We start from the raw sequence: 288358 nt of genomic DNA, 5'->3' as shown, positions 1-288358 counted from the left end.
CACAAAGATGTTGCTACAAGAAAAAATGGACAAGATCAAAAGCTGGGCAGGATGTTAAGGCCTGAGAAATCAGAATTCGTGTCCACACATTGGGAAGTCCAAGAGATCCAGCCACCAGTAGTAAGTCAGGTCACTGAGTTAGCAATATGGACCCCAAAGTGTTCACTTCCTAGGAGTCACAGCTCTATATTCCTTGAGGAACCAACCATGGTGTAGCCTATGGGTGGCTTGGACTTGAATAAAGGGCTAGCATCACATAATCAGCTATGCCCGCTAATTTTTTAATTTGTAGCCACCTGGCCAGGTCCTTACTTTGCACTGAGGAGGAGCACAGGCTTCCTGGCTCTCCCTAGGCTCAAGGAGAGCTCCTAGAGTGCCAGGAGCCAGCATGAGGAACTCCACCCATGGCAAAGGTCATGAGGAAGGAGGCTCGGCATACACAAAGGCGGCATCGAGCCTCAGGAGTCCCCCTGGAAATTCTCGAGCATCTACCCCCAAAACCAGAGTCTGCCTACTTTACTGCTTTGTGCTCTCACCTACACCTCTGACTTTATGGGGGGCTGTCCCCCACCACCTCTCTCTGAAAAAGAGTTAAATTACAGCTCCAGTTAATAAAGTTCCTGGGCGTGACAAGAGTGTTTTAGTTCACAACCGTCAGAGGCATGAGATGTTCTAAACTGTCTGAATACAGATTCCTTTGAGCAGTTAAAAGATTGATTAGAAATTGTATTGGTGAAGGGTTTTTCACTTCTTGGGCCAATGCTTGCTAAGTTTCCATATCCCTTACCTACTGTGTCCCTGGCAGTGTATTGATTAATATAATTGGTGTATAGGAATGTAAGTAGTAGCTTTAATGTTTGTAACCTTGGACCCTTGAGTTAATTCTTTTTCTTGTTATAGCCCACCACACCTTTGCCCTATAAGAATGCAACTTTATCTAATGCTTTCAGAGGGTGGCGCCTGACTTTAGAATAATCACCTTTAGAGAAAAATAAGTTTTCTGAAGAAAGGGTCTTAAAATGTTAACAGGCCTCCGGGCCAGAAGATGATGTAAATCACCTAAACTTTTGCATATGATAAGTTTGCAGGAAGAAAGCCTGGCTTACTGCATGACTCTACCCCTTCCCCCATTATCCTCTATGCATAACTTAAGGTATAAAAACTACTTTGGAAAATAAAGTGCGGGCTTTGTTCACCGAAACTTGGTCTCCCCATGTCGTTCTCTCTCTCACCTTCTGGCTGAATTTCCATCTGGGGCGTGGAGGCTCGTCAAGCCTACTAATTTTGCCTGGGCTTTTAAGATCTGACCAGGGAGGCCTTAGTGTCTCCTCTCCTTCGGGAGAACGGGAGGACGCCTGCAGCCTACTTAGGTGATGCAAATTCCTTATTTTGGAATTTTATTAGCTTTCCACGTAAACCAAGTTATTCAGCCTATTTTCTCCACTGAATTTCCTCACTGAGCTATCCTTATTTAACCACTCTTTATATCCTTAATTAACGTTTAATTAAGCAATTGTTTCCTGATCCTCGCCGACGCCGTCCCCGCTTCAAATTCCCTGGATCCACCTTGGCTGGACCCTGGCACTAGAGTCTGGAAGGATGTTCTCTGTTCCTTACTCTTCCTCTGACCTCTTATGAATCAGTGAAGTAGTCACTCCAATAAACCGAGCGGACTTGAGAAAAACCCCTTCTTACTTCTTTCCACATATTATCCATAAAGCACTTGTTCCAATTAGTTTTCCAATCTAGATTAGTTACCCTAAACTCAACCTATATGTACTAAATCCTATCACTTTCTCCAGATTTCCCAAAGGAGACATACTCTATCTTTAAGGAGATCGTAGGACTGCCAATGAGCATGCGCATAGTTTATTAACTATGTTGTGATAGTTTCAAGTATGCTGTGGCTGCTTAGTTGCTTGAGTCGTGTCCGATTCTTTGCGACCCTATGAACTGTAGCCCGCCACACTCCTCTGTCCATGGAACGCTCCAGGCAAGAATACTAGAATGGGTTGCCATGCCCTCCTCCAGGGGATCTTCCTAACCCAGGGATCAAACCCAGGTCACCTGCACTGCATGCAGATTCTTTACCACTGAGCTACCTGGGAAGCCCAGTTTCAGGTATACAGCAAAGTAATTCAGATATACATATACTTATATCTATTCTTTTTCACATTCTTTTCCCATTTAGGTTGTTACATAATATTGAGCAGAGTTCCCTGTGATCTACAGTAGGACCTTATTGGTTATCCATTTTAAATATAGAAATAGAAATCGATCCTAAAGTCCCTAACTAACCCTTCCCCTCTGGTAACTATAAGTTTGTTCTTGGAGTTTGTGAGCCTTTGGTTATCTTGGAAGGATTTGATTCTGGTCACACCGCAGATAACTCTTAGTTTTCAGTCTCTACTCTGTAGTGTATGTAGCTAAATTCCTAAAAATTTCTTGAGCTCAGCTTTTTGTAGAACAAAAGTCAAGTGTGTCAGGCTCAGTTGAAACAGAATAGGTAGACATGTCATGAAGAGAAATGGTAGGAATTGAGGCTGGGGACGATGGGACTTGGTATTCATCACAGTTTTGAGTATGACTAGCCTGAAATCAGGGGCTTCCCCAGGGACTGCCAGTTCAGGGGACACTAAGAGCTGCCCTAGCAGCCACTCAAGTCTCTCTGGGACAACCAAGGCTCAGGATGGTGCTTCAGGACACCCATAGCTCCATCCAATGTCTTATTGCAGACAGAGCATTATCATTTACTAGGGTTCCTGTTTTTCTCCCATTACCAGAGAGGATGGTGGTGAATGGATACATGTTTGCCTGTCCCTTGAAACCATAAGAAAGTGAACTGCCCTAACTGCCTGGACCACACTTACGGAGAAAGGGATGCTTAAAGAGAAAAGTCTAAGGTATAGAAATTGAGAATATTCCGGCTGCTTTGGGTGTGGATTCTCACCGCTGCCATGGCAAAGGGAGTAAAATTATTTTCCAACACACAGGGGACTTTCCACTTCCACTAGATATAAAGTAATTTTTATTAGATTATTATTATTTTAATGGGTACTAGTCAGCTGGTAAACATACGCACAAAGCTTACCTCAACACCTGTTCTCTGCTGGTATGGCGATCTCTTTGCAGCATTCCACATAACCGGGCTTAGTTCATTAAATACTAAATACTATATTAATAATTGACTTCTTTGGAAACAAACTGGCCCCAATGCTATGTGTTCTGTTTTAATTTTCCTTGTAGAGGAGCAAAAAACATAGAAAGCTTCTTGTACAGGATATTTTAACTAAGTAATCACAATTATTACTGCAAACAACAGTTCTGATGCTTTTTTGCTGGTTTCCAGAGACTTGTGAAAAATTCCGCCTTTATTCCCTTTGCAAGACTATTCATTTCATTTAGCTTTTAAGGGCTATTTCTATCATGTTTCAACTGCAGGATCTCACTTTTTGAAGCCAAAACACAATCTACATTTCTTTCTTTTTTTTTAAGGAAAATAAGAAATCAGAATCTTATCTACTTAGTTTATTAAATTTACCATCTGCAATTTGGGTTCAATATTTTTAAAATAATATTTAACTCTTAATTTGATATTTACTTAATCTATAAGAATAAGGATAAAAACAAAGAAACCAAAATAGGGAAATAAAGTCAAATGAGGCCAGGAAAATAGGGTAAACTCATTCTTAAATTTTTATTGGAATATAGTTACTTTACAATGTTGTGTCAGCCTCTACTGCATAGCAAAGTGAACCAGCTATTTCTTTTTGGGGATTCCTTCCCATTTAGGTCGCCACAGAGCATTTAGTAGAATTCCCTCAGCTATACAGTATGTTCTCACTAGTTTTCTATTTTATACATAGTATCAGTTTGATTCAGTTCAGTTGCTCATTTGTGTTGGACTCTTCCGGACCCCTTGGATTGCAGCACGCCAGGCTTCCCTGTCCATCACTAACTCCCAGAGCTTGTTCAAACTCATGTCCGTCAGTGATGCCATCCAACTATCTCATCCTCTGTCGTCCCTTTATCCTCCTGCCTTCAATCTTTCCCAGCATCAGGGTCTTTGCCAATGAGTCAGTTCTTCTCATCAGGTGGCTAAAGTATTGGAGTTTCAACTTCAGCATCAGTCCTTCCAATGAATATTCAGGACTGATTTCCTTTAAGATTGACTGATCTCGTGGCTGTCCAAGGGACTCTCAAGAGTCTTATCCAACACCACAGTTCGAAAGCATCAGTTCTTCGGTGCTCAGCTTTCTTTATAATCCTACTCTCACACCCATACATGACTACTGGAAAAACCATAGCTTTGACTGGAGGGACCTTTGATACATAATACATAGTATCAATAGTGTATGTCTATCAACACCAATCTCCCAATTCACCCCACCCACCCTCTTTTTTCTCTTGGTCTACATGTTTGTTCTCTATATCTGTGTCTCTACTTCTGTTTTGCAAATATCTATACCATTTTCTAGATTCCACATATATGCATTAATATATGATATTTGTTTTTCTCTTTCTGACTTCACTCATTTTTTAACCAGCAAGTCACTGTAAGTATGTTCCACCTGGGCTCCCACTGGGAAGCTTAATATAATATAAAAATGCTAACCCTGATGATGTAGTGACTACTACATAATATACCAGGGTTGTTGTTTACATTTTTTTGTTAAAGCCTGTAAGGTAGCTATTTTTATCTCCATTTTTAAGATGAGTACACTTAGGTTCGGGCTTCCTTTGAGGCTCAGCTGGTAAAGAATCTGCCTGCAATGCAGGAGACCTGGGTTTGACCCCTGGATTGGGAAGATCCTCTAGAGAAGGGAAAGGCTACCCAGTCCAGTATTCTGGCCTGGAGAATTCCATGGACTGTACAGTCCATGGGGTTGCAAAGAGTCGGACACGACTGAGCAACTTTCACTTCACTGGATCACCTAATGCTTAGTTGTGTTTAAAAGTGACTTACTTACATGATGTTCTGAGAACCATCCTCATATAACTTCAGATCTCTGAGGTGGGGTAGAGGGCAGCCACCCCATCAAGGTGTCCCAGTGGTCTTCTCACTGCCTTTTTAGTCCCAGCTCTCCCCACCCACAGGCAGCCAACAGTGAGGCTTGCAGCTTTGGTCTCACTTTTGTCTGAACAACTCAGGTCTGCCCAGAAGCACTCTTTGAGTAGCTGGAGCCTGCTGCTCCGGTGAGTGAACCCAGATGGTGGCAGCCTCCTACTGATTCTTCTCTGTGGGCCACAATTTCTTGTTGTGACCTTGCCACCACTTCTACAAACTCCAAGCTACTTGTTGTCTGAATTATTGTTAAGCTTGCCTTAACACTTGGACACTTTCTTTGGCCTCTTAATAGCACCTCCACAGCCGTCTTTCAAACCTATTCAGTTCTTGTGAGCTTCATTCACTGACTCCGCCCAAGGATGCCTCAGTGCTCTGTTGTGTCTCAGTCTCAAGATGGAAAAATAACTCTGTCATTCCCACTCGACCGGTCTTGAGCATCTACACCGCCAATACAACTCCCATTGTTGTCATTTTTCTCCCCATAGCATTATTTTGCTTTGGCATTTTTTTCCTTTTTAACAATTTTTAAATTTTATATTGGAGTATAGTTGATTAACAATGTTGTGTCAGTTTCAGGTGTACAGCAGAATATATTAATATATGTAGCTATCATTGCAGTTATTTTAATACAAGTCTTTTTCTTCTTTTCTATTAGCCTCAGTTTTCCCTGAAATATTTGTCAAAATAAAAATAAAGTAGTTAAAAATCTCTGAAGAGAGCCTCTCCATTTTTGAGCCTGGTATAGCAGCTTAGTTCTCCAGTTACACTTCTGTGCATCCAACTAACGAATGTGTAACAACACTCACCCAGGAGAATTACAGTGGATTGAGGCTGCCAATTTATTGCTGCTGATAAAAAGTTGTGAGGCAGTTGCTGCCCTTCTAGGCTAGAGCTCAATGAACAAAACAATCTTTCCCTATGTCTTCACAGAGCTTGTGTGACTGGCAATATTATTTTTATTTAATTAGCTTTCAGTTAGTATTTCTCAAGGGTAGATAGGAATAAAAATTCTAAAGTTTTCTTATAAGATGTGAATAATTCCTGAAAATACTTTTAAACAGTAAGAAGAAAAAGAACACAACTTCAGTATTTCATCACTTTATTTGTCAGTTCAGTATTTGTCTGCCTTATCAAGTGCAGGAGAAGGCAATGGCAACCCACTCCAGTACTCTTGCCTGGCAAATCCCATGGACGGAGGAGCCTGGTAGGCTGCAGTCCATGAGGTCCCTAAGAGTCAGACACGACTGAACAACTTCACTTTCACTTTCATGCATTGGAGAAGGCAATGGCAGCCCACTCCAGTGTTCTTGCCTGGAGAATCCCAGAGATGGGGGAGCCTGGTGGGCTGCCATCTATGGGGTCACACAGAGTTGGACATGACTGACCAATTGAACTGAACTGACAATGTACAAAGCACCCATTCTGTACAAGGCACCCACCATGGGATACTCTCAACCTAAAGCTTTGCCTCCTTCAGGTCAAACATCTGCTTCCTCCTTGTTTTCTCGCCATGATACTAACTGACATGCCTCTCTCTCTTAACGGTCACGATAGCACCAGGGACAATTTTTGGAATTTCAGTGGCTATGTTGGGGAGTTTTTAACAGGAAAGAGATTATTTAACTGACATTAGCTTAGAACCAAAAGCAAAGATGCTTTTATGAGAAAGTTGTTTCCTTTGTCTAAAAGATGACTTTGTTTAACAGAGGGGACAAGCTTTTCTCTATGGACTTCTGTTGTTTCTTTTTCTTAAAAAAAAAAAAAAAATATATATATATATATATATATATATATATATATATATATATATATATATATTCAGGGATTAGTAAATGCTGGCTTTCCCCCCTCCCCATACCATGTGGTTTGTGGGATCTTAGTTCCCCGGTCAGAGACTGAACCCTGGGACACAGCTGTGAAAGGGCCAAGCCCTAATCACTGGACTGCCAGGGAGTTCCCAAATGCTAGCTTTTTAATTGTTATGATGAAATTGTCAAGCTCTGTCTAAACCAGTTGTAGATCACTCTCTTGTGTACATGTATGTCAAGCTGTTATCTACATCCAAACTTAATTTTCTTACAGAGGAAACGTAATTGCTTTTGTATATTAATCTTCTATCTTGCAACCTTGCTAGAATCACCTAGTAGTTCCAGCAGCCTTTGTTGTTGTTGATGATTCTTTGGAATTGTTTCCTACATAGACAATTGTGTCATATAATTACTTTTTACAGCAGTAATTTCATATTTTTATGAAGCTGAATCCCTCTCATTTGTTTTCTATTCTTCTTCCTTCTTTTTCAACTCTTTTAGGAAACATTCAAGGTTAACTGATATAAAAAGTCAGTACCCACTCAAATATTTAGTCCAGATAAATAGTCTAAAATGTCCCAAAGAAAGTAAAAATTAGTTATTAACTGTGTTTCTCTTTGTGTTTTGTTTTGTGTTTCTCTTTATGTATTTTGTGTTTCTATTTATTTATATTTATATGGTAGCTTCTGTTACTATAGTTACAAGATAAGAAAAAGCTTTACTTCTGAGACAAAAGATATGCATTAGTATGATTAAAAGACACTAAAAAAATTAGCTTACTGTATAAGAATAATGTTACAGTAAATTTCTTAAGATTTAACCATCTTTAATATCCTACATTAGTTTGGTAAATTAAGTAGAGTGTCACTGTTATCATAGCTTGTTTAAAATTTAAAATTATATATATTAAATTATAATCAACTAAATGGAATGATAATGATGAATAACTTCTTTAAGATTTAATTGTATGAAATTCTTACAATCCTGCAAATCATATGATTTAAGGTGTTAACTAAAATTAGTAATTTCTAGATACTTAATTAAATTTCAATTTTAAGAAAATGATTAGGTTAATTAATAGGTAATCTTTGGAAGTTCATAAAATTTCTAAACAAGCAACAGACACAAGCATTGAGTAGTTGAGTCTAATTTTACTTTACTCTTATTTATTAAAATGGTAATTTATTAACAAAATATGCAAATAGTTTTGAATGACATTATACATATTAAAATAAATAAATAAACATTAAAATAAACATAATTTATTTATATTAATAATTTAATTTATTGTATAAATTATAGAATTATATAAATAATTTATTTATATTTTTATAAAATAACATAATTTTTGACTTCTTAAGTAAGTGTTCATGTAATAGAATAACTAAACAATTTCACGATCTTTTGTTCTCAGGTTTTCTGTTATAATGAAGAATAAAAAAATTGTTTTTTTTCGAAACAATTTTGATTAAAGATAATCTGTATAAATGATTAAAGTAGGTACAATAGCTATAGAAAAAGACAAATGTGTGTACAAGTCAATGGATTTTTTCTAATTTTTAACTTTAAAACATTATATGATATACTTGTGTTTTGCTGTATTATATTATACTGTGTGTGGGTGTGTGTGTGTTTAGTTGTGTCTGACTCTTTCAACCCCATGGACTGTAGGCCACTAGGTCTCTGTCCATGGGATTTCACAGGCAAGAATACTGGAGTGGGTTGCCATTTCCTCCTCCAACGGATCTTCTCAACCCAGGAATCAAACCCATGTCTCCGGTGTCTTGTGCATTGGCAGGTGGATTCTTTTCCACTGCGCTACCTGGAAGGCCCATATTATACTTCACATAATATTAAATAATATACTAAACTTCCAAGGCCCCCAAATTCCATCATTAACTTTCATAATATTAAGACGAATCCTTTCTAGGATGCACAAGTTATCTCCTACAATAAAAGAATTACTCGGGCTTTTGGAAATTACTTTCAATTGTAGATTCTGCCCCTTTTCAAGCTGATATGACTATTAATGCAATAGACTTGTATGATACCTAAGGTTTGTCAGCAGTAAGTAGAAATTGCCTTTCTAAAACATCCACCTAAGTTGTCTCTGCACAATGTACAGATTTGATCTTTTGAAAAAGGCACCAGAGACAAATTGCCCTTGAGCCTTGATGAAAAAGAAGCTAGCAGGTACTGTTAACAACTCACATAGTAGTAAAACTCCAGGTTGTTAACCACTGGGAAAATGTTTGCCAGCCCAAAGGCATACATTGCTTCCTCCTTACTATTGGACATTCATTCCATAAAGGGATCTTAAACAGAGGATTCTCAGGAAATCTGTATAAGTGACAACTCAGTTCAGTTCAGTTCAGTCACTCAGTCGTGTTTGACTCTTTGTGACCCCATGAATCACAGCACACCAGGCCTCCCTGTCCATTACCATCTCCCTGAGTTCACTCAGACTCACGTCCATCGAGTTGGTGATGCCATCCAGCCATCTCATCCTCTGTCGTCCCCTTCTCCCCTGCCCTCAATCCCTCCCAGCATCAGAGTCTTTTCCAATGAGTCAACTCTTCACATGAGGTGGCCAAAGTACTGGAGTTTCAGCTTTAGCATCATTCCTTCCAAAGAAATTCCAGGGCTGATCTCCTTCAGAATGGACTGGTTGGATCTCCTTGCAGTCCAAGGGACTCTCAAGAGTCTTCTCCAACACCACAGTTCAAAAGCATCAATTCTTCGGCGCTCAGCTTTCTTCACAGTCCAAATCTCACATCAATAAATGACCACTAGAAAAACCATAGCCTTGACTAGACGGACCTTTGTTGGCAAAGTAATGTCTCTGCTTTTGAATATGCTATCTAGGTTGGTCATAAATTTTCTTCCAAGGACCAAGCGTCTTTTAATTTCATGGCTGCAATCACCATCTGCAGTGATTTTGGAGCCCCCCAAAAATAAAGTCTGACACTGTTTCCCCATCTATTTCCCGTGAAGTGATGGGACCAGATGCCATGATCTTAGTTTTCTGAATGTTGGGCTTTAAGCCAACTTTTTCACTCTCCACTTTCACTTTCATCAAGAGGTTTTTTAGTTCCTCTTTGGAGTTCCGCTTTGGAATAGTTAATAAAGCAGAAATAGATGTTTTTCTGGAACTCTCTTGCTTTTGCAATGATCCAGCAGATGTTGGCAATTTGATCTCTGGTTCCTCTGCCTTTTCTAAAACCAGCTTGAACATCAGGAAGTTCACGGTTCACGTATTGCTGAAGCCTGGCTTGGAGAATTTTGAGCATTACTTTACTAGCGTGTGAGATGAGTGCAGTTGTGCGGTAGTTTACTACATAAGTAGAAATCTCCAATCAAAGCTTTGGAACAAGCTGGTGATTGCAAAAGTAGACAGATTCCATGCAAGACAATGAAATAAAGCTGATTTTCTAATTCTTCAGCACCCTTTTCTAAACTTTTGCTGCTGCTAAGTTACTTCAGTTGTGTCTGACTCTTTGTGACCCCATGGACTGTAGCCCCCCCAGGCTCCACTCTCCATGGAATTCTTCAGGTAAGAATACTGGAGTGGGTTTCTATTTCCTTCTGCATGAGATCTTCCTAACACAGGGATTGAACCTGCATCTCCTGCTTGGCAGGCAGATTCATTACCACTGATGCACCAGGGAAGCCTGAACAACGCATCCTATAATATATAAAAAAAGGATGGATTAACCCTGGTACAGGGATTGACTATGTTCTCTGGACACCCTCCTGGTCCTGATCAGCACAGTCTTGACAATGGAGAAAATTTGAATATCATGGATTAATAACCCATGGTCTGTCTGTCTTCCTCTGACTGAAAAGGAGGGCTGATAAAGAAAAGCAGGACCTGACAGCTGAAACCTGGCCTGGCACTATCCATCCTCTGATGCTGCTGGAGCAGGCCAGGCACTCAAAGCTAGGCATTGATGTTTTCCAGTTAGACATAAGCCATTCCACAGAACACCCATATTGGATCAGGCCACTTCTGTGACCATGAAGCATCAAGGCAAAAACAAGAGCACATCCTAATCATGTCTGAACACAAACACAACATGAACATTTTTAAACCCCATCATTATCAAGCATTCCCCTCTCATGACTAATACACGTAAGCACTGATACTTTAGCAATTACAACTTTAACAGCAGTCTTTATTTTCCCCCTTTTAGGTGAGATATTTTAAGATTGTCCATCAGAATTACTTCTATTTCAACTCGAAATCAAATCCAAAACAAAGATTTGCTTCCCCAAATACTCCCCCAAAGCAACTAAGACAAACCCAAATGTGATATCTATCTATCTATCTATCTATCTATCGAATCCTCCCCAAGGGGCATGTTAGAGTACTGCTGCTGCTGCTAAGTTGCTTCAGTCATGTCCGACTCTGTGCGACCCCATAGACGGCAGCCTACCAGGCTCCCCCGTCCCTGGGATTCTCCAGGCAAGAACACCGGAGTGGGTTGCCATTTCCTTCTCCAATGCATGAAAGTGAAAAGTGAAAGTGGAGTCGCTCAGTCGTGTCTGACCCTCAGCGACCCCATGGACTGCAGTCCACCAGGCTCCTCCGTCCATGGGATTTTCCAGGCAAGAGTACTGGAGTGGGGTGCCATTGCCTTCTCCGTGTTAGAGTACTATACTCTCTCTCTATATATATACTAGTACTATATATATATATATATATATATATATATATATATATATAGTTATTCCTAGTACTCTAACATGCCCCATGGGGAGTATTCTTTCTCTCTGGAATAGCAATAAGACCAACTATGGATGTGTTCTTGGTGTTCTTGGTTGTCACTGGGTAAAGGACATTGACAGGGTCAATAAAACACAACTCCTGATTTAAGACATGTTCAATCCAATGTGGAAGCAGGCAACTATTTACCAAAATTTATTATATGAAGTTGGGGTGTCCCTGGTGGCTCAGCTAAAGAATCCACCTGCCAATGCAGGAAACATAGGTTCAATCCCTGGGTCTGGAAAAACCCCTGGAGAAGGAAATGGTAACACACTCCAGTATTCTTGCCTGAGAAATCCCATGGACAGAGGAGCCTGGAGGGCTACAGCCCATGGAGTCACAAAGATTTGGACACAAGTTAGTAACTAAACAACAACAACAATTACATAAAGGTACATAATATGATAGGTTAAACAGTAAAGTGAAGTGAAGTGAAAGTTGCTCAGTCGTGTCTGGCTCTTTGCGACCCCATAGACTGTACAGTCCATGGAATTTTCCAGGCCAGAATACTGGAGTGGGTAGCCTTTCCTTTCTCCAGAGGATCTTCCCAACCTAGGGATTGAACCCAGGTCTCCCACATTGCAGGCAAATTCTTTACCAGCTGAGCCACAAGGGAAGCCTGGGGTTAAACAGTAGCATTACTGAACTCAGGAACCAATAGCATACATGAATTTAAGATCCAGAGAGGACCAAAAGCTAACTCTAGCCTGAAATCTGAGGAAGATATAAATCCCAATTTAGATCTGTTAATATTGCTGTATGTTGGCGTATTCATCTGAGTATATGAAAAGGCTTCTGGAAATACAGATTTGGAATTTAGAAGAGAAATCTAGCTTGGAGAAAGAGATAAGTATGGAGGTCAGAAATGAAGATAAAGGTTCTCATGAAGAGACAGTAAAGTAAGTAGAAAGTTGAGGACTGAAATCTGGAAATTTGGAGAATCCCATCAGTTAAGGGTCAGACAGAGATGAAACAGAATGTTCAGAGAGACGAGAAAGGATACCCAGAACAGTTTATGGAATGTGGTAAACACACAGTATATTTTTTTTTCTGAATGAATACACAAACGTTATCATTTTCAATTACAATTTTACCTCTCAAAATATCAGCATTTCTCCATTTTTTGGTAGAATTTACTATGCTTTTTCTGCTACCTTCTTTGGTTAATCTAAAAATCTTGCCATGATCAATGTCAGACTTTTAGACTTCTCTTTGAGAAACACTGGCAAAGCAAGGATACTCAATCCTATTTTATTTTAAAAATTACTTGCCTGTGTGGTACTGCCTGAGTACCACACAAGAACCCAGAATATTTAAAATCCATAAACAAAGAAATAGGAAATAGTTAAAGCCTGCTTCTGCAGCAGCTTGGTAAATTTGAATAATCAAATGCATCTTGGAGTAAACTCTTGTGCACGTGGCTGTAAACAGCAATCTCCATTCTTTTAAAAGCACAAATCGCTTATTACAACAATTCATAATCATTCTCATTTCAGGTTCTAGATGAGAATAAGTCATAATGAGGGAATTTGTACTTTCTAATTAGAGTGGATTTTTTAAAAAGCAGAGAAACAAAATGGCGAATTACTACAAAGGAGAGGAAGTCTACAGTCCATTAATTGAAGAAAAAAAAAAAAAGAGAGAACTTAAAACATGTCCACATCAAATGAGATAAAAAGTTTCAGTCCCTGGGGAAACCCACAAAGCATATATCCTTTCTCCCAGAATCCCATGGGACTTTGTATAACAGAGGTAAGACCCTAGCTTGAGTTGTTGTGGAAGAGGAATTTGGTGGGTTGGCCATGCTTTGAAAAGGCCTCCATCCTGGGTGTGTGCCAGGTTTCCTGAGCACCCAGTGCACACAATTACTGCATTTGCATGTGTAAATTGGGTAATGGCGTGCCTAACTATCAGATTTGTATGTGAAAATGCTATCAGCATATGCACTATTGGTTGTGTGCCCACTCAAAGAGGACTTTTAATGGGGTTGCTTTAGTTGGGGAATAAAATTTCTAAGAATTTGAGAGTCAGTCCTACATCCCTGGATCCAGTGTCGATGACCCTATGGATAATTGGCACCCCTTGATAATTACTTTTTTGTTGTATATCCTCTCAAATTCTATCCAGGGGAGGAAATTCATCAGAGGACCATTTGACCAATTCTAATTAGCACGGAGCAAAATTGTACCCAAGTTCCTCTTGGCACTGCCTATCTGAGCCAAATGAACAGACTGCAGCATAACCAGTCCATCCATCTTGGCCATCATAACGATCAACATGGATCTATGCAGAATCGACTTAGATTCTTTCTGTCCCCTCCCTAAGATACAATATTTCTCAAACATTTTTTTTGTCACATCATTTTACTTTTCAGAAGACTTAAGTGGTTCTCAGTGACACCATAGAAGGAAACAGACAGAACTATTTTCCCGCCACCTTCTGAAATAGGTAAAACATAATAGTAATTTGTTCACCCTACCTTAGCAGGTTTCTTTCTTCCAAAAGTTCCCATGCTTATTAATCAGTACCCTAGAATGCAAAACCTAGTCTGTCTAAGAATTTGCCCAAGAAATATTGTAATCATATTTCCTGAATCAAACATTATTGGTCCATATGGTGTGGGGATAATAGAACTGACTGTTTCAAATTGGAATTTGATCAAAAAAATTCTGAGAGGTTTGGCTGTTGTGTAGCTCAAAGGTGCCTTATTCTGAGCAGAACCCTTCTGATAATCCTTACTCCCCCTGCCTTCCAAAAAATCCACCTCAATATAAAGCAACTGTCATAATACTAATACATCTCCTAGAGCCCAGCTTTCTGCTGTCTGCAGTATAAATCACTCATCCCAACTCAGAATTTAATCTCTTAATATAATCTTATGTCAGACTGCTTGGGAACAAACTGATTATGTATAATTTGATCTTCTTTTTCACCCATTCATCTTTCCATCAGTCTTTCTCAAAGTTTGTTCTGAGTAACATTTAATAAGAAATGAAAAATGCAGATCCTATGCCTCCTTCCAGATCTACTGAATTAGAAGTTGTGGGAGGGCTTCCCTGCTGGCTCAGTGGTAAAGAATCCACCTGCCAAAGCAGGAGACAGGGATTCGATCCCTGATCAGGGAGGATCCCACAAGCTGTGTAGCTACTAAGCCTGTGTGCCACAACTATTGAACCTGTGCTCTAGAGCCTGGGAACCACAGCTGTGGAAGCCCACATGCCTAGAGCCTGTGCTCTGCAACAAAAGAAGCTAGGCAGTGAGAAATCTGTGCGCTACAACTAGAGTATCCCCTGCTCACCACAACTAGCGGAAAGCCCTTGCAGCAACAAATACCCAGCACAGCCCCAAAAATAAAAGTAAATAATACATTTTTTTTGAAAACTGGGGAGAGTGAGACCCAGGAATCTGTAATTTAACAAGTTCCTCCGGTGACTGTTGCAGACCAAACATGCATGTTGTGCAGTTTTATCTTAGTTGTGCTGTTTGCCTTCCATTTAGCTATGAGGGGGGGTCTCAGTGTTGAGCTGCAACCTATCAAAAGCAACCATTACATACCCCTCCTTTAATACAGATGGGATCATCATACTGGTTTGTAGTTATGAGAAGGAAATCTTAGCAAGAAAACACAACATGAATATTCAAAATAAGTGTCATAACATAAAACATGGTTCTGTCCAGGGAGATCACTGCCTGACTCAATCTGCCTGCTTCGCCTACAGATCTTGTCGAGAAATGACAGTCTGCAAGGCCCCGGATCATCCTTACTTAAGGTCTGCCATGTAATGGGTATCTCTCAAGCAGTTATCCCTGCCCCAAGAATGCATGCAGTAGGTGATAAGAATGGACTGATTTATGATCCCTCAATATCGGCAAGGTGTAGCATCCCATTTCACAAATAGTATTCTGCTAGATTAGAAAGTATCATAAACACATTGGAGAATCCCCAGCCCAGGAACTATAAACCACTGTATTTTCCCCCCAACATTTTAATTTAGCTATCTGTTTTGGATTACATAAATAAAAACGAGCCTGTATTTTCTTTATAAAATAAATCAGTCGCTCTACATAGGAATCGCTAGTTAGATGGAACATCAGGGCATATATAAAATTACATGCTTGAAAAACACGAAAACATTTCTCAATGAGAGCAAGCTGCTCACGGTGACCTTCATGTCGAACAGTCGCGGGGGGTTGGGGGGCGGTCAGCATGGCACTAAATCATTTTGATTCACAGATGAGATCAACATATTCATATTTGTTTGCCAAATGTGTATTTTAATTTAGGCTTTTCTGATTGATGCGTGTAATTTATGCTGCCCAGAACTAAGGCGTCATATTTTTCTTTTTTCCTAACTAACAGGGGGAGACTTTCTTGGAAATAGATAAAGGAAAGAGTCCAGTAATTTGTAGCAATGTGACTACAGCCACACATGTCCTAGAATTAATGTTCTTCATTAGGGTGGGTAGGATCAGCTGTATGTATACATCAGGTTTTTAATTAACTCAGTCCCCACAACAGGAATCATGATTCAAACTGTTAGCATTTTTTTCTAAAATCACAAAATAAAAAAATTGGATGGCACATCTTTTTCACACACACACACACACACACACAAAAGGGAAGGGATGCTCAGAGAATTGAAAGGCTCTTTGTATTATACTGAGAGTGCTCAGAAGATCTTTATAATCCTGTGTTAATCAGATAAAGAAGAGCTTGGCATTGGGTGATTCCAAAGAGATGCTGAAAACTCGACCATGGTGACAGTTTTCTCTCAGTAGCATAGATATGATTTCAGCTTATTTGTATTGATGTCTTCAACATTTGGGATTTGTTAGATATTTTTAACTGTCTTGTTCTTGCAGAGTTGACCTAGTGGTATTTTAATAAGACACCACCAATGTAAAGAAACTTTAAGAAGGCAGCCTGAGGAGCTTAAATGAAGGGTGAGGGGAGAAACTTTTTATAGCAGCTTCATTCTCTGAGATCATATTAACATAAATTTGACAGTTAATCTCCATATTGCAAAAAGGCTGCCCAGACTTATTTAATTAAACTTAGAAAAAATGTGTTTCTTTATTTGCCAGGTACAGCTTTTATCTTAAAATATCCACTTCCAATTATGATGCAAGGCTATGGTTTGGGGCAGGACCATGGGGCAAAGGATGGTAAGACCAGCACAGGTGAAGGGGTAGGCAGCGATGCAGAGAGCCTTGGTACCAGTGATGTAGCTCTTGGTACCAATGATCCTGAAGAGTCCATGAGAGAGGCTGCTCATTTGTAAAAGTTATTTCTTTGCTTTAGACTTTAAATGTCAGAATTAAAATTCAATTGAGATATTTTTCTCAAACACATTTGGAATCTATTCTTTAATAAGTATTTGTTGGATAAACGTCCAAACTATTTATCCAGAGAACTATAGAGGAATGAGCCAGGGCTTTTGACATCAGGAGGCAATGAATTTATGCTTTGGATCTGTCTGGTATTGAACAGCCAAATGATTTAACTTTTATGAACCTTGGGTGCCTCTTCTGCTGAGATTATCCCATCATTTTTGGAGAGGGTAAAATAACTCATTCATTCCAAAGGAATTCATGAGACACCGTCCTTGTGTAAGTCCCTCTTCTAAGCAATAGTGAACAAAACAATATTCCTGCCTTCCTAGGACTTACATTCTAGTGGAGGAAACAGGAATACATAAATGGATTTTATCATGTCAGTAGTTTTAAATTCCATGAAGCAGCACCACAGAATCAGAAGATAAAGGGGCAGTGGCCATGGGAAGGTGGTGTTGTGATAGGTCTGGGAAAGGTCTGAGAAAGGGATGTTTGAGCAGAATGGATGGAAGTGAGAAAGCAAAGCCTGAGAATTAGGGGAAGAGAATTCTGGATAGAGGAACAGTTAGCTCAGCATTACTGACTTGGACCTGACTTGCTTAATGAAGTAACAGCTGGGCGAGGAGTGGGTGAGGATCTGGCGGGAGGAAATAGGCTTACTAAACCTAACTCTGGGCTGACTTTCTCACCTCCTTTCCCACTACCAAACCTTGTAGCATTCGGTCCGCCACTGATGGGATACCATGGAAAGACTGATGGCAGGGAAGTGACAGGATGTGGTTGCATTTTACAAACACTGTTTAGGCAGCCATGTGGAGCATGGACTTGTAATATGGCTGGGGCCGGGGGAGAACAGGAAAGATAGATGAAAAAGATGATTGCAGTATTTTTAGGCAGGCCATTACAGCAGCTGGGACTGTGGTAATAAGGATGGAGGAGACTAAAGTGCTCATTTCAGGATATATTTTAAGGTAGAACTGACAGGATTTGCTAATGTATTAGATCCCGTTTCTCTTAAACAAATTACACAAATAAAGAATATATTTACTTAAGGTCACTCTACTACAAAATTAACCAATAAGAATGTCAAATTGCTTCAGAAATGTGGCAAACAGGCAAGCCTTCTTGAGAAAGGCAATAGTATCCCTCAGCCAAAAAGAGGAACAAAATTGTGCCATTTGCAGAGACATGGATGGACCTAGAGATGATCAAACAGAGTGCAGTAAGTTAGAAAGGAAAATACCAATATCATATACTAACACATATATGTGGAATCTAGAAAAATGGTACAGATGAACCTATTTGCAAAGCAGAAATAGAGACGCACACATAGAGAACTAAGCTGGGGAGGCAGGGCTGGGATGAACTGGGAGATTGGAATTCCCGTACTACTATATACAAAATAGAAAACTAATGAGAACAGGGAATTAATAACACAGGGAACTCAACTTAACGCTCTGTGGTGACCTAAATGGGAAGGAAATCCAAAAAAGGGGATATATATACACATAAAGCTGATTCACTTTGCTGTACAGCAGAAACTAACCTACCATTGTAAAGCAACTATATGCCAATAAAAATTATAAAAAAGAATGACAGATCAAGTGGACCCTCTAAAAAGTCATATGGTTGGGTATCACACAGGACTAGTCGCACAGTTACAGTGATGTCAGGATGATAGAAAGCCTCAGCCTGCGTTCACCATGTATGTATCCTAAAGTACAAGGAAACATTTGGAAAATTCCTGCAGGGCTGCCCCTGTATGCACTTACTATTGAGGTAGTAAATGTGGGATTCCACACTGAGCAAACAAAAGCAGTCATCTGAAAGTGTTAGTTGCTCAGTTATGTCCGACTCTTTGCAACCCATGGACTGCAGCCCATCAGGCTCTTCTGTCCATTGGATTTTCCAGGCAAGGATATTGGAGTGGTTTGCCATTTCCTTCTCCAGGTGATCTTCCCAACCCAGGGATCGAACCTGGGTCTCCTGCACTGCAGGCAAATTCTTTACTAACTGAGCTACCAGGAAGCCCTTGCCATCTGAAATCAGAGATAGTTGGATGGAGAGAACAAGATGCTGGAGGTAATCTTCTCCATTACTCAGATAGGAATAAGAGGTAGGAATTAATTCTGTAGAGTTTTCATAGCAACAGAGGGCAATCCTCCATGTTATAAATCCCAGGAGAATGAGACTGTGTTTGGTCTTCATATCATCAGAACCCACTTCATACTGTGTGTTTGTGTATTGTTAGTGGTTCATTCCCTTCCCCATGAATTTCTGAGCATCCCTTGTGCTGTGCTGTGCTTAGTGGCTCAGTTGTGTCTGACTATAGCTGGCGAGGCTCCTCTGTTCATGGGATTTCCCAGGCAAGAATACTGGAGTGGGTTGCCATTCCCTTCTCCAGGAGATCTTCCCAACCCAGGGAACAAGCCTGGGTCCACTGCATTGCAGGTGAACTTTTTACCATCTGAGCAAGCAGGGAATTCCCTACTTCATGCTAGATGGCCATTAATATTTGTCTAAATGAACAGAAGTGAGAAATAAAAGGTTTTTATTTATTTATTTTTAGGAATAGCTCAGAAAACAACATTCAGATATCTAGTCTCTACAAGCAACATTTTGGGTTTTGGTGAAGCTTGCAGTAATTTGTCTTTACCAGTTATAGACACAAAATGTTTGTGGTCTTTTTATTCCTCTCAATAAAACATCCTTCTGTCATATCATAGCCTGGGCGCTTGCACAATTTGGAACCATTGCCAATCAATTTGGAAGCCCAGTTTTCATATTTCTCAGTATGACCAAAAGCCAAGGCAAGTGTCACTTGCCCACAGAATAACTTGAACCCTCCAATACCACACATGTCTCCAGCGTGTGGTTTCTATTGCCCTAATCCCAGGCATCTGTCTAAGTGATGAGCCGGAAGTTGTAACCCCGAGGAGAGAAGATGCACTAAGAAGATGTACTAGAGGGAGGTGATAGTCTCCCTTCAAGACATGAGTGGCTGGTCATGAACTTGGCTGCCAACACCCTGGAAACAGACTGATGAGTTGTAAGCTTTCTGCTCCTTATTCTCCCAACTTCTGATTCTCTTGTCTGTTGAGTTTCAAGCCCCCAGAGATACTCTAATCTTTCCATCGTACAGAGGATTGGCTGAGTAATTTTCTGAGGACTTCTTAGCCTCCTTCAGAGAAACTAGGAGGAAGAAAGAGAATTTTCTCTCTTCCGTGGAATAATATTGAGGCTTTGTGTCTTGAGAATACAGAAGATGACAGTAGAATGTAAGAATCAGGAATAAGTTAAATTTCCCACTTAGAATAACATCCAAAGCAATGCATTTATAGTTTCTCACCAATTGGTGAGATTAATCTGGACAAACAGTACCTTTGCCTTTCTTTTGTTGTTGTCGTTTTAAGGATTTTTTTAGGTGGACCATTTTTAAAGTCTTTATTGAATCTGCTACGGTATTACTTCTTTTTTATTTTTGTTTTTCTTTTGGCCGTGAGGCATATGGGATCTTAGTTCCCTGACCAGGAATTGTGCCCACACCCTCTGTATTGGAAGATGAAGTCTTAACTACTAGATCACCAGGGAAGCCCCTCCCTTTACCTTTTAGAGCATACACCACTTTACATTTGACAGAGTAATTGTGCATGCATTTACTTGTTTGATAAGGGTAGATGGGATGGAAATTGTTTCTGAACAATTTATCAATATAAAATATGCTCATCCAGAGTAAGTGACGTGTCCAAGGATACATATGCTATAATAAGCCCAGACTCTGACGTGGGCGTCATACTTGACTGGGTCCAGAAACTTTGGAGGGCTTTGCAACATCTATTGATGAAAGTTACCATATCACTCAGGGTTCTTAGTAGCCTGAAAGCAGTTTTGGCTGATGGAAGCAGAAAGTTGATTTATTGGAAGGCTCCTGGGTGGCTCTCAGCATTGCCAAGAGGGCTGAGAAATGATCCCGTCTATGTGGGGTTGCAGAGAGTCGGACATGAACACACACATGTGCCCAAAATCTTTAATGAAAGATACTTTTGTCACATCCAGTAGTAACACTACCTGGTCACTAAATATCTGCTTGAAGGAATGCTTTTTTCAGAGAAATATTTAATTCATGGATTAGCTGAACATAATCTATCTTTTCCTTCCCTCACATAGTACTAGGTGATTTTAAAGGCAGAGGAACTCAATGAGTTCTTTTCCCTTTTATTCCCGCTTATCTAAACCTGTAGAAAGCAGAAGATTAGGTACCTTGAAATCCTCTGAGTCCCAGATCAACACTTACTGCCCATGTGAATTCAGATTTCTTACATTTCTTATTTACTTCAAAGAGTTGATTGTTCATTCATTCATTCAGGAAGTATTCATTGAGGGGCTGAGATTAACACTGTGAAAGTGGTTTGGAGACTATAAAGTTCAATGACAATTGTGGTTACCACACAGTATAAGCTGGCACTCATTTTAACCTTCCTGATGATATTTCGTATTTCTGGTCTTTCCTCCTGGATGGAAAGATTCCTTACCATAGTCATTCCTCCTTTAACATTTGAGGAGATGCCAGGGCATAGCAGGTTCAGACTGTGCTACATGCTTCAGTGCTAAGATGATGTGTACAAAGCAAGCTCTGACTTTGGTTCTGAGCTGCAAAAAGCCATCTCCCTCTCCCACTGCTCTGAGTCACATCTAAATTCCTTATAGCATTCATTCAGGACCTTTCCTCATCTAGCCTTAACTTACCAGTGTTTTTCCCCTAAATTTCAACCTTCTCTTGCCAAATTACCTTAAAACTCTTCACCCCTATAATGTCTGGTACTCTCCTTCCATCTCCTGAAGCTTAATGCTGTTTCTTTCCTGGGAAGTACCCCCATCTGATTAATCTCTATATTTCAAAGCCCAGCTCAAATGCTAACTTTTAAATTACTCAAAGTAGGCACATGTCTTTGCCTTGTGAACAAATAGAAATGTCAGTGTCCATAATATTTTTACTATCATGAAGTCATCATTCATCTGATTTCTTTGTCATCTCAAGGAGATTTACCTTCCAGGAAGTTGCATCTCCTGTGTCAGGGTACCACGATGTTCAGGACAAACTCCTGAACATGAGGAAAAGTGAAAGTGAAAGTTGCTTCTTTGTGTCTGACTCTTTGCAACGCCATGGACTGTAGCCTGCCAGGCTCTTCTGTTCATGGAATTCTCCAGGCCAGAATACTGGAGTGGGTAGCCATTCCTTTCTCTAGGGGATCTTCCCAACCCAGGAATCAAACCAAGATCTTCCACCTTGCAGGTGGATTCTTTACCATCTGAGCCACCAGGGAAGCCCAAGAATACTAGAGTGGGTAGACTATCTCTTCTCCAGCAGGTCTTCCCGACCCAGGAATAGGACCAGGTCAAACAATTCCAGGTGGATTCTTTCCCAGCTGAGCTTTGTGGCAGTGTATTAATGCCTGGGCAATCTATAGATTTTTAGTTCTTAAAGCTTATTGTATTTCTTATTGTGACAACTTTTCAAAACTTTATTACTTACATTTTATAGACAGAAGAGTTAATTCAGGCTATAATAAAATCAGGTAGTTATGGACTGCAAAGAGATCCAACCAGTCCATCCTAAAGAGATCAGTCCTGGGTGTTCAATGGAAGGACTGATGTTGAAGCTGAAACTCCAATACTTTGGCCACCTGATGTGAAGAGCTGACTCATTTGAGAAGACCTGGTGCTGGGAAAAATTGAGGGCAGGAGAAGAAGGGGACTACAGAGAATGAGATGGTTGGGATGGCATCACTGACTCAATGGGCATGGGTTTGGGTAGACTCCAGCAGTTGGTGATGGATAGGGAGGCCTGGCGTGCTGTGGTTTATGGGGTCACAAAGAGTCAGACACGACTGAGCAACTGAATTGAACTGAATGATGAAAACAGGATTCAGAAGCCAGTCTCCTTGGATGTGAACTTTATATTGCTCATATTCAGGTTTTGTCTACATTTCTCCCTATATAGAAATAGTAGTGTGTGTTTGTGCATGTGCACATGTGTGCACGTGTACACACTCAGTTATGTCTGACTCTGTGACCCTATGGTCTGTGGCCCACCAGGCTCCTCTGTCCATGGGATTTCCCAGGCAAGAATACTGGAACTGGTTGCCATTTCCTCCTCCATGGGATCTTCCCAACCCAGAGATCGAACCTGCATCTCCTATGTCTCTTGCATTGGCAGGCAGATTCATTACCACTGCATCACCTGGGAAGCTTCAGATAGTAATAACTGCAAAAAAATTAATATCCACAGTTGATTTGGTTTGTAAGTGACTATGTTGCTCCATTATTTCTTTCCTTCTAGGCATGGTATGTTCTGCATTCTACTTCATCAGATTTCCATCTAATCTTTGCTAAGGGCACAGACTCTGAGAAGCAGGTCAATTTTCATGAATGAAAAGGAGCTTTCCACGCAGCTAGAGTAAAGTATTTTGTTATACAAATAGCAAGTGATGTTAAGTCCTTAAGATTCAGGCAAGAGTAAGATGGGAGTGGATCAGAGAATACCTACTGGGATTTTGTGGAAATTTTCCTTTTGAATTGATAAAACAAGGATTATGAATCTCTTATATTGCTGTCCCTTGTCATCAGGAGAGACATAATCCTGGACACTTAGGATATAATAAGATGCTGCAGTAAATCTTCTCTACAACTGGAGACTGTGCCTGGAAGCCCTTTTAGCAGGTGAAAACTGGGTTATGCATATCCTTTGTTTAAGAAAGTTAGTGATGGGTTTCCTTGGTGGCTCAGTGGGAAAGAATCTGCCTGCCAGTGCAGGAGACACAGGTTCGATCCCTGGTCCAGGAAGATCCCACGTGCCACGGAGCAACTAAGCTCATGCGCCACAACTATCGAGCTTGTATAGAGTCCGGGAGCCGCAACTACTGAAGTCCGTGCACCCTAGAGCCTGTGCTCTGCAACAAGAGAAGCCAGCATGATGAAGAGCAGCCTCTGCTTGCTGAAACTAGAGAAAAAGACCTTGCAGCAACGAAGACCCAGCACAGCTAAAACTAAATAAATAAATAAAATTATGTTTTAAAAATTCCTTAAAAAAATAAAATTTGGGGTTCCATTTTCAGCCATCAAGACAGATACGATCAATACAAGAATGGGGAGAGGATTAGCATTTTGGAACTAGGATTTCATATATGTCTAGTTACCAATACCAGGGAATGTTGTCAAATATTTCTGAGAAAGCTCACACTGTCTCCGTAGGTTGATTAGATGAGCTTTCGTACACTGGAAACCTGACTACTTTCCAACAACTTGATTTCACAAATGGAAAAACAGCATCTGTTTTCCTGCAGCTTCACATATGGCAATCATTGTTGCTAAGACAAGCTGAAGCAGGTAGTCGGTGCGACAGTGCCCCTCTGCAGCGCTGCCGTCTCCTGGGACCAGATAACACTGGTCTGCTGTGAGGGGCTTGGGCTCCCCAGGCAGTGGAAAGTGCATATTTAATCAACATATGCAAAGCATCCGTATGAACAGCAAATTACAGAAAAAGTGATCAAATGCAATATTTAGAACCTCTCTGTTTGTATTTGCAGTGGCTAATCTGAGTAGGTATTCTTCATGCTACATTCTTTGAGTTTGAGTACTTAAAAAAAAACAAAAAGAAAAGAAAACATAAACCCAGCCAGTGGCCTGCAGAGGGAATGGAATTGAAATGCTTCTATATATGCAGGAAGGTGAGTAGTACTTCTTACGAGAGAATAAAATTTGTCACACTATCCAGCAATGAAAAATGAAAAAAGAGAATCCATGTTGGCCAGAAATGGGAAATATAGTTTGCATATAAAAGAGCAGATTCCTCTACAATTTCATTAAAGGGGCTCTCTGTCCCTCTGAATACTCTGATTGTATTTTAAAATCCTCAATGTATATAATGTAAATAAGATCCCCTAATCAGTGGCCCATTTGAGGGGAAAATGTCATGAAACTGAACCACCAAACTATTTTTTCCCCCCCCCAGGATCAGTGTTTGTGTTTTGAAGGTCAAGAGATTGGCAGCAGTAGAAACTAACTTCCAGTCTCCATCCACCAGCCAGGTATATTGCAAGCAAATTTGCTCTTTTTCTGAAATTGCCATGCCCAGTGGCCTTAACCCTGATTTGGAAGGACAACTCAATCAGCTACAGAAAGGACAGCCTTCAAGAATTCTGGAGCCATCCTTGACTTGCCAGGTGGCACGTGGTAAAAAACCTGCCTGCCAATGCAGGAGACACAGGAGACATGGGTTCAATCCTTGGGTCAGGAAGATCCCCTGGAGGAGGGCATGGTGACTCACTCCAGTATTCTTGCCTGGAGGATCCCATGGACAGAGGAGCCTGGCGGGGTATAGTCCATGGGGTCGCAAAGAGTGGGACTTGACTGAAGCAACGGAGTGTCCATGCACGCAAACTTCTGAACCAGAGGATCACCAAATTCCATTTTAGATTCAGTAAATTAGTCTTTTATCCAATCATTTAATCTCATAATCTATCGTCACTTGAAAATTGAAGAGCTAGCCTTCTCTGATGAAAATGTCCAGGATCAAGGTGAATTATAAGCAACTTGAGAGTGGAGAATACACATTTTAGTTCCTGCATCACACACACACACACACACACAGACACACACACATATATATATATACTTTTTTCATGGGGTAAATTGTACTGCAGCACTTAATACAATTCAATAAACGCAGAGTGTCTGTTTTATACCAAGACCTTCTTATTTCCTGGGATGCAAAGATAAGTCAGGCATTCTAGAACAGATCCAGTGACTGAATATTGGCAGCATGAAGAAATGAATATAAAAAAACAAGAGGGAAACCTCAGGGCAAAATTTTAGCAAAGTTGACATGAGATAAAGATTAGCAACCCACTTAATGCTATAATGTATTTTATTATTTATCTAAGTTTCAATGAAAATTAAAAACCTAATAAGATTGACCACACTAATTTTACCTGAGGAAAATTTTCCTTTTCTGGGTTTTTAAAGCCTCAAAGAAGTCCTACATGTTTTATTCTATCCATAAAAGAATAATTTTCATGTCTGAAACTATTTTACCTGAACCCTAACTACTCACAAAATTTACAAACAAGTTAAAGAGAAGTTACGATGTTCACAGTGTCCCTCTTGAACTCCTCTTTGAAACATCCTCTGAGCAACTGTCTGTTCACTGTCTGATGATCCTTTCTGCTCTCTGCATCCCTAAGCAAACTTCAAAGGAAAGCTTATCCGTTCCATCAAGTCTTACCTGTCTACTTGTTTTTCAGCCAGATGACTCCCAGAAACAGTGTCATGCACAGATATAAAAGCATAGCCTCTGAAACCAAACTATTCTTCAAATGCTTGTTTTTCCCTGGTTTCCTAGCTGGGAAGAACAGATTACAAAATAGCACAGTCATCCCTGGGTATTCACAGGGGATTGGTTCCAAGACCCACTGGGGGTACTAAAATCTGTGGATGATCCAGTCCCATAGTCAGGGCTCTGTATCCATGGTGACTGCATCTGGATACAGGGGGCTGCCTATTCCTCAGAGGCTGCTAGAGGATATAGCAGATGTAAAACACTCAGAGTGCTATTGCACTTAAAGTGTTAGTCACTCCATTGTGTCCAACTCTCTGCAGCCTCATGGATTGTAGCCTGCCAGGCTTCTCTGGCCACGGGATTCTCCAAGCAAGAATACTGGAGTGGGTTGCCATTCCCTTCTCTAGGGGATCTTCCCGACCCAGGGATCAAACCTGATCTCCTGCGTTGCAGGCAGATTTTTAACCACCTGATCGATCAGGGAAACCCTGCTCTTAAGAGCATTCTAAATGCCCCAGCTACTATTACCATTACATTTTTTCAGAAAATCAGTGAGTTCAGTAAGGGGCATGATATCCACATGGAAGATTTCTCATACCTGCTTTAGGAAACTTCCACTTTTGGGAGACCGTGGGGCCCTCTGGCTGAAGGGTGATCTTTCCAGAGTGGGAAATAGCAAATGCTGGGGAGTCAATATGCTTGAGTACTGGTCCTACTTCTATTGCACTCAGGAATCACCAGAGATGCTGTAAAATGCAAACTCCAAAGTGAAAGTGTTAGTTGCTCTGTCGTGGCCAACTTTTTGGAGATCCTATGGACTGTAGCCCGCCAGGCTCCTCTGTCCATGGGATTCTCCAGGCAAGAATACTGGAACGGGTTGCCATTTCCTTCTCCAGGGGCTCTTCTCGACCCAGAGATTGAACCCCATGTCTCCTGCATTAGCAAGCAGATTCTTTACCACTAGTGCCACCTAGGAAGCCCAATGGGGCTGCTTGCTCACAAACACATGTAGCTCACAAACACAAGAAGACAATGAATGGAACTCACAAAGCTGGACTGGCACAGAGGAAAGGGGTATTCGTTTCTTTAAGCTTTGTCCATGTAGAGAATTAAATTATCAGAAAGCACAGACAAAACTTTTTGGACAGTCCTGATGTATGCATTAACCTCTGTTGAGGAGTAAGTGTCTAGATATTTTTGTATTTTGCTGAATTAGGAATCCTTCTTGTGGTGGGCTTGAAGGTAGGCTGAGAGGACACCCATTCTTCAGTAGTAAACCAAGTACATTGATGAAGCTATTTGCAGGAAAGGCATGGAGACACAGAGGTAGAGAATGGACTTCTGGACACAGTGGGGGAAGGAAAGAGTGGGATGCATGGAGAAAGTAGGATTGACATACACACACTCCATGGGTAAACAGATAGCTGGTGAGAAGTTGCTGTTTAACACAGGGAGCCCAGCACTGTGATGATGGAGAGAAGTGGGACGGGGAGCAGAGGGAGGCTCACAAGGGAGGGAATGTATAATTATGGCATTGTTGTACAGCAGAAACCACACAACATTTTAAAGCAATTTTCCTCCAATTAAAAAACAAATTTTAAAAAAGAACCATAAAAAATTTTTTTAAAGAAACATTGAAAAAAAAATAGAGTAACTAGTGAGGCTGAGAGTGTATTGAAACTCTTTGTTGTGCTGAGGCAGAAAAACCACTGCCCTAAATGGACATGTATAATTTTTTTTTCCAGAAAATATAACTCCTCCTAACTTTCTCATACACAATACATAGAATGTCACCTTCTGCCACCAGCAACACCCATTGACCTACATCTGACATTCTATGTATTGTGCATGTGGAAGTCCATGAGAATAGGAAGGATGAGAAAGGGAGAGGGATGGATATAAGGGAAAGATGAAAGAAGAATTTTACTATTCTCCACAGAACTTCCCCTTTAACCCCAAAGAGAAAACTTAGAGCTTGGTGTCACGCACACATTTTTCTGGTACAGAGCTATTGAGGATCAACATACGCATTTGCATGTGAGCTTTTCCCCACCAATTAAACCAGATGCAATGAGAATTTTTTTTTCTAGCATATTTGAATGTTGTTCTGGGGGAATAAAAAGAGTATCCAGACACTTAACTGGCACGGGATGTTAAAACGAGAGAGAATTTGTATGCATTAGGCAGCAATATGCAAAGAGTCAATTCCCAATGCTCTATGCCAATGGAAGATGCACACTATCACAAACTGTGGATGATCTAACAGCCATTTGTGCTTGGCATTGATATGCTTTTGTAATTTAGTTTTGCCAGACATTTTTTAGTTTAGGCAAAAATGAAAGTGTAGTATTTCTTGAGTATACAGGAATGATCCATACGAATAACAGGTTGAAGAAGGATGATTCAAAGCATATAATCTAGTCCCCATTAATTTTTGATGGAGGGGAGACAGAGAAGAAAGTCATCATTGGATGTCTGGGCTTTTTACATTCAGTGTATAAGAAAATCTAAAAAATAATCCTAGGTTTTAAATTTGTCCATTTTGTTAGATGAGAAAACTGATTCTCAAACAGTTCAGTTAACTTGCTTCTACCATTTTCTAGACCTTATGTCGGTGAGGCACTTTTGTTTTGTTTTGGGATTATTGTTGTTTGCATGTGTTGCTTATCTACAAAGTGTCGGGCTCTGTGTCTTTTTCTTCCACATCCTTTTGTCTTTCAAGTTCATCATTGTCTCAGAGTGGGTCTGTGAAACTCCAAGGGCTCCAAGGGGCAGACTTGAAAACTAGGCCATTTTTCTCTAATTAAAATATTTCTACCATAACTCCTAAAGTATTGTTATGATTTAATTTGAGAGAAGTTTTAGGTTAATTATAGAACTGATGGGAAGGTAAAGAAATTTCCCATATCCCCCGCCCGGCACATGCATAGCCTTCCCCATAATGAACATCACGCTCCTGAATGGTATTAATGTATTTTTTACCAAAGATAAATCAACACATCATACTCACCCAAAGTCCACAGTTTACAGTAAGGTTCACTCTTGGTGTTGTATAGTCTATGGGTTGGTACAGATGTATAATGATGTATGTGGCTCAGCTGTAAAGAATCCACCTGCAGTGTGGGATACGTGGGAAACTCGGACTTGATCCCTGGGTCAGGAAGATCCCCTGGAGAAGGAAATGGCAACCCACTCCAGTATTCTTGCCTGGGAAATCCTACGGGCAGAGGAGCCTGGTGGCTACAGTCCATGTGGTTGCAAAAAAGACACAGTTGAGCAACTGAGCAACAACCAAGTCGGAGTGAGCCTTCACATAGTATTTTTAGAAGTACACATTGATGTTTATTTTCTGATTTCATGTATACCTGATAAAATATTTGCTGTTATTTCTTCATTGAAATTTATAGAGTTAGCTTTTCCCTACAAACATTGAAGAATTGATGCTTTTGAACTGTGGTGTTGGAGAATATTCTTGAGGTTTCCGTGGACTACAAAGAGATCCAACCAGTTTATCCTAAAGGAAATCAGTCCTGGATATTCTTTGGAAGGACTGATGTTGAAGTTGAAACTTCAATACTTTGGCCACCTGATGCAAAGGGCTGACTCACTTGAAAAGACCCTGATGCTGAGAAAGACTGAAGGCAGGAGGAGAAGGAGACGACAGAGGGTGAGATGGTTGGATGGACTCACTGAGTCAATGGACGAGTTTGAGTGAACTCCGGGAGCTGGTGATGGACAGGGAGGCTTGGCATGCTGCAGTTCATGGGGTCGCAAAGAGTCAGACACAACTGAGGGACAGAACTGAACTGAACTGAACAAACATTGTTAAGTATCTATTGATTTTCTTCCTACTCATATATTGTGGGTGAGGTTTGAGGCTAACCTGATTCAATGGTTTTAAAGATAAGCTGTTTTTAGTGCATGAGTCTTTAGGGAATATTTTCACTTTCCTGGCAGTCCAAAAATTTCAGTAGGAAATATGTTGGTATGTGCCACTTATTAAATTGGGCTTCCCAGGTGGCACTAATGGTAAAGAATCCACCTGCCAGCAGAAGACCTGGGTTTGATCCCTGGGTCTGGAAGATCCCTTGGAGAAGTAAATGGAAACTCACTCCAATATTCTTGCCTAGGAAATCCCATGGACAGGAGCCTGGTGGGCTATAGTCTGTGGGGTCATGAAAGAGTCGGCCACGACTTAGTGACTGCTGCTGCTGCTGCCAAGTCGCTTCAGTCGTGTCTGACTCTGTGCGACCCCAGAGACGGCAGCTCACCAGGCTCCGCCTTAGTGACTAAACAATAACAAAAACTTATTAAATTTACCCATTTTATGGTGGGGACTTGCAATGTGCATACTTTTGCCTTCCTTTAGCTCAGGAAATTCCCAATATTATGTCATTGCTGTTGTTGCTGTGGCTAAGTCGCTTCAGTTGTGTCCAACTCTGTGCGACCCCATAGATGGCAGCCCATTAGGCTCCCCCGTCCCTGGGATTCTCCAGGCAAGAACGCCTGAGTGGGTTGCCATTTCCTTCTCCAATGCATGAAAGTGAAAAGTGAAAGTGAAAGTGAAGTCGCTCAGTTGTGTCCGACTCTTCAGGACCCCATGGACTGCAGCCTACCAGGCGCCTCCGTCCATAGTTACTGATATTTAGTTCATCTTTTTTTTTTCAGACACATTATTTGTATATTGAGTCTCCAGGCTATATCTTAAAAAAGTGTCCCATCATTTTTATTTTTTACTTTTTCTCTGAGTTCTAAGAAGCCTATACTCCATATTACTGGCTCTATTCTCTGCCTTGGCAATTCTGCTTTTATTGACCCCACAGGGCTTCCCTGGTGGCTCAGAGGTAAAAAATCCGCATGCCAATGCAGGAGATGTGGGTTCAATCCCTGGGTCAGGAAGATCCCCTGGAGAATGAAATGGCAACCCACTCCAGTATTCTTGGCTGGGAAATCCCATGGACAGAGGAGCCTGGTGGGCTACAGTCCATGGGGTCACAAAAGAGTAGGACATGACTACGTGGTTAAACAAATGATGATTTTGCATTTCTTCAGTTTAATCTTTGCTTAAAAAATAAACTTATGGAGTTTGTATATGAGTTTAGTAGCTTGTTTTGTACATATAAGTTTATGTACATATAAGTTATACAGTTAAAATTAATTTTTATTTCCCTAAGCCCTGATTAACCTCAGCCTGAAGCTCATTAATGAGTTTTCTTTTGGTGCAGTGCATTAACTTCTCAGGTCTATATTTACTTATTTGTTGTTAGATAATTTAGTATAGTACAGAGAGAGGTTAAGAAATGGATGCAGTGAATTCAAGTTAAATTAATACAAGTGATAGGAAGAGCTATTTAGAGTCAAATGTTACTGTGACTGTTCAGCCTTTACAAGACAACTGAAGAATCTCTTGTATTCTGGCTAATGGTAAAGTTAATTGAGGAGGGAGAGAAGAGGAAAATGGCTTTAGAGGCTCTTAACTATACAAGAACACAAAATCAGAAAGTAAACCTACATCATGCCTTGGTGATAGAAAGTAATGTGAATATCCCCAAATCCCATAAGTCACTTAGAAAATTGCTACAGAAGATAGAAGCCTGCTGCTGCTGCTGCTAAGTCGCTTCAGTCGTGTCCGACTCTGTGCGACCCCATAGACCGCAGCCCACTAGGCTCCTCTGTCCCTGGGATTCTCCAGGCAAGAATACTGGAGTGGGTTGCCATTTCCTTCTCCAATGCATGAAAGTGAAAAGTGAAAGTGAAGTCGCTCAGTCGTACCCGACTCTTCGTGACCCCATGGACTGCAGCCTACCAGGTTCCCCCGTCCGTGAGATTTTCCAGGCAAGAGTACTGGAGTGGGGTGCCATTGCCTTCTCCGAGATAGAAGCCTAGAGTTAGTTTAATGGGGACATCATGATGAGAGAACTTGGAAGTTCATGATTACAAGATCATTTGTTATCATAGTTTGGCAGGATCTAAAGGTATAGGGGTTTTACCAGCAATTTCAGCATTACAACACATTCTATTAAATTATCCCAAACACTTATGGTGATGTTTAAGCAACCACAACATGAAAATCCCTAGCCTCCCTCTCTCCCCATGGAGAGAGCTAGACTTAGAATGGGCTTTAGACATTGGGATTGGAATTGCAGCCTACACCATAGCCTCTAGTCCCAAAGCTGGGTGATTTCCCAAGTTTCAAAAATATCCATTTCGGCTCATTGCCCTTTCTATGTCTATTGCTCTTTTATGTGGGAAGCTGGACAAATTTGTAAAATAAACTTCGAGTTTCTTGCCTTTCTCCCTCTGCTTATTGCCACCATTTGTATTCCTTATGGAGTAAATATTTTTGAATCTGAGCTGGGAGTTAAAACAACTGGGAAACACTCACAGACTCTGAAAGTTATTGGCTCGCTCCTATTCCATCACATTCTTGTTCCTGTTTAGACTCTTCTCATACTAGGAGGCAGGGAAATGAATCACTTCTCCAGAACTTTAGTGCTCTCCTTGTGCAACTTGATAAGGGCCAGCCAGGATGGCAGAGATCCAACAAAAACAAAAAAGGGCTAAAATACGATTATTTTAGGGTTTTTTTTGTCCAAATATATAGAAGAGCCAAAATGCATTTTCACACACAGCAGTTTTTTGTTGTTGTTGCTTGCTTTTTTGCTTTCACTGCCTATATAAAGGAAAACACCTTGTCTTTCAAAAGGGGAACTCCACCTCTGAAATTATGGAACACTGACACAGCATCATTCATCTTGGCAAAAGTTGACTGAGCAGATGATGTAGATCCACTTAACTTGGACTCAATCAAAGGTTTTGCTATTTTCATTTCACAGGCCAGATGTAGCTCATCATCGGTTGGAATCAATTCCAGAAGAGGTGTTAGAGTCTGTTGGTCCAAGAGAAAGTCTGATCCAGACACTGAAAAGAGCCATGAGGAAAATGGATACCATCTCCACTGATCTCCCAGCAATTTAGTTAGTCCAATATTCAGTTCAGATTAAGCACTGGGATAATCGAGAAGTGGTGCTGTCAATATTTTAGTTAATTTAGAAATTACTCAGTCCCCAGTCATTGTGAAATCATCTCCTACATTCTCTCTCTGTGATGACACTCTCATATCTGAATGGATAGGAAAACTGAATAGTTAATAATACACACTCTTGGTTTCAAAAAAATGTAGGAAGAGCTAGAGACCAATTACATGCTCAGGATGTGTTTCATTGGGTTACTTGTCATCTATGTTAACTTGAATCTGACCACCAAATGCGTCATAATTTGTTGCTGCAACTCCTGTACCTCAAAAAAAAAATGTTTAACTCATTGTATTGAATAGAATACAATGAGTCAGCACTACGAAATTGAAATAGAAGTTTAGAATCTTTTTTTCTGATGCATGTTCCTGATCAACTGTCATCTTCTCATTGCAGCTTTTCCGAATAGCCATGTCAAATGCGACTCTTTTTATTCTCCATTGTAATTATATTATATGTAAATGTATTGGTTTAATGACTGTCTCTTTCAATAGAATGTAAGCTTCAGGAGGGTAATATGAGGTTTCCCTAGCAAAGAGACAGTATTTTGCAAATAGTGATAATTTAATATGTATTTGTTGAATTAGGATCCCCATCCAAAAATCTTGTGGTTAAACTCAAAGATGTTCAGTGACTAATTTCTTGCCCCTATCCTTTTATTTTCCTTTTTTGCAAGGCTAGAATAATTGGAAGAGAGGAAGTAAAACAATAAATAGATTTTCTTGGCTGGAAGCAAGGTAAAGAAAGTACAGTACAGAGTCATTTTAGTTTTAACTATTTAAAAAGAAGGTGAAGAATAGGACTAAGTCTTTGGCTCAGAAAAAAACGTGAAAAAGAAAAAAATAATGTATCTCACCTTCCATATCCTTTTGTAAAAATAAAGTCAATATTTTGAATATAATTCAAAATTTCTAAGTCTGCTTTACATCAACTGCATTTTTTTTTTCCTTTTTGATACCCTTAACCTATTTCTCGGGATGTGTTTCACTGGGTTATAAGCAATCCAGTCCTGGCTCCATTACTAGCCTTGTTACGTTACCCTTTGTAAGATGGGATAATTAAAGCAATCAATTCCAAGAGCTTTTATAAGGATTAGATCAAATAATGCAAATGAAGTGTTCAATGCATAGTAAATGCTCAGCACACGTTAGTTAGCTGTTGTTAGTTAACATATGAAGAAACTAAGGCTAATAAGGGCTTCCTTGGAGGCTCAGATGGTCAAGAATCTGCCTGCAATGCTGGAGATCTGGATTCAATCCCTGGGTTGGGAAGATCCCCTGGAGAAGGGAATGGTAACCCACTCTAGTATGCTTCCCTGGAGAATTCCATGGACAGAGGAGCCTGGCGCTACAGTCCATAGGGTGGCAAAGAGTTGGACACAACTGAAGCGACTTGGCATGCATGCAAGGCTAAAAGTTTACTTGTCTTTCAAGGCCAGTAGGCTACTAAATGGTGGAGACTGGATTAAAAACAGATCAGTCCATGGGGTTGCAAAGAGCTGGACACCACTGAGGGATTGAACAACAACTCCAGTTTTGGAGTTACGCTTTTTTCTTGAGACCTGTATCCGGACTTCTAAGTTACATACTTAATAGCACAGAAAAAAAAAGAGAATGTACTTCAACCATTTATTATAAATATTACCTGTAATAGTCTAATCATAAGAGTGTATACATTACAAATAACACACAAAATTAGAAGTCAAAGGAAGGCTATAAGAAATAAATACAAATTTAGTATACTTTCACTTCATATTATCACTCTTACTACCTCTAGGTAGGTGTTTGTCTAACTCTAGTTTGTGTCCCTGACCCTAGTGTAAAATAGAAAGCCTTGCCTATAGCAGACGCTCAATAAGTGTGGTGAATAAAAGAGTATGAGCTTTTACTTTATGCTGTTATGCTCTATGCTCACTGCTGTAACATACAGACATGTTTGAATGCAAATATGCTCAAAAGCAGCGTCCTTGAATTGATTTTTTATATATCTGCTAGCTTTCAGCTGCAAAAGGTCAAGCTTCAGTCATCTTCCTCAGAGCATTAGTTAAAAGAGAGAGTTTGTTATACCAGCATGAACAGCTGGTATCCCAAAAGGCACATTTACAAGGAAAAGGAGGAAGGTCCTCAAAGGCCTCCATATCCCATTCAAAATTGTTTGCTTAATTCTCCTATCTGTATGCCTACAGAAAATAAATGCTGTAGCTATCTCTTTAAAAACTCTAGATATGCTGGGGAATTTGTGATTGTTTTCTAACCACGGCTCTCAATCATTTTTTTTTTTCCGATGAATGGAATAAACGATAAGTATAGATCTTCAACCTGGAGGTGATTGCTTGTGGACCGGATGGAAGTGTGTGTTTTATTTCCTTCTCCACCAGATGAGAGGGTATAAAAGCAGTCACCTGTCAACCCACTCCAGCCATGAAATTCAGCAGCCTATTGTCCCAATCACTGCTCTCAATCACTCTAAACGGCCTCCAGGGGCCATCATTATTATAGGACATGTTCCTAAGAGTAGATAAATGGAACTCCACCTGCCAGCCTGCATAGGAAAAGATGGACATTCTTGGCCAAAAATATGAAAGGGCCTGGAGCTTTATTGACATTTACATCAAAAATAGTTAGCAATGAAAGCAGCTGTTGTGGCGTGCTTTCACCACGACGTGTTTGGAATATGCTGTGAATTGAAATACAGACCTCCTGACAAGCAATTTACCTTCTGTCAGTCTCCATGTGCTTGCGGCATTACAGGGTACTCACTGTGATAGGCCACTTAAAGCCACACATGTGTACAGTTTGGATGAAAGATTAACTACAATTTGAGGCAGGAAGTAACGAATTGTGGAGTGTCATTCATAATGGCCGACATTGTCATCTGCAGGGTGACACCATAGCAAGAAGGTGCCTCTGTTGTGACTGCCTTATGGAATCAGATGTCATTCATTCTAATGAAGTTCTGACTGCAATTCTAATAAGCAGAGTGCAAGACAGCTCAGGACTGGAAGCATTAATCTGCCTTGTTTGTTGACATTACAGTGATGACTAAAATGCCATTATGCAAGAAATTCTTTCAGAAGTGATTCAACAGGGCCGACTGTAACACAATGTATAAAGGGCCAGAACAAAGGATGTGCCAGGAGTTAATTTCTGTATTTATTCTTCGCAGTTGATTCAGTCCATTGAATTCTCCCTCCCTTTAAACATTTCTACTAGATGAAATATAAGGATGCCTCATAAGTAAAGTACTGGCTGCTTTGGCTAAGCAAAATCTAGAATTTCAGTCTTTTCAATACACAGTTCTGTACCAAGTTTTCGTGACAGTTTCACAAAGCAGTGTAGCACGACAAATAAGAGTAGATTAAATATTTAGCTGTTCTTTCTCTAAAACTGTTGCCCCAAACCATGCTATCTGCCATTCTAGAAATAATCTTTAGTGAAATCAAAAGAGAATTCTAGGGGTAAAGAACCCACCTGCCAATGCAGGAGACATAAGAGACTTGGAATCTATCCCTGGAGGAGGGCATGGCAACTCACTCCAGTATTCTTGCCTGAAGAATCCCATGGACAGAGGAGCCTGATGGGCTATAGTCCATGGGGTTGCAAAGAGTCAGACATGACTGAAGTGACTTAGCATGCACACAGAGAGAAACAAACAACTGATGGAGGTTTTCCTCACTTGGACAAGTTCATTTTCAACCTGATAAACTGCTCAGCAGTGTAGGGGTTAGTGGGCACCTGTCAAAGCTGGTATTTCTACAAGAATCGAACATCTCCTGAGTCAGTATCAACATCATGAGTCATTACACATTTCTTTTGAAAAGAGGACACAGACACAGGGTGTCATTTCCTTGCTTAGTGTTGAGAAGCTGCTCTGTATTTTTCTCTTCTTACTAACATTGAATTCTTTGGGTTCCTGGGGGTAGTGGCTGATAAGGAAATGACTCATACCTGTTTAGGTCTTCACAGTTCAGGTAGGAAGAAGGCATTTAGTACAAATGATGTCTCAAATATCCAATGCATTTGTCTTATGATCGCGTATCCAAGATCCCTGCAGTTGATAATCAATCCAGGAACCATTGCGCATACAATTCTATCAATTGTTGCCCCCCACCTTCGGTCCTAGAATCACAGACTGTGTGTGTCCAGTGTTTCTATTTCTGCTTCAGATCAAAGAGAGGTCTAAAGTCCTTAATAAGCTCAGGAATCTAGACTTTTAAACCTCCCAATGCTAATAACCAAACTGCTCTGGGAATCTAAAACTATCAGCAAAAGCAATTTTTGTTGTTTTACACTGTATTTTGTCAAAAAAAAAAAAAAGAGGTGGATATTAACACTGATCTAAACTTACTTCTGGAGAAGGAAATGGCAACACACTCCAGTGTTCTTGCCTGGAGAATCCCAGGGGCGGTGGAGGCTGGTGGGCTGCCATCTATGGGGTCGCACAGAGTCGGACACGACTGAAGTGACTTAGCAGCAGCAGCAAACTTACTTCTACTAACAACAATTCCAAACATGTTCCCCTGAGTATAAATATAAGCATGTATTTTGGAGATCATAAATTCACGGACTCGTGTGTTGCGATTGGTTCCTGGGTGTTTGTCAGGTATTGCTGGCTCAACCCAGAAAATCTATGTGAGGTGGGTTCTAACAGGTCTGGGCATATCAGAACAGGGGTGATATTGTGGGTGACTCATTTGCAGTGAAACTGCCTGCATTGAGTCTTCTGGTAACTTCCAGCCAATGAAAGGCTGAAGGGAATCCCAGGCTACTGTCTAGCTGCTGGCAGACCCAGACGTCCGAGGCCGTTATGCAAATTAGCATGTTCCTGGAGCCCCTCCCCCAAAACAAACAGGCTGCAAACACCAGCATTTCTTTTTATGTTTGTTTGTTTGTTTAATATGTTTATTTATTTTAATTGGAGGCTAATTACTTTACAATATTGTATTGGTTTTGCCATACATCAACATGAATCTGCCACGAGTGTACACGTGTTCCCCATCTTGAACCCCCCTTTCACCTCCCTCCCCGTACCATCTCTCTGGGTCATCCCAGTGCACCAGCCCTAAGCATCCTGTATCATGCATCGAACCTGACTTATGATCCATTTCACATATGATAATATACATGTTTCAATGCCATTCTTCCAAATCATCCCACCCTCTCCCACAGTCCAAAAGACTGTTCTATACATCTGTGTCTCTTTTGCTGTCTCACATACAGGGTTATCATTACCATCTTTCTAAATTCCATATATATGCGTTAGTATACCATATTGATGTTTTTCTTTCTGGCTTACTTCAGTCTTTATAATAGGCTCCAGTTTCATCCACCTCATTAGAACTGATTTGAATGTATTCTTTTTAATGGCTGAGTAATACTCCATTGTGTATATGTACCACAGCTTTCTTATCCATTTGTCTGCTGATGGACATCTAGGTTGCTTCCATGTCCTGGCTATTATAAACAGTGCTGCGATGAACATTGGGGTACAAGTGTCTCTTTCAATTCTGGTTTCCTTGGAAATACCAGCATTTCTATTGAACAACTTACTTTTGACTGTTAACTCAGGCCTGTTCCTAATTCCTATTGCTTCTGTAATAATTTAGTGACTGAAAACAATACAAATTTATTATTTATACTTCTGTAGGGCTTCCCTGGTGGCTCAGAGGTAAAGAATCTGCCTACAATGCAGGTGACGCTACGCAGGTTTGACCCCTGGGTTGGGAATATTCCCTGGCGAAAGGAATGGCTACCCACTCCAGTATTCTTGCCTGAAGAATCCCATGGACAGAGAAGCCCAGTGGGCTATAGTCCATGGGGTTGCAAAGAGTCAGACACAACTGAGCACAACAGTATCAAGAAGTGAGCTATCACAGAGAGGACCTGCTCTTGTTTGATGACTTTGCTGGTTCTTTCCCATACCAGCCTCTCCTGCTTGAGTCTTTGCTTTCTCTGGCCTCTGAAGCTGGGTTTAACAGATAGCACATCTTTCACTTCCCTTTGTTAGACCTCCTAGTTGCTCTTGGTCTATGAAGCACTCATGTACCTTAATCTTTCATTTCCATTCATATAACAAGTATCTTAAATATTACTAATGAGGTAGTGTATTAGATTAAACTTTCTGGTAGACTGAAGGCAAACATTCACAGTATCACAATTCCAATCATATAATCCTGAGACCTGGATTCAACTCTCAGCACATTCTTTTCTATCTGAGTGACCTTGGCCAAATTACTTTGTGCTTCTCTCAATCTTAAGGGCTTTTTTTAAAAAGGTGATAACTTGGCACTATTATTAATGATTAAAAAGGATGACATATGATGGTACCAGGTGTGTGGAATGGTTAACACATGTTTTTTTCCTTCTTTTTCTCTCTTGTTGCCCAAGACAAACAGGAGAGCTGAATCATGGAACCAAATTAGAAGCATTTGAACATAAAAAAAAAAAGAGGAGAAACTTTATTTGGCAATATTTAACGTTGGGAATAACTCTAAAAATTTGGAATCTCAAGCAGAATGGCAGGTGCAGAGGTGTTTCTCGGTGAGCACCTTCCAGCTATTTGTCAAATTTCGTCACATAGGTGTAGATCCCAGATTGCAGGGTATCACAGTCATTCTAATAAATTACATGGGCGATTACTTCAGATATATGATTACAAAATGACTGTGTAATACAAATTTCTTTCTTTAATACAGGAGAACATAGGGAAGTGGAAAATAGTAAAACAAAAGTCCTTGTCCTATCTCCATTTCATACATTCATTTTTTTGCTTATGCATTAACTCACTTGATATTTCTTAAACATGTACCTGTGCCACTTTCATGAACCTGGGAATACCATGATTAATAAAACTAGGCTGTCTCCCAAGATGGCATAGACAAGTATTAACAACTGAGGAAAATGAATACTATGACAAAGAATATCAAGATGCTTTAGGAGCAAAATAGAAGGGCATCCATTGTAACCATTAAGGTAAAGGAGTCAGGGATGTCTTCGTAGAAGGAGAAAATCTAATATGAGATCTGACTGATGAGTAGGAGTTACCCAGGTAAAGACAGAGAGGAGCAAGGGTATTCTAGGCAAAAGCAGAGAATATACAGAGTCGTGAGGAAGAGAGCACATGCCATGTTGAAACGAATACAAGATGGTAAACATGAGAGGGATGACAGAGTCGTGAGGAAGAGAGCACATGCCATGTTGAAACGAATACAAGATGGTAAACATGAGAGGGATGACATTGTATACATGCATGCTAAGTCACTTCAGTCATGTCTGACTCTTTTCAACCCCTTGGACTGTAGCCCTCCAGGCTCCTTTGCCCATGGGATTCTCCAGGCAAGAATACTGGAGTGGGTTGCCGGACCCTTCTCCAGGGGATCTTCCCAACCCAGGGACTGAACCTGCGTCTCTTATGTCTCTTGCATTGGCAGGTGGGCTTTTTTTTTTTTTTTTTTTTTTTTTTACCACTAGCAACACCTGGGAAACCCATGGATGACATTAGGAAACTCCAGACCGTGAGAAACTACAGAAAAACCACCTGGACTCCTTGATAAATTTCATAAAAGGTGGGGGAGAAGCAGGATTGAACAAAAGTAAAAATTAAAAGATATTTAGAATATCAAACAATTACAATCGAAGTTCTTACTTGGATCCTCACTTCAGTTAACAAATAAATTGTTAAATATTTAAAATGGCTCTTGGCTTCAGGGTTGGGAGCTGTGGTTTTAATGCCCACCAAAGAGGTGAGTCACAGGCTTCGTGAACCAGGGAGGTGGAGCTGGGCTTTCTGCAGTCAGGAGCCACGGAAAATCTGCTGGTCTGTGAATTAAGGACAGGAAATGCCTCTATGAACTTGGGAAATGGTAAGGAAGCTGGTTAATTTGGGGAGCAGGGTGGAGATGTGTTTCAAATTCAGTGGATCCAAAATACTCTGAAATATTTATCAGAAGATGAATGTAGGATACTTCTTTAAAAGGAGAATAAAAATGTTAATTAATCTTGGGGCTGTCCTGGGTATATATATCAAAAGTTAAAAGCAGCCATTGGGAGAATGAAAGAGTCATGTATAACTTCCAAAGAGAAGGGAGCTTTCAAGTAGAGGAAAACAGAAGATGGAAAAGTCCATTAAGTCCAACAAGAAAAGGAAAAGGCAACAAAGAAGAACCATGCTTTTTTTTTTCAAGTAGAGTTGAAATAATTTTTAAAAAAATGACCATATATGATGTCCAATAAATATGTCACATGGTTCTAAAATACTGGAAATTTGTAATAAAGATCTATTCCCCCAAGCCCATATATTTAGAAACTAAAGTGAGTCTAGCTAATTAAAGAAAAGGAAAATCATACTAGAAATTTCAAATATTCAGATTTCATTAATTGGTTACAAAAGAAGATGAAACTATTTCCTTGTCCCTCAGTCTTTTAAGAGCCCACTGTTTCCCTGAGTTTCGATTTATTCTGCATCTCAGTGCCTCTTTTCAAGGCCCCCGCTCTATCCAGGCTGTAGGTCCCCCAGCTTCTCAGAGCCCTGTGGGAGCTCTGACGACTTCTCCCTTTATAGCTCCTGATCTCTTCTGCCCTACCCAGCAGAGGTTGACCCTGGGTGTGCCCAGATGAGTACAACGACCAGTCCAGGACCCTGTGTGTCCTGGAGCTCTTTGTCTGTGGCCCACCTGCTATCCTCTCTGGTTCTCTGCTCCACAGACTCCAGTTCCCCAGCCTCCCCTCACTCCAGACTCAGCCAATGCCCTGCATGCCAGGTAGGAAAGTGCCTCCAGGCAGAAAGCCAGGGCAGTCATTCTCTGGGATCGCAGTCCTGCAGGGCTATTACTCAATGGCTGAAAGCAGGCCCATATATTTTTGTCCAGTTTTGATTATTTATAGCAGGAAGACAAGTCCAGACCCAGTTATACTCTCCTGACTAGAAGCAGCAGTGTGACTCGCATTAATTTTAGCAATTTTCCCATTCACATAGAATGGGAAAAGGCTCTAATATGAGACGTTTTCTTTCTTGTTGTTCCCCACTTCCCTCCTCCACCCAGAATTTCAAGGCAATTTGAAATTTGATTTCTTTTTTTAAAATTGAAGTACAGTTGATTTATAGATATCCCAAGTAGCTCAGTGGTAAAGAATCTGCCTGCCAATGCAGGAGATGGGGCTTTGGTCCCCAGGTCAGCAAGATCCTCTGGAGACGGGAATGACAACGCACTCCAGTATTCTTGCCTGAGAAATCCCATGGACAGAGGAGGCTGGTGGGCTACAGTCCATGCAGTCACAAAAGAGTTGGGTACAACCTATTGACTGAAAAACAACAACAATGTAGTTTGTTTACAATACTATGTTAGTTTCAGGTATGCAACAAGAATTTGATATTTTTACAGATTATGCTCCATTTAAAGTTATGAGAAAATACTAACTATATTCTCTGTGCTGTACATTTCATGCTTGTATCCTATTTATTTATGCCTAATAGTTTGCGCCTTTTAACGCCTTTTCTCCGTCCTGCCCATCCCTCCACGCTTCTCTAGTCAATTAACTACTAGTTTGCTCTCTATTAGCGGTGAGTCTGTTTCCATGCTATTTTCATACAGTATCTGTCTGTCTTTGACTGACTTCACCAAACATAATACCCTCTAGGTCTATCCATTTACAAATGGCAAAATCCAATTCTTTTTTACGACTGAGTAGTATTCCATTGTGTGTACACGTCGCAGCTTTGTCCATTCATCTACTGATAGGTTGTTTCTAAATCTTGACTATGGTAAATAATGTGACTCTGCAAATATCTTTTCAGATTGGTATTTTTGTTTTATTTGGATATGTATATCTAGAAGTGTAACTGCTAGATCATATGGCAATTCTAGTTTCAGTTTTCTGAGGAACCTTCACACTGATTTGCATAGTGGCTGCATCAATTTACATTTGCACCCATAGTGGCAGGGTTCCCTTTTCTCTACATCCTCACCAACATTCATCGTTTGTTCTCTTTTTGACAATAGTTATTCTGAGAAGTGTGAGATGATATCTCATTGTGGTTTGGATTTACATTTAATAGATGATTGTATGTTAGTCGTTCAGTTGTGTCCAACTCTTTGTGACCCCCATGGACTGTAGCTTTCCAGGCTCCTCTATCCATGGGATTCTCCAGGCAAGAATACTGGAGTGGATTGCTATTCCCTTCTCCAGGAGATCTTCCCAACCCAGGGATCAAACCCAGGACTCCCACATTGCAGATAGATTCTTTACTGTCTGAGCCATCAGGAATGCCCAATAAATGAGTAGTGATGCTGAACATTTTTTAATGTGCCTCTTGGCCATCCATATGTCTTCTTTGGAAAATATTTTTATTCAGGTGTTCCGCCCATTTTTTAAATTGGATTGTTTCTAGATATTGATTATATGAGCTCTTTATATATTTTGGATATTAACCCCTTATCAGACTTACCATTTGCAAGTATCTTCTCCCATTCACCAGGTGGTGAGTGCACGCACTGGCAGTGGCTGGCTCTGGCCTGATCAGAGACGGGACTGGCATCCACCCAGCTCTGTTCTAAGTGTGCACACTCTCTTTGGCAAAGCAGCCTCTGCCTTAGTGGGAAGCAGCACATGATCCAGAGAGCCTGAAGCAGGAACCTACTGTGTGCTGGTGGATGCTTGGGGTGGTCCTGGCCACCTGGCCAGAGCACTAGGCAAATGCCTGAGATATTTTTGGTTAAGTTCATAATAGCTTATATCACAGATTAAGCTCCAACTTGGTACCAGAGAAATCTTTCTGTTTTGCTTGCATATATTGTCTTTTGCCTTATTTTAATGGGTAGGTAGCATTTGGGAAGGTTTTAAGTTAGAGATGATTGAAATATTAACAACTGACTTTATATCATCCCAAATAATTTTCTTGCATTTGCCTAAAAGACTGAAATTATGGCCTACATCCTTTATTATTTTCAATTCTTATGGAAGAGCAAAAAAAATATGTAACTTGCATTTATATACTCTCCATGGTAAAACATAGAAAAAAGTTTATGCAGATAGAGAATATTAAAGTATAAAAGCTACCAAGATAAAAAGGACTATTTATTTACTTATGAATATGGCAATTAGAATTGTCTAAACTGTACGGTTTTTTTTCTTATGAGATTCCCAAAGAAACTTCACAATAACATTTGCAAATGCTTCCATAAGAAGGAAAGTTTATGAAACATGTTTAAATATTTATAGAATGTTAAAACTGAGGCATTAATTGGCAAACAACTTAATTAAAATGCTTTCTCAAGTAATTAGCAACAAATACGTCCCTATCTGTTTTGCATGCCATTTGTCTTGTTGTGTTTGTTAAACCCGCCTGTCAGTCAAACTTTGCTTCAGGTAATTTTTTGGCTCTATGGGGAAAATCTTCAAAAATTACATCTGAATTTAAAATATTTTGATTATCATTTTTATCTAACAAATCCTCTTTTTCACTTCATCTTCTATATGTCCCTGTAAACCACCATCCTGGGAATTTAGGGCCTGAAGATGAAATTCCGCATCAAGGCAGAACTGAGTTTCCAAAAACACTCTCCAGAGAACAAACTGAATCAATCTAGAATCAACAAACAGTGCAGTTAATTAATGAGAACACCATAAGGGAGCTTTTTTAAACAATGTTGACGGCGCTGCCCCAGGACCAATAGCACCAGAAGTTATTGCTGGTTTGAAAGAAGTGACTCTGAGGGGTCCCCCAAGGCACCTTGTGCTTACATTAGCTATTTACCACAACTTTTCCTTTTATTTGCACCCCAGGGGGAGTACACTTATTTCCTAAATTACTTTTTAAGTGATGCTTCTTCCTGCCAGTAGCCTGAGGGGCAGCGAAGGTACCACAGAGTGAAGAAACACAGAAACCAAATCCGAAAAAGCACAGAACAGTCTACCGAAAAACCCCTGTCCTAGAGGGTTGTTTTCTAAACCACAAGGCCTGAGATGGCACAGAAAGTATAGGGGCTCCTTCCTCCGGTCTGGTCTAACTAGGGGTGGCGGGGGGAATGAACAGGGAACGGTGAAGCTGCAGGGAGCATCAGAAACAGGTGGTAGTGTGAGGTGTGATGGATTAGAAAGATGTAAATACTTAGCTCACAGCTCAAGCCTTCCTAAAACCAAGGCAGCTGAAAGCCACTTAGACCTCATAATGAAGTCTCACTACATCTTGTGGTTTAGAGGCACTGATCCCACAAAACTTCAGTTCAGTCACTCAGTTGTGTCCAACTCTTTGTGACCCCATGGACTGCAGCACACCAGGCCTCCCTGTCCATCACCAACTCCTGAAGTTTACCCAAACTCATGTCCATTGAGTTGGTGATGCCATCCAGCCATCTCATCCTCTGTCCTCCCCTTCTCCTCCTGCCTTCAATCCTTCCCAGGATCAGGGTCTTTTCAAATAAGTCTGTTCTTCACATCAGGTGGCCAAAGTATTGGAGTTTCAGCTTCAATTTCAGTCCTTCCAATGAACACCCAGGACTGATCTCCTTTAGGATGGACTGGTCGGCTCTCCCTGTAGTCCAAGGGACTCTCAAGAGTCTTCTCCAGCACCACAGTTCAACATCAATTCTTCAGCGCTCAGCTTTCTTCACAGTCCAACTCTCACATCCATACATGACCACTGGAAAAACCATAGCCTTGACTAGATGGGCCTTTGTTGGCAAAGTAATGTCTCTGTTTTTTACTGCCCACAGAATATAAGTGCCTCAAAGGCAGGCAGCTGTCATTGTTCACTGACAAACCCCAGCTTCAGGAACAGTGCCTGGGGACGTCCCTGGTAGTCCAGTGGTTAAAAATCTGCCTTGCAATGCAGAAGACACAGGTTCAATCCTGGGTCTGGGAACTAAGATCCCACATGCTGAGGGGTAACTAAGCCAGTGTGCTGCAACAAAAGGTCCTGCATGATGCAATGAAGCTCCCAGGTGCTGCAAGTAAGACCCAACACAGCCAAATAAATGTTAAAGCAACAACAACAAAAACAATGCCTCGCACACAATAAACACTCACAAAAAGCTTGCTGAATGAATGATTAAATGCTTAATGACTGAAGTGAGTGGATTTGGTAATCACTGCCAGTGATTCTCCCAGCAATTGAGAGGACCTTGGATCTTCCCTGGTGGCTCAGACGGTAAAGCGTCTGCCTACAATGCGGGAGGCCTGGGTTCAATCCCTGGGTCTGGAAGATCTCCTGGAGAAGGAAATGGCAACCCACTCCAGTATTCTTGCCTGGAAAATCCCATGGATGGAGGAATCTGGTTAGGTTACAGTCCATGGGGTCGCAAAGAGTCGGACACGACTGAGCGACTTCACTCACTCACTCAAATAAATCCTGAGATTTTAGAATTAGTCATAATGGCAACCCACTCCAGTAATCTTGCCTAGAAAATCCCTTGGACAGGGGAGCCTGGCAGGCTATAGTCCATGGTATTGCAGAAGAGTTGGACGTGACTGAGCAACTGAACAACAACATCAAAGTCTAATGCGTGCTACAAAAAATAAGACCTATAATATTCAGTCATCCCTTGTTGTTGTTCAGCCGTCCACTTGTGTCCGACCTTCTGCGACCCCACGGACTGCAGCATGCCAGGCCTCCCTGTCCCTCACCATCTCCCGGAGTTTGCCCAAGTTTATGTCCATTGCATTGGTGATGCCATCGTACTGGTGTAAAACCTAGTTGACATCATGTGTTTTGACAGATTTGTAGATCAACAGTGATTAAAAGACAACTTGGTTCCTGCCCTGAGTTTGTGGTCTGATCAGGAAATCAAATATCAATCCAATAATTATACCAATATATAATTAAGAAAATGTAATCAATGCCTGAAAACAATACTGGGGTCTATGAAAGTATATAAAAAGTGTTCAGAAAATTGGAGTGGTCATATAAGGCCATTTTATTATATGATAAAAATATTTTAAATGCAGAATAGATAATTTAAGGAAGATATGGGGTTTAGGGGTTCACAAAGCTAGAATATCCATCTCCCATCTTTTCTTGTGAATTCCAGTCTCAACTAAACCTCTGAAATACAGTTATTCAAAAAAAAAAAAAAGATGTCAATTGTTTCAAACTATGTCATGCAATTCCAAAAACTTTCAAAAGTTGTACACCCACATAGGACTATTTTAGTAGACTAAGTAGGCATTAAATTCAGTAAGTCTTAATTCCTTTTCCTATAATTAGGATGTTTAAATATCTTAACAAAAAAGAGATTAATCCTTTAATTAATGAATAACAAGCTTCTAAAAGTATTGACTTAAAAAAAAGTTTAGGTTTCATACTAAGCACAGTAATAGGGGGGAAAACACTGCTTTTTGTGCACCAAGAACAATGCTAGTCTTTTACTCATTTTAAATACTTAATTGGGCTTCCAGGTGGCACTAGTAGTAAAGAATCCACCTGCCAACGCAGGAGATACAAGAGACGCAAGTTAGATCCCTGGGTGGGGAAGATCCCCTGGAGGAGGGCATGGCAACCCATTCCAGTATTCTTGCCCAGAGAATCCCAAGGACAGAGGAGGCTGGCGGGCTAAAGTCCATAGGGTCGCAAAGAGGCAGACATGACTGAGCAACTGAGCTCACACAAATACTCAATCATAGTTTAGTTTGCTTTCTAGACAAGATTTCTGTTTTTATACTCTTCATTTTACTTATTTATGTATTTACCTATCTATTTATTTAATGTAAGAATGAGTAAGGTGAAATAGTTCACATGCTGGTGACTATTTTTAAAAGTTTAAAGAAAAATATGGATACAGACACAGAAGCATAAAGCATACAGACCAGTGTGTAAAGGATTAGGCAAATAAAGATGCTCCACTGTGGAATCAATAAGTGAGTTATCTGGAGATCCCCTTGATTTTTTTTTGTTGTTGTTTTTGACTGTGGGTGTCTGCATGTGTTCAGGAGAAGTAAGGATAGGGGAGGGGAATAGACTATTAGTGTCTTACTGCTCACACTTCATTCTTCCCAGTTTCTTGATTTTGTAGGCTATTGCTACCTAATAAAATTAAATGTCATCAATGATAAAAGCTACCAGAATTGGTTAGGAGCTATATTTAAAAAAATGATGGTGTCATGAGAACCCATGGTGGACACAGGCAAAGGCTAGAGAGCCTATTTTCTAGGCTGGCAAGCTTCTAGGAGTACAGTGGGGCTGGGGATGCCAATCTACATAAACTGCTCTAACTGACTCCATTTCTATTCAGAAATACTCAAGTGTTTACGTCTTGGCGAACATGGTACTTCTCTTCAGTTTGGTAGTCACACATCCTCCTGATCTCTTTCACAAGTTTGGGAATTCCAGACGGCAGGGCAAGTTACCTAAATTGATAGGACATACAGATTGGACTTGAATCCAGGGAAGAAAAGATCAGTAAAAGCTGGAGAGACAAAGATCTTACTTATTAAAATAAGTGTTTTTAGAAATAAAAACATACCTACTTGGCCTCCAAAGAATTTGATGTGTACCATTCAATGACCAAAAGAAGACTGAAGACCATAGGCAAATAATAAATGTGTCACAGAAAAGTGGACCTGGAGAAGAAAACTGAAAATAAAGGCATTGAAAAATAACTTTTAAGGTGACAATATTTAAGAATAGTACTAAATGAAATACCAGACCACCTGACCTGCCTCTTGAGAAATCTATATGCAGGTCAGGAAGCAACAGTTAGAACTGAACATGGAACAACAGACTGGTTCCAAATAGCAAAAGGAGTACGTCAAGGCTGCATACTGTCATCCTGCTTATTTAACTTATATGCAGAGTACATCATGAGAAATGCTGGGCTGGAGGCAGCACAAGCTAGAATCAAGATTGCCAGGAAAAATATCAATAACCTCAGATATGCAGATGACACCACCCTTATGGCAGAAAAGTGAAGAAGAACTAAAGAGCCTCTTGATGAAAGTGAAAGAGGGGAATGAAAAAGTTGGCTTAAAGCTCAACATTCAGAAAACAAAGATCATGGCATCTGGTCCCATCACTTCATGGGAAATAGATGGGGAAACAGTGGAAACAGTGACAGACTTAATTCTGGGGGCTATAAAATCACTCCAGATGGTGACTGTAGCCATGAAATTAAAAGACGCTTGCTCCTTGGAAGAAAAGTTATGACCAACCTAGACAGCATATTCAAAAGCAGAGACATTACTTTGCCAACAAAGGTCTGTCTAGTCAAGGACAGACCTTCCAGTGGTCATATATGGATGTGAGAGTTCGACTATAAAGAAAGCTGAATGCTGAAGAATCGATGCTTTTGAACTGTGGTGTTGGAGAAGACTCTTGAGAGTCCCTTGGACTGCAAGGAGATCCAACCAGTCCATCCTAAAGGAGATCAGTCCTGAATATTCATTGGAAGGACTGATGCTGAAGCTGAAATTCCAATACTTTGGCCACCTGATGTGAAGAACTGACTCACTGGAAAAGACCCTGATGCTGAGAATGATTGAAGGCAGGAGGAGAAGGGGAGGACAGAGGATGAGATGGTTAGATGGCATCATCGAGTCAATGGACATGAGTTTGAGTAAACTCCGGGAGTTGGTGATGGACAGGGATGCCTGGCATGCTGCAGTCCATGGGGTTGCAAAGAGTTGGATATGACTGAGCAACTGAATGGAACTGAACTAAATGAAATATTTGCTGAAACAAGTGTTAAGTGTTCAAGGATGGTAGAAATGCATAAAATGAAGAGTGTAGAATAATAGAAAGGATATAAAATGTATTAACAAAAGCAAGAGAGGAAAGTATAAAGACATTATTTTGGGACTCTTTCCATTTATATAAAGTGATTCTCTGGTAAAGGGGAAGATTAATGTGATGCCAGGAAGCAATAAACATGAACAGGAAACAAGTGTGCTTCAACAGTAACAATAAAAAGTCATATTTTGGTGAAACTAGTAATGACTTAACACTGTCCTCTTCTGTAGCAACAAATTACAAATCAAGGAACTGAATTAAGTAGCAGCAAACTTTCAGAGAACTAAACAGTAGCATTCAACTATCACATATCTTGGCACATTAACATTCAATCTAAAAAAGTAGGAAGCAATGCCAGACACTAGAGATCATCTACAAAAAGAAGAACAAAAATAGAAATATTAAATGCAATAATTTTAACCCAGATGATGTTTGGCAGTCTGTGTAAATATTAGTGTATAACTAAGTACACTTAAAATAGAAGTTCCCCAAAAGTTTTACATGACAAAAAACAATATCCAATGTAATTTTAATTCTGAAAAAAAAAATCAGTCCAATTCTATATCATTCTGCAGATTCATTCTTGAATATGAAGATGAGTTTTAAGTGCCTAGGGCTATGGGACAAGCCTAGGTTATTCTTATATTACAAGCTGGCTTATATCTTCTCTAAATCCATAAGATTCTTTTCAGCTTGACAGCAATATGTGAATGGGGTTGTGGATTTGTATCAAATTAGATTCCCAGATAGCCTCTTTCTTTGTGGGTAACTTGCTCTTTTCTAGAATTCTCTCGTTGGGGCTTCTCCACAGTTTAGCCAAACTCCATGGTGGCAAGGACATCTGGACGTTTACCTCAATGTGTTCAACACGTTGTCAGATCGAGAGATATATATGCATCACAGAATGGAAACTTTTGGTTTCACAGAGCACTGGAAATACCTCCTAAGAAGAGAAGTGTCTGTTTGGATTAGATGGTTTCCAGTGAAACAGATGGGGTACCAGCCTCCTGGGTTTAAAACTGGCAGAACCTTTTAGGGCATTCAATAAAAGAATCAACAGTGTTTGAAGAGGAAGCAGAAACACTGGGGTCAAAAATATGACATATTTTCACATGCCAAATAATAAAGTTAACATATCTACAAGTTAAATGTGCCAATAAGTTTGAAAATTTAATTCTTTGACAGAGTACAATTGCTTGAAGTAATGGAAAATTTGATTTACTTTTTAAGATTTCAATATTTTTGTCCTGTAGTCATTCAATTTAGCATATAAATTTCAATTTTATAGAAAACATTTACTTTCCTATAGTCTAGAGTTAGGATAAACTAACCTAGAGTGAGTTCAACCAAGGCTCAACCAAGAGTGAGTTTAGGTTAATTTAATAATCACATATTGGCTACTTAATATGCTCAGGTTGGTATGCTAGTTTCAAAAGATGAGTAACACTCAGTCTCTGCCTTCAAGGATTCACCATTTAAGAATAAGTTCCTAGGATTTTTCCTGTTTCCACATGCAGCACATGGGCAAGACATTCCAGAAGTGAGTTATAACCTGGAGGTTTTATTTTCTTAAGAGTCTGACAGACTGGGGGCTTCCATATTCTCCAGCTTCTTATCTGAATATTGTTGATCTAGTACACTGAAACCAATTTAGACTCGGTGGTAAAGAATCCGCCTACCAATGCGGGAGACATGGGTTCGATCCCTGGGTTGGGAAGATCCCCTGGAGAAGGAGAAAGCGATTCACTCCATATTCTTGCCTGAGAAATCCTATGGACAGAGGAACCTGGCAGGGCTGCTATCCACGAGGTCTCAAAGTGTTGGACATGACTGAGCATGCATGCACTTATAACAAAGGCTTTCAGGTGCTATGTAGAAATCTGAATCAAACACAGTTGAGGGAAGACAATGAACTCAGTTTTGTATGTATTCTCTTAGATTCTTTTGGGATATCCACGTACACAATTCAGCATTCCAGCATTCTGGGAAAGAGGATTCCAGATTGAGAAAACAGCTGTTTCTTATACAAGGTACTTAAGCAGACAAGTGAGGATAGGATGAAATGAAGGGGGTGGGGAGATAACTGGAGATGAGAGACAGGAAGGGCCAGTCCCTGCAGGATTTCCTAGGACAGTTTAGAATTTTGGCCTTTACTCTACAAAAAAGAGGAGTCCTTGAGGATTCAGAGTAAAGGAAACCCTTGGCTGAGATCAGCACTGAGGAAATACGAGTGTTATTCAAAGGACAACAGTGGCCCGCACAACAGTCTTGCTCAGTCACATTCATGAGGTCACGAAGGATGTCCTTCAAGACAGCACTATACAAACGCATAAGACAATTTATATCAAAGAAGACTTTTTATGTCAATTACTAATTTTTATATGTGTGGAGAATGGGTTATATTCTTCCATTGAGTTTTAATCTTTTGCCACAATCATGTTATCAGACAAAATAATAAAGTTACAATCACAGGCAATATATAGACAATGAGAAAGGTAACAAAGAAAAAAGCAATCTAGGATCAAAATCACAGAAAAAAGTAAAGGAAATAAGTAAAGAGTACAGGGGAAGGACCTGGTTTAATAGGCCAAGAACACATCTTTCCAAAAGACAGGAAGAAAAATAGAAGTAGGAAATAGATGTGTTTTTAGGCATGATGATGGGAGAGTTAAGGAATTTCCATTAAGAAATGCTTACTCTCCTCTGTAACATATAAAAGAGGTTAATTTGCTTAGAGAAAGATTCTAGATGTTGGAATTGGGGACTTGAAGGGGTTGGCAAGCATTTGAAATAGCTGTAATGGGAAATGGTGCTGAGAAGGCAGCTGAAATTGAGAACCATAAAAATATAATGTCACCATTGCTCACATTTATGTGATTTTTTTTCTCCAGCGGCCCCCCAGCATCTCAGAAATAGAAGTAGAGAAGGCAGATGTTTGGATTAAACGAAGTTTCAAAAAATGATATAACAAGGGACAGGCTCTGGGAGACTTGAACTTCTGGCCATGATGTACTAACAGGGATAGGGTTTGCCCTCACACCTTAAAAACTACCTGTGTGTGTGTTAGTCACTCAGTCATGTCCAGTTCTTTGCAACCCTGTGGACTGTTGCCCATCAGGCTCCTCTGCCCATGCGATTTCCTAGGCAAGAATACTGGAATGGGTTGCCATTCCCTTTTCCAGGGAATCTATCTTCCTGACCCAGGGATCAAACCCACGTCTCCTGCATTATAGGCAAATTCTTTACCATATGAGCCACCAGGGAAGCCCCCAAATTTTTATTAGATGCTAGCCCCCAGTAGCTAGCATCTAATAAAAGAAACCCAGTTCAGGCAAAGCAGCAAAAAAGTAGAATTCAAAATCAGGAGATAAATCAATCAATATTAAACAGACGTGGAAATAGCATGTTGAGAAAATTATCAGACTATTTAACACTCTCAGATAGTGCTAAATCTACTCTCTCATATCTATATAATAAAAAAAGGACCTCATGAGCATCATGAGAACAGTAGTGGAGTACATGACAGAGACTTCCAGAGTGAAACATTCCCCATCTCCCCATGGGATTGAGGTGTCTAAGTTAATGGTCATGCACGTAAGTGATGCACTGTGAGTTTAAAAGATGCAAACTTTATCACTAAATGTAATCTCAAAGAAAGTAATATTTCTATTGAAAAATACAGCCAAACCAACTGATATAAAACTATATCTAAACTCAGCTAAACTAAATCTAAAATTACAAACATTTTAGAAAGAAGTAGAAGATCTTTAGGCATATATTTCATCAATAAATCACTAAAACCACAATTCAAAAGGGAAAAATTGATAAATTGATTTTATCAAAATTAACAGTGGGACTTCCCTGGTTATTCAGTGGCTAAGACTGCATGCTCCCAAGGCAGGGGACCCAGGTTCAGGGACCTGGTCAGGGAACTAGATCCCACACGCCACAACTAAGAGTTTTCATGCTGCAACTAAAAGAAAAAAAAAGATCCTGCATGCCCCAATGAAGATTGAAGATCCCACATACTGCAACTAAGAACAGGCTCAGCAAAAAAAAGAAAGAAAGAAAAATAAATATTAAAACAATTATTAAGATTAACAATGTCAGTTCTTTGAAAGAATAAAAAGATAAGTCACAGATGAGAAGAATACATTTACAAGTTACATTATCTGATTAAAGACTCGTGTTTAGAATATATAAACATGCTCAAACCTCCAAAATAAGAAAACAAACAATTCAATAAAAATGGCAAAAGATTTGCACAGAGATACATATATTATCTTACCAGAGATACAAATGACAAAAATACACCCCCAAAGATATTTAACATCATTTGTCATTAGGAAATGCACATTATAAATCACAAGATACAACTTTACACCTATTAGAATGATTAAAACTCAAAAAACCAACACTGACAACAAAAACTGCCAAATACTGATAAGAACATAGACCAACTAGAACTCACATTCATTGCTGGTGGGAAAGCAAAATGGTAGACACTCTGGAACACAGTTTGATATTTACTCATAAAGTTAAACATGTGCTTATCATATAATGGGAAATTCCCTTTTTTTAAATATATTTTCCCAATGAATACCCATGCTTATGCAAAAACCTTTAGGCAAATAATACAGCTTTATTCATAAACACTAAATCCAAGGACAAACCAAACGCTCTTCGGCTGGCAAATAGATAAGTGCTGGTACAACCATACAGTTGCATATTACTCAGCAATACAAAGAAATAGACTACTGATATGAGCAACTAGATGGACGAACTTCAAATGCATGATGCCAAGTCCAAAAGCTACATACTGTTTGGCTTCATTTCTCTGATATCCTGGAAATGGCAAAAATAGAGGAGTGGGTATCCGGGGAGGGATAAGGGCTGATCTTAGAGGGGTGTGAGGGAAGTTTTGGGTTGGTGGCACAGTTCTACATCTTGACTGGTGGTGAGAGCACAACCACACATATGCATCAAAGCTCACAGAACGGTATTCTTTAACAAGAGAATCTCACTGTAAAGTATACTTCAATATCGCTCACTGAAAAAGGAATTACTGTGGAGACAATTATAAACAAGTGTGTACCTATGGGCCAAAATTTTTTGTACTTTTAAAAAGTTTTAATTCACCTAATAAAAAAACACACCTCCCCTTGATGATTACTCCTTGGAATCTTTGATATAGATATTAACAAAAAACACATAGAAATGTAAGAATAAGCATGTTTATAAACATGTCACTGTTTGTATTAAGAAAAAATCAACAGTTAATGTAGCAAAACATAAAGGATGAAACAACAACCATTAGGAAAATGGTCAAATAAATTATTGTGTGTGCATATACACACATGGGCTTCCCAGGTGGCTCAGTGGTAAAGACTCTGCCTGCCAATGCAGAAGATTCAAGAGCGACTGATACATACACACAACTGGTGGCATCACGGTCAGGAGCATGGACTTGGGTCAGATCTTTCTGTTCACATGCTGGTTCTACTATGAGTTGTGTAACTTTAGACATATTACTTCCTCTCTGTGACTCCATTTTCTTCTCTGTAAAATGGAAATAATAACAGTATTGAACTCACAGGATTTTTGTGAAGATTAAATGCTACATATATGTCAGTACATATAAAGTGCTAGGTACACCACCTGATACATAAACAGTCAATAAACGTTTGCTATTGTTAGTAGTAAAAATGGAGATTTCAGCTCATTCTAGAATCTCAAGAGATAAGATCATGATTGCTTCAACAAGAGGATCAGAATCTAAGCAAGTCTCTTTTTCTTAGTCAAGGGAAAGTAAAGTGAAGTTGCTCAGTTGTGTCCGACCCTCAGTGACCCCATGGATTGCAGCCTACAAGGCTCCTCGGTCCATAGGATCTTCCAGGCAGGAGTACTGGAGTGGGGTGCCATTGCCTTCAAGGGAAAGAATAAAAAAAAAAATCCACATATCCAAAATGGATAGGAGTGAAATTGTCTTTTCACAAAAAGGAAAAGTACTCTCTACTTGTAATGTAATCCTGTAGATTAAGCCTGACACTTTCCCCCCTTTCTTCACCTCCTTATCCAAAACTGTGCCCAGGTGCAGAAAAAGGATTTGAGCTAGTAGAAGGGAATTCATTGCCATCTAAACTCCATATGGTCACAAGAGATACCAGAAAATGAAAGAAGGTTCAGTCAAAAAGACACTCGCAGTAAAACTGAATTTTTAAAGCTACATCTGTCATATTATTTGTGCCACATGAATCATTTGGTTGCAGTAAGGACAAAAGGAACTCAGTGCTAGAACTACAGGATGTGTGTGTATCCGTGCATGTGTGTGTGTGAGCACGCCTGTGCCTTTCCCAGAACATATGTCATCCCACTTGGCTTTTGCCAAAGGTGAAATTGGATCTTGTACTAAAATATAGCAATACACAATCAAAATGTTGGGGTTTAGTCCTCGTTGGGGAAAAAAAGCATTTGATTTGAACTTGGGTTAGGCGGCTTTGTTGACATTTTCCTACGAATGAAACAAACAAACAAAATGATGCTTTTATCTTTTCCATAGTAGCTCCTCTTGTTTCTCCCTCCCTGCCTTGTTTGCGGCATTCCACAACAAGAATGGAAACTTTGCAAGCAATCAATGCAGCCGAACCATGTGAAAAAAAAAAAAAATAATAAAATGGAGGGAATGGAATCACTGGGCAACTCGCATGATATGGCTACAGTGAGGCAGATCCTGGAGTTGGAATCATATCATTGTAGCATCTGCAGCGGCCTCCTTAGAGAGTACACAGTAATCATCTCTCTTCATGGTCAGTAACCACATAAGGACAACACCAGACGATGCCAGTGGTTTTGGTCCTGTAGCATTTATATGCTTCCCCGCGAAGACAGTCATGCCAGATAATATTCGTCAACCTTGTCCTTGGTCTTCTCTCTCGATGGAGGCAGATGTTTATTCTCCATCTGTACTATATGTCAGTGTGACTGCAGCCTTAATCTGGCAAAGGGTGCCTCTGATATGATGAGGCCATCACAGAAGCTGCTGGAAAGATTACTCTGGTGAATAAAATCAGTTTATGGCTAAAAACATTTATTCTTCATTTTGATAAGCTCTTAACAAATGGAAATTTGCCTTCCTACACTTTTGCCAAGCATAGGACTATGTTTATTTCTCGCTATATGGGTCACCGAGGATTCCCAGCTGTTAGCTAGAGTCAGTTGTGCATTGCTGCACTCAGCAACATCTGTTTCGCAAAAACAGTATCCAGCTTTTAGCGCTCAAATGGAGGTTATACCATATGCCGGCAGACCACTTAGTTTTTACCTTGGGAACTAACTTTACTTGAGTCAAGGTAACAGAGGAAAAACTGAATATTTAAATGTTACCCGGCTTCAGTCACATCTTCATGTGTGCCTGTCATTTCCAACTATATATAGTAAAGTTACTTCCAAGCATACACTGCAAGCTGTTCCTCTGTTTAATTATTAATTGGAAGAAAGTTTGTTTGCAAAACAGTTGAGATGTATTTTGTGATAGATGCGGATGTTGAAAGTAGTGCCATAAGGTGATTTTGCTAAGAGAGCATTCTGTTAAAACGCCAATTATTAGCTACGGACAAAAGCAAATCAGGTGCATAGCCCCTAAGGTGTGCCGTGATGGAAACCTACAGCATACCAAATATTTTCTTACATTACAGAATAGTCTTCATTGCTTGACTTTTGCCTTGGTTCCCTTGTCTTAGCCCAACATAGTTTTCAAAGGAAAATAGAAAATAGGACTTGTGTTTTCAGTTTATAAGAAATTTAAACTTAAAAAAATATATATTCAAACCAATACAATATTGTAAAGTAAAATAAATAAATAAATTAATTAAAAAACCCAAAAAACCAAATGCATGTTGGTTTAAAGTTTATACCCCTGTTACTGTTGTTGTTTAGTTGCGACGTCGTGGCCGACACTTGTGGCCTGTGGACTGTACCAGCCAGGTTCCTCTGACCGTGAGATTTCCCAAATGAGAATACTAGAGTATGTAGACATTTCCTTCTCCAGGGGATCTTCTCCACCCAGGGATTAAACCTGGGTCTCCCACATTGCAGGCAGATTCTTTCCCTGGTCTGAGCCACTGGGAAATCCCTATAACTTTGGTTACCTTCTATTTTAAAGAATTTTCTGTTTCAAAAGCTAAGTCAAGGCCAGTCCTAGGTAGAAATGTGAATTTCTTCATCTTGGCTCCCTCTGTAGCTGAGCCTCTCTCTCCTTTCCTTGAAATCTAAAGTTGTCTACCTTTTGAGTTATCCTCAACAAACTTCACTTTCAACTATTTGTCAATAAAACTTTTCTGAAACATTTGCTAACAAAATTCAATCCCCTCCCACCCTTTTGCCAGAAATAGTTTTTTTTTTTTTTCCCCTCACAGGTAACCTTGGGAAGCAGCAATGGTGAGGATGAGAGTGAGAATGGTAATAAATAACTAATAGCCTTGTCCACAAACAAGAACCAAGACGACCAGTGTGGCTGTTAGATATCCACAATTTGAAAACTTTGATTATAACAATAGAAATCTCGTCGTATCCAATGAAGCCAAGGCAGGAAGAGCAGATAGATCTGACAATGAACTCAAGGTGGGAACCGGAAACCAGAAATCAAAGTCCTTCTTTCCATTTCTCTGAGGCCATGCAGCCTTAACTTTTCTCTGCGGTGCTGCATGTGACTCACAAACAGCACATGAGCATGCCCTGTGGGAAATGGTTGTGTAAGCCCTGACTTTACACACCCTCTCTCTACAGTCCTGGTGGGGTGCTGATGCCAAACTCCTAGGATAGGGAACCTTCCTGGCCCAGGTGGAGTCATGTGTCCAAGGCTGATCCATTCAGAGACAAATGACCTCATAGAAATAACATCAAGAGAAACTTTGTTGTTGTTGAGTCACTCAGTTGTGCCCAACTCTTTGCGACCCCATGGACTGCAGCACGCCAGGCTTCCTTGTCCTTCACCATCTCCCAGGGTTTGCTCACACTCATGTCCATTGAGTCAATGATGCCATCCAACCATCTCATCCTCTGTCACCCCCTTCTCTTCCTGCCTTCAATCTCACCTAGCATCAGGGTCTTTTCCAGTGAGTCGGCTCTTTGCATCGGGTGGCAAAAGTATTGGAGCTTTGGCTTCAGTATCATTAGCTACTGATGAATCTTTTTAGGCTAAATCTGCCTCAGTGAGTATGGTTCTGACAACACAGAGAGCAAAAATATTTCATAGGTTTAATCCTGCTCTTTCACAAGAAATGTATATCTGTATACTTTGCTATAATTCAGTTAATATTCAATTAAGAACCAAACTTTTACTGAGCATTTACTATGTGCTACTGAGTGTTCAAGAACATTCCTTCTCTGGTCTTACCCTTTGGGAATGCACAAGCTGCTGGGGGAGGTGAGGAGGGGAGTAGGTGGGTGATGTTTACAACATGACACTGGATCCTGCACAGGGTAGGGGAGGTATTAGACGTTCTGTAGAAAATTCAGAAAAACCCTTTCTTATGAAGGTGCAAATACTTCTAATTTTTTAGGATCAATTCCTCTTTCATTGGCATAGGTGGGGCTGTGTGTTCATGCACACCTCATAAAAAATACGATGGGAATTTTTTTTTTCTGAAGAAAGCAAAGAGAGGAAAGAACTCTGTGATAAAGCAATCAATGGGCTCTAAAGAATTTCTGATTTTCCATGAGGCTTGGGGGCCCATCTTGGTCCATGAGGAGGCTCACAAGCTCCTCTTTTCTGTAATAAAGTCAACTTTACAGACCAATGGTCTTTCCTTTCTTTAGGATCACTGGGCCCATGGTAATCTGATGAAGCTGGAAATCCTCTCCTCAGGAAGAAAAAAAACTGTCTCCTAATTTTTGCATATATTTGGAAGAAAACTTTTCCCCTCCAAAATTCTAGAAGAGTATATGGATTCCTGACACCCATCCACAGAATCCTATTTAAGAACCCCTGTTTCACACTGAACTCCCACAAGGTGGGGACCAGGTGGGGGATGTCATCATATCCTCTTTTATTCCTACATCCTGGCAGAGGGTCTCCAAGAATTTTTAACAAATATTGAATGATAATAATAAAATGGATATTTAACATCTAGCATTTTTCAATGATTAGTAGCAAAATTTTTCTCTAAGCAAACTATAACTAATTTAATCTTCACCACAACTTTTGAGGTAGATTTTATAACCTCCTTTTTATGGATGAGAAAATTGGTCAAAGAAGTTGCATAAGACATAAATGAATTAATTAAAATCCTTTCTAGGTCTCTTAAACCTAGCAGACCAAGGCTTAAGTTGTATCTTTCTTTAAGTTCTTCTTAAGTGCTTACCTAAATTTAGTTGAGAGATAGTAACTCAGATTTCCTATAAAGAAAAAAATCCCCATAAAGGAAATAACGTGTGTCATTTCACAGAGAATTTAAAAAAAGAGGACGAATGCCATGAAGTCCAACCTCTTCTTGTTCTATAGATTATAAACACCAGTAACTTCCCCATGTGGTTTCTCATTCATCCCTTATTATTAAAAACAAAGTCTGTCCTGTGATTACCAAGGCAAAACTTCCAAACACCTAAGATAAGCAAATCTCACTATGGAGTTAATTTTAATGGCAGATCACAGATTCTTTCAAATGGACTGTCTAACATTTCCCAGAGAAGTGCACACTATTATTTGATTTTTGACTCCATCTTCCTTCTCCATTGGTATTTTTATTATGATTTGTTGTTGCTTTATTCTCCTCATTTCTTGTTCTATATTACTTTCATTTAAGTTCTCCCTAACCTACAAGCTTGATGAGCTGTCTATAAAGAAAGCAGGAAAGATATTAAAAATAAGAGGATTTTCCAGGTGGGTTCTCCCAAGCTCTCGGCTCTCTCGTTAGAATCAAGATTTTACAGTTACATCTGCATAGTTCTTTTTTTTAAAAAAAAATAAAAAGTTTTATAAAGGGGAAAAATAGAAAAGGGTCTGAGATACCTCATTGCTCTTCACCCACCACCATCCAGCTGTGCAGTGGCATCAGAGGATAGTACAAAGACCCAGGGCAAAACCAATTATGAGTACACTGCATCAAAGGACTCCAGCTCCCTTTACACAGGCAACAGGAGCATCAGTATCTACCTGTCAACGTGCCAGGCTAAAAGTCTTCCTCCCATACTTACATATTGTATTACATCATACTGGGATTCGACTAGTTAATAAGAACTAAGGAAAGGGCTTTCTCAGGTGGCTCAGTGGTAAAGAATCTACCTGCTAATGCAGGAGACACAGGTTCTATCCCTGGGTTGGGAAGACCCCCTGGAGGAGGAAATGGTAACCCACCTCAGTATTCTTGCTGGGAAATCCCATGGACAAGAGGAGCCTAGTGGGCTACAGTTCATGGGGTGACAAAAGAGTCAGACACGACGTAGTGACTAAACAACAAACAGCATGCATTTAGTGTCTAGAGAAATGAAAGAAAATAAGGTGCAAATCTGTTGAACTAACTTACTTAAATACTCTTTTCCTATCTCTAGAATCGGAAAGAAAGTGAAAGTGTTAGTCGCTCAGTCATGTCTATTTGCAACCCCATGGACTGTAGCCTGCCGGTCTGGGATTGGTTCCTCTGTCTACGGGATTCTCCAGGCCAGAATACTGGAGTGGGTAGTCATTCGCTTCTCTAGGAGATCTTCCCGACCCAGGGATGGAACCTGGGTCTCCCATGTTGCAGGCAGATTCTTTACTGTCTGAGCCACCAGGGAAATCCCTTTAAATACAAATATGAGTCTTATTTTAAACACAAGGGTCAGAGTGTCTTATTTTAAATTACTCATGGGATATCCTGATGAATGCCAAAGCCTTTGACTGTGTGGATCACAATAAACTGTGGAAAATTCTTAAAGAGATGGGAATACCAGACCACATGACCTGCCTCTTGAGAAATCTATATGCAGGTCAGGAAGCAACAATTAGAACTGGACATGGAACAACAGACTGGTTCCAAATAGGAAAAGGAGTCCGTTAAGGCTGTATATTGTCACCTTACTTATTTAACTTATATGCAGAGTACATCATGAGAAACGCTGGGCTGGAGGAACCACAAGCTGGAATCAAGATTGCTGGGAGAAATATCAATAACCTCAGATATGCAGATGATATCCCCTTATGGCAGAAAGTGAAGAATAACTAAAGAGCCTCTTGATGAAAGTGAAAGAGGAGAGTGAAAAAGCTGGCTTAAAGCTCAACATTCAGAAAACGAAGATCATGGCATCTGGTCCCATCACTTCATGGGAAATAGATGGGGAAACAGTGGAAACTGTGGCTGACTTTGTTTTTCTGGGCTCCAAAATCACTGCAGACGGTGATTGCAGCCATGAAATTAAAAGATGCTTACTCCTTGGAAGGAAAGTTATGACCAACCTAGATAGCATATTCAAAAGCAGAGACATTACTTTGCCAACAAAGGTCCGTCTAGTCAAGGCTATGGTTTTTCCAGTAGTCATGTATGGATGTGAGAGTTGGACAATACAGAAAGCTGAGCGCAGAAGAATTGATGCTTTTGAACTGTGGTGTTGGAGAACTCTTTGGAGTCCCTTGGACTGCAAGGAGATCCAACCAGTCCATCCTAAAGGAGATCAGTCCTGGGTGCTCATTGGAAGGACTGATGTTGAAGCTGAAACTCCAATACTTTGGCCACCTGATGTGAAGAGCTGACTCATTGGAAACGACCCTGATGCTAAGAAAGATTGAGGGCAGGAAGAGAAGGGGATGACAGAGGATGAGACGGTTGGATGGCATCACTGACTCAATGGACATGGGTTTAGGTGGACTCCGGGGGTTGGTGATGGACAGGGAGGCCTGGCGTGCTGCGGTTTATGGGGTTGCAAAGAGTCAGACATGACTGAGCGACTGAACTGAACCCAACTGATCCTGATGAAAAATTTAAATACTCACCTATTGGGTTAACTTATGCTCCTCGACTCAGTATATGGAGCTCTATGAGATCTGAACGCATGTCTTGATTTTACCCTCAGTTTCACTTTTCACCTCCCACCTCTGCTTCTAGCTCCCTGCACCCACCACTGCTGCACACACCTTGCCTTTGCTCAAATCTCTTCTGCCTAGAGTCCCTTGTCCACCTTTGTCTACTTCTATTAGATTCAGCAGAGGCAATGCCTCCTACAGGAAGCTCTTCTTCTCCTGTTCCATGCTGGTCAGGTCAGGTTCACTTTATCTATGGTCCAGTAAGACTAGCACCTACTTCTATCACTGGATTTAAATTGTTTTTATAAATAGGTGCTATGATGTCTGTTCAGTTGAGGTCAGTGTTATTTTGAGTTTGTATTTTCTGTCCCTGGCACTTAGGGAGTTTGTATTTTCTGTCCCTAGGCATATAGAGAGAGCTCAACACCCTTCTTTTAAATCAAAGAAAGAAACATAAAGATGTTTTAAAAATAAATTATCCAGATTTACTGTCTTCTTTTAGGGGTCCTCTTGCTACTTATGCATCAGGAATCACATCTGAAGTCAAGATTTTATTACTTTATAACATGAAGTTTTTCCCTCTAATTCAAGTCTTAAAATGTTTCCCTGTTTAAATTCTTTGGGAAAATATTACAGTTGCTTTATGTTGCAAATTGCTTTTCATAAAATAGAGAACTTTAAAGTGCTTATTTTAAAAAATGAATCTTTTGAATGCAATATTCATAATATTCCATATCAGATAGTGATATTTCATCACTTACTTTAGTCCCAGCATGTTAATATAAAAAGGTTTACATCTAATTTGGGCACTAATGTTCAGTGTATTTGAGGAAAATGGGAGTTTATAAATTTGAAATTTATAAAGCATTAATTAGATAACATGCTTAGTGCTTTACATAACAGATGTAATCTTCAGAAAATGTCCATTATTTGAGTGCCATTATTCTAACTTTACAAATGAGGAAACAGTCTTAGAAAGGTTAATGAACTTTAAAAAAATTTGATTATTAATTAATTTGGCTGCACTGGGTCTTAGTTGCAGCACGTGAGCTCTTAACTTGAGGCACATGGGATCTAGTTACCTGAGCAGCGATTGAACCCAGGCCCCCTGCGTTGGGAGCCCAGAGTCTTAGCCATTGGACCACCAGGGAAGTCTCCAAACTTTCTTAATGAAGAATGTTTATCCTTTCTTCCAGTAGTTAGATTTGCTAAAATCAAGGAGCTTGTTCATTATTATCTTCTATGTCCTCATTCTTACCTCTGAAGCCACTCATCCTAGCCTCTAACTTCCTTCTTTTTCTTTCCACTAGGAACCTGATTATAGAGACAGAAAGGGCTAGTGTATGCAACCAATTCTTTAGAAATTGGATAGAAAATAGCATTTATTATTACTTGCTCCCGGTAAGAATGCCTTTGAGAAAGTCAGATAGACCTGTTCTGTTTCTGTGGTCAGTGGAAAAGTCACTCTCAGATAAAGCATGCACCGAACTCTTCCTTCAACACATAAAAGGTCTTTGTTTACAGAAAAAATTCCATTTCCCCTATGCAGAGCTCAGATATTAGAGTCTTGATCCACCTAAACACAGAAGCAACTAAAAATACTCTGCCCTTGTCCACAGAAACAAGCAGAAGAGAAGAGACTCATTGAAGTTCATTCGCTCTGCTGAGCTGTCAACCTCCCTTGGTCCCTCTGAGCACATTCACTCCTTGCTTTTAGCAAGTTTCTTTACATTGTTTCCAAGTCCACTTCACGTAAATAGCAGAAGGTCATCCGGAGAAAAGTAGTCAGTCCTCTCAGATAGACTGACAATCACAAGAGATGGCAGCTGAAAGCAAGGGAAGACCCTGGGACACTTCAGAAGTGTGTAGAATGTTAACATCCACGAGTGGCATATTCAAGAAGTTTGTCTAGGATCAACACAGTAGACTGACTTTCAACTTGAAATTCTCAAATAAGGGTGTTATAGGAACAAGAACTTCTGGCCAGTGCCCACTGCCTCAGCTCAGAGTGCCACACACGGGTCCTCACTGGAAATGCTAAGTTGAAATTTTAGTAAAGCTGTTTATGACCGAGTATAAAACAGACCTCGAACAGTCCTGCAGTATTACAGGTTAGGAGTCACAGCAGATGACAAATACCTTTAATTAAACAGGGATGCAAATGGTCTCAACCTGAGTTTGCAGTGAACCAGGCTGCAAACATTAACTTCACAGGCAAGGTCCTCTCAAACACAGTTCACTTTTCTCCTTTCTCAAGTTTTTTTAAGTATCTTTCCTCCTCTGTATATTGTATGCAATTTCAGCGTGTTTTGTTGTTTTAAAAATACTGTTCGGTAAGGTGGGAACATGCATGTTTGAGTGTGTGTGTGTGTTTAATTTTTTGGTGGCAAGGAACTGCTATCTCTGATGAATTGGTTTCATTTAACCAAATTAACTGTTAGTTATATGAAAAATTAGGCAGTATTATCTTATACCAGTATGTAGAGAGTTACACAGAAGTACAAAATGTACATCAAGGGCCAATTACACATGAAGAACTACTGATAATTATGAGAGTTGGTTAATATTTCTGAATTATTAAGTCTGACAGCATACTCCTGCTTTCTGTGTTGTTTGGTCTATTGATACCAGATGCTTAATGCATAGTAAAATGTGACAGTGCAGTGGAAGTTAATGCTATTTTGCAAAACAAGGAAAATTACTGTGTGGAACATGAATGCAGCAGGCAGAAGTTAGAATTAGTTTTAAACAGAAGGGTGGCTGTAAGTCTGAAACCGTATTAAACTTCAAACACTGTTAGATCTTATTTCAGCATGGAGAGGAAGTTAGAGGGCTGCAGCAACCTTCCACCATGACACCTGCTTAGAGACTATCCCTTCCCAGTGTCATTGGAGCTCTTTCATCTTTGAGGACAATGCTTTGGGGTCGTGGGTCATTTGCCATCACAGTGATGTTCAACAGTGGTTCACTGATGGTGATGGAAAACTTTTTTTCTTAAGTACTCAAAACACTTTCTACAAAGCAGCACCAGAGATAAGAGAGAACCATGCACCAGAGGAGTTTCCCAGGTGGCTCAGTGGTAAAGAATCCACCTGCCAATGGAGGAGACCTGGGTCGATTCCTGGATCAGGAAGATCCCCTGAAGAAGGAGATGCCAACTCACTTCAGTATTCTTGCCTGGAAAATCCCAGAGACAGAGGAGCCTGGCAGGCTACAGTCCAAAGGGTCGCAAGGAGTCGGACATGACTTAGTGACTAAACAGCAACAACAACAAGTGATACAAGAGAGAAAAATTCACAAGGCCTGATAATGCATTATACATGATAGATTATTATAAGAGCAGATTAATACTCCTGAAATATTAACTCTGACAGTACAATCATGTTATTTTCTTGTTTCTTCTGTTGATACCAGATGTTTAATGCAGAGTAAAATGTGACTGCAACATTATCTGTCTGTGTAGCTAGAAAATACAAAAGTATACACTATCATGAATGTAAAGACATATAAAACATATAAGACAAACCACATATTCTTCAGGATTTTTACTCTCATTTAAAGTAAGTGAATCCCCCAAAGACATGGTAAGGGAATTTTCTATGACAAATGAGATAGCATTTTTATCTCTTCGATTATAAAATATGTCACTTTTGTTAATTGGGCTTCCCCCGTGGCTCAGCAATAAAGAACCCGCCTGCAATGGAGAGCAGCAGGAGCCATGGGTTAGAGTCCTGCTTGGGAAGATCCCCTGAAGAAGGAAATGGCAACCCACTCCACTATTCTTGCCTGGGAAATTCCATGGACAGAGGAACCTAGCAGGCTGCAGTCCATGGTGTGGCAAAAGAGTCAGAAACGCCTTAGCAACTAAACAACAAAAAATAAGTTGCAGAGGTGTGGGATATGATGTATCAGACTCCGTTCACATAAACTGAAATTTCAGTTGGTATCCATCCTGGACAGTGAAATATCTTAATGATATTAGCTATGCATGCATGCATGCTAAGTCGCTTCAGTTGTGTACAACTCTTTTTGACCCCATGGACTGTAGCTCGCCAGGCTCCTCTGTCCATGGGATTCTTCAGGTAAGAATACTGGAGTGGGTTGCCATGCCTTCCTCCAGGAGATCTTCCTGACCCAGGAATTGAACCTGCATTTCCCATGGTTCCTGCTTTGCAGGCAGAGTCTTGACTGCTGAGCCAGTGGAGAAACCCAATGTTATTAGCTAAGTAATGACATAAAACATGCTAAATATATTTATGTATGTTATTTAGCTCTTAAATAATAGTATGCTTATCACTATTATATTAAATAATATTAAATAACTATTACATGTATTTATTTAATTTTATAATAGCCCTATGAAGTGAGAACTAGGATTATCCGCACTTTACAGATACAGAATAGATAAAACCAGGTTAAGCAAGTTAGCCAAGACTATTCAGATATTAAATGACAGAACTGAGCTTTGAACTCAGAGAATCTGGCTTCTGAGGCCACAAACTTAAAATAAATGTTAAGGTGAGCAGAAGAAGATGGTGGAGGAGTAAGATGGGGAGATTGCCTGCCTCCCCACACATACATCATAAACTCATCAAAATAGGGAACAACTCCTACAAATCAACTTCTAAACAACAGCAGAAGATCCCAGGCCTCCAAAAAGGCAAGCTAATCTCTTTGGAAGGAGAAATGAAACCAATATTGTAAAGCAATTATCCTTCAATCAGGATGGGAAACACATGTATACCTGTGGCAGATTCACTTTGATATATGGCAAAACCAATACAATATTGTAAAGTTAAATAAAATAAAATTAAAAAAAATAAAAATAAATAAATAAAAAATACATGTTAACACTATCACTGCCCCCAGGCTACCTCCAACACCCTCATTTGACTCTCCCTTACATTCAGCCTAACTGTTGTTTAGGACACAAAGTCATGGCTCTACCTGATGGGAAGCCTCTATCTTCTTGTTAATAGGACATGAGGATTAAAAAATATGCAAATATTCATACCTTACTATATGCTCTTAATTCTTTAACAGTGGTTTTTCTACTTCATAGCATAAATGAGCTCTTTCAGGTGAAACAGCTTCTCTTTCTTACCAGATCATTCAATGGCTAGAAACTTAATCCTCAAGTTTCAGTTTTAAAAGAACCTAAGATAGCATATTGAAAAGCAGAGACATTACTTTGCCAACAAAGGTCCATCTAGTCAAGGCTATGGTTTTTCCTGTGGTCATGTATGGATGTGAGAGTTGGACTGTAAAGAAAGCTGAGCACGAAAGAATTGATGCTTTTGAACTGTGGTGTTGGAGAAGACTCTTGAAGAGTCCCTTGGACAGCAAGGAGATCTAACCAGTCCCTTTTGAAGGAGATCAGCCCTGGGATTTCTTTGGAAGGAATGATGCTAAAGCTGAAACTCCAGTACTTTGGCCACCTCATGTGAAGCGTTGACTCATTGGAAAAGACTCTGATGCTGGGAGGGATTGGGGGCAGGAGGAGAAGGGGACGGCAGAGGATGAGATGGCTGGATGGCATCACTGACTCGACGGACGTGAGTCTGAGTGAACTCTGGGAGTTGGTGATGGACAGGGAGGCCTGGCATGCTGCGATTCATGGGGTCGCAGAGTCGGACACGACTGAGTGACTGAACTGAACTGAACTGAAGCAATAACAGGAACAGAAAATGCAGAGACCAGAGATGTTGTATTAATAACTGGTGTCAGGGGATTCATAGTAGTTCCCCCTGCATAAATGGCAACCCTGGTTGTATCAGCATTTAACTTGAAATAAAACAAAATATAAAGCTCCAAAGAACTCTAGGTTGTTTATATACAAGAGTCAAATTCCATGTTTTTTTCCCACTTTTGAAAAGTATTTTGACAAAAAATAAGGTTTCATTTTAGCAAAGTATTTTAAATGGTTGTTTTTTCTTTTAAAAAATATTATTTATTTACTTATATGTTTATTTTTGGCCGTGCTGGGTCTTCACTGCTGCATGGACTTTAGCTGCTGCGAGTGGGGGCTACTGTCCAGTTGCAGTGTGTGGGCTTGTCATTACAGTGGCTTCTTTTGTTGTGGAGTGACTCCTGGTCTCTAGAACACAAGCTCAATAGTTATAGCATACCAGTTTAGTTTCTTCACGGCATGTGGGATCTACCCAGACCAGGGATTGAACCTGTGTCTCTTGCATTGGCAGGTGGATTCTTAACCACTGAGCTACCAGGGCAAAGTATTTTAACAAAAATACTTGCTTGATATTTATAAGAGGATTATATATAGTATGGGCTTCCCTGGTAGCTCAGTTGGCAAAGAATCCACCTGCAATGGAGGAGACCCTGGTTCAATTCCTGGGTTGGGAAGATCCGCTGGAGAAAGGACAGGATACCCACTCAGTCTTCTTGGGCTTCCCTTGTGGCACAGCTGGTAAAGAATCCACCTACAATGCAGGAGACCTGGGTTCGATCCCTGGTTTGGGAAGAACCTCTGGAGAAGGAAAAGGCTACCCACTCCAGTATTCTGGCTTGGAGAATCTCATGGACTGTAGAGTCCATGGGGTTGCAAAGAGTCAGACACAACTGAGCAACTTTCATTTTCACTTTATATACAGTATACATATATATATCGATACTTGTTCAAATTTCTTTTTATGTAGCCCATATTATTAGAACAACTGTCATCAGAATTTCTTTTAGGAATAGGGATGTCTTTCTAAACAGACATTCTTTAGAGGGGAAGGAAGTGGTGAATTACTAAAAGGAAGAAAGAAAGAATGTATATTGAAGAACAATTAGCAGTTTCTCTCAGACAACACTCCTCTCACTCTCTCCCCTTATTGCCAACATGGTCAGGTTGTATAATAACACTCAGGAATGCTTGTACAAGGATGTGAACATCAAAGAAGGACTCAGTTTTCAGCCACAGTGCACCTGGTTCAGGCACAGGTAACAAGAGGCACAAGGTAAAGAGCCCAGAAGAGGACTTCTCTGGTGGTTCAGGGGTTAAGAATCCGCCTTCCAATGCAGTGGATGCTGATTCAATCACTGGTCAGGGAACTAAGATCCCACAAGCCACAGAGCAACTGAGCCTGAGCACCACAACAAAAGATCTCCAGGTGCTGCGACTAAGACCAGAAGCAGAATTCTGAGGATGCAAAAATCTTAAAGAAGGCTTTCAGTCATTACAGGCCCAGGAATTAAAATGCTGGAGGCGATTTCCACTGACCCATCTGTATAACTGAGCAGGATACTATGGGGTCTGTCAGGGACAGGCCCTTCCCCATATCCTCTGCTGTAGCTCCTCTCTGAAGCACTTAGATAACAGTATCTGATGCATACTTCCTGAGTTATTTCAATACAATTCAGTCACTCAGTTGTGTCTGACTCTTTGTGACCCCATGGACTTCAGCACACCAGGCTTCCCCATCCATTACCAACTCCTGGAGCTTGCTCAAACTCATGTCCATCGAGTCGGTGATGCCATCCAACCATCTCATCCTCTGTCTTCCCCTTCTCCTCCTGCCTTAAATCTTTCCCAGCATCTGGGTCTCCTCCAGGGAGTCAGTTCTTCGAATCAGGTGGCCAAAGTATTGGAGTTTCAGCTTCAGCATCAGTCCTTCCAATGAATATTCAGGACTGATTTCCTTTAGGATTGACTGGTTGGATCTCCTTGCTGTCCAAGGGACTCTCAAGAGTCTTCTCCAACACCACAGTTCAAAAGCATCAATTCTTTGGCACTCAGCTTTCTTTACAGTCCAACTCTCACATCCATACATGACCACTGGCAAAACCATAGCTTTGCCTAGATGGACCTTTGTTGGCAAAGTAATGTTTCTGCTTATTAATATGCTGTCTAGGTTGGTCATAGCTTTTCTTCCGAGGAGCAAGCATCTTTTAATTTCATGGCTGCAGTCACCATCTGCAGTGATTTTTGAGCCCCCCAAAATAAAGTCTCTCACTGTAACAGATGCTAAAACCACCACCAAATGAAACCACCACTACTTGATGAGCATGTAGCCCCCATATGTCCTAGCCCCTAAGGTTTGATCATGTGAGAGTGGGCCCATAAAGAAGGCTGAGTACCGAAGATTGATACTTTCAAACTGTGGTGCTGGAGAAGACTCTTGAGAGTCCCTTGGACAGCAAGGAGATCCAACCAGTCAATCCTAAAGAAAATCAACCCTGAATATTCACTGGAAGGACTGATGCTGAAGCTGAAGGTCTAATTAGCCACCTGATGTGAAAAGCTGACTCATTGGAAAAGACTTTGATGCTGGGAAAGGTTAAGGGCAGAAGGAGAAGCGGGTGACAAAAGATGAGATGGTTAAATGGCATCACTGACTCAATGGACATGAGTTTGAGCAAACTCCGGGAGATAATGAAGGGCAGAGAAGCCTAGTGTGCTATAGTCTATGGGGTCGCAGAGTTGGACATGACTTAGCTGCTGAACAACAAACACCAAGCACCCAGGTAAATGCAACCTGGGTCCCATTATCAGCATTTGGAAGATATTGCAGTTTGTATAGACAGGCATTTGTGGATATGGAAGTTTTAGGATACTCAAAGAACAGTGAACTAGAGGACAAACTAATTATTAAAGTTCTATGAAGAAAAAAAAACAAAGACTTAGGATATTTGAGAATTGCTTCTCTCTGAGAACAATTTTATTTCCAGTATATTTAATGACATAGTACACTGGGCAACTGCTGAATTCGGAGGGGTAGCTCTCAATACTGATTGAAAATTATATTCACCTATGACGAGGGTAAATAAGTAGCTGTAGGAAATGAGGGAGCCAACCCAGTGAACACCTGAGAGGCCGTTCAGGGTACTTGGCGGAAAAGATAGAACGAGGGTGAAAGGAATTGGAGACACAGTCAAGAGGGGTAATGTTGGGTCTTCTGGCTTATACTGAAAACTCTGACTTTCATTCTGCTGTTTTTCGTAACAAAAGCATTTTATTTGGAAAAAATAAGATTAGACTAAAATAAGGAAAGTACTGTTTGTATTGAAAGAAGATAGCTGATAACAGAATAATTATAGCAGAAGCTGGCATTTGATGAGGTCACAATTTGAAGAAGATGAAGGAATTTGAACTATTATTTTAAAATTTATTTTTAACTGGAGGATAATTGTTTTACAATGATGTATTGGTTTCTGCCATACAACAATGTGAATCAGCCATAGATATACATATGTCCCCTTCCTCTTGAACCTCCCTCCCACCGCACCCCTCATCCCAACCTTCTAGGTTGTCAGAGTACTGGTTTGTGCTCCCTGTGTTATACAGCAACTTCCCACTAGCCACCTATTTTACATACGGTAATTTATATGTTTCAATGTTATTCCATTTGTCTCACCCTTTCCAACCCCGTAGGGTTTCCCAGGGAGCTCAGTTGTAAAGAATCCACCTGCTATTGCAGGAGATATGGGTTTGATCCCTGATCCAGGAAGATCCCTTGGAGAAGGAAATGGCAATGCACTCTAAAACCCCTTGGAGCCTGGAGGGCTACAATCCAGGGGGTCACAAAGAGTCAGACATGACTTAGCAGCTGCATTTTGGTTTAGCTCCTTCCTCAACTGTGTTCACAAGTCAGTTCTCTATGGTTGCATCTCTTCTCAGTAAGAAAAGAATGTGCTGAGGAGTTTTATGCAGAGGAGACATAGCCAGACTCATGTTTAACAGAATCATCCTGGGTATTGTGTTGAGAATGACAGCAAAGGGACACAGGCAGGGAGACCAACAAGGACAACTGCAGTCATCCAAGGGAGAGATGATGGTGTCTTGGATTAGGGTGATTTTTGATGAAGGTCAGGGGTCTGAGGATTGACGTTACCTACTTATAAAATAATACGCTAAACTCTGTTTCATAGATTCTGGCAGAAGACACGAGACTCTTGGGTCAGAGACAAAGGACTTTAGTGCTTATAGCATAACAAGCAGCATGGGTGTCGAATTTGTGTGGGTTCCCCTTGTCCTGCCAAGTCCCTTGGAGGCAATATGGGTGGGCCCAAATGGACGCTGCATAATTGGTGGGCCTGTGTTGCAGCTGTGGAACACTGAGCTTAGGAAATCCATCTCTTTTGCAGCACTAAGCAGTAAGCCAACCTGTTTTTTATCCCTCATGCCATGACATTGCCCCATCCCTTCAGGTTGCTCACTGCAAACACAACCCTAAGAAGTGTAAGTGAGGAGTGGGCAGGACCTGCCACTCTTGGGGTACTTGGGAAGAATGTGCAGGGACCTTCAGGTGGGTGGCTAGCAACTTGGAGTGAGAAGTAATCAGATCCTCAACATATTTTTTAAGTAAAATTAACAAGATTTTTCTGGGGCCTTTGTTCAAAATATTTTTCTAAATGATCCCTCTTTCATTGGTTTATTTTGTTTGAGAATAGTTTCATCTACAAAGCTCTGGGAGTATCTTAAATTCATTTCCAGTATACTGAATACATCTCACCCCGCCCAAATCTAAACTTCAAAATAGTGCATTCGGGTCACAACATGCTTAAAGATTCTCAGATGAAAGAACAGATTAACATCTGAGTATTTTATTTTGTCAAAATCTGTCAACTAATAAGATAATGCAGTAGAAACAATATAGCTTATAAAAGGTGAAGAAATTATAATTTAATTTTTCTAACCAAGGAAAACATTATTTTCTTGTCACAAATTCTACTACTTGTATCATCAGCTTCTAGAAGATACCCACTTTCAAACCATGTCTTAACATTTGTGTAAATTTCCAATTATAACCTTCTTTAATTTTACCAGAGATTCAAATATCCAAATTTGCAAGCTAATACTTGCATTATCTTTACCAAAGGGCCAAATGTATAAACTTCCTGTATCATGTGCTATTTAAAACTAACAGGAATGATTAAATTAATATTCAAGTTGTTGCAAGCAACACTGCAGAAAACCAAGGTATGTTTGAACTTCTTAGTTTCTTAGTATAAGTTTTTTAGTTCTCCAGATTACAGTCATACAAAATCAAAGAATAATGAAAGCTCAACCACTGGAGTATGCTCAGTGAAAATCTTTATTAATATGTTCCACTGAAGCATGTTGTCCTGTTAGAACATTACTTCGAGCTGTTGTTCTCAATACTGACTAGACATTGAGTCACTATCTTTGAAAAATGTAGTCTGCCACAAATGATTTTTGGGCTTCCCAGGTGGTGCTAGTGGTAAAGAATCCACCTGCCAATGCAGGAGACATAAGAGATGCAGGTTCAATCCCTTGGTTGGGAAGATCCCCTGGAGAAGGGTATGGCAACCCATTCCAGTATTCTTGCCTGGAGACTCCCATGGGCAGAGGAACCAGATGGGCTACGGCCAATGAGGTTGCAGAGTCAGACACAACTTAAGCTACTTGCTGCTGCTGCTGCTAAGTCGCGTCAGTCGTGTCCGACTCTGTGTGACCCCATAAACGGAAGCCCACCAGGCTCCTCTGTCCCTGGGATTCTCCAGGCAAGAACACTGGAGTGGGTTGCCATTTCCTTCTCCAATGCATGAAAGTGAAAGGTGAAAGTGAAGTCACTCTGTCATGTCTGATTCTTAGCGACCCCATGGACTGTAGCCTACGAGGCTCCTCCGTCCATGGGGTTGTCCAGGCAAGAATACTGGAGTGGGATGCCACTGCCTTCTCCGAAGCTACTTAGCAACACTGATTTTCAAAGAAGAGTAAACTATAAAATTGGGGAGCACACATTTAGCAGTCTTCACACAGCTTGAATGAAGGCAAAAGACCCTGATTTTACCAGAAAACAGTGTTCCATTAATGAGAGCTTGGACTTGACTTTGCTACAGGAAGTTGGTGAGTGCTTTTCCCCCCAGGATAAAGGATATTCTCTTCTCAAAACCATCTATTCCCCAGTGCTTTCTTTTCTCCCTTCACCAAATCACACATTTATTTCACTATTAATGACTTCAACAGAGAGTTAAAGTATTTCCTGCTTGACAAAGAAAATTAACACACTCTTATTTTGACTTACATGTTCATCTTTAGTCACTTTATTTAGAATGAACCTATTCTGCCTGCTAAGTCATTTCAGTCATGTCCGACTCTTTGTGACCCGTTAAACTGTAGCTCAACACTCTCCTCTGTCCATGGGATTCTCCATGCCTTCCTCCAGGGGATTTTCCCCATGGAGGGATCAAACTCGCATCTCTTATGTCTCCTACAGTGGCAGTGGGTTCTTTATCACTAGCGCCACCTGATCGACTCTGCTCCACAGAAAGCAAATTTCTCCCTTTATAAAACCAGAACCCAGTGACCCCACTAACAAACTACCAGCTTGTGAGGTGCCATATCAGCAGCCAACTGATCTTTGATGTCATATGTATCTTACCTCAACTTAAGATTCTAGGAGTTTCAATGTGTATCATATTTGCTTATAAAATAGAAGACAATACTTTGGAAAGCTGTTCATGTAGATGACAGAAAAATCTATTCAGTATAGTATGTAGTCATAGTCACTTCAGAGTCCACGCATCTGGTTCTAGGATTTGACTCATTGAAAGTTTACATTTATGGAATTCTTACTAAGTGCTAGGCATTGTAGTAAATGCTTCATATGCATTATCTCACACGGGCATGGGTTCTATTATTCTCAATTTCTTACAGATAAAAATAGAAAGCTACAGGAAAGGTAAAGAAGTTGCTAAAAGCCACTTGGCTACTAATGATCCAGTGATTCTACTCATCTAATCATTTCCCTGTAGACTACCTCACTTTATATTTCTTCTTGTTTGCAAAACAAATATGTAACGCTCAAGAAAACAATAATTGACTATAAAACTATTTTCACCTACAATGCTAGTGTCAGCATTCAGTGTGTTTTTTATTTTATATAAACATACATTATTGTAAATATATTTACATAGAAATAATGTATAACTGAGGGCTTCCCAGGTGGCTCAGTGGTAAAGAATCTGCCTGCCAATGTAGGAGCCGCAGGAGACTTGGGTTTGATCCCTGGGTTGGGAAAATCCCCTGGAGAAGGACATGGCTACCCACTCTAGCTTCTTGCCTGGAAAATCCCATTGATGAAGGGGATGGCTACAGTCCATGATATTGCAAAGAGTGGGACATGACTGAACACACATGTACGAATGTATATTTATAAAATATGAATATTCATAATATATTTTAAAAATTTAAAGTCTATCAAACCCCCAACTAAAGTTAGCTGATTAGAAATTCAACTTTCTTTGCTAATGTTATTTACAAAAATTACTGAAAGGAAAAGATTCTGCTATTTCTTCTTTCAGGGTAATTTATGGTCTTGGCAAGATTAGCCTGCCTAATCTCTTTTGTTTATACTCTGCTAATCTGGGGAGAGAAAGCAGAAGTTTTACAGCAGCTTAATTTAGCAAAACATTTGATTAAACCAGTTACTCTTTTATAGTAAAAACACAGAAGCTATCAGAATGCATGGTAACAGTGCTCTGATAGGACTTGACCTCCATGGGTTTGGACAGTATCTGAGAAAGAGATCTGTCTGGTATTTGGAAGCTTTTAGAATTCTTCCCCTACTCAAAATGCTCTGTTATCAAGTTGGTGAGAGGTAGGAGTGTGTGTGTGTTCAGTCATTAAGTTGCATCCAACTCTGAAACCCCATGAACTGTAGCCCACCAAGCTCTTCTGTCCATGGGATTTCCCAGGTAAGAATACTGGAGGACACAATCAAAAAAGATTCTTTATTCATAATGCTATTAATATTTGAAGTGATGTTCTTCTCTAAAAAAATGAAAGTGTTACTAAATTACTGCTATGTTAAGATGCAGTAACAAAACTTCCATTCATACTAAGTGGAAAAGCACAAGAATTCCTAAGGATCTGCTGACGATGTACATGGGTATACCTAACTGCTAATTCTTTGTTGGGTATCTCACATCAACTTCCAGGAACCTTCTAGTTGTCCACTGTACCCCTCAATTTTGAATGAGACTCAGTACTTCTGATCCATTTCCATAGATATGATTGCTTGAAGTAGCACTGTTTTAGTAGGGTTTCAGCCTCCACATGGCTGAGATTAAAAATGAATACAACTACACATCTGTCAGATGCAACTCATTTTTTAATGAGGCCTCAGAATGTTAAGTGATGTTTGTTTGCTCGTTTTGTGGTATGGCATCACTTTTCTTATGAGCTCAGGAAAGTGACTATTTTCTTGTATTTCTCTATTTTCTTTCATTTATTTCCATTAGTCTGTTGAAATTGAGCATATTCTTCTTTCCCTAAGGCATGCGACATGTATAAATATGCATCATCATTTTACCTTCTCCTTCTTTCCCACTCTCTCAAAGTAACCACTATTTACAAAAACTGACCACTTTTCAGTTATTGGGTAAAAAAAAGTTACTTGAAGATGCTCAGAAGACAAATATGCAAATAAGAATCCTTAGAGAGATCTCACACATATTTTTTATTCATAAATGAACAAGTGTGTTTAAACAGCAAGTGATTCTGTGAGTAGTTCAACTGTATAGTAACTAGAGGCAGGTAAAAACAGCAAATCTAGATAGAATGCTTATAATCCAAAAATCACATTGGAAAGGATTTAATTTTCCATTCAGGAAAGTCTTCCTCTACTGATTATCCAGTGGTTTGTGGAAATTGGGGGGGCGGAGGGAACCCAAGGAGGAAATCCATGAAAATTAATTGCTATTCTTGCACAAATCAAATAAATTCTTTTGCATGATCATCAACAACAGGATATAAACAAACTGTCCTGATATCTTTCCTTTTCTCAATATCACTTGGCAGGAATCTACATTCCAGCTGATGAGGATCAGTCAGTCTAACTGAATAACAGGCTTATTTTATTCCCCAGTGGCCACCACTGGAAGACTTGTGTGAAAATGATCTTTGTCACTTTCACGATCGCTAGTCATGCTCTGTAGACTGAAAGAATGACTGTTTCCAGAATTCAAAAGAGATGTGTGATGTGATGTTTATTTCAATTTCAGTTAACTCCGCCCATCTTACAGAGAATTTGCTGTGACTATTCTGCTTTGCCAGTTTAAACTTTGGGAAAAACTGCTCTTTAGTCATGCTGACTTAATCTTTTTTCTCAGCTTCTTACAGTGATTAACCTATGTTTCAGTTCAGTCAGTTCAGTTCAGTCGCTCAGTCGTGTCCGACTCTTTGCGACCCCATGAATTGCAGCACGCCAGGCCTCCCTGTCCATCACCAACTCCCGGAGTTCACTCAAACTCACGTCCATCGAGTAGGTGATGCCATCCAGCCATCTCATCCTCTGTTTACTCTTCCACAAATAGCAAGGGAACACACCAAAGTTATTCTAACTCAAAGATACAGAGAACAAATCAGTGGTCAGGGAGGAAAACAGGTGAAGAAGATGAAGAGGTTCAGACTACTAGGTATAAAATGAGTTAGCCAACATTTTACAGTAACTTTAAATGGGGCATAATCTATAAAAATATCAAACCACTATGTTGTACCTCTAAAACTAATATGATACTGTAAGTCAACAATACTTCAATTGAAAAAAAAGAAAGGTAAGTTTTTCTAGCAATTACTCTTAGCAAACATTCTTCTATTAAGGTCCTTTATATACCTGTCAGCAGCATTTGAAGCAGGGCAGGAAAATTATAGTTACCTTTTGTGGTAGACACAGAGGAGCACCACCTAGACTCCCTCTAGGGATGACCTGCTGCCCCACAGAAGGGACTGTGGTCAACGACAGGCTCCGGATCTCAGTATCTTCAGGATCTGCCTCAGCTGCAGAGAGAAAACTGCCCAAGAGTACATGCTTCCCAACCTGTCCACACTCAGTGTCAATGGCAGGTAGGGCCATAAAGGCCTGGACAGTTTTGACCCAACAAGGGACACTCTGATGGTTGAACAGTCATTCAGATTCCCAACGGGTTGACCAAGACTTTGCAGGTCTTATATTGATCACAATTGAACTTCTTGTTCCAACCCATGCTTCCTTCCCCCTTTCTTTCAGTTATTGATCCCTAATAAACATCTTGCACCCCAAACTACATCTCAGGGTTTTCTTCTAGAGAGCCCACCCCATGATAATTACTTTAGCTCTTTCTGTTTTTATTGAAGATGCTTTTCTTATGACCCTGAAATTAATGATTGGTAACAAAAGCTGAGGACAAAGATGCCAACAGCCAATATTGATGAATTACAGACCAGACTGCCTTCTTCTCGATCTGGCTTAGAGTGACCACACTGGCCTTGTTATATCAACCTATCACCCCAGGACCCTCTCTCCACTCAGCTTTTTAAGCTGAAGGACAGCTGGACAGGGAGGAAACTTCTAGGAGGGCTGCTGCTCCATTTTCATCCTCTCCATTATACAAGAGAGGAGGGGAGTATGCCCCTTAAAGAGGGTACCAAGAAAATCAGTCATGGAGGTTCAGGATACTTGCAAAGTGGAGACTCAGAGTCTATCCCCCAACTTTTCTGTCACTGAGCTTCTTTAAGAGGCAGGAACACAGGAAGAGATAGAATTGGAAAATAAAATGAACAGCCTGCATTAACACATTTCAGGTTGGCAAAGATGTATGAGTTTCTAGTTGGTCAAATGAACACCATTTGATACAAGGCTTAGCCCGTCTTATGAGTTTCCCATCCCATCAAGAGGGCTGGTCACCTGGAAGAAGACCTATCAGAGCAAAATCTATGGCTGAGATCTTAGGGAATGGTGTTGAAAGGGCAGAGTTCCTCCAGAAAACATCTTCTGTCCCAGGTACTGGGGAGCAGGAACTCAGGTAGTAGACAAGATGAAGTGGCAGCCAGCAGTGGGCGATTCCCTTGTAGCTCAGTTGGTAAAGAATATGCTTGCAGTGCAGGAGACCTGGGTTCGATCCCTGGGTTGGGAAGATCCCCTGGAGAAGCAAATGGCAACCCACTCCAGTATCCTTGCATGGAAAATCTCATGGACAGAGAAGCCTGGTGGACTGCAGTCCATGGGGTCACAAAGAGTTGAGCACGACTGAGCAACTAACACTTACACTAAGCGATCAAAGAAGTAAATATATTAAGGATTATAGGAGCTGTGTTTCTCAGAGTTGCCAAAGGGGCTACAGTTACAGAAAAGGAAGAAAACTAAAATGAATTTGGCACTATTGGACTGGAATTAGATGTATACATGTGAATTCACAGTGTTCAATTTATCAACTCATACCCAGTGCGGTCCACTAAGATTATCTGAGAACAACTTCCCAACAGCAACTGATACTTAGCAAAAAGAAGCTGACTGCCCAACACTATCCTCCTCAAAAAGAAACCAGAGCTTCTTGGAGGACTGAGGCACAGAGTGTACAAGAAAGCCTGGAACATCTTGTTTGCCAGAAAGCAAAGAAATGCTCCAAAAAATGATAAGAATGTATCTGAAGAACACAGATTCCATCTTGAAGTAGTTTCCACTGCCCAAATGTTAGATAATTTGAGTCTGAAAGAGTGACAGGAAGGAAAAATAAAAGAATGGCAAGAACGGAGTATATGCCTTTTAATAAATTAGGAATCATGCATCTACACTGATCGAAATAAATCAACAAATGAATAAATAAAACTCTGACAAAGAAGTCGGACACAACTGAGAGACTAACACTGAAATTCTGACAAGGAATACAATATTTACAAAGTTTCCAAATTTCTCCCAATAATGTGCATGCATGCTAAGTTGCTTCAGTTGTGTTTGACTCTTTCGCAACCCCATGGACTGTAGCCCGCCAGGCTTTTCTGTCCATGGAATTTCCCAGGCAAGAATACTAGAGTGAGTGGCCATGCCCTCCTCCAGGGGATCTTCCTGAACCTGTGATTGAACCAGGGTCTCCTGCATCTCCTGCACTGTAGGCAGATTCTTTACCACTGAGCCACCAGGGAAATCCAAGATAGCCCTTAGCAATGCCGTTGAGGACCTCTTTCTCTAATTATAAAAAGTGATAAGAAAAATTACTTTCTTATAGTAATTTTAGGAGAATATAGACATATATATATATAGGAAAATATGTGAGTGAGTGAAGTCGCTCAGTCGTGTCTGACTCTTTGCGACCCCGTGGACTGTAGCCCAGCAGGCTCCTCCGTCCATGGGATTCTCCAGGCAAGAATACTGGAGTGGGTTGCCATTTCCTTCTCCAGGGGATCTTCCCAACCCAGGGATCGAGCCTAGGTCTCCCGCATTGCAGGCAGACGCTTTAACCTCTGAGCCACCAGGGAAGCCTAGGAGAATATAGACAAGTATAAAAATATTTTAACCACTTTAGCCCCCGCCAGCCAATGTTAATATTTTGGTATGTTTCTGTCTAATCTCTTACTCTGGAGATGTAAATCCCTAAAGCATTTCTTCTGTTTAACTCATATGAGCTTAATGATTAACCCTGGATACAAATACAGACCACTAACCTTAGAACTAGTTATCTTAATTGTTAAGTTACTTTTTTAGATCTTTAAAATAAATTCAAGAAAAATGTATAGACAGCTTAAATACGAAAATAAATGCTCGGTTCAGTTATTGGCAAATCTTTAAGCATGCTTGGGACATCTTGGGTATGTGAATCTGCTTTTCAACTGTCATTTTTATGAAATCCCAATGCAAACTCAGTACGTTGAAAAAAATTTAACATTCAAAAAAAGCAGAGATTCATAAAGAATAAAACAATGGTCATTTGTATTAATAATTTGATTGGGTTGGCCAAAAATTTGTTCTGGTTTATCTTAAGGAAAAACCTGAACAAATTCTTTAGCCAACCCAGTCCTATCAAGTGATAATCACTGGCTCTCATAATTTAAATAAATCCTTACATTCAACAAGGAAAGTCCCCACACTACTACCTAAAACAGTGCAAGTTATTAAAGCTAGTGTTCTGGTCTCGCTCAGACCACAGGCAACAAGGGCCACTCCACTCACACAAGGCATTGGTAAGCTCCTGCTAATCATTTTTCTCTCAAGAGAATTTAGGTCAAATTTCTCAAAGTCTCAAACCAAAGATGAAAGGGACAAGATGAAGGCATACAGAGGACAAACGAAATACTTTCCTGACAACCAGAAAGCCCTAGTCACACTTAATATGATTTCCTTTGCTAATTCATCCTGGAAGTTGAAGTCTAGTCATTGACAACCTATCATTAATTCTTTAAAATAAAACAGATCAGTTAATGTATATAAATATGGCACTCTGAGAATCAATGATCTGGAGCTAACTTCCATGTCATGTTGGCCTTTTTGTTTTTTCAATTGACAGAAGTACAGAATTTCACAAGAACGAGGAGGAAATAATATATTAAGAATGATTGCTTTTTTTTTTTTTTAAACAAAGTCCTAACAAAAGAGTTTGGGCAATATCTAGAAAACCCAACCAATTTTCTTGGCACATCTCACTTTTCACACTCCTTTTTCCAGTTATCAAGCATTCCCTTAGTTGTGCTCTGTACTTAAAACAGAATAACTTCTAATGACTCCTTTGTCACTATAACCATAATAATAATTATGCTCTAACCCCGTAACTGGGGCTTCCCAGGTGGTGTAGTGGTAGAGAATCTGCCTGTCAATGCAGGAGACACAAGAGACTAGGGTTCAATTCCTGGGTCGGGAAGATTCCCTGGAAGGGGAAATGGGAACCCACTGTAGTATTATTGCCTGGGAAATCCCATGGACAGAGGAGCCTGGCAGGCTACAGTCCATGGGATCACACAGAGTCAGACACAATGGAGCAACCGAGTGCACGCGCATGCGCGCGCGCGCGCACACACACACACACACACACACACACACACACACGAAACCCTGTGGCTACTCTGGGTTGCTCTAGGAATGTTGGATAATAGAGAGTTGGGGACAGGGGTTGGCTTTACAAAAAAATATTCAGCAACACACTATCAATTCTGTGTACAGAGAGCATGGAATTCAGCAAGAACATGGAAATTTCATCTTATGTGTCATCAGGGAGATGCTAATTTCTATAAATAAAGGGGCTGTTTATTTAACTCCTTTAAACCACACACTATGAAAACAAATAGATTTTTCACCCAATTTTGAGAGTATGTTTGGAATGCTCTGATTTATAATCTAAACTATATACTGTGCACGATCATGCAAATTATGTATGGGGGTTGAGGGAGCATAATTTTAAATATTTCCATTATTTATGCTGTACATATTTTGAAAAAAAACCACACTTTTATGTTTTAAATGAAGAGAGCTCCAAATGTTCACTGATGTTCTAATACCATGAATTTCAATGTTCTTTTGGCTACAGTCATGAGAAATTATCCCAGAGAAAAGGCAAGCTCAAAAATGAGTAAATCTTAAATTCACATCATCAAAAGCCTGAAAACAAAAGTGAGCATTCTAAGTGAGTCCGAAGGTAGTCTGGAAAGGTTAATCTTTTGAGGACACTTCGGAGAGGCATGTTTTGCCAAAGACACTGAGGCTTGAAGTTTGGTGAAAGGAATAGCCAACCACCCAGTGACGGGCATCTTCAAGAACCACTGAAACCCAGGCATGCCCATGTGACTGACAATCCAATGGGCTTGCCACGGGTAGTTAAAAGTCCAGCCTGAGGGAAATTTGGCGGCTACTCAAGAGAGACATGCCATGCATATTAAGATTCCATGGACAGAGAAAACAAACAATGGTTTTAAATACAAGCCCGGAACCAAGGAATGTAATATTGGTTCAATGGCTGCAATGTATCATTATCTATAAATACTGAAAATAAAAGATCAGTGCGAAGGTTCCACACTGAGGTCAATTAATGAGCTTCCAGAACTACTGAAATGGTTACTAATAAGGGAAAAAAAAACAGAAAAAAATTTTTTAAATGACATCAAGATCAAAAACATTGTATGAACATAGGGTATAGTAAAAGGAAACCAGTGTTTTAGACACTGGCTCTCACTGCCTCCCTTGGGCCAGCTTTCCCTTTGTAAATCTCGATGGTTTCCGTGGAGTGTTTCTTTCACCCTGGACATGAACAGGCCACAGCGTAGAGGATACAAACTGTAGGCACTGGCTGTGACTGAGTTGTTTCTGTGTGTTACATGCTGCACAGTGAGAATAGCATCCATGTGTCAATCATACAGCAAATGTATGTATGCATGAAACCAACTTTTATAAAACTATAAATTATTAACTCTATCTTAATTTTATTATACTTATAGAAAAATATTATAGCCTTGACTTTATTTTATATAAAGATGGTTGAGTATCTTTTCAAAGAAAGCTGAAAAAGTATACTGAAAAAGTATCTTTTCAAAGTATCTTTTCAAAGAATTGCCTAGATATAAAGAGAGAAAACCTTCCCTGGTGGCTCAGATGGTAAAGAACACACCTGCAATGCAGGAGACCCTGGTTCGATCCCTGGGTGGGGAAGATCCCCTGGAGAAGGAAATGGCAGCCCACTCCAGTATTCTTGCCTGGAGAATTCCATGGACAGAGGAGTTCTATGGTGGGCTATGGTTCATGGGGTCACAAAGAGTTGGACATGACTGAGTGGAAACTATCAAAGAAAGAAACAGGAGGGAACAGGAGAAAGAAAGAAAGAGGATGAGGGGGAGAGGAGCAAAGGAGACAAACAGCATTGTAGGTGCTGATTCAGTTTTTAAAAAAAATTTTATTGGAGTATAGTTCCTTGACAATGTTATATTATTTTCTGCTGTACAGCAAAGTGAATCAGCCATATATAAACAAATATCCTCTGTTTTTTGGATTGCCTTCCCATTTAGGTCACCACAGAGCATTGAGTAGTGCTATACAGTTGGTTTTCATTGGTTATCTATTTTAAACACTGTTGCGTTTGTTGTTCAGTCACTAAGTCATGTCCTACTTTGTGACTCCATGGACTGCAGCAGGCCAGGATTCCCTGTTCTTCACTGTCTCCTGGAGTTTGCCCAAAATCATGTCCATGGAGTCAGTGATGTCATCCGACCGTCTCATTCTCTGTCACCCCCTTTTCCTCCTGCCCTCTATCTTTCCCAGCAACACGGTCTTTTCCAATGAGTTGACTCTTCGCACCAGGTGGCAGCTTCAGCATCAGTCCTTCTAATGCATATTCAGGATTGATTTCCTTTAGGATTCATTGGTTTGATCTCCTTGCTGCCCAAGGGACTCTCAAGGGTCTTTTCCAGTAGTACATTTGGAAAGCATAAATTCTTCAGGGCTCAGCCTTCATGGTTTAACTCTCACATCCGTACATGACTACTGGAAAAACCATACATAGTACTGTATATATCAGTCCCAATCTCCCAATTCATCCCACCTCCCTTTCTTCCTTTGGTGTCCATACATTTTTTCTCTATCTGTTGTCTTCATTTCTGCTTTGCAAATAGATTCATGTGTACCATTGTTCTATATTCCATATATACGCATTAATATACAATACTCATTTTTCTCTTTATGACTTACTTCACTCTGTATGACACTCTCTAGGTCCATCCACGTCTCTGTAAATTGAACAATTTCATTCCTTTTTATGGCTGAGTATAATATACAATATTCCATTGTATTTATGGGTATCTCTTCTTTATCTGTTCAGTTTTAAAATACAAACTATTAGAAACTAATGAGCTGACTTTTCTATAAGAAGATGAACCAGATACAGATTTTAGTTCATGGCTGAAAATTGAAGTAGACATTCCTACCCACAATATACTTTCTTTTCCTTTCAGTGGAAACCCTGCCCTCCCCGTTATTTTTTTAACCTTAATGAACACCTTTTTTTTTTTTTGTACTTATGGTGAAACTACCATTTACAATCACACAACGATTCCCAGAGATAGAAACACAACACAAGCTACATCAACCATACTCACCCTTGCGGGATTTAAATAAGAGCAAAGATCCATATATGCAGAAGGTGTCCATGACTGGATGATCCAATAGAATTATTAAAAATAGAGTTCTCAGGTTCCTGAAGCTGAAAGCCACAGGGATATTCTAGAGCTTATCTTTCATTTTGTCAAGCTAATCTAGGTTCTGTACATTGATCTCATTTTCTTGCTTAAGTTATAGCTCCTTTTGCTTTCGTCAAAGGGTGATATATCTCCATGGATGCAGGGACCATACTGAATTTCACTCATTGTTAGATTCCCTGTGTTTGGCTCCACTGAGTTCTTGGTAGGGATTCAACTATATGTTGAATCATGAAACAACAGAGTGAATAAGTTCACCCAATGCCTAAAAATATTTCCTGCCTTTACGATTTAACATTTTAGGGGCTTCCCTGGTGGTCCATGCTTCCACTTCAGGGGGTATGGGTTCAATCCCTGGTCCAAGAATTAGGATCCCCATGCTGCATGGTGTGGCCCCGGAAATTTAACATCTTAAATCTAAATAGTTGAGGTAGTTCTCATTAAACATCTATTAATAAAATAATGTGACAATTCAGTTCAGTTGCTCAGTCGTATCTGACTCTTTGCAACCCCATGAATCTCAGCACACCAAGCCTCCTGGTCCATCACCAACTCCCTGAGTTTACTCATGTCCATTGAGTCGGTGATGCCATCCGGCCATCTCATCCTCTGTCGGCCCCTTCTCCTCCTGCCCCCAATCCCTCCCAGCATCAGAGTCTTTTCCAATGAGTCAACTCTTCACATGAGGTGGCCAAAGTATTGGAGTTTCAGCTTCAGCCCTTCCAATGAACACCCACGACTGATCTCCCTTAGGATGGACTGGTTGGATCTCCTTGCAGTCCAAGGGACTGTCAAGAGTCTTCTCCAACACCACAGTTCAAAAGCATCAATTCTTAGGCACTCAGCTTTCTTCACAGTCCAACACTCACATCCATACATGACCATTGGAAAAACCATAGCCTTGACTAGACGGACCTTTGTTGGCAAAGTAATGTCTCTGCTTTTGAATATGCTATCTAGGTTGGTCATAACTTTCCTTCCAAGGAATAAGCGTCTTTAATTTCATGGCTGCAATCACCATCTGCAGTGATTTTGGAGCCCCCCAAAATAAAGTCTGACACTGTTTCCACTGTTTCCCCATCTATTTCCCATGAAGTGATGGGACCAGATGCCATGATCTTAGTTTTCTGACTGTTGAGCTTTAAGCCAACTTTTTCACTCTCCTCTTTCACTTTCATCAAGAGGCTTTTAATGTGACAGAGATGAGTATTAATATGAAAATTGGATTTAAAAGGGCAGAAAGTTTTGACAAAAATTTTAAAAAATGATTTTTGTGTTGTCCATTATATGTCCTAATAGAATTAAAGCGCAATCCCTACTCACTCTTTGATGAATAACATTTTAACATACTTCTTTTCATTCTCATCTGTGCACATTATTGATTATCTGCACAAACTGTTTTTCCACAGCCATCAATTCACTATTTAATTTTGTAAAGCACTGCTATGGACTGAATGTCAGTGTCCCCCTCGCAAAATTCTTATGTTAAAATTTAATTCTTAATATGGTATTTGGAGGTGGGGCCTTTGGAGGTAATTAGATCATGAGGGTACAGCCCTCATGAAAAGGACTAGTGCCCTTATAAGAAAAGGCCAGAGAGCCTCTTTCTACAATATGAGGATACAACAAGAATGTAGCCATCTACAATTCAGAAGAGGGCTCTCAACAGAATCCTTGATCTCAGACTCTCAGTCTCAAGAAATAAGAGAAATAAATTTCTGTGGTTTATAAGCCATAGAGTCTATGGTACTTTGTTGTAGCAACTCAAATTGCCTAAGAGACAAATACAAAGGCCAATAATTACCAAATTCAGTAGATATGCCTCTGAGTATCCATGAAGATTTTTCAAGAACTTTGTAGGCAGTAGACGAAAATCCATTTTCATATTCTCAACTTTTTGCAAAAATTGATCTGCCTGAGAATAGGTCTCGGGTCAAGGCATCAATTTAGTTTATTTTTTCCATTTCCTTCTAACAATCAAATTTCCCTCATATTAGGGAGGGAATATTCCCTCATATTCCCTTTCTTCTGAAAGGGAAGAAAGGGTTATGTTTCACCCAATCCAAATCTTAGGGAAAAGTATCTGAAAACTTCCTCAACTGAATCAACATAAACTTTTGATAAGACTTTGATAAGGCTTATCTTTCCCTTTCTACTATGTTTTTGTGTTACAGACAAACTAGGGCATTAGAAATAGGGTATTCTGCCCATGTTGGAATATTCTGAAATCAGATATATATGTAGAGTTGGGTTAAAGAAGAAGTGACAATCATCTCTAAAGATCTATTTTCTTCTATACCCCTAATTCCCATCAACAAAATTGTGGATGCTGAGGAAGATCCTGAGAAGAAAGCAACAAAAGTGTGCCAGTAATAAATACTAAAGGGTATTGTAGGCTATTTCTCATAGAAACTCATAGAAAGGCTGTAACTAATTATGTCCAATGTCTATTTCAGAATTAAAAAGTTAAGATTTGTAAACATGCATGGTCCCTTCCCTCTCCCTATCTGGTTTCCTTTTAGAATAACTGAGTCCACACACCAGTAGTTAGGGCAGAGCAAAATAACATGAAGAGGGGAGACAGGAGCACATGCCCAGTGTTGAGTGTCTGTCTGAGCATCATTAAGAAGGTGTCTGCACGGTGGCCAGGGCTTCCAGGTGGTGCTGTGGTAAAGAATCTACCTGTCAAGCAGGGAGACACAGGTTTGATACCTGGGTGGGGAAGATCTCTTGGAGAAGGAAATGGCAGTCCATTCCTGCATTCTTTCCTGGAAAAATCCCATGGACAGAGGAGCCTGGTTGACTACAGTCTATGGGGTTACAAAGAGTTGGACAAGACTTAGGATTGAGCATGCATGCACTCTGCATGGTGGCCACATGTGGGGTGTCGGACCTAAAAGGTGTAAGGCGCTTATGGCGACAGGGCAGTGGTGATGGGAAACTGTCCATAGGCAGGATTGATCAGATAAGTAAATATTTTAAGGGTGATGGAATCCATGTTTCTCACTGTCAGAGGAGAGAGTTATATATGCATATATATTCATATATATTATACATCTGGTTTCCCTTGTAGCTCAGTCATAAAGAATCTGCCTGCAATGCAGGAGACCTGGGTTTGATTCCTGGATCAGGCAGATCCCTTGGAGAAGGAAATGGCAACCCACTCCAGTACTCTTGCCTAGAGAATCTCTTGGACAGAGGAGCCTGGTAAGCTACAGTCCATGGTGTTTCAACAGTCGGACACAACTTAGTGACTAAACCACCACCATTATAAAATTAATATAAATTAACCACCAATAATATAATAATTTTAACCATCAATATTAAAATGTATATTTCTAACTAAATTGTACTTTCAAGGTTTACCTATCCATTTTGTAAAATACTAAGTTTCTTTGATCAATAATAAGCCAATAATAATTGTAGTGATAACTTAATCCAGATGAAGGAAGAATAGCACTTAGGTCCTCTGGTCACAGAGAATATAAAAAAATTAATTTCAATTTATATACCTTATTTTATAGCAGAAACATATAAAATGTGATCAATAAAAGACCATCAAGCATAAAAATATATTATGTTAGGATAAAATTCTGTAGGAGAAATGGAATGGAAATATGAGTTCAAGGAGAAAATGGGACAATGTAAAATTTCTGGTTGTTAAAGAAGAGCTTATTCATGGATTTTTAAAATGAGGATGGTGGGCATAAAGTCACTATAGCACTTAAATTATATTGATTAGAACGTTTGAAAGGATGACAATATGATTTCTATATCAAATGTCAATAATTAAAATATGCTGAAAGTCACATCTTTTGATATTATTTTACCTTATGATGAAAACGTTTCACTGTTAATTTAAAATGTGGGAAATAGGTAAAATAGTTTTTAAAAAATATCAGAGGTATGCAAGCAATCCCTAAATGTAAATATTTCATCTGTCTTTTCCAACTAGAAAAACAGAAATTCACAAAAATTAATTAAGGTTCACAAGTTCACAATAGTAAATGATGAAAGCAGGAAGAATCTCTTTGACTCTTATCTTCTAAAGTTACCACTGCACCTTCAATTTCCCAGATTTTCCTCACTTCACTTCACTTCCTGGCCTGTTTGTCTTTCCAACTGTTGGCCTGGCTGACCCACAGGAACCCCAAGATTACCCCCGATGCTGGAGTGCAGACTTGTAAAAGCAAGAGCCACACAGAGGCCCCTACTTCCCACACACTTCTCGTAAGTCCATGTGGGCAGATGCGTCCATGACTTCTCTGTAAGCTCCACCACGTCCACCTGCCACAGTGCTTCAGGAGGCCTGGTTGTTGCTTTGCTCAGTGGTCTTCTGAGTTTCCCTTCTATGCCTTCACTTCCCTAGCTCCTACCATAATCATGTAAAGCTTAATCAGATTAATAAATTTCCTACTCTCACAGTATGCATGAGGCTCTGCTTCTTGATCAACACAATTATTTTTACCTAGAATAATTCCAGAGTAACAGGATCTTAGTATTAGCAATCTAGAATGGGTTCTTTGATCTGGCTGGATTTAAAGACCATCATGATCTTGTTTCAGAGAAGGCGATGGCACCCCACTCCAGTACTCTTGCCTGGAAAATCCCATGGATGGAGGAGCCTGGTGGGCTGCAGTCCATGGGGTCATGAAGAGTCAGACACAACTGAGTGACTTCACTTTCACTTTTTACTTTCATGCATTAGAGAAGGAAATGGAAACCCACTCCAGTGTTCTTGCCTGGAGAATCCCAGGGATGGGGGAGCCTGGTGGGCTGCTGTCTACAGGGTCATACAGAGTCAGACACGACTGAAGCGACTTAGCAGCAGCAGCAGTATGATCCTGTTTCCAGTTGCAAATAGGGCAGTGGTAGTCCATGGCATGCAATGGGAAAACACTACCTATATTAAAAAAATTTTTTTAGCTAATTTATTTTTGGCTGTGCTGAGTCTTTGTTGCAGTGTGTGGGCTTTCTCTAGTTGCAGCAAGTGGGGGCTACTCTCTAGTTGAGGTGTGCAGACTTTTCATTGGGATGGCTTCTCTTGTTGCAGAGCCTGGGCTCTGGGATACACAGGCTTCAGTAGTTGTGGCACATAGGCTTAGTTGTGGGATCTTATTAATATTAATAGTTCCTGGATTAGGGACTGAACCCATGTACCTTGAATTGGCAGGCAGATTCTTAACCACTGGACCACCAGGGAAGCCCTCAAAGAACACTACTTAAAAGTATCACCTCTAGCCACCTAGAAAGACCTTGCATATCCAAGTGGTTCCTGCCATAGGACAATTTAGTGGAAATAAATATGAAACTACCATGGATTGATTTGGTTGTTTCTAAATGTGCTGGGCAATATGGAAGGGGGGAAAATGGGATTAGGGTTTTAAATTCGTAACTCAAGGTCTTGGTAAGGAATTGAAAACTTCTAGAATAGCCCTTAGGTGACTTATTTCTAAAAACTAAAATTGTAGTCAAAGAATTGAAATTCCTAAAAACTAAACCCAAAATTCAATCATGTGGATGGCTGAACTGCAAGGCAAATTTAATTCTAAGTTCTCAAGGTCTTTTAGAAAATTAATTAGAAATTAATTAGAAAAGAGTTGAGTTTCTGAAATTTGGGAGGAGGGCACATACACAAATTCCAAGAAAGCTGAGGATTTTTAAGACCCAAATTCTACCATTTTCTTTGACAATCAAAGTGAGATTTCTACCATTTTCTGAGATTAGTTACCTTCTGTCTGAAGAAACTGTAAAAGATCTCTTATTTTCAGGGCATTACTATCATCCTTAAGCCCTACTCCCATCACCTCTCATTGGTTCTAACTCTACAAACAGATTCAAATCCCAGATGACTCCAGAGGTTCAGCTACAGAGTATGACCCATGAGGATGTCCTCCTAAGGGATAGGAGGGAGAATAAAATTATTTTTTATTATAAGGAATTTGCACTACTTGTGAAGCAGTATGGTGTTATTTGAAAGTGGTCTTGAATTAGTTGTAAATGTGTATTGCAAGTTCTAGGAAAGCCACTAAACAGTGTAAAAGGAAGAAGTATAATTGATAGGCTGAGAAAGAGAAAATGGAAATTCATATGAAATATTCAATGAAAACCTCAAAAGGCAGAAAAAGAGTAGAGAACAAAATAGGAACAAGGAACAAGGATAACAAAGAGAAAACAGTACCCATACTAATGCTAATCAAAATAAAGCTATAATAATTTCTGAAAAAGTAGATTTTGGGACAAGGAAAGTTATCAGGGATAAAGAGGGACATTAAATAATGATTAAGTGGCCAATTCTCCAAGAAGGCATAACAACCTTTAAAATGTATGTACCTAGCAACAGAACATCGAAATACATAAGGCAAAATCTGATGGAGCTGCAAGAAGAAACAGATGAATCCACTACTATACGTGGCTTCCCTGGTGGCCCAGATGGTAAAGAATGCAATCTGGGAGACCTGGGTTCGATTCCTGGGTCAGGAAGATCCCCTGGAGAAGGTAATGGCTACCCACTTCAGTATTCTTGCCAGGAGAATGTTACAGACAGAAGAGCCTTGTGGGCTACAGTCCACAGGGTTGCAAAGAGTTGGACATGACTGAAGTGACTTAGCATGCAGGCATGCACTTTTATATATAGAGGCTTCAACATCCCTCCATCAGAAATAGGTAGATAAAGCAGACAGAAAGAACATAGTTGAACTCAAAAACATTGTCAATCAACTGGGTATCATGGACAGCCATAGACTACTTCATCCAACAACAGCAGAATATACATTCTTCCCAAGCTCACATGGAACATTTGCCAAGATATACCACATTCTGGACCATAAAGTTCATCTTAAATGTATTTATAAAGATAGAAATATTACAATGTCAGCTCTCAGATCACGATGAAATTAATAGATATCAAAAGCACAAAGACAGCTGGAAAATTCCCAAACACATGGAGATTAAACAATATACTTCTAAATAACATTTGGGCCAAAGAAAAAGATCTCAAGAAAAATTTTAAAATATTTTGAAGTAAATGAAAATGAAAATACAGCTATCAAAATTTTGAGATGCAAAAAGCAATGTTTAGTGGGAAATTTATAGCATTGAATGCATATATTAGGAAAGAGGAAAGTTTAAAATCAGTCATCTAAGGAAACTAGAAAAAGAAGAGCAAATTAATCCAAAATAAGCAGAAGAAAATAAATAATAAAAATAGAGTAGGAATCAATGAAATTGTCAGCAGAGACAATCAATGAAATTAAAAGCTATTTCTTTGAAGAAATCAACAAAATCTACAAGCCTCTAGCCAGGTTAACTAATTTAAAAAGAGATGCTATGCAACTCATTAACATCAAAAGTGAAAGAGGGGCCATCACTACAGACCTCATGGGCATTAAAAAGATGACTAAAGAATATTATGCCTCATCAAAAACATAAAGAAGGCAGGAGTGGTAATTCCTACTGTATCCCCATTTCACTTGCCTATGTTGACTATGCAGGACACAGGTAAATCTTCAAGAATGACAATAGTATATTGTGAGCTTAATAAGACAATGATTTGAATTAGAGCTGTTGCACCACGTGGGCTTCCCTGATAGCTCAGTTGGTAAAGAATCTGCCTGCAATGCAGGAGACCCCAGTTTGATTCTTGGGTCAGGAAGATCCCCATTGCAGCACATCAATACATCCCTGGACACCAGCTATTAATCTCAGAAATGCAGTTTGCTTTCACCTAGAAGGGTCAGCAATAAACAGTCACTGTCCCATCCACTTATATCAAGTCTGTAGCCCTTGTCTTAATCACAATCCAATTAGGAGAGACCTTTATTGCTTCTTCATTCACGTTCACCTATTCACATATTCCTCATTCACATATTCATTCTTCATTCCTGATCCACTACATTGATTGTTATCATGTTGATTTGACCTTATGAAGAGGAAATTAAACTTTTCTAGACATCCCATTAGACACATGTATGCCACCTTGATGGATTTTTTTAAGGGGATGGTGATCAAGGGTCAAGAAAAGCAGGTTGCTGCATCTGATTCCTCCTACCTCAAGGAAGAAGCACAACAGTTACTGAACATTTTGGATTTTTAAGGAAAACAAGTGTCTCATTAGGGTTTGATACCCCAATATGTTTACTGAATAACCCAGAAGCCTGCCAGTTTGATAGGGTTCAGAGCAAGACAAAGTCCTGAACAGGTTCAGGCTGTTATGTAAGTGACTCTGCTGCTGGGTTCATTTGATCCAACAGGTCCGATAGTGTCTGAAGTGTCTATGGACAACAGAAATGCCCTCTGGAGCCACTGGCAGGTCTCTGAAGGTGAGTCACAGAAAAACCTATAACATTTCAGAGCAAAGCCATAATTTTCTGCCTATAACAATTCTTTTGAAAAAGTTTTGTCTTGCCTCTCGGTCTCATGGAAACAAAACATTTGACTGCGGCCAGCAAATTACCATGTAACCTGAGCTGCCCATGGAGAACTGGGTCTGACTCATCAAGCTATGAAGTTGGATGTAGAGAGCTGCACTCCATCATCAATTGTAACATGTATATATCAGGCTCAAGAAAATCTTAAAAGCACAATTAATTTCTAGAACCAATTCTCAGATTTCTGCTACATTACCTCCTTTCACAACCTACCACAGTTTTCTGCAGTGTGATGACTTAAAAAGAAAAAAAAACAAAAAACTCAGCCTGCTGTATAAAGAGTATTGCATGATATGGTGACACCACCCAAAAATAAATGGCTGCAACAGTACAGCCCATTTCACAACTGAAAAATGGTTTGAAAATAAACCCTCCAAATGGACAGAACTTCAGGCAATGCACCTGGTGGTTTGTTCTTCCAGAAACGAAAGATGACCAGAAATACAGATCTTCATTGATTGATGGGTATTAGATGAGAGTTCAGTTGTACAATCAGTTATTTAGAAGAAAAACGATTGGAAGACTGTTTACAAGAGGTCTAGAGCAGAGGTATGTAGATAAGCCTTGCCACATGGTTATTAACTGTAAAAGCATTTTTTTTGTTGTTTCATATTAATGCTTCCCAAAGACCAACTTCAGCAGAAGATCTCAATAAATAGCCTCTTTTCTCAGCTATTCCTATTGTCAATCCATGAGTTCATGGACAAGATGGTCATGGTGGCAGGAATGGAGATTATATGCCTGCAAGTTATTCATCTTCCTGTACCTGTTTTCTCATATTTAAGATAGAGATTATAAAAGTACCAACTCAGTGGGGTTATTGTGAGGGCAGATGAAAATATACATGAAAGAACACAGAACAGTAAGCAACACATAAACAGTGACTAATAGATACTGAGTGATTTTCTATCTATCAAATATGTATAAAGCACTGACTATACTGAAGGCCCTGTGTGAGGATGTTGTGAACTAGACAGTCAAAGTCCCTGTTTTCTGAAGTTGACATTCTTGTGGAGAAGGTTTTCAACCGTTCATTACAGTAACTGTTATTTAATGATCATGTCATAAATGCCAGCAAAATGAAATTCAATACTCTAAGGAGGCAAAGAACAGGTTGAGATGTTTTCTTTCTAAAACAGATAGCTTAACTAAGCCTTAAGAGAGACTGTTGTTAATCATTCCTGTTATTTTGACAAGCAACTCTTGTCCTGTCTACAAACCATCTATTCTAGGTTATTCCTTTAGAAAAATAAAACACACAAAATTATCCAGCCTCTACCCTTAAGAGCCCCTATTGTCTGTTCTTTTTATTTCTCAAAAACAACCAACTAAACCTACCCTTTGCTCCTTCTAAGTTAGTTCTGTAATCATGATGTTTTCCTCAAATTAAAGCTTTGATATTGTGTAAATATTGACCCAAGATCTAGAAATATCTTTTAGAAAAGAGAAAAATTATATGGTAGGTTGATATGCATTATACATAGTACATATTTATAATATATTTTCTAGAAATAATCTATAAATGCATTAAATATAGTGAGGCAACCCTACACAGTAGAAAATGTGCCAATAAAATTCAGATTTTATTGAAAATCCATTTGCTTGCACAATCTAGCTCCTGCACTTGGTCAACCTCATAGGAATATTGTGTAGATAAAATGTAGATGAAAATATTTAGATTGGTGATCAGCCCCCTGTGGGTACTCAATAAATATTCATTCTATTTCATTTGTGAACATTAGTTTTCCAATGTTCATTCATTTAACAAGTATTTATTGAGACTCTACTAAGTGGCACATACTCTGCCAAGCATGGTGTGTACACTGGTGAGACAGTCAAGGTGTTTGATGGCAGGGAAGTTATCGGGTATGTGTGTCAAGTGAAGATAATAAGATTCAGCCAGCTGGATTGTCCAGTGGTCACATGAGATAATGTTTGAAAAACCAGCAAAGAACTATGCTAGTTCATTTTCAGACTTCTACTTACCAAATAGTTATGTTCTGATTCCAGATGCAGAAATGCAGAGAAAAGTAGGTGGGTAGAATTCTAACCTATTCCTTAATTTCTGTGTGAGCATAGAAAGTACCTTACAGCATTGTATTACACTTTTCTTGGCTCGGAGCTTGTATACATGCTAGAGGGCTAAGCGGCTTACTGAGAAATGGCAGATGAGAAATCTAGGTAAGGAACAGATTTTCAGGCTGTTCAAAGAACTGATACAGAAGAAGCAAAAACCCCGGAGACATGAGAAAAGAGTATGGGATTTTGAGATTCTAGAATACCGAAGGCAGAAGGAGGAAATTCTGAAAAGTTAAACTGGCCCTTGGACCTTTCCAGATTAAGAATCGTTAAAATGGTGGGGAGTAACAGGTAAAGAAAAGACACAATATGTCTATAAGTGGGACTCTCTGAGACACCTACCAATGTAGAAGGGGCTCATGTTATTATTATTTGTCCACCAAGTATTCAGTGAATATCTGAATATTCACTGGAAGGACTGATGTTGAAACTCCAACACTCTGGCCACTTGATGCGAAGAGACGACTCGCTGGTAAAGACCCAGATGATGGGAAAGATTGAAGGCAAAAGAGGAAGGGAGCAGCAGAGAATGAGACTGTTAGAGAGCATCACCGACTCAATGGACATGAATTTGGGCAAACTCTGGGAGATAGTAAAGGACAGAGGAGCCTGGGGTGCTGCAGTCCATGGGGTCACAAAGAGCTGGACACGACTCAGTGACTGAACAACAACAAGGCGCTCTGATTGACCAGTCACTATCATCTCAGTAACTTTAAGGATGGGAGGAAAGGAACATTAGTATTCTCTAATTTTCTTAACATTTACTTATATTTTTGAAAGACAGCATAGTTAAATTTGCTTTAAAATTTTTTTAATTGATATTTTTGATGATGATAATTGTATTTGGAAAATATTATATGCTCATTGTTCAGAAGAAATTTTTCTATTGCTTCTTGACATGAGAGTGGTTGGCACAAATAAATGGTGTGGACTGAACTGCTCGGCTTCACAAAAGTAGGAGGTATTTGATATTTGAAGAGGAAAATTCTGGAGGGAGAGAAGAAACAGAGAGGCTGGCCTCCGTCAGGGGGAAGAGAAACATATATAAGGTTGGACATTTTGGGTGTCCACTGGGGATCCTGGAAGGTATCCCCTGTAGATAAGAGGCCTACTGCAGTCTACAGGCTTTAGTCTAAAGTTTTTTTCTTTAACATTAGAAGCATTTAATAAACATGATTGCTATGTCATCACAGAAGTTGAGAGGCTAGTGTTACTGTGGTTCTGCTAGTAAGAAACAGAGCAACTCCAAAATGGATGAATACAGGAATCATCACCACCTATTGTCACCTGCCCTGTTGTATTTCTGTGGCACTGGAGCAGACACTGCATATGTACTGGTCACTGAATATGGTGGACACTGTGTATGTACTGGACACTGTGTATTTAGTGAATAATGCATATGTGCTCACGAGGTTGTGTCACTCAGATTCTGTCAGGGTGGGAGGACCTGTGTTCCCAGCTTCTGGGAATGTCACCAGTTGCTTTAGGAACTGCCTTCAGCTAAAGAGAGCTCCTTTCCAAGGTTGTGCCCCTCCGCACCACCGGCCTTCAGTCACCCTGAGGGCAGTCCATAGCCAATGGCATGTTGCTACTGAGCTCTGAAAGCCTGGATCTTCACCCTAATCATGGGACAATTCTAGGGGCAGTATGGGCTCTAGATATCCTTGTGGGCTGAGTCTTTGGTTTTTTAAAAGTTTTTAATTGGGGACTAAATTGCTTTACAATGTTGTGTTGGTTTCTGCTGTAAAACAACATGAATGAGTCATAAGTATATATTAATATATATTCCCTCCCTCATGAGCCTCCCACCCCACCACCCCGAGTCTTTGGTTGAGGTTGCATCCCAAGCAAACTTCTCCCTCTGTCTGTCTGTTTCAATCCCCTGGCACTTATCCTCAGACTCTGTCCTAGTAAAGTCCCATGCTGGTCTATCTCTGTCTGTCTTCCTGGATCTCTTCTGTAACAGGTAGAAACAGCAGAACCTGGTGGTGGTGGAGAGGTGGTGTGGATAGACTTTATTTCAGACTAGGGCCTTTGTGGCTTCTCTAAGAATCATCCTGGCCCAAACCACCCACCTCCTCCCCCTAGAAAAGAGTTTTTGGGTGTCTAGGTTAAGAGGCTAATCAGAAAATGAAATGTTGGAAAAGCCAGTGAATCAGAAACAGAGATGGAGTCTCAAATCTTGGCATGGGAAGTAGGGTCAGATCATGAGAATGAACTAAGGTTTAGCATGGGATTGTGAATTTATAAGCCAGAGTATTCAAAACTCAAGTGTGAATAAGGAATGCCAAGACTATTAAACAAGAAATGACAAAACTCTTGAATCTTTTCCTTCCTCTTGGAGATAATCAGAGCCATCTGTTCCACCATTTTTAAAGCTGCTTCAAAATAATTACATCCAGGCCTTACCTAAAATTGTACTTTATTAAGAAAAAGATTTACATTTAACAATGGTCTCTACTATTGGGTTACTCTTCATTCAACAGCAATTTTTTTTTTTAATATGCATTCTTGCTTGCCATGTCTGTATGTGTAAAGTGAGTACTAGGTTGACATTATAAACTGGCTTCTTAGGAGAAAGAAAAACTAAAGGAAAAATAAGTGCAATTTTTTTAATTTTAAAGAAAGAATAAGAGGAAGCATTTGTGATTTAAGGTATTTTTGGTCAGGTCCAGGGCCAACATCTGAAGTGCCTTGCTATTTACTATGTGATAACTAAACAATACTAACAGCAGTCTCAGGATATATACATATATACACACATATATATAAATAAATATATATATATAATTAAATATATATAATTACTGTCTCAGATGCAATCAGAATAGCCACCTTAAGCAAACAAGAAATGGCACATTTTACATTTTAATTGGGCAGAAGTAATTATCAACAAGCTAACACCTTAGCTGGGCTGAACTTGCCTGATAAGCTCATTTCTACTTACACCCTCTGCCAATGGAGCAGAAGGTGCTCAAATATGAAAAAAAAAAAAAAAAAAAGAGAGAAGCACCAGGCATTTTGACTGTCATTTATTTACTGCTCACAATTTCATTCTCATAAATCTATAGGGAAAGCAGTCTGCCATTTTTCAGATGGAAAAACCAAGACTAGCCTCCGAGCTAGTGAGAGAGCTCTGAGGTAGGCCAAGGTATAAAGCAGAGAAGCAACTGTCCTTGTGGGGTGCTATGGTTATGGACAGCTCAAGGTAAAAACAGTATCCCTAAAAATGGAGGCCAGAAGGATTGGGTGGGAAAGGTTCGTGAAAGAAAGCTCTAAAGAAGACAGGATGGTACTCTGGAAGGAGAATGACTCTATAGTACAAGCTGAATAATCACGGGTAACCTGAAGCTCTTTTGAGTCTTGGTTTTCTTTTGTGTGCATGCTAAGTTGCTTCAGTTGTGTCTGACTCTTTGGGACCCTATCAACCATAACCCACCAGGCTCCCCTGTCCATGGGATTCTACAGGCAAGAATACTGGAGTGGGGTGCCATGCCCTCCAACAGGGGACCCTCCTGACCCAGGGATTGAACCACGTCTCTTATGTCTCCTGTGCTGGCAGGTGGGGTTTTTTTTTTACCGCTAGCGCCACCTGGGAAGCCTAGTTTTCTTTTGCCTCTAACAAATAGTAATGCCTACATCAGAGACTGGTTTTGAAGACCAGGAAAAACATGTGAGTAAAACACGAAGCAGTACCCGGCACATGGCAGGTCCTCTTAATCCTTGTTCCTTTCTTATTTTCTTCCCTTCCTCTCCTTCACTCTCTGGCCCAGAAGCAGTCGTAATTCTAACAGGGGGGCAGGAAGTCAAGGTTAGTTAAGACAAAGCTCATGAGGAAGGGGAGAATTGTAACTACAGTCATTCTTTTTAAAGATATGACTCAAACTCTATTTACATTTTATGTCAGAAGTTAACGGGAACTTGAAGGCTTGAGTACTCAAACCTGCTTTTAAAAGACTCCCAATTTTTTAAAAAAGAGAATGTGTGGAATTCTTCTTTGACAGTTCCCACAGTGGGACTTTCATATGTTTCCCAATAACTGGAGCCCACAAGCTCCCCTTTTCCCAACACATTATTTGTTTCCCAGGAACTCATAAGATTGCAGCCATATGGGTGTGTGTTTTAAAATCCCCTCATCTCACCCCACAATCTCATGTTGACAAGCCTCCTTTCTTTCTCCCTTCCAATGTCTACCCTTCTAGTCCTCTTAGGTCCAGCTTTTTGAAAGAACAATCTCATCCACTTTTACAGCTCTGGAAGGCCAGGCATAGGGCCATGGACACAATGTGCACTAAACAGAAGTTATTGACCACATAGGGGTGGACTTAGAGGTCTCAGTCACATAGGGGTGGACTGGGAGGTCTCAAGCCCATGTATTTGTATTTTCAAAGTCACAGCAGAACTTGGAATTCCCTGGCAGTCCAGGGGTTAGAACTCCAAACTTTTACTGCCATACAGCCTGGGTTCAATCCCTGGTTGGGGAACTAAGATCCCACAGTCAAGCAGTCAAAAACAGAACAAAAGAAAACAAAGTCAGAGCAGGGGGATTAGGACATAGACATTAAAATGCAGGGACATAGCCATTTTTCAAGTTTTGGTGATTTCCAAACATGCTTTATGTAAAAGAGAAGGCCTCAAGGGAAGCAGGGCCGAGATTCAAGCCTTAATCATAGATTAGAAAGAGGACAGCAAAAAAGGCAGACAGCTTAGACCATCTGGTGGATGAGGGTCAGCTGGGCTGGAGGCAGAAGGCTTTGGGGTACACCCTGTCATCTGGACCTTCATGGCTCTCCCTTTAGAGACTCCAGTTTAGCATCTTCTCCCTTTACTTCCTCTGGTCCTACTTCTGTTTTTGCATGTATTTTTCTCTCTTCATGTGATTCATAATTAGTATTTTCTGAAGATAGATGATTAGGCTAGTTGCTATCTATTCTGAAAACATTTCCATGTCTGGGTATCTCAAAATCTAAAGGCCACCCCATGACCTTTATACCTAACTATTGATTCTGGTGTAATTAGCAGAGCCAATGTACATAAGACACTAACATTGGTAGCCAGTGTTTGAAGGAGAAATTTTTGGCTGATTTCTGAAGGGGATGTTGGGCAACTAGAATTTTACTGTTGCCTTATGTGGATGCTTTATGATCTCCTGTGCTGAAATTAAGCTAGTTACCGGATGTAGCAAAACACACAAAGTTCAGTTCAGTTCAGTTCAGTTCAGTCGCTCAGTCGTGTCCGACTCTTTGCAACCCCATGAACTGCAGCATGCCGGGCCTCCCTGTCCATCACCACTCCCAGAGTTCACTCAAACTCAAGTCCATCGAGTCAGTGATGCCATCCAGCCATCTCATCCTCTGTCGTCCCCTTCTCTTGCCCCCAATCTCTCCCAGCATCAGAGTCATTTCCAATGAGTCAACTCTTCACATGAGGTGGCCAAAGGACTGGAGTTTCAGCTTTAGCATCAGTCCTTCCAAAGAACACCCAGGACTGATCTCCTTTAGAATGGACTGGTTGGATGTCCTTGCAGTCCAAGGGACTCTCAAGAGTCTTCTCCAACACCACACTTCAAAAGCATCAATTCTTACACGCTCAGCTTTCTTCACAGTCCAACTCTCACATCCATACATGACCACTGGAAAAACCATGGCCTTGACTAGACAGACCTTTGTTGGCAAAGTAATGTCTCTGCTTTTGAATATGCTATCTAAATTGGTCATAACTTTCCTTCTAAGGAGTAAGCGTCTTTTAATTTCATGGCTGCAATCACCATCTGCAGTGATTTTGAAGCCCCAAAAAATAAAGTCTGACACTGTTTCCACTATTTCCCCATCTATTTGCCATGAAGTGATGGGACCAGATGCCATGATCTTCGTTTTCTGAATGTTGGGCTTTAAACCAACTTTTTCACTCTCCACTTTCACTTTCATCAAGAGGCTTTTGAGTTCCTCTTCATTTTCTGCCATAAGGGTGATGTCATCTGCATATCTGAGGTTATTGATATTTCTCCCGGCAATCTTGATTCCAGCTTGTGCTGCCTCCAGCTCAGCGTTTCTCATGATGTACTCTGCATATGTTAAATAAGCAGGGTGACAATATGCAGTCTTGACGTACTCCTTTTCCTATTTGGAACCAGTCTGTTGTTCCATGTTCAGTTCTAACTGTTGCTTCCTGACCTGCATGTAGGTTTCTCAAGAAGCAGGTCAGGTGGGCTGGTATTCCCATCTCTTTCGGAATTTTCCACAGTTTATTGTGATCCACACAGTCAAAGGCTTTGGCATAGTCAATAAAGCAGAAATAGATGTTTTTCTGGAACTCTCTTCCTTTTCCCATGATCCAGCAGATGTTGGCAATTTGATCTATGGATCCTCTGCCTTTTCTAAAACCAGCTTGAACATCTGGAAGTTCACGGTTCACTTATTGCTGAAGCCTGGCTTGGAGAATTTTGAGCATTACTTTACTAGCGTGTGAGATGAGTGTAATGCATTCTTTGGCATTGCCTTTCTTTGGGATTGGAATGAAAACTGACCTTTTCCAGTCCTGTGGCCACTGCTGAGTTTTCCAAATTTGCCGGCATATTGAGTGCAGCACTTTCACAGCATCATCTTTCAGCATTTGAAATAGCTCAACTGGAATTCCATCACCTCCACTAGCTTTGTTCATAGTGAAGCTTTCTAAGGCCCACTTGACTTCACATTCCAGGATGTCTGGCTCTACACAAAGGATCCCATTAAATCTGAATTTCATATAAACAACAAAAAACACTGAATGTAATATTTGCGATATACTTATACATGCTCCAATGGCTGCCTGGCTTCCAGGCATAGTGTCTATATTCTAAATAGCAGAAAAGAGAACGGAAGTAAAGGGCCTGGCCATGCCTATTAAGGACGCTTGTCTTAAGTAACACCTTAAACTTGGTATACCGTGAGAATTCAGTCACAAGGTTATATCTAACTATTTATACAAGGAAGGCTGAGAAAGCAGTCTTTGTAATGGACAGCCATGTGCTGAGTTAAAAATTGAGGACCCTTATGAGGAGGAGTGGGCAGACATGGTGGGTCAACTAGTCATCTCTGTCAGAGAAGTGATGGAAATTGAGGCATGCTTTGGAAGTAAAATAAATTGAACTGGATTGAATATAGTGATGTTGACACTGGGTTACAAAAGCAAAAGGGGAATCAAAGAGGTCTTTAGATTTTATTTCAACCAGGTTAGTTTACAGTATGTGTGCGCTAGTCACTCAGTCATGTCTGATTCTTTGCAACCCCATGGACTGTAGACCATCAGGTTCCTCTGTCCGTGGGATTCTCCAGGCAAGAATACTACAGTGGGTTGCCATTCCCTTCTCCAGGGGAGGTTCCTGATCCAGGGATCAAACCCAGGTCTCCTGCATTGCAGGCAGATTCTTTACCATCTGAGTCACCAGAGAAGCCCCAGTTTACAGTATGGAGTCCCCTTTTAGCAGAAATGGCAAACCTAAGAGAAATACATATTCACAATGTATTAAGTGTGTACCATAAAGCAGTGGTTGCCAACCTTTTTGGCACAAGGGACTGGTTTCATGGAAGATAATTTTTCCACGGACCAGGAAGGAAGTGGGGATGGCTTGGAGATGATTCAAGCACATTACATTTATTGTGCACTTTATTTCTAATTTAATACTGTCACTGATCTAACAGGAGGTACCAGTCCAAGGCCTGGAGGTTGGGAACCCCTGCCATGAAGCATTCTAAGTAAGATACTATAGCAACATCACAGGGAGATGACCCAGTTGCCAACCATATTCAGTGGGTTGACAGTGTAGTCTTCCTCCTTCCACCTACCTAAGACACTGTGATTAACTGCTGGCATTGTCTGTTATTAATGTTATAAAATAAAAAGTTTAGCATGGTGCCTGGCCCATGGTAAACATTCAATAAACTAATGTTGAACATTTTAACCTATCTTTTCAAACAGAAGAGTCATCCAGGAGTCAAATGAAAAACAGAAGTATATAAGTTGAGGTTTCTTGTGAAAAATTAGTGAGAGGGCTTTTCTTCAGTGGATACAGAAATGTGAGGCATTGATACCGTCCTGTAAACTGACTCTGCGGGCCAGGTAGTGATGGAAACCTATTTGCTTTTTCTCGGAGGGGATAGGATAGCTGTTGGCTCACTGTATGCTGACTTCCTGGAAAACTGCATCTATGACAGGAGATAGGAGGGGCAGTAGAAGAACCCTGTAATAAAAGCACAAGAAAAAGAAGCTCAAAACACATTAGAGTTCTCCTGCTTGCCCAGACATTCCCAGTTTTAAGGCCAAGCACAGCAACACATGTAATTCAGTTCTGGACCATGAACTAAGGGCCAAGCACATGCAAAGTCATTCCAACTATTGGGTTAGCCAAAAAGTTTGTTTGTTTTTTTTCTGTAAGATGACTCTAGCAGTGTTTTGTTGTCTTTAACTTCATTAGAAACAATTTTGTTAGATAGTATTGTGACAATAATATCAGTCTGCATTAAAAATAAAGGGTGAATTTTTGTATAACCATTTTAATATTGAAGGTGGGAAAAAAAGCAACATTGATATATTATGCTTTATTATTTCAAGAAGGGTATGGAGAAAGTGCGGTGACTGATCAAATGGGTCAAAAGTGGAGATTTCTTGCTGGTTGATGCTCCATGCTCCAGAAGACCAGTTGAAGTTGATAGTGATCAAATCAAGACATTAAGTGAGCACAATCAACCTTATGTCATGTGGGAAATAGATGACATACTCAAAATATCCAGATCAAGCACTGAAAATCATTTGCAACAGTTTCATTAGATTCATCACTTTGAATTTCTGTTCCAAAAAGTTGATAGTATTTCTGCATGCAATTCTGTACTTAAATGTAATGAAAACATGTTGTTTTTAAATCAAATTGTGACAGGGGATGAAAAGTGGATACTGTACAAAAATATAGGACAGAAGAGATTGTGGGGCAAGTGAAATGAACCACCACCAACCACACCAAAGGTTGGTCTCCATCCAAAGAAGGTGATATTGTGTATATAGGGGATTGGAAGGCAGTCTTCTAATATTCTGGAAAACCAAAGGCTTCACTGTGGCTCAGCTGGTAAAGAATCTGCCCGCAGTGCAGGAGACCTGGGTTTGATCCCTGGGTTGGGAAGATCCTCTGAAGAAGGGAATGGCTACCCACTCCAGTATTCTGACCTGGAGAATTCCACGGTCTGTATGGTCCATAGGGTAGCAAAGAGTTGGACGTGACAGAGCAACTTTCACTTTCTTTCTGGAAAACCAAATGATTAATTCCAACCAGTACCTGATCCCAATTAGACCAAACTGAAAGTAGCATCGAAGAAAAGTGTCTGGAATTAATTGACAGAAAACACATAATCTTCCATCAGTATACCACAAGACCACGTGTATTTCTTTGATGACCAGGCAAAAACTGTTAAAGCTTAGCTGGGAAGCTCTGATTCATCCAATGCATTCACCACACATAGTACCTTCAGTTTTACATTTATTTCAGTCTTTACAAAATTCTCTTAGTGGAAAAAAATTTCCATTCCCTGGAAGACTGTAAAAGGCACCTGGAACAGTTCTTTACTCAAAAAGATAAAAGGTTTTGGGAAGATGGAATTACAAAGTTGCTGAAAAATGGCAGAAGGTAGTGGAACAAAACAGTGAATACACTTTCAGTAAAGTTCTTGGAGAAAATGAAAAACGTTTATTTCATTTTTACATAAAAACTGAAGAAAACTTTTGGCCAACCCAATACATTATCTCAACTCCAGGGTCGGGGACCAGGGCGGTAAGGGGCAGAGCGTAGGTGCAGACAAGGTTGTCTAAGAGCGGCTTCTCACCTTCTATAGCAGGTGAGACAGAAGTAACTCGCCTTGGGAAAATGTGAAATGTGAAAATTCACACGTGTGTATTTACTCTCCACACCAAACCTGGAACACAATTTTCAGCATTGTGTTAGAGAACATATAGGGTTTCCCTCGTGGCTCAGTGGTAAAGAATCTGCCTGACAATGCAGGAGACACAGGAGACTCGGGTTTGATTCCTGGAATGAAAAGCAGAGAGTGTTAACAGTCTGGAAGAGGGAAAGATTAATTATAAGACTTAGTAGTAATTTCTACCAGGAAGTGGTATTTGGGCTGGGTCTTGACAGGTAAATATAATAGAATTTAGGGGAGAGAGGAAACTTTTTCAGGTTGCAAACATCATAAAGGTGTGAATGGACCGATTGTGAGGGACACAGTGGCTCAAGCATTCCAGTATACGGACCTGTCCTAGCCACGGATGGAGGCAGACTGTGGAGAGCTTCTCATTTCAGGTCCAAGATTAATAACTTTATCACAAAAGCAACCAGTGAGAGTTTTGACCAGGATCAAAGCTGGATAAGTCTGTGTTGTAGGGATGTGGCAACTGGGAGACAGGCTGGAAAACTCAAAGGTCAGAGGTATGGAGACCAGTTTTGGGGCCACTGTAATAGTCTGGAGAACAGTGAAATAAAAATCTTACCTAAAGGAAAGAGCATATTGGCACTGGAATAGTCCTGGTTAGAATGGTTATTAATTACTTAACTGGGTGGCCAGAGGTAAGTTACTTCAGGTGAAAGTTAAAGTGTTAGTCACTCAGTCCTGTCCGACTCTTTGTGACCCCATGGACTGTAGGCCACCAGGATCCTTTGTGCATGGGATTCTCCTGGCAAAGATACTGGAGTGGGTCGCCATTTCCTTCTCCAGGGGATCTTCCGGACCTAGGGATCCGACTGGGGTCTCTGGTATTGCAGGCAGACTCTTTACAGTTTGAGCCCCAGGGAAGCCCTTAACTTGAGCCTCATTATATTTTCTCTTGCATACCTGCTCAGTCATGTGGGAGTCTTTTCGACCCCATGGCCTATAGCCCACCAGGTTCCTCTGTCCATGGGATTCTCCAGGCAAGAATACTGGAGTGGGTTGCCATTTCCTACTCCAGGGGATCTTCCGGACACAGGGATAGAACCCAAGTCTCCTGAGGCTCCTGCATGGTCAGGCAGATTCTTTACCACTAAGCCACATGGGAAGCCCTGTATGTTCTCTAACACACAAAAAGTACCGCTTCAAGTTTGGTGTGGAGGGTAAATACACATGTGTCAAGCAATGCGAATGATCATTACTAAGGAAAAGATCTTTTCAAAAGTTTCTCCCTTATCCTAAGGACAACTTGTGGGAGCTTATACCACTTCTGCTGTAGTTAGTACCTTAGCGTCCTTTTGTAACAGCTCGTTTCACGTGTCTTCTGTCTTCTGGCAGGCCTGTCCCATCAGGGCTTCTGGAGGGTCCCATCCGGGACCCTGGCTTTCGGGCCCCTGGGACTGGCCTGGGTGCCCAGCAAGCGCGGGAGGGAGCCGAGGAGCGCGGCGTAGACCAGGCGGGCCGAGGGCAGCGCAGGATGGACAGGGCCGGGGGGTGGGGGAGGCGCGTGGGATTTCTATGTGGTCGCGGGGGCGCAAGCACAGCGGGCACAGTCCCAAATCTCCTCGAGGGCTAGTGCGGTCCCTCCGGCCGGGGGCGCGGGCTAAGGGATGCCAGACGCAACCGACTCACTTCCAGCTCAGAACTGAAATCCCCTTCTCTCCGGCCATTAGCGGCTCCAGTCGGGGAAATCCTAGCCCCTTCCCCCTCGGCTCTAGCCCTTTTTCCTTCCTACCCCCGGGCGGGGACCGAGAGGTGGGGGTGGGGGTGGGGGTGGGGGGAGCCGCGCCGCGTGCCAGAAGCGCCAGGCGGGAAGCGGTGGCCAAGCGGGGCGGTGCGCGTGGGTGAGGGGGGGAGGGTGCCGGGGGAGGGGAGTCCGGGAACTTTGAGACTCGGCCCTCGGTGACACCCAGGCGGCGCCACGGCCTGGTCAGCCTCCTGGGCCCTTGCAGAGTCGCGGAGCCGCGCCGCTCGGAGAGAGACCCCGGCTACCCTGATCTGCGCGCAATCGGGACAGCGGAAGACATGAGCGCGGGCATGGGCGGCTTCTGGCCGGAGCCGTGGCTGCCGCGGTCGCTCGGCTCCCCGGGCCTGGCCCTCGCCGCGGCCCTGCTGCTGCTGGTCTTGTGCCTGAGTGCGCGGCGCACCAGGTAAGCGCCCCGACTACCCCGCGCCAGCCCGGGCCACGCATGCGTCCTGGGCCCAGACCGCCCTCCACCATCCCGGCGCGCGGGCTCACAACTTGTGGGCACGCCGTCGTCTCTGGGGGTCGAGTGTTAACACAAAGCTTCCCCTGCCTCTTTCTCAGGCACGCGCAGACCGTGTGCAAGCATGGGCACCGAATTCGAATTCGATTCGCTGCTCCAGGCTCGGTTGTAGTCAGCCCTGGGTTTGCGGTATTACACACTAGGTGTCACGCATGGTTTCCAGACACGTTTTGGTGCCTCGCTGCAGTGAGTTGATGCTTTATGGCCTAGCCTGCGAAGTATCCCAGGAGGGGAATTCTGTTTCATTTCATTTTGTTAAAAGTGAAATGTTTTAGGAAAATCCCAGTGTATGGTATGAGCAGTACCTCTGGCTGCCTCTCTGGGTCTCAGTTTACTACTGGCCGGCATCTGGAAAAAAAAAATAGTAACCCCTATTTTTGTGGGTACTTAATGAGCTTGCAGGGGCTTCCCTGGTAGCTCAGCGGGTAAGGAATCTGCCTGCAGTGCAGGAGACTCGGGTTCGATTCCTGGGTGGGGAAGATCCCCAGGAGAAGGGATAGGCTACCCGCTTAGGTTTCTTGGGCTTCCCTGGCGGCTCAGACTGTCAAGAATCCGCCTGCGATTGGGGAGACCTGGGTTCAAGGAGGGCATAGCAACCCACTCCAGTATTCTTGCCTGGAGAATCCCATGGACAGAGGAACCTGGTAGTCTACAGTACATGGGTCCCACAAAAAGTGTGCAAAGAGTCCCACACGACTGAACGACTAAGCACAGCAGTGAGCTTGTAGTGTGTATTTTATACACTTATTCTGTTATTTTTATTAGAACAGAAAAAACAGCATATTAACAACAACAAAACCCAGAAGTGCGTCACTTGGTTATCTGATTTGAAAAGGGGAAGGAGAATGGAACATACAAGCACTCACTTTGAAATCTGTTTTCTTGTTGCGTCACTTTTTCATACCACTAGGTTCTTTGCAGCTTTTTTTCCTCTTCCTTGTTTTTTTGTCTGATCATCTGGGTGGATCTCAGTCAGGTGGGGAAGTTGGGGAGATCAATGATTTTGTTGGGGACATATTAGATCAGTAGAGAAGTCTGTTTCTGGTGCTTGGTGGCAAGGTCCAGGGAGGATATTTAAGTATAAAAGTCACAAATATGAAAATGGAACATAAAGTCATGAGTAAGATTGATCACCTTGTGAAAGAATGATGAAGAAGCAGGGGTCCCAGGGCATTCTCCTTATTGAAGAGCCAGGCAGAAGATCACCAAAGAAGACTGAGAAGGAGTGGCCAATGGCATGGGAAGAAAACCAAGTGAATGTGGTATCCTGGAAACTAGATAGAAACATGTTTAAATAGGTAAGGGAGTTATCTGTGCCAGATGCTGCTGAGAAGTCTAGTTTGTTGAGGACAAAGGACCATCAGAGTTGATAAGATGGAGAATCCTCTTGCAATGTGGGAGACCTGGGTTCGATCCCTGTGTTGGGAAGATCCTGTTGAGGAGAGCATGGCAACTCACTCCAGTATTCTTGCCGGGAGAATCCCCATGGACAGAGGAGCTGGTGGACTACAGTCCATGGGGATTGTTGCAAAGAGTCGGACACAACTGAGCGACTAAGCAAGGCACACAGCACAACACAGAATTGATGAGTGAAACTGAGAGTTGATGGACATCTAGCCTGTTTGAAGTGGATTTAAACACTGTCTGTCCTACAGTAGTAGCTCCTAAGGTTTTATATTCAGGTGAGAGTGCAATGTAGTATTATGTTTCATATCTCTTGAGGCAATAATTCCAGTAATTTTATTTAAAGGAATTTCTCCTGGGGAAGAAATCATGAAGGTCCTTAAAGATTTAATTAGCACACTGCTCATTAGGGCTTCTTATAACAGTGAGGCATTAGAAAAAAACTGTTTTCCAAAAAATACTGTTTTAGTTAAAAAAATTATTGCATATTGGAATCATAGAAACTTATGTAGCCATGATGAAGACATAGAAATCTACATTCAAGATACAGTAAGTGAACAGACTTACAAAACAGAATATGTTCATGTACATGGTTCAAGGACATCTAGCCAAAGACCACTGGGAACACATCTGTAGTGGAATGAGTTGAATTATTGCTTATCGCTATGAGAAAGAACACACACCATTCGTTCTGGCTAAGAGTGTTAGAAAGGACCTATTTATGGGATTTGGGTAGTGTTATGTGATTTTGGGGACAGTTCAAGGAAGCAAGGTTTTGCTCTGTTGGTAAGATACTCTCAGATGGTCGAGGCTAGTCTGTGATTGGATACCTTGATAAGTCTCCTTGATGAGGCAAGAGGAATGCATTGAGGCTGAATTAGTAATTAGTGAAAAAGCAACAGACACTAGAATTAGTAATGTTTGGGGCATATTTGGTCATTTTATTGATTTAGACTGATTTCTGTCAATATTTAGACGTGATTATGGATTGATCTCATTTTTGACTTTGTAATAGTCATGGAGTGGCTTTCTTTGATCACTTAATCAAATGTTTGAGTAGTAATGGCTTCATATTTGCTCAGTAGAAGAGTGAAGTGCCATAGCTATTGTCAACTGAAGAGAAGTGCACAACCTAAAGTTATGAGTTATGTTGTATCTGGAACCTTTTGAAAACTATATAGCCCAACAGACAGCCTTTCACATCGCTCTGAGGAACTGTTCCGAAAAGGCAAGGGAGGAGTCAGACCACTGTTCCCAGTGGTCTTTGGCTGGACGTCATTGAACCGTGTTTTTGCTGGGGGGGGGGGCGGGGCGGGGAAATCCATGTACATCAAAAGGTTACTGCTAATCACAAAAAAATAGACATCTCAAGCTAATGATTTTAGTTCTTTTCTATGTATGGGAAGGGGCTTTCCAGGCAGCTCACTGGTAAAGAGTCTGCCTGCTAAGCAGGAGACTCAGGTTTGATCTTTGGATGGGGAAGATCTCCTGGAGAAGGAAATGGCAACCAGTCCAGTATTCTTGCCTGGGAAATCTCAGACAGAGAAGCTTGGCAGGCTATAGTCCACGGGGTCACAAAAGAGTTGGATATCACTGAAGTGACTGAGCATACATGTACAAACTTTCTTTTATAAGACTCTGTGGGCATATGTTTAGTTATTTCTTGGGTTAATATCCTGAAACCTTTGAGAAGATTGATGGGTCATGGGGTAAAGACTTATAACTGTCTTGGAAAATGCCACTTTTCCAAAGTATACTGTTTGTAACACTTCCACCAGTACATACTATACAAGAGTTGCAGTTGCTCTGTATCTTCACCTGTATCAGATGTGGCCGGTCTGTTGGTTTATAAATCCAGCTTTCTAGATTCTGAATGTTTGTCTTCCCCTGAAGAGTGTTAAATTTTGTTTTAGAGTGCAGATGTATTTCTCTTGAACTTGGGGAAGCTTAGCTTTATTTTTTTATAAAGTCTATGAAAAGCTCCATATACTGGGAAATCCACTTCCAATGGGATTGCCAGGGAAATCCAATGGACAGAGGACCCTGGTGGGCTACAGTCCATGGGGTCGCAAAGAGTCGGACATGACTGAATGACTAACACACACATGGAAAGCTCAGGATATTTTCTAAGTGTCTTTTCTTTGATAGGATTCAAACCCTAAACTCTTGTCTCCCCAGCAGTGGGCAGCACCTGAAATCTCGGCTCAGTTCTTTGAATCTTCCAATTGATTCCTTCCAAAGGGCTCTTTGAAATCTCCTCCACAGATCCATACTTCTGAGTTTGGCCAACAATTTGAGGGGTGATTATATGCATATTTTTCTAGGTTTCTCTTCTGGATTTACACCCACTTCCAACCCCAAGCTCTGACACCTCGATCAGTAATATTGTAGCATTTTGCTTGAGTTTCAGCTGTCTCTCCCTCTTGTAGATGTATCAAAGGAAATGCTGTGTACTCTGGACCTAATTCATTATGAGTCTGTTCTTTAAGGGGTCACTTCCCTTCAGCGTCTTCCTTCTTTTGCTTGTTCTTTAGCACATTTAAAACATTTTTTTTGTTTGTTTATTTTGTATTTTATTATCTGTGAAAATGTTAGGTTATTTTAAGCTACTTCACCATTCTTGCTGTGTCTGACTCTTTGTGACCCACTGGGCTTCTCTCTGTCCATGGAATTTCCCAGACAAGAATACTGGAGAGGGTTGCCATTCCTTCTTCAGGGGATCTTCCTGATCCAGGGATTGAACTCATATCTCCTGCATTGGCAGGCAGGTTCTTTAGCACTGAGCCACCTAAGAAGTCCTACTTCATCATTAACAAGAACCTAAACCCAGATTTCTAACAGTGCTTATATCTAGGTGATTTCTTTTTGTGGGATGATTTTTTATCTCCTATTTTATGCATATATTTTCAAATTGTCAAAATACATATGCCTTTCTTTCATAATACAAAATAAGCAATACATTTAAATAAAACTTTGAAAAATTATTTTAAAATGTTTTAAATCATTTTTTATTTTTTAAAGAACCAGCATTCTGGATCAGTGGTAGTGGTAGGATTCTAACTTAGAAGATATGATTTGAGTGGTGCTAGGAAATCCAGTTCATTTCCAGAACATCATTAATAATACATGATATATGTTTTTGTCCAATAATTAGCTACATTTAAAAAAAATCACTGTCTACTAATAACAGACTTAAATACAGATACTTTCCAATATATTTTAGAAGACAACATCATATAAATACAGAGTCTGTGTAGCAAGACAGAGTTGAAAACAAACATCTCTGTTGTTCTTTCTCTACTTCCCCATCCCCTGTAAAAAGGACAAAAATCAGTCCTACCAAAAAATATAAAGTAAATATAAAATTGTTAAATTGTTTTAAATGAGATAAAAGTGGCACTAAATATCATGTTTCCTGAAGAGGACACATAAAACCATATTAAAAGCTTTATAATCAACAAGGGAAAGTGTTTATAGAAAACGTCTTGGGGAGAGGGCAGTAACAGATTTTTTAAATATTTATTTATCTGATTACACCAGGTCTTAGTTGCAGCATGCAGGATCTTTATATGTGCAACACAGATTTTTTAATCTTACAGTTCGGGATATGAGAAGTCTGAAATGGGTGTTACTGACCAGTCAAGGTGTTCGTAGGCTGCATTCCTTATGGTGGATCAACAAGAGAATCCATCTCCTTCCTTCTTCTAGCTTCTATAGGCCACCAGAACTCAAATCTCTTTTTTCCTATTCTGACACTCCTTTCTTCTGAGAACCTTTGTGACTACATTGAACCACCCAGGATAATCTTCCCATCTCAAGGTCCTTAATTCAGTCACATTGGCAAAGTCCTTTTTGCCATGTTAGGTAACATACTGAGGTTAGGGATTAAGGATTAAGACATGGACATCTTTGGTTTTAGGAATTAACACATGGACATCTTTGGGGGACGCTATTCTTCCTATCACAGTGCTCCCTCTGACCTCCAGAGATTTATGCCCATTTTACATGCAAAATATAACCACCCTATCGCAACATCCATAAAATTCTCTACCAATTACAGCATCAAATCAAAGCTCAAAATCTCATCTAAATTTCATCAGCTTAGAAGTCCCAAGTTTCATTATTTCAATCATCTAAATCAGGTGTGGGTCTCTGGGTATGATCTGTGCTAGGACAAAAGTTCCCAAGAACCTTGTGGGTCTCCCATGTATGTCGTAGCGATTTACTCCATCAGACAAGAGGCTTTTCCACAGGTATTTTCTGGGTAACCCCGTTTATGTTCCTGTCTTCTGAGATGCCTGAGGGCAAACATGAGTCCCGTCCTAACGTTTTCGATGACTGACTAATTATATATGAATGAACGTGTATGACTGAACATGTCAACCTTTGACTCTTCCCCTGTGTGCATGCTAAGTCGCTTCAGTTGTGTTTGATTATCTTCGACCCTACAGACTGTAGCCCGCCAGGCTTCTCTGTCCATGGGATTCTCCAGGCAAAAATACTGGAGTGAGTTACTGAGCTCTCCTCCAGGGGATCTTCCCGATCCAGGGATCGAACCCACATCTCCTGCATGCAGGGAAGCCCTGATTCTCCCCAGGCACTAGCAAAAATTGTCCAGCCACATCCTTGACTTTCCCTTCGGAGCACTCTTTCCTGTCAGTGAATCTTCTAGTTTTAGGGTCTCTTGCAATCTGGATTAGGCTGAGAATTTTCCCCAAATTAATTCCTGTGTCCTTTGTACAATGCTTAACAGTTTTCCCTTAATCTGTATCTTTCCTCTCACACTTTCATATAAGCAGCAAGAAGAGACCAGTCTGTCCTTTCAACACTTTGCTTAATAATCTCCCCAGCTAAATAGCCAAATTCACTGTTTACGGAATCTACCTTCCACATAACTGCAAGACATGCTGTGACTAAACTTTCTGTAGCTATATGATTAAGATCCATTTTCTTCCGTTTCCAGTAACAGGTTCCTCATTTCACCTGAGCCCTTGATGTTTGTATTTCTACTTACAGTTTATTTGGGACAAAGTAAGTGTTCTCTAAGATAATTGTATCAATATATATTCCTTCTGAGTTCTCACTAGTGGAATTGTTGATATTCATATTTCTCCTTGCCATCTATTCAAGGCGATCAATTTTTTTTAGAGGAACAAATTATTGATACTTTATTTTAAAACTACTTTATTTATTTATTTATTCATTTATTTTGGCTGCACCACTGAGCATGTGGGATCTTAGTTCCCCGAGCAGGGCTGGAACCCATGCCACCCTGCAGTGGAGACTTGGAGTCTTAACCACTGAACCACCAGGAAAGTCCAATCTATGTTTTTCCTATCATCCTCCTCAAAATTCTTCTTAACTTCTGCCCATTGCCCAATTCCAAAGCCACTTCTGTGTTTTTAGGTTTTTGTTTACAGCGGCACATCACTTCCAGATGTAGCGATGTTAAACAACACAGAGGGCCTCTCTCTTAGTCCTAGAGGTCAGAGTCCTACTGGGCTGATATCAAGGAGTCAGCAGGGTGAGACCTTTTGGAGGGTCTAGGGGAGAACGCTAGATTCTGAGAACACAACTGAACACATGCTGGCTGAGAAAAATCCCCAGGAGAGGACACCTCACTGAATGACATTCTCTGGATGATGTCATAGCGAGTTCCCCTCCTCAACAGGATGTTCAAAGGATCCATAGTCCAATGACCACTGAATCATCTTCCTTAATAGAAAGTGGAAGTGACCCCGTGGTCAGCCACCACACAGGTAGATATGAGAAGTGAAGTGCACGTTTTGTAAAGTGTGAAGTCGCTTGGAAGACAGTTGGCTTGCAACATCAGGTTTCCTTGGTATTTCCCAGAAACACTTTTCTCCTCGTTGCTCTTTAGGAGGAAAAAAGTAGAATGAGTTTCCTTCCCTTTTTCATTCTTCTCCCGTAACACACATATCCACCCCCTCCACCCCACCCCCAATGCTCTTATTGGTAAGAAATCCTATTTAAATATTTTAAGATAAATTTTAGTCAATGTAAACAATCTGATTATTTTTAAGTTATAAGATGTCAAGGTTATGTAGATAATGAGTTGTTTTGAAATGTGGGTTTGTTGACATCTCTGTAGCACACAAATCAATTATTTCCTCTTTCTAATTACTTAATTACTCCCCAATGAGACACTGATGCTCCGGATCCCTCACACTGTTACCACTGCCAAGAGAATGAGAGGAACTAGGTTGTCATCATTAGGGGATGGTTTTCTTGTTCCTTCCCCTTTTCTCATGACAGAATGTGGGAGAAGGATGTGGGCACCTGAAAGCAAAGTCATTATCTACTTGAGAGGATGCTGATTCAGCAGGTGGATTTGTATGACTTTTACATAGGAGGTGATAGGACGCTCTCCAGGCACATCTATGACCCTTGACTAATTGACTGATCAGTTAGAGGTTGCTACAGGTACCCTTACTAAGCCAAGGAGCTTGGATTGCTCTTACCTTTTGTGACCTTTCAGGCTGCATCACTCTTATTTTGTATCTTTTTAAAAAGGGTCCTGAAGATAGTGTTCCTACTGTGTAATTAGAGGAACAGCTGAGTTTTGGAAAATGCAGTACTTTGCTGTTTATTTGTGTGTCATTCAAAGAGACTATTGTCTGGGTCTTGGGAAGTTCCAAACTGCTGACAGGATCCACACTGAGGATTGCTCAACACTGGAATTACAATTTGCTGACAAATACTGGCTAGCCCTTTAAACAGGGGTTCTGAACCTCTGGGATCTAATGCCTAATGATCTGAGGTGGAGCTGATGTAATAATACTAGAAATAAAGCGCACCATAAATGTCGTGTACTTGTAATGAATCATCCAAAACCATGCCCCTCCCTGATCCGTGGGAAAACTGTCTTCCGTAAAAGTGGTTCCCTGGTGACAAAAAGGTTGACGACTGCTGACTTTGAATATTCAGACTTTATGCCAGATCAGCATAAATCTCTTATCAGAGTGAAATCTTAGTCATGAGGGATAAAATTATGTAGGTAAAATCATCCATAGCTCAGTGTTCCCTAGTAGTGGGACTTTCTTGTAGAAGTGCAGTGTAAGGCAAGGAACAAGCCTGTGAAGCCATAATGGACCTGGGTCCAAAATCCTTCTCCACCCCACTAGGATGCTGACTTTTGAGAGGAAGGTAAGGGAAGATGGAAATGAACATACCAGGCTCTGTGCTTAGCTGGTTTTGCACATATTGTCTAATTTAACCTTCCCTACCATTCATGAGATAGCTGTAAAGCTATTTTTTCAGAAGAGATGAACACAATGAGAAATGAACCAGTTTGCAGGGCTACCTGGGTAGAACTGGGTTTTTGATTCCAGGTTCATTATAGCTGTGGTAGACAGACTAATACCTGCTTAATCCCCAAATTGTTCCCACCTGATCTCTAGAACCTATGACTAAGTCCCTTGCTGCTGCTGCTGCTAAGTCGTTTTAGTCATGTCCGACTCTGTGCAACCCCATAGATGGCAGCCCACCAGGCTCCCCCGTCCCTGGGATTCTCTAGGCAAGAATACTGGAATGGGTTGCCATTTCCTTCTCCAATGCATGAAAGTGAAAAGTTAAAGGGAAGTCGCTCAGTCGTGTCCGACTCTTAGCCGACCCCATGGACTGCAGCCTACCAGGCTCCTCCGTCCATGGGATTTTCCAGGCAAGAGTACTGGAGTGGAGTGCCATTGCCTTCTCCTTGGCAGAGTTGAATGAAGGTTGCTAATCAGCTAACCTTAAAACGGGTGGTGATCTCAAACTATTTGGTGGGCCCAATGCAATCACAAATTAAAATGGGGAGAGGGAGGCAGGAGGGGAAGTCACTTGACTATTGCTGCTCTGGAGATGGATTAAGGAGTACAAAGGCCAAAGAATGCAGACACCTCTTAAAGCTGGATAAGCAAGGAAATAGAGCCCTTTCTAGAGGCTCCAGAATGGAGCCTCACCCTGTTAACACCTGGGGAGAGCCACTTTGGACAACTGGCCTACAGAACCATCTGATAGTAAATTAGTATTGTTTAAGCTACAGATTCAGGGTTCCCAGGTGGTGGTAGTGGTAAAGAACCCTCCTGCCAATGCAGGAAGTGACATGGGTTCAATCCCTAGGTTGGGAAGATCCCCTGGGGCAGGGCATGGCAACCCACTCCAGTATTCTTGCCTGGAGAATCCCATGGACAGAGGAGCCTGGTGGGTTACAGCAATGGGCTTGCAAAGAGTCAGACATGACTGAAATGACTTAGCTCGCTCACATGCAAGCCACAGGTTCATGCTAATTTGTTATAGTGGCCCTAGAAAGCTAACATAGCAGCTTCTTGCAAGGAAGTTCAGAGGGCGGAAAAGACTGGAACTGGGGTCACTTTTCTGGTTGCCCGTGAGGAGCAGGATAGAAGATAAACATTTAAAAATACTCTCTATCAGGCTTCTTTGATGATCTAGTGGTTAAGAGTCCTCCTACCAATCCAGGAGACACGGGTTCCACCACTGGTCTGGGAAGACCCCACGTGCCTCGGAGCAACTAAGCCCATGCCCTGCAGCTACTGAAGCCCGTGTTCCTAGAACCCATGCTCCCCAACAAGAGAAGCCACCACAATGAGAAATCTGCACATCGCAACTAGAGAGTAGCCCCCACTTGACACAACTAGAGAAAAGCTCTCAAGCATCACAACTAGAGAAGGGTCTCTCCCAGCAACAAAGACCCAGTGCAACCAAAAATAAATACATCTTAAAAAAAAAAAAAAAAAACAATAAAAAAAATACTCAGCAAAAGAGACACTGATGTATAGAACAGTCTTATGGACTCTGTGGGAGAGGGATAGGGTGGGAAGATTTGGGAGAATGGCATTGAAACATGTAAAATATCATGTATGAAACGAGTTGCCAGTCCAGGTTCGATGCACGATACTGGATGCTTGGGGCTAGTGCACTGGGACGACCCAGAGGGATGGTATGGGGAGGGAGGAGGGAGGAGGGTTCAGGATGGGGAACACATGTATACCTGTGGCGGATTCATTATGATGTTTGGCATAACTAATACAATTTTGTAAAGTTTAAAAATAAAATAAAATAAAAATAAATAAAAATACTAACTAGAAAAAAAAAATACTCAGTCTTTGCTAATACATAACAATTGGAGGTTACTATGAGCTATTCATTGATGTTTCTCTTCCTTATCCATCATTTCATAAGTAAGGTTTATTGTGTATCTGTGTAACTCCATGCATCTTTTAAATATATATCTATTTTTAATCGAAATGCACTTTCTGTATTGAAACTGCTCAGCAGAAAGGCCTGAAGCCCAGAGTGTTAGTGATGGGCTGGCCTGGCCTTCTGATCCTTGATGCCAGGCAGGGCGGATGCAGGCGGGAGGGCTCCACAGCACTCCTGCAGACACGGTTAGGCACACCAGTCACCAAAAGCAGAGAATAAACAAAAACCAAAACACACTCAGTAGATTTCTCTTGAAGTTTCCAGAGTTTCTGGACCAACTAGTCCCAACCTTCAAAGCCAGGAGCAAGGGACTAAAAACACCCCTCACCTACACCAGTGCCAATGGAAACCCAGTTTTAAATTAAAAAATAAGTGAGTATATGTCTTAAATTCTCTTTAAAAATCTCACAATTTGTAAATGTATACATTTTTCTTTAACATAAAAGTTTACAATGTATGTTAAAATAAAGGCTCAGGAAAAATGGTTTCCAGAAAAAGGAAGAAAAAGCTGAAGTTATGAATTAAAGTTGAATTTTTTTAATCCTGTTGTTGAACCAGTGACTTTTTAAAATGTATGCTGATAGGTTGTTGTTGCTGTTTGGTCGCTAAGTCATATCCAGCTCTCTTTGTGACCCCATCGACTGTAGCCTGCTAGGCTCCTCTGTCCATGGGATTCTCCAGACAAGAATACTGGAGTGAGTTGCCATTTCCTCCTTCAGGGGATCTTCCTGACCCGGGGATCAGATCAGGGTCTCCTGCATTGGCAGGCAGATTCTTTACCACTGAGCCACCAGGGGTGCCCACTGATAGGTTAAAGAAAGGAATATATTTTTTGAAAGTGTGATGCTGACTGGAGGCACTGAGGTTCATCCCTGTTTGCTGCTACCCGTGGCCTGGAGGAGAAAGCAAAGGGAGAATCTGGGGGAGTTGAAGGGACCTGGGTGGCAGGATGCTGTATGTCCCTGGTTCCCCCCAAATTGAGTGCCATTGGCTACAGAGGAAAGATTAATGGCTTCTTGGAAAAGACTATTTCTGAACTTTTTCCAAAGTAAAACCCCATTGAAACAACTTCAGGTTACTGTTCTGTGAAAGGCAAAGGACAAAATTATAGAAAGCTGCTTTGCCAAGTAAGAGAAGGTGACATCTATTATATCATGCATTTTTATGGCCCAAGCGCTCATTTTTATGGCTTTGGCATTTTTTTTCAACAATGAAGTATTTGGGATTGTATCTTTTTTTTTTTGGTCTGTAGCAAAGTGGAGAGGATTCATTAAGTCTGAAATTGCTTAATACAAAAATTAATAGAAATTTTTATTAAAAGTACAATCATAACAGGATTTAAGTCCATTGCCATTTCTTTTCATAACTGTATCCTAAATAATTGATAATAATGCAGAAGAAACTTTGAAAGGTTGACTTTAGTTTTTGCACGAAGCACAATATCTGACACTGAATAGGTCCTCGGTCAATACTTATTATAATAAAGGATGAGGGAATGGGTTTGGTGCAGTACTTGTTATTTATTTCAATATAACTATTTTAGAGTCATAGGTATTGATATCAAAACAAACTACATACAAAAATGATGTCAATATGTATCGATTTTTCTGCAACTTTAATAAAAAGATTTCATGAGCGAGTGCTTACCTAGCATGAGTATTTATATATGGAGAACATATATTGGGTGCAATGATAATTTTTTAAATTTTATTTATTTATTTTTGGTTGTTCTGGGTCTTCATTGCTTTGTACAGGTTTTCTCTAGTTGCAGCGAGTAGGGGCTGCTCTTCACTGTGGTGCACGGGCTTCTCATTGCAGTAGTCTCTCTTGTGGAGCATGGGCTCTAGATCACAGGCTCAGAAATAGTGGTGCATGGGCTTAGGTGCTCCTCAGCTTGTGGGATCTTCCTGGATCAAGAATTGAAGCCGTGTCTCTAGCATTGGCAGGTGGATTCTTTACCATTGGACCAGCAGGGAAGTCCACTGGATTATTTTATTATTCTTTAGTGTAAACCTAACTGAAAACATAGCAACTAGAGTGCAGTCAATTCCTAAAATTTCCTGCTTCTGAAAATTCAGAATTTAAAAATACGTATTGTTAACTTCCAGGTCTAGGCACTGGATTTGTATAACTGTGCTTGTGCTTCCTCTCCCCTCTGTTGGTGAATAGTGTGCATTGTTGAACAAATCAGAGCTTGTTTGTGAAAGAGCAGAGCCTGATTTGGGTTAATCACATAGATTCACACACATTTTGGTCTTTAGTACCCTGATCGCTAATAATGGTGGGCTGATTACTTGTAAATATTAAAGAGACCAGATTTTCTGTTTGAAAATCAGCATTGCCCTGGTGAAAGCTCTGCTTTGTATCAGCTGCTCTTTAGAAGTCTGGTCCCCAAACCACTTTATTCCAGAAAGTTGTTGTTTGGTCACGTCTAGCTGTGACCCAGCATTTTGGCAGGGCTATACTTTGGGGGCAGGAAGTGAAGGGATAAACATCTTTGGATAATGGACAGTTACCTGGTGGAGATGTTCAGCTACTCTGATATTACTGACTTTCCAGTCTATTTTTGTGTCTTGAGTACACACTCCCACAGAATTCGTTTGACTTGTAATAATGGCGGCCAACCCTTCTGAGCACTTCCTGTGTGCCTAAGAGATGCTGAGGCAAGGACTTTATAACCATTGGTAGAGTGAATTGATAGAGTCCTCCCTCAGAATAACTTTCCTCATTTTTATAGGGGTACAGAAGTAAGTCTCATTGAAATAATGTCCCAAAGTCACACAGCTAGAATACAGTGCAGTTAGGGTTCAAAGCCATAGTGCTGACTTCATTTTTTAAAAATTTAGCATTTTTTTTTCCATGTTCTTTTGAAGTTTTCTTGCAATACTGTTCTGGCATATGCCTTATCCTTGACTAAGAATGAAAGTATTAAGATCTAATATGACTTTTAAGCATTTCTAGTAAAAATTTAACTAAGATATTAATATGTACACTTGGACTTTTAAAAGAATATATTAAGATTGAAAAAAAAGCAGGCAGTGCTAGTCTGCTGTCTCCTTCTTACATTAGATTGTATGAAAGTCACATTTGTTGGCCAGTGTGAGAAAACATCTCTTTTTCCTTTTTCTATTTACAGGCTTTTGCACCCCCTCACTTAATGGCTTAGCAGAGGAATTGAGGTCCACTGTGTGCCCACAGCATCCTTTGTTCAGAGACTGTGGAGAACAGGACAGATCATGCAGGACCCTGTCTCTCTTCTTTTCTTGACAGCTGTAAAGCTGTCTCTCTTCTTTTCTTGACATACACAAAGCTGTATATGTTTAATGTTTACAATTTGATGAATTTGGAGATAATTATACATCAATGAGGGCTTCCCTGGTAGCTCATCTGGTAAAGAATCCGCCTGCAGTGTTGGGAGACCCTAGTTCAATTCCTGGGTCAAGAAGATTCCCCAGAGAAGTGATAGGCTACCCACTCCAGTATTCTTGCCTGGAGAATCCCCATGGTCAGAGGAGCCTGGTGGGCTGCAGTCCATGAGGTCACAAAGAGTTGGACACGATTCAGCAACTAAGCACAGCACAGCATATACATCAATGAAACCATCACAACAGCATGTGTCATAAACATAATCCATCATCTACAAAAGCTTTTTCCCACCTACTTTCTTTATTATTTTTAAGAACACTTAACATAGTATCTACATCTACCCTCTTAGCAAATTTTTAAGTATACATGACAACTTAGCATATTAAAAAACAGAGACATCACTTTATTGACACAGGTCCATAAGTCAAAGCTATTTTTCCAGTAGTCATGTACGGATGTAAGAGTTGTGCCCTAAAGAAGGCTGAAGTGCTGAAGAATTGATAACTTTTGAATTGTGGTGCTGGAGAAGACTATTGAGAGTCCCTTGGACTGCAGGGAGATCAAACCAGTCAATCCCAACAGAAATCAACCCTGAATATTCACTGAAAGTACTGCTGCTAAAGCTGAAACTCCAATATTTTGGCCACCTGATGCAAAGAGCCAACTCATTGGAAAAGACTCTGATGCTGGGAAAGATTGAGGGCAAAAGGAGAAGGGAACAGCAGAGCAGAGGATGAAATGGTTAGATAGCATCACCAACACAATGGACATGAATTTGAGCAAACTCCGGGAGGTGGTGGAGGACAAAGGGGCCTGGGTGCTGCAGTCCATGGGGGTCACAAAGTGTTGGACACGACTTAGCGACTGAACACCACCACCAACACAATATTAATTAGAGGCACTATGGTGTACAGTAGGTCTCTAGGACTTATTTATCCTGGTTCTTGCCTGGAGAATCCCAGGGACAGAGGAGCCTAGTGGGCTGCCGTCTATGGGGTCGCACAGAGTCCGACACGACTGAAGCGACTTAGCAGCAGCAGCAACTGAAACTTTGTACCTTTTGACTAATACCTGTCTGTTTTCTCCTCCCTCTAACCCCTGTTAACCCGAATTCTAGCCTTTTCTTCTACAAGTTTGACTATTTGTGATTCCTCATATAAGCGATATGACATGGTATTTATCCTTTTGTGTTTGGCTTATATGATTCCCTGAGGTTCATTCATGTAGTCACAAATGGCAGGGCTTCCTTCTTAAGGCTGACTAACAATCCATTGTATGTATAAACCCCATTTTCTTTATCTATTTGCCCATTGATGAACATTCAGGTTGCTTCTGTGTCTTGGGCTATTATGAATAATGCTTTAATGAACATGGAAGTGCACATATCTCTTTGGGAAGTACACATATCCTTATTTCAATTTTGGGGGGGATATATACCCAGAAGTGGAATTGTTGGATCATATGGTAGTTCTAATTTTAATTTTTTGAGGAACTTTCTGTTTTTTTAGAGTGACTGTACCAATTTACATCCCCACCAACAGTACAAAAGTTCCCTTTACATCTTTGCCAGCACTTGGCTTTTTTCTCTTTAATAGTCATCATCCTAACAGGTGTGAGGTTATATCTCATTCTAGTTTTGATTTGCATTGCTCGGATGATTAGTTATGTTGAGCACCTTCTCACATTTGTAAGAGAAGGACATTTGTATGTCTTCTTTAGAAGAACATCTATTCAGTTCCTTTTTGCATTTTTAATCAGGTTATTTGTTTTTTTTGCTATTAAGTTGTTGGAGTTACCTATAGATATTGAGTAGTAAATGCTTTGTCAGATATATGGTTTGCAAATATTTTCTCCCATCCTGTCGGTTGCTTTTTCATTTTATCAGTCGTTTCCTTTCCTGTGCAGAAGCTCTTGGGTTTGGCATGGTCCCGCTTGTTCAGTTTTGCTTTTGTGGCCTGTGCTTTTGGTGTCCTATCCAAGAAATCATTGTTAAGAAGCTTTTCCTCTGTGTATTTTCTCAGGATTCCTACCTACTGACAGGGCTTCCCTGGTGGCTCAGACAGTAAAGAATCTGCCTGCGATGCAGGAGACATTGGTTCTATCCTTGAGTTGAGAAGATCCCCTGGAGAAAGGAATGGCTACCCACTCCAGTATTCTTGCCTGGAGGATTCCAATAACAATGAGCAGGCTGTTACACCTTAATCTTTTTGAAAACTTGTAAAATCTGATTTAAGATCACTGTTTTCCAAAGGAAAATCATGTTGGCTCAGTGGTAAAGAATCCGCCTGCTAATGCAGGGCATCCTGGTTTGATCCTTGGGTGGAGAAGATCCCCTGGAAAAGGAAATGGCAACCCATTCCAGTATTCTTGCCTGGGAAATCCCATGGACAGGGGAACCTGGCGGGCTACAGTCCATGGGGTCACAGAATCAGACATGACTGGGTGACTGAACAACGAAAACGACCTCTTGACAGGAAGAATAATGAGCAGGCTGAGTGTCATACCTTAATCTTTTTGATTGTAAAATTTGATTCTAGATCACTGTTTTCAAAAGGAAAATCATGTTGAAGGAACCTGAAATCCGAGATGAAGGATATTTTCACCCTCAGGAATCCATTAAAGATAGTTTAATGTATTTCCCATTTTAACACTGTCTCCTAAATGGATTCTGCAACTTGTTGTGTGGGGCTGCTGCAGTTACTATTGCACTTAGAGAAGCAGCATTAAATATTGTGTGAAAAAGTGTTACAGGCGGTTCAAATATTTCTTGATACTGTAGCAAAGCTTAGGGGTTTCTGTTGTGTCTCTTGAATGCGTTCAGGCCTGTAGTGAACTCTCAGTCTTGCTTTGGATTTTGAATGACCTTTTTCCACGGGGACAAAGAAGCTCAGTTCTGTATGCAGAGTGTGTCACTTTGCCCTTATTTCTTTGCAGGCATCCATGCAACTTCTTTCACTATGCATGCCGTGTATGTGTGTGTGAATATATAAATGTATAAATATATGTGTGTATATATGTGTATATATTTCAAACTAGTTCTACCCTTTTTGCTTGTCAGCGTGTTATACCATATGGTATAGAGCATCATGCCAAAAGATAAAAATATTCCTAGAACATATGAAATCACCAGTCAACTGAAGAAGGGGAAAGACTTTTGACCACAGCACTTGTGACTCTGATACATCTGTGGGCAAATGGCAACATGGCTTAATACTGCAATTCTAAAAAAAAAAAGGACATATTTTGAAGTTAAAGTGCCTCTTTGTATTTAAGGGAATACATCCAAAAGTGAAGTCTTTCAAATTTTTATTTTTCTGAAGGAATTGATTCAAATAAGTGTTTTTCTTTCCTCTGTTGAAACTCTCCCGTATGTATTTACGGAACTTTCCCCTCTTATTTTAATCTCTAGATTTACCGTGCAGGGAGACACTGGAGATGGAACTCACTCTACTGGGGGTTGGAGTTGGAGTCTTTGGACTGCAAATAACATAGCCACCACACAGCTTTTTCTAACTTATTCCTTGGGTGAGATGTTTCAACCTAAAAAGAAAGGTATAGAAAATCAAATCTTACAGTGTTTGTAGGGACCATGGAATAAAGTCATAGTGTCAGTGTGACTCAGGGCTGTTTGAGTCCCAGCCATAAGCAATAAAGAGTCTGCAGATGACAGAGACTAATGCCTTATTAGTGCAGACTAATGTCTGATTGTGCTACTTAGATTTCACTCATTTTACGTGTCAAGTAGACTCAGGTTCCTTTGCGCTATGTTGAATATTGTTTCCAACTACTTAATTAAACAAAAATAGGGGGAAAACTTTAGCGGTTAGTTTCCTAGCCAAGGATTGAGTATATTTTTTTACTAGAGAGATAAGCTATCATAGAAAATAGAGGAAGTGCCATTGCCATGAAATTTCTGGGTAGCAGTTCTGTAAATAGTTCTCATATTATTTGACAAAGATCCAACCTTAATGTTTCATCTCTTCACTGATTATGTTTCTTCTTTTGTATTTAATCAGCTCTTCTATTTTTCTTATTTTTTTTACAAAATAGCTCTGCCTGGGCTTGATTTTTACAGGGTGGATCTATAATAGAATAGTATTGCTAGACCAAATCTTAGCAGTGCCCTTTCTCATTTTATATGACTTATGTCTGAACCCTGTGATACTGCAATTGACTTCCTTGGGCAGTGTTTGCCTTACCTTGAGAACAACACATAGATCTCAAAAATGTTCAAACAAAAGTCTTGTTCCTGAAGCATCTACATGTTTTATTTGTTCTTGTGCTTTTCCATATGTTGAGATCTACTCTCAAGCAGTTTCTTTAGTTCCAAACATAAGTTAATAAAGTTGTGTGCTGCTGCTGCTAAGTTGCTTCAGTCCTGTCTGATTCTGTGCGACCCTGTAGACGGCAGCCCACCAGGCTCCGCCATCCCTGGGATTCTCCAGGCAAGAACACTGGAGTGGGTTGCCATTTCCTTCTCTAGTGCATGAAAGTGAAAAGTGAAAGTGAAGTCGCTCAGTCATGTCCGACTCTTAGCGACCCCATGGACTGCAGCCCACCAGGCTCCTCCGTCCATGGGATTTTCCAGGCAAGAGTACTGGAGTGGGGTGCCATTGCCTTCTGGGTAAAAATGTTCTTAATTACATTGCCTTGCAAGATAGATGAAAATTGCCTTCCACTTTATAGGCAGCTATAATATTTTTAAAGGGCTAGTTTTTCCTCTTTTTAGACGCCAAAGTAACTGACTCGTGTCAGTTTTCTCAGTCTGCTTTAGTGGGACTAAGATAACTCAATCCCCGTTTGAAACTCTGTATTTGTACTCTTTTAAGACAGTCATATTTGAGAAGAAATGCTGGCCGAATAGAACCAACAGCTGAAATAGCGTCTGTTTTTGGACTTTAAAACTGTCACTGTCTTATAAAAAAGAACACAGAACTGGAGTCTTAAGCACTGTGTTTCTGTGATGGGAAAGAGGGCCTTTAAGTAATTAAGAATGATGCATATTTGAGGCCATCTCATGGCATGGGTAATACATTTAGAATAATACTAGGTTACTCAACCAGTAAAAATTGATCATTCTTGATCTGTCAACAACTTTGAATACTGACAGTTTTCTAACTGTTTTGTGATAGGTATATATTTATTTTCAAATCCACCCCCTTCCTTGAAACTGACCATTATCAATAAAAGGAAAAACAAGGAAGAAACATTGCAGGAGCATTGTTTCTGTCTATCACAGGATGACAGAAAATGACTGGAATTTTGATGATATCCAGAGCATACTTTTCACAGGGTTTCGGAAACCTTGGGAGTGAAGAAGAATACAGAGCAGTGGGAGCTTTTTAATTTTTTTTCCAACTGCTATTTCCAAATTTACTAAGATGCTACCGTTGCATGCAGGTCAGGAAAATAACCTGTATATGTATATCTGTATCCTTATTCAGAGAGAACAGGGATCATGGTATTTATGAAATCCCACAGAAGAGGAAATGGTATAATAACATTTCTCACTGCCTCTGAGCCTCAGTTTTCTCATCTGTGAACAAGGAAGTTAGAGGAGATAATCACTAAGGAAGTGATGTGATTCTACCAGGAGTCTGACATTCTCAAATTAATTCCCAAAATACATGTATTTCAGCTCTACAGAAGGTAACTGTCCTCAAACACAGCATCTCTGTTTTTAAAAAATATTTCTAGAAAAAATATGGACCTCTTTTAAAGTCTTTATTAAATTTGTTAAAATATTGCTTCTGTTTTTATGTTTTGGTTTTTTGACTGCAAGGCATGTGGGATCTTAGTTCCCTGACCAAGGATTGAACCCTCACCCCCTGTTTGGAAGGCCAAGTCTTAACCACTGGACCAGCAGGGAAGTCCCAGTATGTCTCTTTCTGATTCTATTGTCATATCTTTCTTTCTGCCCTTTTAGTCCTAGTGTCAAAGCTCCATCTCTCTGGAAATTTTCCAGGTCTTTCCCAAGCGGAGTTTGCTTTCTCCTCCCTGAGCCGCTCCCAGCATTTCAGAATTCTCTTCACAATGTGTCATAATTACCTGTCAACATGTATCTCTCCCTAGTGTGTGTCAGCAGCTAGTATGACAATCACTTTTCTTTTCATTCATCTCTGTGTTCTCAGCACTTAGAAGAAAATGTCTGGTGCATTCAGTAATATATTAATAAGTAATGCATTAATAATTTAAAAATAGAACTTCCCTTAGAAAGAATCAATATTCATCATAATATGGAATTAAACGACTATGGACAATTTTCTTTGTAGTCATTATTGACTCACAAAATGCTGAGAAACCAGACATACAGAGCTGACTATGAAGAGCATGACCTGTGACTCCACCTGAGTCAGAGCTAAGCCAGTTATCAGGAATTCCCCTTTGACAAGTATAAGCTATAAGACTAGTTTCAGGGCCCAACATAGAGGAATCACAAGACCCTGAATCCCAGAGTAAGTTCAAGGCTATGAAAAAACATAGCATTCCTGAAGACTCAGAGCAATGCTGTTTCTGGGAATTAAAGCAGAGAGTTGTTTGAAAGGGATTGAATATGGACATTTGGAAATTAAAGCATGTCCCTGGAACTTAGAGCAGAGACAGGAAGGCCATTTCAGGAAAAATCGGATGAAACTCTTGGTACAAAACCAGAATAGAAGGGAGTGAGTTACTTGATCATTTACACTTGTTCAGAATACTTCAGGTGGCAATATATCAGAATGGTTCAGGCTATAGAACCAAAGAGAAGAGTTAAATTTCTAGTTCTGCTACTTATTTGAGGTAAGACTTTTCACAGGTTATTTTACCTCTGGGTATAGAAATGGTATTGGAGGCAGACAGGTGAGTTTGAAAAGGTCTCATTGCTCAGGCCCTTAAAGGAAAGCAGGTGTTCACTGTTCAGTGACTTCAAGTGTGAGAAACCCTGAGATAAGTAGACGGCAGAAGAAGATACCAGTTTTGCTTCCAGGGAGTTTATAGCGGAGTTAGGAAGACATGTACAAATAGGTCCCAGTTTTCAAAGTTCAAACTTCCCTATTCTCTTAAGTCCATATTGCATAACACCTTTATTTGCCATTGTGTACACTTCTGTTTCCCACCTTCCCTTGCCTTTGGTTCTCAACCTCCTGACACCTGGTCCGCCATATTCACTGTTATCAGAGAACCTTGCTTCCTACTTTTCGAGAGGACTGAAGTTATCTGAAGAGAATTTTCACAGACTCAGCACCACACACACCTGCCAATCAGCTCCCAGTCCTTCCTTCTGCCTTCCTACCTCATCCTGTGAGGAACGGTTAGTGCCCCTGTCCAACCCCGCCCTCCTTTTCCACAAGAGGTCCATTCGGGAGAGATCCACCACGACGTCAACTTGGAAAGGCTGCGGTGCCCAGATACGTGGTTGAGCACTATTCTAGAGGTTCTGTAAGGGTTTATTTTTGGATGAGATAAATATTTAAGTGGGTGGATCTCAGTAAAGCAGATTGCCCTCCATACTGTTAGCCTTAATCAATCAATTCAGTTACTCAGTCATGTCTGACTCTTTGAGACCCCATGGACTGCTGCACACCAGGCTTCCTTGTTCATCACCAACTCCGGAAGCTCGCTCAAACTCCTCTCCATCAAGTTGGTGATGCCGTCCAACCATCTTATCCTCTGTCGTTCCCTTCTCTTCCTGCCTTCAGTCTTTCCCAGCATCAGGGTCTTTTCAAATGAGTCAGTTCTTCACATCAGGTTGTGTCAAGGTTGTGTATTTCTCACCCTGCTTATTAAACTTATATGCAGAGTACATGTGAAATGCGGGCTGGATGAAGCACAGGCTGGAATCAAGATTGCTAGGAGAAATGTCAATAACCTCAAATATGCAGATGACACCACCTTTATAGCAGAAAACAAAGAACTAATGAGCTTCTTGATGAAAGTGAAAGAGGAGAGTGAAAAAGTTAACTTAAAACTCAACATTCAGAAAACAAAAATCATGGCATCCAGTCCCATCACTTCATGGCAAATAGGTGGGGAAACAGTGAAAACAGTGACAGACTTTATTTTGAGGGGCTCCAAAATCACTGCAAATGGTGACTGCAACCATGAAATTGAAAGTCAGCCTTACCCAATCCGTTAAAGGTGGGAATTGTTATCCAGAAGCGGGGGAGTGAGTGGAATAGGGCAATGTGGCGGGATTCATGGTCACTTGGGGTTGAGGTCATAAACTGAAGGGGAGAGCCATCAGCATGAAGGTGGGTTTTGCTTTGGCCACACTCACCGCAGTGGCTCTGGGTGGAGAAAGCAGAGCTTATGTTTCTGCTCACAGCCCTGTGTCGTGTGAGAGGAACAGGACTGTTGAAGGAGTAAGTCAGGGAGTGGTTATGATGCCTGGTCGTGGAATTTGATGGCCAGAGGGGCCATCAAGTGAGAGAGGGACTCAGAAAATAGGAGGTCTCAGGGGGATGTTCTGAGGCACCCCATCCCTGCTTCCTGTCACTCCTGACTTCAGTTGCATTAGCACATTCCCCTCTGAGCCGAAGAAGGGTGGGTTTTTGTCACTTGCAGTTGAAAAAGTCTTGCCAATTGGACAGGAAACAGAAAGAAAAAAGGGAAGGACCCAAGTGACGAAACTTCCACCCTTCAAACATACGATTCTCAGTTATGTGTGTCAGAATTATCAGAATTAAAGTGATGAATCAAATTAAAATTAAGGGATGCTCAGATCCCATCCCTGAGATTCTGATTCATTTGGTGAAGTCTAAGGAAGTTGTTTTCAACACCCCCCATAAAACCCAATCTTCAACCTGGCTTGAGAATGTTAGTTCTAAATCCTCTCAATTCAGGTCTTTCATGACAGCTTCAAATTATTCAAATGCTACAAATTAATCTTTGAATTCAACGATTGATAATTTTTGGATTATGTCGGCCTGCTACTGGGAGACTTATGAGGAAAGAAAGAGGTGTTCCGATTTCCCCGGATACATTTTACAGCGCTAGTGCCCAGCCACATGCCGGGCCAGAGGAGGCTGGCAATGGACGGTGGGGTACCGTACAGCATAGGTGTGACCATGACGATAAAAGTGTGGCTGCTACTCCCCGGGAGCTTACCATGCGTTTTTTGTGTTATTGTTTGTTTAATGTTTATTGTGAGGAGTGTATTGGTTTTAGATTTATGGTTCAGTAGTTTTATTCTGAACACTTTATTGCAAATTAAGGCTCCTTAAGTAATTGGTGTGTAAAGTATGCCCTTTTAATAGGCATTTACAACAGGACAGTAGAATTCCATGGACAGAGGAGCCTGGAGGGCTACAGTCCATGAGGTCGCAAAGAGTTGGACATGGCTGAGCGACTGACGCGTTCACTTTTCTTTTGCAGTAGAACATCCTAAAGAGAGCTTTGGTTTGTGTGTCAACAGATCTGTACTCGAGTTCTGTTCCTGTCCCATCCCAGCTCTGAAATTCAGGACAAGTTTCTCACCCCTTTTGCGTTAGGGTCTCCACCTATAAACTGACGGGCTCCAAGATTCATTTCAGCCCTAAAATTCTATCAAATAAGCCATAGTTTCTCCCCCATTTTTTGAAGATACAGAAGTGTTTTTTTACTTCTTTGGGCCTTAGAGCTTTCCTAAGTAAACTGGGGATAATAACACATATCACAGTTTTGATTTGAGGAGTAAATGGGATCATGGTGGTAAATGCTTAGTATAGTTGCAGGTACACAGAGGACTGTCGGTGGACTCGCTCTTTCTTGCTCTCTCATTATATGTAGGAAATGTGTGTGTGTGCGTGTGCTCAGTCTTATCCAACTCTTGGCGACCTGCCAGGCTTCTCTGCCCATGGGATTCTCCAGCCAAAAGTACGGGAATGGGTTGCCATTTCCTTCTCCAGGGGATCTTCCAGACCCAGGGATCAAACCCATGTCTCCTGCATTGGCAGTTGAATTTTTTACCACTAATGCCATCTGGGAAGACCATAGGTAGGAAACTCAGGTTGATTATAGATCAATCATTAATTTAAATATGGCTTTAAAAAGTAAACCTCACTTGGAAAATTATTATTAGAAAAAGCAGTGAATATATTCTTTTTTTTTTAAAGAAAAGATTGGAAATGCATCAAAAGAGCAAATTAGTAATTCCTCCTTGAAATATAAATAATACCTCTTAGTTCCCCTCTTGTAGTTTAGGTTTTTATACATTGTTTATCTACTTGCCTATCTACCTTACCAGTTTAATAATGTTAGATATGCCTGAAAAACATTTATTATTCTCTAATAACCATAACAATGAATAATAGAACATGGAGTCTTTTGGTTAATTTAGATTCATAAGATTAATGCATATAACAGTTATCTGAAAGCTCATTGGAGGGATTTGAGCTTTTACATGAATAATGGCCACCAAAACTAGCTTCCTCTTAAAAAGGATATGAACTATTAAAATAGACACCCTTAATACTGTGTAAACTTGTAGTGTCGTAAATGGTTGGTAGCCCTATTCACTGAATCATTTAACCAATTCAGAGGCACTATGAGAACTAAGTGAAATAATGTATTTTCTTTACCTATTTGTGTTAATCTTCTCAAGCTAATTCTACTCAGGTATTAATAATTCATTGTTTTAATTCCATTGCATGTAAATTATTATCAGTGTTACAGAAATTCTAGAAATTTGGGGGGCTCATTATTTGGTTAATATAAATAAAATTGACCTAAATTAAGCATGTAACTGAAGAGGAATCTGAAAAGAAAATCAATATGATCACTCATGAGCAGGTAAGTTTATTCTCATATTGTATCAAAAATAAATTGAATACATCCCAGTGACCCTTTCCAGATGTCTATAGATGTTTTTACAACTATATAATTATTTAACTGAGATGAAATTTCAACTATAATATTCTTGATGCATTAAGAAATTTACTGTAGTAGGTTTTTGAGCTGTAATTAGGATAGCTACCATACTGTGTGATTCTCCAAAAGCTGAATGTATATGTTCTGTGCTATCATTTATAACAGTTTTTGCAAACTAAAGAAATTTTCACATCTGAAAAAATTTGGAAAGCAGTTCAGAATCTCAACTTTGGAACATGCCTGTCTTTCTCATTTCCTGCCTCTCTCACAAACCCTGCCTTCCTCCTCACCGTGGAATATGCAATAGGAACCAACGAACGGGTTGAAGACAGTACTATACACAGTTCGCACGAGGTCTTGTGAAGAAGATGGGACCCCATCTTCAACCATATGGAATACCGGAATTTTTGGGAGCAACCCAAAATGGTAATACGAAGTCTTATTTAGGAAACAAAACTTGTGTGACTAGAAATAGACCAGCCTCTAAATATATTCCGGTTTATGTGCATTCGGGTAGAAACTGCATGTCACTAAGTAGAGTTTTAGGTGGTCAGCAGAGGGCAAGCATGCTTTTTACCTTAAAAAAAAAAAAAGTGTCCACCAGTCCAGGAACTGATTATATTCTTTTTCTTGTTTGATCATTTCAAGTCTTTTCTAACCCAGTGACAAATCTGTACTTCTATATACATATTTTAAAATATTGTCAGTCCCTTTGAGGAAGTAAATGTTCATTTCAAGACCATTTTGATCATGAATTTTGACTTCAGAGATCTCATTTCTACATTTAATTTTTAAAATTATCATATAAAATATTCTGTGAAATATTGATCCTCTCATGGGCTTGCCCAACTAAAAATGAAGTTGTAAACTGTTGGAATTTCTTTATTTTCTCCCGAAATAATCCATGTTAACCTATGATATGTAGGTATGCTAGAGTGGGTTCACATCTCTAGACTTTCAAACATTAATATTTTTCTTATTTGTTTGCTGCTTCATCTTAAAGCAATTTATTTAGCCACTCTGAACTTGTGTCCTTGTTCATAGAATGAAGATTTTCATATTTCATAATCTTTCAGACTTCTTGTAGTCTGAATTTCTATCTTCATAAAAGTCTGATATCTTCTACTCACTTTATAGTTTGATCATTTTCCACAGTTTTTGAAATAAATCACTGGCCTGCCACCCTCTTTGTTTGCTAGTTCTTATAATTTGGCATATGATTATTTTTTGTTGCTGGCTGTTCCTTTAATTTTTCTGATACCTTTCTTTTAGATAAAAGGGAACCTTTTGAGTTTTTGTAAAATAATGTAAAAAGTATAGTTATTTAGAGATGTGTCCGACTCTTTGTGACTCCAATAGACTGTAGCCTGCCAGGCTCCTCTGTCCATGGAACTCTCCAGGCAAGAATACTGGTGTGGGTCCATTCCCTTCTCGAGGGGATCTTTCTGACCCAGGGATCGAACCCAGGTCTCCCGCATTGCAGGCAGATTCTTTACTGTCTGAGCCACCAGGGAAGCCCATTTAGAGATGTAAGTGATCATAAACATCATCAAGCCCATCCATCAAAAACAAGAAAAGTGATGGCAGAATTGTTCACGGCCTTGGTTTTGGTTTAGAGGGAGGACCTTTGGAGTCAGAGATTAGCAGCTTGATGACCTTTCACATTTTATCATGTATACCTCCTTTTAGCTGTGACGTCAGAAGTAACATCTCTCCTCTCATATACACACTGGTTGTGACATTTAAGAAGAAATCTTTTATTGTGGTGAGCTACAGCAGTTTCAGGTTTCTGTAGTCAAGACCAGATTCTTCCCCTATCACTAGGTTCAGAGCTGACCAGACCAGGAAGGTCACCCTAGGACTTACTGAACTTCCTTCTCCTTCCCCTTACCACCATGCTGCAGGGTCCTCAAGGTGCTTGGAGAACTCCTTGGTCAGTATTTCTTGATCAACAGACCCTGCCTTGGGCTTGTCTTCCTATAGATGGTGGTCAGGTTTGCCTAATGCCCCAGCTGGGAGGCAGCGCAGTGTAATAGATCAGGGACTGAGGGTTCTGCCTTCAATCAGGTAGGTGACATTGATCTCTGAGCCTCATTGTTTTAATGTGAGGGTTTGTTTTGTTATTACTCAAGTATGGTGAATGATGCCACACTGGGGGTGAGAATGGGGGCACCCAGGGAAGCACCAGAGTTGGTCAGGAGGCCGAGAGAGCAAGGGAAAAATATTAGGAAGAAAGCTTTTTGTGGTTTCTAGATGAAGGGACAGCAAGGCAGGGTAAACAGGCTTAGGATTGGCTAGTTTGAATGATTTTAGCAGGCTCTGGGGCATAAGGGGCTGTTACTAGCTGTCTGGTGCCAGGCCACGGGGTGACTAGGGCAGGGGAATAGTCACCCAAATTGTGAGAATACAAAATAAAGGAGGTGGTTGCAGTGTGAACTCTGGGTTGATGAGTTTGCGTATGAGAGTTATGCTCGCAGGTGAGCCATGTCTTATCTCTAGATAAGAATGGTTGGGTAATGCTGGGAGAGGCGGTCCCTCTAGCGTCAGCAAGGCCCCAGATGTCAAACCATCAAAAACAGAGTAAAAAGACATGATTACTACACTCACTAGCCTTAGAAGTTTTCATTTGAAATAACATGAGTTATGGTATTATTACTAACAATGTTTGTAATAATCCTAATATTATTACTGGAAACAGTACTATGATCTATTCACTATGTTTGATTCTCCCTACAATGAGAAATGGCATATAAATCCTTTTTACAGATGTAAAATATGGAGATGGGGTTTCTTGGCCAAGTTTACACAATGAGTCATTGTGTCTGTACTTCCCCTGCTCATTGTATTTTAAAATAAAAGCAAGAGAGAACAGAATTACATGCATTGTGTATGTGCCAGATGTGTTCTTAGGTGCTTCAATATGTTACGTTGTTGTTTGGTCACTAAGTTGTGTCCGACTGTTTTGTGACCCCATGGACCGTAGCCCACCAGGCTCCTCTGTTCATGGGATTTCCCAGGCAAGAATACTAGAGTGGGTTGCCAGTTCGTCCTCCAGGGGATCTTCCCAACTCAGGGATTAAACCCGAATCGCCAGCTTGGCAGGCGGATTCTTTACCACTGAGCCACCTGGGAAGCCCTGTGTTATGTAATTAAATATTAAATAAATAAAAATTCCTTATAACACTGTGAAAGGAATTATTGTGCCATTATTATGCCCATTTTGTCCATGAGAGAAATGAAATTCATGGGAGTTAGGGAAGTTATTTCAAGGCTACATAAGTAACAAGTGGTAGAACTGAGATTTGCCCCAGCTGAGTCTGCAGGGCTCAGGGTAGCAAATGAATTTATCTGGAGCATCAGCCTCAGTTAGCTGATGGAGGCTGCCTGAAGCAGTGCAGAGAGGATGCTGAAGTGTCTGGGCTCACTGGGAGAGAGTGTCACACTGAGTTAGTGACCTTTGTCACAGGCGTGAAGGGTACAGAGCAACACCCAGCCATTTAGTTCTCCTTCTCGAAGTAAACTCTCTTTCAAGTCCCTTTCAACTCCACAAACCTGTTATTCTGGGTAACCATGGGAATAGGTAATGTCAGCCTGCACTCCCCTGAAAGCGGAGCCTGAGATAGAGGCTTGTGTGCAGGTAGTTAAGAATGTGACCCGGGTGCAGGAGCAAAGAATGGGGACAGAGGGAGAGCCAGTAGAAGTGAGTGTTGTGGAGGTGGCCACCACTTATACTCAGTTTGGTGCAACCTCCTGAGAAGCATCGTGAAATGTGTCTGAGGACTCTCCATGGGGTAAGATCACGGGCAAGCAAGAAGCATCAGCATAGACTTCTGGGTTTTGGACCAGGGCGGTCCTGCGAGTGTGCACTCCTCCATCCTGCCTGGTGTGTGTTCAGGGGGCTTTTGGGGTGTTCTCTGCTGCAGGCAAGGAAGCTCACAGGTAGAAAGCAAGAACGGGCAGTGCGTCTTGGTGAGAAACTCGTGGGATGCAGCCAGTGAGGCTGGTAAAGCCTGCAGTTAGTCAGTTTGGTAGTGGCTGGTGTGAGCAGTGGGCTGTGAGGATCTTGAAGTGGTGCCCAGGAGGACACTGACCAGAGTCGACGTCTGTAACTCCCTTTAGACCTGGGGAGACTCCAGGACCCTTCTAAAGCCTGTAACTAGGCTGTGCTTGCTCAGTTGCTCAGCTATATCTGACTCTCTGCGACCCCGTGGACTGTAGCCCTCCAGGCTCCTCTGTTCATGGGATTTCCCAGGCAAGAACACTGGAGTTGGTTGCCATTTCTTCCTTCCGGGGATCTTCCTGACCCAGGGATGAAACCTGCCTCTCTTGCATTGGCAAGCAGGTTCTTTACCAGTTGAACCACCCGGGAAGCCCATAATTAGGCTAGGAGAGTACTAATAACGTGTCATCTGCAGTACTTCTCGAACTTTCCCTCTCTCTATCCCTCTTCTGACTGACAGAAACTTGGGCTCATAAATATCAGTCTGTTTCTAAGAGACCAAGTTTGTTGAACATTAGCGATTCTGTTTTGTTGAGTATCTGTTATGTGCCAGCCTGTATGCTAGAGTACATAAGCCCTCTTGATCTTTTAGTTTTTCTAAACTTTCTATTTTATATTGGTGTATAGCTGATGAACAATATTGTGATAGTTTCAGGTGGACAGTGGACTCCCCCATTGGCTCAGTGGTAAAGAATCTGCTTGCAGTGCAGGAGATGCGGGTTCAATCCCTGGGTCTGGAAGATCCGTTGAAGTAGGAAATGGCCACCCACTCCAGTATTCTTGCCTGGGAATTCCCATGAACAGAGGAGTCTGGTGGGCTACAGTCCATGGGGGTGCCAAGAGTTGGACACGACTGAGCAAATGAGTATGTGCACCCACACACACGCAAATACACACACACACAGGTGGACAGCAAAGGGACTCAGCCGTATATATACATGTGTCCATTCTCACCCAACTCACCTCCCATCCAGGCTGCCATATAACATTGAGCAGACTTCCTGCTATACAGTAAGTCCTTGCTGGTTATCCATTTTAAACATAGCAGTTTGTACATGTCAACTCCCTAACTATCCCTTCCCCTTATTCATCCCACTGTAAGCCCACTCAGTGTTAACCACAGTATTGTGAAGTGTGTATTAATCCCGTCTTACACAGGAGGAAAATGAGGCTAAGAAATGAACTAAACCGCCTAAGGCCACTTCTGCGGAGCTGAACTTCAGGCGCCCCTCCAGCTGATGCCTAAGTCCAGATTCATTCCACCCTGCGGTTGTCTGATGGGCAGATGTAGTAAGGTCTTGGCTCTCGTTTGGCAAGGGCTTGAGCTCTCACCCTGGGACCTTACAAAATGAGCTCATTTTGGGGATTCGGGCCTGTCAGCATCCTCCAAGTGAGTCAACTGGGGACCTGGCCCGTCTCCATGATAGGAGCTGGAAATTCCTGCTGTTTCTCTGACTCAGAGGTGACTTTCTGAGCCCACAAATCTTTATAAACTGCCTGGGCAAGTACACACTGAAGTTGAAAGTTCCTAGAAGCTGTACCCTTTTCCCCCAAAAGTACTGAAGGCCACGTTCTCTCTAATATTCAAAAACATAAAGTTAAATAGAATGTCAAAAGTTAACAAAGAAAGGGATGTTCCTGATGGGCCAGGGGTTAGGACTCCTTGCTTCCAAAGCAGGTGGCACTGATTCAATCCCTGGTCGGGGAACTAGGACCACAGCATGCAGTGCCACCAAAGAAAAAGGAGTCTACAAAAATGATACAGATGAACCTATCTGCAGAGCAGGAATAAAGACAGAAGTGGAATGGATTTGTGGATATAGGGGGGAAGGAGAGGGTGGGAGAAATTGAGAGTAGCATTGACATATACATACTACCATGTGTAAAACAGACAGCTAGTGGGAAGCTGCTGTATGGCACAGGGAGCCCAGCCTGGTGCTCTGTGATGACCTGGGCAGCAGGCTGGGGGTGGTGGGAGGGAGGCTCTAGAGAGAGGGGATACATATATATATACACTTACAGCTGATATAACTTCCCTGGTGGCTCAGACGGTAAAAAATTCTGCAGTGCAGGAGATGCAGGTTCTATTCCTGGGTTGAGAAGATCCCCTGGAGAAGGAAATGGCAACCCATTCCCAGTATTCTCGCCTAGAGAATCCAATGGACAGAGGAGCCTGGCGGACTATGATCCATGGAGTCCTAAAGAGTCGGACACAACTGAGCAACTAACATACACACAGCTGATTCATGCTGTTATACAGCAGAAACTAACACAACATTGTAAAGCAATTATATTCCAATAAAAAAATAAATTAAGAAAAAAATTAGCATCAACCTCTCTGCATCTCAGTATTCTCATTTATGAAACAAGGCTGTGGATTTCAAGTTCTCTAAGGTGGCATCCAAAACTTTGGATTTAGATTTTTTTGAGACTGAGGCTCCACTGAATTGGATCAGGAGGAGCTAGAGGGCAGGGGCAAGGCTGCACTGGGAAACTGCTTCCTCAGTATTTAGCACAGAGTAGATTCCTAATCTGCATTTGCCAGATGATGGTGAGATTCAAAATGGACAGGGCACCTTTCCTCTACTCCTTGGTCTTCATCCTATTCCAACATCTATCAGTTCTGCTTCCAAGACAAACCTTGTGCCGAATAAATGGTTGGACATTTAGTTGTGTCTTCATGTGCAGGATCTGAGTCAGTGTATTCTCCTCCCCAGGTGCATTTGCTTATTGAGATTTATAGTTAATTTTGAAATTAAGGAAATGTCACCCTTCAGCCAATTTCATTTTTGAGAGACAGGGCTCTTCTGAGGCTCTAAACTCACCCCATGCATGCATGCGTGCTCAGTTGTGTCCGACTCTTTTGTGACCCCATGGACTATAGCCTGCCAGGCTCCTCTGTCCATGGGATTTTCCAGGTAAGAATAGTGGAGTGGGTATCCATTCCCTTCTCCGGGGGATCTTCCCGACCCAGGAATTGAACCCAGGTCTCCTTCATTGCAGGCAGAGTCTTTACCGTCTGATCCACCAAGAAAGCCTCACTGTTACTATAGAACAAACCTACATAAAAGAACTGATTTTGCCTCTTGGTCCACACAGCTTAAAATACTTACTATCTTGCTGTTTACAGAAAATGTTTGTCAACCTCTTGTTGATAGGAAAAGAAATCAGACAATAGGAAGAGTGATAGATGTGGGAGAGGATAAAAGGGAAATGGAGCACAGAAAAATGATGTCACATGTAAAATGGAACAAGTAGAATGTTCTTTCTCTAAGCACGTGAAGCACTAAAGTAGGATTTTTTAAGGACTTGCCCACGTTTCCAAGCTCAGCAAAAAATGATCTTCTCTGTGTGTAACTTAAAACACAATAGTGTGCATGTGCACTCACACACACACACTCCTTTCCTCACCCCAGAGACGGGCCGTGGCACAAGGGGTGGTCTCTCTTCATGTCCAGCCAACCGATGCACGCTGCCTGTCAGATGCCGGCCTCCTTCCTGAACCCAGTACCTCCCTGTCCAGGCCTGACTCAGCTTGCAGCTTCATCTACCCGCATCCTCAGTCCGTTCTCTACTCTCAGCTCTGCTGCACTAACTTCTAGTCCTTCAGGGCCCTATCAGCCTTGATGCCTGCCTGTTAAATAGGTCACGTTGAGCATTTGAACATTGCTTTAAAGTTCATGGATCAGACCATCTTTCTAAGCATTTCAAGTAACTGTTGAAGCAGTCACCACTCTGGTTTTGAGCCCTCTTGTGGATCTTAAATATTACAAGGATCAGTACATCAAGTCTGCACAAATATTCCAGTACTGAAGTCATCCCAGTACTAGAAAGGAGCTCCTGCACTTTTTGCACAGGCTTTGTACAACTTAATCAGGCCATGCGTGTCCGGTCCTTGCTTCCGAGTCTGCCAGGCTTCCTGTTTTTCTCAGCAGAGAGTGCACATCCTATCTAGGGTGGCAGGGTCCTAAGAGAAGCCTTCTCCCACCCTCCCCTCCTGTACCATGTCATGTTCAGGGCACCAGCCAAACTGATCTCTTGGTTCCTTGGGTATGCCAGGCTGCTTCCCCTTACACCCTTGCCCTTTTGGCTGGGACTCGGGCCCCACATTTTCATGACGTGTTCAGGTTTGTCATCCAAAGTACAGCTCAAATGTCATCTGCTCAGAAAGGCTTTTCCTTGTCACCCTCTGTAAAGCTGTCCTCTCCCCCTGTTGAATGAATCCATTGTGTTTCCCCGATGGACTCATCACAGTCTGAAACCTTCTGGCTTGTGGTTTGTGTACTTAGTCCCATCTGTTTATCGCGACCAGAATCTGAGCTTCATGAGAGCAGGAATCTTTTCTATTTTGCCATTACTAGGCCCCCTCAGTTGTCCTGCTCTGTCTTTATTCCTTTAGGATGAACGTGCAAAAGTCAGTGCAAAAGGTCTCCTTATGTAAAGTTTAAAAATAAAATAAAAAAAAAATTAACTTTAAAAAAAAAAAAAAAAAAGGTCTCCTTCGTTCCCTGCGAGGAACGGGTTGCTTTCTCTCAAAGCGAACATTAACCTTTGGTGCGACAGGGTTACACATTTGGGTTTTAAAGAAATTTTCTCTCCCTGGTGGCTCAGACGGTAAAGAATATGCTTGCAATGCGGGAGACCCCGGTCCCATCCCTGGGTTGAGAAGATCCCCTGGTGGAGGGCATGGCAACCCACTCCAGTATTCTTGCCTGGACAATCCCCATGCACAGAAGAGCCTGGTGGGCTACAGTCTATGGGGTCACAAAGAGTCGGACATGACTGAGTGACTGACACACACATTTGCTTAAGACAGACAAGAAGTCAAGTTTGCTTGCAGAGTGGTGGGAGCTGATGTAAGGATGTTAAATGTTGGTGGAAAGTTTCAGACTTCAGCCAAACGAAATAAATATTTTGCAGGCTATTAGTAAACTCACATCAAGAACAGCCCTAAATAGTGGATATTTGGCATTGCTTTTTCTGTTGTTTTGAAAAATTGCTGCAATGCTCTCATGAGAAATTCCTGTCAGTCTTTCCAAATATAAGTCCATCATCTTCATTTTGAAGAGTATTAACTTCTTAAAGAGAACTCTTGAATTATGGAAACTTCTAAGCCAAAGGTCTTCTCTTTAAATCTTCAGTGGAAAATAACATTTCAAACACTGGAAGACCTTAGGAATTCGTATTTGACCTTTACTTTGTGCTCACCGTGTTAACTTTTGCAGATTATTCATTGTGTGTGTGCTATCTGTAGATTCTCTCAGATTTCTCCTCATCCCTTTAACATGTAACAGAAGTGGTATATTGGCTTCCCAGGTGGCGCTAGTGGTAAAGAACCCACCTGCCAATGCAAGAAACTTAAGAGACACAGGTTTGATCCCCAGGTCAGAAAGATCCCCTGGAGGAGGGCATGGCAACCCACTCCAGTATTCTTACCTGGAGAATCCCCACGGACAGAGGACTCGAGCGGGCTACAGTCCGTAGGGTTGCAAAGAGTCGGGTACGACTAAAGTGACTAAGCACATGCATAGAGGTAGCATATGCATAGTGGATTTTCCAGAACCTTTGTAATCCCTGGCTAGAAAACCCAAATCAAGGTATTTGATAAGAAGGCACTGATGGGGACCTTTAAATTATAGAACTTTCTCAGATTTTACTTTTTTTCCTACATTGCAAGAGAAACTATAACAAAAATCACACATATGTATATATTTACATATAGGGTCAAAGTTTCTTATATATATAGACTTAAGTATATATAGACTTACATATATAGAAAAAGACATAAGGTTTTGCAGTTTCCCTTCAAATACTGTACTGTATAATTTCACACAGCGAACATTAGAAAAAAACATTCTCTCCTTGAGTCCCATTCTGTATCTCTTACCACCTACCTCAGCTCTACATAATATCCCATATGTCTTTCCTCATTACCGGCATATTTTAAAGTCATTAGAACTCTGTGGGTGGCAGAGATACATTGGAGAACCGCTCATAATTAATATAAACCTCGTGGGGAAACTTGAGAGTTGATCTTGATATATACATATACGTATACACACACAGAGAGACACGATTTGTTTTAACAGAAAGTTGGACATGACATTTAACTATGAAAATCTATGCCAAAGTATGTAGCCTTGCTTGTAAGTAAACTCTCTTTACATCGTTTTTACATAATCTCAGCTGTGTACCATGTGTGATCTAGCTAGAGCACTGATTTGCTTATGGGACTTGGAACTTAAAGATTTTTTTTTTTTTCTAGTATACATGACGGATTAGGTACTGGCATCTGCTGGCAATGAGTGATATTGCTTTCTAATTCTATAGGCAGCCTGGCTCCCCGAAACAGTGCGTCCCTGGAAAGCAGACCGTGGTGTTGTTTTTTTAGAACAAACATATACATGAAAGGATAAGTAACAAAACAGAGTGGTGATGATCATTTACATACTAGCTGGTGTGTGGCATATGGAAGGAAGAAAATGAACTTTTGTTGTGAATGTGCTGTGCCCATGTGGTGGTGTGTTCTTCCCCATGCCATCGGAGAGGTTAGAGATCAGAAACTTGGAGAAACTGTCCGAGCTCAACGGGGTGAATGCAAGGAAAAATCTATGCCTGTGGGAAATAGCTAGGATGACCTAGTTTTTGAGGCAAAAAAAGAAAAGGCTATTCAGATGAGAAGGATTTGGACAGCAATGAACAATCTTAAATACTGCCAGTTGTAGGGTATTTTGCTTCCATTTTTGGGGGGAATGACAATTTTCCTGTATGCAAATAAAGACTTAAAAATGTGCATGCCGTTTGACTAGCCAATTCCAATTCTGGTCATTTATCCTCAGAAAATAATCAGAGGGGTGCTTAGAGATTTATTAATATATATAGTTATTGCATCTCTCTCTCTCTCATACATGTATACTATATGCTTCCCCGATGGCTCCGCATTAAAGGATCTGCCTGCCAAGCAGGAGACACAGATTTGATCCCTGGGTCAAAAGGAGGAGAGCAAGGCAACCCACCCCAGTAATTCTTGTCTGGAGTATCCCATGGACAGAGGAGCCTGGTGGGCTATAGTCCATATGGTGGCAAAGAGTTGGACATGACTGAGTGACTGAGCACGCATGCACATACTATATGCTATAGCATTTACTACAATCATGAAAAATAAATGATCTAAATAACAGCGAGTAACAAAGTATTGTTAACATAAATTATAGTATATCCCTATAAATGAATTATATTCATCCATTGGAAATGTTGTATAGGAATATTACTGACATGAAAATTATTTATACCATATTATTAAGTAAAAAAACTGGTTTATGAGGTCATATGATGCAACTTTCCAAGTAAAACTCTCTATGTGTAAATGTGAGTTGTGTGGGCTTATATAGAAGATTTACCAAAATACCAATTGTGGTTATCTCTAATAACTTGGCAGATCACATTTATTTTCTTCTTTTCCTCATCCCTCTTTTATAAATTGTCTTCAGTGAAAATACATCATTTAAAAAATTTAGAACAATTTAGGGACTTGCCTCATGGTCCAATGGTTAAGACTTTGCCTTCCAATCCTGGGTGTGCAAGTTTGATCCATGGTCAGGAACTAAGATGCCACATGCCTCCAGGCCAAAAAAAAAAACAAAACAGAAAACAGAAACAATATTGTAACAAATTCAATAAAGACTTAAAAAATGGTCCTCATAAAAAAATCTTAAATATGTAATAAAATTTAGAGTAGCTTGTCTTCTAAGAGAATTAAGAATATGACAACAGGAAGCAACCAGGGGACTGAGACTACAGAACCAACTGGGATAGAAGTGGAGAGGGACTGGTATCCGCAGCAGGAAGTTAATGGAAAGTGAGGTTAAACAGCGAGGATTTCCGGCATTGATGGAATTGGTGGCTTCCTGGCTGTCGTAAAGGGAGGGAGTAGAAGTTCTTGCACAGGTAGCATTGCGCGTGTGCATGCTAAGTTGCTTCAGTCCTGTCCAGTTCTTTGCAACACTATGGCCTGTGGCCCACCAGGCTCCTATGTCTGCAGGATTGTCCAGGAAAGAATTCTGGAGTGGGTTGCCATGCCCACTGCTAGGTGATCTTCCCGATCCAGGTATCAAACTCATCTCTTATATTTCCTGACCTAGAGATCGAATCCACGTCTCTTACATCTCCTGCATTGACAGGAGAGTTCTTTACCATGAGCGCCACCTGGGAAGCCCACCAGTAGCATTGGGGTTGTTTAAATGGCAACTTGGTGACTGCAGAGTAGCCCCAAGTTAGAAATTGCTTTTGTCCTAGAGAAGCTGGGGGGCTAGCAAGAGAGTAAAAGATAGGAATGAGGGCTGGCTCTGGGAAGAGGGGGTAAAGCCAGGGCAGAGGGAGAGACAAGTCCAACTCAGTGTTAAATGACTGAACGACTGTCCCAGCTCGCCGCATTTCCCCTTGATCATGCTCCAGACAAGCTTCATTCCCTCTTCCTCCCCCCACACTTGAGATTTAGAGAGCCGTTTGTCTGCAGATGGAAGAAGCATCATCTCCAGTGTAATAAAGGTTGCTTTAGGCTATTAACGTACTTGGAATGAGTTGGAAAACATACAAATAAAACTAAGCCAACAGATGGAACCAATGTCTTTTTTTCCCCCCACTTAATTTTTCCCTAGGAAGCAAAGGTGATTAAATTCATTCCTTTGACTTCAAACATGCCCTTAAATGGGGATCATTTGCAACATCTAGATGTTTGAAACCTTGCAAAAAGTTTTTGATTGCGAAGTTTGGGAATGAAAAAGACCATTGGATTTGGGTCAGTGGATCTCGATCCTGTTTGTGCTACCATGCCTGACTGAGAGAGTCACTTCAGTGCCTTAGATCTTAGTCCTGCAAAGCGAGATAAAGGTGGAAGATCCTGCCAGCCCTGAAACTCCAGGACTCTCTTGACCTGAAACTGTATTCTTCTTTCCATGACCGTATCTTCTCTCATATCTACCTATCCCAGTCCTTAAATAAAAGAGCCACAAAAGAGAAACATCCCCCACAGAAGGTCATACTGAGGGGAGAGATGGTTCTTTTCTTTTTTTTTTTTCCCCCTGTGGTGTCCTTACAGACTGACTGTATAGCTAAAAACCCAGGAGCATTTTAACATTTGCTTATTCATCTATTCGCTCATTCAAGAGATGCTGAACACCTGGTTTTGTCTCATGTAGTGTTCTGGGTCTTAGGTAAACAAAAATTAAAAATATCCTGCTGTCAAGGAACTTTCTGTGTCATGAAATCTTCAATTTTCCTGTTGTATATTCCCCTGGAGGTTTAGAACCTCTTCCTTCTTCTCCCCCTTCCACCCATACTGCTTTTAATAAGATGTATTATGATAGAACTTGATTGTATTTATGGATTGTATGGAGGTAGAGAAATATTGAAAACCACTGGCCTAATGCAGGAGATAGACTCATATATAGGCAATTACAGATCACCATCATATGATCTATGAGTGCCCAGTGGCTCAGTCATGTCCAGCTCTTTGTGACCCCATGGACTGTAGCCCGCCAGGCTCCTCTGTCCATGGAATTTTCCAGGCAAGAATACTGGATGTGTTGTGTTAGTTGCTCAGTCGTGTCTGACTCTTTGTGACCCCATGGACTCTAGCCTGCTAGACTTCTCTGTCCATGGAATTCCCCAGGCAAGAGTACTGGGGTGGGTTGCCGTTTTCTCCTCCAGGGGATTTTCCCTACCCATGGGTTGAACCCATGTCTCTTGCATCTCCTGCATTGGCAGGCAGGGTTATTTACCACTGAGCCACCTGGGAAGCCCCATATGATCTATGACAGGGTGATATTTTGGGGTCATGGGCCACAGAAACATAACTGTAGGAATATACTGACCCTGACCTCTCATCCTCTATTCTGTTTCCAGGAATTTCTTACATAACCAGGGACTTGGGCTCAATGAACAAGTATTATGAATCTATTTAATAAGTTGCTCTAAAATTCATTCCATTTCTTTCAGTCCCCTACTGCCTCTCCCATAATCCCATTTTCCATCATTGTTTACATGGGTCACCTCCTACCTGGTGTCCCTGCCTCTTGGGAACCCGTTTTTCACATCATAGCTAGAGTGATCTTTCTAAAACACAAATCTGATCATGTCTCTCTCCTGCTTTTGTACATGGAAACCCTTAGTGGAAGTTAGGTGAACCTCCTCTGTGCCTTCATCTCATTCAATCATCATTCAATTGCCTGCATAGTCATCGTTCTCGACCACACAGAAAACTCTCTGAAGGTGGAAACTAGTTCATTCATCAGTAAATGAACATACCAAGGACTGTACCTGGCACAGTGTAAGGGCTGGACAGTATCTCTTCAATGAATGGAGGATGCCAATGTTGAGGTCATATTTAGTTGAAGTCATTGGTGTAGATGACATCTGGATTAGCTGTTGCTTGGTAGGTAAGGGTTTTGTTGAATGAATAGGTAAATAATGAAGGTTACTTGGAGCTTCTCTGGTGGCTCAGGTGGTAAAGACTCTGCCTTCAATGTGGGAGACCTGGGTTTGATCCCTGGGTGGGGAAGATCCCCTGGAAAAGGAAATGGCTACCCACTCCAGTATTCTTGCCTGGAGGATCCCATGGACAGAGGCCAGGCTACAGTCCATGGGGTCACAAAGAGTTGGACACGGCTGAAGCAACTTTTCACAAAGGTTAGTAGACTAAAGACAGACGTAGACAGTAGAACCCTAACACTCACATTTCACCGCAAGGTAGAGAAGTGTCAACTGTGAGAATGATTGAAAAGATGGGAAGACACTCAGGAGAGAATGCAGGAGGGTTTGGAGGAGCCAGAGTCTCAAAAAAAAAAAAAATGATGCTTCTTTGTATTTGCAGGGCCCAGCACAGGAGTGGATGAAGAAATGGGTTGGATGAATGATGGTCAGGAGATTCAGATTCAGCAGCCAAGTTGAAAACCACAGGGCCTGAGAAGAGCTCGCTGGATCCGGCAGTTAGGGCATCCTTGGTCGTCAATGGGATAATTAATTACAGTTTTAGTGGAGTGTTTGGTACAAGATGGAGAAGGCAATGGCACCCAACTCCAGTACTCTTGCCTGGAAAATCCCATGGATGGAGGAGCCTGGTGGGCTGCAGTTCATGGGGTCACGAAGAGTCGGACATGACTGAGCGACTTCCCTTTCACTTTTCACTTTCATGCATTGGAGAAGGAAATGGCAACCCACTCCAGTGTTCTTGCCTGGAGAATCCCAGGGAAGGGGGAGCCTGGTGGGCTGCCATCTATGGGGTCACACAGAGTCGGACACGACTGAAGTGACTTAGCAGTTGGTACAAGAGCTGGAGGAAGCGGCCAGTGCAGGTGAGAAGGGAGAGATGGTGAGTGGAGAAGGAAGGAAAGGGAGGGCCTAGAAGTGGAAGGCCCTCTTGGAGAGGAAGAAAAGGGAAGGAGAACTCTTGGAAGGAAAGGGAAGGAAAACTTTGGGAGCAGTTTCTCGCCCGAGAAACATCTCGTAGACCTCAGAGGAGCAGTTGGCAAGAGGGGACCAGCACTCATGCTAAGGTCATAGAGATGCTGCTTCTTACACAGCAGAGCATAAAAGGTCATGACCTAGATTTTTCCCCTTTCAAGTTCTCAGCTTTGCTACTGGGTAGCAAAAGCTACCATATTAATAATATTAATTATTAATATTAATAAAAGCATATTAATATTAATGTTAATAATAGCATATTAATAATAGCAACAGACTTTCTCCTGAGTACATTTTCATTATGTTTCTCCCATCACGATAATGACAGTGGTGATGATAGTAATAATAATGGGGAGCAAGGCACTGTGATAAGTGCTCCTGTAAGCACCATCTAATTTAATTAGGCTACTAATGATACAGATAAAATTATTCTCCCCATTTCACAGATCAGTAAAATTAGTTGAATAAATGAGTATTTTTTATTAATTTAGAAATAGAGTCAATGAAATGAGTTTAAAATAAGGTCAGTGAAAACACAGAATTATTATTATAAACTTGTTTTTCACTCGAATCTAAGGAACCAGATCTTTCATAAAATGAAGGTATACTGTAATGTTGGAGACTTCTCAATGCAGATTGAGATTTAATACTTTCCACAGGAGACAGTTGATAATGAGTATGTCAAAATGCCCTTTTCATGTCTTTTGTGTCTTTAGAGTATTACGATATAAGCAAAAGGTATTTAGAAAAAATATATAGCATTGGGTATATTTTAAGTAACAAAAAATTAATTTTAACTTGTTTACTATCCTGCTTTTAGTAATTTATTTTTGAAATGAAAATATTTCTCCTGACTAATGGGTAAAAATTTTCTTGCTTTTAATCCTTACTATAAACATGCTGAAGGAAAATAATTTTGAGATGATAGCTCACATATAAAATAGAGTTATTGTTTCTTTTAAGGTACCAAAATGTGAATGCATTTAGTATCAATACTAAAGTCTTCATAGCCATTGGAACGGACTGACTACAAAATATTTTAATATAGTCTATAAGTGAGTGGTGATAGCACACCGGCATGCACACCAGCATGACAGCATCTCTTGTGTTTGTCCCTATCCATCACTCAGAACAGATTTTTCTCGTGGTAAAACAAAACCAGGGACAAAAATGTATTGCTTTTAAAGTAACCTTACAGGCCTGCTTTAAATAGACAACAGAAGCTTGGGAGATCAACGCTGAGGAATCTTAGCTGCATTGTTAATCTACCTTTTTGTGTTGCAGAATTACTACACATAACATACATGAAGGTCTTCACTGCAGTTTTAATAAAAGACCTTGGCTACACTGCCTTTAAGAAAGGGATTTCATTCTCACCTCTTAAATACCCACTTCTTTCTTTTTAATTCAACTTAGATTCAGCAAGAGAATTCAAGCACATTTGAAAATTTTAGTGGAGAGAAAATACTCCTTCATATCAAATAGATTCAAAAACACACATTGAATGGTTGACTCAGGGGCTTTCACTAAACTGGCCATGAATGCTGAAACCATCTGTTTTTCTGGACGTTGTCAGGGTGAGTGTGGCGGAGGCAGCTGTTTGCAAAGGGACGCTTTGGATGATGAACCAGCCCATTGTTCCTAAGCAATTCACTTGCTTTCAGAGGCTCTACCCAAGCGTACTATAGAGCAATCAAAATCAAACTATTGTTTGTACCAATCATATTGATCTGAAAAGAACGTGGTGGGATGACCCCATTGTAGATGCAAATAGTTGTTCTGAGCAGCTGTATGCTGGCCAATATGTACCTCAGTAGGAAACAGGCTTGGAGGCTAGAGGGCTCCCTGTACCCTACTGAGGGAAGAAAAAAGATTATACCAGATGAAACTGCAGTTTAAGGGGACTGGAGGGAATGGAGACACAGGTCTATTGGTATTAGTGGCAATTTTCTCTCACAAAAACATTGTCGACGTTAGCTCTAGGGTGGTAAAATTACTCTTGTGTATGAAAGCTTTCTGCAAACTAGAAATCTAGATTCTCCATAAAATTAGATAAGGACTTAAAATGATAGCACAAAACATGATTTGCTTTGGTTGGAAGTGTTGAGTCCTTCAGTTCTGCAAATTTTAACACTGCCTAAAGTTTTACAATTGACATACAACACAGAAAAATGGCAATACAATCTTGATATTGCAGTCTTTGCATAACCATTAAAAAGGACATTTTGGTCAATGCAGAGAGAAAGTGGAAGCACACAAAAGGAAAATTATAGTGGCTAATTTTTAAAAATAACCTGAACGCTATCTTTTATCCATTAACTTTTAAGCTTTTTGGTTGTCCTTGTCACTTCATTGCATGCATGCTAATATCTTCTCATATAAAATTTAATCTGTTGAACTAAATGAAGGAATTAGTATCTGAAAGACATCTTTCATTAAGCAATTAACGAATCTCTCCAACAAATCTACAAAAGCATATGTGTTTATATTTAATAGTTATTTGTATGATCAGCCAGTTATAACACAGGCATACATTTTGTTTTAGCCATGATAGTACTACACCTAAACTTATTGTCATTGTACTGTAGAGTCCTAATAAAACTGTGGCTACAGCTGGTTATTTGCTAAAGGATATATATACATATATCTGTAGTTCATCACCTTTAAAAATTCCTCTGTAGTTGATTATAGAGCAATGACAAGTCCCTCAAGCAGAGCTATTTGGTATTGGATGAAATTTTGCTTTCTGTTGCAGCATAAACCAGAAATAACAGGGTAGATTTAAGAAATATATAGGTTTGTAGAATATGATTGAAAAAAGACTCAATACCATATGTACCAACCAACCTTTATTGTCAAATACAGGGGCCATGATAAGACTCGTGAGTCTTTCTTAAGAAAATATGTTACTCATTATTTTAATTTCAATTAAAACACTCTAATTGGCAACCTAACATACTTCTGCAGAATATATTCGGTTGTCTTGGTGTCACTGTGAGTATGGCGTGGGGTGGAGCCTACAGAGCATCCCGTAATGGCAAATTCAGTCCACCACTAGGTTAGCAAGCCTATGTATGTGAAAGGAAAATACTAAAAGGCATTTCTCAATTAAATCTCTGATTTTTACTTGAGTTGACTTATACTTGCAGATGGAATAGCTAGGAAATACCTGTCAAATAAATTTCATTAGTTCTAATGTCTTAAATGTTTTATGTACACTAGTCATAGACACAGACAATATTTCACTTTTCTAACACTCAACTGATTATATTTCCTGTCTACATTTTTTTGGTCCCACTCTCATTCAGTATGATCTCAACTTATTACATCTGTAAAGCTTCTATTTTTATTTTATTTTTTTAAATTAAATTAATTATTTTAATTGGAGGCTAATTACAGTATTGTAGTGGTTTTTGCCATACATTGACATGAATCAGCCATGGGTGTACATGTGTTCCCCATCCTGAACCCCCCTCCCACCTCCATCCTCATCCCATCCCTCAGGGTCATCCCAGTGCACCAGCCCTGAGCACCCTCTCTCATGCATCGAACCTGGACTGGCAATCGATTTCACATATGATAATATACATGTTTCAATGCTATTCTCTCAAATCATCCCACCCTTGCCTTCTCCCACAGAGTCCAAAATCTGTTCTTTACATCTGTGTCTCTTTTGCTATCTCGCATATAGGGTCATCGTTACTATCTTTCTAAATTCCATATATATGTGTTAATATACTGTATTGGTGTTTTTCTTTCTGATTTACTTCACTTTTAGGAGATTAAGACCAATTATAATTTTTAAGCCAGTATAAAGGGTTTATTCTATAAAGTAATTTCCAAGTTATATTCCTAGTATGAATAAACATTTGGCCATTTTCCCCTCTCATATCTGTATAAAGAACTTTTGTTGTGATAAGTGATATTCACAAGGATGACCTGAGGGGCCATAATGACACATCATCCATCAAAGAATAATTACATAATGTTCATAATATTATACTTAACAATAGCTAATTATGATTGGGCTTTTACCCAGTGTCCATGGTGAAGTTCAGTTTCTTTACAACTTACTGCTCCAAACTAACAAAATGAAAAGAGTATTAGAATATGTTGTGGGCTGAACTGTGTTCTTGCCTCCCTCCAACTGATGGCTCACCAAGGCAGGACACACAGGAGACGAGAGTTCAATCCCTGGGTCAGGGAGATCCCCTGGAGAAGGAAATGGCAACCCACTTCAGCATTCTTGCCTGGGAAATTCCATGGACAGAGGAGCCTGGTGGGCTATAGTAAATGGGGTTGCAAAAGAGTCCGACAGGTCTTGGCAGCTAAACAACAGCAGCAGCATAAGTGGTGTTTCATATGGCATTTGCCTTTTTCTGTCTGACTTACTTCACTTAGTGTGATAATCTCTAGGTTCATCCATGTTGCTGCAGATGGCATTATTTCATTCTTTTTTATGGCTGAGTAGTATTCCATTGTATGCGTATACCACATCTTCTTTATTCATTCATCTGTCAATGGACATTTAGGTTGTTGTCATGTCTTGACTGGCTATTGCAGATAGCGCTTCTATGAACATTGGGGCACATGTTTCTTTTCCAATTAGGGTTTTCTCTAGGTATATGCCCAGGAGTGGGATTGCTGAATCATATGGTAGCTCTGTTTTAGTTTTTTAAGGAATGTCCATACCATTCTCCATAGTAGGTGTACCAGTTTACATTCCCAACCGTGTAGGAGGGTTCCCTTTTCTCTACAACCTCTCCATCATTTATTGTTTGTAGACTTTATAATGATGGTCATTCTGATCACTGTGAGGTGATACCTCATTGTAGTTTTGATTTGTGAAAATAATTTGTGATGTTGAGCATCTTTTCATGGTCATCTGTATGTCTTCTTTGGGAAAATGTCTGTTTAGGTCTTCTGCCCACGTTTTGATTGTGTTGGTTTTTATTTTTCAATTGTTTAAGCAGTTTGTGTATTTTGGAAATTAAACCCTTATTTAATTGCAAACACTGTTTGCAATTATTTTCTCCCATTCTGTGGTTGTCTTTTTGTTGTGTTTATGGTTTCCTTAGTGTGCAAAAGCTTAAAAGTTTTATTAAATTCCATTTGTTTATTTTCACTCTGATGGCACCCCACTCCAGTACTCCTGCCTGGAAAATCCCATGGATGGAGGAGCCTGGAAGGCTGCAGTCCATGGGGTCACAAAGAGTTGGACACGACTGAGCGACTTCACTTTCACTTTTCACTTTCATGCATTGGAGAAGGAAATGGCAACCCACTCCAGTGTTCTTGCCTGGAGAATCCCAGGGATGGTGGAGCCTGGTGGGCTGCCGTCTATGGGGTCACACAGAGTCGGACACGACTGAAGTGACTTAGCAGCAGCAGATACCATTTGTTTATTTTCACTTTTATTTCTATTCCCTGGGAGACTGACATAAGAAAATGTTTCTACATTTTATGTCAGAGAATTAAACATGGTTTTGAACCCATGTTTATATGTCTTCAAAGCCTTTCTCTTAACGACCCATGCTGCCCCCTCTCTTAAGCAGGTGGTCTATCAATATTATTTAGAAATGATTTCAGTGATAAATGTAGAACTATCTCCTCTAAATTTTTAACTCTCATTACTAGAAACGCTAGTTCACAAAAATGGTCTGTTATCCAAGAATTTCATTAATAAAAGTTAATATTACATATTAAGTAATTCATCTTTGTTAATTTTATTTCCATGAGTGAATTTACTGGAAAAAGTTCCACTTGTATTAATTCTCTAGTGTGTAAATGCAACAAGATAAATTCCTCCAGGAGATGCTAACAGAAAGAGTTTAAGTTTATAAGAAAAATGTGTTACAGATAGAATATTATAAAATAAATAATTTAGGAAATTAATAACATTTTTTAATGCACTCAGTGTGTTCATGGGGAAGTTCAGCTTCTTTCTAATGAAAAGAAACAGTTTACTGCTCCAGTCTAGCAAAATGAAAAATGTATTTTTATTTGAAAACCATTCTGTTTACTCTGACTTTCCTTTTTATTGGGCTGAACCATATGATTCTGGGATGGGTTAGAAGTTGGAGCTGAGAAACAATCAAATGACCTACTTAATCTTTGCTTATAAATTCTTCGTGGGGTGGTAGTAATTTATTTAAAAAGACTGTGGACATAATGATACATTTTCTTTTTGTCCTCTTCCATCCTGTCATCACCTGATGTCTTAATATTAATACGTATCATAAAGGAAAACATTTTCTAGTTTTCTGCATATAGATCCTGAGCATGTTTTGTTAGATTTATACCTAGATATTTCATTTTTTGGTGCTATTTTAAATAGTATTGTGTTTTCATTTCAAACTCCAATTTTCATTGATGGTATATAGGAAAGCAGTTGCCTTTTATATATTAATCTTGTATCATATAACCTTGCTATAAGTGATTATTTGTTCAAGGATTTTATTTTGTTTGATTCTCTAGGATGTGTGCATAGAAGATCATGTCATCTACAAATAAAGAGTTTTATTTCTTCCTTCCTCTCTGTCTCTCACAATCTGCATACCTGTTGGATTTCCACCATGATATTACATGGAGCTATTGAGGGGTATGTTCTTGCCATGTTCTCTGTCCTAAGGAAGCATGTCCAGTTCTTCACCATTAAGCTTTCTTCCTTTCTTTATGTAGGTCCAGGTTTTTGACCTATATCTTTTTCCTTTTCCCTGAAGAAATTCTTTGAACATTTCTTGCAGAGCAGGTTAGCCGGCGATGAATTCTTTCAGTTTTTATTTGTCTGAGAGAACCATTATATCTCCTTTACTTTTGAAGGTTAGGTTTGGTGCATATTGAATTCTGTTTTTTGTTTTTTTCCCCAACACTTAATATTTCAATCCTCTCTCTTCCTGCTTGCATGAAGAGCATTCTGCTGTAATTCTTATCCTTGTTCCTCTTCACTCTGATTTCTTTCAGGACTTTGTCTTTAGTTTTCTTCAGTTTGAATATGACATGGCTAGGGTGGAATTTTCAGAATTGCTGCTTGATGCTTTTTGAGCTTCCTGCATATGTGCGGCTTGATATCTATCATTAATTTAGAAAATTCTTAGAAGGAAATGAAAATATTTTTTGTTTTGTTCTCTCATTTCCTATTATTCCAATTATGCATTTGTTACATATTTTGAAATTTTCCCATGGATCTTGGATGCTTTATTCTGTTTTTTTTATTCTTTTCTATTTCAGTTTCATGAGTTCTGAATTGAAGTGTCTTTAAGCTCACTGATTCCTTCCTTGGCTGTGCCTGTAGATGAGCCCAGCAAAAGCATTCTTCATTTTTGTTACACTTAAAAATTTTTTTTTCTAGTATTTGTTTTTGAATCTTCCTTAGAATTTTCATCTCTCTTGTCTACATTATGCATCTTTTCTTAAGTGCTGTGTATTTTTTCCATGAGAGCCATTAACATATTCATCGCAGTTATTTTTGATTCCCTGTCTTGCAATTAATTCCACAATCGGTGTAATACTGGAGTCTGGTTCTGAGGCTTGGTTTATCTGTTCAGAATGTTTTTCCCATTGATTATCAAGACTGTTTTATAGTTTGGTTTATATAGTTATCTCTGTGTTTCTGAACTACAAAGTGAGGACTGCCTCTGTGTGTGTATGTATGTGTGTGTACATGTGTGCACATTCTGCTCAAGTAATGAAGTACTTAACACAGGAAGTTTTCCCTTTGCTTTGATGTATCAGATAACATAAAGCCATCTGAGTGTCTATCTTTGAATTAGCTATTATCTTTCAGCTTCTCTTTGATTTAGTTGTGGGAGTTTCTTTCCTCAATCTGATTGTTATTGAGCTAGAATTCCTATTATGAAATTTTCTCTCTTTTTTGTTTTTTATATATTTTTTAAACTTTTTATTTTGTATTGGAGTATAACCAGTTAACAATGGTGTGGTAGTTTCAGGTGAACAGCCAAGGAACTCAGCCATATGTATACCTGTATCCATTCTCCCCCAAATGAAATTTTCTCTCTTAACAGACCTTTTCTATGATTGCATTTTGAAGAATTTGGGAAATAGAAACTCCCTAAACATTTTGAAATTAATTTCAGTTTGTTTCCCTGATTTTTTAGAAGTGTGTGATAATTTCCTAGAGTTTTTCTTAATGATAGTAATAATTATAATAATCACATCTATTTACTGAATATTTGGTATGTGTCTGTTTCTTTGCACAAGTGCTTCATACAGATTATGAGAGAATATAATGTTTTTCTTAAAAAGTCTTTTACACATCATTACTGTTGTATCTTAGACTTTTTCCCAGCTGAGGCAAGGGGCTGACAGAGTGTAGGGAAGGGTCTTATTAAGATCTAGGCATTTCCCATTCACTGCATGAGATGAAGTGGCCCCAGTGGCCTATGACTTGCCCTCAGGAGAAGAGCTGCAGGTGCTGACCACTGAAAGCACCAGGAGGATCTAAAATTCGTTTTTACATTATACTCAGTAACAAAATACTTGGTAACTTGATTATATGATCTAAAAACTTAAACACAGCCCCAGTTTAGAAAAGGAACCAACCTGCTGCCTGGAGATACAGGCAATGAATGATAATTATACTCTCCAAATCCTCCAGTAGAAAACTCAATGAGCTGTATTTACTTCTTTCTGGCATTATACAAATGGATACATTATTATGTATCCTTTTATGTGCAGAGACAGTTCCTTGGGGATGAAGAGTTATGCATGCTCATTAGCAGAAGAATATGTACCACAGCAGGCACTGCATACGCAACCCAAGACTTATGACCCTACTGTCCACATGAGTGGCAGGCATAACTTCTGTGTTGTGGCGGTGAAATGAGAGGATGAAGAGCTGATGTTGAAATGAAGGACAATCATTTGAATGTCCTTGTCCTGGACTTTAGTTAAATATTCAAATACCTTTCAAATTAACCATGATGCTTCAAAAGTTGGAATCCAAGTGGGATTAAATCATATAACATTACTTTCTTGCTGAATTTTCTGTGTTTTGACATGGAAGATACCTTTGGAATTCTCTCTTAGAATTGGCAAAGCACTTTTCCCTGCTATGAACCTTGATTATTGGTTTTACATCTTTTAATCCAAAAAGACTTTAAATTGTTTTCATTGGTTTTTCTAGACTAATTTTCCCTGACTCTGTTGGCAAGTATATTAGCATAATCTTTGCCAAGAGATTTTTACTTGGTTAGCTGTTTCGTATGGTCTTTTTCAGTTTAGAAGATTGAACTAATAGGACTGAAGCAATCACTTTGATGTTGGAATCCTCATGATAATTATTCTTTTCAAGAATTCAGGTCCTTGGTGTCATTTACTCTTATGATCAATGCACATATTGTGTAAAGACCTGATTCATGAGAATGATCCTGAAAACTGGTTCATCGGCTAAATATACATTGAAAGATCTCAAGTGAACAGAAACTAATTGTGAAGAACAAATAATTTAAGGAAAACAATGAATGCTCAGCATTATGTCCTTAGGAAATCTTGTCAGCAACAACAGCAAAAAACAGTGTATCATTACATGTGTTGTTTAAAAGAAGAGATATGAGAACTTAGGCTCTGAAATTAAGTAAAATAAATTATAAGAGACTGTAGATCTTCTTAGATCGCAGTCCTTGGAAGCAGAACTCCTGTGCAGGAACTTCCAGGGGAAACCTTAAGGGAATGGGAAAAACCAGTCAGTGGGGGAGAAAACCATGGAAAGAGACTGATCTCAGGAAGAATCTCCCAAAGGGTGGGCTTCAGCCTAGCCCTACAGAAGACCTCTGGAATATGAATTACGTGTTGAAGGTTCATACTCTGTCACCACATAATCACTTGACTGTCTCAGGGTATATAAGAAGGTCACAGCCCCTCAGGTCCTTCCCACTTTTTACACCTGCAGCCAGGTAGCCCCAGCAGCCTGAGAGTTGTCCTCTGAAGCACTGCAGGCCAGGCCATCGAAAACTCCAGATTTCATTTTTATACATTTTTATAACATAGGATCATCTGTTTAACAGACACTGTTGACTCCCTCTTATTCCTTTTTACCATTTCTACATGCACCCCACCTCCTACATTACTGTATGTAAAAGAGATAACCAGTGGGAGTTTGATGTATGACACAGGGAATCCAAAGCTGGTGCTCTGTGACAACCTGGAGGGATGAGGTGATGAGGGAGGTGGGAGGGGAGTTCAGGAGAGAGGGGACATATGTATGCCTATGGCCGATTCATGTTGATAAATGGCAAAAACCATCACAATATTGTAAAAATTATCCTCCACTTAAAGTAAAAAATTTTTTAAATGTGCAAAAATTCAGGAAGGATATTTCAAATCTGGATAATTTCTCAGATTAAAGAAAAAAAATCAAATTGACCATCCCAAGAATCCTTGTGTGTTGTTTTGTTCTTAATCATATTACAAACACATGAAACCTGCTATTGATTGAGCTCCTACCAGTCCCTAGCTCTTTGATTCTCAGGGCAATGAAAATGGGTATTATTTCTCTCACTTCAAAGAGAACAGAAACTCTGCCAGAAGCCATGGTGCACCAAAAATGATTTTTGAATGAGCAAATGAATGGCCACACCTTTTTGAATTTAAGATGGGGCTTCCTTGGTGGCTCAGATGGTAAAGAATCTTGCTGCAATGCGGGAGACTTGGGAGATGCGGGTTTGATCCTTGGGTTGAGAAGATCCCCTGGAGAAGAGAATAGCTACCCACTCCAGTATTCTTGAGTGGAGAATTCCAGTGACAGAGGAGCCTGGTGGGCCACAGTCCATGAGGTTGCAAAGAGTCGGACACAATTGAGCAACTAACACTATTGAATTAAAGATAGGCCGACATGTACTTTTATTCCATTTATCTCATTAAAGTAAGTAAGTAAATGGCTCACTCAAGACACAGTGTCATCTGTCTGACTCTAAAGCCCTGGGTGGTTTAATCTGTTCCAGTATACAGATGGTTCACAATTTGCGATGGTTCAACTTAATGGCTTTTTAAGTTGACAGTGGTGTTAAAGTGATAGCACATTCCGTAGAAACTGTACTTGAATTTTGACCTTTTCTTGGATTTTCCTGATGCTGAACAGCAGCAGCAAGCCACAGCTTCCCATCAGCCGTGCCATCACAGAGGTGTAACAACAGACACTCTTATCACCATTCTGTACCTGGACAACAGTGCTGTTTTTCACTTTCAGTACAGTAGTCAATGAAATTACATGAGATACTCAACCACTTTATTATAAAATAGGCTTCATGCTAGAGGATTTTGCCCTGCTGTGGACTAATATAAGTGTTCTGAGCATGTTTAAGGTGGGCTTGGCTAAGCTCTGATGACTGGTAGATTAGGTTATTAAATGCATTTTTGACTTAGGATATTTTCTACATATAGTGAGTTTATCAGGACACGTAATCCCATTGTAAATGGAGGAAGATGTAAATGCCTTTTCAAAAGAAAATTGTTTTTAAATACCTTTAGTCTCTATTTCCCAAACAATAACAACTCCCTGTATTACTACAGCTCCACACAGTTCACCCAGCCTTCCACATCCTTAGCCCATTTCATCTTCACCACCACCATCCTTACAAATTAGACAGCTGATATTCAGGGAGGTTGGGTAACTTATTCAAGGTCACAGAGCCAAGAAACAGTACGACTCATGCCAAAGTAAGCTCTCTTGACTCCAAGGCCAGTGTTCTTTTCAAAATCAGTTGTTTTGATCATGCACTTTTTTTTTTTTTTTTTAAACACTGTGAGTTTCCCCCTGGGATACAAAGTGTTTTACAGAATTTGTGTCACTATAGGGTCAGTGAATACATATTTGCTAAGCTGGTTGCCATGAAATTGCATTCAAACAAAGGACTTTCTGACCCTCACACCAACATATATTCTGTCTCCATATTTTCTCAGATACATGGACCTCTATACCAGTGGTCTGTGGTTCATTTTAAATCTCTTCTGAAACAAGTCTGATAATTAAAAGATGAAAAGGTTAAGGAATAAGAGAAACAATAGAAGTTTTTGGCTTACATTTTTCTTTTAAAGATCAGAGGGCTGAAAAAGGTTTCTTATCTTACGTAAAAGGTATCTATTTTTCCTTTAGTTTCATCTCAGGAAGACGACACCTTAATTAGACTCCAGTGGGCTAGTTTAATTAAAAAAATGTCAGTCAGATCCTCATAAGGGGACCAGATATCCATGAAACGGACCGTCTGTTTCCTTTGTGATTACTCAGAAATCTCTGACCCTGCACCCCACAGGATGGCGTGTGGTGGGGGTGTGGGGATTGGTGGGGTGAAGAGCTTGTGAGTTTCCCTTGCTGGAGGCAGAGTGGGCCCTTGGTAGGCCAATGAGGGAAGGAGAGAAGCCAGGTAGATCATCAGGACCCAGATTTCAACACTGAGAGACTTTCTCTATCGCTGTACTGAACTAAGGGATTCATGGTCATGAGTTCTATTCTCATCACTATGAAGAGACCTAAGAATTTAGCCATTCTTCCATCCCTGTTCCACTTTCTCACCTGTCTCCCTGCTTTCCTTTCTCCCATCTGTAGGCTCAGACCCTGTACTTTCATGTATACGTGTCTGAGAACCATTTAGTGCTTTTTCAACTTGAATCCAAACAGTCCTGTGAGCACGTCACCTCCCTAAACCCTAGGGCAAACGTGGTGAAGGGTTTCAGAACCATGATATACTGAGGTCATTCCCTCTTCTGGGTGTTTTAAAGACATGATTTCATTTAATGCCCACTTGATTATTACCTCACTTTGCACAGAAATGGAAAATGGAGGCTTAGAGAAATTAAGAGATTTCCCCAAAACTATAGAACAAGCATATGGAGAAACTAGGAATTGATCGGCAGAGCTACTCATGACCTGTTAAGCTTCTAACTCCAGGTGTTTCTCAGCCATCTCTTCTTTATTTATGAAAATAGCCTTAATCTGATTCTATACGTTACATGCTTATTTGAAAAATCTGGTATATTGGAATAATATGCTGTTTTCACTGAGGATCTCTTAAAAATAATAATAATAATTGTTATTAATAATAACAATAATTCTTGTTCAGCCAACCTTTACCAATATCTCCTACCTGTCTCCTCTACCTCCAGAACCCTTCCATACCTACATGAAGTGACACAGCCCTTCAAATGTTGCTCTAAGAGAATATAATTGGAACGAATTTGCAGGTGTGCACACAGCATGAATAGGGAGTTTGTTCATGTTTGTTATTTTAAAAATATATTCTCTTCATCTTTTCACTCAAGAGTAACATCATAGAAAAATTTCCTGGCCAACTGGTATAACTAGCACATTTTTTTAAAGGTATGTAATACTACCTAGGAGGCATGATCTATAGTTTTTCTACTTTGTTTCAGCTTTTTTTTTTTTCCCTTTCTCTTTTCCCGAAGAAACAATTTTGTACTAAATATGTTTGTACTTTGTACTAAATATCTTTACATCTTATTTCATATTGGTGCTTTTATTTCTATGGGCTAGACTTTCCCAGAGGTGAGGTTTTTTAGGTTGACGAGTATGCCTTTTTAAAATTTTAGTATCTCCAGATTGCCTAAGCAGTTTCTAGGACATGTGAAAATGCCATTTATCAAAAACCCATCAGACGTACATAAGAATGGACGCATGCGTTCCCAACTCTAATTTGGCCTTCTCAAACCCTGACTGTCCCTTATCAAATGTGTTATAAACATCCCAGTCCTGGATTAGGTACAAGCCAGACTCCACAGGATCAAATTGAAAACAGATCTCCAGAGATAATGTTTCCTTAGGTACGCCTCTACTGAATGTCTGGGTTACGTAGAACTCACAAAAGTTCTAGAGTTTACTTACAGGACATTTGGATAGCAGATTATTGCTGAGAAGATCAATTTGTGCATTTGTGTATAGAAACACCCCTTATGATGTATCATTATAGAGTCATGGGAATTAAGAGCTGGAACCGTTCAATTGATGATTCCTTCACAAACTGCATAGAATCTTCGAGATGATATCTTGACAGCGTATGCCTTTGGTATGCTATGATGTTATCTTATTTTTGGCGCTTTCCTGAAAGCCTGTTTTCAATGTGTTTTTCAAAATGTTCAAATTTTTTAAAAGAACAAGGCATGTATTTAAAGTTATTTTAAAGACCACTGATTCAGGGCTAATGGTTGTACAGTTTATTAATCAAATGTATTTAGCAGGAAAAAAAAACCCAGTTGCAATTCACTGACAATTGGGGTTTTACTCTATTTTAACGTTATTTTAATGAGCTACAGATTTCAATGTGGCCTTTGTTCATCTGTTGCTTCCGCTCAATTGCAGTTTCACCCTAAGACGACACAAGACAGATTGATCAGGCTTCCAGTCATTGTGAGGCTTAAATGAAGTGAACAGGGCCTTATGTTTCTCTAAACCAAATGAGAGGATTAAGGCAAAAAGAAAAAGAAGGCAAAAAAAAAAAAAAAAAAATTAAGTCCCCCCTGCCCCTCCCCAAAACACTCTAGACTAGACATTCTTTAAATCATGTTTGCTGTTCTTAAATCTTCTGCTTCAGTATCCCTGTTTTCCTAGAAGAACGTCAGAAGATGACATCATAAAAATCAAGACCTGCAAACATTCCAAATATTAGCAGGTATATAAACTGAGGGGAAATCTGCTGTCTCATCTCATTTGTGACACATGACAATTTCAGCACAAATGAGCATTTAAATTACATTAGATCTTCTTTAGTAGATAACGGTATGTCCAAACTTTAAAAGCTATTTATCATCTAAGTGAAGTGAAAGTCTCTCAGTCGTGTCCAACTCTTTGTGACCCCATGGACTATACAGTCCATGGAATTCTCCAGGCCAGAATACTGGAGTGGGGAGCCTTTCCCTTCTCCAGGGGATCTTCCCAATCCAGGGATTGAACCCAGGTCTCCCGCATTGCAGGTGGATTCTTTACCAGCTGATCTGCAAGGGAAGCCCATTATAGCTTGTTAAAAATTGTTCCACATTTATATGACGTATTGAAAGTAAAATTCCTTTGTATTAGTAATGATTCTTTGTGGTTAATATTTTCAACGCTGTACATGATTGGGGGTAACTTTTCCAATGAGCTGCCATACAAGGTCTGGCACATACTGTACCAGGTTTGGCTGCTCTTCTTCCTGCTTATAAGGATGGTCTACAGAGGCCATAGGTTCCATCATGCAGTTTTGCATTGTGTTTATCACTCTCTATGCTGCTTGTGTGTGTGTGTTAGTCGCTCAGTTGTGTCCGACTCTTTGCGACCCCATGGACTGTAGCCCACCAGATTTCTCTGTCCATGGAATTCTCCAGACAAGAATACTGGAGTGGACTGCCATTCCCTTCTCCAGAGAAACTTCCCAACCCAGGGATTGAACCCTGGTCTCCTGCGTCGCAGGCAAATTCTTTACCGTTTGAGCTACAGGGAAGTCTGTAATGCTGCTTGAGCTGAACTTCACAACCAGGAAATAGAACTTAAGAGTGGTCTTAAAGCTGTAGGAAGCGATTTGGCAGCTTGGACCAACCTCATTCAGTAAGAAATTAATCATAGTTTCTGAACTTTCATGACTCTTCGGAAATTGAAAGCATTGCATACCTCCATTATGTTATTTAAAAAAAGTTTTTTTTCCTTTGGCCACAACTCAGTGCATGTGAAACTTTCCCAACCAAGAATCAATGCACATCCCCTGCAGTGGAAGCACAGCGTCTTAACCCACTGGACCACCAGGGAAGCCCTCATGTTGTTTTTTAAAATTATAAATGGTTTATACTGAATGCAGGTTTCATAAGTGAACCTTCTTAGGCAAGAACATCTTCTAATTAATAATAATTGTTTTTATGAATTAGCATTCTTTAGTGGAGCAATCCAGATTTGTTGGACTTATTTGAACAGTACAGTAAATGCAAAAAAATAATACTTAATGATTCTTAATACTTAATATTGTATTATACAGGAAATAATACAGTATCAATATAAATATGAAATATTTTGTATATTAGAGATACTCAAGGACAGCTGTAAGTAGCATATATTTTTTAGCTTTTTATTTTTTATTGGCACATAGCTGGTAAGCAAGGTTGTGATAGTTCCAGGTGTGCAGCAAAGTGACTCAGCCATACACACAGCAAGTAACGTATATTTTTAAAACTGCAAATTTCAACGAGAGTCCGCTACTGAAAAATTCCTATTACAAGTGCCGCGCATTACAAATATGAATCTTTTCATCATCCTTCACCTTCACTTATATGCTGGTTTTGTTTAAAGCAAGACAGACCTATTTTGCTTTTGTTTAAAGCAAGGCATACCCCCATTATGTTATTTCCCCAAGCGCTTGTTGCTTATTTTAATACTGTTTCTTTCCTTTTGATGATAGGAGCGATGTAGTAAGACCAAAACCATATAAAATAAAGTATAGAAACTAAGGTGTTTTAAAAAAGGAGTGGAGAAACACTGTATCTATGGGATCCTAGAGAATTCACTTAGAGCTTTCTAACAGCGACCAAAACCATATAAAATAAAGTATAGAAACTAAGGTGTTTTAAAAAAGGAGTGGAGAAACACTGTATCTATGGGATCCTAGAGAATTCACTTAGAGCTTTCTAACAGCCAGAGCAGATGTGTATCTTGTACTTGAACTTGCAGAGTCACTTGGTGAATGACAGGGTTGTTTGTGATTTCGATGAAGGTAGGTTTTGTTTCATTGTTTGCTAGTTAAAATTCATGTGGAAGTTTTCATGCATTCTCTATTAAAAGAGAACACACCCACAAAAGAAACATGCAAGAAATATTGCAGGTAAAGAACTAAGTAAGAGTCATATATTTTCCTGTCATTTGTCATTTGTGATTATGTGTGTGTGACTTTGTACTATTTTAGATTTTAATTTTGTTTTCTTTTTAATAATTTTTGGTTCAGAGAAAAACATTTTATTATACATTTCATTCTCAGTACATTTTTGCATAAAGGAAAATACCTATTTGGAAGTGATTTACAAATAGATTAAATTCAAAACATAATTGACAGCCCTTTAGTAAACTGCTGAAAAAATGTGTTGAAAAAATATATATAACACTTCCATGTCACAGAGACCATTATGTTAGTTATTAATTGTGATAAAATTTGAAATTCATCCATGTATAGTTTTGTTAATTACATAATTTAAGAGAATATTTTTATCAAAGAGATTTATATTTTTTAACTAATACGTCTTTTAAAATATGCACATGAATTACATTCTGGCCTCAGACAAAGATGGATGACTTAAAATTGTGTAAAATAATGACACACAACCAATTTTAAAGAGCTTAATTTCCTTTTGATGGCATGTGTGTACAACCATTGTGTGGATGTTTTTGCATTGCTTTGAGCATTAACATTTTCTCTGAATATTCTGTGTATCTAAGTAACCATGATTGTGGTTCATTTCACTTAATGGTCATTCATATAAAATTAAAGCTTTGAGAATATTATTTGCTTCAGCTAATACCAGCTATATTACTCTTTTATAGGATGGCTGATATTTTCACATAACAGAGATTTTCCCGTCTCTTGACTTTTTTCATTTTATTGTATCGTTTCTTTTACTGAAAATAGACTCATAATAAGTTCAAGGTGAAGTTTTCAGGCTCAAAGCTATTAGTCAGTTTTCATGTAAACAATCAGCTGCAACCATCTTTGACATCATCTTTCTATTCATTCACCTTTGCATCCTGTTATGTAAATAACCATACCTGTGTGCTTTTAAAAATCACTATTTCTAATGGGCACATTAAAAAATCCTTAGGTATTCAATGCTTTTCTGCAAATAAATGTGAAGTGGGTGTATTGCGCTTTAGATTAAAGGCCAGTAAGGCAGACAAAAGGGACACCATTGCAAATTAAAGCATAAAGGTCTGAAGTATTATTAGGAGGTTCACAGATACTATGTTCCAATCAGGCTCAATAAGGGCTGAATTCCTATTATGTTACTAAAGCCTTCAAAAAGACATGGGAAGGGACCCAAAGTTAAAGTCGTCAAATAAAACGCACTTAGGCCAAGAGCACATGAATGTATGACTGGGTAATGGGCCTTTCATCTTTGAAATAAAAACAGTCGAGTTCAATTGGAACTGAAGTCTCCCCCCTTTGAGAAAGTTTATTTTAATGAGTGTCCATTTTATGCGTGGGCTGCTCTTTAATCCGGCCTGTGCCATTGAAGTGTTACCCAATGAAGACGCAAGACAGATTGTCCAAGCTTGCGGCTATTGTTAGGGGTTGATGAAGTGTATGGGCCCTTATGGTTGATAACAGAAGTAGATGGTCAAAGCCAATAAATAAAACTTTAACTCTGATTGTTGGGTGCTTTCTGCTGAAAAGGTTTCCATTAGCATGGATCTTTGGTTTTGAAGGACTTGTGAACCCAAAGGCAGCTTGTAGCTCTGTCACAAACTTAAGTCACTTAGACAAGCAGCAATCTGTCCTGGCTGATCAGCTCAGTTTGACTTTTAAAATTCTAGACCTCATTTTAGAAATCAGCACTGTTAATATCTTGAGACAGTTCTATAACTTAACAGTATGTGAGTGCGCAGCACTGCTGATTTCTCACATACGTGCTTTAAGGAGGAGGTTAGTTTGTGCTTTGCTTTATGGGGTCTTAATAATGAAAATTATAGAATGAACCATTAGTATATTTTAAGGGGTTAATATTTGAGGCTGGGAAGGGGAGGAGGATATTTTACAAACAATGTGAGTCGCGGGATCATCTCAAGTGTCCTAAATGTTGGTCACTCACCCTTACGACATTCATAAACTCTCTCCAAATTTTTATTCTTCTAAATTTCATTTCATCTAATTTTTTGAGTGATGGGTATGATCATTTTAGTACTTATAGTTGTCCTAAAGGGCTTCCCTGGTGGCTCAGTGGTAAAGAACCCACCTGCCAATACAGGGGATGCAGGTTCGATCCCTGGGTCAGGGAGATCCCCTGGAGAAGGAAAGGGCAACCCATTCCAGTGTTCTTGCCTGGAAAGTCCCACGGACACAGGAGCCAGGTTGCAAAAGAGTCAGACATGACTTCATGACTGAACAATAGCAGAAACAGATGCCTAAAACCTACCAAAACCATTTGTCATGAGTCACGGTTCCTTGAAAAGCTTGCCCTAGTGATCTCAAAATTATGCAGCACCAATTTAGGACTTGAGAAGGCACTGCATCCCGTGACAGTTGAAGTCATGACTGTAGTAGTATGACAGATGGACGCGTGATGCCCTTGAAAGAGTAACCCTGCCCTCACTGCCTCACCACTGGAAGGTTAGCTAGGTGCTTCAGGGACTCTCTCATAGTCTCCGTCCCAGTTACCCCAAGGAAAACCCACCTGTGATATATTTGAGACAGAGATACAAGTGGTGGCCCTCAGCCTGCATCCGCCACGCTACATGTGTTCTTGCATGCTTGGAATAGACTACTCAGCCCATAGGAAGCTCCATTGAACTTTTCCCCACCCCAAACAGCCATTGGCTAACCACAGACCTAGACTGAACATGATGGCTGCATTATGGAAAAGTGGACGTGGGATCCTGGACTGTGGCAGGATCTTCTCTACATTTTGTGGTAAATCTCTGAGTGAATAAAGTGACCAGCAAGGGTGACTTCCCTGGTGTTCCAGTGGTTAAGACTCCACACTTGCAATGTGGGGAGCCTGGGTTTGATCCCTGGTCAGGGAAATAGATCTGTAAACCCTGGCGCAGCCAAATAAATTTTCATTTAAAAAGTGACCAGCAAGGATGACACTGAGAGAAGTCAGGGGCAACGAGGAAATGAGAAAAGGTGGGTTAGGAAGCCTAAAGAGAGGGTAGCATAGGTGTTGTTGACTAATTCATGCAAAGTACCCAAAGGTTGTCCTTTTTTGTCCCCTTTTTTTTTCAGTGATAAAGTGTATAGTTTATAACCATGCTCACAGTTAGTGATTTCCTATCTGTTCCTCAGTAAAGATTGCTGTTGTTGTCTCAGTATATTTTCATGGAGTCAGACATTAAAAAGATCGTCAAAAACTTTCCAGCATTTTTCTCTTCCAGAAAGGACAATCTAAGTATGAATTTAAAAAAATAGTGGGTCTTTTAAAACAATGGTCTTTGAAGAGGAACACAAATCTTCATTCCTACCAAATTTCATGGTAGATATGTACAAATGTCCTTCTAGAATTCTGGTCTGTAATTCATGAGTTCGAGGCCTTGAGAGATATCAAGGTCTCCCATCTTTTACCCAGGTCCCCTCTTTCCTTATTCCTACATTTGGTTGTTTCATGCTTTGCATTCCCAAATAAGGAGTATGCCAGCTCTATTCAGACATAAGGAGAATGGATCCTACTTCTTTCTAAATGCCATCCTTGTTCTTTATATCATTGAGGTAAATATTTGTTGAAAATATGCTAAAATGTTGAGTTTGTCCTGGTGTTTTTTTTTAAAACCTTTAAAAATGTCATCATCACCACTTGCAGCTATTCGTCCTGAGAGCAGAGTGATGGGGGCATCCGTTTTCATACGGTATGTGACACAGAACCAGAAGTGGGACGCTGTCGTGTCTGCATCTGTCTGTCACCGAGGAATGACCTTAGACTTCCTGATCAATTCTGACAAGTCACTGACAGTTCGCAGGAGAAGCACATATGTGACAAAGGACAAGCAGGGGCTACACGTATCAGCAAGAACCCTCCGATTCTGACCAGAGGGAGTCAAGTTGCTGACAACTCTGGTATTTGGAGGCTCTTGGTTTTCTCGTTAAATATGACTTCAGAAAATCACAGGTTCTCACTCTTGCAGACATGCAGGGTTTCTGCTGATAGAGTCCATGACTAAATGGCAGGTCACACCAATTTCAGTGCTAATGTGTTCATGGTCTTTTTGCCAGTTTGTGTATGAATTTGCACACATTTATGGCCTGGAAAATCCCATGGACGGAGGAGCCTGGTGGGCCGCAGTCCATGGGGTCACTAAGAGTTGGACACGACTGAGCGACTTCACTTTCACTTTTCACTTTCATGCATTGGAGAAGGAAATGGCAACCCACTCCAGTGTTCTTGCCTGGAGAATCCCAGGGATGGGGGAGCCTGGTGGGCTGCCATCTATGGGGTTGCACAGAGTTGGACACGACTGAAGCGACTTAGTAGCAGCAGCAGAAGCAGCATGGACATAATTCTGGATCTTGAATGATAAAGCATAAATTGATGTTAGTTATAAAAACTACAATTGAAGTGTTTTAAAACCATGTTTAGCTTAAAAATGGGCACATTTGGCTCAAGTTTGAGTCTTAAAATGTTAATGTCTGTCCCTTTTGCAGATGTAACAGAGGCCACATGGAATAGTGGTTAGGAGCTTAGATATTGAAGCCAGATCTCATGGGTTTGAGTTATGGATCCACTTAAGAATTGGGCTATGTTCACATGGAACTCTGCTCAATGTTACGTGGCAGTCTAAATGGGAAGGAGTTTGGAAGACAATGGATATAGTATATTTATGGCTGAGTCCTTTTGCTGTTCACCTGAAACTGTCATAACATTATTTGTAATCAGCTATACCCCAATACAAAATAAAAATGAAAAAAAAAAAAAGAGTTGAGCCATGTTGAGCACAATAGCTGATATTTCTGGGAGTCAGTGTGTCCTTATCTATAAATCAAGGATAGCTAGAGCTCATTCTTCGCCAGGTTGTGAGGAGTATGTGAGTTACTCCCTGTGAAGCTGTTAGAACAGGTCTAGCATCTGGTAGTTCAGTTCAGTTCAGTCATTCAGTCGTGTCTTACTGTGACCCCTTGGGCTGCAGGATGCCAGGCTTCCCTGTCCATCACCAACTCCCAGAGTTCACTCAAACTCATGTCCATTGAGTCAGTGATTCCTTCCAACCATCTCATCCTCTGTCGTCCCCTTCTCCTCCTGCCTTCAGTCTTTCCCAGATTCAGGATCTTATGGTGGGTGCCACATAGTTATTTTTAAATTGTGCTGCTGAACTGTTTTATATCCAATATGCAATTTCTATGAAATGGCATAATGTAAGAAGAGAGGGTCTCTGAATTCATAATTTTGATTGAATTTGGGGAAAAAATGAAGCCATTATCCCTTGAAAATTCTTTTGTTTGCATCTCTCTTTCTTATCCTTTTGGAATTCCAATGAATTACATGTTTAGACTGCTTTTTCCTGTCCAACAGGTCATCACAACTGTTTTATTTCTTTTATACCTTTTTTTCTTCCTTTTGGATACTTTCTGTTGCTATTTCTTCAAGTTGACTGATCTTTTCTTCTACAGTATCTAATAAAATTTGCTATTGATCTCGTCCAGTATAGTTTCATTTCAGATATTTTATTTTTCATCTCTAAAATTTATATTTTAAACCTCCCATTTCTTTTGAAGTTCATGTTTTACCTGATGCTCTGAGCGAGTATGGTATGTCATCTACCAATTTTTATTCTCTTTCATGTTTTTGTGGCAACTCTTATTGATCAACTTTTTATCTGTATTTTCCTACTTCTTTGTTTGCCTAATAGTTCTTTTGTGTGCTGGACATTGAGGATTTTATTTGGGCGTGTCACATTTTTTCTGATAGTGTACTTTGTTCTGGCATGCAGTTAAGCTTCTTGGTATCAGTGTGATTAATTTGAAACTTGCTCTTCAACTGTATAACTTTGGGTCCTGAAAGGATCATTTGACAAGTCTCATACAACACACTGAAAACTTTTGTTTGGTGGTGCTACTTATTCATTAATTTATTAATTAGCTCTCTATTTTATCCATTCACCTACCTACTTTATTGAATTTCTCTGATATGGTTAAGTTGAGTAAATATCCTCACGGAACTTAACCTTTCAGGTGAGAAGATCCATGTAGAGATATCGTCAGGCAGTGATACGGGCAAACTGCTGGAGAATCTGCTAGTATCTTTCTTTTCCCATGTGTGTATATGGATGTTCAACCAAAGTGTACTCTTGTACTGAACTTTCTTTTCTCTGTGATGATTCTCTCTTGGCTTCACAGTGTTTAAGAAAATTTCAGTATTATAAAGATGTATACTTATATATGTGTGTGTGTGTATATATATATATATACACACACACACACACACACGGTAGCCAATCAAGATATACTGGTTGAATCAATGCTTGAATTGTAAATATGTACATTAGGAGGAGAAATTTATCTACTTTTACAACAATTCAAGCATTGATTCAACCAGTATATCTTGATTGGCTACCATGTGTCTAAAACTGAAGCTACAACCATGAACAAAACAAAGTCCTTTCAAAATGCAAATTCAAAACGCATAATCAAGCAGTGATAATGTATACTGAATTACAAAATCATGATTCTGTATTTATCTTCCTGCTTTTAAAGTGACATAATGATTCTACCATTGACTTACTGGTAGAAAAATTGCCCTTGGACAGGCCAGATTATTCCCCGTTCTGAGTTCCAGATCCTAAGTGCTGCCGAAAATGGCTAGTTCCAGAGAAGTGTTTTTAAAAAGGATTGCTGATGTTATCTATATTTTTGCCTGTGAAAGTACCATTATTGTACATACAAATTGGATTCCTTTTTGTAGAGTTCCGGGATATGAATTCAAGAAGATTCTTAATTGCAGAAGAAAGGCCAGGCTAGGAGCTCCTAGCTAACATTTGGAGCTCCTAACTCCAAATGTTACTACTATTCCTGCTGCTACGATTTCCTGAGTATCAACGTCTGCTGGGGCCCTGCTCAGTATTCTGTGAAGTTCTCAACTTAATCTCTTTTCATCCTTCAAAGAATCGTAGGATGTGAAGAGTAATAATAGTACAGAAGAGAAAAAGTGAGGATGACCGTAAAATCCTTTTTTAAAGTATTTATGAAAATGAGACGTATCAAGACAGAAATAATTTTCAATCTGCATTATTGAAAGTGCTATAATAAGACTATTAGCACATACTGCGCTGCAGATTGTAAACTGCAGTTAGCATGGTTGTTTTAAGCTTCCCTGGTGGCTCAGACGGTAAAGAATCTGCCTGTAGTGCAGGAGGCCCAGGTTGGATACCTGAGTCAGGAAGAGCCCCTGGAGAAGGAAATGGCAACCCACTCCAGTATTCTTGCCTGGACAATTCCATGGACAGAGGAGCTTGGTGGGCTGCAGTTGATGGGTCTTTAAGCCTTTCCTTTCCTGATGCCGCACCTGGTTGTGGTGCCACCATGGCCCATTCCCAGAGAGTGAAGGGGATGGGCTGACCTGCAGTGCTTGATCCCAGGGCGGTGGGACTGCAGATACAGACAGACACCAGTGGGCTTAGAATGCAGTTGGGAAATCGTTTCCACTCAGCAGTGAAGTGTCTAAAAACAAGAGAGCTGGTTTGCAGCTGATTCTGCTGTTCAAGAGGTTGTAGCGGATCTGTGTCTGTTCTGAGAGAGAATATTACGAGTATTGCTGGAACTAAAGTTTCCTCTAGCTTTGTCTTCTGGTGGATTACATTTTCAAAGATTTGAAAAATGGAACTTTTGCTCCATCCCTCCTCCCAGCTCTATACCTTCCCTTCCCCTTCTAAACATATGAAAGGGAAAGGGACAATGTGCACTGTGCTTTTTTCTAGATGTGCAGTTTGTTATGCTGGTAGACACGGTATTTTTAAGTTGGAAAAGATATGTGTAGTTTTATTCTTTAAGCTCTTTAGGGAGAGTTCCCATTTTAAACTGCTACAAAGTAGGTATTTCCTTTTAATAATTAGGTTGCTTGAAGATTTTATATAATGTTTAATATTAATTTGAAGGTAAGATATTTTGTCTATTTTTATAAGGTGCTTTATGCCTCTATATGTTCATATTATATATATTTATATAAACATAATCCAAATAAATATATAAAAATATGTATTTTGCAGGTTCCTTTGTATTTATACATCTGTAACTACACCATTGACTGAGCCATTCATGAAATTTTTTGAGTTCCTACTATGTGCCACATATCAGCCCTTCTAAACTCACACATTTTGCTCTTAGTTTTACTTTTATTATCTATTCCAGGAATTTTTCATGTGTCTTTTAATTTTATTATTTTCATCTCTGCAGTTACCTGCTGAAAACTCTTCAGTATTGAGTTTGAAATGGTTAAATGAGAGGGTATCACAAACAGTATAAAGCAGCAAGTGGAAAGGTCCAGGATGTCTAGTAATTCCGATACTGACTTTACACATTTTAAAAATGTTTTATTCGTGCCTTTGTGGTTTGTCCTGAGAGACATCTTTCCTTAAAGATTCCATGTACAACAATATTGTGCTAAGTAAGTTTCCCAGAGCACCAAAGAAGAGTTGGTGGGATATTGGCTTGTCGTGAGAATGGGAGAAGGGTGGCTTGCTGATGAGTAGGGTAAACTGGTAGCCCCAACAGGGGCCAACGAGAGAGCAGAAGACGATGTCATAGACCCGCCAAGGTCAGTATATTTAAGAGAATAAAGCTAAAATTTCATTCAAATCTTTTGTAGTGTTAAATAAAATATATACATTAGGCCACGTTTACACATGAGACTCAAAGTTTAGTCTAGATAAGATTTGTACTCTGTTGTCCAACACTTGTTTACTCAATGATTGGTGTCAAGACTGTCAGTCAGATAAGGAAGGAAAAAGTGTTGCCTTTGCCTCTTTCTGCTCATGGCCAGTATTCCCAGAGGCCACTGTGTGTTTGGATAGTGGGAAATGACAGCAGTCTTGCCTGGATTAGAATTATGTCTCTGGGCTTCCCTGGTAGCTCAGATGGTGAAGAATCTGCCTGCAATTCGGGAGACCCTGGTTTGATCCTTGGGTTGGGAAGATCTCCTTGAGAAGGGAATGGCTATTCTTGCCTGAAAAATTCTGTTAACGGAGGAGCCTGGGGGGCTACAGTCCATGGGGTTGCAAAGAGTCAGACACGACTGAGTGACTAGACTAACACTTACTCACTTTCACTTTTTCAGGGACTTCCCTGGTGGTCTAGTGGTTAAGACTCTGCACTGCCCATGCAAGGGGTATGGGTTCAATTCCTTGTCAGGGAACTAAGATCCCACATACAGTCTGGTCAAAAACAAAAACAGAATCATATCACTGCTGCTGCTGCTGCTAAGTCGCTTCAGTCGTGTCTGACTCTGAGCGACCCCATAGACTGCAGCCTATCAGGCTCCTCTGTCTGTGGGATTTTCCAGGCAAGAGTACTGGAGTGGGGTGCCATTGCCTTCTCCACTAGCACTTCTGATTCCCAGTGTAGTTCCCCTCTACCGCTCTTCCTCCCCTCACTGCCCATGTACCCAGAGTATATCTCTTTCTTTCTGGTTATTCTGTGATAGTGAATTATAAAAAATAGACACATCCAGTCTCCTATTGGTAACTATTTACCAATAAGACCTTCTTCAAAAGTCCAGAGTTTATCATGGGTCAAGTTTACAATTGATTTTGGACTTTCAAGTCTTTAGGAAAACAAGTTAGAGGCCAATAAAAATGGGGGAAAAAAACAAAGTTAATAAAATGTTAATGTTTTGGTGAAATTGTTTAGCAGTATATCTTGGGAATAATTGACCCTCCAGCAAAGAACAGTCCAGGAGAGACTGTCCATTTTGAATCACAGCTGAATTCCATTCCCAGTGATTGCAAGTCATGTTTGCAGTAGAATCTATTAAGATTTTAACCAGGTTTTCTAGTCTGATATGAGTTTGAGCAAGCTCCCAGAGTTGGTGATGGACAGGGAAGCCTGGCGTGCTGCAGTTCATGGGGTCACAAAGAACTGCACCTGACTGAGTGACTGAACTGACTGACTAGTCTGATTGGGTTGGTGAGGTCTCTGTTGGCTCAAAAGAGAGGAAGAGGTTCCTCCTCAGTCCCAAATATATGCCCCTGGATTACATGTTTGCCTAGAAAAAAAACTTTCACCTGGAGGTGACATCAGAAAGCTGATTGACTAGTCAGTTATCAGGGGAACATGGACTTGAATCAGACAAATACGTTGGAACAGATAATAGACTCTGGAATTTGGGAAATAATGTTGGCTCGTATATTCATTTTGTTGGCCTCTAGGGACCCTCAAAACTAAATGAAGATGAACTCCATTAAGGATGAAAGCATTATCTTAGTAAAACTCTGAGGCTTTCATTTTCTCTCTTGAAGGCTTGTTTGCTACAACACATATGTTGCACAGCATATGCATTCTGAGTTATTCAGGTGTAGATTCTAAGTGCATACTAATGCATTCTGTTTAAAAGAGAATTATTCAGGGTTTCTAATGCAAATTCTAATCCTATGAACCACTCAATGACATTAAATAGATATATTGTTCAATTCCACTTTTGATAGTGATCTAAATACTTTAAGAAAGCATTTTTCTGATAATAATTTTTGCTCTCATTTCTAGGGAACTTCCTATGTGCCAATGAGGCATTACTGTTACTGCAGTACTTTAATAGAGATGTGATTCAAAGGTGAACACCTGTAATGTGAATAGCTAAGACAGGTGCAACCCAGGTCTTCCTTGAAAGCCTATTCCTGGTGGTAGTGTTGGAAAGCCTCTCTATCAAGCAAGATTGTTGTTTATCAGGGTTACTATAATATATTTGGCTTTGCAGGTGGTGCTAGTGGTAAAGAACCTGTCTGCCAATGCAGGAGACGTAAGTGACACGGGTTTGATCCCTGGTTCAAGAAGGTCCCCTGGAGGAGGGCATGGCAACCCATTCTGGTATTCTTGCCTGGAGAATCCCATGGACAGAGGAGCCTGGCGGGCTACAGTCCATGGGGTTGCACAGAGTTGGACACGACTGAAGAGACTTAGCATGCATATAGTATTTTTAACACAGGATGAAATGGACGGGATTAAATTGGTTGATGAGAATCATACGTGGGCATGCTTAGACACTCAGTTGTGTCTGACTATTTGCATCCCCATGGACTATAGCCTGCCAGACTCAGACTCCTCTGTCCATGGGATTTCTCAGGCAAGAATACTGGAGTGGGTAGCCATTTCCTTCTCCAGGGGATCTTCCCAACCCGAGATTGAACCCACAACTCCTGCATCTCCTGCATTGGCAGGTGGGTTCTTTACGATGGCGCCACCTAGGGAGCCCCGATAAGAATACTGGAGCTGTTATTGAGGACAAGTACTTTTTTCCCTTGTCCTGAAGCAACCAAGATTCATGCTGCAACATGTTTATCAGAAACCAAATACAGGAAAGAAGCTTTCAGAATTGCTAAACTTTTTACAACTGTTTCTATTTTGTTAGAATTAGAATTGTAATGACCAAAGTTAAAAAGCTTGAAAGTTACACAGTTAAATGACTAATAATTTAGTACGTTAGTCTATGGGAAATATATGGGAAATTAGTATATAAGAAGAATAAATATTTGTACAATCACTGTCTTCCTAGCTTAAAAGCATGAAAGAGCCCCTAATTACATTTTTTCCTTGGTACTCATTACTGGTACACTGTACTCAGAGTCTCATAGTCAAGTTCACCATGAACTCTGGCCACACCTTTGCACTCTACAGTTTCCTTGAATTAGGGTCAAGTTTACAGCTGTATAAGATATACTTTTGTTTCAAAGATAATTCTACTGAATATATCGCCCAAGAAAACATTACCATAAGCTTGAGATCTGCTAGCGTCTGACTAGAGAAATTCTTAATACTGTTTTCTTCTTCTAGCAAAGTATTTTCAAATAGGTATTTAATAATAAGCAGTTCTTATAATAACTAAAACATTAAGGCTGACTTTAGACCTCCTGGGTTATAATGACCCATTGGAGTTCAGAAGGCTTATATACACCACAGTGTTAAGTGCTCCAGACATCAAAGTGCCTGGATTTTATTGTTCTCGCTGAATCACTGTATTATCTTGATACTTTCTAGCATTTTCAGTACAATTATTGAAACAGTTATCATGGCTCTAAAGGAATGTAATTGGAAAAGAAAGATGGCCTGTACTGGATGAAATTCTTAATTAATCTTTCACTGTTAAATTGTTCAAAATTAATCAAGTATATTGCCTATAAGGAGGCAACTACACTTTACATACCTCAGTATTATCATCACCAAGTCATATATTAAAAGTTAATTTCTGATTTAAAAGTGTACTTTAACTGCAAAGCCATCAATCCTAAATAATTCCATTACCAAAGAAAAAAAATCTTATAATACCAAAGAACATGATAGAGTACTTTTGCTTAACATTTTAAGAGTTTATTTTGTTGTGTTGTTGTGAGCTTTGCAACAGCACATTAGGATGTTTGTTCTTACAACTAACCTGATTTGAGAACACTGTTCATTCACTCATTGATTCATTCATTTATTCCTCACATATTCATTGAAAAAGTTAGATTTCAGGCACTGAGAATAATGACTATGAAATGCAATAGCAATTTTCTGGTGTGTCAACAGGCAATAAACAACTTGAGTTCTAATCGTGTTTGTGGATAAATATCCTTGGGGCTATTTGAGAAAATTATGAAAAGGTGGTCTCCCTCCGCCCCAACTTGTTTTGAATTATGCTGATTATACTCTTCAGTGGTTCTCAATATTTTTACCACCTTAACACACCATAGTGACAAGACACACCCCACCAGGCACACTTGGCCCCTAGGGCAGTGCTTCTCAGCTGGAGAAAGAAAGTCACTGTCCCTTTCCTGGAGCTGGAGATGAGGGAGTCCCTTGGCTCACTGCCCTGTTCCTAGGTTCAAAATCACCAGTAAATGAAATCTTGCTTAAATCTTGCTTATGAAACAGGCCACAGAGGTAAATACCTCAATACATCCAGTGTAAGGTCCGTATGTTCCTAATACAGTCAGTAGAACTACATAACATTAGTGGATTTTTTTTCCCCTAACAAATCAACTAGCTATTTAATTCAATCAATTATATTTTTGTGTGTTTTGGTCTTGCCTGTGGTTCAGATGGTAAACAATCTGCCTACCAATGTAAGAGACCTGGGTTTGAACCCTGGGTCGGGAAGATCCTCTGTAGGAAGAAATGGCAGCCCACTCCAGTATTCTTGCCTAGGAAATCCCAGGACACAGGAGCCTGGTGGGCTATAGTCTATGGGGTCGCAAAGAATCGGACCTGACTAAGTGACTAACACTTTATGGGTTTCACAAGACTTAACGTATATAACATTGGCTGGGCACTTTGTAAAGATGTGATTGTGAGCAGGACCATTTTTTCTTATGTTATGACTTTATCATTTTCTTTTTTTTTTAATTTTTAAAATTATATTTATTTATTTTTAATTCATGATTGCTTTACAATATTGGTTTGATTTCTGCCACACATCAGCGTGAGTTGCCATAGGTGTCCCCTCTCTCATGAGTCTCCCTCCCACCTCCCCACCCCACCCCACCCCTCTAGGTTGTTTCAGTGGGTTGTAACAACTCAATGCCATTTTGAGCTCCCTGAGTCATACAGCAAATTCCCATTGGCTATCTACTTTACATATGGTAGTGTATATGCTTGCATGCTACTCCCTCCATTCACCTCTCCCTCTCCTTCCTCTCCCCACCCTTGTCCATAAGTCTGTTCTTTACATCTAAGCAGGACCATTTTAAGATAAAGGTGTAACAGATGTTCCTCAAAGCCGGACTAGCATGAAATACTATATTTCATGGAATGTAGTCAGATCTAAGATGTTTTGATGATGGACGGCTCTTGATCTTACCAAAGGTGTCAACAGCTGCCACTGGCTGGCAGAGGAGCTGTTTCAAAAACGTTAAGATGTAAAGAAATGTGAGGTTGTTCTTAGAATCAATGACATAGGATACTAGCTTTTCCTGAAAATTTTCTGTCTGTATTCTGATAAATACTGTATTCTTTTTTTCCCAATACTGTATTCTTAAAACCTACTTGTAAAGCACATAAAATCTATACATTAAGAAAAACTTAAGTTACTCAGCTGAAGAGTATCATATGTATCCAGTGGGCTACATTGATTGAAAGCCTTTAAGTTGGGTAAAATCTTTTCCATAGTGGGCTAGTCATACAATTAAGTGGGATGATGCATGAGTAGAATGGACAGTTGCTTGTCTTTTTATTTCTTCACCTTTAGAATTAGCTCAGCTTTGCCTCTTTTAAATAGACATGTTTCTCTGAGAATTAACCTATCATATCCCGAACAACTTAGTATGAGTTAGTTGGTTTTTTTTTTTTTAATTGTTTACTCTCCTGGCTGGGAATTAGAAAAACGCAGCACACAAAAGGATGCACTGAAGAAAAATTTGTGCTGTTTCTCTGTTTTGCTCAGTTTCCTATAAAGACTTCATTTATCAACTACAGCATCAGTTTTAGAAAATCACTTTGAGAAACTGGCAAACCAAAACTTAAATGAAGATGGCATCTTTTAAAAGTTAAAAGGATGCATGTACTTTAAAATGTGACATTAGATGATCAGTTAAAATGCTTCTTGAAAAAGGCAGACTATTACATTAATTATTAGTTCAAGCATCTGTAAAATTTCCAAAATATGTACTCTTACTGTGTAAAGATTCAAAGGCTAAATTAAAACAATCAGGTGTACCAATGCATTATCCCAAATCCATATATTTTATTTCTTTTCTAAATGAGGGAGTGGTGGGACCACCAGCTGTTTCTATTATGTATCGATAGTTTGGGATGCACTGCTATCCCTCGTTCACTCTGTGAACTGTGAGGCTTTCTAATGCTTCATACTTGAGTCAAGGGATTTATCCTGATGGCATTGCTGTTACTTAAGATTTTCCTGGTTTCTTTTGTATGGTCTTAAATGTGATTTAGAGGTATCATCAAATTTCATTTGCATTAAAGGCACAAAATAAACAAGGATGCAAGAGTCAGACAGTTTTATACAAATAATAGAGCATCATGGTGGGGGAGATTTTCCATCCTTCTGTTATGTAAGCAAATCATGCAAACCAAGATAATTTGTCTTGAAAACCTAGATGATTCTTTTTCTCCCATTGAATAGGGGCTACCTTTTATTTTGTTCAAAAATACGTCTTTACCTTGTATTTTGGAACAGAATAGAAACATTGAATGAGATAGCATTTTGTTGAACAAGACAGAATTATTGAAATAAATAGAAGACAAAGCCTCCAACCTCTTCAATAAGCTCTTTTCAGCCCATCTCCAACATGGTGACATTGCTACCGACAGGGTTTGTCACCCATAAATTTCCAGCTTATTCCCATCTCTTCATAAATGGACTAAATTTCTTGAAAGAAAAAATATATATAGGTGTATAAAATACCAGTTACAGGTTGTGTTCTATTTAGTCCTTGATTGAAACGTATTGCTCCTCAATATCTTTTCGCTATGAAAATTATAATATGGAACAGAGATTAGAATGAAATTATCATGGCTAGAAGGCATTTACTCAGTGGTGGCAGCCGCATAAGCCTGGGTCCTGAGAATGATGATAATGTGTTAGGTTCTGCATGCCCGATATTATTGCCGTACATTATGTATGTTTCATTTATACTATTTCGCACACACCAGCAACGCTGACAGATAGGTAATTACTCTCTGCGCCAATGAACAGTTATCAGCACCTCCACTGTTTATTGCTGGGATGGAGTGCGTTTGTCAGTCAAGGTCACTTGTTTGTGTGTCCTCTCTAATAGTTCCTTCACAGTTGTTGAACTTTGCATGCAGTTCTTACGGCAGTGTTCCTGGAGATTGCTCTACTGCTTAATGCATTTCTCAGGTTACCAAAGTCACTTGTATTTATCACTTTAATTGATAAACAACTAAGTTGCGGGAAGCAGAACTGAAGATGTGAAAGAACATATTTTGCTCGTCAGCTGATCCCACGAGGTATTCAGTAATGAATGACCGACCCCATACAGATGCTTTCAGCGCAAACTCTCTGAGCCAGCCTGAGCTGGTGAAATCTCATTTTATAACATTAACCTTAATTTCAGCTGTTGATGGATACTGACACTATTCCATAACCACTATGGACCTAACATTTGTACCCTCTAGAAGGATTTTTCTTTGTTCATTTCTTGTGAGGTGCAGAAGTGATTTTCATGCTTAGTATACTGAGGTAATAGGCTAAATCCATTTGGTTTGACTTTAAACCAGTCATGTTTATTTTTTAGATATGTGCCATTAAGCCTCTCCGTCCCATAAAAAATGTTACCAGTCTAATGCTGGTTATCATTGTTGTGTTTAAAGCACCGGTCTTGTTCCAAAATGAACATTGCATGGTGCATCTTTGAGAGTAAAAATAAATTCGATGCTGTTGTGTCTATTCTGGGCAGCCTGTAATTTCATCTGTTATAAAATAAAGAAAACGGTTGATCTTTTTTATTTTTGTTTGTTAGCTGCAGTGCTTTATTAGAAACTGGAATAACCTCTAGGATATAATAATTTATCCAGTCAAGATAACTGGAGCTATTTCCTTAAGCCTGTGATCAGCTTGAGTTTGTGTGTGGGGAGATTTATACTGCCGTCGCTTATTACCAAAGAAACAGTTAAAAAGGATTTATGGGGCTGCACATTATGTGTGTGTCTGGAATTTTTGTGTACTTAACTTCTCTCCTTGCTTGTCTCTGTTTATCCTTTCTTAGCATTATTGTCAGATAGAGACCATATCTAAACCTACTATTAAGTGTAAATTTTGTTCTGGCATTTAAGCAGAATCACGTCCATTCATTAAACCAAATGATTCTCTTATTTGAAAAAATGTATCAGCACAAGGTAAGATCACCTCCTCTTTACCAGGGACTCTAGTTCTCTGGTACTGCAAAAGTTTCCTGTTTCATTATTAAAGGATTAAACTGTGGTAAAAGGTGCCTGGTGACTGTGACTGTTTTAGTTAATTTGATTATACCAATAAAAATAGAATTTAATTCCTTAGCAGTCACTGGGTCTTTTCCCTGGCAGTGGGATTGCAGTGTATTGAGGAGCTGATCTTGTCCTGGGAGGGGCTGACGTTGCCATTCGGGCGAGGCCAGTGGGAAGCGGTGAGCAATTTGGTTCTCTCATGAACCCAGGTTAACACCATGCCTCTACGTTTTCAAAATGCTTCCTTTTCTTAGTTCTTAGTTACCAGAGTGTTACAAAGAAAGGGTTTTGATCTCATGTAGATAGCATAGCATTAATTACCCTGACACTAATTAAACTGCATCAAACAAATACCACCGTGTTCCTCAGGGGGACAACAGAAGGCAGTTTAAAATAATTACTGGAGCTTCATGCATGTGTGAAGTTTTCATTACTCTTAGGACACAAGCAAAAGAGATTTGATATCATTAAAATAGCCACCTTTTAGTGATTGCAACAACCACCAAAAAAAGTGACTAAAATTTCCTGGGAGCATATTGATGTCTAAATAGTAATGGCTTCAATCCTTGGGAATGGTAACTTTTCCTTAAGAATTGCAAGTCTGCAGAAGCAGGAACAGGTGTTCCAGTTCACATTCTGGTATGATTATGTATTAGCTTATGTTTGTCAGACCATTTCATTAACCACCTACTGCTATCACATATACATATACTTTGTTCTTTCTGAACCATGAAATGAAATGCATATATCTTCACTAATGCTTGCTATCAATGTAAATGAGAAAAAGAGGCTTAATTACCAATCATAGTTGCTGTGAAACCCACACCTCTGTACACTTACAGGTAATAAACATCTTTTCATAAGTAGGACCTGAGATATATTGAGTTCTGCCTATAATAAGAAATGGGCATCTTGTCCTACTTTTGTGTTAATGGATGGTATTCCCCATACGTATTTAGACACACTGCAACGGGACCATGTTGGAGCAGGCGTCTTCTCTCCAAACTGGAGGTGGTCATTTATTTCGAGCTCTTTTGTCATTCTGGAGGTAAGCAAACCTTTATGGTCACAGATAATGGATTTTTTTCCTGCCACTGGAGGAGTGTACCAAGTGCGTAGCCATGATGATCAGGATTGGAGATGGTCTCTGTAAGAGTAACTCTGAGGAAGGGCTGGTGTGGAAATGATTAAAGCCTAGCTAAAGGGAAAGGTGAACAGAGCAGTGGAAGGGATCAACCAGATGGTGGACAGTTATGGTGACTGTGGAAGTTGCATGTCTGATTCCTTTCAGGTCGTGTGTGTGCATGCCCGTGTCCCTGCACATGTGTGCATGCATGTGTGTGTGTGTGGTGGGTCAGATGTATTCTCCCCTGGTCTGCTCTATATATGCACACACCGCATAGTCCATGGTCCTCGTTCACAAGGTCGCTTCCCCTGTTTATGTCAGTGACGTATGAACAGGGGGATTCGAGTTGCCTGGCTTCCAGCACCAGATGCCAGCCATCCTTCCTGAAGGGTGTTGGGAATTAAAACGAAAGAGTGGTCATTGCCAGATTTATGCAACTCATATTTCATTCGGTGAATGAGTTTTTGAATGTGATTATGGAGTGGTTCTGTGTATGCAATACTGCATATTATAAGCCATTTATTTTTTTTACTTCCTTCTGAAAGCAATAATTTAAGGGAATTATGTACTAGAAGGGTTTTTCAGCAATTTAAAAAAAAATTAATATAATGCCAGATATTTTCAGGAACCTGTTTAGGAAAATAACACTGAATTCGTGTTTTTAAATTGTCACACTAAGCAAAAAAAAAAAAAAAAAAGATCAGAATTGATCATAGAATAATAAAATCTAATCCAGTTGTAGAAATTTGATGGGTCCAAAAAATATGCAAAAAATATACTTTTGTTCCTTTATAGCCAGATGGTTTGTCCTATTTTAAGCTGATAGTATCTTCATACATCTCTCTTGAATGTCATGGGTTTTAACTGGCAGACAGTCTACTATTAGAATTTTCCTTATTCCTGGATGATCTAAAGTATATTTTTGGAACATTTGGATGATCATACTGTACACTAGGAAAATTTTTTCATTACACTTAGCTCATACTCAAAGAAGTGTTTATATAATTAAAAAAAAAAACCCTCTAAAAATGAACAGTTCTTTTGACATAATGTTGACAGAAGTCACTTTGATGTAGTTTAGAGTCATGAATTTTCTATCTGTTCCATTTTTCCTGGGGCTCCATCAACTCAGACATCCTGATCTGTCATTTTGCAACTCTTTGTGAAGGCCTTGACAGATAGAGGTTTTGACAAGTGCTGGACATCAGCAGCAATGCAGAATAAGCAGTGTATATTTCTCCAGGTAAAGTGACAAGATGTCTAAAAGCGTCAGAAGAACTGTGCGGTCTTCAATCATATCTAATATTCTAAAGCAGGGCTTTCTTTACTTTCTGTGTTGTAGCATCATATGATGGCCAAGATTGGAAATTTTCTTGGAACCTGAGATTACAGACCTTTTGTTTTATTTAGGAGTGTTTACAATAACGAGAACAATTGGGGTTGCTCAAAACATCATTTAGATTCCTACTGAGTGAATGATGGGAGTTGAAGCATAATGTGATTGGGCTCTTTAAAACTGTAGCATGCCATTAGGTATTTCTCACAGTACTGATATGAGGGATTCATTGATAGAGTCAATGGTTTAATTGAAGAGAGCCTCCAATGGACACTAATTAGACTTATTGGCCAGGATGCTAACTTTTCAGATGTCAGTGCCTGTCTTAGTTCCATCTCCATTTAATGACTATGGATTAAACATAAACGCTGGCCCACCAATGTTTGTTGTTCTTTTCATATAATTATTTTGTGTCTGTACTCACTCAAGAAACAGCTGTTGAAAGTTGAGTGGGATGCAAAATGGCACCGCCTGAAGATGTTCTTGTTCATGCGGCCAGCTCCTTTTTGATGTGATGCCTACTGGCAGGATGGTGTGGTGACTTCAACTTCTGTGACAGCCGTCAGTGCAACTGACCAGAGGTTTCAGGTTTTCTAGTGACGGCAGAGAGTTAGGGAAGGATTCCATAGTTTAGTTTCCACCCCCCTGCTGCTGGATCTAAAGCTTCTGCCAACAGCCATCTAAATCAACACCATGCCGACGTGCTCTGCAGACCGAAGGTCACCCCAACATCTGGCCCCACTGTCTGCTTCTTTCAGGTTGGTCACTGGGCAGCATCTGTTATAGAGTCTGATTCAACCTCCCTTTGATCTCTCTGACAGTAAAAAGAAGCTTCTATCACCCATCATGTGTTAGGATTTTTTTTAATTCCAAAGCATGGAAAACTGGTGGGATTTTTGTATGTCTTCAGCTCTTTTTTTTTTTAAGCTGGGCATTCAGAGACACAGAGTAAGGGGATTCTGCTCTTGATTTCCAAAATATTGTCAGAGATGATACGTCTAATATGTGAAGACATCTAGTCTAAGCGAGCCCCGACTCGTTCCTCTTGGTCAGCCTGTAAAGAATGAAAAGTGAATCGTGCAAACTGTTTTTCTGTGTTGGTTTTGACTCTGAAGAATTGGTGTTGATATCTGTTGTTGTCTGTTCTTCTGACATTTCTATCTGTGGTTAAGAGCTCCTGCATCTCTCATCCACCAGTTTGGGATGTAGGAGGCAGTTTAGGGATGCCACATAATCTGTGGGTCCGTATTGGTGCCAGCTGTGGTCAGTGTTTGCCCATCTGAAGAGTGAAGTCCCAGACTGAATACCCTTCCCCAGCCACTGGTGGTTGGATCGCATGCTGTTTATAGAGGCTGCAAAGCATCTCCATCTTCTTTCAGTCCTTCAGCCCCTTGCCCTTCAGGAGGACTCTGATGATTTCTAGTCTGGAGTTCAAATTTAGCAAACAGTTAAGGAGAGCCTACCCTGTGCCTGGGTTCATCCTGGGAGCTGGGTGTACAGAAGAAGTCAAGACAGACATACTCCCCTGGTCTCTCAGAGTTTATAATCTGGATTGATTCAGGGCTTAGAAATGTTCACGTCAGGAAACAACTCAAGGATTCAAAATGTGTTTGGCCTTCCGTAAGAACTGGCAACTCATTACTCCATCAGTGTGTTCGTGCTAGGTCGCTTCAGTCGTGTCTGACTCTTTGTAACCCTGTGGATTATAGCCTGCCGGGCTCCTCTGTCCATGGGATTCTCAAGGCAAGAATACTGGAGTGGATTGCCATGTCCTCCTCAGGGGATCTTCCTGATGCTGGGATTTAACCTGTGTCTCTTATGTCTCCTGTATTAGCAGGCGGGTTCTTTACCACTAGCACCACCTGGGAAGCCCCTACTCTATTTGTATGTGAATATATAATTATGGTAGTTCATAGCTATGATTATAAGATTTTAATTCTAGTCCAAATTAAATGTCCAAACTCTCAAGAAGAAGTTATAGTGCCTTCTCCAGCACCTGACACAGCTGCTCAATACACATTTGTGGAGAACATTTGAATTTCTTCTGTTTTCATTCATTTCCTAAAAAGATTGTTAGTTTCCTTCTGTTTTTCTTCATTTTCCAGAATATTATAGCCATAGATAAAATCTGTGTGATTTCACTTTAACTAAAACAAGATTTTTTTAATCGCATTTATAACAATTTTCAAGGTACTTTCACTAATTTGGCATCATTTTTCTTCCCCAAATCCCAGAAATTTATAAGAAACATAAAGTTTAACTCTTAAGTCCATGGTAATGAGGAGATCATTAGGACCAGGAATCTGCATATATTATTGTTAGTATTAATTACTAATTTTTCATTTTCATTCCATCAAAGGAATTCCCTAGGAGTTTGTTCTTTCAGTTAACAAATGCTTCTGAAAGTGCTTAAGTAATCAACAAAATGAAAAAAGTTGTAAATGATAATGTCTAAAGGAATAAGACTCTTTTATATGGGAATCAGCCTGCATATGTTATAATCACAAGTCCATGCAAAGTGCAAACTTAAGGGGAGGATGCTAATAAAACCAAGATTCTTTCTCCTCAGTCGTATGTAGTCAAAACAGAGTTGTGATACCCAGATGCCAGCTCCCTCTTCTGTTTCACTAGTTCAGTGATCCAACAGCAAGTCATTTGAGCTCTCTGGCTCCCAGGTTTTTATATTTCACCTGTAAAGCAAAGTCTCAGGATTAGATGGCAAAAATAATCATTTATATCCAATTTTTTGCCTTGCAATATAGCATTTCCACCTCTATTATCTCCTCTAACCATACATTTCAATTCTAATGTTTTAGGAATCTGTAATTTCACTTTAAAGGGCACACATTTTTCATGTAAAACAAAGCCCTCATTTAAGGCATCAGATTATCATGATTTCATTTAATGATATCTGTTTTGGAAAAGTATCTGTGGAAATTCAGTCACCAAGATGCTAAGCCCTGGTAGTGGTAAACAATAATCATGGCTTTATTAATAAATTTGATAATGAGTCTTCTTTGTTCTGAACATTTAATATTATAAATGCAGGAGGATGAATTTGTGTCTGATAAATTATAAGAACGATAAGCTATATATAACATTTATCATATACACTTCAATACTTTAAGAATAAGATATTCATTTCACATTTTCTTAGATTTATATACAACAACTTCATTTGAAAAAATAGTACAAAAAATTATCTTCTCTCGAAAATGCAAGAGACAAACTGTTTTTGTCATCAAACCAGAGGATTTACATATTGCTATATTATTTTGGCCACTAGAGGGAGTCTGCCTTGTCACGAGCTCCCAAGAAACCCAGAACAGCAAACAGGCTGTATTAGAGCATTGATCATACATCCATTGTCTCCCCACAAAACGTATACATGCACGATGTCATACAAAAATCATGACAATACAAAATAAACTTAATTTTACCAGGTCCATTATTTTGCTTCCCTCACCGCCCCCACCATGGAAGTTTTCACCATATGTTATTTTGTTCTTGGGAAAAAAAACAAGTGCAACTTTCAAAAGGTGATAACTTCACAGGCTTCCTTCTAAGAACGGAGATTCCTTTCCTCTCTCCACACAAGGAGCAGCTGTGCTGGCGTTTTTCATGCTGACCTACTGATATCCATCTTCCCTAACCTGCGGGGACTTCTTTGGAGGGCGAGAGGGTAATTGCGTCTCATGTCCGGTCAGTCCTCCGCTCCTCTTCTGAGACCACCAAACAAGTGGCTCTGTGTGTTTTCGCAGAGCCGGTTTATAAATGAGGAACTGAGCCGAAACCACCTGCTCACTCCATTCGGCCCCAGAAAGCAGAGGGAGAGCGAGGGCCACGTTCCCTACTCAGCACAGCTGGTTTTAGCCAGCAGAGTTCAGATTTTTAAAACTTCAGGTTTTCGACAGGGCCCCTTAGCTTTTGCTGAAATAGCTCACCTTACCCATTAGTGACGTTTGATGTAATTTATTCCTGGATTATTTGCTTCTTACACATGAGCTTCCCAGGTGGCTTCGTGGGTAAAGAATCTGCCTGCAATGCAGGAGACGCCAGAGATGCAGGTTCGATCTCTGGTCCAGGAAGATCCCCTGCAGGAGGGCACAGCAACCCGCTCCAGTATTGCCTAGAGAGTAGAATCCCATGGATAGAGGCGCCTGGTGGGCTACTGTCCATAGGGTCGCAGAGTCGGATGTGACTGAGCGCGCACACACTCATGTATGCAGAAGTCAGAGGATCACCATACTAGGGGTTATTGACAATACAAGTGATTATTACAGATATGTGTTGATATTTACCTTACCAGTTGGTTAGTTCTCATCTTCAGATGATTGGTTCTCATCTTCAGATAGAGTTTTCTTTGCTATTTTAGGAAATCATTCTTTTCCTCTCAAACAAAACCCGATTCAGAAGCCCTGGCATACTTGACCAGCACAGTGTTTCTCAAAGTCTCTGTGGTGATAGACCCATTCTTTTATTCCTCTTCCAATTGGTTGTGAATCAATACTTCTGTCAAGTACGATAAAAATAAACGACTAGACAAATGAAATAAGCATTGGAAATACTATCTAATTTTTTTCTTATTACATTCATTGGACATAAAACTCCTCTGAAATTGCTGTAAGAGTTTCTAAACAATGTCCCTCATGTTCTGAATCTCATTGTGGACCAGAATGGACAGTGTTAGGCCTAGTAGCATCTTCGTTTTTTCACAGCTTCCTGGTGATCCAGTCAGAGAACAGGTAACCTTGTCTTTCAGAGTAGCAGAGAACAGCAGCTTTAACAGAACACACGTATTTGCCCTTATCCAGAGCAAGGGAGGAGCTGGAAGGTTTTGCTTCTGAGCTGAATATGTGTGTTATTGGCTCAGTCATGTCTGACTCTTTGTGACCCTCTGGATTGTAGCCCACCCGGCACCTCTGTCCATGGGATTCTCCAGGCAAGAATACTGGAGTGGGTTGCCATTCCTTTCCCCAGGGGCTCTTCCCAACCCAGGGATTGAACCATGGTCTCCTAAACTGCAGGCAGTTTCTTTACGGTCTGAGCCACCAGGGAAGCCCAATGTAAGGTTGCGGTAAATAGAAAAGGAGCTGTATTAAAAAATTAAAAAGAAGAGTTGATGGCAGTGCCAGTTTAATGAAAATAAGGTTTCAAATGTTTGACCCTGAGCATATAATTAAAAGTTTGTTGCAAATGATATTTTCTAATCACCTTTCACTATAAAGGGTTCGAAATTAAGTTATTTTTGTCTTTGAATTTGGGGCAGGAGTGAAGCAATTAAAGGAAGTCTTCATGTTCATGAAATATTCAATAGGTAAGGAATCTGGAGAGCCTAGTAAAATAATAGACTTGACCACATTGCCTTATTTCTCTCTTTCTTTTTAGTTGCCCTTTTGACAGAAGACTAAGAATAATTTTGTCTCCCAAGCCTCAACGCATATTGAGGATAGATTAACTAAACAAATATGCTGGACTGGGGATCAAGAGACTCAGTTATCATCGTGTCACTATTTACTAGCCATCTGGCCTTAAGCAAATCACTTTAGACCTCAGTTTTCTCTTCTTAACATGGGAAGACTATTAGTACATTTTTGTCTTCCTCATAAGATTCCTAGGAGGACCAAGTTAATTAGGCAGTTGGCTTTGGTGGCCATTAGGCATGTTATCCACATGCAAATGTGTGTGTGTGTGTGTGTGCGTATGTATACATACATATACATATATGTATATGTGTGTGGCATTATTCTTCCTTTTCTATTGGACTATAATTGCTTTGCAATGTTGTGTTTGTTAGTTTCTGCTGTACAACAGTGTGAATCAGTTCTATGAATACACATATCCCCTCCCTCTTATTCTTTGTTTTCCTTAATCAAACATTTATTTTCTTGAACTCTCCTGAAATACACATTTTAAGTTCCTTGTTAACTCATTCCATGTATATTTTATGGTCCTTTCTACCTTGTGGCTCAGACAGTAAAAAATACGCCCATGATGCAAGAGACTCGAGCCTGATCCCTGGGTTGGGAAGATCTTTGAGTAGGAAATGGCAACTCAAGATCCCCTTGAGTAGAAAATGGCAACCTACTCTAGTATTCTTGCCTGGAGAATTCCGTGGACAGAGGCGCCTGGTGAGCTACAGTCCATGGGGTTGCAGAGTTGGACACAGCTGAGCAACTAACATTTTCACTTCATTCATTGACTCATCTGTCTATCCAGTCAAATATTTATTGAGCACCTGTTAGAAACCAGAGTCAATACTTTGTGCTATGTAGACAGAGGCAATGAAAAAATAACCTGGGTCCCTGCTCCTGAGAATCACAGATGGTTACAATGTAAGGAATGGCTTCAGCAAACTTCTCGTCTATGGGCTTTGAAGGTATATGCAGCTTGATAGAGGAAGTTGTATAAAACCAGCTTGAGTTTACGTTTACTTTGCCGCAGCTACAACTGTGAGTCATTCCGTCCGCTGTGATGAGGCTTCTGCTTTCTCTCTGAGCTCCTCAGAGACATTCTTCGAAATGTCTCTGGCCAGTTTCTGTTGTTGTTACAGACAGAGCTAGCAGCTGGCAGCCCAGAGCGAGGTTCCAGCTCCATTCCTGTGCTCCAGGGCCTGCTTCTTGCTGGAGATAGACCTTTTCAAAGAGACAAAAATCAACATGTCCTAATCAGGACATTGGGGTAACTTGAGATCCCATTGGTTTTCCAGTGGGATCTGTTTTTCATGAAACAGAATCAGGAGCCATGGAAGGTGGATAGTCCTGGGGCTGTCGTGAGCAGGCACCAATTGTCAGTGTATTGTGTATTCATTTCCATGAGGCTTGCTCCTTTCTGCATCTGTGAGTTTCTTTTCTAATAATGTTTTGCCCACAGAGTACACGTGTTTAGTGCTGATTAGTTTCAGCCCTTCGAGACAGAATCTAAATATGGACACTGCGCCTTGCAGTATAAACACCTTTGTCAGGAAGTACAGCCCTGGGGGATGTTCCCAGAAATTCTGTGATAAGCGTGGTCGGTACTGAGGAGTCCTGATCTAACAGTTATGAAGCAGGATTTCTACAACCATGGCTTACCTCCTCTGCAGGTGGAAGAGGCGGGGTTGGGGGAGGAATAAGGACCTGTTGAGTCTTGATTCTCTGATGATCCCTAGGCTGCGGTGCCATACACAGACTTGTTAGTTCCTCAGGCTACATGGAGGTGGAAGGTACTTTTTGTGCTATTATCATTTCACTGAAGGTGTTCCTTTGTATGCACATGTTGTTTCTGCACTTGAGAGTCAGAGGCTAGCAGAAACTAGCCTGTTGCATGTAGATGTGGAAAGGACCTGGAGGCCAACTTGGACTAGCAGCGTCCTCCACCCCCGCTGGCATAACAACCATAAACTTGTATTGTATTGGCGTTGGATGCATGTGACAGTGGGTCTCCTGCTTTCCTGGTCTTCTGGAGCCTTTGACAGTGGAGAGAGGTGAGAATAGGAGGAGGTGAATATTCCGTTGGCTTCTCTGTTCTTTATTTTAGAGCTTTAGGGAAAGCTGATGTCATTTTCTTCTGCTGTCACCAAGCCAACAGTCCCTAAACTCTATCCCCTAGTTAATAGAGGCATTTGCTTTGATATATGAGGAAATTGATACGTTTTGGTAAAGACTACAACCTTGAGAAATGTTTATGTCAATTTAGGTTTGGATGTTGTTACTGAAGCTGAAGCTCCAATCAATAGTTTGGCCACCTGATTCGAAGAGCCGACTCATTGGAAAAGACCCCTGATGCTGGGAAAGGTTGAAAGCAAAAGGAGAAAGGGGTGACAGAGGGTGAGATAGTTAGCATCACTGACTTAATGGACATGAATCTGAGCAAACTCTGGGAGATAGTGGGCGACAGAGGAGCCTGGTGTGCTGCAGTCCATGGGGTTGCAAAGAATTGGACATGACTTGGCAACTAAACAACAAAAACATAAAGCTATTGATGTTGCTGTAGAATGTTTAAATAATACCTAAGCTGTTGATATGACTCTTCTCACTACTGTTGTTAAGTTGCCTCCATCCCCCACCCCAAACAGCGATTATCCCGGGAACCACTCCATCTCAAAGCACTGAATTGTTCATAAAACCAGGAGGGGGGATGGAGTGGTGGGTTCCATGCAAAAGTGGCACATGTGTGAGCCCTTCGTACCGTGAGAATTCAGTTCCATTTCTTACTGGAAGGCATAAAACTAATTGCTTATGTGCATGTTTAAACCACAAAAACGTCCTGGCAGAAAGTGAATGCCTGGGGATATTTGCATCCACAACCCACAGTGGAACGAACAGGAAGAATAGTTCCAGCTACAGGAGAAGCAGAAGGCAGCCTCGGACATTCTCTTCAATTTCCAAAATGTATTTTCTCCATTCTTTTTTTGAATAGAGCAAGTCTCAAATATTTCTTCAACCACAGCTCTGCATGTATATGTTATTGAAAATGTGTCTTACTCCTTCAAATTTGGGAAAGAATAATTCTTGGGGGGGTGGGGGTATGTGTGTGTCTTTAACCAGTATTTTCTAAGCAGAAAAATGGGATTACTGATGACAAGGGCCTTAGAATTTCTTGAATTCAAAGAAGGCTGGGACTAGGAGTAACTCTCTTATCTCCGCCCCACCCCCCTATGCAACATCTGGATTAGTGCATGATTTTTGAAATAGAACGTTTTGTGGTACTAGTGGTCAAGAACCCGCGTGCCAATGCAGCAGACACGAGAGAGGCAGTTCAGTCCCTGGGTCGGAAAGGTCCCCTGGAGAAGGAAACAGCAACCCACTCCAGTATTATTGCCTGGAGAATCCCATGGACGGAGGAGCCTGGCGGCTACAGTCCTGATGGACTTGCAAAGAGTCAGACACGACTGAAAGCGACTTAGCACTAGCGCTAGCCATCGTGAACATGGAAAACTGGATGGTGTCAAACAGTTGGTTTTATTTTCAAGAATATGTAGTGTTGGGACATCCTTTTAGAGTTTTGGGGAAAAAAGTATTAAAAAAGAGTAAAAAAAAAGAGTATTACATCAGCATACATTTCTCCTTATTTATGAAGGGAAGATATATTTCAATGTAGTAAGTACACAGCTGTAGTTTATTTGAGGCATTTTCGAGTGAAGATGCTTTTTGAAACCCAGAATCACATAATTTTTTTGGTAGATGCTTAGCCAGATCGGGGTTGTGTATAATCGGTAGAGACAACGGATATTTCAATGTGGACTGATTTAATTAATAAATAATAGGGAAAGTATTATGCTTTTTATTTGAGGGACAATAACCTCTCTGGATATGTCTGCTGGTGTCAGTTTAGAAGGTAGAGATCCTAGTGGTTCCTGTCAAGGAAGTGGGGGCAACATGTGGGTGCATTAGGAAGGAATGCAATTATTCACATGTCTAAGAAAAACCTAAAAATAAAATTGAATTTACCATTCAGTTATGAGTATTTTGAATTTATATGTTTACTTCATTATTTCTTTAAATGATAAGTGCTGGGGACATTGTAACTAGATTTTTTTTTATATTTTACGAAATTTATGTTTTCAAGTTTGATGTTCATATATATGTTAAAAACTTTATCTGAAAAAGTATGTAATATATTTGGAGATAAATACTCCAATACTTTGGCCATCTCATGCGAAGAGTTGACTCACTGGAAAAGACCCTGATGCTGGGAAAGATTGAAGGCGGGAGGAGAAGGGTACGACAGAGGATGAGATGGCTGGATGGCATCACCGACTCGATGGACATGAGTTTGGGTGAACTCCAGGAGTTGGTGATGGACAGGGAGGCCTGGCCTGCTGCGATTCATGGAATCGCAAAGAGCTGGACACGACTGAGCGACTGAACTGAACTGAAGTATTTTTAAAGGTAAAAATGTTTATACAGCTATTTTATAAAACCAAGTTAATACTAGGAAAGAAATGAAAGACTACTTAAACTTAATGACATACATCACAAAATCTATTTTTAAATCAACAGCTTTTTAGCACCCAGTGTCTAGAAAACCAGAACCCCAGAAACTTTCACTTCAGCAAAAGTTGGACTCCTGAGAGCTTCCTGGGAGGGGTGCATTTTTAAATGAAGTATAAACTGCTCAGATGTCATTATTGTTGTTGTACAGTCACTAAGTTGTGTCCGACTCTGTGCGGCATGCCAGGCTTCCCTGTCCTTCACTATCTCGAGGAGTTTACTCAAATTCGTGTCCATTGAGTCCATGATGCCATCCAACCATCTCATCCTCTGTCGTCCCCTTCTCCTTTTGCCCTCAATCTTTCCCAGCATCAGGGTTTTTTCCAGTGAGACATCTCTTCGCATCAGGTGGCAAAGTATTGGAGCTTCAGCTTCAGCATTAGTTTTTCCAGTGAATATTCAGGGGTCATAGGTGTGTCTTTTTCATTCAGTTTATCAACATCCAGTGTTATGTCTGACATGTAGTCTATATATCATCAATATATATTGCTAAATAAGTGAGTGAATTAAAAAAAAAAAATAAAGTAGGGAGGAAAGAAAGGTCCTGAAAAACGGAAAAGCATCACAAACAAAGCTAGTTTTCAAGGCTTTACACATATTAACTGTAGCCACGACAGTCCCCGCCTCTAAAGCTTTGCTTGGCGAGGCGATGGGGGAGAACAGGAATGCTCTATCAGAAGCCACCAGGACACTGTCACAGGTACTGTGACCCAGCTTGAATTTGGGATTATATGGGCAAACCTCTGTGTTATCACCATGGCTGTCACTGAGTTGGGAAATGAGTTTTATGCTGACGATAGGAGCTGAGAGCATAGGAAGGACGATTGAGTATAATTATTTGGTTCTAAATGCACTTGTCTGCATTGTGATGCTTGATGAGGGAGCTCTGCAAGCCCAGGAGGTGGCTGGGAAGGGCACCGTGACCTCCAGGGTGTCCTGTCTCATCCCCTGTACCAGCAGCTTCAGTGAGCTCGTGCTGAAGAGACTCTTGTGGACAACCTAGGGTAAATCCACTGGAATGTGAGAGAGATTTTATCCAGGGAAAAGCCCGCAAGGAACAGAGTGAGGCTTTGATTATTTATTACTCCTTCCACAATGTTGAAAGCAGGTGGAGCTGTTTTCCCAGCTATCCAGAGTGAAAACATGCACGTGGAAAATACTTGAAGAAACTTTGAACTGGCCAAGGAGTACTTTTTTAAAGAAAAATTTATGCTTCTTGAACATCTATTATGTGCCGCATACTTTTAGATGCTATCGAATCTGTGAGGGGATGCATTTATTTTTTTGAGATATAATTTGCACACCATAAAATACACCTTTGAAAAGTGTACTGTTTTATCAGTTTTCATTATATTCACAAGACTGTGCAGCCATCGCCACTGTCTGATTCTGGAACATTTTCATTACCCCGCCACCAGCAAATAGCTCGTAAGCTACTCCCCACTCCTGCCTGCCCTCATACCTAGTCATTGTTGCGTAGTCCCTGAGTCGCGTCCAACCCTTTTGTGATCCCCCATGGACTATATAGCCCACCAGGCTCCTCTGTCCATTGAATTCTCCAGGCGAGAATACTGGAGTGGGTTGCCATTTCCTTCTCCAGCGGATCTTCCCAACCCAGGGATCAAACCCTCATCTCTTGCCTTGAATTCTTTACCACTGAGCCATCTGGGAACAGCCAAAAGGAACCTATCAGGAAAGAAAGACTGTTGAGTGTTTAAAAGGAACACTCAACTGGTGAGACAAACTAAAATAAGCATGTACAACATATGAGAGAAAAATGAAGATGTGATGAAAGAAAAAGTGGGAGGTTTCCCACAAAATGAGGACAGGAAAAGAGCTGGTTTTCTTATCCTCCATTAAGCATAAATATAAAATCTACTATACTTAAAATAAGGGGAAAAGTTTTTTGTTCCCTTTAAAAATAAAAAAAAATAGAATTATAAATTAGTAAGCAAGAAAAAAAAGTTGAAAAACACATGACAATTGCCATAAAAAAGAATGAGCATCTCTGCTAGCATTCACTGAGCCTTTGACCCAAAAATGTTTTCTTTTTTCTTTTTTTAAGAATTGTATGTAACTGATAGCAACAAAAATATTTTCAAAAGCAAGAAAATATGTTTAAAGATTTTTTTCGTCTATCGACATAGCACATATCCTAGGAAAGGACTCCTGCTTGGTGGACTGTGGGTCTTGGGGAGTCGCCACCAGTGGAGGTCAAAGCTAATAGATTTGCTTACAGGGAAGTGTGAAGGCTGACGTCTTCCTTTAACAAAGGGTTTCCTCATTGTTTCCTGTCCATCAGCCCTGATCACTGGCCAGGGAAGCAGTGATGATAGAAATCCCTGTCCACTTCCACAAGAAGTCAGTAAGGTCTAGCGTAGAAGAAACTGATTTTGGTCAACCCTTCCTCCTTCAACCTAACTGTTGGAGGCATGAATGAATGTGGGAAAAAATGGGCATTCTAGTTGGATTATCTTAATAAGTTGAATTTCAGCCAGAAGGTTATGAAAGTTTTACAGGTCTATTAATCATCAATTCTACCTTTTCTGCCCCCTTGAAGCTCAAAACACACAAGGACTGTCATAGGTGTGCAACCAAATACATTTTCCAGATTCTCTTGCCCAGTTGCCTGTCCTGCTTTTCAGAAACTGTCACCCCAGTCTCCTTATATCTCTCTCTCCGACTCCTCAATAGATAAATAGATAGATGCATGCACACACACACACAAACACACATGATGGTCTTGGATATACGGCATTACTGTTTAACAAAACCAGTTTCCTTAAGCTCTATCAGAGTTCTGATTTCTGGTTTCTTTGCATATGAAAGGTCCATACAGATTTCATCATATATGAAACACTGTAGTCTTTGCACACAGATTTGGCTGTCAGTGTATATTCTCTGTCTCAAGGTATTTTCCTCTTTATTTCTCTATGGATGCAGTAATCATCTCCAGTAATTGTCATGTGGCCACATACTGATGGTATACCTTGTTTTGCTCAGCTCTGCACATCACCACATTACCCCACCTCTTGGTTGAAAAGCTCATCTTGGCTCATCTTGGCTCCTTGACTCCTTGCAGGTGAGAGGCCCACCCTGGACCAATCTACTGTTTTTGTTAGACCCAAGATTGGGTCATACAGCACTTGGTGAGGATGGTGGGAGCAATGGTTCCTGGATGCCATGGGTGCCCACTGAATCACAGCAAATGAGCCAGCACTTTATTTGTAACTAATAAATTGGCTTTGTTGTCACAAGGAGTTTTCCTGGGGGGAACAGGATAGGTACTTTCTTTTGTTCTAATAACTTTTCTAGGGGAAAAGTGTTGATGCTAAACAAATCGTGCTGGACTAGTGATCCCCAAGAACCCTATGAGGTCTAAGTCTTTCATAGGGCTTAAGGCAGTGCAGTTGGTGGACTCAAAACCTTTTCTAGTGAAATGAAATTCACTCATCGAATCCCCAACTCTGCTCCTCAACAAGCAGGCATTGGAGCCTAGCCCTGGGCTATATGTGTGGGAGGTTTTGTTCATAGTCTCAGATACAGAGAGTGAGACAAGGGCAAAGTCAGGGTGAAATAAGCCATAAAGGCAAGACATACAGATTAGAGCCTCGGCCCTAAGCATTTAGGCAGAGAGAGGGAATTTAGGTAGAAGACAGGAGCTTGGAATTAGTGCACCAAAGCAGAATAAAAATATCCAGAAAGGAGTGTTAGAAACAGAATTAGCTAGAATTATGGCTTAGCCACAAGCAGTCCTTCTAGGGGTCCTTTAAACCTTGGGAGGGAACCATGAAAGGCATTAAGGGAGCTGATTCTGACATCACAATAATAATAACAATCATAAGAGCGGCTAATGTTATCAGACGCTTTCTGTGTGCCGACATCCTAGCTGACTGCTTTATAACAATGATCTCATTTGGCAAGACCAGGTTTTATATTGAGTTTATTTTAAAATGTAGATCCTACGATGCATTTCTCCGTGAAGAAATCCAGGGCTGTGACTCCTCTTTATGTATTCTTTCCGTCACATAACCTTTGGGAATATTTTGATGAATCCTTAATTTTCTGACATGCGATGATTTTAGATTAGGTTTTTAATGCGATGGTGATAGAGCTTTTATGCTTTTATGGCTTGTCCTCCTCAGTTGCTTGAGAATGTTCTGGTGAGCAGTTAGTTCTGTACTTGTATGTAATTATCATTTCTCTGGCAATTGTCTAATATAGTCATGAGGAAATCATTGCTTTTTTAGCCCTTCAAAATGTGCTATTTACCTCCTTTCTATGGGTCTTTGGTAAGAACTTCAAGTTCTTACTTAGCTGTTGTTTGCATGGTATTGTTATTTTTTATGACAAGTTATATTGAAGCATATTATGTTGGTCAGCTTGAAAAGGTTTTGCTTTTTTCTTAAGATGTTTGATTGTCCAGTGAGCACGAGACTGCTTTGTTCTGAATATTAATGACCAGTTAGGGCAAGAAGCATCACTTTTTGTTTTGAATCTATTTTGCCATGAGTGTGTCTTTTTTTACCCCCTGAAACTCAAAATATTGTATGAGTATTAGGCTTCTAAACCATCTTAATTCCAATCTTACATGTAAATATATTTTGTCTAGTGGGCTTTTCTGTTAACATTTCAGAGTTTTTGTTTTCGCAGCATAATGTGCTGCCTTTTACATTAGAACAAAAGCCCCCAAATGTCGGTTCATCAGCTGACAATACCAGTTTTGTCTCTTAATTAGAAAAGAGAATAAAGCTGTTTAGGGGTGTCAATAAAATGACAGATGCATCATTAGCAGACGGTGATGGTGGATCAGTTCTGTGTAAATACTTGGAATGGAATTAATAGGAATTTCTGCAAGCATATTTAAATCACAGGCTGGGGAGGGTGTAGAAAGCAGTGCTTCAATGCAGTGAACTACTGAAAGAAAACGGGAGTGCACAACCATTTAAGACTGAATTAAGAGTGCAAGAGAAATCCGGTTGCAGCCGAGACTATTCCTGAGAAATTTATATATTATTAATAGATCACAAATGAGACATTGTGGATATTGTATGATTAATTCATTTAATAAATATTTATTGAGGGTCCACAACATGCCAGGTGGTAAATTTAATGAGAGTACAAGCCCCAAGTCCAAACCCAATGTGACTGCCCCTTGTAATTAGGAGGACAAAATTGCAATCCAACCATAAATCTCTGAAGAGGTTCTTCCAAGGTTTTGCATTGGATGGTCTCAGACTATGTAAAATCCAGGTCACTCAGTGAGATTCAGGGAAAATTCCATGTAGTCCACATTTCCTGAGTGGCTAGCAGGTACATGGGGGTGTGTCATGCACAAGATGTTATATCATGGGAATCTGTAATCAAGAAGCACTGAACTCATGAGACTAAACATTGTGCTTGTCAATTATTACATTTCCAGGGCTGAAAATAGTGCCCCCAAAGGGTAGGCACCTATCGACATTTACCAAAGAAAGCGTGAGAAAAGAATACGTATAAATCTGAACACAAACAATAGACTATTTGGATACAGTTTTAAGAAAAATATAAATTATCATGGTAGAAGGCCTTTGTTTTATTTGAAGTCTATATTCCCTTGCTTATTTATTCTATTGACACCAAAACATCAGAGCTGTCCCATGCACTGTGCTTGGACTGGGACTTGAGAAACGAAACACAGTCTCTGCCCTCAAGGACTCCCCAGGATTTTTTCAATGCATCTCCTTTTTAAATTGAAATATAGTTGATTTACAATGTTATGTTAGTTTTAGATGTACGGCAAAGTGATCCCGTTACATATGTATATTCAGTATATGTGTGTATATATATATATATATATATATATATATATATCTTTTTTTGATTCTTTTCCCTTATAGGTTATTACAAAATATTGAGCTCCTTGTACTATGCAGTAGGTCCTTGTTGATTATCTATTTTATGTATGGTAGTGTGCATGTATTAATCCCAGACTCCTAATTTATCCCCCCTTTCCCCTTTGGTAACCACAAGTTTGTTTTCTATATATGTGGGTTTATTTCTGTTTGTATATAATTTCACTCGTATGCTTTGTTGTGTCAAGTCGATAAGTCATGTCCAACTCTCTGAGACCCTATGGACTGCACACACCCGGGCTCCCCTGTCCTTCACTATCTCCCCCAAGTTTGCTCAGATTCATGTGCATTGAGTCAATGATGCTATCTAACCATCTCATCCTCTGTTACCCTCTACTCCTTTTGCCTTCAGTCTTTCCCAGCATCAGGGTCTTTTCCAGCGAGTCAGCTCTTCGGATCAGGTGGCCAAAGTTTTGGAGCTTCAGTTTCAGCATCAGTCCTTCCAATGAATATTCAGGGTTGGATTGACTGGTTGGATCTTCTTTTAGTCCAAGGGACCCTTTTATAATATTCCACATATAAGCAATATCATATGGTATTTGTCTTTCTCTAAGGAGCCTCCAGTTTAGCCTTTATAGGATGAGTCATTGGGTCACATTAGAGATCTGCCTGTATTCCCCCATGACTTAGAAGAATACAAGATGGCACAGACCTCTGAGGGTTGGCCTCGGAGCTGTGTACAAAAGTAATATTTTGGTAAATCTCTGTAGGAAAAATGTGTCCACCCTTAGGCAGGACCTGTGTATGTAATCCTGTGGGTGACCTTGAGACCCTGATGCTGGGAAAAATTGTGGGCAAGAGGAGAAGGGGGGTGACAGAGGATGAGATGGTTAGATGGCATCTCTGACTCAATTGACATGAATTTGAACAAACTCCAGGAGATGGTGAAGGACAGGGAAGCCTGGTGTGCTGCAGTCCATGAGGTCACAAAGAGTCAGACAGGACTGAACAAGTTATGGAATGATCCTTCATAAGTATAAGCTAAAACTTGCATTTACCAAATAAAAATATCATACCTTGCAATTTGTACCGTTTCATCATTTAAATTTTTGAGCGCAAATAAAAATTCCAGGGCATCCATAGAATGACAGAATTGTAACGCTGGATCTGTTTCTTCACCATTGTAACCACTGTGCTATCCTATTTATTTAGAATCCACTGTGGAAACACAGAACTATATAGAACCACCGGGTTAGGAGAGGTGAATTACTTTCAAAATGAGTTTATATTATTTTGCACAGTGAAGCATTTACTCTTGAAGTAAAAGCATAGTGCTGAGTCTGGGTGGGTCAGGAGGGAAGATTGTATAACTGGTAGTTCTCCCGACAACTTTCAGGTAGTAGACCATGTTCACGAAGGGAAATGTAAGAGAAATTCACTAACTTGAATAGGCCCAACGCCTGCTTAGAATTTAAGGTCAACAAAAGGTTTTTAGAGTGAGGAGTATGTTGTCATGAACATCATTTAGAGTTGCTGGTGGCTGGTGATAGCTAAAGAGTAGGCTGACGCTTAGTAGTTTCATCCTTGTATTTCAGTTCTCCGCACAGCGTCCTTCTTATTGTCTCTGCCCCGGGTGGACCCATCCCACCTCTCTGCCCTTGAGCTGCCCCTGCACCTGACCACCTGCCCCCACCTGTGGGCCCAGGCCTATCTGAACAGCTGAATCACTTTGCTGTACCCCTGAAACTGTTGTTGTTGTTTAGTCCCTAAGTTGTGTCTGACTCTTTTGCAATCCCCATGGACCATAGTCTGCCACGCTCCTCTGTCCATGGGATTTTTATCTTCCTGACCCAGGGATGGAACCCGTGCCTCCTGCATTGGCAGGTGGATTCTTTACCACTGGGCCTCCAGGGAAGCCCACACCTGAAATTAACTTATTGTAAATCAATTCTACTTCAATAAATAAATGAATGAAAGAAAAAAGAAAAATTTAGAAAATATTCTTCTGCGTAATACATAATGTCGTAAACATCAGCTTGCTTAGTTTCTGCAAGCTATGCACAAGAAAATGCCCAATTCACTTTACTTTTGTTTCTTTTCACATAATAACCACAAGGTGAGGAAAGTAAGCTGGAGTATCAATGATATCAATTTTTTAAAGTTATAATGACTTACTCATTAATGCATGTGTATGTCACATACTTGCCATATGCCAGACCTTTGCCAGGCTCCAGGTAAACTGGACCAACAAGGTGGTGGATACATAGGGAAATATCCCCTCTGGTATAGCTTGGTCCATGCCAGGGACAGGTGGACACACTCAGCTCTGGGAATGTAGGTGCTTCTGGAAATGGGAAACACTGGAGCATACAAGAGAAAAGTGGAACTGAATTTAAAATATCCGTCTCTGTGTGCATTATAGCTAGAGTCAGTACTCAGCTGTTAAATCCGGCAAAAATTCCATTACTTTAATTAATTTCTTTGTGCCGATTCTTCCTAGTAAGCCTTAATTTTAACAAAGTTAATTAGGTTGAAGATTAAAAATCCCATTAGTGTCGATCATTCACTTCTTGGCTCTGTCAACAAGGTGCTAAAAACGTTGCTCAGTTCCGAAGGGGCAGACAGAACACTCAGAACACTGGCATTTTTTGGAATCAGGTATTGTATACCATTTTTAAGGTTTTAGATGGATATCATTTTAAAGCATATTTTTGTACTTTTCCGAACGTTATGTGTCTCAGATCCTTCAGACTTGTGGCTATTTATTTTCCGAGAGATCTGTAGCAGTGGTGTGTTTGCTGAGAAACTCTATCCCATCTCCTCTGATGATCTAATTTGCAGGTTTGCAGGGCATGGATTTTTAATCAAGGGCCTGTTTCCACTGTCACCTTGTCTGCCCGTTTATTATGGTTTAAGACTCAATGGTGGCTAATACCTCACCCAGAGCAGAAAAGAACAAACAATTAATAGACTCATGAATTACCTGCAGGTCATAATTCTGTTCAGAATACTGGTTTGAGTTATGCTTTCTGCTTTGGCTTCTACATCCGACTTACAATGGCAAAAATTGCAGAAATACAAGCACATATTATTAGCACGGGCTCCCAGGAAGTGGCTATAATGCCCATGCAACAGTCATGCGGGCACAAGGGGAACAAGACCAGAGCAATGAAGCACCAGCCACAGGCCTAAACCTATTATCTTGTTCATGATTGAAAGTCAGTAACAGAAAGGAACCCATGAGTGTGGAAGAGACAGGAAGCCGTCTGACATCAGGTTCAAACAGGGGTAATGCAGAGGCATTCCACTTCCTGAAAAGAAGTCAAGAGGGGGGAGTTTGATTAAGGGTTAGGATTATAAAACAGAGTGAACATTATGCAGAACAGTATTTTCCAAGTAGATTCATATAAACAAACATAAGATGAGGGAAAATCAGAACACGGTACAGCCCCATAAGATGTGTACGACACCAGGGCCCATGAAAGATGGAGAAACTCCAAGAGACCAGAGCAAATGGGTATCTAGATAAGTTACTTGAACCTTCAAGGTTGGGAGGAAGGCAGGGAGGAGAGAGGAGTTGCATTGTGTGTTAGTCACTCAGTCGTGTCCGACTCTTTGCCACCCCACAGACTGTAGCCCTCCATGCTTCTCTGTCCATGGAATTCTCCAGGCAAGTATATTGGAGTGGATTGCCATTCTCTTCTCCATAGGAACTTCCCAATCCATGGATCGAACCCTGGTCTCCTGCATCACAGGCAGATTCTTTACCGTTTGAGCTACAGGGAAGAGGAGTTGCATAGCAGTGCATAAAATGTTCTGCACATAGTGGATCATCAGAAATATTGGGCTCACAGGAAAAAGTCTAATATCTTTCCATGAGCTGCTGCTGCTAAGTCGTTTCAGTCGTGTCCGACTCTGTGCAACCCCACAGACGGCAGCCCACCGGGCTCCCTCGTCCCTGGGATTCTCCAGGCAAGAACACTGAGTGGGTTGCCATGTCCTTCTCCAATGCATGAAAGTGAAAAGTGAAAGTGAAGTTGCCCAGTCGTGTCCGACTCTTCGCGACCCCATGGACTGCAGCCCACCAGGCTCCTCCGTCCATACTGCCTATAAATCCCTACCCTTGACATTATTACTTGCCTGTGTGCGCAGTTGTGTCTGAGTCTTTCCCACCCCCTCGGAACTGTAGCCCACTAGGCTCCTCTGTCTGGAATTTTCCAGGCAAGAATACTGGAGTAGATTGTCATTTCCTACTCCAGGGGATATTTCTGACCCAGGGATTGAACTTGTGTCTCCTGCATTGTCAGGTGGATTCTCTACCATTGCGCCACCTAGGAAGCTCATTATTAGCATTATTATCATGTAATAGCTTGAATCAGTGTTAATTGGTGGGGCACATGAAATGCAAAAACAAAAACAATAAATAACAAAAGACCACACCAGGGTTTTATTTATAAATGGTCTCTTGCTATAATATCATTGAGAACTAGGATCTAGGCAAGCGCTGTAGAGTAGAGATAGCTTCCTGTTAAGAACCTATTCAAAGACTTGGGTAGCCTCTACCTGCAGAATAAAAGTACCTACTCATGGCAGAAGAAAGGGATTTCTTTGAATGAAAGGGGTTTCTCTTTGGGCATCAAGTTCATCATTGAAATAATGATGATGAGAAATTGAGTTACTTTTGTGGTCCATTTTAATTCTACAAAATCTATGATTCTTGACCCTGAAAGTTATTATCTTTGTGTCACTTACCATAGCTTTTCCCTTCCCCCTCTTCTTTGCTGAAAAAAAAAAAAAAAAAAAAAAAACAACCAAAACTCTTCAAATCCATCTTCTATGACCTCACCCCCAAAACATGGCCCCAATACCATGAAAATCCTATTTAAGCTGGTTGAGCAAAGTATTCTGTCTGTTTCTCAGAGCATGAATGTTAATGAAGTCTTTAACACCACCTCTTATCTCCTCACACACTCCCTAATCTGGTCAACCTCTACTGCCTGGGAGCTCTGCTTGAAAATGCTCCAAAGAACCTTCTGTATTCAGAGCATCAGCCTCTACTCACACTTTTTGCATCACAGCTCAAGAGAAGAAGTAAAGAGGTCTCAACACAGTCCTATCTCACTCAGTTAATCCCTCCCAATAGGTGGAATTGGTATTGCAAGACATGATATCTCTCCTTGAAACTTTTTGAACCTTTAAAAAACCCATCATCTTCATCATTCCAAGTATCCTGATCTGGGATGGCTTCACTTGGCTTTATTTTGTCTAGACCCCCAGGTCTTGAGCTGGTGTGTGGCAGGTACAGTGCCTCTTGAGATGTAACGAGACACTTGGAGTCTGACTTTCTTAGGTCTAAGTTCTGAAATGGAGGTTGTCATCTTGCCACTGTACTTCATTTACTTTTTCATTTTCTCCCTTGGCTTTGAACGTAACTATTCTGTTCATATTTGACCCCTGTGAGACCCAACTGAACAGAATGAGTATCTTTTTAAGCAAAGTTAACATCAGTTCTCACATAACACTGGAAAACCTGCCATCCAAGAACAGTGGAGAACAGACAGAAGAGGGCGTGCTAGCTGAAGGTGGGCCTCTCTGAGCCTTGTTTGCTCACCAAGTTGTGTCCGATTCTTTTGTCCAATTCTTTTGAACCCAATGGACTGCAGGACGCCAGGCTTCCCAGGCTTCCCTGTCCTTCACTATCCCCTGGAGTTTTCTCAAATTCATGTCCACTGAGTCGCTTTGCCTACACTTGGTCTTTAGTCATAACCGAAACAACAACGCCTCGTATGCTCATACTAGAAGTCAATTTGTAGTGCTAAGAAACAGAACCTTCAAGTCTGCATTTTTTGAACGGCATCTGTAGATCTTCCTGTCTCATCTGAAATGGTTGTCTACTCAGATCTCCCTAAGTGATATGAGTTACAGCTGTTGGATGATAAGAACATCTCTTGGGCTAAGATTTGGGCGAATCTCAACTTTCTTCCCCCCAAATTCTCCCCCTTCACATAGACACACACACACACACACTCCATTCAATAATAAAAATAGTAAATGTGAATTCCAGAAAAACTTCTGCTTCAGTGACCACTCTAAAGCCTTTGACTGTGTGGATCACAGCAAACTGTGGAAAATTCTGAAAGAGACGGGAATACCAGACCACTTTACTTGCCTCTTGAGAAACCTGTATGCAGGTCAAGAAGCAAGAGTTAGAACTGAACATGGAACAATTGACTGGTTCCAAATTGGAAAATGAGTACATTAAGGCCGTATATTCCAAATTGGGAAAGGAGTACATCAAGGAGTACAATATACAGCTGGGACGCTGCTTATTTAACTTATATGCAGAGTACATCATGCGAAATGCTAGGCTGGATGAAGCTCAAGCTGGAATCAAGATTGCTGGGAGAGGTATCAATAACCTCAGATATGCAGATGACACCACCCTTATGGCAGAAAGCAAAGAACTAAAGAGCTTCTTGATGAAAGTGAAAGAGGAGAGTGAAAAAACTGCCTTAAAACTCAACTTTCAAAAAACTAAGATCTTGGCATCCAGTCCCATCACTTCATGGCAAATAGATGGCAAACAGTGGCAGACTTTATTTTCTTGGGCTCCAAAATCACTGCAGAGCATGACTGCAGCCATGATATTAAAAAATGCTTGCTCCTTGAAAGAAAAGCTATGACCCACGTAGACAGCATATTAAAAAGCAGAGACATTACTTTGCCAACCAAGGTCCATCTAGTCAAAGCTATCGTTTTTCTAGTAGTCATGTATGGATATGAGAGTTGGACTATGAAGAAAGCTGAGCACTGAAGAATTGATGCTTTTCAACTGTGGTGTTGGAGAAGACTCTTTAGAGTCCCCTGGACTGCAAGGAGATCAAACCACCAATCCTAAAATAAATCAGTCCTGAATATTCATTGGAAGGACTGATGCTGAAGCTGAAGCTCCAATACTTTGGCCACCTGATGTGAAGAACTGACTCATTTGAAAGATCCTGATGTTGGGAAAGATTGAAGGCAGGAGGAGAAGGGGACGACAGAGGATAAGATGGTTGGATAGCATCACTGACTCAATGGATATGAGTTTGAGCAGGCTCTGGGACTTGGTGATGGACAGGGAGGCCTGGCATGCTGCAATTCATGGGGTCACAAAGAGTCGGACACAACTGAGCAATTGAACTGAACTGAAATGTGAATAGCTAGATAATAGGAATAATGGACAAGAAAGATGAAATACAGAATGTTTTCTCCATGATAAATAACCCATCACGTCTTGTGGGTTTAGAGTAGGTGAGTGTTTACGTGCTTTGAAGAAAAAGAGGAGGAGAAAGATGTAAGAAGAGACAGAATAGGGTCAGAAAGGGATCGTTGTCCTGCTTTGTACTTTGTCTCCCAACTCTGTTATATCTGTATTGTTTTCAAATTAGTGCAGGTAAAAGGAATTGCATACCCAGAACGACTTAATCAGTCACCTCCATTCATTAATCAAGCCAGAAACAAGAGCCTCCAGCTCCAAGCTGATGTAATTTAAGTGTAAAGACTTTCTTTTCATTAAGGTCTTCAACTCAGCTTGTTTTTTTGTTACCTAAAATTAGAACGGCCAATCTTCCATAAGACCTTATTATTAATCTACTCATTATTTATTCAAAATAGTATATTGAGTGCATACTATGTAAATCACTTTATACAAGCTCTATGGAAGGGACAGAAAAAAGTCAGGAGAGTATCAACTCCTGTTTCAGCATCAATGTCATCGCTTCAGAGACGCCTTCCCGATTCACTCGGTCTAAGTGGAGGTCACCAGCCACTTGCATTAATACTCATCTTGTTTTATTTTCCACACAGCCTTGTCCCTCACTCTATTTCTTTTGATTAGCAGTGTACTTAAGTGATTATTAGTTTGCCCCTAGAAGAATGTATCTTCCATAACAAACCTTAAATCTTTTCAACTCTCATAATAGTCCAAGTTTTCCGGAGAAACAAAACCAATAGGATAGAGATATACATAATAATATACATATATACACACATATATATATGTTATATATAAAGTATATGATATCTAATGTGTATATGTGATATATATAATGCATGTATGTATATAATGTATATATTTATATGAGATTTATTTTAAGATTTATTTTACATTTTCTCACAGGATTGTAGAAGCCATCAAGTCTAAAATCCATGGAATAGATTGGCAGCCTGAGTATTTTAAGACAAGAGCTAAGCTGATTCTATCTTGAGGCAGACTTTCTACTTTCTCAGGGAAAACTCAGTTTTGCTTTTAAATCCTTTCAACTGATTGGATATGGCCCACCCCGTTATTGATAGTAATCTCCTTGATTTATTAATGTCAATGGATTGTTGTAATGTGATGCTATAGCTTAGCCAAGTTGACACATAAAACTAACCATCACAGCTCTATGTCTCTAGCACATAGAGCCATGCCTGGCATATTAATCCTGTTGTCTCTGTAGTAGTTAATTCATTGTGTAGACCTTACAAGAATCCCTGTAAGATACAGCCCCACCCTCCAGTGCTTATGATCTGGATGGGAAAACACATTCCACTCAAGGAAACAATTAAGCTACAGCAATGGACAATATGTGCTGGGTCAGTGGTAAGGAATCCACTTACCAATGCAGGAGACATAGATTCAATCCCTGGGTCAGGAAGATCCCCTGGAGAAGGAAATGGCAAGCCACTCCAATATTCTTGCCTGGGAAATCCTATGGACAGAGAAGCCTGGTGGGCTACAGTTCATGGGGTTGCAAAGGGTCAGACACGACTTATGGCTTCAACAACAATGGACAATGTATGATTCAGAGATTAAATGAGTGATACTAACACAAATTAAAAAAAAAAAAAAAAGGACTAGGCTTTCAGAGAAGGGAACATCCTAGTTAGCAGGAGGAATGAGAGAAGATCTATTTGTGGGTCTGCCTGTCTATGTTGGGCTGTTAGTGCATTGTCATTTTTCATTGTGTGACAATAACTAACAGCCTAGTGGGGTGGGTTTGCCTCTGCCCTCGCTGGGTCTGGAGTTGTCTGTCTTCATCTCTACTGGTGAGAATGGCGGTGAGCTGGGAGGATGTGCTGCTGAGGTTTGGTTCCTGTAGAATGAGTGGCCCTTTTGTCTCCTCTGAGCGGTCGTCCTCTTGGATCTTGTGGGGTCGGCTCTTAATTGGGTGGAGGAGGTGACTCATTTAACCTACTTTGCGCTTAGCGACTTTAATGTTATATTTTTTTGACTGTAATAAATGTCATCTTATTCATTAGTTTGGCAGTCTTTTTATCTTGGGGAGAATAGTGGAAAGCAACCTTTTTCTTATTTTTGTACTTATTCAAATCATCTGCTAAAGTTATCTCCTAAGGAACCTAGAAGACTTGAAACAATTATACCTGTGTGTGTGTGTATATGTGTGTGCGTGCACATGCACGCACATGCTCAGTAGCTCAGTTGTGTCTGACTCTTTGCGACCCCATGGACTGCAGCCTGCCAGGCTGTTCTGTCCATAGAATTTCCTGGGCAAGAATACTGGAGTGGATTGCCATTCCCTTCTCCAGGGGATCTTCCTGACCCAGGGATTGAACCCGAGTCTCTTGGATCTCTTGTATTGGCAAGCAGATTCTTTGCCACTGAGCCATCTAGGAAGCCTGTTTATCTATGTATGGTTTTAAAAGATAAATATAAATGTTTAAGCAGACATGAATAAGAAAGCTGGTGTAGGATGAGGTTCATTTATCGCTTTGTCCCTACTGCTGGTTGCTTTTGATTCCATGTGTGGGACTGTGTGTCTGAGATTGGGGCTCCCTGCGCTTATGGAGAGGCCTTGGGTTACAGGGCATTGGGGAAGGTGGAATTCCTACTGTTCTTTAGGGTCTGCACTTGGGTGTGGCTTTGGGCAAGTTGGGTTGTTGTCATTGTGGGAACAAATTCAAAATGGAGTGGGAATAGCCCTTCAACATTCTATGAAAAATTGTGAATGAGGTCATTCATCCACATGTTTTTATAAAGACATGTTTTCTTTAAAACAGTAATTACAGAAAAAATAGGAGGACATAACTTCCTATACAAAGTTTAACTGATAAAAGGGGTCTCTGGGCAAAGCCCCTTCATCTTGCAGCCTTCCCCACTCTCCCCATCATCACCCCAAGCTCTATTGGGAGTGAAGGGAGTGAAGCCTCTCAGATCTTTATTTTTGCATTTATTTTATATATGCATGAGAGAAGGGGTCATTTATGTAAATTGGACCATATTAGAGTTACTATTCTATGACTTAACCTCTTTTACTCAACAGCATGCCTTACAAATCTTTCTGTATCAGTAAAATATACTGAATTCAAAGGATAAAAAGGTATGAATATCATCATTTGCACCCCGCTATCAGCAGCACTGGAAATTTTCAATCTATGAAATGTTTGCTATCTGAATGGCAAATTTGAAACCTTCCTATTGTTTTAATTTATTTTCACTTCTGTTTCATTCATTTGAGTTCTGTATATTGGCCATGTACCTTTTCCATTACCTGTACATTGAAGATTGAAGATTGCCTAAGGGGGTGAAGATTGCTTAAAAAAGAGTAAACATTTTAACCATGGAATCTGTTTAACAGAGTCCTTGACTGTTACGTTTATATGTCTCTGATAAGAAATTTAGGCTTTGTAGCCTGTAAAGCAATTTTCTTCTGTGATTCAAACATATTTTGGTGGACTCATAGTCATTAATGGCCTTGGATAAAGACTGTTTTATCAATTAGAGGAAACTTATTCTTGTGATAAAATGTAAATTAAATCATTATTACCACCTTGATTTAAATTGCCATGTCCAGAAATTATGAAGTCCTAGAAATCTCTTTTTAAACCATTTTTTTTTTAGTCAATGTACATAGTTGCCAATTTAATAGAGTTTTTTCCCTTTAAAAACAGTATAAAGCAAGACAGGATATCAGGCTCCAGCTTCTTATTTCATATACCAACCAGTACGTCAAGGAAGTTGCCAAGCCAATCCATCATAAGGAGGTGCAGATCTCCTAAGTAAATGCCAGTAAAAAGAAATAGATTTAGTAAGATTAATAATCACTTTAATTTATAGCACTCTGCCCCCCAAAGACACTTGGGAAGCTTTGCAAACGTCTGAACCAAAGTGCAGTTTAAACCACTGGGAACCAGATATGTAAACTTGCTAAAAAAAATAAAATATGAGCCTCATATAGTGGTCCTTCATATTCAGAGATGACACATTCATATTATATAGTTATCAGTTCAACAAGTTTTTACTGCATTTTATTTGTTCTCCCCAAAGCCTTATTTTTGATAGATGATGCCCAAGATATACAGGGAGCGTCCTTTCAATATCGTGTGAGTGATGAAAAGCAAAACAAAACAATTTATCAAATCACACTGCATACATCCCTATAAATTTGGAGAGTGATGAATCTGTAGACCCATAGAACTTGGCATGTCATGCATTCATCAAAAGGTAAAGCCCCAAACATCGCAAACACTGCTGGGAACAGGAAGGCCGATCTTACTTGGGGGGTTGGGGAGGGGAGTAATTACCCTCTGGAACTATTCTTATATGAAAAAAATTCTTTAAAAGATGGAACAGTTGTTTGAAGAGTTGTTTGAATTGTATAGAGATTTTGATATGAATATTTGCACAAAATTTACATATCTGATATGAATATTTTTTTCTATTTAGCAAAGTTAAGTGGGTTTACAAAAGCAATCCAAAGCACCTATTATATATTATCCTATATCTAATATTTATAGCTGTTGATGGAGATCCAAATAAAACACTTCTTTAGGTTGTTAAAAAAAAGGACTAGATAATCATTTATCCCCCATCCTGTTTAAAGGAAAATGTTAGTCACTCAATCGTGTACAACTCTGTGTGACCCAAAGACGATAGCCTCGCCAGACTCCTCTGTCCATGGAATTGTCCAGGGAAGAATACTGGAATGGGTTGCCATTCTGTTCTCCAGGGGCTCTTCCCAACCCAGGGACTGAACCCAGGTCTCCAACATTGGAAGCAATCTGAGCCATTAAGTTTCAAGGAACCAAAACACAGTTCTTTCTCCCATCACAGATACTTTGCAAATATGAATAAGAAACATATTCACCTAAGTTACTGTCTCATGGCAAGGTGTCCAGTTGGTACCTCATTAGAGGTGAATCTCATCTCCTGTAACTTGGGGAGGAGATTAATGAATCATTCCAGTATGCTTTAGTGCAAAAGGATCAGATGATAATTATCTTCCTTGTCTGCTTCAAGAGCTCAAGATTTTTACAGATCACTATTGTCATCAAGTCCTGAAAAACTGATGTTGTTACCTGGGAGCATTGGAAAAGTGGTGGCTTTTTAGGGTTCTCTGTTGTTATTGTTGCTTAGTCGCTAAGCTGTGTCCCACTCTTTTGCGACCCTATGCGCTATAGCTCGCCAGGCTCCTCTTTCTATGGGATTTTCCAGGCAAGAATACTGGAGTGGGTTGCCATTTCTTTCTCCAGGGGATCTTCCCAACCCAGGGATCGAACCTGTATCTCCTGTGCCTCTGCATTGACAGGTGGATTCTTTACCACTGAGCTATTTGTGTTCTCTGGGCCCATGTACAAAATAAGAGAGAATTAATCTTCCCTATCTCCCGGCCTGGCTCTCTTGAGCCAGGGTGCTCCGAGGAACCACCTACTTCTCTTCTGCAAGGGGATTCATATGGTGGCCCCTGAGGAAATTCTGCCCAATTTCAAATTACAGTTGACCCTTGAACAAGGTAGGGATTAATCCTTGTATAACTTGTAGTTGGCTCTTCACTTCTGCATCTGTGGATTCAACCAACCAAGGACCATGTAGTGCCATAATACTTACTGTTGAAAAAGATCTATGTATAAGTGGACCATGCAATTCAAACCCGCATTTTTCAAGGGTCAACCGCACTTAGTTATTATGAGACCCTCACCTCAAAATCTTTCTCTTTACTTTTATCAAATATGTAATTCCATTAACACAGCTTAGCACATAGTATTAATAGTAGGGTTTGGTTTTTTTTCCCTTCTATTTCCCCTAGTCAAAGTCCCACCTCTCTTTGAGAATGATAGCTTCATTTAATTTAGGAATATATCTTTCAAATAAAGGAGAAAGCTTACTTTGACAGATAGTCCCTGAACCCATGAGAACTCTGACTTTTTTCTATAATATCCAGTAACTTTGAGGTTGTCTGGGTGAGAAGCTGGATAGAAATAAGGGAATTTGAGTAGAAACCTCATCTTATAAGCATGTATAAAGACTTGAGAGGTAGAACAGATGAACATTCTGGCATGTGTGTTTTCGCTTGAATTTCTCAGATCAAATACAAATAACTACCTTCCCACAACTTCCTTTCAGTAGCCAACAGCATTTGTTATTGGGTGGTACGTGTAATATTTTTAAGGCAGAAAAGGACTGTAGTAAACCAGCTCAACCATTATGTTACATAATGGATAACCAGTAGGATTGAAGGGGGAATAACTGGATAGTGGACTCTTTTTTTTCTCTTCCACTGAGTATTCTGGTGAGTTCTATTCATTCTCATTCACTAAATCAGCTATAAGTTAGTGTCATCAAAGCTAAGCATTCTGCAGAAGACAAATGCACTCTCCTAGGTGGTCACTTCAGATTTTTCTCCTCCTATTTGCATTTCCTCTGGGAGATCAGCCTTTTGGGTTATAAAATGTATTCGTGATAACAAGAAAATGTAGGCTCTCCTGGCAGTGTAAAATATATTTGTTTAGCCCGAGCCCCAGTTAAATTGAATGATGCTAACCTAGAACAACGTTTTAAAAGAGAAAAATGGTATGTATGTGTATGTGTGTTTGAGTGTATGCAAGACTTTATTTATACAAGCTCATTTCTTTTGTATCAAAAATTGATACCCTGGGACTTTCTTGGCGGTCTGGTGGTTAAGACGCCATGCTTCCAGTGCAAGGGATGCCAGTTTGATCCCTGGTCTGGGGACTAAGATATCACATGCCATGTGTTGTGGCTCCCTCCCCACCCCCCAAAAAAAATAAATAAAAATAAATTTTTAAATAAAATTTTAAAAAGAACAGGACTTCCCTATAGCTCAGATGGTAAAGAATCTGCCTGCAATGCAGGAAACCCAAGTTTGATCCCTGGGTCAGGAAGATCTCCTAGAGAAGGAAATGGCAACCCACTCCAGTATTCTTGCTTGGAGAATCTGCACAGAGAGGCCTGGTGGGCTACAGTCCAAGGGGTTGCAAAGAGTCGGACACGACTAAGTGACTAACACACTAAAAAAGGGCAGTGCCTGGCATGTAAGTGGGGTTTTATTTGTTAAATACATTTTTTTGTTAAATGTGGAAGTTACTGAGTTAATAGCTTTGACGATTTCTCTAAAGTAACACTTTTAAATGTCAATTTAAAGTAAGTTTTGTGCTTATAACTGTTTACCAAAAGATGCATCTTTATTATTGCAGATGTGAAAAACTTGGAAAAGCACAAAGAAGCATTAATCACAGTCCCACTACTCAGAAACAATCACAGTTAATTTACCATTTTGGTGTGTATATAGCCTTCAAGTCTTTTCTCAGTCAGTGCATATATTTTATAAAGCAAATCATTTTAAAAAGAACATTAACATTGTTGCAGAAACAGTACATTAACTTTTCAAATGCTTGACGTGTAACTTCTCTGTGTTAGTGAGAGCTAATATATTAGGACTGGGCAGTCATTAAAAAATTTGAAGATTTTATTAATTTTTTAAAGTTGCTCTAAAGGTGAAGCAATTTGTCTAGGTTAAAACAGTTTGCCCAAACTCAAAGTTTGTCTAGTTTCATTTATATCACTTGTTAAATATCTCTTTTCTTAGACTGCCTTTCTCCAACATTCCTGCCCTTTTATATGAAATGCCCTCTCCTTCTCGAAACCTTTCCAGATACCCTCATAAGAACAAGACCTTGATCTCCAAAATTCGAGGGTACTTGGTACTCCATATGACCTCACTCTCCCCACCTTCATCATCTTGTAAGCAGATGGGGTAGGAGGTCCTCAGAGGAAGAGAACCAGACCTAAACTTTCAGAACATAAGAGAAGCCATTTTAGGCTGGAGCTATTTTGTGATCTTGGCTACAGATCTTTGCAGAATAGTCTCAGTAGTCAATGATTTTAAAGCAACGAAAGAATGTAAAAATAAACAACTATTACCAAGCCAGGGAGATAACCATATCAGAGTGTCAGAAGACAATGGAACAGTTGTAAAGACTCACAGTTCTGTTTCAAAGGCAAAGATTAGCCTGAAGCATATTTTTGAGCTCTTCTGCAGAATTCAACCCCCGCCCCACCTTACTCCGCAATCATCAAATCGACTAGAACCCAAAGAATGACCCTTTCTGACGCTCATAACTTCTTCAGTCATCTAGAGCTGAACTGTATCATCCTTTGCTTCAGTTCTAGGCTGAATTCTCCTTTGCTCAAGCCTCTTCATGAATATGCATATACCATCCAAACCCCTTCGTGAATATGCAAACACCCTTAGCTTAGAACTTTTTTTTTTGAAGTGTTTTCAATTTTGTTGTTTAGGGAGACACTACTTTGGGAAATATCTCTGGTGTTGTTACTTGCTGTGAGTAATAAATCCTTCCTTCTCCCACTCTGGCTTGTTTGTATCTTTTGGCTCGACAACCCCACGAGTCAGATTGGAGTAACAATCTGATTTTTTCCCTCCCTTCTAATGAGGGCAAAAATCATAGCTTTTTATCCAAACATTGTACACAGAGCCTGATTCAGGGCCTCTGACACAGTAGGCATCGTCTGCTGAATTAGGCAGCATTAATGTATGTCCCATGGACAGTAATGAGCTAGTGTCATTTTCATATATGACACATAGAAAATAATTGTATGAGTTGCCAGAGTCCAATTCATGGCCAGCCGTGGTCTGGGTTTCTTTTTATGATGATGCCAATGTGATTGGCAGAGACAAATTTTAATTCCATGCTTAAAGCCAAACTGCAGTTGGCTTGGGTTCCTTTGGACATATGAATGATGCCATTGTTTCTGTTGGTGTTTCAGCTCTATATTCTCTCTCAGTTTTTCTCCTGCTTCAGTGCCTTTAGGACAGACGAGAATTGGTAGATAAAGGACAGGTGCAATTAAGGTTACTTCCCGTGGAGATAAAGGCTCAGCTCATAGCATTGTCCTCACCCCGGGGTCCCTCAACCTCTTGCACTCCTGGCCTTTAAGTCTGCCGCATCAGCCAAAGTCAAGGAAATTGAGTCCGAGGGCATCAGCTTAATGGAATAACAATGCTGGGGCGTGGTTTCCCTGTACCATTCAGGAGGGAGGGTGAGCTGGGAGCCCAAAACCCATCTTCTGACTCAGAGGTGAGCAGACCATTCAAATCCCAGCATTCCTGCTTTCAGTGGGAGACAAGTTTCTTACTTCTCAAGTCTTGGTTTCTCTCTCTGGAAAAAAAGAGTACAGATAAAAATCTGTTTCAGAAGCTTATTGTAAAGATTCAGTTCAGTTCAGTTGCTCAGTTGTGTCCGACTCTTTGCGAGCCCTTGGCCTGCAGCACGCCAGGCTTCCCTGTCCATCACCAACTTCCAGAGCTTGCTCAAACTCATATCCATGGAGTTGGTGATGCCATCCAACCATCTCATCCTTTGTTGTCCTCTTCTCCTCCTGCCTTCAATCTTTTCCAGAATCAGAGTCTTTTCCATTGAGTCAGTTCTTCACATCAGGTGGCCAAAGTATTGGAGTTTCAGCTTCAGCATCAGTCCTTCCAATGAATATTCAGTACTGATTTCCTTTAGGATGGACTGGTTGGATCTCTTTGCAATCCAAGGCACTCTCAAGATTCTTCTCCAACACCACAGTTCAAAAACATCAATTCTTTGGCGCTCAGCTTTCTTTATAGTCCAACTCTCACATCCATACATGACTACTGGAAAAGCCATAGCTTTGACTAGATGGACAGTTGTTGGCAAAGTAATGTCTCTGCTTTTTAGTATGCTGTCTAGGTTCTTCCAAGGAGCAAGCGTCTTTTAATTTCATGGCTGCAGTCACCATCTGCAGTGACTTTGGAGCCCAAGAAAACAGTCTTTCACTATTTTCATTGTTTCCCCATTTATTTGCCAAGATTAAATTGTAAAGATTAAAGGAGGTAATTCAAAGCTTTTAGCACAGTATCTGACAGAAATATGTGTGTTAATCACTCACTTGTGTCCGACTCTTTGTGACCCCATGGACTAGAGCCCATCAGACTCCTCTGTCCATGGAATTCTCCAGGCAAGAATACTGGAGTGGGTTGTCATTTCCTTCTCTAGGGATCTTCCCAACCCAGGGATCGAACCCGGGTCTCCGGCATTGCAGGTGGATGCTTTTCTGTCTGAGTTACTAGGGAAGAAATGAATTCTATTCTTATTAAAATTGAACAGGAACCAATAATAGTGTGTGTGTGTGTGTGTTGTTCTTGTTGTTGTTCTGTCGCTGTCAGACTCTTTGTGACCTCATGAACTGCAGCATGCCAGGCATCCCTGTCCTTCACTGTCTCCTGAAGTTTGCTCAAGTTCATGTCCCTTGAGTCCGTGATGCTATCTAACCATCTTATCCTCTGTTGGCCCCTTCTCCCCCTGCCCTCAATCTTTCCCAGCATCAGGGTATTTTCCAATGAATCAGTTCTTCGCATCAGGTGGCCAAAGAATTGGAGCTTTGACTTCAGCATCAGTACTTCCAATGAATATTCAGGGTTGAATGATTGGATCTCCTTGCAGTCCAAGGGACTCTCAAGAGTCTTCTCCAGCATATATAAGATGTCACTTGAAAAACAGTGAACTCCTGTTGGCTAGATGATTCAAACTGCAAATAGGCCACATCTGAAATACTGCCCCCCCCAACCCCACCACGGACACTAAAACCCATGACCTTGGGCATGGACAGGGTGTAACCTAAGGTACAGCAAAGAGGAACAGTATGAGCAACTTTTGCCCTTCCCTTGCCTGGGTGGCTCCTGAAGCTGCCCAGCTGCAATCTGTATCTCCAGCCTTTCTAGAGGAGCCTGAGTGGGTCTGACCAGGGAGGGAGGGTGCTACTGAGAGCCAGGGAATGCTGGGCAGCTTCAGAGGAAAGATTGGGTGTCTGGGGAACAGGTGGGTGGGATCTATGATGCTGCCAGGTTTAGTGGACTGAAATGAAATTCTTGGTCCTCATGATCTAGAGCTGAAGTTGAGAGCAACTTGGTCTCTTTAAGCCAAAACTGTGGCTGAAAAAAAAGCACTTGGAACTTAGCAGAGAAAGGACAAAGAGGGCAGTCATCCATGCATGGTTGTTTGGAATTGGGATACTGGTTGAGGTGAGAGAGCTTAAGAACTCAGGATGTGAAGGGTCTGCGCTGTGTTGCTGTGCTCAGTCATGTCCTCCATGGACTGTGGCCTGCCAGGCTTCCCTGTCCATGGAATTCTCCAGGCAGGAATACTGGAGTACATTGCCATTTCCATCTTCAAGGGATCTGCCCAACCCAGGGATCAAACTCTTGTTTCTTGAGTCTCCAGTCTCCTATATTGACAGGCAGATTCTTTACCACTGTTCCACTGGGCAATCCCATATGAAGGGTCACTCTGTTGCAATTACCTAACAAATGTTTCCTTTGTATTTGAAACTTTCAGGAGTTAGAAGGGGTCCTTGGAAATTTAATGCATTTTTAAAAATACGATGTTTAGATCAAAAAGGCCATGTCTATGAAAGGAGAAGGAAAGTGAATCATGGCAAACCATATTTCAGGAGCTTTATAATCTGATTCAGAAATGACTACTGTGGATTCAGCTCTTACACATTTCTGAGTAGAGTCTCCATCCACTTAGTCATTCATGCATACAGTCATTGTTTTGGACTATTTAAGTGTTGGGCACTGTGCTAAGAGCTGGGAAAACAGAGATAAATAGAAGACACATCAGTAGGCATTCAAGAATAATTAGTTGTGCAAAATGAATCAATATATGATTCCCCATAACTATCTATTATAAATAAATATTTATAATAAAGTAGCAGCAACCTCACAATTATTTACAAAGCATCCTCAAAAATAAAATAGTTATCATCTTCCAGCCAGGAGAAGGTAGAGGAAGATCAAAAAATGTTTCATAAGTAGTTTGTTTAAGCTGAGTCTTAAGTGATGTCTAGATGAAAAATAAATGCATTCTGGATACAAGGAAGAGTATGTTTCAGAAATTACCTTTTTTCTGAATTATATGAGTGTAGGAGTTGAATGAAGGGTAGGAAAAGGAAGAGGGGTAGATAAAGTCATGTGAGTTGGAAGAGAAAGGTGGGGTAGCAGACAGGGGAATACAGGACTGCAGTCTAATAGACTGAGTTTGAATCCCATCTCTGCCAGGATGAATGAATAACTGCTTCGTGACCTTGGAAATCATCTCTAAGATTTCATGTCTTCATCCATTATGATGAAGAACTCACAGTATCTTGTGGGGTTGTAGTGAGAATTTGTGGCCATGTGAGTGAAATTCTGGATATGTAGAAGTTACTTAGTATTTAAACACCATGAGACTTCCCTGGTGGTCCAGTCTAAAACTACGTGCATGCTTCCAATGCTGGGGGCCCTGGGTTTGATCCCTAGTCAGGGACCTAGATTCCACATGCTACAACCAAGAGTTTGCATGCTGCAACTAAAAGACCCCACAAGTAAAAATAAATAAGTAAATAAACAGGATGCTAAGGAATTTGTGCTTCAGTTTGCTTGTTCCAAGGAGCCAATACGGATTTTAATCAGCAAAGCAGCCTAGCATGCATTCACATTCTGGCTTTTTGAGAAAAATAGAACTGACACGATTTGAGCAAGTTGCTTAACCTTTAAGTCTTTGTTCATCTAGAAAATGGAGATAGTAATAGAATTACCTCCTCAACTCTATTATAAAAATTAAATGAAATCACGAACAGCCTTTAGCACTGTGTCTTAACTCAGTAGTAATCTCTCAATATGTATTCATTATTATCTTTATCTTCTATATAGGGATGAGACTGAAAGCAAAAAGACCAGCCAGCCAGGAGGCCTTTGTTAGGGTCCAACTAGGAATCGAGATGGGGCCATACTTTGTGAGATGGGCTGGGTAGCCAGGTAATGGATATTTAAAAAGTAGAATCAACAGGCCTGGGATCACTTAATGTGGAAGATAAGCATGCTTCACAGCATGCTTTTTCCTCTATGGAATAAAAACTGTAGTTGAACTAATTTTCCTAAAGTATGTATGTGCTCAGTCACTCAGTCATGTCCAACTCTTTTGTGACTATAGCCCGCCAGGCTCCTCCGTCCACAGGATTCTCCAGGCAAGAATACTGGAGTGGGTTGCCATTTCCTCCTCCAGGGGATTGTCCCGACTCAGAGATGAAACTCGTGTCTTTTGCATCTCCTGCAGTGGCAGGAGGCTTTTTTACCACCTCGACACCTGGGAAGCCCTCCTGAGGTATGCATTTCTGTTTAAAGGCATCCATTTCCAGTCAGGTCTACATTTCCTGGAAGTCCCTATTAATGAACCATTATTTTTGAGTGTCACAAAGGAAGGGGTCGCTTTGAGTTCAGCAGAATTGGAACAAGTAGGAGAGACCACAGTTGGACTGAACAAATCAACAGAAGTCCAGCAGGAGCTGTGACTTCCAATATGTACCAGACCTGCTCCCCTCTACCCTGCACACAAATCTAAATATATTAGAAGGATTATTAACAACCTTGAACAGTTTAACAGAAATCAGCCTAAGCAATGCAAACCATCTGGATATAGCTAGAATCAACTGTTCTGTCTACACTAGAAAAATGGTTTACATTATCTCTGGTTCTCCAAAAGAAGGAGATTCAAAACAGAAACTGGCTTCCTTACAAATAAAGAGCCATAAGTCAGAGTCGTTGAACTGGCAGAAACTAACTTCTCAGAACACTACAGTGGCCTGATGTGGAAGATTTGGCCACCTCCTCCCAAACCTTTACAAAGCCCTGTTTAATTCTTGTTGGAACTTTAATCTGGAAGAAACTTACAACATCTGATGCAAAATCCCTCATATTCACGAAGGGCCACCCTCACACTTCTCAGACCTGTGAACATGTGTGAATTTCCAGGATTTCCTATTCTTGTCTTTGATAGCAATTCTTATTAAGGCTTTATCCTTTATGAGAAGAATATATGAAACTCTGATGTTGCAGTTTAAGGCCACCACATTTCACTCTCATTTAATCAGTTAAGAACTGCAGATCATCATACATTCTGTTTCAGTGCAGGCCTCTAGTTTTTTTTAGAGACTTTTTTTTTTTTTCATGTGCACCATTTTTAAAGGCTTTATTGAATTCATTACAATACTGCTTCTATTTTATGTTTTGGTTTTTTGGCCCCCAGAGATGCAGGATCTTAGTTTCCCAGTCAGGAATTCTGCATTGGAAGGCGAAGTCTTAACCACTGAGCCACCAGGGAAGGCCCTACAGCCTCTTTTAAGATTCTGCTCAATTTTCTAAAAGTTTCATAATGTTTTTCCAGCCTCTCAATTATTTGTGAGTTTTCTGTCCCATTGGCTCTTCATGGGTGGGTCTCATCTATCCCAGAATTTTACTTTCCCACTGTGTGCTGATAACCACAAAGCTTCTCGTCTCTTATAATCTCAAAATGTGTGTGTATTGTTGCCTGTGGAATAATATGGAGCTGTCCCAGCCACAGGTATCTCAAAAGTCCTAGTTTTCCTCCCAACCCAACAGTAGCTATTGCTACTGTATTCTGCTTGAGAGGACTCATGATCTAAGAACCTTGTAACCCAATAGTAGCTATTGCTCCTGTATTCTGCTTGAGAGGAATCATGATCTAAGAACCTTGTTCTGAGTAGGGGTAACCAAGAGTGTGCTAATCTTTTAAGACAATCATCGTAAGCATACAGCGATCTATATACAAAGATACTCATCATAAAGTAGTGCTAAAATTGGGCTTCCCAGGTGGTGCATTGGTAAAGAATCTGCCTGCTAATGCAGGAGATGCAGGAGACTCAGGTTCAATCCCTGGGTTGGGAAGATCCCCTAGAGGAGGAAATGGCAACCTATCCGAGTATTCTTGCCGGGAAAATTCCATGGACAGAGGAGCCTGGTGGGCTACAGTCCATGGAGTCACAAAGAGTCAGACTCGGCTGAACACACACAGTGCTAAAATTAAGAACCGTCTAGGCATCCATCAATAGGAAATTGTGCTCATAAATAATAATGAAAATGTAGGTGTTAGTCACTCAGTCGTGCCCAACTCTCTGTGACCCTGTAGACTACAGCCCACCAGGCTCCTCTGTCCATGGGATTTTCCAGACAAGGATATTGGAATGCTTTGCCATTTCCTTCTCCAGGGCATCTTTCCAACCCAGGGATCAGAACTTGAGTCTTCGCCCTGTAGGCAGATTCTTTACCAACTGAGCTACCAATAATTAATAATAATAATTTGACATTTATTTAGTCCTTGCTAAAGTTGGCAGGCCCAGTTCTAAGAACTTTATATATATTGTGCCACTTGCTGCTGCTGCTGCTGAGTCGCTTCAGTCGTGTCCGACTCTGTGCCACCCCATAGACGGCAGCCAATCAGGCTCCCCCGTCCCTGGAATTCTCCAGGCAAGAACACTGGAGTGGGTTGCCATTTCCTTCTCCAATGCATGAAAGTGATAAGTGAAAGTGAATGAAAAGTGAAAGCGAAGTCGCTCAGTCGTGTCCGACTCTTAGCGACCCCATGGACTGCAGCCTTCCAGGCTCCTCTGTCCATGGGATTTTCCAGGCAAGAGTACTGGAGTGGGGTGCCATTGCCTTCTCCAATTGTGCCACTTAAATCATTACAACTCTGTTTATATTTATTCAGGGGAATTGACACAGCCCGTTTTAAAGGATGCTATAGATATAGATCTAACTCATATTGAAAAATACTCATGAAATTTTGTAAAGTGAGAAACAATTATGAAGGTATATGTAATAGCACAATATTAAAACACATCTAAGCTTAGATGTGGATATATACAATAAGTAGTTTCTCATTATAAGCACTTTGCCCAGTTTCAATGTGAACAACGTTTTAGTTACCACGTCTTAGTTAAGTAACACTGATTCCCCAGCAGCGCTTTTCAAATGTCAGTTGCTACAGTCTATTACTGTGAAAAGTGAAGTACAAACTTTGCTGCTAATTCTTCACTCCACAAATCACCATGTAAGTAACAGATGCAAATCCTGTGACAAATCACATCAGTCAGTCCTTTCAGTGTTGATCAGTGATTGGCCATTGCATATTTGTTATTAAGTCCATGCAAGCATGTGACATTACTTTGCCAACAAAGGTCCGACTAGTCAAAGCTATGATTTTTCCAGTGGTCATGTGTGGATGTGAGAGTTGGACCATAAAGAAAGCTGAGCACTGGAGAATTGATGCTTTTGAACCGTGGTGTTGGAGAAGACTCTTGAGAGTGCCTTGGACTACAAGGAGATCCAACCAGTCCATCCTAAAGTAAATCAGTCCTGAATATTCAGTAGAAGGACTGATGCTGAAACTCCAATACTTTGGCCACCTGATGAGAACTGACTCACCATTCCCTGATGCTGGGAAAGATTGAGGGCGGGAGGAGACGGGGACGACAGAAGATGAGAAGGTTGGATGACATCACCAACTCAATGGACATGAGTTTGAATAAACTCCAGGAGTTGGTGATGGACAGGGAGGCCTGGCGTGCTGTGGTGGAAGGGGTCGCAAAGAGTTGGACATGACTGAGCGACTGAACTGAACTGAAGCATATGGTTGTAAAGGGTACAATGTTGGAACCTGATCCAAACTTAGAAAAGAATGGAACAGTTGGCCAAGTAGTAGAAAAGATGTTCACTCCATATCATATAACTTATATAACAAGAAGCAAGCAACTCCTGGTCAAACTACTCTTAAGTTTTTTATCTGTTTTTAAAAAAAGGGACTTCTCAGTGTTTCTAATGTTTTAAATTACACTGTACTAAATAAATATTAACTTTACCATTTTTTCCATTTCACTATACATTTATACCAAAGCCTTGACAAAAACTTTTAAAGATCACAAAATAATCATAATTATCCCCATTGATTATTAAGATCTCTTTGGATTTTATGGCCTTCGTGCCTGTGAAAAGCAAGGATTGCCTGCGTATAGTAGTAAAAAACAAAAAGTCCTTTAGATGACATGAAGATGCTAACAAGATTATTTGGGGATGGTTGCATTACTGATGACTTTTATTATTATTAATATTTCTTTTTTATATGGTGAAGGACAGGGAAGCCTGGCATGCTGCAGTCCATGGGGTTGCAAAGAGTTGGACACAAATGAGTGACGGAACCACAACTACAATGAATAGAGATGTTTAAAATCCAACCTAGTTAGTTAGGCATCTGTTTCTTTAAACATGTATTTTTGAGTTTCCACAACTGGAAGGAATTTGGTGAGTACTGGACATTGAAGAAAGAAAAAGACGAAGGTCACGGAGCACTGCAAATATCTTCCACGTTACACACAATTTTTGCTCTGTGCGTCAAGTATAATAAAGATACAAAAAAAAAAAAAAGGAGACTACTGGAGAGAAAGCTAGGAATTCCTTCTGGGAAAACTGAAGCGGGCCTCTGGCTTCTTATACTCTAGAATTAAAGTTTTGCCTTTAAGGAAAAATGGATCCTAATTGGCCACCAAATTTTATCCTGGAAATTACTAAAACCTAGAGCCCATTTTCTAGAACCAATTTTAGTTCTGGGTCTCACAAACAAAAAAGACAAAGCTAACAAAGTAAGGGGAAAATATGTGAAATCTTTCGCCAAAAAGTATTCAGATACTGATTTTATCTGTTTCCTTCTGTCATTGAAGCTGGACCACAGGGAATTCATCCTGATTTGTCTTGGTTTTTGTTTTCCATACCACTTTTTTACACAAGCCAAGCATTTTGTAGTCAGAGTGTTGAATAGCCAGGAGCACAGATGCAGCCTGCCCTGCCCCTGGGCCCAGGGATGTGACTGACACAGGCTGCTCCTGAATGCTGCCTGTCTGCCTTATCACTCCTTATGTTTTGCCTTCAGTTTTCAGAGTTTTCAAATGAAAGTTTTATGTGTTTATATGGTGGTTTAAATTTTAGCGACGTCCCCAAGCACATTGCAGTTGTGAGTGACCTTATTAGAAGTCTTATTATTATTATGTCTTATTATAAGTCATTATAAGAGTGACAGCATCAAGTAGGGACACCTTCTAACATCAGTAAGTGGAATTCAGAAAGAAAATCTGAATACTGCATGAAAGGATTGTACCACTGGGCTTTTTTTTTTTTTTTTTTTTTGATCTCTTCAGTGAATTCTTGTTGGTTAATCTTTCACTTGGGGACCTCATATAGAGCACTTTTCTTACCTGTTGAGAGATGATGATAAATGAGAAGCTTCACTAGTGTCTTGGCAAGGGAGCCTCTCTGATGTTTGCTCCAGAGAACCTTTCTCTAGGAAGCAATGTAGACAGCATTTCCCAAAGTGTACTTTGTGGCTCAGCTGGTAAAGAATCTCCTGCAATGCAGGAGACTTGAGTTTGATCCCTGGGTCAGGAAGATCCCCTGGAGAAAGGAATGGCAACCCACTCCGGTATTCTTGCCTGGAGAATTTCATGGACAGAGGAGGCTGGAGGGCTACAGTTCATGAGGTTGTAAAGAGTCAGACACGACTAAGTGACTAACACTTTCACTTTCACTGTGGCAAGGAGGTAACATCAGTCGAATCATCTAGTGAAAAGTTACCCCTTTGCAGTTTTCTTTAAACCTTATTAAGTTCAAAACCAAGTCTTCAGTCCCATGAAAGTGAAAGAAAGATGTGAAATATGTAGCCTGCCAGGCTTCTCTGTCCATGGAATTCTCCAGGCAAGAATACTGGAGTAGGTTGCCATTCCCTTCTCCAGGGGACCTTTCTAACCCAGGGATTGAACCTGGGTCTCTTGCATTGCAGGCTGACTCTACCATCTGATCCACCAAGGGAAGCCCACTCCCCATAACGACTCACTAAATCTTTTTTTTTAACCGATAATAGGGTCCAAGCTTGGACCTTTCAGCAGACTAGAATATCTGGCTAGAATTTCATAGCAATGTTTAGTTTTGTTTTCTTTCTGTATGGTAGTGATTTATATATATTTTTAAAAATGAAGGCTTCCCTGGTGGTCTAGTGGTTAAGAATCTGCCTGTCAATGCAGGGGACATGAACAGGTTCAATCCCTGGTCTGGGAGGATCCCACATGCCTCAGAGCAGCCAAGCCCATGCACCACAACAACCAAAGCCTGTGCGCCTAGAGCCTGTGCTCTGCAACAAGAAAAACCAACAAAATGAGAAGCCTGAGCATTGTAACTAGAGAGTGCCGCCTGCTTGCTGCAACTAGAAAAAGCCTGTGCATCAGTGAACACACAGCCCAGTTAAAAATAAATAAATAAGTCTTAAAAATAAATAAATAAATAAATGAGTTCCTTTAAAGACAGATATTAAGAAAACAGTATGAGCCAGTGTTTCATGAATATAGCTAAACATTTTGCCAGTGGTCTTTGAAGACCTAAAGTTTGGAATATCAATAATTTGAACAAATTGTAGGCTAGGCGTCAAAAGGCCTAGATTTATATTTGGGGTCTTTGTAACTTTAAGATGGTTGCAAGCCCTCAGCCTGTCTGTCTCAATGTTCTCATCAACTAATTTTTAGGTTAGGCTGTATGTGATTTGCAGTAATAGCTAAGAGACTTTCCTTTAAACTTAAATGCTCCCAAATAATTTACAAACACCATTGAATCTTCACAACCACGCGATAAGGTAGATTTGCAGAAAATGGAGCCAAGATACAGAGAGATTTTGCCCCAAGAGAATATTTTTTTTCAGTTTACTTTTGGCTCTGCTGGTTCTTTATTGCTGCGCGGGCTCTCTCTAGTTGCTGCGGTGAGCGGGGGCGACTCTCCAGTTGTGGTGCACAGCATCTCACTGCAGTGGTTTCTCTTGCTGTGAAGCATAGGCTCTAGGCGTGGGCAGGCTTCAGTAGTGGCAGCACGTGGGCTGGGTAGTTGCGGTGCCTGGACTTAGTTGTTCCACGCCGTGTGGAATCTTCCCAGATCAGGGATCAAACCCATGTCCCCAGCATTGGCAGGCAAATCCTTACCCACTGGGCCACAGGGAAGTCTCCTAAGAGAATACATTGAGTAGAATGAAACCAGGAATCAAATGCAGATAGTCAGGCCCTAGACCCCATACTCCTCACCATGAAGATCAACAATGTAGATTCTCAGGACACACTGCAACATTTGTTTTAAATTCCAGAGATTCAATGTGTCCATCACCTTCTCCCAGATTATCTTCCAGCCATACCATTTTATGTGGTGGAAACAGCATCAGCCTTAACGTGGACCTGATGGGTGAAGCAGGGCAGACGAGTGGCCTGAGGGGGAAGATCTGTCCATCTGTCGGCTGCCCTTCTGGCTGCAAAGTGGTAGAATGAGCCACCTCTTCCCAGCGCTGTCAGAAGGGAGAGAGACCGTTTCCATCCAAAGCCAGGGAGCTTTGGATGTTGCGGGATCACTGAAAACATTCTCCAAGTCCTATTTCTCCAAAGTGCAGATGATCACAGTGCATTATGGATAATCTCTGCCGCTCATCCTCATTTCCCACATCTGCTCCCAGGAGTTGGACAGGGAAGCTTGGTCTGCTGCAGTCCATGGGGTCACAAAGAGTCGGACATGACTGAGCTACTGAACTGAACTGAATTCCCATCAAATACACCTGTATATATCTTTATGATCTAAAGATTAGGCAATCATAATTGCATTTTATACACCCAGTGAAAACTGTAGAAAGTATCTGCTTTTTCTTGGCCTGACCCCATTGTGCTCTGTAGAGGAAATTCTCAGGCACGTTCTAGAATAAGGCATTTTTATCTGGTTAAAAGGCCTCATGAAGGCCAACTAGCAAATTTTCTGCTGCTATTAGTTTACACGTTGAGTTATAAGTGTCTCAGAAGGTCCAAATTAAAAAAAATAAATTTCAAAGCTATTATAATTTAAAACTTAAAAAAATCTTTGCCAGGCTATGTTAGAAAATGATTTTTTCCCTGGCGTAAAAAATTAAATATTTCTATATAGGAATGATCCGTGACTTTCTAATTATTTTTTAAGGCAGGAAGGCAGTTTTTAATAATACATCTAGTTTTGTCTATCTGCTTCATTTTATTATTAGGAACAGATACACAAGTTTGAGTAAACTTGACCCATACTGAGCACCCAACATATATCTTTCTTTGGGGAGTTGTGTTATTAGAGAAAAGCCTCTGTTAACTTATGTCCTTGTTTATTTTGAAATTAAACAAAGTGTAAAGTAATTTTATTCTAAACATATGCACAGATTGGAGAAGGCAATGGCACCCCACTCCAGTATTCTTGCCTGGAAAATCCCATTGACGGAGGAGCCTGGTGGGCTGCAGTCCATGGGGTCGCCAAGAGTTGGACATGACTGAGTGACTTCACTTTCACCTTTCACTTTCATGCATTGGAGAAGGAAATAGCAACCCACTCCAGTGTTCTTGCCTGGAGAATCCCAGGGACGGGGGAGCCTGGTGGGCTGCCATCTATGGGGTCGCACAGAGTTGGACACGACTGAAGTGACTTAGCAGCAGCAGCAGCAGCATACGCAGATTCCAGAGCATGTGGGCATGGAAGGCTGGTGCTAATACTTATTGGCATGAAGGTACTACTCAGACTATTATTTTTTAAATCTCAGATCACTTTGGGAGACTGACCGTTGATTGTTTTAAAGTGTGGAATTTACTAATCACTTGAATCTCCCATATCTCATTTAGCAGAAATTGGATTTCTGGGGAATTAAATTTTGAGAAAAGGTGTATAGTATTCTATCTTCTAGATCAAACATAGGAAAAGTATTCCCATACTTAGTTCTCACTAAATACCTTTGACATAACCTTCTTGTGATATGAGTATTTTACATCAGAAGAAAAACAGTTATGAAGTTTCCAGTGGTTAGCAGAGGCCAGAACAAAACAAATATTGAACCAAATAATCTGATTTCCTGCTTCACAGAGATAGCAATGAGAGAAGGGCCATCAAAACACCACTTAACAAGCACTGAAGTTAAATAATGTGTTGAAAAAAAATGTGAACACATCCTGCAGGATGGTGAATAAACCACTCTGGGAGTTGCATGTTCATGTGGGGATCTAAGCATAATTTCATGTGACCAAGGTAGACTCAATCATTAAATATCATTCTTTCAGTTAAGTAACAATATTCCTTTCTTGAGGATGTATGCAAACCAGATATACAGGGTAGAGGAGCAGATTATGTAGTCTAGGGTTTTCAACTCAACAGAGTGATGACAAGGAAAAATGAACTGCAGAAGCTTTTTAGAAAAACAGAATCAAACTAAGAAGTAAGTTATAAATCAGAACACATAATTCCGTAATTCGTAATGAGCTCTACCATTATTCACATGACAGTGTGTCTGGGTTATCTCCATGTATATACCTGACCCTCACCTCCGGAACACTGAGCCCTCCCAGGGAAGATCCTGTGTCTGTTTTTCTTCCTTGTGTCCTTGTCACCTCAAACAGCATCTGACACAAATTGAGTACCAGGTAATTGTTTGAATTAATGAATTGATTGATCCATTGATGAATGGCTGACCCAGGTAATTGAGATGGCTACACAGAGCCAAAATTCATTTGAAATTATTGGCACCTAAAAGGAATGGTATGACCAGATAAGACACAATTTTAGGATCTTCTGTGACTCGGAGGCCAAATTAAGGTGACAGGTTTTCAGGAGTGAAAGCATGCATGTTAGTATAAAGCAAATATATGTCCTAGTGATTTATATGAAAGTTGATAATTAATGTATGTTATAGCAATTTGTTTCAAACTGTTCTATAGGCTTCCCAGGTGGCTCAGTGATAAAGAGTCAGCCTGTCAGTACGGGAGATTCAGGTTCCATCCCTGGGCCAGGAACATCCCCTGGAGAAGGAAAGGGCAACCCACTCCAGTATTCTTGCCTGGGAAATCCCATGAACAGAGAAACTTGGTGGGCTACAGTTATAGGGTCACAAAGAGTTGGACATGACTTAGCGACTAAACAACTTATTTCCATCTGCCAGTGGGGATTTAAAAAAACAAACAAACAAAAAAAAAAACAGACGTTAAACTAGACTAAGGTTCAGTTTCCGAAGTTTCTAGAGATACCCCTTGGAATGTGGAGATGGAGAAAAGTATGGATGGGATGTGGGACTTGAAACCCTTTTGCTACCACACTCTGGCTGGTATCAAGTGGCTCATTTTGTTTCCAGAGAATTAATGTTGTTTCCAAAAATTAGCTCTCATAAGGCTCATTCAGGTAACCAGTATTGAATATGGAAATGAGATTTTTGTTCATACAAGTCTATTACATTATAGTTTATGAATCACAGTGGCTAGGTGCCAGACTTTCTTTCAAGCTAAGCAGGCTCTTTGCTCTGCTCCTCCAGCTGAGTCTTTTATTTGAAGTGTTTCTTCATCTTGGCTCATTTAGCCACCGACAGAAGTTGCCCTATGGGAGATAACATCTTATGTTTATTTACTTTATAGCATTATCACCTCTGGGCTCATTGCAAGTGAAAAACGTATCAGAAAAGAGAAAAATCTGATTTCAGAAAGCCACAACTCCCTTTACCCTGACATTGTTTTTGTTCGTGCTTATTATTCTACTGAGAGTTAGCACATTTGCCTTCTGATGGGTGGTCTGTGCAAAGAATTAAATGTGTTACTGACATTGGCATCACTTTGGGCAGGTCCAAGTTCAAAATACAATTACATGTGTGCTTGCTCACTTACACACACACACACACACACACTTCTTCAAATGAACAAGAAGAATCTTATCAGTACCTCAGTTCTCTCTGCCAATTCCCGCTAATCCTCCAAGCCTCAGAAACAAGATAATAGAATTGATGGGCATATTGGAGTAATTTTGGAAACAGTGCAGTGAACTAGAAGCATCCCTTACTTCACTCTGGAATTTTACCTGAAACTTGCATAACTATACACCCCATCATCTTTTCCTCTTTTCTGACTTTTAATGTTAACACTACATTTTCTTATAAGATCGCCTATCTGTTCTCACCTCCATAAATAGAAATGAACTCTAAAAATTTTTTTATCTGCAAATATTACTCCAAATGACTTTGGCAATAATCTCCACAAAAAATAGAATTAAGACAAATTCAAAAAATTGTTTAATGTTAACTATTTATAGGAAACAGATTTGCATATGTGTGTATATACTATGTTCTACTCCCAAAGTCCCTAATGCAAAATTAGAATTCATCAAAGATAACAACATCCTCCACTTAACTGGTAGAAAGGCAGCTCATTAAAGTGACGAGGCCCCCTTCCAATCATGATATGGTGAAGTCCACCAGCCTCACCAACACACACACAGCGTTGTTTTCAAATGTGAAAGGAAGCTAAGTTCATGAGCCGTTGATGAAAGCTTCCATTATAAAAGAGAGAGACTATGACAAAGAAACAGGAAAAAAAAGAAGAGACAGACAAATTGGGGACAGAAAAATTCCCCCCAAATCATGTGTAGTCATCTCAGAAACATAGGAGAAGAAATTGCATTTATAAAACAAGAATTAAATGTAATTTCTATAAGGTATAGCAGAGAGCATAAAAGACCTCTTGGAAATTAGAAATCTAAGAGTAGAAATAAAATAATCTTTGAAAGGGATAAAATCACAAAAGTCTCTTGCTGACTGGAGCAAAACAAAAATTGATGGAAAATAAGAGAGGAGCTATATGAAAATTACAGGACCATATGTCTGACCATATTGAGAGTGATTTTAGAGAGGACTGAAAGAGATTGATAAGAATTAGTGATGGGTACACAGAAAGCAAGGCAAAAAGACAGAAATAAAGTAATTGACCACTGCCTAAACAACGTGCCTGGTAAAAACACTGTTGATTTCACAGAACATGTGGGAGGGCGTACATACCAGGAGCAACGTGTGCAAGGGACACTGCAATGATATGTTTAAAATATGTCGAAGTTTATCTTTAATAGAACTTTCAAATTTGCAGGATACTATTAGAATTATCTCTCTACAAATAATCTGTATATGTCTTCTACGTCCTATGTTCTAGTATTAGTGATAATGGAGTTCCTGGAGTAGTCATCCATTCCTTTTACGCAGTGACTTAAAATCAGTAGCCAAAGTTAAGAACCAGTGTTTGCAAAAGAATGGTATTTTTCCTTTCGAAATGGCCTCTAATTCATGACAAGATCAAAACTTTGCCTTTCTTGGTTCTATGCTATGTTACAAATGTACAGCTACAATTGGCTTTTGCTATGTTAATGTTTTACCCAATTTTAAGATATGGTTTTGTATTGCATTATGTACACCATGCAGTGTATGGTCCACAGGCTTTTCATTAGCTTCCCACCTTAGCAAACCAGAGTGCCCTTGAATTGCCTTCCCTATGGTTCTGATAAGCTGGACTTGATTATTTTAGTGTTGGCTGTCAGAATTTGGAACTTGGTTTCTTCATGGGCTTCAATTGATAAACCATTGTTTGATAACTTGACAAAGCACTTCTGTATTGTTGACATTCGTCTCTATATTGTCGACATTCGTCTCTATATTGTCATTACCAAGGCTCTCTGGGCTAGTTCTCTGTAAAATTTAGTTTTCACAAAACTGTAGGTTCTGATTTTTGATTAAATGTTTCAAAGTCAAATGACTTAATCAAATACAAGAAATGATGAGCTAATGGAATTGATATCTCTTCCATGGAGTCCAATCAAATCCTGTCTGTAAAATAAATTAGCAACTGATCATCTCAGAAATTACAAATACAGTTGCATGGTTTTCTATTTTAATTAAGGAGTTGAAATAACATTCCATTATGAATCAATTTCCCTCTTTTAGAATTATCTAGGCCACTTCAACTTTCTTAACTGGCTTCCTCCTAAGCTCCAGAGCTCTTATGAACCCCTTTTGTTCATTTGAGTGTGTGGATTCAGAGATATAAAACCTGAAAAATGTAGGAGGGTGATTCTGGTGCCCCATTTCCTTGCCTGCAAATCGTATATGGCAGCACTAAACTAAAATGTAAGTTAGGCAAATAAAGGAAGTGTGCCAGCAAGTGAAAATAAGACGTCTTAAAAACTGGTATTCTATTGAAAACTTTTAGGAAAGAGAAATTAGGAGAAAGTGGTGATTAGATTTATGTTTTAAGTGATCCCGGTAGTAATATGAAGATGATGAAAGCAGCTAATACTTAGCTGAAGTCATTGTTTTCAGTTCTTTTATGTGTACTAACATTTAAATCTCACATGAGGAAAGTACAGTAGTATTTCAGGTATACAGTAAGTAGTATTTTAGGTGTAAGTATAGTAGTATTTCAGGGGTAAGTACAGTAGTATTACAGGTGAGGAAACTGAAGCATAGATATGTAAGTTGGTCAAAGTCACCAAATTGGTGATTGTCTGCAGAAACCCAGATCTGAGCCCCAGAGTGTAGCAAGATTAACCAGGAGTCATTGTAGCAGCGAACATGGGAACAGATGAGGGCTGGACCTATGCCCTGCTTAGCCCAGGGTGAAGTTCATTGGAAAAAAAAAAAGGTATTCCAGTATTGTGGTCATTAGGAAGCCTGCTTGAGACTCAATTAGGTTTTAAATTATAGTTTTATGAAATATGCCTTGACATTACTATTCCCTGGTGCCAACCTGGGCATTTCTTCTAGCTTAAAAAAAAAAAGCTCAATCATAGACTTCTCAGAGTAAAATCCTATATGGATGTGGTTTTTCTTTTTAGCCAAAGAAGCATTTACAAATCACTCACTTGATCAAGGCATTAGTATAAATCTGCTAATGGAATCGAGTTCAGAAAGGCACACTGTACAAACAAAGCTTTGTTCAGATCACACAATTGCAGAGATGAGCTGACAGTTAAAGATTCAAGTGGAACATGGCTTGAAGAGTTATGCTCTAAGGTGTGAAAATACATTTAGTCATGTTAGTATTAGTTTAGCCCTGATCCCATGCTAATAATGGAGAAATTGGTGACCATTGAGCATTGGTTGCTTTTACGTTGCCATTACATTTAATACTTCGATCAAAAGTGTTGAACTGTGAATATCTTTGCTACTGAGAAATCATGTCAAGTTTTTAAGTCAGTTCTCATCCTGATAGAGGCAGAACATTCCAAGAGTAAAGGTCTTATTTCTGACCCCCCACATCATCCTAGAGTGGTAACAAAATTTACCGAAGAGCAAAGATTAGAATCGCTGATAGACTGAAAAGTCGCATTTTTTATCCAGGAATTTTTCATTTATTTTTTGTGAGGCAGAGGTTGTGTGAACACCAGATGCCAATCACACAGCACCAGTGGATTTGCAAGATTATCAGACTGGGGAAAAAATGAAGATTAAGCACAGGATACAATGGAGATTACTTATGGTAATGAATTGTATAATTTTTCTAGACAGCGTTGGATTAATGTTCATCCTGAAAAAAGATTACAGGAGATCTGTTTCTTGCAATAAACAAATATTAAGCAGATCATACATGTACAACATATGAATCGAGAGTCCTGAAGCACATATGATTTATCATTTACACGGGGAAAGTTAACCCGTTCTCTACTGTGCAGATGAAAGTCACTGGAGTCTTGTGGAGGTGGAGGCAGTGTCCTCGGAGCCACAACGCTTCTTGCTCTGAGTGGAGCCTTGAAGAGGCTATCGAGTTGTCATAGCCCAACACCTGCAGCCTTACTTGTGACAAGTGCCACTCCCCTTCCCGTGACCATCATGGAAGCCAACTTTGCTTGCCTTACTTGCGGGTTGCCTGGACCCTGGAGGAAGCAGCAGGGGATCCAGGTGGCACCGTGCATCCATACTTTGTACACTCACAGAGTCTGATCCCCGGTGTCTACTCTTCCCTTTTGGCTTGTGGTTGGTGGTGTTGGGGAGGAGATAGAACAGGGTGGGGGGAGGGGTGTACTGAGTTCTGCACTCGCTCAGGGTGAACCTCCACCCACCACCCACCACCCACCCCCCGGCCGTGGGAACATTGTGCTCATTTTTAGAATCAGCCTTTGATTCCTTTGTGGACAAGGAAATGGCAACCCACTGCAGCATTCTTGCCTGGAGAATTTCATGGACAGAAAAGCCTGGTGGGTTACAGTCCGTGGGGTTGCAAAGAGTCAGAAAGAACTGTGACTAACACTTGATTTATTTGTAGAGTTTTTGCCATCAGCTTCTTTTTTTTTTTTAATTAAACACATTAAGAAAAAAATTTTTTTTGGCCTCTCAACATGTGGGATCTTAGGTCTCACCACTAGGGATAGAATCCATTCTCACTGCAGTGGAAGCATAGAGTCCTAACCCCTTGATCCACCAGGGAAGTCCTTATCAACTGGTTTTTAGAAAACGGTGCCCTGGGCACCTGGTTTTCATGTTCACACTAAAATAGCATTTTCTTAAATTTCCAAAACAATACACTGAGAAGGGTACGCTTCTGTGGGATTCTTTCCCAAACCTGTTACAACCTCAGTCTAATCATGCAAAAGCATCAGACAAGCCAAATTGAGAGATGTTCAACAAAACCAATGACAAATAATCTTCATAAGTACTGTGTTTCTGTCTTGCAAGTCAGAAGACCAGAGGACTAAATCTCTATAATTTCACCACCCCAAAGTAGTGACCATTAACATCTTAAAGCAGACTAGACTCTTTTCATTTATGTGTGCTTAGCCACTCAGTTGTGTCTGACTCTCTTCAGCCCTTTGGACTGACTCCTCTGTCCTTGGGATTTTTCAGGCAAGAATACTGAAGTGGGTTGCCATTTTCCTCCTTGGAAAATGGATCTTCCTGACCCAGGGATTGAACTCACATCTCCTATGACTCCTGCATTGCAGGTGGATTCTTTACCTGTTTAGCCATCGGGGAAGCCCATCTTTGCATTTCTATTCCCATATTTTCTTTAGGAAAATAATATTATTCTGTTGTGCTTGTGGTTACTGCTGCTGCTAAGTCGCTTCAGTCGTGTCCGACTCTGTGCGACCCGATAGACGGCAGCCCACCAGGCTCCCCCGTCCCTGGGATTCTCCAGGCAAGAACACTGGAGTGGCTTGCCATTTCCTTCTCCAATGCATGAAAGTGAAAAGTGAAAGTGAAGTCGCTCAGTCGTGTCCAACTCTTAGCGACCCCATGGACTGCAGCCCACAAGGCTCCTCCGTCCATGGGATTTTCCAGGCAAGCATACTGGAGTGGGGTGCCATTGCCTACTGCTTTATTCACTTAAAGGTGTATTGTGAACAAATTTCTCTGAGAAGTAAGTGTGCATGTCCTCTGAGATGAATGCCTCTGTCTGTGGATAAGGACTCAGAGCTGATTCCCTTACACCATGTTATTGCTGTCACCCTTCTTCACACTGTGGAGCTGGGGATGCCACCAACGCAAGCTACAGAGAACATTGTAGTCAGGGAGTGCATGTGTGCTAAGTCGCTTCAGTGGTGTCTGACTCTGCAACCCCATGGACTATAGCCCTCCAGGCTCCTCTGTCCATGGGATTTTTTCAGGCAAGAATACCGGAGTGGTTGCCATTTTCCCTTTCCAGGGAATCTTCCTGACCCAGGGATGGAATCCACTTCTCTTACGTCTACCTGCATTAGCAGACGGGCTCTTTACTAGTAATGCCGCCTGGGAAGGTCAGGGAATGGCCTCCTGCAGTTTAGTTTCCCATCTACTTGAGCTGCAGGCATCCAGGAAGAGTTCATGATTTGCTTTGAAAAGTGCCTCCCTTGCTGGAATTGAGAGTGAGAAATTTCTTGAGCAGGTTTTCACATTCAGTGGACAAATAGTAGGAGATATGGTGAATTGTATTCAGTAATGTTCCTTCTGCACCTTTTAAGTTCTGTCTATCTAAAGGCAGGGATCTGTGTGACCAGTGTGTTTAAAGAATGACTCAGACCCCACATATCTGCTGCGATGCCATCTTAATTTGGGGGCTGACAGTTCAAGGGGATGGGGGGCTTCCACGTAAGGCATCCCACTTATTGCCAAAGGTGAATTTGTGACTGAAGCCAGAGTCTGCCACCTTGATATTCAAGTCAGCATCCTGGGTGGATTGTCCAGCTGCAGTACTGTCTGGTGGACATTCTCTGGCAGAAATAGCCTGAGGCCTGTTTCTCTTTCGTGCTGCCATGATCCCTTGGTTGATGGAGCATCCCTCCTCCGGCAGCACACTCCACGACAAGGGAGTGTTTCCTCCGTGTCCATCACTTCAGATAGTTTCACGATGTTGGGGTGATCCAAGACCTTCATTATCTTGACTTTGTGGGACAGTGTCTGGAGCCCCAAGGATTCCTACTGGCTCTTGTGAATGATCTTCACAGCCACCTCTTTCTCAGTCAGGATGTGCCAAGGCCACCTCACCTTGGTGAAGGTAATCTTGTCAACAGTCGTTGCCCATATGGGTTTTCTCCTCAGCAGAGATGGAGGCAAGAGGCCTCAAAGCAGATTGCCTTTGCTGTTGAGATAAGGTGCCCGCGAGGTCAGCTTAAAAATGGAGAAACGCTGGGGGAAAACTGGATCCAAATCACCTCAAAAGAGAATCCTGAAAAGCTCACCTGAAAAGCTGATCTTTATAACAGAGTCAAAACGCAGAGCCAGACAAAAATGAAGTTGAACAGCGATTATTAACAAACTGGTATTTTTAAGTAAGAAAAGTGAATTTTTTAAAATGGCATAAAGAATAAAAAAGAAAAATGAGAAAAATAAAAGGGAAATGAGAAAAATCAAAAAGAATAAAGAAAAAGTGAAATAAAAAATAATAGTAAACAAAATTGCCAAAAACCCCACAATGTCAAGGAAGAAACTAACTTTGGTCAGAGTCCCTCAGGTCACTGGAAACCAGCTTCCTGAACTAAAAGATACAAAAACACTTAGTCCAGGCAGGGTCTTAAATAGATGGTTGGAGTCCCATAAGAGTGGCTCCTTATTAGGTCATAGGAAGAAATGTACCTAACATGAATGAGAATAATCGACAGCCAATAGTCTCATGTTTTGGTTGCCAGAACTCTTTACTCTTAAAAAGAAATTGGGACTTCCCCAGTGGCCGGTGGGTAAGACTCTGCCTTCCAGTGCAGTGGGTAAGGGTTCAAACTCTGGTCCAGGAACTATGTTTCTACCTGTCTTTTGGCCAGAAAACCAAAACATAAAACAGAAGCAATATTATAACAAATTGGATAAAGACTTTATAAAATGGTCCACATCCTGCCCCCTCAAAAAAAAAGAGAGAATGTGGCAAATTGTATCAATTTGCATGACCAATCCTAAAACCTCAAATTGCCTATTAAAAAAAAAAAACTCTTTAGCTTCTTTTAAAAATGGAAACTGATAATATATTTCATGCTCAAAATTCATTATATATATGCTTTATCTTATAGGGCAGTTTGAGGTTCACAGAAAAGAGAGGAAATCGCAGAGTTCCCGCAACCCCCTCCTGACCCACCCAACACCTTAGCATTTCCTTTTATTAACACCTTGCATCAGTGTGGTACCTTTGTTACAACTGAGTCAACATTGGTTCACTACTATTAACTAAAGTCCTGAAGTTTACATTGGGGTTCATTTTTTGTGTTGCATATTATGTGGGTTTTGACCAATGTATAATGATGTGTAGCTCCCGTTACAGTGACATACAAAAGTTTCACTGCCCTGAAACTGTGTTCCACCTATTCATTCTGTTCTCCTTCCCTGTTAACAGCTAGCAGCTACTAATCTAGCGAATCGCCATTGTTTTACCTTGTCCGAGTCATGTGGTTGTACAGTATGCAGCCGTCTCAGGTTGTCTCCTTTCACTTAGCGATATGTAGTTAAGGTTCCTCCAAGTCTTGTTAGGACAGGATACCTATTTCCTTATATGGCTAAATACCGTTCCAATATATATGGACTTATATAGAAGTTTGCCTATCCATTCACCAGTTTAAGGACATCTGTATTGCTCCCAAGGGAAAACGAACCATACTCTGTGTACCAGCTACTTTCTAATACTTTGCCTCAGCCTGATGGGTGAATCTCTAAACTGAATATCTTTATTCTCATTTTCAGGTGAAAAAACTGAGCATCTAGCTACACATAGCTAGCATATGGGATTTGCAGTCTCCTAGGATGAGTCACATGTGCAGAAATGTAATTTTAATTCTTTATACCTGAACTCAGATTTCTGAGCCCCTGTTTCTGCTCATAGCAGAAAACACTGAATATTTCCAGTGAAAAGTGGCTCAGTCACTTCTCCTTTAAAACTTGGTCTCTTTTGTACCAGGAATAAATGAGATTTGGGATTCTCTCTTCCCCTTCCTTTCTGTTGATCTGGTGAATCGCGTTGTACAGATGTTCATGAGGTTCTTCTCTGGCTTCCCAGAGGTGCCTCCTGGCTAGGGTTTTGGGAGTAGTCCTCCACCTTTGCATCCCTTACTGAAGTTCCCCAGCTGATTTTAACTCACTGAGTTTCTGGAGAAAGCGAGGCATGTGGTTCTGGGCTTGCTTGGCCCCACCTGGGTGCTCCCTGAGGTTGGTCCAACACATTTTCCACACGCTCTCTCTCAGGACCTTTCATCCACAACCCTGCAATGATGCTCCCTCTCCACAACGTCCCAAAGGGCATGTTGATTCTCTGCTTTTCAGAGCTGCAGGAACATTTTTAGGTATCTTGGTGCCCCTATTGGAGCCAAAAAAGAATGGTGGATAGAGGATGTTTCAAGAATACAGTTCTAAGAGACACAAAGAGGCAGATGACATTTTGCAAATAAGTAGTTTCCAAAATAAGTCAGGGAAGCATGAAACAGAGCAGCTTCAAAAGTGCCTTGCTCAACAGCATAATTTGTTCAAAAGGTCAGTATTGTTGTCAAATACTACAATGCCCTTTAGTTGTGTAGTTTCTGAAATTTAACCACCTACACAAAGAAAGTATTAGTTAGGAAAAATTAAAAAATTACTAAGGTACTGTTCCAGATATTAGGTGACCTGATACAAATGTATTGTTTAGAAAAACTTCATCAACATGTAATTTTATTTTTTCCCTAGATTGTTGTGCATGTATCAGGCTTGCTCCCTACTTGCTTAGAAGGTTGTTTCAATAACTGAGATTCCTAGCCTAGAATGATCATGGGAAAAATGGAGAAGAAAATACTTTGACACATGTAGACTGCTTTGGAAAGTGCTGGCGCTAAATGTCCAGGGGTACAATGTGTGGGATGTCAAATTGTTTACCTGTTTATTTCATGGAAGGTGTAGCATAAAGACGAACTGCATGTATCATTAGAAACCAAGTATTCTCTGTTGGTCCACTCTTTTAAATTTTATGCCCTGATTTTTCACCAAAGGGAAATATCTTTAATGTCTTTTGTATTCTATAGCTGTTTTATGTATTTAGATTCTTTTCCACTGTTTGCTTACAGATAAGTCTGGAGCATACCAGCACTTTGCCTGAACTTTAAGATGTGTCCTACAAGTTGTAGGGAAGACCTTGTGAGCAGTGATGCTGTGCTCTCTACATAGAACTTGGGATTAATCATTGAGATTCTTTGTAAGCTTTAAGTTGTATAATTTACAGAATATGATCTTGTAGTCTCTAAAATAGTAAAGAAGGTATTTGAGTGTTTATTATTTGAGTGGGGGAAAAAGAGGGATATGGACTGTAGATTTGAGGGGAGAGGTTGGTGACCCACCATTGCTTCAGGACTTGTTCCTCTTAAGCTTTGGAACTGGAGCATCCCCAATAAGCATTAAGCATCCTGTCCCTTCACTCAGCAGTGAGCAGTTGGTACTTCATTTTCAAAGTCACAGAGCATGAAAGAGACAGATAGCAGTGTTTGCACTGTGCCAGGTGTCAACAGGCTTTTCTGGATCGTGATGATGATGTCTTTCCTCCCTAAATAATTTTTACAAATGCAGTGATGAAGACAGATTTCTGTTAACTGTCTTTGATGGGTCATAAGTTGAACTAGCACTATATTTTTTTTCCTGAAAATATGCATAGTTGTAACATGGTATTTAATAGGACTTTCCTGTAGCTCAAATGGTTAAGAACCTGCCTGCAATGCAGGAGACCAGGGTTCAATCCTTGGGTTGGAAAGTTCCTCTAGAGAAGGGAATGGCAATCCACTCCAGTGTTCTTGCCTGGAGAATCCATGGACAAAGAAGCCTGGCGAGCTACAGTCCGTGGGGTTGCAAAGAGTCGGACACGACTGAGTGACTAACACACACACATTTAATAGCTTGAGGCTTATTTCTACCCAAATGAGCACAGCTGTAAGAAATGATGACCCTCTCATCTTCATAGCGATAAAATGGCTTCCTAATGTGTTTCCCTACCTTTGAATTTTCAGTTCATTCCTCTGGATTTCCTAGCTCCATCCTTTACCCTCTCGGAAACCCTGTGAAAATGTACGACTTTTGACCAGATGACAAAGCACAGAGGATGAAATCAGTTGCATTCAATTATGATATGACAAAAAGCCTTTCAAAATCTTTGTCACAGTGCAGCATTCAAGCAACATTAAACATAATAGAGTAAAAGTAGACCGAGGAAGAGAGTTAATATTTTGACAGGAAGTTTTGTGAACTAAATCACGCAAATTTCAAAAGAGTCGTTGATGAATAGCTTTGGTAGTTTCTAACGGGGGCCTACTTTCCAATCATATGTGCAATGTCTTCTTATTGATTAATCTTTGGAGCTAAAATTAACTGTTACATTATTTTCTTGGTACGCTTTTATATTTCTCAAAAAAGCAAGTCTCCATTGCTGAGTTGCATTCAAGAAAATAACAGGAAGTGAGGTGAAGAGTAAGATAAACGTTCCTTTTTTGGGAGGGGGTGATGGCTTTTTTAATTTTTTATTTATCTGTTTATTTACTTATTTATTTGGCTGCATAGGGTCTTAGTTGTGGCACATGGGATCTCCGTTGTGTCCTGTGGGATCTTTCACTGTGGTGCACGAGCTCCAGAGCATCGTGCTCAGTAGTTGCGGCAAGCGAGCTTAGTTGCTCCGTGGCATGGGGAATCTTAGTTCCTCAACTGCGTCCCCTGTACTGCAAGGCAGATTCTTAATCACTGGACCCCCAGGGAAGCCCCCAAGACACACGTTTCTATGTTGTGTTCCCTGTCTTCCTATTCTATGTATTTAAACAACAGCTTGTATTTTATAAATTACTATAAAGATAAAATTTTCAAGTTTAATTCTACCGTATTGAGTTGTAGGAAAATAAAAGCTTCTGATAGGGTTAATCTAGCTACATAAAATTCCATGCTGAGTATGATCATAATCTTGGTCTTTGATTAGATCTGAGCTTGTAATATCTTGTGATTAATCAAAATGGGTTGTATTGCGTGTAGTATAAGTCATCTTCACAGATGGGATGGGGAATCATCAGAGTGCTCTTGAATATTTGTTTTAATCCCTTGTAGGATAAAATGGCTTTGGATCTTTTTTTTTAACTTTAAATCAGACTGAGTTCACCAAATAAATGACTGAGAAGAAATTTTGAAGTCCAGTTTTGCTAGGATTATGGGTCAGAAAAGAAGAAACTTGGTTTCTAATTCATAATATTTCAATGATTCATTGAACATACTTCATATATTAAAAAAATCTTGTAAAACTTAATAAATATTCCTATTTGTTTATAGTTTGAATAAAAATCTTCATAAAAGAATATGACAAAAAACCTTTCATAGGATAATATTGAGGTTTTTATTGTTTTCAACAACACAAAAGATTTTTCAAGATTAATAATTGCCCCTCTTCTAATTATTTAATTCCAGTCTAATTGACATCTGATAACAAAGAGCTTTGCTTTGGCAACTAAACTACCTGACATCTAACTCCCAGAAGCACAGCAGGAGCGCTCACACACAAAATGTTTACTGAATGTGTCTGTCATTTCAGCCAATTGAGTCTCACAAGACACAATTTCTCACAAGTGTTGCTCACCAAAAACTGTAAATTGAACTGTCTGCCCCAGAGCCACACACATGAAGGGGCTCAATAAATACATGTCTAAGATTATATAAGAATCACTGAATAAAGGGCTTCCCAAGTGGTACTAGTGGTAAAGAACCCGCCTGCCAATGCAGGAGACATAAGAGACAGGTTCTATCCATGGATTGGCAAGATCCCCAGGAGGAAGAAATGGCAAGCCACTCCAGTGGTCTTACCTGGAGAATCCCATTGACAGAGGAGCCTGGAGGGCTACAGTCCATAGGGTCACAAAGCATCGGACATGACTGAAGTGACTTAGCATTCACCGAATAAAAGAATTGGAAAAAAAAACAAACAAACTGTGAAGTTCTTCCAGTCTACTTCTAGACTGGATAAATGACCCATGGGTGTTAAAATAAGAATGATTTAATTTTTTCTTTTATTTTCTTTCTTTCTTTTTTTTCCTATAGGAGACGTGGTGAGCCTCCATTGATAAAAGGCTGGCTTCCTTACTTTGGACAAGCCCTGGAATTACAAAAAGATCCTCTGGGTTTCATGACTTCTCTTCAAAAGCAGTATGGTGACATTTTCACTCTTCTCCTTGGAGGTAAATAACATTTCTTTTAAGTTCCTTACTTATAATGTCTCACCTGTTCTTTAATGTCGTTATATTTTTCTCTAGGCAAAATTAGATTATTTGTATATTACTTTACTTGTAGAGCAATACAAAAGAAAACTGTTTTTGAGTGTAGTAATCCTAACATTAAAAAACAAATTATAGAATTCTCTTCAGAGTGCCTGAGGAATACCACTCTCCTGTTGTCACATGTTATTGGGTTTGGTTTAGCTTGCCTTTAGCATTGTTTTTTTTAAAGCCAGAATGCATTGACGGACTTGGTTTTGTGGAGCAGTGTTAGGTTTAGAGACAATTGATCAGACAATACAGACAGTTCCCATATATGCCCTCTTCTCCCTGGTCATAACTCCCCCTGTTATGAACATCTTATGCTAGTGTGGCACACTTGTGGTAACTGATGCGCCAATGTGGATACATCATCAAGTCTGTGGTTTGCTCTGCAGTCCACTCCTTGTGTTGTCCAGTTCCTTGGGTTTGTCCTGTTCCTCTGTGGGTCCTGTTCCAAAATGCATCATGTCATGTATCCGTCAACATGGTGTCACAAGAGTAGTTTCACTGGCCTAAAAAATCCCCTGCATTTCCCCTATTCACTTCTCGTCCCTTTCCCCTGAGCCCCAAGCACCCACAGATCAGGATGCACCTTTTAAAATTATTTATTTATTTGGCTGTGCTGGGCTTTTCTCTAGTTGTGGGGAGTGGGGAGTACTCTCTAGTTGCACTGCATGGGCGTCTCATTGCGGTGGCTTCTCTTGTTGAGGATCACAGGCTCTAGGGCATGCGGGCTTCAGTAGTAGCGGCTCCTGGGCTCGAGAGCACAGGCTCAGGAGTTGCGGCCCACGGACTTAGTTGTCCTGCAGCATGTGGGGTCTTCCTAGACCAGGGATCAAACCTGCGTCTCCTGCATTGGCAGGCAAATTCTTTACCACTGAGCCACCAGGGAAGCCCACATTTTGGAGGCAGGGGGGCAGCATGCCATGTGGCATGCAGAACTTCCCTGACCAGAGATTGATCCCATGCCTCTTGCATTGGAAGCAGGGAGTTTTAACCACTGGACCACCAGGGAAGCCCAGAAAATATTTTTAACTTAAAAATATTTTTTATGATTCTAACTTCAAGATGTTTACAAAACAAGAAAAAATATACACAGAAGGATTACTACATAGTCCAACATCATGGTGCTGATAGGAGAAGCTGGAATGTTCTCAAATCATCTTCCTTTAAGGCCCAAGCTCTCCAGCTGTGTTAGCGATCTCTGGCTGCATAACAAACCTCCCCCAAATGTAATGCCTTGAAACAACAACTGGTCTTGCCCAGGCCCACTTGTGTGGCTTGAGCCATTTGACTGACTGTGGCTAAATGTCCCAAGATGACCTCATCACATGCCAATTAGGACCTCCTTGTCCTCATGATGTTTCATCCTCAAGATGATGTCCTTATGTGGCAGCTGATATTTCAAGAGGATTAGAAGAAAGCTGCAAGGCTTCTCGAGGCCTGGGCTCAGATGTCATAGAACCTTGCTTCCACCACATTCTGTTAGTGTGAGCAGGTCTCAGAGCAACCCAGACTCAAGGCTAAGAAAAGAGACCTCCACTTCTTCCTGGGCAGAGTGGCAGAGTTGCAAAGGAGCACATGTAGAAAGAGCGAAGAAATTTATGGTAGCGTGTTTGCTCACAGTTTTCCACCATCAGCTTATCTCCTGGGCTAGCCATTCCTTTTCTTGCTTTTGTTTGTCCCGTGTATGTCTGGGAGACTGATCTCTACATACTAGATGGTCTACACTCCTCTGCCCTTCTACTTCTGGTTGAGTGTGCAGATAGGAGGCTCTGTTCCAGCTCCCTGTCACTGGGCTCTGATAACTTTCAGTTTCTTTCCCAAGAAAATTGAAGACGACAGGTATGATCTCCCTTAGATCCCCACATACCTGTCAGATGCACTGGTGTTTTACAGTGATCCTTACCACCTCCCCATGTTATGTCTGATGCCTCTTCTCAAATCACTCTTAGTATCTCTTCCATCAAAGCATTTAATAAATTGTGACTATATTGTTAATTCACAATATCTATTTCCCTTCATTATTATCTAACTCCTCTCTTGCCCACATTTAGTTCACAGCTCAGCACTGATTGATTCACAATAAATATTTGATGAGGAAATTCTTAATACCTTAGAGCTGATGAAATACTATAACACAAATAAAGGCCATAGTTGGGGCTTCTAGCCTAAGTGAACTATTCGTTTCATATTGCATTTCGTATTTCTTCACTTAGAAAAAGTAATTCTTGGGGAGGGATAAATTAGGAGTTTGGGATTAACATATACATACCTCTCTATATAGGGCTCCCCTGGTGGCTCAGACAGTAAAGAATCAGCCTGCAATGCAGGAGACCCAGGTTCAATCCCTGGGTCTGGAAGATCCCCTGGAGAAGGGAATACAATTCACTCCAGTATTCTTGGCTGGAAAATTCCATGGATAGAGGAGTCTGCCTGGCTACAGTCCATGGGATTGCAAAGAGCTGGACATGACTTGGCTTCATAATACAAAACTATATTCTTCACTTAAAAAAATAATTCTTGGGGAAGGATAAATTGGGAGTTTGGGATTTGCATATACACACTACTATATATAAAATAGATAATCCACAGGGACCTTCTGTATAGCACAGGGAACTCAGTCTGAAAAAGAATGGATATATGTATAACTGAATCTCTTAAATGCACACCTGAAGCTAACACAACATTGTAAATTAACTATACTCCAATATAAAACAAAAATTAAATTTTAAAAAGTCACTTTTAACTTTAAAAAGTAAACCTTATGAGTAGATACAACAAATTATTGACATTTTCAGTTTTCCTAATACATTCTACAAAAATAACCTCAGATGATTAAGCAGAAACTTTAAGGCAGATTGGAATAATTTTATTCACTTTTCAGAAAATAACAAATTTCTGCTGACACTTGATATCTTCATCTTAAATACTGAAACACTTGCTGAATTTCTAATATCTATTGACCATGGTTATGTTTTTAAACTCCACCACAGACAACCAGAGTTGAATACATACTACTACTTCCTTTGGCTTCTTCCTAGAGTTTGAATAAATTCCTGTCAAGAAATCCTTTTCATGTACGTGCCTCTAATGATCAGTTGGCAAAGTAGCTCATTTGGAAAATGTGAAATGGGAAACAGTGTCTCCCACCTTTGTCCCGTGATGTGATTTCACTGAGTATGTGTTCTCTCGTGATGAGCGAATGATTGTCATCCCCAAAAGTCTCAAGGGACACGAATGTCATCTTAATAAAGAAATTAAAAGGTACATCTTTTCATGGGAAACCACGTAAATTCGTGACCTGTCGCAGAAAATAGTTCTCTAATTGGTTTTGTGTGGTGGTGCAGCGGAATCGTTTTCCCTGGATGTCATCGCAGCGAAGCACCACTGTACATCATTGTCAACAGCTAGCGAAATCTCCCTAATAAGAGTGGGAGGATAATGTGGTCATCCTTACCAAATAAAAAGTTGGCTCATAGTCCACTCTTCCAATGAACATTTTCAGCTGGAGATTTTAAAATGGAGAGCCAGGTATATGTGGAGATTAAAAGGTGATAGTTATGGAAAATTTCTATAAGATTCTAGTTTATCTCATATTTATTCACTAGACATTTCTATTCCAAATAGTCAAATGGTTGTTCTGAATTCCCTTGGAGGTCTTCCTGTACCAGCACCAAATATCTGAGATGCAAACATCAAAATTCAAGTTATAATGATCCAGATATCAAACTTCAAGACATCAGAGTGAATGACTTTTTTTTAACATTTAGTGACATACTTATCATTACATTGCTTCACCTTCCTAAAAGAAGTAATTTTGCAGGAAGTGAAACGGCTCTTAGGTTAGTAATAGTTCATGTGCAGGTTATTCAGGAATGATGGAATTAATATGTTTGTGTTGAGCCAGTTCCTAAAAAAAGGAGGACAATGAAATGTTTGGTAAAGAATATATTAAAAAATGTGAGCCCATTTCAAATTTACTGCTCAAAAGGATGATTTATATATATATATATATATATATATATATATATACATACACACATATATATTATTTTGCAGCAGTGAGCCTCATTTTGACATTTATTCTTTGAAATTCTTTACATCAATATTTCACATCAACTGCTGATTGCTTTCCTTTCTCTTTTGAAAACATGGCGAAAGATATTGTTTCTATCTTGTGATCTTTGTGAAGTAGACGAGTTGCCTGTTGACACTTGGCATTCACTTACATAAAAGCACACTGGAACGAAAGTTAATTTTGCTCCAAGAATCCATGGCCTTCAGAATAACTTTTCAAATTTCCTTTGTTAAGAAATTTAAATTCATTTTATGAATGTATATGTGTTTTCCTAACTGTCTGATTAAAGATTACAAAGAAACTCTGGTTTTGCATCTCACATTAGCAGATGGTGGACAGATGGTTTAAATTAATATTAATTTTGGAAAACTTAGCTTAAATTGTTTATACTGAAGATTAAAAGTTGGAAAGCCAGCTAGCATCTCCAGTGTTATTAGTACTTCCAAACCCACTTGAAAAGTAAAATCCAGAAAATCAAAATGTCTTACTCAGCAGTCCACATCTTATTTGGATAAGAGAGTCAGTAAAGCATAATGCCTTGATATTGAAGAAAATCAAAATAAGAACTGAGAAAAAAAATACAGATCCCGGAGTGTAAAGAGCCTTGGAAAGAGTGAGAATTTTATCTACAAATAAATTGCATTAAACTGATCAGTAATTTTTTAAAAAAAGAACCTATGTGACACTGCCTATTAAAAAATAAGCAGTTATTAAAAATCAATGAATACTTGGTTGCTAATCATACACAGTTTTCCACATTTAGCTTTTACTGTTTTTATTTGATATTAACCTCATAATTTCTTCCCATTTCCTCACCTTGAAGGTGAGAGAGAGAAAGGGAGAGAGAGGGAATGCATGTGTATTCATGATGAATTATAGATAAAAATCTCTAAAGTACATGAAACTTCTACTTCAATAAGTCAGTGACTAGTGGCTTCTACTGCCATGACTGAATACAGTTTTGTCTTTCCTCTTAGATTTTGATGAATACAGACAATTGGTAACAAAAAATTCCAACTATTCTCTAAAATTATGTTTTACAAACTAAGCCTTTTATGCATTCTCCGAATTTTAGTGACAAATTTAAAATAACTCTGTAAAGATATGTAGCAAAATCCTTTCATTTAGTGAAAAGAGAAAAGTATGAATCACCACCTGTGAAAATACACAGCCTTGTCTAAAATTATATCTTTTGCAACATAAGAGAATTGACTCTTTTTTTCAATTATTTGTCAGGCAGATGCTGGTAATTTTATTTAATTAAGCTGCTATGGTAAAGCAGGTGTCATAAAATATGCCCAAATCCAGTTGAGTCAGTTTTGCTCTCCTGGGGGGTTGGGAATCCAGTTTATTTTGTAGATATAACTTTGGGATCTGATCAGAATGAGTAGTCACTCAAGTTTTACCCTCATTCCTGAATTGGCCCACATTATTAACTAAATCAAGGGGAAATAGAGTGAATACAATTCAAGTCATTTATTTTTAGGGAAAAAGTTGTAGCACATGTATATTTATGTACACTAAAACCTTAAATTATGCCTTAAGACTGAAAAGCAAAAAAAATTTATCCTATTTCTAGGATTAGGTTAAAATTATTCAAAACTTTGTCATAAAACTTGTCCCAAATTGAATTTAATTTCTGTGGTGCTGTTTGAGTTACCAGAAATAATAAGTGAGTTGTTTATCTAAGAAAGGTTCACACACATACACATACAAACACAGAAATGATGACGTGAAGAGCTGAACATAGATGTTCTGACAAACTTTCATGTCTAATTATCATTTTCTAGAAGACAGTAACATAAGCATTACAGTTTGTGGGATCAACTAAATATCATGTGTGTTCTTGGAAAGGAAGGCTTATCAAAGCTAATATTGAGTATTGAATGCATATGACTTCTCATTAGCAGGAGTCTTGAAGCAACCTTTGAGTGAGAAGGAAACAGAACAGTACCAGGAAAAGCACAGTGTGTGGACTGTTTTCTTGTCTAGGCTCCGCCACTAAAAAATGGCAACACAATCCTGGCCTTTAACTTCTCCTGCCTTTGTTTCACTGGTAAATGCCCGGGGTGGTGGGGGTGGGGAGGGTGCAACCAGGAATCTCCAGGGTCCCTGCCAGTTTTGAGAGCTAGACTGCAGTGTGAGTCTGTGCCTTAGTGGTGCTGGTGGTGGTGCAGTTTAGTCACTTAGTCATGTCCAACGCTTTGCGACCCCATGGACTGCAGCACGCCAGGCTTCCCTGTCCTTCTATCTCCCCAAGTTTGCTCAGACTTATAGCCATTGAGTTGATGATGCCATCCAACCATCTTATCCTCTGTCACCCTCTTTTCCTCCTGCCCTCAATTTTTCCCAGCATCAGGGTCTTTTCGAATGAGTCAGCTCTTTTGCATCAGACAGCCAAGTTCCTTAGTGTGCCTTCCTATAAGAACCACTTGAAAGACTTGTAGGTCCCATCTCAGAGCCATCTAAGTCAGAATCAAGCAGGAATCTGTATTTTTAACCAGCACCTTAACTTTGGACCAATATATGGAAAATGCCAAATGTCACTTCCTCAAAGAACACTTGTTGATCACTCCAGGCAGACAGAATCGGGTTCCACTTCCTGCTGCTCTTACATTGTGTTCCCACCTCTGCTCTCTTACTGTCCATAATGATGCAGTGGTTCCTTTACATCTTTATCTTAAGAGGAAGGAGATTCAACCAAGTACCTGGATGTCAATAAATGTCGGGTAAATTCATGAAAGCTTGCATGGATGGGTTCTAGTTTTGGAATCTTCTTTTGATCACAAATCAGTATGATACTTTGGCCATGTTAGTGAATCTCCCTGACCTACTATACTCTCATCTATAAAAATGAAAACATTGGTATTTGTGACTTGTTAGTGTTGAATTAGATGTTCATTTGTGAGTACTTGCTTCGCGTCATATCTTCATTTGAGTTAAAATAATTGTATTCAATCAAAGCTAAGATAATATACTTTACCAATTTGAATTGTTTGTTTTCTGATTCTATTATTGAGGAAAAATATGAGAAATGTTTAAGTAATGAATGTTGAGACTATTTAAAAGATAACTTAAATATCTTGGTAGTTCATTAAAATAAAAATCTGAAGAATAAGCTATCTTTTTGAAAGTTATTAAGAATTTCAGAATATTTAACTTCAAACTTCTAGGGTTTTCCCACCATCTTCCATTTTAAAAGGAAACATGTAGTGGAATTTTGAATCAAATAGATTTTTATTGTACTTTGCATCTTTTGAGATATGAGTTGATTAAGGTCTTTCTAATTTTGAGTAGGATATTCTCAAATTTCAGATATCTTGTTTTCTTTTGTTGTATGGCCACATGAATTCATATTCTCATTTATTTCTTTTAGGAAAGTACATAACATTTATCCTGGATCCTTTCCACTACACGTCAGTGGCAAAAAATCAAAAATTAAGTTTTCAAATATTTACTAATAAATTCTTAAAGAGAGTATTTTCTATCAAAAAGATGATAACAGATTCTGACCTCATCGACGAGATTCATAGTACCTATCAATTTTTACAAGGGAAGCATTTGGACATACTGATGGAAAGCACAATGCAGAATATGAAACAAGTTTTTGAACCCCAACTTTTAAAAACCACAAGCTGGAGCACGGAATATTTGTTGCCATTCTGCAACTCAGTAATATTCGAAATGACATTTACAACCATATATGGAAATGTTCTTGCTGATGATAAGAAAACATTTATTACTGAATTAAAAGATGATTTTTTAAAATTTGATGAAAAATTCACACGTTTAGCATCAGGCATACCCATTGAGCTTCTAGGAAACATCAAGTCTATTCGAACTAAACTTATAAAAGACTTGACAATAGAAAGCTTAGCTAAGTTACAAGGAATGTCTGAAGTTGTTCAAAGAAGGAATGATATCCTGGAGAAATACTATACGCCCAAGGACACTGAAATAGGAGGTAAGAAACTTCTGAATGATAACTTGTCTAAAATAAAATAATTTACAATAGACCTTTGAAATAAAAAGACAAAATGGCGACCTTGAGAATTTTTATGCTCTTTCTAATTGGCTAATGATAAAATGTTTTACTCTGAAACAACCCTTTGTGATAATTGATTTTTTTTTTTTTTTGGCTGAGATGGTAATGCAAGATACTTAATGGTGATAATGAGAAAGCGTATAACTAAGCTGCATTTACTCCCCTTATCTCTTCTCCCTTCTCCCCTCCCCCACCACACACACATTACATTTTAAACTATTCTCATTAAGCAGAAAATTAGACTTCAGAAGCCTATTGGTCCTCATTAGCATGCACTGATCCTTGGCTGGGTCTGTGTCCTAACATCTTTTAATTAGCACACTGCAAATCTAATCAGTGTAATAAACGCTATTAATCTTCCTTTTCACTTATTTTCTCCCAGCACATCATTTAGGCTTGCTCTGGGCCTCTGTGACAAACACTGTTCCAACCATGTTCTGGGCAATGTATTACCTTCTACAGAACCCGAAAGCTATGGCCGTGCTGCGTGACGAAATTGACCATTTACTGCAGTCAACAGGTCAAAAGAAAGGGCCCGGATTTTCCATCTACCTCACCAGAGAACAATTGGACAGCCTGGTCTACCTTGGTAATTTATTTTTATCTGTTATGAAGAAAAGAAGGTACCTCTCTGCAAACTCAGTTTATCACTCAAAGCTGTTTACCAAGAGGTGGAGGACACAGCTGCCTAATTGACATAATAACACCCATTTACATCAATTATAAATTATGTAGTTTATAGCTGTAGATGCTCTCATTGCATGTAAACATTAAGGCCTAGGTAATTAACTATGTAAGGTATGCAAAAGGCTAAACCAAAGCTTTGCAATTATTTGGAAAAAAAAAAGTTTATGCCTATTAAGTCATTTGATTCTGAGCATCTGTTGGTGTGCTAATGCTTTCCAAACACTGCAGTAGTATCTTAACAAGAAAGGTATTTGGGATTGAAAAAGAAAGTGTTTCAAATAGGCAGTTTATGTATAAAACATACTTATTCTCCCCCAAAATGGTGTCTTTTTTAGGCAGAGATTAGGATGTCATATACAGTTTACAGTGTATGATTCTCCAAAACTTAGTAAGAGTGGTTTTCCCTGGAAATTTACGATTTAAACATACTTGGGGAAGAAAAAAATGAAGGAAGAAAAGGAGGGAGTGATGGAGGGAAAAGAGCAGGCTACAACTACAGATTACTTCATGTGAAATGTCCATGTTTTATAAAAGAGTCACTGTTTTATAAAAGATTCACGAGATATGTGTGGTCACCCTTTCAGATATGTTTGAAGTCAGAAGTGACTAAGTTGCTTTTAAACATCTATGTAGGTCTGTGTGCCAGTAACAATGAGCATTTGATGACAGTGGATTCTCCTTTCCCAGTTTTGATAAGATGACTGTCATCATGTGAATAAATTTTAATTCCCAAAGTTAAATTCCTCATCAGCAAATTATTCTGTTTTTTTTTTTTTTTTTTCCTGTATTGACCTTTCATCCTGTAGCTTTCTTTACACTCTATTCCAGGTCCCTTTGGACAAAGATGTTTGTTGTTTCACTCCTTTGACAATGTAACAAGTATTTTAGCCCACATTAGTCTACATTTTTTTCATATTTTTAAAATATGTTCCAGGTTCTTTGATGGGAACTTCTGAGAGTAGAGGCCCTACAGGTCTTGATCGGTGTTGACCACCGGTTGACATTAAAAAGACTGGTCCAAGTGTTTGAGCGATTGTTCCCCCTGGTTAGGATAAGGCCCATCAGAGGCAATAGCAGGAAGCTTGCCTTGTAGTGACAGTTGGCTAGCTTATTCAGTCATGCTGTTTTTAGCATACATTATCAAAGTAATTTTATATTTGCTTGGAGAAGGAAAATAACCCCAGCATTATTAAAATACGAACATTGTTATATTTTTCTTTTTCAGAATTACTGGGGACCAAATGCACAAATGGGGCTTCCCTGGTAACTTAGATGGTTAAGAATTTGCCTGCAATGCAGGAGACCTGAGTTTGATCCCTGGGTCGGGAACGCCACCTGGAGAAGGGAATAGCTACCCACTCCAGTATTCTTGCCTGGAGAATCCCATGGACAGAGGAGCCTGGCGGCTATAGTCCATGGGGTCACAAAGAATCAGACCTGAATGAGCGGCTAATACCCTTTCTTCAAATGCACAAAATTTGCATCAAGTTCTGGGTAGTTGTTTTCACATGGATCTACAGTATTTTCTGGGTAGAAGATTTATGGTTTGTATGAAGATCAAGGTTGCATTTCCCATAAATTCAAGTAATTTATATTGCATTTTATGAAGCAGATGATATATACCGGGAAATAAAGCAATAAACTTTAAGGAATATGTGTTTGTATCCAGTACAATTTAGTTTAAATTAATCAGCTCTCTTTTTACTCTCAACTTCTCACTATTCAAAGAAAAGATTGTTTTAAAATTGTGCTATTAGAGCTGACAGGGCTTTCCAGGTGACTCAGTAGTAAAGAATCTGCCTTCCAATGCAGGAATTGTGGGTTTGATACCTGGGTCAGGAAGATCCCCTGGAGGAGGAAATGGCAACCCACTCCATTTTTCTTGCCTGGAAAGCAGCATGGACAGAGGAGCATGGTAGTCTATAGTTTATAGGGTCCCAAAGAGTTGGAAATGACTTAGCGACTGAACAACAACATTAGAACAGGCAAGTTTAAATTTATTCGAGCAGAAGAAACGGCAAGTTCCAGAGCTATAACTGGAGCCATTAAAGTCTATCACTAGAGTAGAGACCTCATCATTCACTTATCATCAATGAATGGACCACCACCAACCCCAAATGCCTGGAGATCCACCTGAGTACAGACAGCACCTTCAGCCATCTAGAAGGTAGACTTTGTTCATCACAGCCTCAGGTACCAGCAGAGGCCAGTGTTGCTCATTACCAGAATTGAATCTTCTAGAAAATCGGGTCCATTTTTTTTTCTTTTTCCAGATGACTGTTTAATGCAAATCGAAGCAATTTCTTTAATATGAACTGTCCCAGAACAGATGACCTCTGCATCTAGTCATAACTGTATCATGGGTGTCTCTATCAGAAGGGTGTGAACTCTAAGCTGAAAGGCAAGATTTACAGAATTAAATATTTACAGTGCACTTCCTGGACTGAGTGTATATGCATCTCATCTCCTTAAGAAAAGAGTTTTATGTATTCTAAGTATAATTTCTTTAAAGATAGATATCTTGAATTTTTATTATTGTAAGAAAAAAGATCACAAGGATAAAAGGAATGCTAATTTATTTTTAAACCAGGAAGGAAAACTTTTATATTAGTAGAACATGCAAAGGGAAGGGAGTTTTTAAAAAAATATTTTAATTTATTTAGTTATTTGCTGCACAGGGTCTTAGTTGTGTCACGCGAGCTCGTTCCTTGTGGCACTCGTGTGCAGTAGCCGTGGTGCATGGGTTACTTGCCTGTGGAATCTTAGTTCCCCAACCAGGGATCAAACCCATGTCCTCTACATTGCAAGACAGATTCTTGACCACTGGACTACCAGGGAAGTCCCAAAAGGAGTTTTTTTTTTTTTTTTTTTTTTCTTTTAATTTGTCCAAACAAAGAGGGGAGAGGAGTTCTTTGTATCTTGATTCATCAAAGCCAGCTGTGATGTGCACATAGAAGAGACCAGAAAATGTGAGCTAGAAGGTGATAGAGTTAACTATATTCTTAATTTCAGGATGAGACAGTATGAATAACAATATTAATAATTATTATTTTATTATGCAGCAGACTTATTAGCTTACTTCATCAAGTATTAACTTACTTATATACATGTAAGTAAACTCAAGTAAACTTATCTAATACTCAAGTATATTATCTTAATTAATTGTTGGATAACAAGGTGCAGAAAAATTCATTAACCGATCTAAATCATACAACTAGATAGTGGCAGAGCCTGAAATTGATGTCAGGTCTACCTAATTTCAACGCCAATCCATAAACATTGTCAACTCAGGGAAAAATACTCTAGAAATGTACCAAGACCCTGACCATTATATTTCACAAGGATATATATCATGAATTCTCAAATGCAGTTGGGTTTGAGGATAAGGTTGGGGTTAGAGGTTCACATTATAATTTTGTGGTTTTTTCCTAATAAAAATAAATTTTTTATTTTAGAATAGTTTCAGATTTGCGGAATAGTTACAAAGACAATACCCACATACCTCACACACGCACAGTCTGCCTCACTATTAACATCTTAGTGTGATGTATTATGTTTGTCATAACTTTGGGTGTTATTTTGAAAAAGCTCATTCATTATTTTAAAAAATTGTGTATTTTAAGAATTAAGAGTGTCTATAATTCAAACAGCAATAATAAAATTTAACAAAGTCCTCTCTTCCAGCAGGGCTATACAGGAGGTACAAATTCTACTCATGTTAGAAATCTCCAACTGGAGGAGAGGAGAGAGGCATCTCCCACAAGGTGTATACCAGAAATAATTGATGGAATTTTTATAAGTAACATAAGGAGACAGTGGTTAAAAAAAGTGAAAAATACAGGTTTAGATATTTATCAAGTTTTTGACTCGGCACAAAGCAAAGAGGGCTAGATAATATAATGAATGCTGGAAACAGGTGTTGCAAGGATTGAAAGGGAAATGTAAAGAGAATGCAGATTATTGTACATAGGTCCAAACATCAACTGCGTAAGAATAGGATAAGGAAAGAGATGAGTGGCCCAGCAGAGGAGGGTTTAGGTTCAGAGTCATAGTTCTCAGGAACTTTCCTGGTGGTCTAGTGGTTAACACTCTGTGTTTTGAAGACAGGGGGTATGGGTATGATCCCTGGTTGGGGAACCAAGATCCCATGTGCTGCTGCTTTTGGAATCATCTGCGGAGCTTAAAAAAGTACTCACACCTGGTCCCACCCTCAAAGGTTCTGATTTCAATGGTCTGAGAGTACAGACCGATGGCTTTACAAGCTCTCAAGGGGACTAAATGTGCAACCAAGGTTCAAAACAATGAATGTAAAGGTTTTCCTAATGCAGTGGTTCTGACACCATTGGCCTGAGATGGAGTATTTTTTTTTTTTTAAATCACCTGAGGTGATTGTAAGCACGCTATCAGAGCCGATACGATACTTCTGGGACATCAGAAAGCTTAACACAAGTCCGTGGCATTATTACTTCAAAAACCTGTTGTTTGTATGCATCCAACAGAATATTAATAGAAGTGTGGTATCTAGGGCAGACAAAGTAGTTCCTGTCTACTTTCCCAGCTGAAATAGCACACCCAGCTCTGCCACATTTTAAGAGGCACATTGACTAATTGAGTTAAAGACTAAAGGCCGTTATCATGTCTGACGTACAAGTCAAAAATGACATGATCGCTGTCTTTAAATATTTTTTAAAGGGCTGTTATATAGAAGAAAGATTCAAAATTTTTTGCCTTTGTGTTTTCTAAAGGGAGGAAAATTTCAGCCAATACGGAAAATAACTTGCTAACTAAATGGACTTTCGGAATGCCATCATTGGAGTTATCCAATCAGAAATTTAACAGTATCTTCAGTAGGACCCTGGGGAGCATCCATAATCTCTGTTCTCTTTTCCACCAACAGCAGTGGCCCAGTGTCCTGAGCAGAGAAGGACCTCAGTAGTCTATTTATTGACTCTATGAATGTTGAATTTACATTTCTGTGTTTTAGCAGTGAACCGAAAGCTATGTCTGCAGTGCAGAGTGAAAGTAGGCATGCGTACTGATTTAGATTTATTTTTAACTTTACTTAAAATACACAATTGTTGAGCCAAAAAGTAGTTATTTGGCTTCAGATTATCTGATGATGATAGTGTCTTATTTATTCAATAGCTTCTCACCTGTCTTGAAGGCAGTTACATAAAAACTGGCACGCACATCTGTAGCCTCACTCCATTTCTCAGTCTTCTAGAGCACTATCTGCAGAGCCCCTCATCCCCTTTCCTGTCTACCTTCTTTCTAAAGACCATCCCAGCCCATTTCAGCAGAGGCTGGCTGTTATTTCACTCCAGCCATCATTGCTATCCACCGATCACCATGGCTAATCAGATGGTGTGACAGTCTGCACCATCATTAAGATGACCCAAATTAACAGCCTGGCCATGTCACAGTACATTCATTCCACACATCCAGACATGGCCTAAGTGTGAGGCAGAAACTTGGATGTGCTTGTTTGTGTTTGCATAGTAACATGCATTATTGATTGTCATAAGCAGCTTCAGTGCTTTAAATCTGCAAATGAGAATCATCTGTCAATTATTACAGCCAGAATTGAGATCTGAGGGCAGAAGAGAAAGTGTATATATCTTTTTCTACCTGCATTTCTTTTTCTTTACCATTTTCTTTCCCAGTCACATTGTGACGCTTCTTAGCTCAACATACTCCTCAGCTTTTTGCTTAGAAAAGATACTTAATCAGAATATTTTTATATCCTACAAATAGAAACAAATCTCTCCTAGTCAAGTGAAGGAACCAGGGCAGGCTCAGAATTGCAAGTTCATTGTGGGAATTCTGCAGTCTAATTTCCTGGGGATACTGGTCAGTAAAACTCAGTTCTTCATAAAACATCAGCAGCCTTATTGTATTCACAATTGCAATTTTTGGCACCTTGCAGTGGCTGGGATAAATGATCCTCCAAATATTTGCATTCTTGATAGCCATTTCTCTACAGTGCGTTTAATAAGTAGAGGGTCCTATTACCTGCTAAATGTAGGTATAAATTAACAACCCATTATGCACAATAAGTTTTATAAAACATTTACAGATAGAGATCACATTTAATTAAAATTAACTTGCCTATGAAAGCCAAGTGCACTAATGATCACGATGACCTTTTATTACCTGCAGTCCCTTGTTTTGGCTGGAATGATTGACAGCTTGCTGTTTGGCTACCATGTTGAATTTCAGCTGACAAGACTTTTCATTTTAACTCAATTTGCCCGCCTATCACAAGCTGGTGGCAGGCCAGACCCAAGTCACCCAGCTTTGCCTCAGCAGCTTGCTCTAGTTCTCATTAGTACGCATTTATTCAGTGGAAATTGGAAGACAAATGCTTGAAGGCATGTGAACTAAGTATAGCAAATTAGGTTTAAAGACTGAATATTTATAAGTGTATGGAAAGTTTTTTTTTTTTTTAAATTCTAGAGCGAATTGAGAACTGAGTGCTAGCTTTGGTATAAAAGAAATGAAGATAGAAGGGGGGAAGGAAGATTCTAAGAATAACAATACTATCAGGCTTTTCTTTCCATTTTGGCAATATGTAAACTCTCTCTGACAACACCTTCTCAAACCAACCTGGCCCCTCTTTCATGGAGTGCTTGCACAATGAAGTTTAGCACCTCGAGTGTGAGAAGGGGGAAAAAATGAGGGTCATGTTCATCTGTTGCTTGGTTATCCCTTGGTATGTTTTCAATTGCCTTGTTTGTTCGGCACTAGCACAGAAACAGATGTTGCTCTGGCGTGTAGGATAATTTACTCCACCTCCTGGTGCGGCATGGAAGGCCTCCCAAGGCCCAGCTGGTCTGTCAGTGGCACTGGCTGGTGTCTGCTCAACTATGACAACTACAAGTCGAGGCTGCAATTTTTTTTTCTTCATTGTGCAGTTTTCCTTCTTCTCAACGTATACCCCTGCCCCTGTTCTTCCTGGGGCCCATAGCGAGGCTATGGCTTTTGTGTCTGTACCTTGTGACGCAGAGCCATGGAAGCCCCCCTCTCCTCTGAGGATAATAATGTTCATGACTTGTGTCCTCTGATGATGATCGCATGACCGCTCAGACCCAGAGCCAGCCTCATCTCATGCACATAACTGGTACTGGAAGGTAAAACAGATTTGTCATTTGCGATCCAACCGCTAAGCCACACTTTGGGCTCCATTATTGTGATTAACTTCCGCCTAAGATACGCTTGCCCGATTGTCATTTGTGATCGTGTGGTGGCCGCAAGCTGCCACGCTTCCCCCAGAGCACGTCAGCCAATGGGATTTGACCGTGTTATTCGGACCGTTCAATGCTTGCCCCGTCACAGCGGCCAGCCCGCAATTACCGTGCTTTTCTATTTCTCCCTCCCGCACCCCTACTGGACCGGGTGGGTGCCCAGCTCTGCTGCATATGTCAGCTACCATTTCACACCACAAGCTAAAATGATGCTGTGCTGCTGTTGATTCAGCAAGAGCCAGCAGCAGCGCATGGGAAGCTGACCCTTGCTTTGCACCATGGAAATGTTGGTCGCTGGTGTCCTGCCAGCTGAAATCCGTCGTGTCAGGTGCCTTGTGGCTATCTGCAGTAGAGTCCCCGTTCCAAAACCAAAGTTCTTTTCTGGCCTCATCACCAACAAACCGATTTGACTCTGCCTGATTATAATAACGAAGGCAGTCTAAAAGAATATGCACGGTCTCACTGTGCGTCACATCGAATCACCACACTGGCCACACAGAGCGGACCGCAGCCTCATTTCTTTAGACAAATGCATGCTTAGGGAAAAACCTCCTGGGAGAAGGTCCCGAAAGCTGTTAGATATCCCCATGCAAGCTGTGCATAGATTTCAATATTCGGGAAATAGCATTTATTTTTATTTGTTTGGCTGATGCAAGCCCTCCCTGAGTGGCCTGCTTCTATCATCTAATAATTAGTCATTCTACATTTCAGAGCTATACGGAACACTAAGAAACTGGGCTCTGTGTGAGTGAGTGTGTGTGTGTGTGTGAGAGAGAGAGAGAGAGAGAGATTCTCAACTGCAAGCCATAAACACAACCATTTGTTCCCATGTAGAGGAGGGAGAAAACGCTCAATTTGGAGCTCTTCTTTCACATTGCTGATTAGAAAGAATCAAGCTTTTTATTCTAGGACCCATTCGCGCTGGTGAAAACATAGTCAGTTTTGATTATGAAGGCAGAGATGCAGACCTAGACAGCAGCTACATGCTGATGTGCATGCTATCAGAATGATTTATGCAAATTATGCATATTATTCCCAAAGGAATTCCTCCTCAAACTGCCAGGATAAATTGCCGGAAATTAGCCATAAAATCTGTCGTGCTAGGAGCAAAAGGTGAAGGCCACTGGGAAAGCAAGGACATTCAGCTTCTGGAATCTTCCAGGTTATGATGGTGGCTGTTATTTTCCCTGGATGCCACAGAGAAATCTGGTTTTCTTCTGAATACTCTCAGAGTATTTTCCCTTTGAAATTTTTCCAGCAAATGCTGACTCACATTTTATTTACAGCTAGCATAAAAGAAATTAAGTGTTAAGCTGTCTCAGAAAGCACTACTATAATTATTTTACTATTAACTGCCTAAGTGGATATTAAATGCCTAAGCCTGGCTTTGAAGGCATCGCTGTTCTTCAGAAGGTTGGTGAAATAACTCACCAGGGGTGTACTTTAACTGGGATACAGTTTTAATTTCCAAAGTGTGTACCCCAACACAGCTTTCCTGTCTTGCAGATCAATCTTTCCTACAAAAAAATCCTAATTAATGACTTTCTGTCCCAGTACAGCAGAGTTGTGTCTTGCCTGTGAAATGCCCCACACTATCTCACCCCTCTCCTCCTCCTCTCCCATCCAGAGCCCGCATCCACTCCCTCTTGCTGCTCTGATGGTTCTGATTGGGAAAGGATTTCCCTGTCAATTGAAGTTATTGGTAATGAGCTTTGATGGTTAAATGAGAGTACTTTTCAAGAGCAGTTGTATCTTAATAAAAGTGATGCTCGCTTATTTCTTTCAGAAAGTACCATTCTCGAGGTTTTGCGACTCTGCTCCTTTTCTGGCATCTTTCGTTTCGTTCAAGAGGACTTGACACTACATTTAGAAAGCCAGGACTGCTGTCTGAGAAAGGGAGACTTTGTCGTCATCTTTCCTCCCATCTTACACCACGACCCTGAAATCTTTGAAGCTCCAGATGTAAGTAAACATCCAGCCAGCATCGCTCCCTCTCAGATGCTGCAAGCACATTCCTTCCCTCATGGTCTCTCTTTCTTTTGCTACCTTGTTCCAGAAAGAATTTGAGAGAGCTTAATGACTCCAGTTTTTCCTTCCAATGGAAACATCATCCTATTTACTGAGAGGTTTTCTTAAGGACCTCTCTTTCAAAGGTTTTGTGATCTATAAATAAAAATACAGAGATGAGACTAAACTCTAGTTTCATCAAGTGAAATGAACATTGATACCACAATGGACACTAGTCACTTTAGGCCAAAATTAAGTCTTGCATGGCAGAGATGTGTTACAAAACTATGGAGGGCTAGCTGTTGACAGGTCACTTAGAGAATAAACACCGGTAGACTGTTCTGCTAAGTGTTTCCAGTGTGGGCTTGACTCTCCCAGAGTCCGATACCGTCACTGCTATAGTTAAGCTCTCTACTTTTTCACCTCTTACTAAAGCATGTGCCCCTTCTTGATCAATTAGGGTGGCACTGTGAACTTGAGATTGTAAAGCTGCTGCTCGCGGGTGAAGCTCTGAGGGTAATTGTGTCATCTCCTTGTATTTTTTTCTGAAGCTGGAGTTAATGAATATCAAAGACTGGAAATTAATCCACCCTGGCTCATCCCTTAATACCACTTCAGAGGTTCAGCACCTGCATGCAAATTGCAAGCAGTCATCTTCTGCCTATGCTTCTCAGGGAGTCAGGTTGTTGCTGCAGTGGTTTTTATATGTAAAATGCCATGTTTCAAAGAGAAACTTCCATGCATTTTCTGAGCAGTTTAGAGCTGAACCACTTCTAAACCCAGTTTCTAAGGTGTTTGACAGCCAAGCTGGTTTAAAATATGGTTGAATTTTGAAAATTAATTAGAAAGGGACAGACTTCAAATACAATGAGATAGTTTGCATTTATTTCATCAGCAAAGACAAAATTTCCTAAGTGAGGGGAGAATATATATATAGTTTCTGTGTGTTTCAGAAGAGGTCTTACTTAACTAATGATGGCAAATCAGAAGTTGGGTATTAGTGAGTGAATGAACATTGTGCAAACAACAAACTTCATCTCCACATTTGTAAATATTAAAAAAAAACCACACATAGTTAGATGTTCAATAAATACAGCAAGTAAATAGAAAATCTTTGAAAAATACTTTAAAATTTGAAAATAGTTTCATTTTTATCTACAATTTTTCATTTAATTTCCACTTTGTGTTTCTATTTTGTGATTATTCCACTGTCATTAAATTTACCATTCATGTCATGATAGTAAAATCAACATTCAAGTCATCAACAAATAATAAATGTTTACCCAACCACAACTGTCGTTAAGAATTTCTGGGCTCCTCCTCGTCTGTATCCCCAGCCTTACCCCCATGAGTTAGACTCATGGGTTAGACTTTTAGGAAGTTAAACATCTTATGGAAAAACCCAAACAAAATTTTTTGTCAACCCAGTATCAAAGGTAAACATTGGAAGTGTGCTCAATTATGTTTTTTCTGTACAATGCTAAATAGCAGCCCCCAAACTATACATAATAAATAGTAGTCAGAAGGGTTTGCCTCATACTAAATTGGTGGGAAGAACAAAATTGCAGTACTGTGAACCCTGAGTTAGCATCATTAGGACAGCTCTAACTTGACTTGATGAGCAGTCTGTACTATTTACCAGATTTAAACTTAGTCAGTTATGCCTGACTAATGTTAAAATCAACTAGCTAATTTTTGTTGTGATATTGTTCTCTTGAAATTAGTTGTGGAATGGTGAAATGTGATAGCTACTGGCACAGAAAAAAAATGGTATGGGGCAGAACCAATTTTATATGTTTGGCAAAGTCTTACATAATCATTCATTCTATAGACGTTTACTGAGCACTCACTCTTCTCAGGCTCATGGGTTGATTTCTATTGCGCTTAATAACTTAGGATAGCAATAAGTAGATGCTGTTGATGCTCATAGAACAGATGCCCATTCCTAAAACCATCATGTGCCAAGAATAAGAAAAGAGAAGAAAATTCTGGAAAGTTCTGTCCTTGGTTATTTGTCACTGACAGCATTGTCCCAGGAGCTTATCAAAGGCTCATATTCCTCACTGCCTGACTTTGGTACCCTACAGATATAGGAAGACCTAGCCTTCCTTAGATACAGAAAACAACCACTAGCTGTTAGGCCAAAATCATGGAAAAGACGAACTCCAGATATAAGTACAGTTATTCTTGGAGAACGTGGAGACTGAGAATCTTCAGCAGAAGATGGGTTCCTCCCAACCAGTGAGGCATGGTTTCAGGATGTTCAAGCCCAAGAGACCCTGGAATATTCTAAAAGCAGGGCACCGCTTTCCTCACACATCTCTCTATTGTTGAATGTCCCTCTTGACTTGTCTACCGAGAGACTCCAGTTGACTTCACAAGACTCTCTCTTAGTCACCATCTTTGACAATGTCCCTGATTTCCACATCATTCCTCAGAGAATCTGCCACTGCTCCCTCTGGCCTGTGTAGTCTGTGTGAGGGGGCACAGCCCACGGTATCTTGCAGTGACTTGTTTACTCATGTGCCCATATACTATAAGTTCTTGGAGCAGAGAGACCCTGTCCTCAACCTTCTCTGATTTCTCAGTGCCTGGCACTCAGGAGGGTACCCATAGAAGGAAGCAAATAGGAAGTGCTGAGATGGGTGAGTGTTCTGAAAGTGAAATTATACTTCAGTTAAAATGTTAAATCACTGCAGAGACCACACACTCAAATGTATCCTGGGCTTAATTAGATCCAATAGATAGGGTGGCTTGTGTGTAAATATTGCAATACCATTGGGAGTGGTAAAAACTCTGGTGAAAGGACTGCTCAAGAGGCATGTGAGATCATTTGGCTGCTTCTGAACCAACCCTCAGTTCTTATAAGCACATAGACCTGATGTAATCAAGTCATTTTTATTATTAGTTTTTTAAACTTCAAAAACAGACTTTTGGGTGAAAGTTAGAATTTTTAAATGTTTGGAAAAATTAAGTCTGAACACAATGTGGGCTAAACAAAAAATATTTGGAGACCTAATTGGGCCTATAAGCTACCAGCATATAACCTGTACCGAGAATTATTTTTTCCTAAATGTGGGTCCCTTAGCTTATTGTGATGTTAGCCTGTCAGGTGGCACATGCTGATGTGGGAAAACAGATTGGCAAGTGAAATTTAAAACAGTGGGAGAGAACAAAGGAAACTACCCCCCTTCCCAGTTCTTTCTTCTTCCTTCTTTATCCATCTAAATGCCACCCAAGAAAGTCTGGATGATCTCTTAATTAACTCAGAATGGGTACCTTTTTAAATGGGTACCTTTAAAATTTTCTGGAAGCTTCCTCAAATTTATGTCAATTGTCAGCCAGAATTCTAGCCACTGGCTTTCAAGTAATTAGTAAATGGTGATGATTACTTTTCTGGCAAAATGAAGTATCCAAAAGTAGAGCTGTGGAGAAGACCAAATGTATTGGTTGGTTTCTCTGTGGAGGTGCTAAGGTATAAAGGGAAGCTGGCCCATAGGAAGAAAGAGCCAACATTTTAGATGGTGATGCATATTCTATAACCAAATAGCCTCTAAAGAAGGACACAGTGAAACAAAGTAATTACAAAGCCATTGGAGTACCCCCTACCAACCCCAAAGCTCTGAGTTAATGTCATACAAGCCTTCCCAGTCTACTTCTCAGGGGCGCAGGGATTAAAAAATGATAAATGAGTTTGAAAGCCCTTGAAAAAATTCTAAATTACCGTAAAAATTGTTTCATCAATATTTTTCAGATTATTGTCACTGTTATTAAAATACACAGATCATGACAAATGTGAAAACAGTCTCGTGATTTTGTGTCTTTCAAACTGGAATATAGATTGTGCCATCAGTACATTTCAACAAAATAAACCTGTATTAAGCATCTACTATCCAGAAAGCACATTGATGTGCATAATGGGTGATGTAGATATATCAAAGGCCCCTGTCCGTAAGAGCTTATTATTTAGGGATTTGTCCTTATGATGCAGCTGTGTTCTTATAACCACATGCTCTGTGTTGAGAGGATTTCTGCTCCGCTAGTGAACTGGCACTTGCATTCCTACCATGTTGGAACCAGCAAAGTGCTGGCAAACCAGCACTCTGCAAAACCCTGATTTTGTCAATTGTCATTGTGTAAACACTCTCATCTTCACTGATTTCCTGCTACCAACGTGAAGACCCTGAACACAGTGTGGGGAAGAGATGTGTACGTACTCTCTTACTGGTACAAACTGGCCACAGCGCACCACTGATTGGAATCCAAGTCACGGAGATAAAAAAAGAAATCTCTGTACTTAGTCATCTTGCTCCCAGGAGGTCTGGCTATAAACCAGGGCAAGTGTGCAGCCTCTTAGTCATACATTCAAAATAGTGACAGTTTTTATTTCTAGAAAGTCATATCTTTTATCTAATCCAGATTCCTAAACCCAAAATGATGAATTGAGTGACTACAAGAGCTGATCATATGGATATGAACACCTATAACTACTCCAACAAGACTATGTTTTATGTCTTTTACTTTTTAAAAATATTTTCATGGCCACACCAACAGCATGTGGGGTCTTAGTTCTCCAATCAGGGATCAAATCCACACCCCTGCATTAGAGGCATGGAGTCTTAACCACTATTGACCACCAGGGAAGTCTCTATGCCTTTTTAAACTTTAGTGCTTCCTTCAAATGCTGGAAATGCTTAAAAAAAAAAAAAAAAAGCTGTTGACTTGAACTAAACATAAAATTTGGAGAACTCAGATTAGGGTGTTATGCAATGTTCCTCAGTCACTCAGACCCAAAATTCTTCTCTATCCAGGAAATTGTATCGTCTACCCAATCTTTATTTCTAGCGCTAAATAGTATACCACTTTCTATTTGTAAACATTTTCTATTTGAATATTCATCTACTCTTCATTCTCCCCATCTTTATTTACTCATTCAATATCTCTGTTTTCTTCAAAAGCTTGAAGATTGCTTTTAAAATATACTTTATTGTCATGTATTTATTCATTAATTCAACAAACATACATAGAACCTCACTATGTGCATAGCACTCTGGTGGGGACTTTGAAAATATGGAGATAAATAAGACAGTGTGACGAGTCTCATCTCTTGGGAGTTCTTGGCTCTGCCATCTCCTGTGGGTTAGCTTCGTCTTCAGCCTGGTGACAGAATCGCTGCAGCCTTGCAGGGATCTTATTCTCATCTAACCACATCCAGAGTAGGAAGAGTGGGGAACCATTTCACTACGTTTTTCCTTCTTCACGAGAAGGGACATTCTCCCAGATGGCCCCACAGACTCTTCACCTGTAGCCCTGAGAGATTGGTTCACACACCCTGTCTGGAATCAGTCAGAGGCCAGAGCAACATGATCACCATGATGGGTGCCTCAATAGGTCACACAGAAGAATGATGATGGGGAGCAACCAGTGGAGGAGTAGACAGTCAGCAGAGGAGCCGTGGGGAATCTCGGTGCCTAATGCTTGTCTCTCAGGATTGTTCTCTTCTCATCCATTGAATAACACTGCATTTAACGGTCCCTTAATTGTGTAGCACTGAACTGTTATGGCAGTGTGCTGCCACGTGATGGATCCTATTTTCATCGTGTTCCTGATCAAAGATCAAGGCATCTCAAGCTTCCTGACTTTTTGTTCTATGTTGCTGTGACCTCAGAATCTCTGAAGTGAGACTATTACACCCCTTCTTTTATTAAAAAATAAAACACAAAACAAACAGACTATTCTTCTAGCAGCTGTCACAAGCCCTTCCTAATAACATGGAACCTGCTCAGGTTCTCCATGTCCTGGCAAAGGAAGACAGACTGAAAAGAAATTTTAACACAAAAAGCTATTTATGGGGACTTCCCAGCAGTCCAGTGGTTAAGACTTCACCTTCCAATGCAAGGGGTGCAGGTTCAATCCTTGGTTGTGGAGCTAAGATCCCACATGCCTCATGGCCAAAACAAACAAACAAACAAACACCATAAAACAGAAGCAGTATTGTAACAAATTCAATAAAGGTTTTGAAAATGGTCCACATCAAAAAAAAAAAATTGCTGTGTATGCCCATATTGCCTTTGAGCTTGATGGTAGCCACAGAATAAAAGAAATTGGCCTTTTCCTTCCTTGGTCCATAATATAAACAACTAAATAGGAATTTCGTTGATATTTATTGTGAGGAAATTGACTGGGAGGTGATGGAAAATTGGACAAGTGATATTACTGATTGACTAGAAGTCTGAGGGAGTTGCATGTGCACTCGCTGAAGGTGGCAGGGGAGAAGGCAGATTTAGGCATTTTTTGTTGGTCACTGTGGCTTCTCAGCTGTATATCCATGTATACAAAAGAAAATAAAGATGCCATAACAGTGTCTGGCTTATTTATGATATCAGCATACTATGAAGTCGTAACTCAAGCTAAATTTTCCTTCTGTATATTCTGACTTAAACTATGAGACTGACTGCAGTGAGAGCTTTTCAAATGTAAAAGTGATATCCAGTGGTTTGGCCTAGGCAAAGAACTCTTGAGAAGACCACGATCTTAGATTGGTCACTGAGAAGGAGGAAGCTGCAGTATTGAACTCAGGCAGGCAGGCCTGGGCTCCAGTAACGAAAAAAGATTTACTGAGATACAGTGCCAAGTTGTAATTCCATCTCTAGTAACAAAGTCGATGTCCACAGAGAATGTCCTTATCCATGCTCCAAGGATGGACAGGTATTTATAGGTTAGCACTGGTAGATCCTATTCAGATACATCCCAGAACTATCTATGGCAAAATATGCTTGCATTCTGATGCAGATTAATTTTCCCATTATGATCTCATCAGCTTGCAAGTTTAGGGGGCAGGGGTGGAATAGAAACTACCCAAGACATGTTTTAAAAGCTTAATTAGTTATCAAAATCAGTATCCTAGGTAAATGAGGGTAAAACCAATACTTTTAAAGGAAATGGTTTCACTGACATGAATATTGGCATTGAGTGAGAAAATTAGATCATTTGTGATAGATTCAGAATCTATCTGTGTACTGTGGGGTTTTTGCTATAATCTGAATGCCTTCGGTCTGACCTGCTTCTTTGCCTCTGGCTTCATAGTTCATGGCAAAGTTGTGTGCTGAGCAGGTCTAATGCTAATGAGCACGGCATACAGGACAGACTTCGTCATTGTCATGCATGCCACGTGCATTAATCTGATCAATGGTTTAATTTACCATGGGCTGAAATAAGGTCGCTCAGTGTCCTCTCAGAAACTCAACTGAGAGTAAATTAAGATGGCGGACCAAACACCTTCCATAAACCAGTCCCATAATTTTCTATAACAAATAATATTACTTGTTTATGAAAACATATCAGAAACCAAGAGAGTTAACCCAAGGAACACTCATTCTAAAGAGAACTGTCATAGAAGAAAGTCAATAAAACATCAAAAAGCAATCCAGACAGACTTTGTATCTTAGTGCTCTTCTTTTCTAGTGCTTAATGTGAATCTTATTATTTCATATCTGTTTCATCCAAACATAAGCACTGAATCCTAAACTCATCCTACTTGTCCATCTGTAGCAGCTTCTCTGCTGCTGCTGCTAAGTCGCTTCAGTCGTGTCCGACTCTGTGCGACCCCATAGACAGCAGCCCACCAGGCTCCCCTGTCCCTGGGATTCTCCAGGCAATAACACTGGAGTGGGTTGCCATTTCCTTCTCCAATGCATGAAATTGAAAAAATAAAGTGAAGTCAGTCGTGTCCGACTCCTAGCGACCCCATGGACTGCAGCCCACCAGGCCCCTCCGTCCATGGGATTTTCCAGGCAAGAGTACTGGAGTGGGGCGCCATTGCCTTCTCCAGCAGCCTCTCTGGTCAGTAGAATTCACTATTCCCTAGTAACCATGGAGGCCTTGCCCTTCCCTTTCCCCCAGCCTTGGTATTTCAGGTGTCATTAAGTCGAGACCCACTTTAGATAACAAAAACAGAAATACTGCCTCTATACTTAGCATAGGAAAAAATGTGAAGAGAGGTCCAGAAGAGTCTGGATTTCTGTTTGATATGAGAGGAGTAAATGTCTAATAACATTGGAGATTTTTGAAAGTTCATACCTGATTTGCACTTCAGTTCAGTTCAGTTCGGTCACTCAGTCGTGTCTGACTCTTTGCGACCCCATGAATCGCAGCACGCCAGGCCTCCCTGTCCATCACCAACTCCCAGAGTTCACTCAGACTCACGTCCATCGAGTCAGTGATGCCATCCAGCCATCTCATCCTCTGTCGTCCCCTTCTCCTCCTGCCCCCAATCCCTCCCAGCATCAGAGTCTTTTCCAATGAGTCAGCTCTTCGCATGAGGTGGCCAAAGTACTGGAGTTTCAGCTTTAGCATCATTCCGTCCAAAGAAATCCCAGGGCTGATCTCCTTTAGAATGGACTGGTTGGATCTCCTTGCAGTCCATGGGACTCTCAAGAGTCTTCTCCAACACCACAGTTCAAAAGCATCAATTCTTTGGTGCTCAGCCTTCTTCACAGTCCAACTCTCACATCCATACATGACCACAGGAAAAACCATAGCCTTGACTAGACGAACCGTTGTTGGCAAAGTAATGTCTCTGCTTTTGAATATGCTATCTAGGTTGGTCATAACTTTCGTTTGCTAGATTAAAAGAAACCTTTTAAGATGGGCAAGGAGAGCTAGCATCCTTGTGAACTGAACTCAAACTTTTTCATGGAAATTTTTTGTTTTAACATGCTATTTTCTTCTTTACAGGAGTTTAAATTTGATCGTTTTACAGAAAATGGTAAGAAGAAAACCACCTTTTTTAAAAGAGGGAAAAAGCTGAAGTATTACCACTTGCCATTTGGATTGGGAGTCAGCAAATGTCCAGGCCGATTTTTGGCCATGGTTGAAATAAAGCAATTGTTGGTTGTGCTTTTAACTTACTTTGATTTAGAAATAATTGATAATAAGCCGTTAGAACTAAACTATAGCCGCTTTTTGTTTGGTATTCCTTACCCAGACTCTGATGTTTTATTTAGGTACAAAATAAAATCTTAAGCTAAAAGGAAAGGAGAGAAATCTATCTAGAAAACTAACCTAAATGTCCTCAGTTCATCTATTTGTTTTTAATTTCTTCAAGTGTAATTGCTTTGTTTCTTTTAAAAATGCCAATTTCTATTTGATCTGAGATCAGTCCCATCTATACTTGATCACAAAACCCATCATAAAAAAAAGATGGTAGCATGAAAATGGACATCAAAATCAACATAATAATAAATTTAAAGTAGCTTTTTTTAAGTTTCTACATATTGTGATTTGCAAACGTCATTGTAAGTGTGCCTTCACAGTAATAGATCTGACACTGTGGGATTTTGTTAAGTCAAAAATTCTTCTATAATATGTAAAAATACGCTTTATGTACTAATGGGAATTTATGCTGTAAATGGACACAGTCTAACAAATTCCAAGTTCTCAGAGAAGAAGGAAATTAAATTTCCACGAGATACACTAGATGAAAATTTCCCTTCAAGTATAATATCAATAATATCTATATTGCTGGGGTACGTTTGCATTAAATGAGGTTTGCGGTAGATTAAATGCTTCAACTTCACTTCAATATTTAATCATCCATAAATGTACTTTATTACTTTGTATACTGTGGCTCAGTAAAACAAAATTTCTTGTTATATAAGGCTACTCATGTTCAAGTTAGATACTGGTAAGATTTATCAGTATAAGAACACACAAAACCTATTATATATTCAGCAATTGCCCTAGACATTAGTATTAAGTTTATTGTAGGAGTAAATGTTGAGATCATTACAGGATTGATTATAGCATTTGACTCCAGTGTAAACTGTAAGGGTTATGCCGGTGTTGTAATTAACTCTCCTGAATGCTTCGATTTATATCAACTGAGAAACTAGACAGCAGTATTTGTTCTTGATGCCTCACCTCTTGGACTGGGATTTGATTTGTAGTATTTGAATTACACCATTATGTAATGCAGTATAATTCCATATGCCAAAATGCAGCATCGGCTGGATGATTCAAAGATTGCTAATATCAGATTGCCAAATGATGGTTTGTCATTCAACTTGAATGCTGATGCCATATATAAACAGGCAAAGCAGGTAAATAAGCCCAGTTATTTCATGGGAACTTCTAGTTATAACTTCTAGTTATTTCATTGAAACTTCTAGTATTTCAGAAATTTGCTTTCATTTTTGAAAAGGAAATTTATCTTTAAAATAACATTATAAAATACTGAACCATATTTAGTAGCCTAATAGCTTTTCTAGCATCTATTTTTCTCCTTCCTGAAGTTCATGCACTAAATGCTCCTTAGTGAAGGTCTGTCAGTCTAAACTTTGTTTTTGCCAATTTGAAGATGCTTTCCTTTTTGTCCTCATTCCTGAGTTTGCCTTTTTTCCTGTTTTGATATCTCATGTTGTTAAGAGCGTAACCTTCATTCGGTTTAATTATTCAGTAGGTAGTCTACCTCTTTTCTCTGACAGTTTTAACGTGCTCTCTTTGTCTTTGACGCTCTTAGTTTCTGTTTATTGTGCTTGCATGCCATGGTGTCTTTCATCAAGCGTAGAATGTTCACAATTATCTCTTTGAAAATTTCCTCTTTCAGCTCTGTATCTTGTTTATAGTCCATGTTGTTTGACCTTTTCCCCTTGTATTTTTTTTTATCTCTAATTTACATTCTAGGCCATTTCTTTGGATCTTTATATCACTTTCAGTTTATTCTACTCTTTAACTCATCCATTGGGTTTGTTTCTTCTGTCTTTTTATTTTAACCTCAGGTTCACAGGATTGAGTGATCACATGCCTTATACCCCTTAGTTCACGGTACACAATTATAATTGGGCCAAACAAGGCTTTATTTACTCATTCTATTCTATCCCTAAGCCCTACCATTATACCCTTCCCCATCCTCAGGAAATATTCTGTGTTTGGTATGTATCTTTTTATTTGTAGGTGTTTTTATAAAACATATGTTATTATCTTGGGTGTATGTGTTTTTTAATTTTCATAAATGTCTATTCTATACATAATATTCTTCTTAATTTTTTACTAGGCACTATACTTTAAAAGTATTACTTTATATGTATTTGATCTATTGCTTCTAACTACTGTATAGTATCTCATAATGTGTACCCATGATGTTTCAGTGCTCTATTCACCCAGTGATGTAAACTATGTTGGTGGGACAGTTAATCTGGGGGAAAGGCCAAAGCAGAACCTAAAACTCTTGCCCCCACCCATCTTCTCACTACTGCATGCCCCACCCTCCGCCCTGGGCTGCCACAAGCCCTGTCGTCAGCACCACCCCCCTACACCCGCACACACAGACACACAGTCTGTGACAGCCTTCATTCTCTGAGATGCTCTAGACTTCTTGTGTTTCACACTCAGATCCTCACTACCCTCTCCCTTCTATGGGGTCTCCAGAGCTGATCTGAGCCAGGGTGCCAGCCATCAATTTGTCAGCTTTCAGATTTCAATTCCCCTGAGTCTGATAAATTTAGTGGTTACATTTTCAATATGAGAATTCTCTTTTGTTCCTCCTATCTGCCTGGTCATTTTTGATAGTATCTTGTTCCTTCATCATACACTCAATATCTTCTTTCATTTTAAAAATATATTAAGAAACTTATATTCATATCTGGTATGTCCACATCATCAGTGTTTTATGGGTCTGATCCTGTAGTTTGTTTTTCTTTTAACTCTTCCTCGGAATTGCTTGTTTAGTGGACTCGTTCTTTGGAATTTTATCTCTGGAATTTTTTTTTAAGACCCGAGTTTAAAGTTCACACCTCCAGAGAAAATTTGTGTTTGCTTTCACCTGGCTGCTGTTACTATCAAATTCAGATCAATTTAAAATTTCACCTTGAGTATTATGAGAGGGGATGGGAAACTACATGGGCTTCCCCAGTGGCTCAGTGGTAACAAATCTGCCTCCAATACAGGAGATGTGGGTTCAATCCCTGGGTGGAGAAGGAAAGGGCAACCCACTCCAGTGTTCTTGCCTGCAGAGGCTACAGTCCATCGGGTCGCAAACAGTCAGACGTGACTGAAGTGACTGAGCACACACACATGGGAAACTGCATAGATAGGGTGGGTTCTGGCCCTAAGTCAGCCAGATTGCAGCCCTGTGGGGATAAGCAAGAATACCCAGTCCTCTGTGGAGTGAGGTTTCTTTCTAGTCACTTACTGAAGATGTTGCCTCTGCAAGTTCTTGCCTTTGTGCACAGGTCTTGGATTAAACCCACACACACATGCATGCACACATGCCCCACCCCTCTTGGGCTGCAACCTTTATCCCATGCTGCCACAAAGTAGAGCCCATTCGTTTTGTACTAGGACCTCTATTCCACCATATTGCCTGATGTGGAAACCTCCAGATTGTTAAATTCATCTTAGTAGCACACTGCTGTGCTGCTATAGCAGAGAGAGCACAGAAGAGCATTCCATTCTAATTTCTGCTTAATTTATAGTGAAAGGAACTTAGGGTGGAAATGTTATATAAAAGCAATGGATGGAGTCTTGTGACAGGCTTAAACCTGGTCATTAAAGATTGTCTATGAATACAATAAATGTCATAGAGAAATAAGTTAAAAGACATGAAATTTAGCTATGACACAATTGATTTACTAATATCAACAAGTCACTTTGCCTCTCAGTGTTTCCATATTTGCAAAATAAAAATAATACGGCTTTTGGATGCCAGGGTTCATTATGAGGATTGAACATAGTAAGATGTGTGAACTTATTTTGAAAAGTGTAATGCAATATCCAAATGTAAAGTTGTAAGGAGATACTTTGACAATGCTGTGCCTTTTAAATTAAAAACTGTTTGTATATATTTGTTAAAGGGAAGCATTTTTTGTTATTGGTTAAATGATTAATCATTTATTCAGTCAAACATTTATTGAGCATTTCCTCTTAGATTGATACTATGCACTGGATTACCCTCTTTAAGAACACACAGTTTATTAGAGAAAGCAATATATACCCAACTAATTTATTATAAATGTAGTTGTAATAAATTCATCTTCCTAAAACTGTTTTAAAATTCTGATTCAACACTCATTCTAACTGACCTTCCATCACTCATTCCAAATTAGTGTTCTGCAATGAGAAATGTAATTAGATACATGTGCCTAATTAGATACAACAAAACATATACATCCAGTATTGTGATTATATGTTAAAGATGTCCAAAACAAAATACAGTCACTGAGGCATCAGAATTTTTTAAAAACTGTATTTTACATATAGGAAAAACCCACCCTTTTCATTTTTACAGCCCCCCCCAAATGTCAAATTGAAGAAAATGAATGACTAGCAGTATTATTTTATATCAGTGACCAACTGAGGCATCATTTAGCAAAAACTAAATGTTCTGAAGATATTCAGGAAAAAGCTATTTGTCACTAAATAAAGAATGTTGGTAAGCAACCTATTTGGGAACTTTTATCTGCCTTGTTTGGCCTTCCTGACACACTTCATTATATTTTGTCGATTTTATCATGAAGTTTGGGTCACAAGTCTAAGGCAAAGGAGCTTCTATGCTCAAAATTTGCATGATTGCTTCTGTTTATTTTCTTATGAAAAATAATTTGAGTGCCCTTCCTATAAACTAACCCTTCTAATTGAGCCATGGAATCTTAAAACAATTTCAAAGGTCAAAGCACAAAAATTATCTAGGTTTTGATCTTAGTATAAAATAACATCAATAATTTTAAAACAAGAATTATATGCCCTGAGAATGTACACTGATTTAACCTATTAAATTTGCCAGTATTGCAAGCCATTATTTACCGAATTGCATTATTAGGTATTCATATTCACATGCTCAATTAGGAAAAAGTTAGCAAGCCAAGATTAAGTTCCCTGTAGCATTATTTTAAATTACAGTGGGTGATCACATAAAACTCTCTAATGTTTCTATTACTTACTCTATTTCAGAGTGTTAATCTGAGTCAGGGTTCATTGGTGTTGGAAATATTTGGCTTAAATGTTTACCTTGTTTATAATATTTTCTTGAGTAAGATAAATTTAATTTGTGAAAATCTCTACTGAACAATTTTTAAAAGGAGTAATTTGACAACACTTAACATTTTAAAGTATTTTTTAAGCAGGAGAGTCTCTATATTGTAAAAAGAAATCTTAAATATTTAATACTCTTGATTTTAAAATGGTATATAGGTGGATTTATGAGGAAGCAAATTATCTTGAAAAGATTTTAGGTAAGAAATGCAAATGCTTTGTAAGTCAATTTAATGTGTGTGTTTTTTTTTAATATGCAATGAGCCAATAAATTAACTTTTAAAGCACAGGTGAATGACTGTCTCCTTATTTCCCTACTAGGAGCATGTTGGGTGACAGAAGATTTTATTACAGTTAGTAAATGATTTGGGAAATAATTTTGCTGTCTGGAGATCCTCAGACCCTCATCTTTCCCACCATATACATATGTATTCTTATTTTCTCATATTTTCAGTAAAAGAACATTAATTTTTACATTCAGAACATTTTTCAGTATGCATGCATGTATACTCAGTCACTTCAGTTGTGTCCAACTCTTTGCGACCCGATGGACTGTAGCCTGCCAGGCTCCTCTGTCCATGGAGTTTCCCAGCAAGAATACTGGAGTGGGTTGCCATTCATTTCCTTCTTCAGGGGATCTTCCCAACCCAGATATCGAACCCATGTCTCTGTGTCTCCTGCATTGCGGGTGGATTCTTTACTGCTGAGCTACCGGGGAAGCCCATTTTTCAGTATAGTTTCACGTATTTATGTGGGAAATAAAAACATACAAGAGTATCAGTGACTAATAAGTTTTTTAACTTTATTTTAACGAGGTTGACCTTGCTAGGCTGCTGTTCTTAATAATAGATTATGATTATAGACTATGATTCTGTGGAGAGATGTATAAGAAAACAAGAATGGGAGAGAGATTCTGTTTCTCTCTACAGAAAAGAGACGTGGTCTTTGTTTTCTGTAGATAACTTTACCACAGATAGTGAATGAAGCTGAGTAATATTTGGACAGTATTCTGTGTATTCATGAGCTGAAATGCTAGCTGTAAATAAAACACAGAACACAGAAGAGTGTTGATGAAATGTGGCTCCTTCAGTCACCGTACATACAGTGTTTCACTGGGACTCTTAGCTTTCCTAAGAAACAATTCATTCATATTTTAAAGGACTGCCTTGGACTCTGAGGGTGTTTCTGTTCATTGGAACTAGGCAGTTCAGTATGGTTGAACACTTAGGGTCAATTATGTCGTTAAATGGCCAATCTATGATATAATCATCTTGGGTTTCAGTTTTACTCTAAAACACACTTACTAAATAAACAATAATTTTGCAGTACTGTCTGGCATTATCCATGGTCATGTGGGTAATACTGTGCATTTTCTACTCAGAATAGAGTTGAATAGGAAAAAAAATACTCAATGGCTATGCTGGATAATTTTAAATGTGATACAGTTTTTTGTTAATTTTTTTGAGGTATAGCTTATGTTCTTAATTCCTAACTGTATTCATTTTTATAAGGAGAGACATGATATTGGAGAAGGAAATGGCAACCCACTCCAGTGTTCTTGCCTGGAGAATCCCAGGGATGGGGGAGCCTGGTGGGCTGCCGTCTATGGGGTCGCAGAGTTGGACACGACTGAAGTGACTTAGCAGACATGATATACTGCAGACTACCTAGAAAGTAAATATTTAGAGATAAACTCATGGGGTATTTTATTTCCCTTACAATTTATATTCTTTGCTTATGGAAGAAGCTAGGGTGATGGAAGTAACAGGTAAAGGTACTAGTACCTAATAGTTTGTCATTGGGTCAAATTTAAACACTTATAAAGCACATATTAGCTGGTGATTCTTGTTTGCAAGAGAATGTTCACTCCATATAACTTTTATTTCTAAGAACTAACCATTGTTGTTCACATGAAATGTATGTCATCATTACATGACAACCCACATTTTTAAGTAAATGATTTTGTCTTTGAGATTCAAATTACTGTTGAAATGAAATAGACTTTCATCCCATAACTTCTAAGAACTGGCCAATATATTTAAAATTTTATAAATGCCTTAGTTTTATACTCTAGATGGAATATTTTTGAAGTATTTGAAATCACTTTTGAATTTTTAAATCTAAAAGCATACAGGAAGTAGTAATTTCTCCATATATTTTAAAATTTGTTATTTTTTTAACTTTATTTTTAACTAATTTTAGACTTACAAGGAAAACTATAAAAATAGTATTCATTTTTTAAAAACAAAGTCCTCAGACTAAACAATGCAGGACTCAGCCAACTGAAGATCTTAGTTAATCCCTGACCTTTGGAGATGTTTATCCACAGAAGGGCAACACACAGAAGTAACACCAGAGTGGCAGAGGTAATTTGAGTATGTATGTGTTCCACCCAGATCCTCCATAATTCAAATCAGTGTTTTGTTTTCATAAAAAAAAATAATTTTTCTAAGTTGTTAAAAAGAGCTTACTTTGTTGAATAAGATTTTTCTTAATTTCACTTTCTCGAGAAATCTACACTTTAAAGAATGTATTTGCTTGATGCTTCTGCAGTAGAAAATGTAAGTTATTTACTGCTCCTGCTTTCTGATACATTTATAGATTTAATAGATAGATTTCCTTTCCTCCTTCATGGCTATTCATGTTTCTGTGAAGGCCTGGTTAGGAAAATCTTTTTTTTTTTTTTTCATGGAAGTCTTAGATGGAGGGGACAAGCTGCACTTAGCACTTGAATTTTGACCATAGCTCTTCAGAAAGAAACTATACGTGGCAAATGCAGCTGCACTAGCTTGAATAGACAGTGCATGTTTTAATGTTTTAACCACTTGGGTACATAATCTCAGTCTCACTCACAATAAGAAATTATTTGTCTTCCATTTTCTAAGAGGATATAAGGATATTAACAAAGAAATCCTTACACCAAGTTCTTCAATAATTGCCAGAGCAGAGTAAATGCATAGAATGAGGTTAGGCCATGAAGCATTTTTATGTCTAAAACTAAATTCTCATCTCTAAACATCCCTATTAACATAGCAGATTTGAGTTGCAACCATCCTCCTAATAAAATTATGAAATCTTTCGAATTGGGAAGCATTTGTAAATAATGGGTCCTTTAAATATCCCTGAACTTTATTCTAAAACTTATAAAGAGAAATAATAATTGCTTTATATAACCACTGATACCATTTTAGCATTTGATGAAGATGTTAATTTATGGTTGGTTAGCAGTTTATGGCTGTCATTAGTTTTTCAGTTTGGTCCACATTAGAAATCTATTTTTCTTTTTTATTTTAATCTGAGACAATTATATAAAGATATGGTTATGTTTTATCTAAAATGTATCATTCTAGTGTAGCATTTCAAATTATTCACAGATCATAGTTCTTATATGTGCATATATGAATTTAAAAATACAGCAATAAAATGCTTGAAACAGATCATAAATTTGCTTCATATTTTATTGCATCTCTGAATCAGGTTGAAAAGACAAGGGCAACTATGGTCTTTGGGAAAGAATTAACTCTTTCCCAATCTGGGAGGGAAAATGATATCACATTGTGCATAATTAAAGCCAACTCCCCATCAGAAGTCCTGGTGACTTCTAAAATAGGCTTGTCCATCACATATTGGAAGCTAGGTCTGGGGGTGGTAACTGCAAAATCCCCTTTCCGTTTGCAGTCTAGCCTTCCCAGCCCAGTCATTTCTCTTCCAAAGCTCCCTAATCTCTGTTTCTGTACTGTCGGAAGGAGGGGACATAAAGTAAAGGACAGGAAAGTCCTACATGCACACTCACAAGCACTTAGGGGGTGGATAGTTTTGCAAATAGTCCAGAAGTCTCCTGTATTATGTTAAAACGAGCCATTTAGGAAAAGTGGTAGAATGTAACCAAAATAGGGCTTCAGGGAAAGCGAGCTTATTTTCTTTGCCTGGCTGGGAAGAGATGAGGTTCTTTGGGGTTTAAAACTGAGGTGCTTTTTCGCAGAATTCCGGGGTTTGGCTGGGCTGCAGGCGCTTCTTATAAACCGGGAATCTTCCGGTGAACTCACCAGGCCATGGCAGGTGCAAGGGACACCCCGATCCAAATGCCTTCCCTCTAAAGAGTTGAGGCAGAACCCCCGAAGTTCCTTTCTGTCCCTAGGAACTTGGGGGCTGAATGGCCTCGCGCCCCACAGGAGGGGCCCAGAACGACAGCCAGTCCAGGGATGCTCTGCTGCTGTGGAGCCCAAATCCCTCCCTGGGCGCAGCCGGAGCAGCGCAGCGCAGTGGCACATGTTGTGGACATCATTTGGTCTGCAACACTGGGCTGGCCTTCGGGAAAGCCGCTCCCTCCTTCCTTCTGCCCTTCAGGGTCCCCAGCACAAACACTGGCCCTGGCCCTGGGGCGAAACAGACACCTGGTTATTTCACACCGTCTACAGAACCCTGGTTCTTGTAAACACAGATCAACTGATCAGAATAGCCAGAGATCCGGCAGGGAGAGAACTCCTGTAATGAGAACTGTTTTTCTTTTTTTTTTTTTTTTTCTCTCTTAAGTTACCTTTTCCTGGTTTTCCCTCCTGTTTCCTTCTCTTGTGCCCAATGTCTGACTTAAAAGGCCAACTTTAACCCGGAGCTCATTGGCTTGGCAGATCCAGGGGCATCCAACTTTGTAAGCGCCAAGGCAGAGCACGAAGAAGCGGGACTCATTTATGGTGCCCACACAACAAAAAATGTTCATTCATGTAAAGTTGCTTGGCAAGTGATTTAGGCTGACCTGCGTTGTAATTAAAAGAATACTTTTGTTTCTGACGTTTGTTTTGCAATTTAATTCTGTTTAGAGGCAACGTTGTCTGGTTGTCCCAGCCCATCCCCCCACTTCCCCACTGCATTAGATTTACATCAAAGGTTTTTACTAAGGAGCCTCTTCTGGGCAGGATTCATTACCTTTCCGCCTGTCACCAGAACACGCTGGGGTCTCCGCTCAGTGCGTCTCCGCCAGGCAGAGCCGCCACTGTGTGTTGCGAACTGGGAAGTGATCTCTCATCATTATTTTTCAAAGTCTGGGAAGTGTATTATCCTTTTTCCTAGTGGTAATTAGTTACCATAGCATCTAATACGTAAATGTGCCCAGAGCACACCATTAACAGTTAAACGGAGGATTCAATTTAACACATGATTATATCTTTCATAAGTCATTACATTGGAAAAGTCAATGCCACTCAGGCTGGAACAATCTCAGGGTCCCGGGCGCGGAGAAAGGTTCGGTTCCGGCGTCAGGGCCAAGAGCGCGTGGAGACGGGAACCGGTGAGCCTTGGCCCTCCCCAATGAACTGTTGGCAGGAAAGATGGTGCTGGGTGCGACAGGAGGGTGCAAAAATTTAAGCGCAGCACGGGGTCTTAGAAGGTATGCCCAGCTGCAGAGAATGAGAGCGCATCGTTGCGCGCGCGCTCACAGAAGCGCGCGCGCGCACACACACTTACAGGCACCACAGAGAGGGAGGAGGGTGTAACTAGTGAGCTCTCCGAAGATGATCATTTGCGGGTTCTATAGGAAGGAGTCCACGAAGAGCCCCAGAGCGCTTCATTCCTGTAGGTGCCCAAAGTCAAGTTGGAGATGGGATCTAAATAGGAACTCGAAATTAGAGAAAGATATTGAAGTTAGAAACTAGAGAAGGAAACCGGTGGAATAAAAGGCCAAGTGAGATTCTGGTTCCTCGCTCACTGCCTCGGCCTACAGTCAGTTCCCTAAGAAACTCAAGCAGCCGGGATCCTTCTGGCGGTGCACTCCCCTCCGAAGCACCCAAGGCGCAGTGGATGCAGCCTCTGAAACTGACCGAAGTACTCTGACAGCCGCCGCCGTATTAGGGGCCAGGGTCTCTGTTCTGGCCCAAGGGCACTTCAGCAAGATCACCCTGACCCCTTGGTGCTCAGTCATCCAATCCTGAAGTGGATGCTGCGCAGTGGGAAGACATCTGGGGCCAGAAGTGTGTGCACCAACTTTCCACCCTGGGCTGAAAATACAGGAGTCCAGTGGGCCTCGGAAAGCGGCCCAGGGCTCTGCCAGGTGGGGGAAGAATTGTCTCTTCAATCAGTGGTTTTCCCTGCCTAAAAACTGCTGCTGGAGAAACTTTACAAAGGTTGGCTGAGGGCAGGGAATTCCACCTAGTAAATTACCGAAAAGTCCTCTCTTGTTGCTTTCAGATGTCCCCCATTTATTCCTAGAACTCAGCACTGGTCAACTCCTGTATTTGGAAAGAGAATTTATGTGTCTGAAATTATCAAAATGAAACTAAATATTATTAACCCTGTTACTTTGCATAACTGCTCATATTTGTCTGACATTTATCCTCTCCTTTCCCCCACCCCCATCCATTTCCAGTTTTTTCAGGACAAAGTTTGGAGATTGAGTTATTAAAGGAGTAAGAGGAGGGTATTTCTTTTTCCCCTGAAGTTCAAGATCTCTTATTTGTACTATTTCTAATCAGAGTTGAACATCACAGAGGTTACAGAGAGAGTATATTAAGGAGGTCCTCTTAATAATGAGAAATATTAAGCAGTAAAATCCTGCAACAAATATGTCCTCTACAATGTTAACACGCAAAATAGGAAAAAAAAAAAAAAATTCGACTGATGGTGGCTCTGGTTAATTCCTAATCAGAATGATGGACAGCCAGGCCAGAACAATACAAACTAATGGCTGTGTTGCTGAGCACTTTACCCCTTGATTAAAGACACCCAATTATGGCGCAGAACAGTGTCGTAATTATGTTTCTTAATCACATCCAGGAGGTTTAATTGCCTTAACGATGTGTTTCATTAAATGAATTTAGGTATTATAGTCGACAGTTTTCATACACAGTTGTTTTCAAATTAACATAATATTAGACATCGTCATGGAAATTGTTTTAATAATCATAATTAGACGCACCCAGGCTTTGTCTGGTAAATGCTGAGAGACGGGTCTTCTCCTGCCTGGGGGCTGCCCTGGTCTCTTCCCTCCCTCAACCCCCACTCCCAGACTGGGAGGGCTTCAGCTTCAAGGCCCTTTGCTGTGATGTTTTCTGAAAAGTTACAGGTTCTGATTAATCTTTTTTGATGGCAAGTGGAGCAGAAAATATCCTCCCTCACCCCCTACTAAGTTTGATGGCATTTAGGGATATCATTATGAGCTGAGACTATACAGACCAAAAACGCAATCAGCAAACTGCCTATAGAGGAAACACTCTAACTTCATGACCACCATCTCTATAACCTTCACCACAATAAAAATAAAACCTTCTAAATGTGAGGGCATTAGGAAAGTCTAAATACAAGCCTATATAGCCATTCTTTAATAGAATCAACACCCAACCCAATCCAAACATAGCCCCTACAAATCTCATTAACAAGCAACACTAGTACATTGTAAAAATCTCTATGGACATTGTTTACACATATCATTCAACCTGGTTGACTCTTCGATCACACAAAAAAGGGGAAAGCCACAATAGAATTCATCCTCACAGAATCCAAATTCATTTGTTTTCCTTGGCTTTCTGGAAGTTGGAGATAGAAATTTTTGAAATAAAAACTCTTTAAGAAACTTTACTCTTTCTGATGGGCCTTGGCACTGCTAGTTAACAATGCCATACAAAGTGGGAAAAGATTTCCAGGGAGAGAAGGGCCTTCAAAGTTCATGCCAGCAGACAGGAGCTCTAGACCTCCTCTGTGTCTCACCGCTGACCCCATTTCTCTCTCCTCCAATGACCAGGCCCAGCCATCCTCTTTTAACAAGTAAACAAGTGAACTAGGGCTGCTCCTAATTGTGTATCCCTGACAGAACTTTAGTTTCACCTTCTCTAAAACTCCTTTCTTTTTTACCTTTCAAGCAAAGAGTTACACAGAAAAGAGGTGATGGCTCCTTCCACAAAGCACAGCATAATAAGATGTTTGATCAAAATATTTTAATAAAGATTCTTTCTGACATAGATACACATACAAATGGTCGTACATAGCTGTCATAGTCTGATTGACCTATTTAATATATATATCATTCTTTACACATCCAAAACCCGCCAAGAGATCCATCACAACTCCCCACTCACCATCCAACCTGACAAACTGAATTTGTATTATCTGCAAGGAGTGGAAAATAGCAGGACTCCATTTTTTAAAAAAGGTTTTCTGGATTTTCATAGGCTAGAAAAGCAGGCAAACAGCCATGCAAACTAAAACTGAAAGCTCGCTTTGGGTAAATAGCTTCTTGCTCTTCCTTAGTTTTATTTTATTTCTTTTTAATTGTTTTTTTAGAAAAATAACAAAGAATTTCACACCATAGGCAAATCAAACCAGTCTTTCAACTTAAATAATTCTCCACAGTTAAAATAACTTATATATATACACATATATTAAAAGCAATTAAATTAGACCTTTTAAAAATGCACAGCACAGCCTGGAAAAAGTATTTGTTTAGCATGTTCTTACTTATAGGATCTATTGCTGTGATGTCTTTCCTTTTTAGAATGCAAAAGAGTCCCCTTTTGGAAAAAAAAAAAAAAAGAGATCAATTCATTCATCAATTAAGAATACACCTTTCCTGTAATTTTTGGACTGAAGCAATTTATTAAAGCTCAATTTAAATACAGGGATGATGCAACTGAAGATATCCAGGTGACCTTTGATAAACCTAAGCAGCTCAGATACATCAATATGTCTCTTCATACTTGTTGGCAAATAAACCCTTTTAAACACTTGGCACACAATATAAGTTAATCTATAAAACAGAATTTTAGAGGCATTAAAAAAATCTGCACATAAGACCCCATGACCTTAACACATGATAAATACTGTTGATGTGGAAGGGTTATTGATGAATAACAAATAAATACCATGAATCGTTAATACATCATTGCAGAGTGGAAAGTAACAAGGTGCACATAAATAGTTTTAAATGCAATTTCTTTCAGCCACAGTCAGTTTTTTTATATCACTCTTGCCAAAACTTTTGAGCATTTTCACAGGATTAAAGTTCAGAGACAATAAAAAATACAAGTCTTTCATAGCAACGTGTCTCTTTCTGTTGTTTTGTTTTGTTTTTTCACTTAAATAAATCTACATTTCAAGTTTTTCTCCTGGCTCAGAATCAAAATTTATTTTCAAGTGCCCTTTCTGATTTGTCTGAATGAATATTCCGTCCCACAAGCCACCCAACCCCGGACTCCTCCTTCCCCCCTCAGCACTAGCCAAATTCACAATTATCAGTAGGATTACTATTTTGCCCTGGAATACCCTCCACGCTTAATAACGACTACTTCTCAACTTGTTTTTTAACCTTAAAGGCAAACTGCTTCCTCGCGGTCTAGGCTGCCACCAAAGTTGCCACTTTTCCGAGGAAAAAATAAAGACATCTATCCTCCATACCAACTCCACCTCACTCCCACCCCAAAGACCAAGATTCTGGGGTTGTCGAGGCTAGAAGTCCCGAGTGTCTCTGATACTTCTCAGTTCTCGCCTCCGCTTTGTCTGTTCTGCAAGTGTTTCACAACTACGAGAGGACCAAATAAAAGGGGTGGTGAGCAGCTGTGCACTGTCCTCTAGCTTTGGGGTCGGTCTGGTGTTTTTCGGGGCGGGGTGGTGGTGGATGGGTGGAGGGGATGTTTAAGGCTTCTCCGTGCACTGTTTGCAGAGGCTGGAGGAGACGCTATTGAACAGGGCGCACTTCTCCGGGCAGGAGGCGGCCGGGGGCAGCCCGGCGCTGAACGGGTATCCGGCCGCCTGCTCGTAGGCGCCAAGCGCCGGGTGCAGGGCAGCGGCCGCGGCCGCCGCCGCCGCAGAGCTGGGCAGGGAGGCGGCGGAGATGGCCTGGCCCTGGTTGAGGTAGGCGACGAGGCGCCGCATCTCCTCCAGGGCCTGCGCCTGCATGAGGATGTAGTTCTTGGCGAGCAGCAGCGTGGCGATCTTGGAGAGCTTCCGCACCGAGGGGCTGTGCGCGTAGGGGATCACCGCGCGCAGCTCGTCCAGCGCGTCGTTCAGGTCGTGCATCCGCCGGCGCTCGCGGGCGTTGATGTTGAGCCGCAGCGCCTTCTGCTCTTTGGATTTCTTGCTGCCGCCGCTACCCCCACCGCCGCCGCCGCCGCTACCCCCGCCGCCGCCGCTGCTCGGGGCCCCCGGGGGGGCGCCGCCGCCGCCGTGGAGGAGGGCGTTGGAGCAGCCCTCGGCCGCCTTGGTGCCGCCGCCTCCCGCACCCGGGGAGGCCCGCGGGTCGGTGCCTCCGGGCCGCAGCACCAGCTCGCAACGGCCGTCGCTGTCGTCGTCGGGGCTCTGCTCGCCGCCGCTGCTCTCGGCCACTGAGCCCCGGCCGGCGCTCTCGCCGTACTTGAGGCACAGGGCCGCCCCGGCCGGCAGGCTGCTCAGGCTGGGGTCGCCCCCAACGCCGGCGGAGCCCACGAGCAGCCCGGGGACGCCCACCCCGCCGCCGCCGCCGCCGCCTCCCGCGCCGCCGCCTCCCCCGGGCGGTGGCAGCAGCAGCCCTGCCCCCTCGGGGTCAGCAGGCTCGAAGCAGCCGAGGGGCGACGAAGAGGAGGACGCCGGGCGCTCCCGGGGCGGCGGTGCCAGGGACAGGTCCATGCCCGGGGGCGTGGAGCGGAAAGCCGCCTCCAAGCGCTTGGCGGCGGAGGCGCTCAGGCTCTTGTGCAGGTAGAGGTCGTCTTCGCCCGCGGCGGCCGCGCCGAGGTGCAGCCCGCGCTCCATGGTCCGGCCCCGGCGCGCAGCCCGGGCCCGCCGCCGCCTCCTGGGCTCGGGAGTCGGGCGGCGCCGCAGACGAGCCCGAGCCGGGCTCCGGGGCTGGTGCGCGCGTCGGTCCCGGCGCTGCTGGCAGCCCTCTCCCCTTCTTTTTCTTTTTCGCCTTCCCCCGCGCTCGCCGCCTCCTCTTCTTCTTTTTCTTCGTCTCCAGCCGATGGTGCTGGCTGCTGGGGCTCACCATGGGCCGCGGCCCCGCATGGTGGGAGGGTGGGCGCGCAGGGTGTGGAGCTGCCGCCGCCGCCGCCGCCGCTCTGAGCCCAGCCCCGCGCCTCCTCTCCGCACCGTTTATCTTGCTTGGATTCACCTTCAAGAGATTTCCGGACCCATCAACCAGCCGCCGCCACAGACGGGGGAGTCTTTTACATCATTATCTCTGAGTAGGTTATTATGAAGAAGAGTCGCCTGTTGGGACAGCGCTTTCTACCCAATCAGGTTAACGTTTTAATTAATAGGATTAAAACGGTAACAAACAATCGCAGGCGCTATCTGGCCGCGAGTCTGAATAGTTTCATTTCCCAGGTCTGAAGACAGGCAGCAGCTAGAGCTTTATAAAAGGCGCCTGCTCCATTATTCTGCCTGCCATCTGTATACACAGCTTAGCGCATATGTTTGCAAGGCGCTGGGTCCTGTTAGTAACCCAACAACTGCCTTTAGCTTGACATGTGTGGCGACTTTCACTCATCAATGAGCACACTAAAAGCCCTACTTAGAGTCGACGATGTTCTTTGCTCCTTCAGCAAATTGTAGATCGGCGGCGAAGCCTGGGAGTCCGGGGGAAAGCAGAAGCCCCCCGCACCTC

General features: G+C 40.3%; 2 protein-coding genes across 2 annotated transcripts in view; one reads left to right on the top strand and one right to left on the bottom strand.

Annotated features, from left to right (window-relative positions):
- Positions 1–108322: 108322 nt before the first annotated feature.
- Positions 108323–277081, top strand: LOC129626725 (cytochrome P450 7B1). Its single transcript, XM_055546110.1, has 6 exons — positions 108323–108558; positions 244495–244631; positions 252167–252754; positions 253218–253424; positions 262553–262728; positions 271510–277081. The coding sequence occupies exons 1-6, from the start codon at positions 108434–108436 to the stop codon at positions 271795–271797; spliced, it is 1521 nt and encodes a 506-aa protein (XP_055402085.1). The 5' UTR covers positions 108323–108433; the 3' UTR covers positions 271798–277081.
- An 8280-nt stretch (positions 277082–285361) lies between these two features.
- BHLHE22 (basic helix-loop-helix family member e22) overlaps positions 285362–288358 on the bottom strand; it is a 3731-nt gene continuing 734 nt past the window's right edge. The window contains exon 1 of the mRNA XM_055546849.1: positions 285362–288358. This exon is cut by the window's right edge and continues 734 nt beyond it. Coding sequence (XP_055402824.1) covers positions 286417–287508 — 1092 coding nt within the window. The 5' untranslated portion in view covers positions 287509–288358 and the 3' untranslated portion in view covers positions 285362–286416.

This window comes from Bubalus kerabau, chromosome 14 (assembly GCF_029407905.1).
Source record: "Bubalus kerabau isolate K-KA32 ecotype Philippines breed swamp buffalo chromosome 14, PCC_UOA_SB_1v2, whole genome shotgun sequence".
Lineage (NCBI taxonomy): Eukaryota > Metazoa > Chordata > Mammalia > Artiodactyla > Bovidae > Bubalus > Bubalus kerabau.
The sequence above is the reverse complement of the archived record's forward strand: the minus strand, read 5'-3'. Positions and strand labels throughout refer to the sequence as shown.

Bases quoted from the DNA above. Each gene is read 5' to 3' on its own strand.
- LOC129626725 (XM_055546110.1), top strand. From the start codon at position 108,434: ATGAGCGCGGGCATGGGCGGCTTCTGGCCGGAGCCGTGGCTGCCGCGG. The intron at 253,425-262,552 runs GTAATTTATTTT...TATTTCTTTCAG, and splicing joins GGACAGCCTGGTCTACCTTG to AAAGTACCATTCTCGAGGTT. The intron at 262,729-271,509 runs GTAAGTAAACAT...TCTTCTTTACAG, and splicing joins AAATCTTTGAAGCTCCAGAT to GAGTTTAAATTTGATCGTTT.